At 40.4% G+C, this 202,500-nt stretch overlaps 14 protein-coding genes, 1 long non-coding RNA gene, 1 other non-coding gene and 9 pseudogenes across 27 annotated transcripts in view; 13 read left to right on the top strand and 12 right to left on the bottom strand.

The window, feature by feature from the left end:
* Positions 1 to 3,519: 3,519 nt before the first annotated feature.
* On the top strand, positions 3,520 to 4,908 carry LOC110057634 (5-hydroxytryptamine receptor 1B-like; annotated as a pseudogene).
* Positions 4,909 to 13,867: 8,959 nt separating this feature from the next.
* Positions 13,868 to 15,223, top strand: LOC149108907 (trace amine-associated receptor 9-like). Its single transcript, XM_089294147.1, has one exon. The coding sequence runs from the start codon at positions 14,048 to 14,050 to the stop codon at positions 15,146 to 15,148; it is 1,101 nt and encodes a 366-aa protein (XP_089150273.1). The 5' UTR covers positions 13,868 to 14,047; the 3' UTR covers positions 15,149 to 15,223.
* A 6,294-nt stretch (positions 15,224 to 21,517) lies between these two features.
* LOC149108906 (trace amine-associated receptor 1-like) lies at positions 21,518 to 23,053 on the top strand (annotated as a pseudogene).
* A 6,984-nt stretch (positions 23,054 to 30,037) lies between these two features.
* LOC149108905 (uncharacterized) lies at positions 30,038 to 31,689 on the bottom strand. The gene is made up of 2 exons (XR_016208232.1): positions 30,692 to 31,689; positions 30,038 to 30,274 (listed from the first exon to the last, which is right to left on the bottom strand). It is a non-coding gene; the product is annotated as an uncharacterized LOC149108905 (long non-coding RNA).
* A 4,095-nt stretch (positions 31,690 to 35,784) lies between these two features.
* LOC110045395 (5-hydroxytryptamine receptor 1D-like) lies at positions 35,785 to 37,961 on the top strand. Its single transcript, XM_089294086.1, has one exon. It carries the CDS (start codon positions 35,925 to 35,927, stop codon positions 37,173 to 37,175), a length of 1,251 nt encoding a protein of 416 aa, XP_089150212.1. The 5' UTR covers positions 35,785 to 35,924; the 3' UTR covers positions 37,176 to 37,961.
* Positions 37,962 to 44,720: 6,759 nt separating this feature from the next.
* On the top strand, positions 44,721 to 47,937 carry LOC149108904 (trace amine-associated receptor 1-like; annotated as a pseudogene). Its single transcript, XR_016208568.1, has 2 exons — positions 44,721 to 44,810; positions 45,795 to 47,937. The product of XR_016208568.1 is annotated as a trace amine-associated receptor 1-like (transcript).
* A 9,777-nt stretch (positions 47,938 to 57,714) lies between these two features.
* On the top strand, positions 57,715 to 59,642 carry LOC149108903 (uncharacterized). Its single transcript, XM_089293541.1, has 2 exons — positions 57,715 to 58,542; positions 59,152 to 59,642. Exons 1-2 carry the CDS (start codon positions 57,896 to 57,898, stop codon positions 59,552 to 59,554), a joined length of 1,050 nt encoding a protein of 349 aa, XP_089149667.1. The 5' UTR covers positions 57,715 to 57,895; the 3' UTR covers positions 59,555 to 59,642.
* A 625-nt stretch (positions 59,643 to 60,267) lies between these two features.
* On the bottom strand, positions 60,268 to 63,077 carry LOC149108902 (uncharacterized). Its single transcript, XM_089293540.1, has one exon. The coding sequence runs from the start codon at positions 62,527 to 62,529 to the stop codon at positions 62,032 to 62,034; it is 498 nt and encodes a 165-aa protein (XP_089149666.1). The 5' UTR covers positions 62,530 to 63,077; the 3' UTR covers positions 60,268 to 62,031.
* Positions 63,030 to 64,540, bottom strand: LOC149108901 (uncharacterized). Its single transcript, XM_089293537.1, has one exon. It carries the CDS (start codon positions 63,844 to 63,846, stop codon positions 63,076 to 63,078), a length of 771 nt encoding a protein of 256 aa, XP_089149663.1. The 5' UTR covers positions 63,847 to 64,540; the 3' UTR covers positions 63,030 to 63,075.
* Positions 64,541 to 65,051: 511 nt separating this feature from the next.
* LOC149108900 (uncharacterized protein F54H12.2-like) lies at positions 65,052 to 67,457 on the bottom strand. Its single transcript, XM_089293536.1, has one exon. The coding sequence runs from the start codon at positions 67,360 to 67,362 to the stop codon at positions 65,974 to 65,976; it is 1,389 nt and encodes a 462-aa protein (XP_089149662.1). The 5' UTR covers positions 67,363 to 67,457; the 3' UTR covers positions 65,052 to 65,973.
* Positions 67,458 to 68,674: 1,217 nt separating this feature from the next.
* On the bottom strand, positions 68,675 to 70,013 carry LOC149108899 (uncharacterized). Its single transcript, XM_089293538.1, has one exon. It carries the CDS (start codon positions 69,888 to 69,890, stop codon positions 68,850 to 68,852), a length of 1,041 nt encoding a protein of 346 aa, XP_089149664.1. The 5' UTR covers positions 69,891 to 70,013; the 3' UTR covers positions 68,675 to 68,849.
* A 2,035-nt stretch (positions 70,014 to 72,048) lies between these two features.
* Positions 72,049 to 73,369, bottom strand: LOC149108898 (uncharacterized). The gene has a single exon (XM_089293539.1). The coding sequence runs from the start codon at positions 73,331 to 73,333 to the stop codon at positions 72,512 to 72,514; it is 822 nt and encodes a 273-aa protein (XP_089149665.1). The 5' UTR covers positions 73,334 to 73,369; the 3' UTR covers positions 72,049 to 72,511.
* Positions 73,370 to 75,390: 2,021 nt separating this feature from the next.
* Trnah-gug (transfer RNA histidin (anticodon GUG)) lies at positions 75,391 to 75,462 on the top strand. Its single transcript has one exon. It is a non-coding gene; the product is annotated as a tRNA-His (tRNA).
* A 3,131-nt stretch (positions 75,463 to 78,593) lies between these two features.
* LOC110057633 (adenosine receptor A3-like) lies at positions 78,594 to 79,646 on the top strand. The gene has a single exon (XM_020764227.2). The coding sequence runs from the start codon at positions 78,594 to 78,596 to the stop codon at positions 79,644 to 79,646; it is 1,053 nt and encodes a 350-aa protein (XP_020619886.2).
* A 6,168-nt stretch (positions 79,647 to 85,814) lies between these two features.
* LOC149108896 (uncharacterized) lies at positions 85,815 to 89,320 on the top strand (annotated as a pseudogene).
* LOC149108895 (uncharacterized) lies at positions 89,121 to 90,973 on the top strand. The gene has a single exon (XM_089294140.1). The coding sequence runs from the start codon at positions 89,877 to 89,879 to the stop codon at positions 90,765 to 90,767; it is 891 nt and encodes a 296-aa protein (XP_089150266.1). The 5' UTR covers positions 89,121 to 89,876; the 3' UTR covers positions 90,768 to 90,973.
* Positions 90,974 to 115,307: 24,334 nt separating this feature from the next.
* LOC149108894 (serpin B6 pseudogene) lies at positions 115,308 to 116,624 on the bottom strand (annotated as a pseudogene).
* A 40-nt stretch (positions 116,625 to 116,664) lies between these two features.
* On the top strand, positions 116,665 to 120,843 carry LOC110049204 (leukocyte elastase inhibitor-like; annotated as a pseudogene).
* A 1,546-nt stretch (positions 120,844 to 122,389) lies between these two features.
* On the bottom strand, positions 122,390 to 125,278 carry LOC110049201 (serpin B6 pseudogene; annotated as a pseudogene).
* A 12,464-nt stretch (positions 125,279 to 137,742) lies between these two features.
* LOC149108893 (serpin B6 pseudogene) lies at positions 137,743 to 141,283 on the top strand (annotated as a pseudogene).
* Positions 141,284 to 141,769: 486 nt separating this feature from the next.
* Positions 141,770 to 143,644, bottom strand: LOC149108892 (leukocyte elastase inhibitor pseudogene; annotated as a pseudogene).
* A 67-nt stretch (positions 143,645 to 143,711) lies between these two features.
* On the top strand, positions 143,712 to 145,127 carry LOC110049217 (serpin B6-like). The gene has a single exon (XM_020755000.2). It carries the CDS (start codon positions 143,812 to 143,814, stop codon positions 144,973 to 144,975), a length of 1,164 nt encoding a protein of 387 aa, XP_020610659.2. The 5' UTR covers positions 143,712 to 143,811; the 3' UTR covers positions 144,976 to 145,127.
* Positions 145,128 to 149,559: 4,432 nt separating this feature from the next.
* LOC110049207 (rho guanine nucleotide exchange factor 7-like) lies at positions 149,560 to 183,162 on the bottom strand. Of its 11 annotated transcripts, none has more exons than XM_089293078.1 (30): positions 182,870 to 183,161; positions 182,675 to 182,767; positions 182,449 to 182,533; positions 179,355 to 179,458; positions 178,746 to 178,820; positions 176,366 to 176,404; positions 176,184 to 176,268; positions 175,975 to 176,060; positions 175,350 to 175,400; positions 175,042 to 175,085; positions 174,463 to 174,558; positions 173,373 to 173,427; positions 173,188 to 173,255; positions 171,520 to 171,598; positions 169,917 to 169,976; positions 169,380 to 169,439; positions 168,864 to 168,944; positions 168,026 to 168,088; positions 166,762 to 166,848; positions 166,101 to 166,179; positions 165,390 to 165,664; positions 165,111 to 165,284; positions 164,375 to 164,435; positions 162,902 to 162,928; positions 161,980 to 162,027; positions 161,496 to 161,585; positions 154,904 to 154,930; positions 153,024 to 153,126; positions 152,635 to 152,689; positions 149,560 to 151,709 (listed from the first exon to the last, which is right to left on the bottom strand). In XM_089293078.1, exons 1-30 carry the CDS (start codon positions 183,038 to 183,040, stop codon positions 151,581 to 151,583), a joined length of 2,550 nt encoding a protein of 849 aa, XP_089149204.1. In that variant the 5' UTR covers positions 183,041 to 183,161; the 3' UTR covers positions 149,560 to 151,580. The 11 variants fall into 11 exon arrangements, with proteins under 11 accessions (XP_089149204.1, XP_089149203.1, XP_089149206.1 ...); XM_089293077.1 differs by lacking the exon at positions 162,902 to 162,928 and adding an exon at positions 162,828 to 162,878; XM_089293080.1 differs by lacking the exons at positions 154,904 to 154,930; positions 162,902 to 162,928 and adding an exon at positions 162,828 to 162,878.
* Positions 183,163 to 184,779: 1,617 nt separating this feature from the next.
* On the bottom strand, positions 184,780 to 197,333 carry LOC110049213 (uncharacterized). The gene is made up of 7 exons (XM_020754996.2): positions 197,115 to 197,333; positions 196,902 to 196,995; positions 191,826 to 192,050; positions 190,647 to 190,848; positions 189,696 to 189,977; positions 187,446 to 188,533; positions 184,780 to 186,944 (listed from the first exon to the last, which is right to left on the bottom strand). Exons 1-7 carry the CDS (start codon positions 197,279 to 197,281, stop codon positions 186,885 to 186,887), a joined length of 2,118 nt encoding a protein of 705 aa, XP_020610655.2. The 5' UTR covers positions 197,282 to 197,333; the 3' UTR covers positions 184,780 to 186,884.
* Positions 197,334 to 201,065: 3,732 nt separating this feature from the next.
* The window catches only part of LOC110049209 (tyrosine-protein kinase HTK16-like), a 17,962-nt gene continuing 16,527 nt past the window's right edge, over positions 201,066 to 202,500 (bottom strand). The window contains exon 12 of the mRNA XM_020754993.2: positions 201,066 to 202,500. This exon is cut by the window's right edge and continues 940 nt beyond it. The gene's annotated coding sequence lies outside the window, so the exon portion shown is untranslated.

The following is a 202,500-nucleotide window of genomic DNA, read 5'->3' as shown; positions in this document are numbered from 1 at the left end:
AGCAATGTTCGTAGTAATATGTCACATACTGAAATTTCCTCCAGAAATTTTCAGATTTGAAACCAAGTTTATTTACTGTAGATTTCGTTTAGATGATTTTCTTCGAATCAGTCGTTTGTGGCTTTTGAGATTCGTGATTTCAACGCCATGTTTGATTTCTTCAATTTTAAATATTAAGAGTGACATTTATCAAATAACGCTATTTAAAAAAATACCAAAGTTTCTGCTGACCATGAAATATACATCATCTGTTAGCACCATTTCCTGTAACTAACAGCATTTCCAAGTTTTTCCACAATTTTTGTTTTCATTTTCAAGACTTCCCCCATATGTTTGTTGCTTTCAATAGCCAAACATTTCCAGACTTTATTAAAAGCGGCAACTGTTGTGCCGCACGATACTTCGTTTTCCCTTTAAGTAATCAACTTTCTTTACATTTCCGACACCTTTTCCTTAATTTCTATTTTAAACGACAACGCTTCGTGTCCTTTGAGCTAACGCTAAATCATTTCTGCCATCACGGTTTATATTTTTAATTTTTCTGGGTAGTATATGACTTTGAGCAACTAACAACGTATCATGCTATATGCGAATTGTAAGATCTTCCCGTAGTAAGACCTTCGTAAACTGTTCGGCTCAGTGTGGTATTTTGCTCAAACCCCATTTGAAAGAAAAAAACACTTGAATGTTAACTCATCGAACTAAGAGGGCCAGGAGAAGTCCCACAGATCCACTAGAAACCAGTTGCAGCCGCTACAGGCCATAGGAAAGCAGTTTCTTCCTACAGTTTTAACTTAACAATCGTTTGCAATTATATAACTTTGTATTTTAAACGCGGGAAAATTTACCACGAAAAAAACGAAAATTGATAGGCAAAGAGGCCGAATTCAAGGAAAACAAATTAATTTGTTGTCGCAGCTGTTTGGTTAAGGGAAACTTCAAATACTATTAGTGTAATTTACAAAATGAACGTAATTAATGAATTTACCACTGTAAAATAATTTTTGACGTGTAACATAAATAAAAATGTAATTTATTATTAATGGTAGAAACATGACATACACCTGACTTACATGACATTACAGTAGAACTTGGAAATTTCCGCACTCTGCAAATGTGTCGCCAAAACCTTTTACACAAACAAGCAACTTTCCAAATACGCTTATGTCAAGAGAATTTTCAAATACAAAGTGTCTGCTACTTCCATTTACACACTTAGTTGAAAGTGACAAGTATTGTTGCCGCTGTAGGATGTTTCCATTAGTTAAAGGATGCAGCGACCCTTTAACTGCAAACAATAGACTACTTGAAATTTCCAATCCATTTGCACTAATTTTCATATCAAACAAATCACTGGCAAATGTTATATTTTACTGAATACACGCAAGATTATCATTCATCTTGTTCTGAATGTAAGTCAGTTTCACGTTAATTTCTGCGGACTAAATCGAAAGCCTCTTTAAGAACACAGCCGATTACCTGAGCCCAGTCGCCGATAGTATTTTATTTTCGTGAATCTCAGGTAAGGGCAGTTTTAGATGTAATATATTCCTAAATGTTTTAAATTTTGTCCTGACAATTATGTTCCTGATAAATCGGTATAGTAGCATGGAACTGAATGTTGTTATTTATACATTGAACTAAATGAGTCGAGGAATTACAGAATTGAATCAGGACCTTTCCAGGTGAAAAGACAGGAATATGACAAAACTATTATCACTCTAAGTAATAAAGAGTCTGCACACTAATTTCACATTAGAATTTCACATCTTGTCATCCAGCTGTGTAATCTACCGCACAAAGATATGCTTCTAGATTTTGGGTTTTCTCTCGATCAAAAATTTATAGAGATAAAATAACATCACAGGAAGCACTGCTCAGGGGTGAAAAATTCAAAACCATGTTTATTACCTGCAAGTTTGGTTCCAATCATTGTCTTCTAATAAGTTGTTTAATGGTTTAATTTTACTCGCTGTTTGACTTCTTGACCTATAAATATTGGGAGAAAGACTAACCAAATTAACCAAAGTTTCCGCCTACCTTGAAATACTCATTATCTGTTAGCAGGCCAACACTCCTAGAAACAAACAGTTTATCCAATTTACCTCGATGATTTTCGTTCTATTTACCAAATGTTTGAAACTTTTAATTGTCAAATTGAAAGTACCTAACAGACTTAAATGAAAGCGACAGCTGCGGTACCAAACGATATTTCATTTTCATTTTTTTTTTCCATTGGAGTAATCAACTCTTTGCATTGCCGACACTTTTTCTATCGATCTCTATTTCAGATGACAATGCTAAATGCAATTCTTAAATGCTTTCACAAACCAAATTCGAAGTTAAAAAGAAATTAAAGCTGGGTAAAAGACTGATAAAGCATGGTGGCCATACAATCGACTCAGTTTGGATATATTGGATGTAATGCGCCCTAAAAAAAGCGGAATTGGGAAAAGTTAACAGACGATTCATTTAGGTCAATACATTCAAAGTTACGGCAAAACTGGAACATCAGCTACATTAGCTACAATTAAGGTCATTCCACTGAAATCGAACCCGCACTGAGATTTTTGTCAAACTTTGCCTGTTGATTGTTTCTCTTATGTGAACTTAAATCTTGAAATAATAATAAGGTGTCGCCATGTTCGTTTAGGAGCAACAGCACCTTGTTTGCGCCCAGTAAATCCTTATAATAAAATCATGAGTATAGTCACGATTGCTTGCTAAAGTCACGTTTCCGACGATTGTTTATTGTCCTACACTGAGAATTGGTCCATATTTATTTTACACAGAGAAATTTATCACTCAATTCAAAACAACAGAAAAAATGATAGGTCACCGCACTCGTTTACGAGGAAATGACGATTTACCTCTATGGCGAGGTCCAGCCGTAAAGAAAAAGCCGCCATTTTTTAATGCGCGCGCGCTAATCACGTGTGAAATTATGCGCAGTAGGGATGCACAGTGCAATACTGGGGAATGAACTTAAAGGACGATATTTTTTCTTACATGCTTGGTGTAAAATGGAAATACGAGCAAGACAACCCAGCTAAAGTGATACTTGCAATAGTTAAGACAATAACTGCAAGTTGTTGCAATTATTCTCCTATAAGGACTTTTTCATGTCCATTGTTGTAATAGACCAATTTCGATATGTTAAAATTCAGCCTAAAACAATAGACCGCAGTGCGAGGCTCCGAGGAATAAAAACAGAGTTTGTGGGGTTTATTCCCCGGAGCCTCGTGTTGAGGTCTATTGTTTTCGGCTGAATTTTGAGACATCGAAATTTGTCTATTCCGATGTTTTAGCCTCATCGACAACCCCGACTATCAATAAAATTGGTCTTATCTGTAGTAAGTCAAATTTTGCTAGAAAGAATTTTTTAAAGAATTCACAACCAATACACATGGGCTTGATATGGAAATGGTCGTGACAAATATATTTTAGGAAAGAGGTTCCGAGTGGTAAATATTACGTGTTTTATTCTTAAACGTTATAGGTTTAAAGGACCAGAAAGACTTCAAAACGGAAGACTCGTCGTTCTTGTAAGCGACAGATCAAAGGCGGCAGGTTGTTGTACAGTCATTGTAGGTCTCCAATAGAGGTTCTTTCTTCATACCACACCAAAATGCGTCCGAGCAACACTGCAACAACCATCAACTCTTCCAATTCCACATTTTATTGCCGGTATTCTCCAAACCTATCATGGAACTTAAGTGACTCCCATTTTCACTTAATCATAGCCGTCATGACATTAATTGCTTCACTCTCTACCATTCTTTTAAACGCTTTGGTAATCATAGCCATAAAGCAAAGCAAAGAGCTGCAAAACCTTCCACACATTTTGTTGTCCAGCTTGGCAGTTACAGATCTTCTAGTCGGCTTTACGGTTATGCCGCTATCTATCACTGATGATGTCTTCATATTCCTTCGGCTTTCGTTTGAGCATGTGTGCTCGTTACTGTTGGCGAGTCGTTGTTTTGGCCCCTTTCTCTTCTCAGCTACCTTACATCACTTGACTATTATTGCTTAGGAGAGGTACGTGGCAATCCAAAAATGGATGAACTACAAGATTATTGTCATAAAAAGGCGTCTCAAAAACCTTGCTACGGCTGCCTGGCTCTCAGCGCTTCTCCCGTCGGTTCCAGACTTTTTGATGTTAGTGCTCGGTGTGGATAGTAGATTTTTGGCCGCCTGGTTAACTGTGTGGTCTTTTGTATGGACAGCTAGTGTAATACTTATTGCGTATTTCTACCAAAAGGTTTACCTTGGAATACGCAATTTGAAAACAAACAAAATCAGTCAAGTCAACGCTCTCATGAAATTGAAGCGTGAATCTAAAGTTGCAGTGACGACTGGCGTATTAACCGCCGTTTTAATACTCCCTTTTCTCTCAATAACTGTGGTTGCCTTCTTAGGAAACGTTTTCTTGGTCTTTAATACAAATGTCGCTTTCCGATTTACATGGGCAGCAACGCAGCTGAACTCTTTATTGAATCCGCTGCTCTACTGGTATAGAGATCGCCGTTTCAGAATTGCCATTCTCAAGCTGGCGGGAATGAAATCTCCGCCCCAAAAATTTCAGCCGGCAGTTGATGCCGCTCGATTTATCACGCGAAAGGATCCTGCGGAGCTCAATAACATAGACAATTAACCTACTACGCTTGTCCCACAATCAGGATCGTTCAATCCACCAGTGGTTTTAGATTCTGTTCATGGAACACGGAATGAAGCTATTTTGAAAAAGTCATCTTCTGCCCCCGCTGCAACAGTTCCTTTGAAGGCCTAGACCTGCAGCAGCCTTCTTCCATCGTAATAACCACCGCTCCAAACCATGCCGAAAGCAGCGTGCAAAGTAAAGTGGAGAAAAACAATCCTCAAGGTATGGCGGATGCTACCATACCTTGAGCTAAGCCGGACGTTGCACCGCACCTATTTAGGAATAAGCCAAGATTGAAATCATGCCTGCCGTAAAAAGCTGGTGCTCAAAGTTGGGTGTTAATTATGGGCAAAGCCTAGATATGGGACCTTGATCAATTATAGGTATAATGGGCCATTTTACCACCATTTTTGCACTAAAACTGATGAAGTTGTTTTCCCATTTGCTACGTCAGAACGCCATCAATATCCAAAACCGCCTGTTGTGACATTTAAATTGATGACGTCACAGAGCACATAAGAAGATCGCTAATTGTACGAGACGTAAAGATATTTCCATTTTCAGGAAGGAACTTGAAATTGAAAGCAATACCCTTTCGGCTTTTTGAATAGCTCTTATAACTTTCACTTTTTTTCTTTTTCTTTTTTGATTTTTTTTTTTTGCTTGAATACGTATAATAATACCACGCCGAAAGCGGCCTGGTTTGTCTTTGCTTTGTTGTGTTTATCTTGATGTGTCTAAAATTGTGTTCCGCAGAAAGAGCTCTTCAAATGGTGCCGGTGTTATCGTCAGTTCATCGACAGAGCAATTAAGGACAGGGGTTGAATAACATGTTTCTCTAACAATCACCTAATCAATTTGTCAGTTTTAGTTGTTTGCAACCTACGTTACGCTGTTTTCCTTGTATTTTGCTTATGTATATTTGAATTCGAACAACATCAAGTTGTAAGAATGTATATGTTGCCAATTGTTCGCGAATCGAAGTTTCTTTTTTACAATCAGTATATAAATTAGATCCATAGCACCCAGAAATAAAATAACCAAACATTTTGCATTGTACATCAGGGTATTATAAGAAGCAATTAGATTATGAGCTCAAGATTTCTATTTAAACAATTGTGTTTCTGTCGAGGAACTATCGGCTGATAGTTGCCCCGCGAAGATTTGATGTTCTTGAAACAAATATTTGCCCAAGAAGCGAAGCTTCGAGGGTAAATATACTAGTTTTAAGAACATCAAATTTCGAAGGGGCAACTATCAGACCGATAGTTCCGAGACATAAACACTCTATTGTCTTTGCTGTTCACCTCTAAATTTTCTTCCGCGCGCCAGTTCAAAAATCAGATCGAATTATTTTCGACTTTTTTAGACGAAAGCCGTCAAAGCAAAATGTAAAATTTAGAAGGAAGATAAACAAAACCCACTTAATACAATTTCAATTGTTTAATTTTTTATCAGCTCGCTTGTTTACAGAAAATTTTTCACGGACGAGTACTATCCATCCGGGTGTTCTCCTCGGACGGGCACTATGGGCTGATGGTGTCTCTCCGCGGATGAACACTATCGTGTCACGTGATCAATTTAAACCAATAAGAATCGGAGAAAATTTAGTGGTGAATTACACCGCGTGATAGTTGACGAGGGCGCAGCCCTCGTCAACTATCACGAGAGCGAAAGCGAGAGTGAATAATCTAATTGTTTTCGTATAGATCTACCATTCGTTCAAAAATATATCTAAATCCTTTTCACAGACACTTCGAAAAAGCCAAGAAGAGGCCGTTATTTTGTTAACAAGGACTCACTGCGACGCTACTCACTATCTATCACAGAACAGATAGTGAGTAGCGTAGCCAATCGGAGAGCGGCATTCGTCATAGAACGCTGGTAGATTTATACTAACAAAAAATAGATTTACTAAAAAATCGATTTTTAAATCGATTACATTTAAAAACGTATAAATTTTCTATCCAACAATCGAGATGTGTAGCTACTTTTGAGAAGCTATTGCTGGCAGACGTCCGCCATACTTGCGAAGTTCACGTGTTTGAAAGCGTGCTCGTGAAAGCAAGCAACTATCTGCAAATGACTTAGCCGTTTTTGACTTAGATGCAGTGGTGATCATGTGTCGAAAGAGGGTCACAGATTCATGGTATTCGACCATTAAATAAGTTGACAGTTGGCGATGTACATCGGACGTTATGTAAACAAAAGCGAACTTCTGCTTTATGTGCGACGAATGGTGAGAGAAACACGTCAAATCGGCTTTGGACCTGTCATTTACAGCAAAAGAGGTTAGAACATTTCGAAATTATCAGCTCTGTGTCTATTTCAACCTAACATAGGTCAGGTCGTGTGGCGCATGCTAAAATATACGTCTAACCCGTAAATTGAAATTTGACGACGGATGGTCAAATATTTGTATTTTTAGCGTACTTTGAAAAGCTCTCGCGTCGCTCACAATCATTTGCCCAAAGAAATTTTTACAGGAATCTGTAGACCACTCTTCTGCGATTCAACCACCAGAAGCTTGGTCCATTTGAAGGTTTCGCACATGGTGAAAATTAATTATATTCACGAAGTATTTTTAAGTGAATGAAATACATGTCTTCGAAATTTAATTATTTTGCACCCAAAAAGACAACGCTACATCCCCTAAAATCAACCCAGTACACATTTAAACATTGCACAACAATATTTAAGTGTTTTAAAGACGGACGAATGATGTGGTTTTGCATGCGAGGCTCTCAAACTTGTTTAATAAAATGGTGGGTCAAATGACGATTTTAACGGAATTTGGTAATTTGCATATTTCTTTGAAATAAAAGCATATTGTGCCAAAAAAACTATCCAGGAGTTTTTGTCATGCCCTAGCCTATCTACCATGAAAATATGAGTGAAATCGAATTTTCGACCCTTGCCGAGTTATTTCCCATTTTTATGGACAAGGACTCTTAACAGTCGACATCTCTGCTAACATTTCATAAACGAAATTTTTGTCCAATCCAGTGGAAGTATCTAGGTGCCCCATTTGTCACCTAAATACGGTAATCAAATGATTCGTTTCGTGCAATTTGGAAAAAAAAATAGCCCTCGTAAATTTTTCAAAGAAAACAAATTGCCCGCATCTTACGGGCTCGTGCAATTTTTTGTAGTCTCGGAAATATTTACTTAGCTTGTGCTTATTTATTCCAAAATGCACCCGGAAACAGTTGACCACCTATACAAATCGACCCATTATCGCCAGCGCACTAAATCGCGTGTAATATTGGAATATCACATCTCGTCGCCCAACTGTATAATCTTTCTAAGAAAAATGTAATTCTTTCCATATTTTAGGTTCTCCTTCGGTCAAAAAGAAATCAGCATCACAGGAAGCAACGCTCAAGGTTTAATAGTCAAAAACTAAGATTTCGTACACATTGTTAAATACTCAAAACCAAATTTATTAACAGGAGGTTTAGTTTCGATCATTTTCTTCTACTTAGTTGTACATGTTTGCCGATTATATTTTAAATTTCATGATTTCCACTTGTTTTTTGATTTCTTAAAATATGCGTTTTAAGAACGAGATTAAATTACGTTAATTAGAAAATTATCCAAGTTTTTGTTCACCTTGAAATACTCATCACCTTTTAGCCGGCCAACCCACCTTCTTAATGCTTAAATTCCCTGTTTAAATATATTTAAGGCGACTATGAACACCCCTGACAAAATTTTTTTTTTTTTTTATCACAAGAAAAGCCGCGATATAGATATTAATAGTGCTATTTACAAAATGAAACGAAAAGATTTTACAGGTGTGATAAGATAATTTGAATCTGATCAATTAATCCAAAAAGTAAATTATTATGCAAACGCCCCGAAAAAATAAAATTATCGTAAAGCATCAACTGTTCAATTAGAATTTCGAAATCTGCGCCACCCCGTAAGGCTGCCCAAGAATTATCTCGCAAACAGACAGTTTTGCCAAATTAGAGTGGAGAAAATTTCCTCATGAAATTTTCCGCTACTCTCCATTGATACACTTCATTTAAACCGGTAACCATCTTTGTCGCTAAAGGTAGTTCTATTTACTCCAAAGGAATCGGCAACCCTTTAATTATTGCAGCATTAAAATTTAACTCAGTTGCCCTGATTACAGTACCAAGCAAGTCATTCTGCGTCAAATTGCATCGTAAGCCGACTTTATGAATGTCAGTCCCACGATCATTTCTGGCTAAATCGACAGAAACCAAACGATTTTTAGAGGCTCACCATCGCCAGTTTCGGTATCGTGAATCTTAGGTAAGGAGTCCTTTTGACCGATGAATATTACTTCAGCGTTCTAAGTTATTGATTTGTTTTCCTTGCAATTATTTCCTGATTATTGATTCCGAAATCTCCTTGCATTTATCGGTTTTAAACTTCGTCGCGAATCAGAAAATCGACAGGTAGCAAATTTAGTTTCGTCGAGGACATACCGAACTGTACTGATGCAAACTTTCCCAGTGAAACGATCAGAGAAGGTCAGCATCAGTATCACGTGGTAACGTGTAAGCTTACAAAATCGCTACAACGTAAGGCAGAATATTGAGACCGGTCAGGCTAAAAATGTTTCATTTTGTCACCTTGTTTTAAGCTTTCTCAAATTTATGAAGATCTCTCCTTATATTGTCCGTTCTCGCCCTAAAGTTCAATTGCAAAAAATAATTACCGCATGAACGTTCTGTCCATGGCTTAATCTAAATTATTACGTAATAGAGTTTTATCCAGAAAATTCATGTTAAGAAGAAGGCAGCAGGAAGAGTGAACCTCTTACGGCGCATCCGTTCCAGTATTGATACTTTTACTGCCCAACGAATTTACCAATCGATGATTATGCCAATATTTACGTATTGGGGCTATACTTGTATTGGATGGTCAGAGTCCCGCAAACGCATGATCTGCTCCATTGAGACCCGAAGCCTCGAAATCGTTTCCCCAAAATGCAGTTCACAGAACTGTGATCTTCGATTTTTAACTGTTGATAACTTTATACAAAAAAGAGCGTGCTTCTTTGTATTTGACTGCCTTAATGGAACTGCATGCTTTCCGTTTAAAGACTATTTTCACCGATAACATCATAACGCTTTAAACACTAGAAACAATGGGAAAACTGCAAAACTACCAAAAGTCAGACTGGATTTTGCGCGCCATAGCTTTTATTTTTTAGGTGCCTCGATTTTTAATTTATTACCTTTAAGTTTAAGAAACATTAATTCTAGAGTTTTATTTAGGAAAGCCTAAGACGATTATTACTTGTAATTTCTATTGTATTTTTAACGGTTTTTAATATGTATTTTATTTTATATATCTTAATAATTCTTGTTTCGTAGTTTTTAATTCTTAGCAGGACCCCGTTGATAACAGTACTTTGTACTGAAGGGTTATCCTGAGGAAATATTCGATTATTTAGGTTTGGTTCCGATTATTTTCTTCAGTTTTTTGCCCCTTGTATGAATTCGTGGGTTTTGATTGTATGAACAGTGAATAATCAGAGAACTTATCGGACGAAGTCGATTATAGAATTGGCAGATGCTCATGGCAATATAAATATAATTCTCAACGCAATACATACATCAGAACCGTAAACTGTTAAGAATGGCACAGTTAGTCTTAACTAAAAAAATGTGCGTAAAGCTGTTCTCCTGTTACCATACAATTCCAGACATCTCGCACGTTTTCGCAAACAGGCAGTTTTTCCAGTGAGTGAGGGGAATTTTGGCACGAAATGTTCCGCTACTCTCCATTAACACACTGAGTTGAAAGCGGTAACCACTGTTGGCGCTCAAGGCAGTTCCCTTCACTAAAAAAAAAATTCAACATTATTATCAGCTGATAACGTGCCAGCTCACTAAATCGCTACAACGTAAGGCAGAATATTGAGATGGGTTGGAAATGTTGCATTTTGCCACCTAGTCTTTAAGATTTTTCAAGTTTTTGAAGATTTCATTTTGGATTATCCATTCCCACCGTAAAATTTGATTGCAAAAAATAAGCACCACATGAAATTACTGTTTATGGCTCAATTACTTTTTTCTCTACCCCAAATTTGGTTCCGATCATTTTCTTCAGTTCTGTGGCCCTTATATCGATTCGTGAGTTTTGATTTTATGAACAGTAAATAATCACAGTAAAACTTATCAGATGAAATTGATTATAAAACTGGCAGATGTTTATGGCAAGTATAAATGTAATTCTTTACGCAATACATCCATCAAAACCGTAAACCATAAAGAAAGGCACAGTTAGTTACGTACGAAAAACTTCCGCCTGTTACCAGACAATTCCGGAAGTCTCCCTCACTGTAAAAATAATACTTGCAATGATGAATCTGTAAACGGCCTAAGAAACGAAAACGAACATTATTTTAATTTAATTTGTATATATATTCATTTATTTTTATTAAACACAAACTAAACATAGAAAGCGTATCAGGGAAATTTTGAGGGGGAAAAATCTACCTGGGAAATAACGAGCCGCTTCATAATCTCGATATTTATTTTTGCCGACGGCTTTGTGGCCAATTTATAAACCGTCGCTATGCTTTATCAGTCCTTAAAAAAATCCACTTTCTAAGGAATCCTGTTTACTTTTACTGTATTGCTCAACGCAGCTCAAATTATTCCTTGACAATTGCTATCTTTCAGTGACAATGTCACCTCCAAGTTCAATTTCTTTGGATTAGACTGACAAATCCTTTTCAAGAAAGCGGACGATTATTTGAGCCCCATCGTTGTATTTCATTCCACGTAAATCTGAGGCAACATTAATTTTGAACTATAACTATTACTTCGACATTCTAAAGCAGCTTTCCTTACCATTATGTTCTTGACTACTTCACACTGTCCTTGCATTCATACGCTCTGTAATAGGCCCTTTGCAGCTGAACAATTTGTTTCCTAGAAAATATTTCTGTTATGGGCTATAACTTAAAGAATGCCAGAAATTGAAAGAGCGCATCGAAAATACCAAAATGGCCAAGTTTGAGGCCCCTAGAATTAAAGAGTAAGTTTATACGACAGTTTGAATTTTCGGAAAATTTAGAGGATTTGTATGGAAAATGTTGCTGGAGAGCAAGGTCTTGCTCTCCAACCACTTTTTCCATACAAACCTTCTTACTGTTTTAAAAATTCAGACTGTCATAAATTCTCATTCTTTGATGATGGGGGCCTCAAACTTGGCCATTTTGATATTTTCGACATGATTTTTCCATTTCTGGCATTCGTTAAGATATAGCCCATAGTCACGTGATGGCTTAGCTCCAAAGGGCCTATTTGCCATGATTTACAGCACAGTGTGTGTATGACTGTCTAATGACATCTAGCCTGGAATAACAGAATTGAGTATAAGGAACGTTCCCCGTGAGATAACTAAAGCGGCCATTATTAATTTGATTGTAATAACGTGTCAGTGAACTAGATTATAACAAGCAGTACTTAGAAGAACTGTCAGAAGCGTAAAAGCGTGAGCCATGAAATTTTGCCAAGCAACAAAAAAAATTACAGACAAACAGGCAGTTTTTCCAATTGGTGAGGAGAATTTTGACACGAAATGTTCCGCCCTATCCATTAATACACTTAATTGAAAGCGGTAATAATTGTTAGCACTTAAGGCAGTTTCCTGCACTCCGAAGGATTCAACATCAGTATCACTTCTTTCATGGTTAGCTTCCCTTCACAAGTGGGTGCTTTATCCGGCGAGAGTTTGGGGATATCCAAATGTCGAAGGCATTAATTTGCAACGTTACTCTTGCTGCCGTACAAGCTTGGGTGAAAATCCTCGAGTTCATTCACAATTATCTTTGGATCCAAACTTAAGGTTCCTTTTTTAGTAAATACTTTACAGACACAACTCTTAACTTTTCTTATGAGATTCTAAATTTATCAAAACTTTTCTTTTTGAGAGAGTAGCTGGTCGTTCACTATTGTTCTCGTTGTCTCGAACAAATATTCTGGCAAGGTCTTCACAGACTATTTACTAGTAGTAATTATCGAGTATTTACCTTTGATCAGCAATTTTTCCTTGACAGACCCGTGACGTACACGTGACAGAAAAACATAGCATCCGTGGCGGTAGAGTTAAATCCGGGATGACTTAGAGACTACATTAACGGCCTTTCCTCAAATCCGTGACGGTAATAGTCAAATCCCCGACAATTTATATTAATAATGTCGGTTTATATAAAGACTTCAAGACTATTAAAGATCAATTTGAACTTTGAGTTGAACTTTGGGCTTTAGAGTCTGAATTTGATGCAAGAAAGGTTAAATCATTTCTCGTTATAGTAAAATGCCTCAACTTCAAGAAAAGTCTAATTAGTTTCCCTTTAAAAAAAAATGAGAACTTCAGGCCTCTCAAGTCATGATCGCACCACTGTAGTCCCAAACCAAAATACTGGTACACTGGTTCACTAGAAGCTCGATTTCCGCCGCTCTCTCGAGTCCGGTCCACGCTGGAGCGTGGGCTCCTTTCTCGAACAGCGGCTCGTAATTGAGCCTAGGTACAACAAAACCTTTCGGTTATCTGACGCAAAAGCTGCAACACAAAAAGAACATGGGCAGACTACCTCTTATTTGTAAGGTCAATGCTCGTCATAACTTTATTATGAAAAAAAAATAGATCAGAAACCTAGGACAAATAGTCAGTGCTACATGAAGAAGAGGGGAGGCGCGGTGGCCTCATGGTTAGTGCGCTCGTCTCCGGATCGAGCGGTCCGGTTTCGAGCCCTGGCCGGGGACATTGTGTTGTGTTCTTGAGCAAGACACTTTACTCTCACAGTGCCTCTCTCCACCCAGGTGTATAAATGGGTACCGGCGAACTTAATGCTGGGGGTAACCCTGCGATGGACTAGCATCCCATCCAGGGGGGAGTAGAAATACTCCTAGTCGCTTCATGCTACAGAAACCGGGATAAGCTCCGGCCTGATGGGCCACTTGGCTCGCATGCAGACTTTATCATATGAAGAAGAACATTATGCTACATACAAGTGTCATTAAATATTCTATATTTATTAGACATATTGCCTATTTGTCCATTAGGTCACCATGCTCAACGAAAAAAGAAAAGATCTGTGTCACAAAATACAACATCGGTACCTTTGTATACCTTTCTCTTGAGTTGTTTCATTGACATTAGTCCTGGGTCCCTTTAGAGTATGATTTACTTTTAAGCAAGAAAGACATATTATTTTCATGGAACGGGAGTCAAGAAACATGAGTTTATTTTAAAGATAATTATAGCTATTTTAATTTTACTCCTCATAGGATTAATTGAAGGAATCGCAGACAGACGACGTAAGAGCTGAAACTGAAGATTGCGAGGTTGTTGGTTATTTAACGGTACCTGCCTCCAAACGAGATTTACGGCATGGATCAGAATAGTAACAAAACAGCCATCAATTCATCCACCTCAACGTTTTATTGCAGGAACGCACCGAACGTATCATGGGAAGTCAGAGGCTCACCTATTTACTTGATTTTAGGCCTTGTGTCGGTCATAGCGTCATTTCCTACCATTATTTTGAACGGATCCGTCATCCTGGCTATAAAGCGAAAAAAAGAGCTTCAAAAGCCTTCAAATATCATTTTGTCAAGCCTGGCTGTTACGGATCTTCTAGCTGGCGTTACAGTTATGCCGACATCTGCCACTATTGATTTTTTTACCTTTCGCAAAGTTTCGTTTGAGTCTACCTGTATGTTATATGCGGTGAATCTTTTCTTCTTCCCTTTGCTCTTCGGAGCTACTATGCATCACTTGACTATCATTGCTTGGGAGAGGTACGTGGCGGCTCAAAAATGGATGGACTACAAGCAAATCATCACAAATGGCCGCCTCAAAAAGGTTGCGATAGGTGCCTGGCTCTCAGTGATCTTCCCAACGGTTGCATACTATACTACGACATTGGTCGTTGCGGATCGTAGAATTTTGAACCGCATTATGACCGGATGGATTGCTGTAGAAACTGTTTGTTTATTTCTTGTTGTATACCTTAATCGAAAGGTTTACCTTGGAATACGCAATCGGAAGCTGATCGAGATCTCTCAAATCGACGTCCTTATTAAACAAAAACTGGAGTCTAAAGTTGCCAAGACAGCTGGTTTGCTAACAGCTGCGTTTATATCCTCGTTTATACCCATTTTTATTTTTGTTATCTTAGGAAATGCTGTTCCAGTCATTCGTACAAATGCCACTTTCCAGTTTACACAGAAATTCGCGCAGATAAACTCTCTGTTTAATCCGCTGCTTTACTGTTACAGAGACCAACGTTTCAGGAACGCTATTCGGGAGCTGTTGGGGTTGAAAAAGCCTCAAGCAATACAGTCAGCAGTGGATGCCGCTCAATTTTCGAGGCGAAAGTATTCATTTAGGTCTTTAGAGCTTCGCAAATTAGAAAAACCAACGAAACGCTTGAAAAGATCAGTATCTTGCAATCTACCTGTACTTTATATTCTATTCATGGAACACTAAATGTGGTTACGTTGAAAAGGTGTTTTTCTTTCCCAACCCCTAATACATGCAGCAGCTACTTAGATGCTTTACATCTTCAGCGACCTTTATCCACCGTAGAAACAAGTGCAACGACCCATGTCGAAAGCGGCGTTTAATGTAAAGAGAAGGTAAGACAGTCTTCCAGATAACGGAGATGTAGTTAGCTAAACCTGAAATAACCCCTGTAACCAACGCACCAGCAAAAATTTTAGGACGTGAAGGAGTTGATTTCTGGACGACTCGAACCCTTAACTATACACGTCATTGCCAGCGGTTTCTAAAATAAAATGGTACAAGTATGTTACATTAAAAGCGGAACAACTAATTACAGCATTGGAAATAACATTGGAAATACGGAACAAACGATGAAAGTCGACATTTACTTGACGATTCGGGAATACGGCGAAAGACAGTATAAATGAACGTAACGTTGGGAACTAGACAGGGGATTGATTTCGTTAAATTAATATACTAAGATCCAAATCTTGTGATTCCAGCGACGCTCCGTGAGAGATACGCCAACCGAAGACTACCGCACATTACGGCCCCGTACAAAGCACGTCTGAACAACGACTCCATTTGAGACAGGATTTTGAAAATTGTAAGGAACAGGAAAGACGGTACTACAAACATTTCAGTCATTTAGGATACAGTACTTAAGTGAAACAAAACCATCTCATGTTTCTCTTTAACTGTTTAAGACTATTATATCCAGTGGCTCTCTCTCGCTATTTTGTATCCTTGTTTCGACTTCCATTTTGACACATTGTCCTATGGAACGCCAGAACTGTCTTATGATACTTTTTTTTATTATATTGGGTGGTTGTGTCATTATATTTAGTACTTATGTTATTATATTCGGTGATTAACTCATTATACTCGGTGCTTATTCCATTATACTCGGTGCTTATGTCTTTATATGCGGTGCTATCTTCATTATATTCGGTGCTTATTCCATTATATTCGGTGCTTCCCTCGTTATATTCGGTGCTTTCTTCGTTATATTCGGTGCTTTCTTCGTTATATTAGGTGCTTTTTTCATTATATTCGGTGCTGTTTTTATTATATTCGGTGCTTTCTTCGTTATATTCGGTTCTAACTTTGTTTGGTGTTTTCTTCATTATTACGGGTGCTAACACTTTTATATTGGGTGCTCTCTTCCTTATATTCGGTGCAAAGGCCATTATATTCGGTACTTCCTTGTTCGGTGCTTACTTCATTATATTCGGTGCTTACTTCATTATATTCGGTGCTTTCTTCGATATGATCGTCACCAGTCTTCGCAAGGGGCCGTACAATTTAGAGGTAGTCTAGGGAAAGCTGGGAAAAACGGGTGTCACGAAAACTCAGACCCCGAAACCTCAGACCCCGAAAACTCAAACCCCTCGAAATTAACAACTCAATTGTTATCACCTGAATTGCTCTATGGCCACAATGGGGCGAGATGTTTATCTTCTCCGGTTTATGTTGTCGCGTCGATCAAACGGTGAAAAACAAATATTTAACTTCTCAGGTTTATCGCTGTCGCGTCGGTCAAACAGTGAAGAACTAACATGGTTTAGAACAGCAGCCGACACTGTTTTTCAAAACAGACCTTTTTTATGCAATCGTATGCAGCAAAAAAATGCGTTGTTCTCTGAAACATACTCGTTTGATCGCAATCTGCTTTTTGACTTTATGTGCGTTGCGTGACTGTCGGCACGTAATCCGCAGAAATTATCAAAATTTAGAAAAAAAAAAAAAAGAAAAAAAGAGTACATAGAGATAGCCATGTTTGCGTTCCAACTTATAACGGGAATAGTGAATATTTCTTACAGGAAACAGTAAGTTTCAAACCAAACACTTCTGTTTCTTTTTTTTTTTTTTTTCCATACCGCCCGGATTAGTTAATTATTAAATCTGCCTCGTGGCGGGGCCTTCGCGCCAGTTTTCAATTTTCGTTCACTCACATTTCGAGACCAGACATGGCGGTTCAATCGGTTCGACCTTCACGTGCTTTTTAAGTGTTGACTTTTTACGTGCCGACAGTTAGAACCGAATATAACGAAGAAAGCACCGAATATAACGAGGGAAGCACCGAATATAATGGAATAAGCACCGAATATAATGGAATAAGCACCAAATATAATGAAGATAGCACCGCATATAAAGACATAAGCACCCGAGTATAATGGAATAAGCACCGAATATAATGAGTTAATCACCGAATATAATAACATAAGTACTAAATATAATGACACAACCACCCAATATAATGAAAAAAAAGTATCATAAGACAGTTCTGGCGTTCCATATTGTCCAATCAATTGTGTCTGTTTAGAGACAAAACGTCCAGAGGATCTAGCTGTTTGTTGAGATCTTCGCTAATGTTTACAATAAAGCCATTGAAACACTCAGCTTTATTCAAGTCGTGGATTATTATCTCTTCAGATGGACCAAAAATTGGAGTAATGTTTTTGCTAACCTCCAAATTTCATTTAGGCTGGATGCTTCCTCACATGATTTTTGACAGTAAGCCGCTCCAGCTCTCTTGAGTAGTCTCTTTAGACAGCTTCCATTTCTCAGGAACACCTGATGACTTTGCGCCCTTCAGGATTTTATATCTCTTACTCATTTTCTTTCTAACAGGAGGTGTTGATCTTAGGAAGAGTTTTGATCTTGGCGTCTTTTGAAAAAAGGTGGTGGTGTAAAATTTCATCATACACACATTGCCATAAAGCCACACTGTCGTCGATATCGTCGAATAATCCAGCTAAATGCCCGGGAGCTTGATCAAAGTCGCTCCTAAGTTGCGTAATATCCAACGACCTGTGGTTCTTTGTTGAGTTAACTTTAAGGTTTGCATTACTCTTGGCTACTTTAAAAGGCAGCGAACAGAGATGCGCAAGTCAAGTTATCAGTATTAGAAGGTTGACTTGTTATCATCATCATTACCAAATCTTAAAATTTATAGAGAAAAGGAAGAATGCCTATACACCAGTATACACTAATAATAATATCCCACAGGAGGAAAGAACCACCATTGTATGTCAAATATACGAAACAGTCCATCTAAACAAACCTCCCATACCCGCCCTCTACCTCAGAGATATGCTTAGGCTTTGATCTTAAAAAAACTCACTTTCAAATAAACGGTAGCCCAATGGGCATAAAAATGAGCGTCTCTTTTGCCAGCATTTTGACGGCTGCAGTACAAACAGAAATCATTAATCGTAGTGATATAAAGTCGCTCACTGTAATAGGAAAGATATATCGATGATTTCGTTTCTCAATGGGACATATTAATGGGACATCTTACATTAATGGGACATATTACATGGGCCGTATTACTCCTGTCACCCTCCAGACGCAGAAAAAGGCCTTATCAAAGGCTTTACGATTTGTGAGAACCAACTCTTCAAAAGCTACATTTGAAGACTGAACATAACACAATTCGAGCGTAGATTACGCGACAGAGGATTTTACAGATAACCTTTTGGACATGACTGTCTCAGAAGTTGAATTTAGCGAACGAATCTCGGCCCTTTCCTGAAAAAACAGAAAGCGGGCAAAAGAGTTTTCAATTGTCGTTTGAATAGAATATCGCGCATCTGTGTCTCATCTGAGCAAACGGTATTTAACACAAAATCAGCCTCTGCTATGAGAGATCTATAAAGACCCTTCCCTGCTTTCTTACAGAACGAGGAGGTCTTTGAAGATTTGACCTTCTTGTAATTAGCCGAGGCTGTGTTTAGCCTGTCAACCGTTTGTATCATCATGTCGGATGTCGGCTGTCGTTTGTTTCATGTTCTCCCTCGGATGTCGGACGTAGCATCTCGAATATCGGATATTCCATGTCGGATGTCGAATGGCACTTAGAAGCTTTCGTAATTTTCTCTTGATTTCGAGAACAAATTGGAATAAATAACTGAGAATTGACAGGTGCCTTAAATGACTTTAGATAGAATACGAAAACATGAATTACAATCAACAACACGGAAAAAAACTGTGTATTTATTTATAGATTAGCCTATTTCTGCCAGCCTTTAAATTTCTCAGTTTACACAACCAGAATGAAACCTCTATTTGTTAGCGGCCAAGGTCCGTTTCTACGGAAAAGAGCTATTTTTTCCCATTTGTCTCAATGACTTTCATACTCAAAGCCTTTGGCACTTCCCAATTGTGCACTTCAAAGTGGCACCTATTGACCTGTCTCATCATTTTTATTTAAGGATTCACTTAAGCTTCAAATCATGGACAGCTTGGAATATCCGATTCTATTTACTCTTACTAATTCCCATATCGAATCATATAGCGACAATTATTCTTGTTGTATATAAGAACAGAATATGAATTTCTGGCGAAATCATTAACCTCCTAACAAGATAGCGGAGAATAATTACATCTTGTTATCGAGAATCTGAGGTAAGAGCAAATTTTGAATGACAAATATTATTTCAATGCTTTAAAGCATTTCTTTTCTTGAAATTGAATTTCTGAATCCGTATCCTTGTACTGATTTTCACTATTCTATTTTTATGCACTTGGTTGCGTTTCTTCGGGTTCAGTCGTGATATTGATTATCCCGGCCCCACATAGTCGCCTTTTGGAGAAATTGAACACGTTAAATTCTACTCCTGTGCACATAAAGATACCGTCTGTTAGGTAAATTACCGAAATTTGCCTACAGCGTTATCACACCGCGCAACCACCGAAACATTTTTTTTTTTTTTTTTTTCATCAACAAGCACTTTTTCTATTTTAAGTTTTCTTGCGATTTTAACAGTCAAAGTTCTTGGTACTTTCAAGGTGTGCACTTCACTCGAAACGATACTATTGGGTTCTATAAAATTTTAATTGAAGGACACAGCTACCCTTCAATTAACGGACTTCTTGAAATCTCCGAGATGTCATGTTCAAATGATTCAGGGACACATCTTAAGAACGTTGAAAACTGAATGAGAACTGCTCTCTTCTCTCTTCTGCAGAATGTCAAGTTCTAGCTACTTTCACGAAAAAGTTCGATGTTTTAGGCTCTATCACTGAAATTAAACTTCCAGAATCGGAGGTAATACAATTTTGAATGATAATTGAAATGTTTTAACGTGTTGAATTCGATTTTCCTTTAATTAAACGTAGATAACAGAGGGTAATGTAGTTTGAGAAGCCGATCAACTTCATAGAAACAAGGTACATGTTTTCCATTTGTTAAAGATATCGACCGCTACCAGAATTTCGAAATTTCCGTTCCCGAAAGTTCTCACCATTTGTAAGCGGGTAAAGCTAATTCTTTTCAACAAACAAGCAGTAATCGACGACTTTAATTTTAGACTCAACTCTTTCAGTACTATCCAATAGCGCATTGACTTAATTCAGAGCAGTTCCATTGAGTTTTCGCAAAGTTTGAATTTTTCAAACGACTCATGGTCAGCTAGCTACCCTTCCAATAATGGACTATTTGAATTGGCCGAGTCTTCTACTCTGGTTTCCTTGTCAAATATAAGATTCATCGGCAAACGCCTCTAGCTGTGTAGCTATATAAGAACTAGTCTATTTTCTCATGCGCCGATTGCATACTGTCGTGGTTCAGTATTACTCTTCGTACAATTCAGTATCATTTTGATATATTTCAATACACCAAAACAAAGGAAAATACCAAATTTTATTATACATGTACAAACACCTATGTAATCCCAGGTAAGCTTTGGAGGGCAAACATGATATCTTCCCACGTGAAAATGACATGTTATCCTCACAAGTGATAAGATCGCTGTTGCCATAGTTGCATAACAAATCGCACCTTTCCTAGCGAAAGTGAAATGATCTGGTATTTCTTTGGTGTTTATGATAAAGAGAACATTGCATGGCCGCTTGGTTTAAAGAAATTTGAATTCAAGTAACAAAGACAGCTTAGACTCAACATGAGTCAGGAAGTATAAGCTTATTTTAGGGTGCGTTTCTTTAAGAAAATTCAAGATTGGATTCTTAAATCCGAAAACAGATTTGGCGTTCCTTAACTAAACAGATCAATCCAAGATCTCTCGGATCGTGGTGTATCAAAGGAACCGAAGAATCCTTGCCCAGAGTGGATTCTTCGGTTCCTTTGATGCACCACGATCCGAGAGATCTCGGATTAACCGTTTAGAAAAGAAACGCAAAAGGTTTCGGATTTAAGAATCCAATCTTAGATTTTCTTCAAGAAACGTACCCTTAGAGATAATTATACTGGTTTTCGTCACAGGGTTGATTGAAGACATGGCCAGACAGGCGCAAAAGCGCTGAACGCCTGAAGACCGCATGTGATCGACAAAGGTGTTTGATTGTTTCACGGTCCCTGAACCAACCGAGAAACATTCTTCATGCATTGGCAGCATGGACCTGAATAACAACGAAACAACCATCAATTCGTCCACCTCACCGTTTTATTGCAGGTACGCACCGAACGTATCATGGGAAGTAAGGGGCTCAGCTTTTTGCTTAATTTTAGGCCTTATAACGGTCCTGGCTTCACTCCCCACAATTGTTTTGAACGGATCCATAATCCTGGCTATAAAGCAAAGGAAAGAGCTGCAAAAACCCTCAAACATTATGTTATCAAGCGTGGTCGTTTCGGATCTTATAGTTGGTGTTATAGTTATGCCGACATCTGCCACTGCTGATTTTTTACATTTGGTCAAGTTTCGTTTGAGTCTACCTGTATGTTATATTCGGTGAATCCTTCCTTCTTCCCTTTACTCTATGGAGCTACATTGCATCACTTGACTATCATTGCTTGGGAGAGGTACGTGGCGATACAAAAATGGATGGACTACAAGCTTATTATCACAAATGGCCGCCTCAAAAAGATTTCGATAGGTATCTAGATCTCTACGCTCTTCCCAACGGTTGCATACTTTACTATGACAGTGGTCGTTATGGATCGTAGAATTTCAAGCAGCTTTTTAACCGAGTGGATTGCTGTAGAAACTGTTTGTTTATTTCTTGTTGCATTCTTTTACCGAAAGGTTTACCTTGGAATACGCAATCAGAAGCTGAACGAAATCTCTCAAATCGACGTCCTTATTAAAAGAAAACTAGAGTGTAAAGTTGCCAAGACAACTGGTTTGCTAACAGCTGCGTTTATATCCTCGTTTATCCCCATTTTTGCTTTTGTTATCTTAGGAAATGGTGTCCCAGTCTTTCGTACAAATGCCGCTTTCCAGTTTACATAGATGTTTGCCCAGATTAACTCTCTAGTTAATCCGCTGCTTTACTGTTACAGAGACCAACGTTTTAAGAACGCTATTCGGGAGCTGTTGGGGTTGACAAAGCCTCAAGCAATACAGTCAGCAGTTGGTGCCACTCAATTTTCCAGACGAAAGTATTCAGTTCGGTCTTTAGAGCTTCCCAAATTAGAAAAACGTATGGAACGCTTTAAAATATCAGCATCTCGCAGTCCAACTGATGCTTTATATTCTATTCATGGAACACCCAGTGTGGTTATGTCGAAAAAGTCCTTGTCTGCCCCAACCCTTAATACATCCAGCAGCTGCTTAGATGCCGACCTCAATCTACAGCGACCTTTGTCCCCCGTAGAAACAAGTGCAACGATCCATGTCGAAGGCAGCGTTTAATGTAAAGCGAGGTAACACCAGTCATCGAGATAACGGGGATGTAGTTAGCTAAACCTGAAATAACCCCTGTAACCAACGCGCCAGCAATAATTTTAGGACGTAAAGGAGTCGGGTTGATTTCTGGACGACTCAAACTCTTAACTATACATGTCATTGCTAGTGGTTTCTAAAAAAAAATTTACAAACAAGTTACATTAAGAGCGAAACAATTAATTACAACATTGGAAATAACATTGGAAATACGAGGCAAGCGATGATAGTGGACTTGAACTGACGATTTGGAAATACGGCGAAAGAGAGCATAAATGAACGTAACGTTGTTTGTTAACGCAAGCGAACTCTTTTACATTTGCAAAACCCGCATGAAAGTAAAACTATTTCAGCATAGCCCCGCTGGACAAGGAACTAGACGGGGGATTGGTTTCTACAAGACTGTTAAATTAATATACTAAGAGCGAAATCTTGTGATTCCTGCAAGTCTCCGTGAGAGATACGCTAACCGGTACCTGAGGGTCCCCAATAGGTTTGGCGGGATGCGGGATTTGGCTTTTTTTCGCCGTGATATTTGGGATTTGAGCTGAAAACAGGGGCGGGAAGCGGGAATTACAATTAGGAGCGGGAGCGGGATTTCATGTTTTTATATGGTTGGGATGCGGGATTCATAAGGGGAACCGAACAGGATACGAGATTTAAATTCTTACATGACCTCTCTGACCAGCGCAAAAACCGGCAGAAACATGCGTATAGCTGTGTCGGGTTACAAGTAATGAATAGCAACAGCTCTGTATCCTGTCAGGTTCTGTCAAACGTATCCATTATCGCTTGACTACGTTAGCATCATGAGACTGTACGAGGACCTATGAGGTCTTTAAGTTCTATTCCTGCTGGTTGCGACCATTTGTGTTGACCTCTGACATCAATGACATCTGTCCATTTCCGACATTTTCGACGCTTGTGTCCGCAATCTTGGTTCCCCGATCCTTTCTACTTTTTCTAGTCTTTCGACCTTTTCCAGAGCGCTTGGTTTGTTTGCACCAGGATGGCCACACCGGATGACAGTAATAGTGATTTACCGTACGAAGTATGCGACATTACGAATTGCGTCGCCATATATTACGAAAAGGATGCGCGAGCAGGAATGCCATCATTAGGAAAGAAAAGTTCTGAGCCCAGATTTCAAGGAAAGTGAAGACACTGTAAGCTTTAAAAGAAACTGTCAAGTGTATTTACGGGCCATCTCTTAAAATGGGAATAACCAATCTTTTTCTCTCACTGATACGTGGACAAAAGAAAACAAAGCAGTAAACCTTTTACGGAAAGAAACGTTATAATCATTTGTGCTTACTTATCCGCTACCCACTGAATTCTTTTGTGATCTTTTATACGATATCTATTTTTAAATAGTTTCTGTGTTAATAATTAAATTAATTATTAATTTAACAAATTAATAATTAATAAAGATTTCTTAAAGCATAAAAAAGGGAATATTAACGTTAAAAGCCGACGTTTCGGCGTCATCGTGACACCATTCTCAAGGCAAAGTGAACAAAAAATGCGATATCGATGATTTGATTTCTATAGTCTCTGCAAATGTTAATTTGTAGAGACTACAGAAATCAAATCATCGATATCGCATTTTTTGGTCACTTTGCCTTGAGAATGGTGTCACGATGACGCCGAAACGTCGGCTTTTAACGTTAAATTAATAATTAACCCAGAAACGTCTTTGAAAAGTGGGCGGGATTAGCATTTCCAGGCAAAAAAGGACGGGATAGCGGGATTAACAGGGAAAAATGGGCGGGAAAGCGGGATCTGAGAACCCTATTGTAGACCCTCGTACCTGTCATGGAACGGTTCAATGACCGGAAGAAGTGACACCGAATATCACGGTCCCGAACGAACCACCTCTGAACAGAGACTCGATTTGAGACAGGATTTTAAAAATTGCGAGTTGATCAGAGGAGACGGTACTGCAAACATTTCAGTCATTTGGGAGGCAGTACCTAAGGGAAGCAAAAGCATCTAATGTTCTCTTTAACTGTTTGGGATTATTTATCAAGTCGCTCTCCATTTCTATTTTGTATAGGTGTTTCGAAGTCCATTTTGATGCATTGTCCAATCAATTGAATATGTTTAGAGATGATACTTCCAGAAGATCTTGTTGATTGTTGAGGTCTTCGCTAATGTTTACTAAAAAGGCACTGAAACACTCAGCTTTATTTAATTCAGGGGTTATTATCTCCTCAGAGGGACCAGAAATTGCACCAATGGTTTTGGCCTTGTGTTTTTCAAGACTTGATTTGTCAATTTCCATATTCATTTCGCTTGCATGCTTCCTCTAATAATTTTTGCCACTAAGCAGCTTTTGTAGTCTTTTTAGCCAACCTTCATTTCTTAGGATCATCCCATGACTTTGCGTCTTTCAGGAGTTTATATCTCTTATTCTTTTACTTTCTAATAGAAGGTGTTGATCCAAGGAAGAGACGTAACTCTGATCACGACATCTCTTGAAAGAAGGTAGCTGAAGGTTGTGGTGTAAAGTTACATTATACACACATTGCCAAAAAGCCACACTATCGTCGATATCGTCAAATAACCCAGTTAAATGCTAGGGAGCTTGATCAAAGTCCCTCCTAAGTTGCTAAATATCCAACGACTTATGGTACTTTGAAGACAGCAAACAGAGATGTGCAAGTCAATAGAACCAGAGTTATGAGTATTAGAAGGCTGACTTGTTATCATCATCTTTGCCAAGTCCAACACGAATTCCAGTTTTCTATACCCTTACAAAGATTCACAAAGCAAACCCAGTCCGAACAGTAATCATTTTTGGCCCAACGGAACAAAACTCATCATTAGTTGATTACCTCCTTCGCGATCGGCCTATTGCTAAAGTCAGAAGTCATACCTTAAAGATACAACAGATTTTTTAAACTTTATTAGAAAATTAAACGAAGGTCGCAAAGAACACAATAATGCTAGTGCCGTTGCAAACCTATAAAGTAATATTTCACAGGTGGAAGGAATCACCATTGTAAGTCAAAATTACGAAGCAGTCCACCTAAACAAACCTCCTATACATGCACTCTAAAAAAAACTCTTTCCACTTGAAATGAAAACATTACTTTTAAATGCAAGGTACTCCCGGTGGGAACAAACATTTTTCAAAAATAGCGAGTGATCTTCGAAAGTGTTTGGAAATCTTCTAACTATTTGCGACTTTCTTCGGAACGATTCGTGTGAGCTTCGACTACCTTCGAAATACCTCGGATCACCATCGGTAGTATAAATAAAAACTTGACAAGTGCTATAAGGTGATTTTAAATTTAACAAAAGATAATGAAGTATTACCAAAAACAAGGAAAAAACTGTGTAGTCATACGTAGATGTAAACTGTTTATGCAAGACATTCAATTTCTTAGTTTACGCAGCCCGAAAGACCTCGCTACTTTTTAGTGGTCAAAGTCCGTTTCTTTAGAAACAAGCTATTTCTTTTTCATTTCTCCCGACGACTTGCACACTGTAAGCTTTTAGCACTTTTCAATTGTAGACTTGATTCAAAGTGGCACTTTTCTTGTATGACCATTAAATGGAAGAATTCATCTAAACTACATATAATGGCCAGCTTGGAATATCTGATTCTTTTTAATCTTACTAATTCAAATTTAAAAAGATAAAGCAACAAATATTCTTGATGTATGACTATATAAGAATAGAATCCGAATTTCTGGTGAAATCCTTAACTCCTAATAAGATAGCGATCTTTGTATATTGCTTTAGCGAATCTGAGGTGAGACCAAATTTTAAATGACAAACATGCTATTACTTCAATACTTTAAAGTGCCTATGATGTAAAAAATAATTGCTGCTTGTTTGAAAGGCTTTTCAAAGTAAAGAAGAATGGCGTTTTCCTTTTTGGAATATCTTTTTTTCGTTTTAGAGATATTCACGTTTTTGTATTATGCCAATATGGAAAGTGATGACATCATAAATAGTTCCACTTAAACAGTGAAATACTGAATCAAGAATATCTCCAGAAATATTCAAGCAGTGTTCTTCAAACTTGGCGCCAGAAATATACATCACAAAAGAAACAGAATGTTTCGAATTCCACTGATTTTTATATATTGTCCAATCAATTGTATTTGTTTAGCGATGAGCTGATTGTTGATATCTTCGCTAATATTTACAAAAACGCCATTGAAACACTTAGCTTTGTTTAAGACGTGTTTGTTTGTTTGTTTTGTTTGTTTTATTACGCGGGTTATTTTCTCCTCCTCATTGGGATCAGAGATTGGACCAATGCCTTTATTTGTTAATCTTCAAAACTCATTTGGGTTGGGTGCTCTTCCTCTATTTATTTTTGCCAGTAAACAGCTTCAGCTCTCTGTCAGTAGTTTCTTTAGACAGCTTTCAATTCTTAGGATCACCTAATGACTTTGCGTCCTTCAGAAATTTTGTATCTCTTATTCATTTTCTTTCTGATAGAGGACTTCATCCAAAACATAGATTTATCTCTGATATTGACATCTCTTGAAAGAAAGTGTTGGAGTAAAATTTCATTATACAAATATTGTCAAAAAAGCACACTGTCATCGATATCGTCGAATAATCCAGTTAAATACCAGGGAGCTTGATCAATTGAAAGCTGCACCTTACTTGCTTTTTGTCTGCAACTCGCGGTTCTTTGCTCTGTTATCATCGTCATTGCTAAATCCACCACTAATTCCACTTTTCTATACCCTTACCAAGATTCACAAACCAAACCCAGTCAGAAAACTTATCATATTCTGCTCAACAGAATGATTCTCATCATTTGTTGACTATCTCCGTCAGCCTGTTGCTAAAGTACAGAAATCATATCTTCAAGATACAACAGATTTCCTAAACTTGGTAGAGAAAACGAAGGTGGCAAAAAACACAATGCCAGAGCTGTTGCAAGCCTATACACTAATATCCCACAGGAGGAAAGAATCACCACTGAATGTCAAACAGACGAAACAGTGCACCTAAACAAACCTCCCAAACCTTTACGCCACCTTAAAGATATACCTAGGCTCTGATCTTAAAGGAAACTCTTTCCATTTTAACGCAATAAAATGCCTTCAAATACACGGTAACCTAATGATAGTTTCATCTCCCAAAATTCTTATGAGTGACTTCCTGTAAAGACTACGGATAGGTGTGCAAAATGCAAAAATCGAATTCCCTCAAACTTTTCACAAGAAAGCCCTCTGGAAACTATTTAAGAAAATACAACTTTTAGTTCGTTTGGATTTATATTTTTCAAGTAAAGCGATTTTTTAATTTTCATCCTTGGAGAAGTCCTCGAACCGCTGAAAAATGTGCTTCGTATTTGCGACTCGTGTAAGAAAACTAAAACAAATATCAAATCTATTTCGATATTAAACAATTCAATGACCCTTCCTTTACAAAGTAGCGTTATTAGAATTGGAAAAGATTCAAACCTGAATTTTTTAAAAAAATTCAAATTTACCCTCCTAAACAATATTATCAGAAAGCTCGATTTTGGCAAATTTTAACGGCAAAACTCCCTACCTGGTACATGGATTCCGCTGTAAAGATGGTATTCTAAAGAAAGAGTAAGGCTTCCTCTATCGTTCTGTGAAATAAAATTTTGGGGCAACTTAAACTGCGAATTTAGACGACGGAAAATATTCACGGTACTCGCTTGAAGTTTATGACCTTTGAACTTACAGTTGTCTTCATGAATACAAGAGATGACCTAAACAACAGTTGAAATTTTAGCCTGAATGCGACCCTTTCTCCCATTTAAATGATTTGTAGTTATTCTTTATCTTCTGTGGGCAATTTTATCGAAAGTAATATTTTTTACGCTGAAAAGGAGTTCTAACTTGTTTATGAGTACGTGCGTATTTGTTTACTGCAGCGGAAATTTGTGGATATTAAATTTATTCCATTTAAGTTCTATTTCGTGTGCTGCAAGGCGTTTCGTGTTCTCATTAAAAAAATGGTATTGCCAAGTGGAAGGTTTTCTTTCCAGATTTTAAAATAACATATGGTTTTTGCCTTACCGTCCACATGCATGGCTTGATTTACTCAGCAGCGTTACACCGGGTGTGATAGCGCTAAAATGGCGTGACGATAATGACAAATCGCTTTTTGCAAATCGAATTCATCAAAATATATTTATTATATCTTTTGACATCATAATGCTTCGAGACTACTTGATAAAGACTCTTGTGAAAAAATTCTACAAAATTTTGAAACTCTCATTACGGTGAAATGAAGAACCTGGATCTACTATTTTTATGCCGCGGTCGTGTGATCCTCGAGTGTGGCATCACATGACAATAACAACTAAAAAATGGCCACCTGCAGTTATTCTCAAATCGTCGGTGGCATCTGCGTCACGTGCGGTCCTAGGGTTTCGAATCCCGCACATGTTCAATTTGTTAAAATTGGATAATGTGGCAAAGATATTCGAGGTGTGTTCAGAAACGGCGGAGGTCTGGGTATCTGTACTTGTTTCTAACGTATATCCCCCCTCGTTTGTACAGAAGATCACAAAGGCACGAACAACCCCAAGAAGAGAGCCCGAAGCGGAATTTACATCCACCGCCGTTTTACCTTATGTCCAAGGAGTTTCGGAGTCTCTCCGCCGCTGCCTAGAACAACAAGGCAATCGCCCCGTGTTTAAGTCCGACACGACACTTCGGTCACACTTAGTGCGACCAAAGGACACCGTCAACCCGGCTAAACAAGATGGTGTTGTCTACAGGATTCCCTGTGAGTGCGGCAAAGTCTACATCGGGGAAACAGGGAGATCTATGCAGGAGAGGATCAAAGACACGACAGGGATATACGACTCGCCCGTACCCAGACCTCCGCCGTTTCTGAACACACCCACGAGATTGGCCACTATCCTATCTGGAATGAGGTCAAGTTTATTGATCGAGATCCTCACTGTTACACACGTAGGGTCAAGGAAGCTATTCACATAAGACTTGACCCTAATAACATCAACAGGGATAGTGGAATTGAAATTCCTGAAGCATGGATGCCCACGGTCAAAAAACACAACAACAGGAGAACAGTACAACAGCGGACCACTGAGGGAACAGCTACTCGTCGGAACAATGGAACGATAGGAGGATCGAAATGCACCAATCACAGCCGACCTTTGTGATATAAATGATACCGTGCAATCAGTCGACCTTATCGCCTGAAGAAGACTACCAGCAAGCAGTCGAAACGTCGCGATCTACATTTCAAGTGACCACGTCGTAAGACAAACGGTAATACACTTTATTATGAGAGCCTACAGGCAACAAAATTTGCGTCTGAGAGTGGAGTCTTCTCGACTGAACCAGATTTATCCCACTATCCCCTTTCTGGTTCTTCTCATGTTGTATCCATTGCTCTGAACAGGAACAGTTCTTTTTGTTGCTACGCCACCTTATCCCCCATAGGTCCCGATGACGAGGGCATACTGTTGTGTTCAAAATACCTTCATCCACGTCAAAACAACCTTGGAAACAAAATGTGTGATATGCGTTTACTGGAAGTTTAGTTTAACGGTAAGGGTTTCGAAAAACCATGCGACAGCAACCTAACCCCGGGGATGTAAGCCCTTGGATAACATTGAGAAAGGCATCACAGAAAATGTCACGCAGTATTATTGGACTCCGCTTTCTTACGCATTTTAAATGATACGTGAGAATGTTTCGGCGTCGGCCGGGCCGCAATATAACTCAAGAGACTATTACGCTTTTGCACGGTCAGCTACATCGAAAGAGTGCCATTAGATTTTGATTTCGCGTATCATGAAATCACGCCTTATTGGGCCTCATGGTGATTGTCTGTTACCGTAGCATTCAGTATTTTCTCGATAATCTTTCGCAATATTTTCGATCTAAAGAGAAAATTGAATTACGAATACACTGACCCGCTCTAGCCAACAGTAGCCTTGCTTCGTCCAGAGAAGAATCGCTCACATCAGTAGCCTTCAAATCACCTTGAATGTCTTTCTCACATTTTCGAATTAAAACACATTGAACATGCGCGGGATTCGTAACACTAGGACCGCACGTGCCCCCAACGATTTGAGAATAACTGCAGGTGGCCATTTCTTAGTTGTTATTGTCATGTGATACCACACTCGAGGATCACACGACCGTGGCAAAAAAAATAGTAGATCCAGTTTTTTTTTTTTATCACAGCAATGAGAGTTTCAAAATTTGCAGACTTATTTCACAAGAGTCTTTATCAAGTAGTCTCAAAGAAAGATGTTATATATACATACTTTTTGATGAATTCGATTCGCGAAAAGCGATTTGTCAATTATCGTCACGCCATCTCACCTCTATCTCACCCGGTGTAACGCTGCTGAGTAAATCAAGCCATGCATGTGGACGGTAAGTCAAAAGTTATATGTTGCTTTAAAATCTGAGAAGAAAACCTACTTGACAATACCATTTTGTTTTAATGAGAACACGAAACGCCTTGCAGCACACGAAATAGAACTTAGATGGAATAAATTTAATATCCACAAATTTCCGCTGCAGTAAACAAATACGCACGTACTCATAAACAAGTTAGAACTCCTTTTCAGCGTAAAAAAATATTACTTTCGATAAAATTGCCCACAGAAGATAAAAAATAACTACAAATCATTTAAATGGGAGAAAGGGTCGCATTCAGGCTAAAATTTCAACTGTTGTTTAGGTTATCTCTTGTATTCATGAAGACAACTGCAAGTTCAAAGGTCATAAACTTCAAGCGAGTACCGTGAATATTTTCCGTCGTCTAAATTCGTAGTTTGAGTTGCCCCGAAATTTTATTTCACAGAACGATAGATGAAGCCTTACTCTTTCTTTAGAATACCATCTTTACAGCGGAATCCATGTACCAGGTAGGGAGTTTTGCTGTTGAAATTTGCCAAAATCCAGCTTTCTGATAATGCTGTTTAGGAGGGTAAATTTGAAAAATTTTTAAAAATTCAGGTTTGAATCTTTTCCAATTCTAATAACGCTACTTTGTAAAGGAAGGATCATTAAATTGTGTAATATCGAAATAGTTTTGATAATTGTTTTAGTTTTCTTGCACGAGTCGCAAATACGAAGCACATTTTTCAGCGGTTCGAGGGCTTTTCCAAGGGTGAAAATTAAAAAAATCGCTTTACTTGAAAAATATAAATCCAAACGAACTAAAAGTTGTATTTTCCTAAATAGTTTCCAGAGGGCTTTCTTGTGAAAAAGTTTGAGGGAATTCGATTTTTGCATTTTGCACACCTATCCGTAGTATTTACAGGAAGTCACTCTTATGGCCGCGGTAGAAACAGAAATTATTAACCGTAGTGACGTTAAGTCACCCACTTTGAAAAGATGTATCGATGATGTCTTTTCTCTGTGGAACTTATGAAACGAATAGGAAATAAACACGTTCATAGAGCTAGCAAGTAAGAAGCATAGAGCCATAAAATTCGTAGCTGCAATTTCAGGAACAGACACAACTCTCCTGGATACAAAATTTGTATGCGTATGCAATGGCGATGGATTGAAAAAGGACGCCATTCTCGAAGTGGGCAAAAACTTCAAACTAAGTGAAACCCTCTTCACCTCTTGCCACCCTACAGACGCCAGAAAAGGCTTTATCAAAGGCAAAGGCTTTACGAGTTTGACAAGCAATTCTTCAAACGTTACATTTAAAGAAAATACAACACAATTTGAACGTAGATGACGCGACAGAGGTTATCCAGATAACCCGACAACATTTTGTCAAAAGTTAATTTTAGCGAAAGAATCTCGGCCCTACAATATATTCTTATAGGCAAATAGTGTTTAATAGAAAATCAGCCTCTCCTATCAAAGATGTATAGAGACCCTCCCCTGCTTTTACACAGAAAGGGGAGATCTTTAAAAAACGTAGCCGTTAGAGTAAGGTCAAAGTTTTGCCATCACCAATGGGTGTAGAGTTTGGCCTGTAAACAAAATGTACCATCACGTAGATGTGGGATGTCGCATGTGGGAGGTGGGATCTGGGATCTGGGATGGGAGATTTCGGACGCCTGAAACGGGACTGATGTTGGATGACGGATGTAGCATGTCAAATATCGGATATTCTATGTCGGTTGTCGAATGGCCGGCTTACAAACTTTCGTAATAATCACATGATTTCGAGAACAAATGGGAATAAATAACTCAGGAATAAATTTTTTGAACAATTTATTTATGCGAGTAAGTATTTTAGAAAAAATAGACCATTTACGGCTGCTGGTAGTGTCTTTGATTTTCCAATTAACTTGGTAAACTCCGTAAGTATTGCAAACCTAGCGATATTGTACAGCAAACTTCGAGGACACCTTGTAGTGATCTTCTTCACCCTTTGGATATCCTCCAAGATTTTCGAGTGATCTTCGACAGTGTTCGAAAATCTTCCAATTATTTTCGACTATCACCGGAATGATTGGGGTGACCTTCGACTACTTTCCAAATATATCGGATCACCATCGGTAATTTAATTAATTGGCAGGTGCCATAAGATGATTTTGAATATAATACGAGAACATGAACCATTACCAAAAACAAGGAAAAAACTTTGTATTTACTTGTAGATGTAGACTGTTTATGTCAGCCGTTAAATTTCTCACCTTACTTGAGGCAGCCCAAAAGATCTCTATAATTTGTTGGCGGCCAAAATCTGCTTTGAGAAAAAAGAGTTATTTTTCCAATTTGTCTCGCAGACTTTCACACTAAAAGCCTTTGGCACTTTGCAAATAGGCACTCAATTCAAAGCTGCACTTTTTGACCTGTTTGATCATTTAATAGAAGGACTCAGCTAACCTTCAAATAATGGCAGCTTTCATGTCAAATGACACTTAAGTGATACAGCGAAATATGTTCTTGCTGTATTACTATATAAGAGCGAATGTGGATTTCAGGCGAAATCTTTCAGCCCTAACAAGATAGCGGACAATCATTTGAGGGAAACCATTGTATTCTGCTTTCGCGAATCTGAGGTAAGACCAAATTTTGAATCACAAATATTACGTCAGTGCTCTAAAGAATTTCTTTTCTTATAATTGAATGTCTGATTCAGTATGCTTTTGTTGATTTTTACTTTTTTATTTTTATCCACTAGGCTGCTTTCCTCCGGCTTAAATCATAATATTGATATTCCAACCGCCCTATACTCGCCTTTTGGAGGATTTTAAGACGTTAAATTTCACTCCTGTGCACGTCAAGATATCGTTTGTAAGGTAGGACGCCGAAATTTATATAACCCGCAATTACAGCGTGCAAACACAGAAACTCTTTTCCTACATATTAGCAACCAGACTCCTTTGCCATCAACAAACAGTTTTTTCCAATTAGTCTCTGCGACTATTACAGTCAAAGCTCTTGGTATTTTCCAGGTGTACACTTAATTCAAAACGGTGCTATCACGTTCTATAATAAATTTTAATTAAAGGACACAGTTACCCTTCAAATAGTGGACTTTGCGAGTTGTCATCTTAAAAGGATTCAGCGACTCATGCAAACAACATTAAGAACTAAAGAAGAACTGTTCCCTTTTCTCTTGCGCAGGATGTGACTTTTTGGCTAAATCAACAGTTCCTTTCAAGAAAACGGCCGTTTCTCTAGGCTCAATCACTGAAGTTTAACCTCGAGAACCAGAGGTAAAGCAATTTTGAATGATGTGATAATAATTGAAATATTTTAATGTCCTGAAGCCGATATTCCTTTGATTGGCTCGACAGCAGCTAAAGCAGCTGTTGAAGCCCAACAAAGATCTTTTCTACACTATGTGGTTCGCTTTTTTGGCCTTGATTGTACGCACAACGCTAGGCTGTGTTACTGCTACCTCCCAGAATGCTGCATGCAAGTGTAGTTACACATCGATACTCACCAGACTTGTCACCTATTTGTCCATTTGGATCCCAAAACATCTTTTTTGCAAAACACATCATCTGTACCTCTGCATTTTTTTTTCTTGAATCGTTTTATTCCCTTTTGGATGTGGTTTAAATTCAAGTAAGAAAGACAGCTTAGTAAGATTGAACATGCCTCATGAAACATAACAGTGTTTAAAACTAAATTTTGGCATCACTTGCCATTCAGGCGAGTGACTCTCAACTTGCCGGTACATGGAAGACTAACGTTTGTTCCCTTCCGAAGAAAAAATAAATGCTGCAGCAGTTAATAACATCAATGGAGACAATGGAGATTTATTTCCTAGCAAGCAAAATCCTTGTTCCTCTAGTGTGCCATCTTCAGTTCTCACGCACTAATAAATGCCAGCTCAAATAGAGACCAAGAAATCGCTTCATAAACATTCGACCATTGGGTAATTTCACTGCGAGGGAGTTGCATTTCATTGTGTCTAATTTCGAAACCCTGAGTTTTGTTTTATAGGCTAATAATATACATGAAAATATTACTCGATTCTAATTGGCTGAGAGCAGTGCAGTTCGAGTGTAACACCAGTGAAAAAAGTGTAACGCTAGTGCAAATTATAGATCGTAATTTTGGATTATGATTGGCTGAAAGTCAATAGGAAATTTTCTAAGCCAATGATATCACGTAAAATGATGACAAAAATATTGTGCGGAAACTTCGAAAAAAGTTTTCTCGAATGAGAAAAAATGCCTTCAAGAAAGATCTTCCGGCACTTCCTCCACGCCAATTTTTTCATGTTAGTATTATTAAGAAGTAATCATACGGTTTTTCTCGTTCAATTCGGAATTAATTTCCACTTGCGAGTTTTTCAAAAACTCACTCGTGCAAATTAATTCCAAATTGAACGAGAAAAACCGTATGATTACCCATACAAATTAGTCGGGCATTACGAAAGATTAGCAAAATGGAAAATTAAAAGAATTTTTATTAATATTAAGCTTAAGTAATTTCCAAAACATGAAATCATACCAACCAAACGGCGAGTGATGAGTGATTTGCACTCGCTCGCCGCTTCTAAACTCGCATGGGCGAGCGGGCGAGCGCTCATTCCTAATACTTTCATAAGCTCATTTTAGAGATAATTATACCGGCTTTCGTCATAGGATTGACTGAAGGAATTGGTGGACAGGCGTAAAGAGGCTGAATAGCTGAACACCATATGTGATCGACAAACGTGGTTGGTTATTTAACGGTCCTGAATACAACTAAGAGATATTCTCCATGTACAGCATGGACCTGAATAGCAACGAATCAACCACAAATTGTTCCAGCCCAACGTTTTATTGCAGGTACGCACCAAACATATTACGGGAAATCAGAGGCCCAGTCAGTTTTTACATGATCATAGGCCTCACAACAGTCATGGTTTCACTCTCGACCATTATTTTGAACGCATTGATAATCTTAGCGATAAAGCAAAGAAAAGAGCTGCAAAAACCTTCAAACATTCTGTTGTCAAGCCTGGCCGTTACGGATCTTCTAGTTGGTGCCATAGTTATGCCGACATCTGCCACTGTTGATTTCTTTACATTAGGTCAAGTTTCCCCTGAGTTTACTTGTATGTTATATTCGGTGAATTTTTTTTTCCTTCCTTTACTCTTCGGAGCTACTATGCATCACTTGACTATCATTGCTTGGGAGAGGTACGTGGCGGTACAAAAATGGATGGACTACAAGCGTATCATCACAAATGGCCGCCTCAAAAAGATTGCGATAGCTACCTGGCTCTCAGCGATCTTCCTAGCGACTGCAAACTTTATAACGACAGCGATCGTTGTGGATCCTAAGATTTTGAACGGCTTTTTAACCGGGTGGACTGCTGTGGAAACTGTTTGTCTTTTTCTTGTTGTATTCTTTTATCGGAAAGTTTACCTTGGAATACGCAATCGGAAGCTAAACGATATCTCTCAAATCGACGTCCTAATTAAACAAAAACTGGAATCTAAAGTTGCCAAGACAACTGGTTTGCTAACCGCTGCGTTTATATCCTCGTTTATCCCCGTGTTTGTTTTTGCTATCTTAGGAAATGCTGTGCCAGTCTTTCGTACAAATGCCGCTTTCCAGTTTACACAGATGTTTGGGCAGATTAACTCTCTAGTTAATCCGCTGCTTTACTGTTATAGAGACCAACGTTTTAGAAACGCTATTCGAGAGCTGTTGGGGTTGACAAAGCCTAAAGCAATACAGTCAGCAGTTGGTGCTGCTCAATTTTTCAGGAGAAAGTATTCAATTAGGTCTTTAGAGCTTCCCAAATTAGAAAAACGTATGGAACGTCTGAAAAGATCAGTATCTTGCAATCTAACTGATGCTTTATATTCTGTTTATGGAACACCCAACGTGGTTATGTTGAAAAGGTCTTTGTCTGCCCCAACCCTTGATACAAACAGCAGCTACTTAGATGCCTTACATCTGCAGCGACCTTTGTCCACCGTGGAAACAAACACAACGGCCCATGTCGAAGGTGGCGTTTAATGTACAGCGAGGTAAGACAGTCTTCCAGATAACGGAGATGCAGTTAGCTAAACCTGAAATAACACCTGTAACCAACGCACCAGCAATAATTTTGGGACGTAAAGGAGTCGGGTTGATTTCTGGACGACTCGAACTCTTAACTAAACATGTCACTGCCAGCGGTTTCTAAAATAAAATGGCAGAAGAATATTACACTAAAAGCGGAACAACTAATTAAAACACTGGAAATAACATTGAAATACGGAACAGACGATGAAAGTCGACATTTACTTGATGATTCGGGAATACGGCGAAAGACAGCATAAATGAACGTAACTTTGGGAACTAGATAGGGAATTGGTTTCTACAACACCGTTAAATTAATCAACTACGATCCAAATCTTGTGATTCCAGCGACACTCCGTGAGAGATACGTCAACCGGTACCTGTCATGGAACGGTTCGAAGACCACCGAACATCTCGGGGCCCCGCACGAACCACCTCTGAACAGCGACTTAATTTGAGACAGGATTTTGAAAATTGCGAGGAACAGGGCAGACGGCACTACAAACATTTCAGTCATTTGGGAGGCAGTACCTAAGGGAAGCAAAAGCATCTAATGTTCTCTTTAACTGTTTGGGATTATTTATCAAGTCGCTCTCCATTTCTATTTTGTATAGGTGTTTCGAAGTCCATTTTGATGCATTGTCCAATCAATTGAATATGTTTAGAGATGATACTTCCAGAAGATCTTGTTGATTGTTGAGGTCTTCGCTAATGTTTACTAAAAAGGCACTGAAACACTCAGCTTTATTTAATTCAGGGGTTATTATCTCCTCACAGGGACCAGAAATTGCACTAGTGGTTTTGGCCTTGTGTTTTTCAAGACTTGATTTGTCAATCTCCATATTCATTTCGCTTGCATGCTTCCTCTAATAATTTTTGCCACTAAGCAGCTTTTGTAGTCTTTTTAGCCAACCTTCATTTCTTAGGATCATCCCATGACTTTGCGTCTTTCAGGAGTTTATATCTCTTATTCTTTTACTTTCTAATAGAAGGTGTTGATCCAAGGAAGAGATTTAACTCTGATCACGACATCTCTTGAAAGAAGGTAGCTGAAGGTTGTGGTGTAAAGTTACATTATACACACATTGCTTAAAAGCTACACTATCGTCGATATCGTCAAATAACCCAGTTAAATGCTAGGGAGCTTGATCAAAGTCCCTCCTAAGTTGCTAAATATCCAACGACTTATGGTACTTTGAAGACAGCAAACAGAGATGTGCAAGTCAATAGAACCAGAGTTATGAGTATTAGAAGGCTGACTTGTTATCATCATCCTTGTCAAATCCACCACGAATTCCAGTTTTCTATACCCTTACAAAGATTCACAAAGCAAACCCAGTCCGAACAGTACTCATATTTGGTTTTGATACCCCAACAGAATAAAACTCATCATTAGTTGATTACGTCCTTCGGCCTATTGCTTAAGTCAGAAATCATACCTTAAAGATACAACAGATTTTTTAAACTCTATAGCGAAAACGAAAGTGGCAAAGAACACAATAATGCTAGTGCCGTTGCAAGCCTATAAAGTAATATTTCACAGGTGGAAGGAATCACCATTGTAAGTCAAAATTACGAAGCAGTCCACCTAAACAAACCTCCTATACATGCACTCTAAAAAAAACTCTTTCCACTTGAAATGAAAACATTACTTTTAAATGCAAGGTACTCCCGGTGGGAACAAACATTTTTCAAAAATAGCGAGTGATCTTCGAAAGTGTTTGGAAATCTTCTAACTATTTGCGACTTTCTTCGGAACGATTCGTGTGAGCTTCGACTACCTTCGAAATACCTCGGATCACCATCGGTAGTATAAATAAAAACTTGACAAGTGCTATAAGGTGATTTTAAATATAACAAAAGATAATGAAGTATTACCAAAAACAAGGAAAAAACTGTCTAGTTATACGTAGATGTGAATTGTTTATGCAAGACATTCAATTTCTTAGTTTACGCAGCCCGAAAGATCTCGCTACTTGTTAGTGGTCAAAGTCCGTTTCTAAAGAAACACGCTATTTTTTAATTTCTCTCGACGACTTGCACACTCTAAGCCTTTGGCACTTTTCAATTGTAGACTTGATTCAAAGAGGCACTTTTCTTGTATGACCATTGAATGGAAGAATTCATCTGAACTTTATATAATGGACAGCTTGGAATATCTGGTTCTTTTTAATCTTACCTAATCCCATTTAAAAAGATAAAGCGACAAATATTCTTGTTGTATGACTATATAGGAACAGAATCTGAATTTCCGATGAAGTCCTTAACTCCTAATAAGATAGCGATCTTTGTATATGGCTTTAGCAAATCTGAGGTAACACCAAATTTTAAATGACAAATATAATATTATTTCAATACTTTAATGTGCTCATGAAGTAAAAAGTAATTGCTGCTTATTTGAAACGCTTTTCAAAGTAAAGAAAAATGACGTTTTCCTTTTTGGAATATCTTTTTTCGTTTTAGAGATGTTCATGCTTCTTTTGTGATGCAAATGAGGAAAGTGATGACATCATAAATAGTTCCACTTAAACAGTGAAATACTGAATCAAGAATATGTCTAGAAATATTGGAGCAGTGTTCTTCAAACTTGGCACCAGAAATGTACATCACAAAACAAACAGAATGTTTCGAATTCCATTTTTATATATTGTCTAATCAATTGTATCTGTTTAGCGATGATGATACGTCCAGAGGATCTAGCTTATTATTGATATCTTCGCTAATATTTACAAAAACGCCATTGAAACACTTAGCTTTGTTTAAGACGTGTTTGTTGGATTGTTTTGTTTGTTTTATTACGCGGGTTTTTATCTCTTCCTCATTGGGATCAGAGATTGGACCAATTCCTTCATTTGCTAATCTTCAAAACTCATTTGGGTTGGGTGCTCTTCCTCTATTTATTTTTGCCAGTAAACAGCTTCAGCTCTCTGTCAGTAGTTTCTTTAGACAGCTTTCAATTCTTAGGATCACCTAATGACTTTGCGTCCTTCAGAAATTTTGTATCTCTTATTCATTTTCTTTCTGATAGAGGACTTCATCCAAAACATAGATTTATCTCTGATATTGACATCTCTTGAAAGAAAGTGTTGGAGTAAAATTTCATTATACAAATATTGTCAAAAAAGCACACTGTCATCGATATCGTCGAATAATCCAGTTAAATACCAGGGAGCTTGATCAATTGAAAGCTGCACCTTACTTGCTTTTTGTCTGCAACTCGCGGTTCTTTGCTCTGTTATCATCGTCATTGCTAAATCCACCACTAATTCCACTTTTCTATACCCTTACCAAGATTCACAAACCAAACCCAGTCAGAAAACTTATCATATTCTGCTCAACAGAATGATTCTCATCATTTGTTGACTATCTCCGTCAGCCTGTTGCTAAAGTACAGAAATCATATCTTCAAGATACAACAGATTTCCTAAACTTGGTAGAGAAAACGAAGGTGGCAAAAAACACAATGCCAGAGCTGTTGCAAGCCTATACACTAATATCCCACAGGAGGAAAGAATCACCACTGAATGTCAAACAAACGAAACAGTGCACCTAAACAAACCTCCCAAACCTTTACGCCACCTTAGAGATATACCTAGGCTCTGATCTTAAAGGAAACTCTTTCCATTTTAACGCAATAAAATGCCTTCAAATACACGTTAACCTAATGATAGTTTCATCTCCCAAAATTCTTATGGCCGCGGTAGAAACAGAAATTATTAACCCCAGTGACGTAAAGTCACCCACTTTGAAAAGATGTATCGATGATGTCTTTTCTCTGTGGATCTTATTAAACGAAGAGGAAATAAACACGTTTATAGAGCTAGCAAGTAACAAGCATAGAGCCATAAAATTCGTAGCTGCAATTTCAGGAACAGAATCAACTTCCGTGGATACCAAATTTGTATGCGTATGCAATAGAGATAGATTGAAAAAGGACGCGATTCTCGAAGCGGGCAAAAACTTTATTCCAATACACCAACTTCACCTCTTGCCACCCTACAGGAGCCAGAAAAGGCTTTATCAAAGGCAAGAGCTTTGCGAGTTTCGACAAGGAACCCTTCAAACGTCACACTTTAAGAAAACAATACTCAATTCCAACGTGGATTACGCTACAGAGATTACCCAGATAACCTTTTAGACAACATTTTCTTAGAACTTAATTTTAGCGAAAGAATCTCGGCCCTACAAAATAAAAAATAACGGGCAAAAGAGTTTTGCCGATTGAATATCGTGTGTATGTGCCTCATCTTGAAAGAAATATATTTATTCTTATGATCAAAAAGTATTTAATAGAAAATCAGCCACTGCAAAGAGAGATGTATAAAGACCGTCCCCTACTTTTATACAGAAAGAGGAGCTCTTTAGAAGACGTTGCCGTTAAAGTGAGGTCAAATTGTTGCCATCTTGACCAATAGGTGTAGTGTTTGGCCTGTAAAGAAAATGTATCATCACGGTGGATGTGGGATGTGGGATGTGGGATGTGGGATGTGCCATGTGCCATGTGCCATGTGCCATGTGCCATGTGCCATGTGCCATGTGCCATGTGCCATGTGCCATGTGCCATGTGCCATGTGCCATGTGCCATGTGCCATGTGCCATGTGCCATGTGCCATGTGCCATGTGCCATGTGCCATGTGCCATGTGCCATGTGCCATGTGCCATGTGCCATGTGCCATGTGCCATGTGCCATGTGCCATGTGCCATGTGCCATGTGCCATGTGCCATGTGGGATGTAGGATGTGGGGTGTGGGAAGTCTGAAATAGGACTGATGTCGGACGACGGATGTAGCATGCCAAATATCGGATATTCTATGTCGGTTGTCGAATGGCACTTACAAAATTTCGTAGTAATCACATGATTTCGAGAAAAAATTGGAATAAATAATTTAGGAATACATTTTTTGAACGGTTTATTCATGCGACTAAATTTTTTAGAAAAACAGACCATTTACGGCTACTGTCCAACGGTAATTGACTATTTAGACAGCAGATAGTGTCCTTGATTTTCCAATTAACTTGCGAAACTCCGTAAGCATTTACAAACCTAGCAATATTGCTCAGCAATCTTCGAGGAAACCTTGTAGTGATCTTCTTCACCCTTCGGATATCTTTCAAGAATTTCGAGTGATCTTCGACAGTGTTCGAAAAACTTCTAATTATTTTCGACAATCTTCAGAACGATTGGGGTGGGCTTCGACTACTTTCCAAATATCTAGGATCACCGTCGGTAATTTAACTAAAGAATTGGCAGGTGCCATAAGATGATTTTGAATATAATACGAGAACATGAATCATTACCAAAAACAAGGGAAAAAACTTTGTATTTTTTTACTTATAGATGTAGACGTTCTATGCGAACCATTAAATTTCTCACCTTAGGCGACCCAAAAGATCTCTCTAATTTGTTGGCGGCCAAAATCCGCTTTGAGAGAAAAGAGTTATTTCTCCAATTTGTCTCGCAGACTTTCAAACTCAAAGCCTTTGGCACTTTCCAAATGTGCACTTAAGAGCAGCTTCGCCTAAATATCAACTAGACTTGGAAATAGCGAAAAAATCGAATTTCTTCAAACTCGCCCAGAATGAAGCCCTACGGGCACTAGTTACAAAAATATCGTTTTAAGTTCGATAAATCAAAAATTATTTTTTTCCGCAATTTTTTCGTTTCGATGCCCCAAATCGGCCAAAATCCATCGAAAATGAGCGGCATATTCAGAGGCTCGTAAACTCAAAAGCAAAAATCTTCATTACAAACTGATTGCACGTCGTATTTGTACTTCCTTTCTTGTCTATTTAGAGCTAAATAGATCGTGATTTGATTAGCACTTAAATATTTGACGAATTTTTTAAGTTAACGACCCAAGACAGCTTTACAAGAGGTCTACATTTAGCCTATTTTCAAATGCTAAAAAGGCTTTCTGGTACACGGTTTTTCCCAAAACGACTAGTTTGGTCTGAAAGAGCATTGTTTCTTCTTCAAATTAGTGAAATAAAATTTTTGGGTAAATAAAATTGCGAGCGCTGAGATAGCGAACTAAATGCAGCACTTCGTCCTGAAAACGTGACCTTTGACCCGAGGGTAACGAAACCGATTACTGCAAGAAAACCCGGAAGAAAAGCAAACGCTTCGTTATTTTGAAACAATTTCTAGTGATATCTCTCCGAAGTGCTGCATTTAGTTCGCTATCTCAGCGCTCGCGATTTTATTTACCCAAAAATTTTATTTCACTAATTTGAAGAAGAAACAATGCTCTTTCAGACCAAACTAGTCGTTTTGGGAAAAACCGTGTACCAGAAAGCCTTTTTAGCATTTGAAAATAGGCTAAATGTAGACCTCTTGTAAAGCTGTCTTGGGTCGTTAACTTAAAAAATTCGTCAAATATTTAAGTGCTAATCAAATCACGATCTATTTAGCTCTAAATAGACAAGAAAGGAAGTACAAATACGACGTGCAATCAGTTTGTAATGAAGATTTTTGCTTTTGAGTTTACAAGCCTCTGAATATGCCGCTCATTTTCGATGGATTTTGGCCGATTTGGGGCATCGAAACGAAAAAATTGCGGAAAAAAATAATTTTTGATTTATCGAACTTAAAACGATATTTTTGTAACTAGTGCCCGTAGGGCTTCATTCTGGGCGAGTTTGAAGAAATTCGATTTTTTCGCTATTTCCAAGTCTAGTTGATACTTAGGCGAAGCTGCTCTTAATTCAAAGCTGCACTTTTTGACCTGTCTGATTATTTTTAAATGGAAGGACTCAGCTAACCTTCAAATAATGGCAGCTTTCATGTCAAATGATACAGCGACAAATCTCTTGCCGTATTACTATTAAGAACGAACGTGGATCTGCGGCGAAATCTTCAAGCCTTAACAAAATAGCGGACAATTATTTGAGGGAAATCATTGTATCCTGCTTTCGCGAATTTGAGGTAAGACCGAATTTTGAATCACAAATATTATTTCAATACTCTAAAGAAGTTCTTTTCATAAAATTGAATGTCTGATTCAGTATGCTTTTAACGATTTTCACTTTTTTTCTTTTTGTCCACTCGGCTGCTTTCCTCCGGCTTAAATCATAATATTGATATTTCCGTCGCCCTATACTCGCCTTTTGGAGGATTTTAAGACGTTAAAATTCACTCCTGTGCTCGTTAAGTTATCGTTTGTAAGGCGGGACGGGGAAATTTGCATAACCCGCAATTACAGCGTGCAAACACAGAAACATTTCTCCTACATGCTGCCAGACTACTTTGCCATCAACAAACTGTTTTTCCAATTAGTTTCTGCGACTTTTAAAGTCCAAGCTCTTGGTATTTTCCAGGTGTGCACTTAATTCAAAACGGTGCTATCACGTTCTACAAAATTTAAATTGAAGGACACAGTTACCCTTCAAATAATGGACTTCTCGATTTGCGAGTTGTCATCTTAAAAGGTTTCAGCGACACACACAAACAACATTAATTAAGAACTAAAGAAGAACTGTTCCCTTTTCTCTTGCGCAGAATGTGACTTTTTGGCTAAATGAACAGTTCCTTTCAAGAAAACGGCCGTTTCTCTAGGCTCAATCACTGAAGTTTAACCTCGAGAACCAGAGGTAAAGCAATTTTGAATGATAAGTGATGATAATTGAAACATTTTAATGTCCTGAAGCCGATTTTCCTTTGATTGAGCATAGATAACAGCAGCTAGAGCAGCTGTTGGAGCCCAACAAAGATCTTTTCTACACTATGTGGTTCGCTTTTTTGGCTTTGACTAAGTGTACGCACAACGCTAGTCTGTGCTACTGCTACCCTCCCAGAATACTGCATCCAAGTATAGTTAAACATCGATACTCATCAGACTTACCACCTATTTGTCCACTTGGACCCCAAAAAAATCTGTGTGGCAAAATGCATCATCTGTACCTCTGCATATTTTTCTTGAATCGTTTTATTCCCTTTTGGATGTGGTTTAAATTCAAGTAAGAAAGAGAACTTAGTGAGACTGAACATGCATCATAAAACAAAACAGTGTTGAAAACTAAATTTTGACGTCACTCGCCATTCAGGCGAGTGACTGTAAACTTGCCGGTGCATGGAAGACTAACGTTTTTTTCCCTTCCGAAGAAACAAATAAATGCTGCAACAATAACATCAACGGAAACAATGCAGATTTATTTCCTAGCAAGCAAAATCCCTGTTCCTCTCGTGTGCCATCTGCAGTTCTCAGGCACTAATAAATGCCGACTCAAATAGAGACCAAGACATCGCTTCATAAACATTCAACCGTTGTGTAAATTCACTGCGAGGGATCCGCATTTTATTGTGTCTGATTTCGAAACTCTGAGTTTTGTTTCATTAGCTTGGCAAATTAGTCGGGCATCACGAAAGATATGCAAAATGGAAAATTAAAAGAATATTTATTAATATTAAGCTTAAATAATTTCCTAAAGATGAAAATCATACTAACCAAACGGCGAGTGATCAATGATTTGCACTCGCTCGCCGCTTTCAACCTCGCATGGGCGAGCGGGCGAGCGCTAATTCCTAACACTGTCACAAGCTTATTTTAGAGATAATTATACTGGCTTTCGTCATAGGATTGACTGAAGGAATCGGTAGACAGGCGTAAAAAAGCTGAATGGCTGAAGATATGTGATCAACAAACGTGGTTGGTTATTTAACGACCCTGAATACAATTGAGAGACATTCTTCATGTACAGCATGGACCTGAATAGCAACGAAACAACCACAAATTGTTCCAGCACAACGTTTTACTGCAGGTACGCACCGAACATATCATAGGAAATCAGAGGCCCAGCTAGTTTTTACATGATTATAGGCCTCACAAGAGTCATGGTTTCATTCCCTACCATTATTTTGAACGCATTGATAATCCTAGCGATAAAGCAAAGAAAAGAGCTGCAAAAACCCTCAAACATTTTGCTGTCAAGCATGGCTGTTACGGATCTTCTAGTTGGTGCTATAACTATGCCGACATCTGCCACGATTGATTTTTTTATGTTAGGTCAAGTTTCCCTTGAGCTTACCTGTATGTTATATTCGGTGAATCGTTTCTTTCTTCCTTCACTCTTCCTTGTTACTTTGCATCACTTGACTATCATTGCTTGGGAGAGGTACGTGGCGGTACAAAAATGGATGGACTACAAGCTTATTATCACAAATGGCCGCCTCAAAAAGATTGCGATAGGTACCTGGCTCTCGGCGATCTTCCCAGTGACTGCAAACTTTATAACGAAAGCGTTTGTTGTGGATCCTAGGATTTCGAACGGCTTTTTAACCGGGCGGACTGTTGTGGAAACTGTTTGTCTTTTTCTTGCTGTATTCTTTTATCGAAAGGTTTACCTTGGCATACGCAATCGGAAGCTAACGACATCTCTCAAATCGACGTCCTAATAAAACGAAAACTGGAATCTAAAGTTGCCAAGACGACTGGTTTATTAACCACTGTGTTTATATCCTCGTTTATCCCCGTGTTTGTTTTTGGTATCTTAGGAAATGCTCTGCCACTCTTTCGTTCGAATGCTGCTAGCCTCTTTACACAGATATTCATGCAGTTGAACTCTCTTTTTAATCCGCTGCTTTACTGTTATAGAGACCGCCGTTTTAGGAACGCTGTTCGAGAGCTGTTGGGGTTCAAAAAGCCTCAAGCAATACAGTCAGCAGTTGGTGCCGCTCAATCTTTCAGGCGAAAGGGTCCAGTTAGGTCATCAGAGCTCCACATAGTAGGAAAACGTACGCAACGCTTGACAAGATCAGTATCTTGCAGTCTAACTGATGCTTTATATTCTATTCATGGAACACCCAGTGCGGTTATGTTGAAAAAGTCTTTGTCTGCTCCCACGCTTGATACATGCAGCAGCTCCTTAGATGGCTAAGATCCGGAGCGGCCTTTATTCATCCTTCATCATTAATATTCTAAGATCGAAATTCTCTTATTCCAGTAAGACTCCATGAGATTCATTAACTGCTTGCTGTCATGGAGCGGCTGGAAGACCAGAAACAGTTACAGCAAACATCTCGGCCCCATATGTAGCACCTTTGAACAGCGACTCGGTTTGAGAATGGATTTTGTAATTGCAAGGAGCAATCTATATCTAGACGGCACTACAAACATTTCAGTCCCTCACGATGTAATAGTTAACCAAAACCATCTCATGTTTCTCTTTAACTCTTTGGTATTATTATGTCAAGAAGCTCTCCATTTGCATTTGTATCCATGTTTGCAATCAATTGTATAGATAGATAGGTATCCGTCCGTGTAGCCGCTAATCAACTCAGCGGTTATCTTATTTTATCTCGGTAGATACCGGTACGTCATGTATTTCGATACATGCACATTTCGATATTACTGTACACATTATATCATCAGAGATGGCGGAATGTTTTATTTTGGGTTTTGAAAGAAATGTGTATCTTACAGTAGCAGTGATGGCTCTCTCTGGATTTTCAACGATCTCTTGAATTGCGTTCTCGACAAACTGTTGATATCTCTGATGATGAAAGTGGAATGGCAATGCACAACACTAAGAAATATGCATTTTATGTAAGACGGAGCCATGGACATATATCAAATTGCCTACTGTAGTGAATTACTGCGCTTTAAGACTGATAAATTTAGAACATGATACACTGGATTTCATTTTCTTTCAGTTGACCTTTCTTGTTGCAGAAATACTAAACCAAAGACAGCTGAATAAAAATGCATAAATAGGTAGGTGTCACACGGCCATTTTTGAAGGGGATACTTCTAACTAAGAGGGATAAAATATTTTGAACTATCACTTGTAAAAACCCAAAATGTCTCAGGTTTGAGCGAAATCGGATTTGAGCTGTATAACCTCCTGCCTGGTTCTCTCATGGACAAGTTCTGAAGAACCGTTATTTCCTCGTTTATTTAATTGCATATTTTCTATCTTTACTCTACTCTGCAATATTCTCTCCTATTATATGGCAAGGTAGTCTTTAGTTAAATCCAAATGTTCTGATTGGTCCTTTCTTGGTTGGGGTTTTGCCACACGGACTGTCTCCATGGAAATGTTTCAACGGTCAAAAGCCAGGGGGGTGTTTTTCAGTTCGAAAGCCTAGCCTAGCTTGCTTGAGCCGTACTGGGGAATTTTGGCCATTGGCCGTTTTTGTACGGACCACGTTGCGCTCGGTCCGTAGTACCACGACCTCGGGTCAATATTCTCCAGTAACGCCTTCGTGCTCGGATAGTAAGACGCCATTTTTTTTTTTTTTTTTTTTTTTTTTCAAGGCAAGGGCATCAGCTCCCGCACGAGCAGTGCAAGTTGCGGACTTACGCCCTTACAGACAGTCTTGTGACAAATTAAAAAAATTAATTTGTAGGTATGGGATTCCGCGCTTGGGCCGATAGGTGTATAGGAACTTCGCTACGAATACAAGGACAAATTTTCGTCCCTCCCATAACAAGTGACAATCCTATTAAATTCTATTAACAAACATTATTACCATTATTACAACATGTTTAATTCTGGTTTGAAAAAAATGTTATCACCTCAATCCGCTCTCACATTCGAGATTCCTTGTCGCAGCTGTATGGTTATCTAATTGTGTGCGGTGTTGTGTGACATGAAATAGATCTAGAAAAACTTGTAGGTACGTGAAGATGCGACCCTAAAATTTCGATATTTGCGGACATAACAAAGGGAAGAAAAACTCGGCTACTCTCTTCAATATCAAATGAGGGTGATGTTTTAAAAACCTCATCACTTTGCAGTAAATCTTACTTTATTTATCAAATTTTTCTCGAGTCAATCCGCTTCAGGATGGTGATTCAGATTGGCAACTTCATTAATCTTACAAATTCTCCGAATGTAATATGTCTAGGTAATCAAATGATTTCGAGAACAAATTGGAATAAATAGCTCAGGAGAAAAATTTTCAACTGGTAATGCGAATACAAGTGATTACTAGTGATTAATCCAATAACTACAGTAATATAATAAGTAGAGAGATGTTGAGTAATGTAAGTAGAGTAATGCAATGTAAGTTTAGTCCTGTACGAATGTTTCTTTAAATAAAAAAGATAATAAAAAAATAATAATTAAGGAATTGACAGGTGTAATAAGAGAATTTTAAATGTGATACATAAATCAAACCAATGGCCAAAACTATGACCTATACATCTATTACAATAGAATTACGACTTTTGCGAACTCTCTAAATATAACGGCAAAGACCTTTCACACAAACAAGCAATTCTTCTAATATGTCGGAAGAATCTTCACGTACAAAAAGTTCGCTTCCTTCCATCAACAACCTTTATTCCACCAAGCCCTGAGCCAAGTTAGAGTTTTAATATTTTGCCTATTGCTGTCACATTTCTCCCAATTTTCATATCCAGTAAATCAGTTCAATTATCTTTTAGTCGCTATTAGAAAGATTACCATTTATTATGTAAACACCGATGAAATACCAGGAGAAACATGATATCTTCACACATGAAAAATAACATGTTATTTTCATATGTGACTCCTGTGTGAAACGATCACGTTGCTACGGTAACATAATAAATCGCGCCTTTCCCAGCGAAAGTTAAATGGTTCGTTATTTCATTGGTGTTGATATAATAAATAGAGTATTACATGGCCGCGCGGAAATACGAGATTTCTCTGCGACTGTTGAAAAATATTTCACTCGTTCGCTGCGCTCAGTCGTGAAATATTTTCCAACACTCACACAGAAATCTCGTATCTCCGCGCGGTCTCATTTATATGGTCTCGGGTACCCGAGACAACCCTTTCAACGAGGCAACTTTAGCGTGCGTTTATATGTGAAGACGTAGTCCGTGTAAGCCGAGTCAAAGTTGACCCTGCATGATTAATCATAACCGTCATTGAATAATCAAATGTGCAAATATCCCTCTTTCTTTGAGTTTCCCGCAGTCATTCGATCACAGAGGGTTTTGTCGAGTTAATTTTTCACTTCTTTGATATGAATTTCTGCTTTAAATCTAAATCTAGGCATTACGTGACACTCGCCACGCCGAGAGTTGTCCCGGTTGGGCGAGCCAAAGCGTTTATATGAAGAAAAGTTGTTCCGCTTGATAAGAATACCTACCCGCCGAAGCGAGACAACTCCCCCAGACGGGTTCGCGACCCTGATGTAAACGGTTGGTTGAAGTTTGCAAACAAATAACCTAAAAGTCACCTCGGCCAGGGCAACTAGCTCGGGGGAGGGTTGTCTCGGGTACCCGAGACCATATAAATGGGGCCTAATATCCTATATTTATTTTGAGCTGAATCTCATTTTTATGTTAATTTCTGCTGGCTAAATCAACAATCTCCTCTAAGGAAACCAGACGATTACTTGAGTCCAGTCATTGTATTTTGTTTCCGGGAAACTCAGACTAAAGCAATTTTGGAAAAAAAAAAAACTACTTCAATGTTCTAAACTTTGTTCTAACAGTTATATTCATGATAAATTAGTATATGTAACTTGGAACATGAAACTTGGAATTGAATTCCTTTTTTAAGTTGAATTTAACGAAGTTACGAATTACAGAACTGATTCAGGGTTAAAATGTTTTCTCTTACTCTAAAATTTTAAGATAAAAGAAGAGAATCACGAGAAGCAATGTTCAAAAGTAATATGTCACATACTGAAATTTCCTCCAGAAATTTTCAGATTTGAAACCAAGTTTATTTACTGTAGATTTCGTTTAAATGATTTTCTTCGAATCAGTCGTTTGTGGCTTTTGAGATTCGTGATTTCAACGCCATGTTTGATTTCTTCAATTTTAAATATTAAGAGTGACATTTATCAAATAACGCTATTTAAAAAAATACCAAAGTTTCTGCTGACCATGAAATATACATCATCTGTTAGCACCATTTCCTGTAACTAACAGCATTTCCACGTTTTTCCATAATTTTTGTTTTCATTTTCAAGACTTCCCCCATATGTTTGTTGCTTTCAATAGCCAAACATTTCCAGACTTTATTAAAAGCGGCAACTGTTGTGCCGCACGATACTTCGTTTTCCCTTTAAGTATTATATAATCAACTTTCTTTACATTTCCGACACCGTTTCCTTAATTTCTATTTTAAACGACAACGCTTCGTGTCCTTTGAGCTAACGCTAAATCATTTCTGCCATCACGGTTTATATTTTTAATATTTCTCGGTAGTATATGACTTTGAGCAACTAACAACGTATCATGCTATATGCGAATTGTAAGGTCTTCCCGTAGTAAGACCTTCGTAAACTGTTCGGCTCAGTGTGGTATTTTGCTCAAACCCCATTTGAAAAAAAAAACACTTGAATTTTAACTCATCGAAGTAAGAGGGCCAGGAGAAGTCCCACAGATCCACTAGAAACCAGTTGCAGCCGCTACAGGCCATAGGAAAGTAGTTTCTTCCTACAGTTTTAACTTAACAATCGTTTGCAATTATATAACTTATATAACTTTGTAACTTTGTACGCGGGAAAATTTACCACGAAAAAAATGAAAATTGATAGGCAAAGAGGCCGAATTCAAGGAAAACAAATTAATTTGTTGTCGCAGCTGTTTGGTTAAGGGAAACTTTAAATACTATTAGTGTAATTTACAAAATGAACGTAATTAATGAATTTACTACTGTAAAATAATTTTTGACGTGTAACATAAATAAAAATGTAATTTATTATTAATGGTAGAAACATGACATACACCTGACATACATGACATTACAGTAGAACTTGGAAATTTCCGCACTCTGCAAATGTGTCGCCAAAACCTTTTACACAAACAAGCAACTTTCCAAATACGCTTATGTCAAGAGAATTTTCAAATACAAAGTGTCTGCTACTTCCATTTACACACTTAGTTCAAAGTGACAAGTATTCTTGACGCTGTAGGAAGTTTCCATTAGTTGAAGGATGCAGCGACCCTTTAACTGCAAACAATAGACTACTTGAAATTTCCAATCCATTTGCAGTAATTTTCATATCAAACAAATCACTGGCAAATGTTATATTTTACTGAATACACAAAAGATTATCATTCATCTTGTTCTGAATGTAAGTCAGTTTCACGTTAATTTCTAGTAGTAAAGGGCGTCTATAGGGGCAGTAACCAATCAGGAGCCAGGGATGATACCACGTGACCAACTTTTTCCCATACATTCTCTTAAATTTGAAAATCCAAGATGGCGGATGTTTTTTAAAATGCGTCTGCAGTGACGTCACAGGTCAGCGGCCTTTTTCATCACAGGTCACGTGCGTGCCCAAATAAGGCGATAGCCAATCCATGAGATCGAGGTTGTGACGCGCATGTCCAAAATAAGGTGATAGACAGGAAGTGAGTTTTAACAATTGATTTTTTATTGATTTTTACAGGAAGTAAAAAATTACAAGGGTGTGTATCCGTATGGAAACGATTTGAAAGTGTTCGTGTCATCGACGCGTTTGTCGAAGACGAGTCCGTAGCGTTTGGTTCGTGTGATGACTTTGAGATGTTTGGTGGCTGGGTTTCTCCAGAAGAAGTTGGGGTTGACGACGGGGATGTTGCGTCGTTCACCGTCCTCGAGAGGTTGTTCGAGTTCGTCGAGGAGATTTTGTTCCATGACGTCGTAATTGAGTTGTTGAGATCCTCGTACATTGAGTGAGAAGCCTCGGACTTTGCAGCAGACTTTGCCTTGGTGGGTTTTGTATCCGTAATTTTTGGGTCCAGCGGAGGTGAAAGTGGTAATGAAGTCGTCGTCGTCGAGCTCGTTGGTCATCTCTCCGAGGTAATCGCCTAGCGGAACGTCGGCTTGACCCGGTTTGTAGGAGTAGATGACGGAATCGGTGTCAAAGTAGAGAACTTGTTGCTTTAACAGTTCCAGGTAGTTGTATAATTTGAGTCGAGCCCAGCAGGTGGTGAAAGCGGCGACGAAGATGTTGATTCGTCCGTTATCGGGTTGGTTGTCTTCGAGTTCGGTGTAGACGACCTCTAGGGCTTCGTCGTTGGCGATTCTGACTTGTTTTATGTCGTTGAAGTGATTGGAAACGAGATCAAAGAGTTGTGCTGCGGTGTAGACGACTTGGGTGGTGGGTTTGTGTAGGTTTTCGCCGAACTTGCCCCAGAAGGAGTTGAGCATGAGTTTGGCGGTGGCTTTGCGTCCGGGATTTTTCAGGATCATGGCCGGATCGAGAGCGATGCCTTCCTTCTGTTGGTATTGTTGCACGTACCGTGCCTTGTCTGTGGGGGTGTGACACCAGTTCGGGTAACCAGCGGATTCCTGCTTGATTTTTAGCCAGGTATTCACGTAATCGGCGAAGAGGCCTTTACGACGTTGTCTTTCCGGGAAATGGTAGACTTCGTGGATCTTGATGAGCGTGTATCCCATGGCAACGGCTTTCTGGATTTCGGGTGTGCACCAGGTCCCTCGTAGCGTGCGTTGCTCGGCCGTGTGAGGGCAGCAATGCGATTTCTCTAAGAGGGGTTTGCTCATTTCGTCTTCCACGCACGATCGGCAGAGTGGGAAGGTGAGTTTTTTCTCGTGCTTAAAAGGTAGAACGGGATGGTATAGTTCGTGAGGCGGCAGTATGTCCACTTTGGCCATGCCGAAGTAGTGATGGATGTCTTGGTCGTCGGGGTTGACGATGACTTGAGGGTGTCCTACGGGGTATACGCATTCCTTGTTGACCCAGGGGTAGAGCGACGTCACGTCGATGTACTTGATTTTCTCTCCTCGAGCCACGTCGGCCACGTGATGTAGTTTGATGGCGTTCGTGCGCCCTCCGAAGAAAGCTTCTCTGGGCTCGAGCGGTTCGACGATTTCGAACGTGTCTAGAAACTGGCGGAGATCTGGGTCGGTTTTGACTTCTAGGTTCCAGTCGCATTCCCACTTGACGCAGAGCTGATAACCTTGACGACTGAGAAGGTCGTGTTTGCGGAGTGTGGACTCGTAGACTTCGTCTAGGGTGCGATCGGCGTGACAGATGGGATGTCGGTCTCGATTGGTCGGGAAACAGCGAGGACATCCGTGCCATAGACATCCGTGGAATTCGTAGACGATTCGAGTGGTCGGATCGTATCCGTCCACGAGATGACCGTCCAGTCGGACTTCACCTCCGTTTCGCACCGTAAGGATACGATCGCCTTGGTCCGTGTGTTGCAACGAGTGTTCTTGCCAGGCTAGCCATTTCAGGGCTTTGACGGACTGATTGGATCGGGCACCGTGCCATCCTCGCGGGGGTCTGGAGGCGATGGTGTTGAGCGGGACGAGTTTCTTGCGCCAGAATCGGTTGCAGGCGGAGGCGATAGTGACGCATTTCTCCATGGGGTCAAAGTCGGCTTTTTGTTTGAATTCTTGCCGGAACTTTTGACAGCCTGCTTTGAGGAGTTTGACGTCCGACTCGCAGTAGGCTTCCATTTCTTGCCGTAAGACGAAATGGTAGTTGTCGTTGACTTTCTCTTGGTACCACTGTTCGAATTCGGCTTTCTTTTTGGCGGACATGCCGTCGGGATCGTACATGTCTCGCGGTGGCATGGGACCTTCGTACGCTTGGTTTTCTAGGGTGTTGAATTTGTGCGGGAAGAATCCTTTGCGCAGTTCGTGGATTCCGAAGGTGGCTGGAAAGTGGGCCAGCGGGAACGGGAGAAAGCAGAGGGAATCTTTGAAAGTCAGTCTGTCGGATTTTAGGGACAGTATCTTGGTGCCGACGGTGATTTGGTCTGTGACTTCTCGATGCGTGGCGTAACAGTGTTGCAGGATGAACATCCCGTCGTAGCCTTTGAGATTGTGAAAGAGTACGATGACGTCCCGATCGTCATTGTCCACGTCGACGGCGAGGGATTCGAGGTGGTCGAACATGTCGGCGGTGCAGTCGGGACCGTAGAAGGAGCAGAATTGCTCGTCATCGTCTTCCAAGCAGAGTAGAATGGGTGTCTGATTCCCTTCGGCGTCGGTGATGGCTTCGTAGTCGCAGTACACTTGAAGGGGCGGGTCTCTGTCTACCCAGACTCGCGTGTCTGGATCGTCGGGGTCGGGTTCTTCGAAGGGTCGCCCTCTGACTTGGTCGCGGGGGACGCGTTTCTTTTTGGGGTCGTCTTCGTCTTGGGGGAGGCGTTGGATGTAACATCGGTGCGTCTCCAGATGGACTTGTTTTTCGCAGATGCTGCATTCGCCCCATCTGCACAGGTGATCGGGGGAACGACGGTCACCTCCTCGTCCTGTCCTGCGTTTACATTCGTAGACGTGACAACATTTCACGCACTTTTTGTAAGTGTCGCAGATGGAGGGGATACTGAGACTCCGCCGTTGCAAGTGGTCGTTGTAGCATTGGTCTCCGAAGAATTTTCTGTGACACAATCGGCAGATCTCGGTGGGTTCGGGAAACGTGCCATGTGCTAGGGGTCGTTTTTTCTCGATGAAATCGGGGCAGTCCTTTCGTTTGCAGGCGGGACACCATTTACCGAGGCAGGGATGATGTTTGAAGTCCTCGTGATCGTAGCCTCGATTGCATTCGTCGCAGAAGTAGGATTTGCCGAGGAATGCCTTAAACGAGTTGCATCCGTCGTAGTGATCGCCTTCTTTGACGAGACGAATGATCTTGGTCGAGGGTTCGGGTCCAGCGTAGATGATCATGTGGGGTGGGTCGATGGACATGACTTTGAGCTGGTAGCCAGGTAACGCGGCCTGAAACCGTTGCAGTTCGGGAATGCCGCAAGGTCCTTCGGGAACGTTGGCTCGACGGTGGAGCTCTTTGGCCAATCGCTCTTGGACGGGGCACCCCTGTTTGAGATTGTGGTAATCTTGGTCACGCGAATTCTCGTTCGCGTCTACCAGGGCTTTCATGGTGACGATGGCGCGAGCGCAGCATAGATTATCTTCGTTTTGGATGGTCACGCGCGACCGTTTGACGATTCCCCGCACGGCGGCGCAACTAGGCTTGTATCGTTTTTTTCCACTGCCACGACCTGGGGTACGTATGAAAGTGGTTTCCATGGTAAACGTGTCGTCGGGGGTGAATTCTTCGTTGGAGTTGAGTTTGGCCGCGAGAGACTGGAGATAAGTGTTTAGTCTTTCACTCCCTTCTTCGAATTCGCGCACGGTGAAGGTGGTGGATTGAAAGGCGTGCGTGAAGGCACTGGACTGCATGGTGAAATGGACCGTGGAGTCGGGTGTCAGGGTAGGATCCTGAGCGATTTGTTGCTCGATGGATCGTTGAAGGGCCTGAGTCAATTCTTGACCTAGATTCTCCTCGCGAGTCACGTCTCTGTGTTGTCTGAGCGTGGCTTCGAATCGTTGTTTGTTGAGGACGTTTCGCCAGTGACGTCGAGCGCCTACGGGTCTTAATTCGAATTCTAGGAGGGGTCTTGTATTACCACCACCACCTCTGGTTTGGAGCATCACTCGATCGAGAGCCGGATCAAAGATCCAGTCATCGTCATCGTCGAAGGGGAAGGCTTCGTCGTGGGTCCGTCTGTTCTGTGAAGACAATGAACACAACGTTTTTTATTGGTCAGTTTTTTAATCCCAGGCTACCAAGCAAATTGTCTGACAATGACGCTTTTTTAAGAGACAGAGCACGTTTGTAAAACCATATCCTAAATAGAGTTTCCTTTTCTCGTTACGCGCGTTGACATAATAACCATAGAAAGCTTGGAAATGAGATTTGCCTCCGTAATTAAATCTACTTATATATTTCTGTCTTTTGATTTGTATGTGGCCGTAGCCCCATAGTCTTTTCAGTTCGGCATAATCCAAGATTCTTGTGAGAAGTCGACTCAATGGTTCATTGTTCCTCCGATCGCGTATGCACTGCCAGGTTGCTAGGTCAATCACGTAACCCTTTAGTTCTTCCGGTAACCAATCCCAGTAACTCTATGAAAAGAAGGTGAGGCTTTGTAACCGCAAAACACAACGAAACAAAATCCCAAGTCCAAACGGAGATAGAATTCTAGAATAAAGGAGGCGACGACGAGTCTCTCAGTTCCATGGTCATTTGTCCAGGGAGGCCAAGAGCATACTTAGAATACACGGTGTGTGACAGATTTGACAGTGCAACTTTTCATGGGTCACCCCCTTGTTCACCAGCTGCTCATCGAGTGTCCTGACGTAGCAATCGAAATGCACGTGGTAACGACAGCACTTGGTACGACAGCAGATTTCGGTTCTAGGGATGACTTTCTTACATAGGGTGCATGTTATACTCACTGCTTCTTGTTCATGTTGATCCATCTGTTGGTTCATCTCCTCGTCGGTCAGCTCTTGTGCCATGATTTTTTTCCAGCGCTCGATACAAGTCAAAAACTCAGAGTGACTTGAACGGTTCGAACCGATCTTTTTTATACCTACGGTGAAACGGGGTCCAGTCTCCGACTGAGAGAGGGATAGGGGGGTAACCCCCACTCGACCCGCCCCCAGTCTCCGACTGAGAGAGGTATAGGGGGTAACCCCCACTCGACCCGCCCCAAGTCTCCGACTGAGAGAGGTATAGGGGGTAACCCCCACTCGACCCGCCCCAAGTCTCCGACTGAGAGAGGGATAGGGGGTAACCCCCACTCGACCCGCCCCCAGTCTCCGACCGAGTGGGGGTATACCCCCCTATCCCCTGGGTCTGGTTAACACGTGACTTGGTCTCGATCTGTGATTGGTTGGACAGATCTTCATAAGGCGAATCCGCGTCGTCGGCTCGCCACTCTGAGTTATTTTCAACTTGTATTGAGCGTCCATTACAGAAGACCATGCCTGCCAGCTCCGCCGAAGCATTGAAACGAAAGAGAGTGAAAACAAGAGAGTACGTGAGAGAATGGAAAAAGAAAAATCCGGAGAAAGTTCGAGAGCAGAAAAGACGGTATCGTGACCGACGTAAGGGCAAGCCAAGTATGTATGACATTGCGCGCGATGCGCTAAATCGTTGGGAAAGGAATGACAACACACATGATTCGAATGAGATTCTTCAGAGTCTGTTTAGAGCCCGTATTGTGTTAACTGATTTCAGGCGCCCCGCAAAAATCCGAGAGTACAATGGAGAGTACAAGCGAGAGTACAAGCGAGAGTACAAGCGAGAGTACAAGCGAGAGTGGAGGAAGAAAAACCCAGACAAAGTTCGAGAACAAAAAAGAAGATATCGTGTCCGACGCAAGGACAAGAGGCGTGAGGTGAGGAATGGGGATATATATGATCCGGATGAAATTCTTGGAGGTTCGTTTACGGATTGCCCGAGAACACCACCACCACCACCACCACCATTTCCGCTAAGAGCACTTCGATCATCCATCACCATGGCCACCTCTAATAAAAGCACTACCACCAGTGCATCACTACCACAAAGAGCACTACCGCCATCCACCACCACGACCACCGCCGCTAAGAGCACAAACACCACTGCATCACTACCACAAAGAGCACTACCGCCATCCACCACCACGACCACCGCCGCTAAGAGCACTACCACTGCAACACGACAGTGGGAAGAGCATGATTACGATCCGGATGAAATTCTTCGGGGTTTGTTTGGAGGTCGGGTTGAGCTGAGGGATTTCAGGGGAACACTAACGCCATCCAACACCACGACCATCGCCGCTAAGAGCACGATCACCATTACCACTGCAACACTACCACCAACCAAAACCACTACAACCGCCATTACCACTGCAACACTACCGCCACTATCGACATTACCACAAAGGAACACCACTATCACCGCCGCTAAGAGCACTACCACCATTACCACTACAACACTACCACCAACCAACACTAGTACCACCATTACCACTGCAGCACCACAGGCATTACCCCCACCGCAACGCCGTGGGAGAATGGTGTCTTATTTCCCCACAGCCGCTAAGAGCACGACCACCGCCGCTAAGAGCACGACCACCACCATTACCACTGCAACACTACCGCCACTATCGACATTACCACAAAGAGCATTACCACTAAGAGCACTACCGAACACCACGATCACCGCCGCTAAGAGCACTACCACCAATACCACTGCAGCACCACAGGCATTACCCCCACCGCAACGCCGTGGGAGGCGGTTGTCTTATTCCTCCTCCTCTGACTCTGACTCTGAGCCTGATGAAGGGTTGGTAGCAGAGTTAGAACGCATGTTAGCGGAACCCGAGGATCCTGTAAAACGGAGACTTTCGGAAATCAGGAAAAACAGGAGAGTCGCAGAAGAAAACCGAGTGAAACGAGTACGAAAAGAACAAGAAATGGAAAAGATGATAACTGAAATAGCTAGTGAGCTTGACGAGATGTCATCCATGCTTCATGACATGGGACGCTGGTTCGCGCAGTTTGAACGCGAGGATACAGTAGAACAGAACCGTTGCCATTTCTCAGTCACCGTCGAACTTATGGATCAATTGGAACATTATTTATTTTCGTCTTAAAGAAAAAAAGAGACTCTTTTTTGAAAAACAACAAAGCGTGTGTAACTTTAATTACAACAACAACAATAAAAGGTTTTACAATTTCCAACGTTTCTTGGTCTGCATGATTTTCTTAACAATGCGTTCTGTCATGGTTTTACGTCCGGGTAATTTGTCGATGGCCTGGATCATCTTGGTGTCGGCATCCCATTTGTCCTGTAAGTTCTTGGCCCTGGAATAGTCAATGTCGTGTTGTTTGGCTAGTCGGTCCAGACGGTTGATCCCGGGGTCTCCACGCGCCAGACGTTTCTTCAGTTTGGTACCAGGTCCCATGTACTGATAACCGCGCCAATGAAACTCGATCCCAGTCTTGGCCAACCATTTTTGGATGTCGATCCCATACCCTCGTTGACGTCGACGTCGGGTACTTCTCCTCGGGGGTGGAGGTGCCTTTTTCCTCTTCTTAATCCGAGTCATAGTCCAGTCCCCTTCTCCAGGGGTCTTCGAAATCTTCCCACCCTGCTTGTAACTTTTCTGCGGCTGACGGTTTGGCCTTCTTGTACTTCTTTGCCTTGCCTTTGGGACTGTAACCACCGTCGTCGTAGTCGATACCGAGTGATTTCAGTACACGTCTGGCTCTATCGGATATGGGTGCTTTTTTCTTGGACGATAGGGGAGTTTTACCTAGCGTGACCTGTTCGAATGGACTGAAGGGTTTGGGGGTTTTCTTCTCCTTTTTAAAACCTGACGTGGAGGGTATGGGGGTTTTCAGCTCCTTTTTCAGTCCTGTCGTAGAAAGGGGTTGTGGCGGGATGATCACGGGGGCTGCGGCTGGTTGGTTGACTCCCTTAAGGATCTGTTTCAACAGAGTTTCGACGGGTGCGTCGACCATGCCTTCGGGTTCTGTCGTTCCCTGGTACGAGATGGGACCGCTTTTACCCGTCCGTATACGTTTCACCAGTTTCCCTTCCTCGGAGGCGATGGGTTTGGTCATCTTGACGGTCATGCTGTCGGGGATGCGTTTGTCGTTCAGGATGAGATGTTCTTCGGCGGCCAGACGTCCGGCTTTGTTCAACAAGGCATTCTGGCTGATCTTACCCTTGTAATAATCTTGCAGACGATTGAATTCTTGAACGGGCACCATCATGACTTCGTTCATACCTTCTGACTCAAGGTCGTGTCAGGAAACTCGGACAATTCTCTCAAGGCCGTCTCGTAACAGTCTTGCCAGTACCGTATGGATTCGTCTTTCTTTTCCAACTCGAGTTCGAGACTTCGAACGGTTCGCTTTCCTTTACCGCACTCCCTGCACAACTCGATGCACCCACCGGGCGGCGTGGTATCTCGTTTCGTTTGACAGGTTTGGCAGAAGTCACTGAACTTTAAAGCCATGTATTCTTGATACAGGTCGTGGTACCTCTTGTTCAAGTACTCGTACGAGTCTTTCCATCGGGCTTCGCGACGATTGGCGTCTTGCAACAACTGCACGAGTTTAGGAATGGTATTGTGGGACTCGTCTTCTCTCGGTGGGAAATTGGGTATGACGTCGATCCCCTCCAGCGGGTAACCGTCCTCACTGCGTCCTTTCACCGTACACAACATGCTTTGAAACAACCGTGCAAACCGCTCCAGAACCCCGCTCCGTTTTGGGTGAGGAGATGTTCTCTTCGACGCTTGAGAGAGTTTTTGCGTCTACCCACTTCGCGCAGAACCCTTTTATGTCTTTTCAGTTTCCCATAAGTCGTTGCGTTGATGGGGATCCTCTTTTTCAGCAAATTGAGAACCATCTCGCTGATGGCGTTGATCTGATCTTTGTCGGCGAATTGCAACATCCGTTGACGTTTGTTCCGATTGGCTTCTTTCAGGACGCGCGTCAGGAAAGGACGTTGTCGTCGTAACCGCTTCATCGTGGACTTATGCACACGAGTGGATTGACGTACTCCTTTTATCGCTTTCCTCGACGCCTGAAGGCCGTTTGAAAGGGTACCCTGCGTAAGACTCTTTCGATCTTTCCCCTGTTCTTATGGATATGTCTGTCCATTAAACCGAAGGGTCCAGCCAGAGCACCCATACCCGCTGCTCTCATCATACTCGCCAAATCACCTCCTTTCTGTCTCCTTCTTCGTCTCCTCCTCCTACGTGCTGTCATGGTGACGAGTGAGGTGTACGACGGCTAGTCTCGTCCTTTTATTTTCACATGATGGAGCATCGGAACTCTTCGCCCTTGTGTGGAATTTTTTCACCTCGTCTCATTCGTTCCTGCATCCTTTTGGTATGTGCCCGTTCTTGTTTGGCTCTCAGGCTTTCTATGCCTTTGGTGATACCCCAAGCCGCCTTGGGTAAACCCGCCACCACAGTGCCGATCCCTTCTCCCCTTTGGTACCGTCTTCTTTTAGTGGTTTTAGCGGTTTTACGCCTTCTCGAAGACGCTTTCTTTCTCCTTGACCTCTTGGGCATGTTGGTTCTGAATGAAGAGGATGACCGCGATGTCGTTTTTTTTATAGCGGCACGTGACGAAATCGTAGGGCGTAGTCTCGAACGTATCGGTCGTACGTGGGAGATGTGAAATCCGTCACCACGTCGTCCAACGTTTGCATCTTGGTCAAAAACCCATCCAATTCCTCCACGCCACCCAAAGCGTAGTTCCTGAGTTCAGTCAACGTCTTTTCGTACGTCGTGTAAGCGAATTGGGCCATGTCCATCTTGAACGAATACTTCTTGAAATCGTTCCATCCTTTCAGTAAGGTGGCGAAAGCCGTCATTCCTACCACCGTGTACCCATCTTTCCACACGGATCCCAAGACGATACTCACGGCCACCGTCAGTAAGGCCAGTCCGTTGAGAATGGCGTTACACAATTTGTAGTAACCGAACATCTGCCTTCGACACCACCAATACTTGTGGTAGAAAGCGTACAAGACGTCCAAACGTTTCAGGGAATCCAAATCCACCACGGTGTTGAAAGGTTCATCCAATAAACAGACCGAAGTACTCATGACTCTTCTCTAACCAGTGCCAAACGTAGTCTGACTTTCTGTCGGGACGTTCGATCCTTTTAGCTTGTTGCTTGTATTCCCAGATCTCGTCCTTGAAGGCGGTTTCTACGGATTGGTTCAGGATGTCCTGGACTTGTCGGTAACTATCGCACTCGTCCGCGATCCGTTTCATGTCTTCGTGATCCATGCTGGTCGCATCCCAGTAAGAGCGAGAGCATCGGCATAGATGCAAAAAGTAGGGGAACCACTCGACTTCACTCCTCAACATCTTGATTCGAATGGTTTTTCATCGGCGAGGGGGTCGTCTTTTCTTAAGTCTCACAAGTCTTCGGATCCCTCGACCCACGCCCACTCCCACACCACCAATGGCAGCGGTCGTTCCAGCTCGGATGCCTGTTTTCACGGCGCGACCACCCAACGCTTTGGCCAATCCCAAGGCAGCCCCTTTACCAATGGGTAACATCGCAGACAGGGCATTCGCAAGAGCACCGCCCCATTGCTTTCTCCTTTTCGGTCGACGACGGCGTCTTCTCATGGTTGTTGTTCTCAGTTACGCACACTGGTCGAATTGCGTGTGACGGTAGGACGTTGTCCGTTTTTATAGGTGGTCGTGATCGTGTTGGTGGTCGTGATGCCTGCGATTCGTCGACCCGCGGCCGTTTGTTGTTGTTGGCGTAAAATCTCTTCCAATTGTTGTTGCATCTGGGCTTGGTCGAGAACACGGTCTCCTCGCCTCCTTCTTCTTCTTCCTCCTCGACCCGATCGAATCGACGAAGGCGGTGTGGAGTCACTACCACTTCCGCCTCCTCCACCTCCTCCGCCTCCGCTTCCGCCTCCGCCTCCACCTCCACCTCCGCCTCTGCCTCTGCCTCTGCCTCTGCCTCTTCCACCGCCGCTACCACTAGCGCTACTTCGTCTGCGGCTTCCGGAATCACTGGAGGACGTCGGTGTATTTTGACGTGGGACGCGTCTTGGTCGTTTCCCTCCTCGAACGGCTCGTGCCAAAGGTGTGGACATTGATATCCTGGGTGCCCCGACACCTGCCGTGACATTGGCGCGCGACACCGATCCAGCACTGCCGACACCCACCGTGACGTTGGTCTGCGGTGCACCCGAGCCAGCGGTGCCCACTCCGACGGGCGAGACATTGGGCAGGGGCGGTGTCGCCAGTGACGATCGCGGTGAAGGAGGAGTGTTCAGACTCGTACCCACACCCGCGGCAGGCGGAATCGGAGTACTCGTCCGAGCCGGTGTCCCCCAAGGCGAGTAATCTTCCAGAGCCGAGAAGTTGAAATCGTCACTACCATAAGAGCTCATTTTTATCCATGTACCTTTCTCTTTCTATCTTCTTCTCGGCGAGTTCTCGTTGTTTATGAACCAAATAATCGAAACCTTCACCGTTATATGCGTTGATGATGGACCGTACATGACAGTAACTCTCGCATTCCGTGACCTGTCTCATCGGTTCGTAGTCCAGCTCGTGGGGATTCATGATGTATTTGAGCCTGTTTTTACACAGGTGAATGAATAGCGGAAACCACTCGACCTCGCTCCTCAACATGACGGGGTTGCAAACTGATGGCATCGGACGAATCCTTCGTCTTTTAATACATGGCTGAGGACACGTTGATCGTCCTGACTGGCTGGATGAAGATCCAATAGCATGTAACCGTAAGGTCGATCGGTGACCTTGCGAAACGTGTCCAACACCTCTTGCCATTGCGTGGGAAACGATTGCAGAAGTAAATTCCGTATCCCCAACTGATCCCGAGGGTTCTTGAAGGCCGCGATGTAATGCGCGTTTCTGGAAATGGTCTTGGCGAATTTTCCGTTGGGGAATAGATCCTGACACAAGTAAATCACCGTGATGTTCCGATGATGCGAATGTTTGGTGAAGAGATCCAACACGCGCTTGTCGTTACCCCCCTCGTCCATCAGATCGTCCAAGACCAACACGCCCCCTCCGGGAAACCATCGGGGTAACTGTTCGCTGTCGGGGATGCCTTCGTAAAACTTGACCCCTCCCTTCTTGAGCTTTTGGAACCCGTCTTGCCACGATCCGTAGCAGTAATGAATACTCTTCGGTGTCTGTTGGAACAAGTCGCCATTCTCCAAGAGCAGTTTGGTGGTGAACACCGTCTTGCCGCACCCCGACGGACCCGCTATCAACAAACTCGACGGCGTGTGAAATTGAAACGCTTTGCGTCGTTCCATGATCTTGAAATGGTCCAGGGTCTCGAGACGTTCCGTTTTTATCTGAACAACTTGGCCAATGGGGTCTTGACGGCCGGGATGCGTTTCAATAGACCCAATAGGGTGACCTTACGATTGAAACAGATGGGTTTTTTCTTGGCCCGACTCCTGATCTTGGCCATGGCCCTCTTGGCAGCGGCTCTCTTGGGACGTCCTTTTTTCTTGGCAGGCGCCGATCTCTTTTTTCGAGGTTTTTTCTTGACGAATTTTCTCAAATCTCCGAACTTGTCCTCGTACCAATGCCTCTTTTTCATTCTTCTTTTCCTATCTTCTTTCACGGAAAGCTTCGGCATGGCAGGGGCGGCTCTCTTGCGTTTCCTACGCGTGGTCACAGTCGCCGGTAATGCACCGGTGTCCAGGACGGACGGCGGTTGAAAAGACACTTGTCTTCTGGCGGGTTGAAGTATTTTCAGATTGAGTTGTCGTTTTGGCGGTTGGTTTTTCTTGAAATGAGCCTCACTGGGTTGAGGCGTCTTTCCACCCGCTTTTCCATAGCGTTTTTCTAACCTGGCTATCACGTCGTCCAAATGTCTATGCCTTTGAAACTGAAGAGCCATGACTACCACACAACCTCTTTTTCAAAAATGAACCTCTTTTATTTCGAACAGCTTACTTTATAACAAATGACGCACTCCTCGGGAGGAACCGCTCGTGTCCTGGTGACACGGGGTTTTACAAATCTTGCGCCAGGCCAACTCGTCCACGATCAGACGTTCTACCATGTGTCCTACTTTACGATCGTTCTCCACAAACTCGTTTTTCTTAAAACGATTCAAGAACTCGTTCATGTCCCGACCTTCGGCTCGGTCGATCAGGAACATCAGGGCGTAACCGCCGCAACTCTGGCTGAACAGGGACTGCAGACTCTTGCCGTTGTGAATCTGGTACTTGAAATGACGATCCAACCATTCTTGGATCGGTTCGGCGGTTCCGTACGCGTCCAACGGTAGACCGTAACTGTCCAGGATCTCGCACTTGTTCTTGTCGGCCCACAAAGCGATCCAATGCACGCCCGGTTTGTCGTGAGGGTCCGTGTTCACGATGTAAGCGGTCGCTCCTTCTTGAGGGACTGTCCTGGGAAGCCGATCGCAAGGGACCGTGCCGTAAAAGACACAGCGTAGGGACGGATTCGTTCGTGCCAAATGATCCAATTGTATATTATTCAAGGCTACTTTCTCCATTTTTTTCTTCTCATTGGTACACGTCGTAGATGACGACTCGGTTCTCGTTGATCTCCAGCAAATTCTCGAATTCGCCGTACAACAAGATAGTCAGGTTTTCTCCAGGATTGGCTCCGAAATCGATCACCAGACGCAGTTCACCTTCTTGCTTGGGGTTCAACACTGGACTGTCCAAACATCCATTGGCCGTGTTGTCAAATACAAACATGTTGCATCTCTTGCCGTCCCCCCAATCCACTTTTCGGACCATGTTTCCTTTTCCCCTGCACAACGCTCCTGAGGCTTGGAGGAATCTGTAGTAACCTCTCTGATCTTTACTGTCCCCATCGTGATCGAGCTCCAAGGTCTCGTAGGGGTACTCTTCACCTCTCACCAATTGTTTGATGGAAGCCAGATTGAATTTTCCGAAATTGAACGGACTCTCGGTGATGGTTCCGTTGAAGGCCGCTTGTTTCAACAACAACACCACTAGTCTATTAGGTAGTTTACTGTGGAAAGGATTGCTGCACTCGAAATGACGATTGTCGTTGGGATGCGAGTAAGTGCGAATTTCACCTCTCACCGTGGGGTAAGTGGCCACTCTTCCTCCTTTCAGGCTGGTCATGATCTCTCGGTACACCGAGGGAGTCACTCTCACTTGAGACAGGAACAATCTCACTTTCACGTCGGCTTCAGTCAGTCTGAGAGTACTAGCACCGTCCCATCGGATGGTCCACAGGGCTGGGGCATTGAAGTACATGTCGATCTGGATCTGCACGCCAGGTAACAGTAATTTGCTGAGATGAAACACTTCCAGGAAAGGTTTGAACCTCAAAGTCACGGCTTCTCCGTCCAGAAACTGGGATCGTCCCAGGACCACGTTCTTGAGATCTTGAGGTAAAGCAGTATAGTCAGCGTGAGGAGCGGCAAAATTCAACATATTGGCAGTCAATTCATCGGCATCTCCGTCGTCGGGTACACCGAGACAGTTGTACCAACCACTGGGTGTCAGGATCGATTCACCGTCGTCTCGGTCGTGGTTCAACAGTGTCTCGATGTAGGCTTTGAGGTGGTAAGTGTCCGTCTGGGGGCTGATGAGAGTCCCATTCAATCTCACATTGATCTGTTTGAAGAGGGTGTGAGCCAGATTATTGGCGAGTCCCATGACATCCGCCGTCACCAGATTCGTGTTGTTACTTTTCTTGACGGTCAATTCCACTTCGAAGAAACTCTCGTTCAAGTCGATAAAGTCTTCTTGAGGATCGACTTGGAAGGTCACGGGGTTGATCCCCGTATTGAACGGGTTGATTCTCACCAACCGTCGAGACGACATGCTGACATCCGTGGGAGGGGTACTGAACATGTTCAGACGAGGGTTACGAACCCCCGCCGAACGGGCATGAGCCACGAGGTCCGTCATCGTCTACGTCGTCGTCGTCTTCGTCTCCTTCTCAGGGCCGACTGCACCCAACGATAGTTCGGGCGTTTTGATCGGGACGGGAAGATCGATCCACCTTTATGCGTTCGTCGTATTGGGATAAGTCTCACGCGCCTCGAGTAAATGGGATTCATACTCCAAAGAGGTCTTTTCTCACTTTTTTCGCCAACGCCCGTTTGATCTCTTGCGTCGCTTTACGTTTCACGGCCCGTGTCGCTCCTCTCTTGACCCCGGCGAGTCCACCTCTCCAATTGGGCTTTCCTCCCTTGCTGCCCGAATTTAAACCTTTCAGACCTTCCGTGGCCGCCTCGGTGATAAAGTCTCGGAGAATGCCGGGACCTCGTTTCTTGACACCTCTCCAAGCCATGCCGAATCCGTCTCCGGATTGCCTCATTTTATCGGGATGAAATCGTACCAACGTTCCACCGATCATTCTTTCTTAAAGTGTAACGTCACGATCGTATTGCCAGGTCCAAAGGTCGTCAGTTCTCCAGTTGTCTCAGCCACTTGCACCTCTATTATGTCAATGACGTCTTTGCGCACGGGAATATATTGAATGTGGTAAGGCTCGAAATACTGAACACCCGCACCTCTTCGAATCAAGTTGACCTCTCTCAGTAAATCCGTGACTTGATTTCCCACCACGCCACTTCTAGCCACGTCCGAGTAGACGAACAAGGAACGCGAACTGCTTCCCACCAAGACCTCGAACGCTTTGTTCAGGTTCAGAAAACGCCAATTGCAATAGATGCTGAGTTTCAAATATTTTTGACCCTTAATAGGTAATGAGACAGACCAAAACACAGGAAAGCCATCATCGTCATGTAAGTCAGACACGACGCCAATATCAGGAATTTTATCTTCAAAAAATTCAATCTGTAAGTTAGGTCCCAGACTGTAATTATCTCCATCCTTCTTGATCCATCCCAATTTCTCAGCCAAAGCGACGTTGAACCACAAAGCCGGCTGGTCACTGTAGGGCCTTAAGATGTCCTTATTGTCTGTAACAAGGTCTTCGCCTTCCCACTTGAACTTGACGTAGGTTCTTTTACCATCACTGTTGAAGTATTGGGATCCCAATTTAGGACCATTATTCGCGTAGATGCGTTGTCGCTTGAAATAAGCGATCATGGATTTCATGAATCCAACACCACTCACGTTGTAAAATACCTCCTTGAGGTCTTCAGTGTCGAATGAGGCTCTTCCCACCGTATAGATGTTCGAAGTAGGTTGATCAACTCGTCGCCATAATGTGAAAGCCAATACAACCTTAGCTTCACCTTCTTCATTCGACAGGGATGAGATCGTCACTCTCGCGTCAGGTAGAGAGATGCTACTCATTCCCACTCTCCATCCTCCGTCTCCATTCAGGCGTAAGGGGTGTGGTAACCTGATCTTGAAATGGTTCGACTTGTTGTCCGGGAACTCGCTCTTACTGCTGTGACTGGGTAAGCTGACGTAAAAATCACTCATCCTTTCTTGAAATGCAACGTGATCGTGGTCACGCCCGACGCAAAGTCCACCAGTCGTCCGTCGTTCTCAGATACCTGCGTCTCTACAATGTCCAAAAAGGTCGTGCGCACCGGTAGATATAGGATGTGTCTCGGTTGAAGGTCGATCACGTCAGGATCGTAACGAACCTGTTTCAACAGGTCCGTGACTTGATTCCCCGTCACCATACTCTGTCCCACATTCGAATACACGAACAAGGAACGACGCTCGTGACCGAACGCTTCCTCGTAACTGCGATCCAAATCCGTGAACACCCAATTGATGAAACAACTCAAATGTAAGGTGTCGGGGTCGATCTTGTAAAATGTCTCGTCCCCGTCATTCTGAGCTATGATCAAGTCCGTGGCCGTGGGTACGACTTCCTTGGGAAATTCTTTCCTCAGGTGGGGTCCCAAGACGTAACCCGGTTGTCCGTTCTGTAATCTTCCCATCTTCACCCATTTCATCTTCTTGGCCAATTCGATGCCGATGTTCATCTGCGGGTAGACGCGTTTACCGTTGATCAGGAGGCTAAGGCACGTTCTCGAATTGTCCAGGACGCATTCTCCATGCTCGGCCCGATGCATGACCGTGTACAGCAATTCGGTGGGATCGTCGGGTTTGCTCTTTTTCTTGTACATCGTCACGTCGGCATCCGTTCGATCTCTCATCCTACGCATGTATCGATCTCGTATCGCGTTCATCAACTCGGTACCGGTCCTCGGCGTGAACTCCAAATCGCCCTCTCGCGTCGCTGAAGAGACCCGACTGTATAGGTTTATGGAGGCGTTCACCATGTCGATCCACCAGATTTCAAACAGAAGAGAATCTTTCAAGTCCATCTTTCGCGTCGCGGACGGAAACGAGAGGTCGCTGATACCCACTTTCCATCCCGGCTCTCTCAACTGCAACGGGTTCGGTAGACGGTTCTTGAAACCGTGGGCCTTGTTGTCCGGGAACTCGCTCGTGCTGGCATTGCTCATCAGTTGCACGTAAAAGTCGTCGACAGACTCATTCATCCTTAAAGTGTAATGTCACCGACGTCACGCCCGAGGTAAAGTCCACCAGTCTTCCGTCGTTCTCGGCCAATTGCACCTCCACTATATCCAAGACGTTGCTGCGCACGGGTTTATATTGAATCTGAGTCGGTTCGTACGTCGTCTTGAGCGAGTCGTGGGGGACTTCTCTCAAGAGATCCGTCACGCGATTCCCCGTGATGGTGCTACGACCCACATTCGAATACAGGTACATGGGACTCCGAGGCGGAGGGAGGTCCGGATGAACGACGACTCCACGATTGTAGGTCTTGGCGTATTCCTCGTCCAAGTAACTGAAGCGCCAGTTGCAATAGGGACTGAGCTGTAACGTCCCGTGGCTGTCCAAATTCCAAAATTCACGAGATCGATTGCTGTCATGGTTGGTCCAGTCTTTCTTGAAATCAGACGGGACTTTGTCGTCGGGAAAGATCTTGATCATATTCACGTTCAAGTGAACGGAGTAATACGATTCCTCGCGAATCAAACCCAACTTCTTGACCAGTTTAGTACCAAAATACACTCTGGGACGTTTTCTGTCTCCGGACTCGTCGAGGAACGTGTCGGTGTTATCGATAATCAAATCGTTCCCCTCCCATCGGAACACGGGGTAGTATTTTTTTCCGTTCGGTGCTCGTAGACTTTCGTTGGCGTGATCCATGTAATGATACAGGCGTTCGTGAAAACGATGGATGAGGTATTGCATGAGAGATCTGCCACTCGTCACTTTGTGTCGGTTACGGTTCAGTTCCTTTCCGCTGACGTAAAATGTCACGGGGTATCGATAAGGACTCCACGTAATCCCGTCGTCTAGCAACCTGAACGTTTCAATGGTCCAATCCAGGCCAAACACGTAGTCGTCGTCGTCAAAGTCGTGCGCTTGAGGGACTGGTACTTGATGCGGTCGTGACGGAGGAATCGGGTAAGACACGCTCGCCAATCCCACTTTCCATTCCTTGTCGGATTCAAACAGGAGCGGATACGGCAGACGGTTCTTGAAACTGTGGGCCTTGTTGTCCGTGAACTCGCTCGTGCTGGCATTGCTCATCAACTGCACGTAAAAGTCTTTCATTTTTTCGTCTTGGGCTTTTGGGTCACGTACAAGCCTTTTTTATCCACCCAACTGTCGTACTTGACTGGCCAACCTTTCCAACGCACCAAGACTTTATCCCCTTTTCGTTTGACGATCTTGTCGATGCGGAACAGATCGTCGTCTTTCACGTCCACCTTTTGCAAATCTTGCGCGTAAAACGTGCCCTCGACCGCCGTGCCGTCCCATTCTTCCACCTTGTACGTGGTGACCTTCCCAGGACGCACTCGGCGTATCACAAACACCTCTTCGGTCCAACCGGGTAAATACCCTTTCTTGAATTGACGGAACTTCTTGTTCAGTCTCACACGATCCCCGACTTTGAGTTGCGGTTTCTTCAATGTCCCTTTTTTCTTTTTTCCGTAAAGAGTCTCCCACACGTCCTCGCTATTGGCTAAAGTCACTTGATCGGGAGCCATCTTGATACTGCGATGATACGATCGATTGTACCCTCGGACCAGATCTTGTAACACGGGCACATACGTCATAGTATTCTTCACGGTGAAGTACCGGTACAAACGTTCTTTCAGGGTCCGATTAAACCGTTCCACTACACTGGATTTCGTATCCCCGCGCGTCGAAAAATGATGAATGCCTTTCTGCTTCATCAAATCCTGAAACGTCTTGTTGTAGAATTCCTTCCCGTCGTCCGTCTGGAGATTGATGGGTCTTCTACCTCCTTTCAAGATCTTAGCCATGGCTTCCGTCACCGCTTTACCCGTCTTGCTCTTCAAGGGCTGGACCCAGGCGTGCTTGGAAAACACGTCCACCACCGTCAAGAGGTAACGATACCCTCGATTGTACCTCGAAATATTGATCACCTCGATCAGGTCGGCCGTCCACTGCTCGTCGATGCCGAACACCACCACCGGGACCGTGGGAAAACGACGACGTCTGGGTTTGTGCAACGTGTACCCCAAATCCCGTTGCAGGACCTCGCGAGCACGTCGTACCGAGATCTTATTGGCCTGGGCGAATCGCGTCAGACCGCCTAGACTACCGGGTCTGGAAGGATCCCGATACCGTCCCAGTAACGTTCCGGTCGAAAGCGGCTTTTGCTTCTTCTTTTGACCTTTCTTCATAGTCGATAAAGTTTGTACACGCACTGTCTCCACAACTCGAAACGTTGCTCCCGTACCTCGAGATACTTCTTAAATGAATCGGGTTGCCGTTTCAACCACAAGATATAAACGACAAAACGCATCACGTTGGGTTCGACGTCGGTATAGTCAAACACCTCCAAGGGCGAATCGCTGAAATGGTCGGGGATGGGTTCACCCTTACCGTATCGCTCGTAGACACTAGTGCACTTGGAACACAAGGTCGTCCAACACCATCGATCGGCTATGGTCGTACACATTCTCGAGATCAACCAACTCAAAGCATGAGACATAATGATTTGAACCCAATTCTTTATTCACACTTTCTTATATGTACAAAAACGTCGTGCCTGATTGGTTCTTACGTAAAAATCGACTCTGATTGGATAACACGAAAAAGAAGGCGAAAAAAAGACTTAGTCCGAATCTGAAAAGTAATGAGCATAGTCCGTGTTCTTACAATCTTGACCGTACTCATTATCACAGTCTTCCTCATAGGTATCCATGGCATAATATTTACAATTTCTCCAATCACATTTACCGGGTCTCCACTTCAGGGCTTCCTCCTCGTCCCCCTTCACATAGAATGCTTGACGCATACTCTCTCTACACTCACCACACAGGTCATCCTCCTCCGCTTCAAGGGCACGGAAGAAAAACCGATCCTTCCACAGATCACGCTGACGCATGATATCGTAGATCAACTCTTCCAACTTCAGACACGTTTCCTTGTGAGCGCACCTGTTGAACGTCAGTATCTCCTCCACCTTTGGACTCTGGTCCGACTCCCTCACCCGTCGTGACAGGTCGCGAGCGAACCGCAAGGGTTCAAACAGATCACGGATGACATCGCTCATCATGTACGTGAGGTGATCTGTGGCGATCAAACAGGCACGCTCGGCGTCCAGGGTGGGATCCCGACAATGAACGAATTTGAATTGACCGCTACCACTTCTATACATCACGCGACACCACTCACCACAGAACAAAAACACGTGTTCGTTCTTTTTCATCATCTCCAAAATCGTACCACCCCAGTCAGGACGACGTCTCATCAAGAGCTCAAAAGACCACAGACTATCGGGTATTTGACCTAACGGTTCGAAGAGATTGTCAAAAATGTACATGTCCACTTTAGCCTCCGGAATAGCATCGAGATCTCTTAAAGTGTGTACCTTCTGATCCACGATCTGCTCCACGAGGTCCCGAATCTGGTTCGAGTTGCTATAGTAAGTCATCTTGACACCCTCAGACAAACTCGTTAAACTTCTTTCCTTCTCGATCTGCCAACTTGGTGACCTCCAAGCCCGACAAATGAGGATAGCAACTACGGTCGCACCAGTCAATCAAGTGCCTCTGGAGCCTATAGTACAAAGGAGAGACAAGACGTAACGCCAATTCAATTATCCTCCCGTGTAACGGTCTTTCGCCTTCTTTTTCGATTGTATCCAAAACGTCAGAAGCTCGATTCAACTGTTGTCTAAGATCTTCAAGGATCTCTTGCACGTCTCTCTCATCCAAAATCCTACAGGTCATCACCGCGTCAAGAGCAAGTCGAGAATGATTCGCTGCGTCCAACGGGCTCCTTTTATACCCGCGCCGTGGATCCACTTTCACTCCGTACTTTCACGGATCACGTGCCCACTTCAGATCCCGCCAATCGGAACGAAGACCGTCACATGATCCCATCACACCACACGTCACTGATTGGTCGTCAAAAACGTCCATAAAGTCGAACCACGCATTCCATCACGAGTCACTTTTCAGCAGAAGTCGTCATGGATTCACACGTCGAACCCGTCAGGAAAAAGAAAAAATCGTCCAAAAAGAAACTGGAACTGCTCTTACCCAAGAGAGTGGAAGGAGAAGTAGGAGGTAAACAACTACAATCCACTTAAGATAGATGGTTATTCAAAAAACCTCGTGCCAGACTCCGTTTCAACGAACGCGTCCTCTTCAAAGAAATCACCCCGGACTCGGTCAGTTGGACCACCGTCCCTCTCAAAGGCTTCTCGCGACCCTGGAGCGCCTTTTCGATCCAACGTCAAGAATGTAGAAGCCAAATGAAAAGTAACCATGACAGGCGAAGGCAAAGACCAACCCCCAAGAACGTGCGAAAAACCACCCACATCCTAGAAACCATGCGACGTGAAAACACCTTGTTGGGATACTAACTCAATCTCTATCTTCACAGACTCAAAGCTACCTGCCATTCAAGGCGGATGCATGACCGTGATCAGAGACTCACCTCCTCGAACCGTGCAAGTCCTGGAAGCCATGGGACTCGACAAATTCAAGAAAGACGACCTCGTAGAAGTATCACCTGAAGTGGATGACCGAGGAGAATTCACCGAAGTCCAAGTGTTGGAGGAATTCGACCCCGATCAGTTCCTGAACCAACTGAAACCACAAGATCCCACTTGTCCGCGTTGTATGGTACCCATGGAATATGGAAGAGTGAAAACCCCAGACGGTGGTACCTGGTGGGAGTATTACCGATGCCCCTCTTCCAGATTCTACACCAAGTGTTATGTGACCTGTGGCGTCAAAGAGGTGGGCACTTACCTGAGACGCGTCGAAGAACAGACCCACCCCTGCTACAGGAACATCGACCCGGCTCGTTTCCGATGTCTATGCAGCAAATCCCTGGTCTTAGCCACCTCCCACTCCCAGTCCAACCCAGACAGGCTCTATCTCAAGTGTCCCAAGCGTACCTGCAAGTTCTTTCAATGGATCGACGAATACCCACGAGGAGTCGCCGAAGCCATACTGATCAATGGACAGGCCCCAAACTAAGAAAAAGACAGACACAGTTTTTTTTGTAAAAACACACTCTGATTTTTATTTCACACTATTTACACGTTGGGTAATTTGTCCTCCGCGTCGATCATGGCTCGCATCGTTACTTGATCACAATGGTTGAAAGTACTATAATAATCGTTTATTGATTGATATCCCGAAGAAAAAGAGGGCGCCGGTCAATAGGACCGTGCACACGTCCCACCCTGTAATAAGTGGAATGACCAATAAAAAGTTGTTTTTGTTCTATTTTCAGACTCCATGTCTCGATTTCCTAACCCTCAATGTCTATGGTGCAAGGAAGGATACACTTTCAAACACAGTATCAGAGACTACTTCCTGACACCCTGTTGCGACCAATTCTTTCACGGAACCTGTAAAGCCCTCCACACTGAGCGGTTGAAACCCTCCGAAAGGCTCTGCCCTCATTGCAAAGCCGTGAATTTCGGACTGCCTCCCGATGACAATCCCAAAACCAAGTCCTAAAGAGGTAAGCGCTTCGATGGTCTAATGGTTAAGACGTTGAGTTGTGGCCTCAAAGACCCAGGTTCGATTCCTGGTCGGGGCATTAAATTTTTTCTTTTTTCTTTTTAGAGACCCCTGGCCTGTAAAATCCGTTTGGACGAACCCCACCCCGACGAAAAAATCACGCAACAAACCATGTACATTCTCTCGTTAAAGGATCTTTATTAGTGTTACAGGCATGAATAAAAATGTTTTTTCACTCCTCTGATTCTGGTGTTTTTACAATTTGTTTGATAAATGCTCGGTACGCCAACTCGTCTCGGTCCTCCCAACTGCTCTTCCACGCTTCCCATCCGTCCTCAAATCCATCCGACAACTTCTCCAAACACACAGGGTCTTTAAACGAGATGGACTGGTCATCAAACATCTTCTCAGACAGCATTCTTCTGAACCTCATCACCTCATCCACCAGCTTCACCACCTCTTTCCTCAGAACGACATCCATAGCGTGAGAAACGGCGCATTTCATTATCTTTCCAAGAATACCGTCATGAACAGCATCCATCACCCTCGCGGCAAGTTCTTCTATCTTCTCCTCTTCAGAAACACTATTCACCTTCGTCTCGCTCTCCTCTGAAGACATCTTCTAGTCGCCTAGCTCAAAACAACAATACTCACTCGACACTCACGCAAACCCTTTTATTCCCATCCGAACCTCGATTTCATGCACGTGATAGCCTCGATCTCATGGATTGGCTATCGCCTTATTTGGACATGCGCGTCACAACCTCGATCTCATGGATTGGCTATCGCCTTATTTGGGCATGCGCGTCACAACCTCGATCTCATGGATTGGCTATCGCCTTATTTGGGCACGCACGTGACCTGTGATGAAAAAGGCCGCTGACCTGTGACGTCACTGCAGACGCATTTTAAAAAACATCCGCCATCTTGGATTTTCAAATTTAAGAGAATGTATGGGAAAAAGTTGGTCACGTGGTATCATCCCTGGCTCCTGATTGGTTACTGCCCCTATAGACGCCCTTTACTACTATTTCTGCGGACTAAATCGAAAGCCTCTTTAAGAACACAGCCGATTACCTGAGCCCCGTCGCCGGTAGTATTTTATTTTCGTGAATCTCAGGTAAGGGCAGTTTTAGATGTAATATACTCCTAAATGTTTTAAATTTTGTCCTGACAATTATGTTCCTGATAAATCGGTATGGTAGCATGGAACTGAATGTTGTTATTTATACATTGAACTAAATGAGTCGAGGAATTACAGAATTGAATCAGGGCCTTTCCAGGTGAAAAGACAGGAATATGACAAAACTATTATCACTCTAAGTAATAAAGAGTCTGCACACTAATTTCACATTAGAATTTCACATCTTGTCACCCAGCTGTGTAACCTACCGCACAAAGATATGCTTCTAGATTTTGGGTTTTCTCTCGATCAAAAATTTATAGAGATAAAATAACATCACAGGAAGCACTGCTCAGGGGTGAAAAATTCAAAACCATGTTTATTACCTGCAAGTTTGGTTCCAATCATTGTCTTCTAATAAGTTGTTTAACGGTTTAATTTTACTCGCTATTTGACTTCTTGACCTATAAATATTGGGAGAAAGACTAACCAAATTAACCAAAGTTTCCGCCTACCTTGAAATACTCATTATCTGTTAGCAGGCCAACACTCCTTCTAGAAACAAACAGTTTATCCAATTTACCTCGATGATTTTCGTTCTATTTACCAAATGTTTGAAACTTTTAATTGTCAAATTGAAAGTACCTAACAGACTTAAATGAAAGCGACAGCTGCGGTACCAAACGATATTTCATTTTCATTTTTTTTTTTTTTTCCATTGGAGTAATCAACTCTTTGCATTGCCGACACTTTTTCTATCGATCTCTATTTCAGATGACAATGCTAAATGCAATTCTTAAATGCTTTCACAAACCAAATTCGAAGTTAAAAGAAATTAAAGCTGGGTAAAAGACTGATAAAGCATGGTGGCCATACAATCGACTCAGTTTGGGTATATTGGATGTAATGCGCCCTAAAAAAAGCGGAATTGGGAAAAGTTAACAGACGATTCATTTAGGTCAATACATTCAAAGTTACGGCAAAACTGGAACATCAGCTACATTAGCTACAATTAAGGTCATTCCACTGAAATCGAACCCGCACTGAGATTTTTGTCAAACTTTACCTGTTGATTGTTTCTCTTGTTGATGGTGTCGCCATGTTCGTTTAGGAGCAACAGCACCTTGTTTGCACCCAATAAATCCTTATAATATCATCATGAGTATAGTCACGATTGCTTGCTAAAGTCACGTTTCCGACGATTGTTTATCGTCCTACACTGAGAATTGGTCCATATTTATTTTACACAGAGAAATTTATTACTCAATTCAAAACAACAGAAAAAATGATAGGTCACCGCACTCGTTTACGAGGAAATGACGATTTACCTCTATGGCGAGGTCCAGCCGTAAAGAAAAAGCCGCCATTTTTTAATGCGCGCGCGCTAATCACGTGTGAAATTATGCGCAGTAGGGATGCACAGTGCAATACTGGGGAATGAACTTAAAGGACGATATTTTTTCTTACATGCTTGGTGTAAAATGGAAATACGAGCAAGACAACCCAGCTAAAGTGATACTTGCAGTAGTTAAGACAATAACTGCAAGTTGCTGCAATTATTCTCCTATAAGGACTTTTTCATGTCCATTGTTGTAATAGACCAATTTCGATATGTTAAAATTCCGCCTAAAACAATAGACCGCAGTGCGAGGCTCCGAGGAATAAAAACAGAGTTTGCGGGGTTTATTCCCCGGAGCCTCGTGTTGAGGTCTATTGTTTTCGGCTGAATTTTGATACATCGAAATTTGTCTATTCTGATGTTTTGGCCTCATCGACAACCCCGACTATCAATAAAATTGGTCTTATCTGTAGTAAGTCAAATTTTGCTAGAAAGAATTTTTTAAAGAATTCACAACCAATACAAATGGGCTTGATATGGAAATGGTCGTGACAAATATATTTTTAGGAAAGAGGTTCCGAGTGGTAAATATTACGTATTTTATTCTTAAACGTTATAGGTTTAAAGGACCAGAAAGACTTCAAAACGGAAGACTCGTCGTTCTTGTAAGCGACAGATCAAAGGCGGCAGGTTGTTGTACAGTCATTGTAGGTCTCCAATAGAGGTTCTTTCTTCATACCACACCAAAATGCGTCCGAGCAACACTGCAACAACCATCAACTCTTCCAATTCCACATTTTATTGCCGGTACTCTCCAAACCTATCATGGAACTTAAGTGACTCCCATTTTCACTTAATCATAGCCGTCATGACATTAATTGCTTCACTCTCTACCATTCTTTTAAACGCTTTGGTGATCATAGCCATAAAGCAAAGGAAAGAGCTGCAAAACCTTCCACACATTTTGTTGTCCAGCTTGGCAGTTACAGATCTTCTAGTCGGCCTTACGGTTATGCCGCTATCTATCACTGTTGATGTCTTTATATTCCTTCGGCTTTCGTTTGAGCATGTGTGCTCGTTACTGTTGGCGAGTCGTTGTTTTGGCCCCTTTCTCTTCTCAGCTACCTTACATCACTTGACTATTATTGCTTGGGAGAGGTACGTGGCAATCCAAAAATGGATGAACTACAAGATTATTGTCACAAAAAGGCGTCTCAAAAACCTTGCTACGGCTGCCTGGCTCTCAGCGCTTCTCCCGTCGGTTCCAGACTTTTTGACGTTAGTGCTCGGTGTGGATAGTAGATTTTTGGCCGCCTTGTTAACTGTGTGGTCTTTTGTATGGACAGCTTGTGTAATACTTATTGCATATTTCTACCGAAAGGTTTACCTTGGAATACGCAATTTGAAAACAAACGAAATCAGTCAAGTCAACGCTCTCATGAAATTGAAGCGTGAATCTAAAGTTGCAGTGACGACTGGCTTATTAACCGCCGTTTTAATACTCTCTTTTCTCCCAATAACTGTGGTTGCCTTCTTAGGAAACGTTTTCTTGGTCTTTAATACAAATGTCGCTTTCCGATTTACATGGGCAGCAACGCAACTGAACTCTTTATTGAATCCGCTGCTCTACTGGTATAGAGATCGCCGTTTCAGAATTGCCATTCTCAAGCTGGTGGGAATGAAATCTCCGCCTCAAAAATTTCAGCCGGCAGTTGATGCCGCTCGATTTATCACGCGAAAGGATCCTGCGGAGCTCAATAACATAGACAATAAACCTACTATGCTTGTCCCACAATCATGATCGTTCAATCCACCAGTGGTTTTACATTCTGTTCATGGAACACGGAATGAAGCTATTTTGAAAAAGTCATCTTCTGCCCCCGTGCTTGAGCAATGCAACAGTTCCTTTGAAGGCCTAGACCTGCAGCAGCCTTCTTCCATCGTAATAACCACCGCTCCAAACCATGCCGAAAGCAGCGTGCAAAGTAAAGTGAGGAAAAACAATCCTCAAGGTATGGCGGATGCTACCATACCTTGAGCTAAGCCGGACGTTGCACCGCACCTATTTGGGAATAAGCCAAGATTGAAATCATGCCTGCCGTAAAAAGCTGGTGCTCAAAGTTGGGTGTTAATTATGGGCAATGCCTAGATATGGGACCTTGATCAATTATAGGTATAATGGGCCATTTTACCACCATTTTTGCACTAAAACTGATGAAGTTGTTTTCCCATTTGCTACGTCAGAATGCCATCAATATCCAAAACCGCCTGTTGTGACATTTAAATTGATGACGTCACAGAGGACATAAGAAGATCGCTAATTGTACGAGACGTAAAGATATTTCCATTTTCAGGAAGGAACTTGAAATTGAAAGCAATACCCTTTCGGCTTTTTGAATAGCTCTTATAGCTTTCACTTTTTTTCTTTTTCTTTTTTGATTTTTTTTTTTGCTTGAATACGTATAATAATACCACGCCGAAAGCGGCCTGGTTTGTCTTTGCTTTGTTTTGTTTATCTTGATGTGTCTAAAATTGTGTTCCGCAGAAAGAGCTCTTCAAATGGTGCCGGTGTTATCGTCAGTTCATTGACAGAGCAATTAAGGACAGGGGTTGAATAACATGTTTCTCTAACAATCACCTAATCAATTTGTCAGTTTTAGTTGTTTGCAACCTACGTTACGCTGTTTTCCTTGTATTTTGCTTATGTATATTTTGAATTCGAACAACATCAAGTTGTAAGAACGTATATGTTGCCAATTGTTCGCGAATCGAAGTTTCTTTTTTACAATCAGTATATAAATTAGATCCATAGCACCCAGAAATAAAATAACCAAACATTTTGCATTGTACATCAGGGTATTATAAGAAGCAATTAGATTATGAGCTCAAGATTTCTATTTAAACAATTGTGTTTCTGTCGAGGAATTATCGGCTGATAGTTGCCCCGCGAAGATTTGATGTTCTTGAAACAAATATTTGCCAAAGAAGCGAAGCTTCGAGGGCAAATATACTAGTTTTAAGAACATCAGATTTCCAAGGGGCAATTATCAGACCGATAGTTCCGAGACATAAACACTCTATTGTCTTTGTTGTTCACCACTAAATTTTCTTCCGCGCGCCAGTTCAAAAATCAGATCGAATTATTTTCGACTTTTTTAGATGAAAGCCGTCAAAGCCAAATGTAAAATTTAGAAGGAAAATAAACAAAACCCACCTAAGACCATTTCAATTGTTTAATTTTTTATCAGCTCGCTTGTTTACAGAAAATTTTTCACGGACGAGTACTCTCCATCCGGGTATTTTCCTCGGACGGGCACTATGGGCTGATAGTGTCTCTCCGCGGATGAACACTATCGTGTCACGTGATCAATTTAAACCAATAAGAATCGGAGAAAATTTAGTGGTGAATTACAATGTGTGATAGTTGACGAGGGCGCAGCCCGAGTCAACTATCACGAGAGCGACAGCGAGAGCGACAGCGAGAGCGACAGCGAGAGCGACAGCGAGAGCGACAGCGAGAGCGACAGCGAGAGCGACAGCGAGAGCGACAGCGAGAGCGACAGCGAGAGCGACAGCGAGAGCGACAGCGAGAGCGACAGCGAGAGCGACAGCGAGAGCGACAGCGAGAGCGACAGCGAGAGCGACAGCGAGAGCGACAGCGAGAGCGACAGCGAGAGCGACAGCGAGAGCGACAGCGAGAGCGACAGCGAGAGCGACAGCGAGAGCGACAGCGAGAGCGACAGCGAGAGCGACAGCGAGAGCGACAGCGAGAGCGACAGCGAGAGCGACAGCGAGAGCGACAGCGAGAGCGACAGCGAGAGCGACAGCGAGAGCGACAGCGAGAGCGACAGCGAGAGCGACAGCGAGAGCGACAGCGAGAGCGACAGCGAGAGCGACAGCGAGAGCGACAGCGAGAGCGACAGCGAGAGCGACAGCGAGAGCGACAGCGAGAGCGACAGCGAGAGCGACAGCGACAGCGACAGCGAGAGCGACAGCGAGAGCGACAGCGAGAGCGACAGCGAGAGCGACAGCGAGAGCGACAGCGACAGCGACAGCGAGAGCGACAGCGACAGCGACAGCGACAGCGACAGCGAGAGCGACAGCGAGAGCGACAGCGAGAGCGACAGCGAGAGCGACAGCGAGAGCGACAGCGAGAGCGACAGCGAGAGCGACAGCGAGAGCGACAGCGAGAGCGACAGCGACAGCGACAGCGAGAGCGACAGCGACAGCGACAGCGACAGCGACAGCGACAGCGACAGCGACAGCGAGAGCGACAGCGAGAGCGACAGCGAGAGCGACAGCGAGAGCGACAGCGAGAGCGACAGCGAGAGCGACAGCGAGAGCGACAGCGAGAGCGACAGCGAGAGCGACAGCGAGAGCGACAGCGAGAGCGACAGCGAGAGCGACAGCGAGAGCGACAGCGAGAGCGACAGCGAGAGCGACAGCGAGTGCGACAGCGAGAGCGACAGCGAGAGCGACAGCGAGAGCGACAGCGAGAGCGACAGCGAGAGCGACAGCGAGAGCGACAGCGAGAGCGACAGCGAGAGCGACAGCGAGAGCGACAGCGAGAGCGACAGCGAGAGCGACAGCGACAGCGACAGCGAGAGCGACAGCGAGAGCGACAGCGAGAGCGACAGCGAGAGCGACAGCGAGAGCGACAGCGAGAGCGACAGCGAGAGCGACAGCGAGAGCGACAGCGAGAGCGACAGCGAGAGCGACAGCGAGAGCGACAGCGACAGCGACAGCGAGAGCGACAGCGACAGCGACAGCGACAGCGACAGCGACAGCGACAGCGAGAGCGACAGCGAGAGCGACAGCGAGAGCGACAGCGACAGCGACAGCGAGAGCGACAGCGAGAGCGACAGCGAGAGCGACAGCGAGAGCGACAGCGAGAGCGACAGCGAGAGCGACAGCGAGAGCGACAGCGAGAGCGACAGCGAGAGCGACAGCGAGAGCGACAGCGAGAGCGACAGCGAGAGCGACAGCGAGAGCGACAGCGAGAGCGACAGCGAGAGCGACAGCGAGAGCGACAGCGACAGCGACAGCGACAGCGACAGCGAGAGCGACAGCGAGAGCGACAGCGAGAGCGACAGCGAGAGCGACAGCGAGAGCGACAGCGAGAGCGACAGCGAGAGCGACAGCGAGAGCGACAGCGAGAGCGACAGCGAGAGCGACAGCGAGAGCGACAGCGAGAGCGACAGCGAGAGCGACAGCGAGAGCGACAGCGAGAGCGACAGCGAGAGCGACAGCGAGAGCGACAGCGAGAGCGACAGCGAGAGCGACAGCGAGAGCGACAGCGAGAGCGACAGCGAGAGCGACAGCGAGAGCGACAGCGAGAGCGACAGCGAGAGCGACAGCGAGAGCGACAGCGAGAGCGACAGCGAGAGCGACAGCGACAGCGACAGCGACAGCGACAGCGACAGCGACAGCGAGAGCGAATAATCTAACTGTTTTAGTGTAAATCTACTATTCGTTCGAAAATATATCTAAATCCTTTTCACAGACACTTCGAAAAAGCCAAGAAGAGGCCGCCATTTTGTTAACAAGGGCTCACCGCGACGCTAATCACTATCTATCACAGAACAGATAGTGAGTAGCGTAGCCAATCAGAGAACGGCATTCGTCATAGGGCGCTGGTAGATTTATACTAACAAAAAATAGATTTACTGAAAAATCGATTTTTAAATCGATTACATTTAAAAACGTATAAATTTTCTATCCAACAATCGAGATTTGTAGCTACTTTTGAGAACCTATTGCTGGCAGACGTCCGCCATACTTGCGAAGTTCACGTGTTTGAAAGCGTGCTCGTGTTAGACGGTTTTTACAATCGCCATTTTTCAACACCAAATGGCTGATTTGAAGAAGCAGACGTAGATAAATGTTTTATTATTATGTCGCATTGCTGAATTATTTAGGACGAAACTGTCGGTAAGACGGTTAGTGTTTGTTCCTGTAATTTTCGGCTTATATTCTTCTTCATGTTTTCATAGAGTTGTTTTTTGTTTATAATTGTGGAAAGCCTAACCTTCAAGTCCCTGTCCATAAATATGGAAAATAACTCGGCAGGGGTCGAAAATTCGATTTCGCTCATATTCCTATGGTAGATAGGCTAGGGCATGACAAAAACTACTGGATACTTTTTTTGGCAAAATATCCTTTTATATTAAAGAAATATGCAAATTACCAAATTCCGTTAAAATCGTCATTTGACGTACCATTTTATCAAACAAGTTTGAGAGCCTCGCATGCAAAACCACATCATTCCTCCGTCTTTAAAATACTCAAATATTTTTGTGCAATGTTTAATCGTGTACTGGGTTGATTTTAGGGAATGTTGCGGTTTTTGTTGGGTGCAAAATAATTAAATTTCAAAGACATGTATTTTATTCACTTAAAAGTACTTCGTAAAAATAATTGATTTTCACCATGCGCGAAACCTTCAAATTGATTAAGCTTCTGGTGGTTGAATGGCAGAAGGATGGTCTACGGATTCCTGTAAAAATTTCTTTGGGCAAATGATTGTGAGCGACGCGAGAGCTTTTCAAAGTACGTTAAAAATGCAGATATTTGACCATCCGTCGTCAAATTTTAATTTACGGGTTAGACATATATTTTAGCTCGCGCCACATGTCTTGAGCTATATTAAGTTGAAATAGACACAGAGCTGATAATTTCGAAATGTTCTAACCTTATTTTCTGCAAAGGCAGGTCCAAAAGCCGATTTGACGTGTTTCTGTCACCATTCGTCACACATAAAGCAGAAGTTTGCTTTTGTTTACACACCATCCGGTGTACATCGCCAACTGTCAACTTGTTTAATGGTCGAATACCATGAATCTGTGACCCTCTTTCGACAAATATGATCACCACTGCATCTAAGTCAAAAACGGCTCAGTGATTTGTAGATAGTTGCTTGCTTTGCACTACACCACAATATTACGTTTGATCATCGTTTGATCTGTTGCTGCTTGAATCCTTGCTTGCAGCGGTTCCTTGTTTGTTCGTCACGCAATGCTCTCATCCCATTTTAGTGGGTAGGGGTACGACAATTTCTATCCTAATAGGTAAGGCTTCGTATGGCTTGGAACCACAGGGAGCACACAATCTCGTTGAGTAGGAAGAGATTAAATTAAGCAATGAAAAGAATAAATAGTTAACCATTGCCCGTGTTGTCATCTTTTAATAGACCACTGCTACCTACATGCCCTGCGTAATACTGTAACGCTAAACTCGTACCTATTGTAGGTCTTTTCGCGCTGTGCAATTATTTTTGGTTTACATATGATACAATGGGCTACCCTTGGGGAAATGGTAGATGGCCGCTTAATACGGGTTGGCCGCTTAATAGAGGTTGGTGAGCCTTGAATATTTCACTAACGGATTATAAATTTATTAGTTAACATGTAGTCCATGGGCCAGACCCTCTCAGATGTACCACTCAGAGGGACCAGCTGAGAGTGTGACAAATTTGAAGCTAAGTTGGGGGTGATTACAAAATGTTATGATAGCAACCCCTAAAGAGTAGCTTTCTTGTATATTTTACTGGCTGAAATATCACCAAAATTCGCTTCTGCATGAAAACGAGGCATGTTTTCAAAAGTCATATTAAAAATATTAAGCTGGATCAAAAATAGTCTTCACACATGTAAATACAACAAGAAAGAACACAAATCATTTTTTAAGAACCAAATTTCAATTTACCTCTTTAAAAGCGATGATATAGTAAGTTATGGATTACTTCAAATGTTGCAATGCATTATGGGGAAATTCAAGATGGCGACCTTCATAGCAGGTAAGTACGTTTGATTTATTCACTGATTTCGATAATCTTTAAGTAGAGATCTGATTAGAAATCAACAATATATACAAAATACTAGCTGTATAACTAAACAATAAGCATTTTTATGACGATATAGTGATATTTTGAACCTCAAATTATATAAGAGACATGGACTCGACAGCCCAGCACTGTGTTGCCTTAATCATTAATTTTCATCGTTTGTAAGCCGGTATGTGTTTACAACTCAATAAAAGCTATAACAAGTAGCTACATAACTAAACAATCAGCGTTTTGATGGTTGTCTTGTGATAATTTGAACCACAAATTACGTAAAATATTACTGTCGCTCAGTCTTTGTATATATCACCACACTTTGATGCACCGTGTTAATGAATTCTGAATCCAACTGCCTTTCAAACATTTTAAAGCGTGTAACAATTTCTTCTAGAAAAAATAACAATATTAAATTGACTGTCCTTACTTTACCTCTTTTTGAACATTTAAGGAACAAAACGAAGAACTCTAGAAATTAGCAATGCAGAAGATAACAAGCGACAACGAAAACGAAACGAGTGCTTAATTCACTGTAGTGACGAAAATGGAGAGTTGTCTTCTTTAAAGACCTTGAGTCATGGAAATCACTACTGAATGCTGCGGTTATTCGTAACCATGAAGAGGTTCTCGATATCGCGAAAACGTTAAAGGAAGGAGAGGTGCCCCAGATCTCCTATCATCGAAAATGTCGCAGTATCTTTACGATGAAAAGGGATTTACAAAAGTTGTCTCACTCTGGTTTCAAAGTTGAAGAACAAGGTGGCACAAGTAGCCGCAGATCTTCAGTCCGGCAAACCGTGACCACGCAAAGTAGAGTCTATGAGCGAATTTGTGTATTTTGCGAGAAGACCAAATACCTCAGGGGAACCAAAACTAGAGAGGCACTGGTCCAATGTATCGACTTGCGTGCTGATAACACGATCAGGAGAGCAGCTGTGGGTAAAAACGATCCACGAATACTGGCTATTGTCACTAGAGAGCTTGCCGCGGCAGAAGCGTGCTATCACAAGTCTTGTTATCGTGACTACACCCGAAACATTCAAGAAGCTTTTAGCAGTGATACAGAAGAGGAAGATAAGTGTTTTCAATATACTAATGCAGAATCACAAGCCTATGAAATGCTGTTTACCTACATCAAAACAGATTTGCTGCAAAACCCGAGGGTTGTTAGAATGGCTGAGCTGTATACCTTATTTACATCCTTTTTAAATCTCAAGGAGACATGGAAATCAAAGAATCTACGAGAACCCATTTCAGAAGGAAACTTGAAGGGGAGTTTAGAGGCACACTGGATTTTGAAGATCTTTCTGGCAACAAGCGAGTTTTGGTTATTCCGCATAGTCTTTCCCGACTGGATTTGGCCAAACTTGTCATGGAGAAGTCTGAAACTACTATTCCTTTAAATAGTACCAAGAAAATATCGAAGACCGCCCTCCATCTCAGAAAAGCTATCCAGGAACAAGAAATAATGGCATCATGGCCACCCCAACCTTGCGAACTATCTGAAAATGCCGTGACCATTCCAGATGACCTCAAAGAGTTTTTGTTCACTATGCTAACTGGAAGCACTGGATTTCCGGGTTTGCAATCTTGTTCTCCAAAAGTTCAACGCCTCATAACCTCGTTTGGACAGGACTTGGTATTTGGTGTGAGTGGTGGACGACAGAAGCCCCCGAAGCACGTCCTGCTTCCTTACGCTGTAAAATCTCTTACTAACAACGTTGAACTAATTCAAATTTTAAATCGCTGTGGCCACGGGATTGCGTACTCCCAACTTGAAGAGATTAATACTGCACTTTGCCTTCAAAAGTTGGCAGCAACTTCATGCAACGAAGTTCTCCTCCCCCACAACATCCGTCCATTCATCAGTACCACTCTAGCCTGGGATAATATTGATCGTCTCGAGGAGACCTTGTCTGGTGAAGGCACGTCCCACCGAATCAATGGAATTGCAGTTCAAGCGAATCATTTTGGTCCCCAGCCTCCATCAGCTTCAGAACCAATCATTGTGAAATCGAAGAGGAGAAGTATCGAGTCTGTGGATGATGAAACTGTACCTATCTATAATGCCGGCGAGTGCTGTGGGCCCCATACTAGAGGATATGTGGAGGTCAAGTTAAATCAAATCATGGAATGTGCATGGAGAAAGAACTTGCTATGGGTTTTAGTACGCATTCATGCAAGTCAGAAGCAATCTGTTTCTGGTTGGACTGGTTTCAATATTTTGGTGCGTAATAACCACGAAGTTGCCAAGGATAACGTGGGCTATCTTCCAACAATCAATGCCCCAGCGACGAACATGTCAGCTGTGTACCAAGTCCTCACCAAGTCCCTACAGATTAAGGAAACTTTAAACCTCCAAAGCATAGTTGTTGTGTTTGATCAGGCACTGTACGCTAAAGCTACTGAGATAAAGTGGAAACACAGGGCACAGTTTAATGACCTTGTGTTGAGAATGGGCGTGTTCCATACCATTTGTACTTTCTTGTCAGTGATCGGAAAGCGTTTCCAAGATGCTGGTTTGAGACGTAATAGTCGAGTCTGGAGTAATTGCTGAAGGATCTGTGGCTGGTGTTCTAGAAGGCCGTACATATAATCGCGCCGTACGATTTCACAAGCTCATGTATGAAGCTCTTAACAGGCTAGCATGGACGGGATTTAACTCTTGGATTGAGGAACATCATAAAGAGAAGAAGCCTACTGTTGATGCGCTTTTAAAAGGACTGAAAACGCTCTGTGATAACACATGTGAACAAGAATTCAAAGACACAGTGGAGAGTCCCTCATTTGAAGAAGTATCGCAACTGTTCTGCTTGTATACGAGCGATCTCCGACATGATAATGGGAAGCTATCGAAGTTTTGGATGTCTTATGTTGACATGGTGGAAATATTACTTGGTCTGTTAAGAGGATCTCGGGAGGGAGATTGGGATCTTCACCTTTCATATATCAGTGAAATTGTCCCGTGGTGTTTCGCATATGATAACCTTAACTACGCCAGGTACCTTTCAGCATATCTGCATGAAATGTCACATCTACCAGCAGAGCATCCGGACACCCTGGAATACTTGCGATCCGGAGGATTTTCTGTTCAGATTGGCGAAGACAACCCTTTTGGGAGAATACCTGTTGATCAGACGTGCGAGGAGACTGTCAACAAAGACACTCAAACGTCAGGAGGAACTAAAGGTTTCAGTCTAATGCCTAATGCAGTGAGCAAATTCTACCTGGTCGCTAAATACCGGAGCACCTTCCTGAGGCAACTCAAAGATATATTGCACATCAGTAGTTCTTGTTCCCAACACAAAGATCTACAACCAACAAGAATACAAAGAGATGAAGCTGATGTTCAATCCATAGTGTCAATTCTTCAAAACACTTGGCTCAACCCATTCAGCCCTGACCTTCAAGACCTCGTCTGTCTTTCCAAAGGAAAAGTTGCCACTCCTGATGTAGAGCACGACTTGCTACAAGCTAAAGATAAAGGAGAGGAAGCCTACAAAGCATTCCGAGAGCAACGACTTCAGTCTAATCAACCCAAAGTCAAGTTCCATGATTCAATCACGAAAGCTAAGCTGAAGACTTTTACTCACTTGAACACAAGGTATCAGTTAAAGCTGGTAAGAACCAAGAAGTGATCATCAAGGCCGACAGAAGACTGTTTGCTCAAATGATTGTCATCGCAGAGAGCAGAGACTTACAGATGAGAGAAGTATTATCCCATCCTCTCGGACTACTCCCTTGGTTATTAGCTACCGCAGATGGCTTGATGCGTAAGACGAACAAAGCGTCCTTGGCTAAAGAACTGTATAAAAATGTCGAAGCAGCAGATGCCCTTCCCCAACCCTCAGCGTGTGTAATAGATGGGATGGCTCTTGTCTTCTTTGCAGAATTCTAAACGAAGGTGGAACAAGTGACAGGATTGATGTCGTCTTCGATGATTACAGAGAGGAATCCATAAAGAACGCCGAAAGAGAGAACAGGGGTGACGGTTTAGGAAGCGAATACCGCAATATTCAAGCCGAACACAAGGTTAAACAGTGGAGAAGATTCCTGTGTAGCTCAAAGAACAAACAAGCTTTCATAGCGTTTGTAACCAGCGAGTGGAAGAAAGAAAAGTACACAGAGAAGCTATCAGGAAAGACACTGGTTGTCCCGTGTGGCGAAACATGTTACCAGTTATTGTCTGGAATAATGCAACCTATCAGTGAGCTCGAATCAACCCAAGAGGAGGCTGACACCCGAGTCCTCTTACATGCAGCCCATGCAGCTAAATCGAGGTTTGCTTCGGTCGTCATAGTATCCGAAGACACTGATGTGTTGGTACTTCTTTTGGCCTTCAAGAGCTTTATTCCTTCTTCAGTATTCATTAAAAGTGGTTCAAAGACCAGAGTCAAGTACATCGATATCTCAAGAGTAGTTGAGAGGGTTGGAGCAAGTGTATGCAGATCACTGGCGGGCTGTCATGCATTCACAGGGTGCGACACTGTTAGTGCTTTTGTCGGACGGGGAAAGGTTGCAGGTTATCGAATTGTAAAGCAAAATGCTGAATTTCAAGAGATGTTCCAACATTTGGGTATGTTCTGGAATATGTCTGATCACCTGTACCATAGTCTTCAGAAATTTACATGTGCCATGTACTGCAGCAACCCTGGTACAAGCGACATCAATGAGCTGCGATATCGACTGTTCTGTTTGAAGAGAGGAGACGTTGATTCCAACCAGCTGCCACCCTGCAATGATACCCTGCACAGACACTCGCTACGAGCAAACTACCAGGCTGCTGTCTGGAGACGAAGTTTACAAAGATGCCCAGCCATCCCATCGCCAGTGGGATTTGGCTGGTGTAGAGAAGACGACAAGCTGGTCGTAGACTGGATGGGTGGTCAGCCAGCTCCGCAAGCTGTTCTAGAACTACTATCTTGCCAGTGCAGTAGGTCCTGCAAACTTCCATCGTGCTCCTGTATTGTCAATGGGCTGAAATGTACTGATATGTGCCGGCTTCAAGATTGCACAAACAGGCCAGATGATGACGACGATGCTTTATCCGTCGACGACAATGACGATGAAGAAAGCGGAAGGTAAGAATCTCATAACCATAGGAAAAATATGAAATAACTTTCCTTATACATACTCTTACATTCGTAAGGTTTAGTTTCGAGCGATGTACTCTTTTTAATGTATCGAGTAACTGTTTGTGGTTGTCATGGCAACTGCTAAATGCTTTAAAATAACTTAGCTGTTATTTTTGTCTGAAATTAAACATGAGTCTTTGTTTACATTTAAGTGAAAATGGTGCTTGACTGACGCGAAAAGGACTAGTCTCCAATGTGTTTGGTACTGGTATGGCTTCAGAATGGATGATATCAGGACAAAGAAGACTCGTTAAGGGAGCTGTTTAAGAGGCCCTGCGCCTAAGAAACGACCGATGATTTCCGGCTAAAAAATAAAATCGGCCGATTTTTATCTCTCAAGTAGAGGTTACCGAATACTATTTAAAAATGAATTTCTTTTGTTTCAGTTTCGCTTTAAACCAAAAATATCGAGCCGCAAAGTTTTTCCGTCTAAAAGCAGCAAAATCAGGCCGAAAATAAGCCCCCGCACAAAACTGTTCAGAAATTACTATCGCAACGCAAAATAATGAGAAAACTACACAGTGTTGAAGAAAAAGGCCTTTTAATGCAATATCATTCGATAAACATCAAAAAACTGCCGAGGCGATTAACAAATAAAGTTTCAAATATTGCATACTAAATTAGATGGAGCGTTGGAGCTGATTTTAAAATAATTATTTCTCAAAAGTTCAACGCTTTTGAAAGCAATCACAGTGATGAATGAGACATTGGAGGGATACAAATCACGTTTCTGGAAAAACATTTTTCGGCCAAAGTATATTGACCTTGTACAAAGCGTTCAAAGTTACCGTGTTTACCGTTATCCTGCTACTTCGGCGAAACGCTTCTCTTTTGCCAATACGGCCGTGGATAGCGTGTTAAACGCCACTTTAAACCTTGCTAGGCATTCAAAGACCGTCCTAAGTAGAAGGAAGTAGAATTAAAAGAGAAAGGAAGATGAAAAATACACAGAAAAAGAAAATAACTCGAAATTACCATCTGCTAACGAAAGTTGAATCTGGAAAATGTCGTCGCGTGACAGCGGCCATTGACGTCATTTGTATCAATAGCGGTGGAATCCAAACGAATGCACAAATAGGAAAACAATCTTTCCCGGCCAGAAAACGTTTAGTGCAACAATGTTATGTTATTTTTCACAAATGATGGTCACTGAAAAAGAAAAACTTCCCCAACCGCCACAACGTTTTGGCCGCAGCGTGATCTGAGTTATGGGTCACGACTGGATCTGTAGCCGCTGACCGCCCGAAGGACATTGCAGTCTCGTTTTCCCACGCTCTTGCGACCTTTACGTGACAAATGACGTCATTGGCCGCTGTCACGCGACGACATTTTCCAGATTCAACTTTCGTTAGCAGATGGTAATTTCGAGTTATTTTCTTTTTCTGTGTATTTTTCATCTTCCTTTCTCTTTTAATTCTACTTCCTTCTACTTAGGACGGTCTTTGAATACCTAGCAAGGTTTAAAGTGGCGTTTAACACGCTATCCACGGCCGTATTGGCAAAAGAGAAGCGTTTCGCCGAAGTAGCAGGATAACGGTAAACACGGTAACTTTGAACGCTTTGTACAAGGTCAATATACTTTGGCCGAAAAATGTTTTTCCAGAAACGTGATTTGTATCCCTCCAATGTCTCACTCATCACTGTGATTGCTTTCAAAAGCGTTGAACTTTTGAGAAATAATTATTTTAAAATCAGCTCCAACGCTCCATCTAATTTAGTATGCAATATTTGAAACTTTATTTGTTAATCGCCTCGGCAGTTTTTTGATGTTTATCGAATGATATTGCATTAAAAGGCCTTTTTCTTCAACACTGTGTAGTTTTCTCATTATTTTGCGTTGCGATAGTAATTTCTGAACAGTTTTGTGCGGGGGCTTATTTTCGGCCTGATTTTGCTGCTTTTAGACGGAAAAACTTTGCGGCTCGATATTTTTGGTTTAAAGCGAAACTGAAACAAAAGAAATTCATTTTTAAATAGTATTCGGTAACCTCTACTTGAGAGATAAAAATCGGCCGATTTTATTTTTTAGCCGGAAATCATCGGTCGTTTCTTAGGCGCAGGGCCTCTTAAAACTCATTAGCTGAATAGTTAATCCAAGCCAGTGCTATAGTAATCTACACATGATTGAACTTTTTGACAACGTATATTGCAGTTATTTTTTAAAATTAGGAAGTGAAAAGCCTTATTTTCAGTGACTTTTATTTCAGTTGTGGACTCACTGACCATTTCCGTCTCCATGGCAACGAGAAAACCTTAAAAAAATTTCCTTCTTTTGCAATTGAATCAATGTCCTATTCTGCTAGGCCTAAAATGTATAAAATGTTGTTTGAAGAGAATTGTACAATGGACATCGCTCACAATCTGAAGCTGTTAACCGGATCCGTGGTTATTAGGCAGTTTAGATGACGTCATTTTATCACATGTTTAGAGCAAGAAAGCTACTGATAGAAGCTTGCTATCATACCTTAAAATAGACTTCAGTTATTGCAGATTGAGAAAATACGTGATAGCACTGGTCCCTCCACATGGTACAATAAAAACATTTTGGGGGGTCTTGGCCCATGGACTAATGGAGTCAATTCAAGACAATCATTACAGACGTCATCCTCGGAGACCCAGGGGCAGTTAGTGAGAGCGGGGAAAAGTCCAAACGGCTGGACTTTTTCCCCGCCCCCACTAACTGCCCCTGGGTCTCCGAGAATGACGTCTATCATGATTGTCTTGAATTGACTCCATGTTCACTGAGAAATTTAGCTAAATTTAAAACCCGATAGTGATATATATATATATATATATATATTCTTTTTTTTTTTTTTTTTTTTTTTTTTTTTTTTGCCGTATTCAGCACAGGCGTCGCAACCTCACGTCTCGAGAAAATACAGAGAAGCAAAACATAAATTAATTCTCGGACACGGTGTATTTATTCCTGAAAGCGTCACACGCGTGTTGTGTGAGTCCAGGCTGAAGGGAATTACACGCGTGAAACACACGCGAGGGGAACGAGATTTGTACTTTTCAAGGATCTTCGCGATCTCGAGAACGAAAACGCGAGTGTAGCACATCGCTAAACGCGTGAGGATGCAAAGAAACAAGAAGAAATGATATGGGTGAGAATTTCCAGTCCTAATTGTCAAGTTGAGAGATTTTTACCCATGAAAGGAACGTGTGTAGATTTAAGGGAGGGCCAAATATGGAAATATAAAGGATCTCTACGATCACGAGTACGAAAACGCGGATGTGGCACATCGTTAAAAACGCGAGGAGGCAAAGAAACAAGAAAATCCACGCACTGTCAAACTTGAGAGATCTCCACGCGTGAAACACACGCCTAGCGGTTTAACGGAGGGCTAACATTTGCGCCTTTCATGAAAATAAAGGATCCCCAAACCGAAAACGCGACTGTGGCACATTGCTAAACGGGCGGGAATGGAAACAAACAAACAAACAAAAAATATATGGGTGAGAATTTCCAACCCACGCACTGAAGAGATTCAAAAGCGTAAAACACACGCGAGGAGAACGAGGGAGGGCCTAAATTTGCACCTCTGAAGGATCTTAGCGATCTCGAGAACACAAACGCGACTGTGGCACATCGTTCAACGCGCGATAATGGAAAGAAACAAGAAGCAATGATATGGGGGAGAATTTTCAATCCACGTACTGTTAAGCTGAAAAAATTGCACGCGTGAAACACACGTGAGGAGGACGAGGGAGGTCCAGAATTTGCGCCTTTTAAGGATCTTAGCGACCTCGAGAACGGAAACGCGAATGTGGCACATCGCTTAACGCGCGGGGGTGAACAGAAACAAGAAAAAATGATATGGGCGAAAATTTGCAATCCACTTACCTTCAAACTCGAAAGATTCGCACTCCTAAAGTCCTGTGATACCCACAATAAAGTGATCACTGCATTTTTGCTTTCAAATTTTAATATTCTTAACCCAATGACTCCTGGGTGTTCAAGTGACTTTGCATAAACTAAAATTTTTGAGAAACACACTAGAAGTAAACATAGATAGATCGTCTGCTCCGCGGCAAAACCAAGCTCTGAGGAAATTAGAGCAGTTTAATAAATTATTTCCAAAGAAAAAAATGCGATTGCCTGTTCCGAATTTTTTTATTGCCCTTTCTTTTCCTTTTTCTCGTCCCTTTTACACTCGCTACTTTTTGCATTTCAATTTCTTTTTGGCTGCCCTAAAAAGATTAGTGTCCATTTAGGGCAAAGCCTGGAAATGGGAAATTGATCAATTATAGGTATTATGGGCCATTTTACGACCATTTTTGCACCAAAACTGAAAACGTTTTTCAGTTTGCTACGTCAGAATGCCGTCGATATCCAAAAACAACTATCCTAGCTCTGCCATTTGCTTATCAAGAATATCTGGTGACCTTTAAATTGGTGACATCACAAGTGGTAAAAAAAGCACTACCATTAAGGCGCCTTGAGCGTCAAAGGGTTACAGCGGTTTAAAGGTGTCAGATTTTGCCCTACTTCAAATCTCCACTCTTTAAACACACGCGTACACGTTTCTCGAACTGGGCAGTACCTGGGTTGAGGCTTTTCGGTCATGTCATTTTTAATTTCTCTCGCACATCCTTGCGTGTTTACTGGTGTGCCACAGTGGCATTTACGGTCTCGAAATCCTAAACTATGTTTGACTCATTGAAAGATACCATTTTTGGCCCTCCCTCAAATTTCCGCACATGTTTTTCACCCATGAAATTCTATCAAATTGAACAGTACGTAATTTTGGAGATTTTCGCCCATGTCATTTTTTGTTCATCTCGCGTGTTCTCGCGGGTTTAGCAATGTGGCACACTCCCATTTTCGGTGTCGGGATCCTTAACTATCCTCGCCGGGTTTTTGAAATATGCTAGTTTTGACCCTCCCTCAAATCTAGACACGTGTATTTAACTCTTGGAAGTCTATCAAATTGGACAGTGCAAGGGTTGGGGATTCTCGCGTGTTCTCGCGCGTTTCGCAATGCACCAGACTCGCCTTTTTGGCTTCGGGATCTTAAACTATGCTTACTGGGCTGCTACTTTTGGCCCTGTCTCAAATCTACAAACGTGTAATTCAATCGTGGAAGTCCTCCGAATTAGACAGTGCGTAGGTTGGAGATTCTCGCGCATGTCACTTTTCTTTCATCACGCGTGTTCGCGCGCGTTTAGCAATGTTCCACACTCGCGTTTTCGGTGTCAGGATCTTAAACTATGCTGAACGGGTTTCTGAAATATGCTAGTTTTCGGTGTAGGGATTTCAAACTGTGCTTAATGGGTGTTTAAAAGATGCTAGTTTTGCCTCTCCCCCCCCCCCCCCCCCTCTTCACATCTACACACGATTATTTCACACGTGGAAATCATTGAATTAGACAGTGCGTGGAATAGAGATTCTCCCCTATGTAATTTTTCTTTTATCTCCATTGTTCTCGCGCGTTTAGCGATGCACAAAACTCGCGTTTTCACTGTCAGTATCCTAAACTATAATTAACAGTTTTTTTTAAAGTACTAGTTTTGGCCTTCCTTCAAATCTGAACACGTGTATTTCCATCGTAGAAGGCTATCGAATTGAGAAGTGCACTTGTTGGAGATTCTCGCCCATGTTACTTTTTTTTTTCTTGCATGTTCTTGAGCTTTTAGGGATGCGCCACAGTCGCATGTTCGCTGTTGGGATCCTAAACTATGTTTACTGGGGTTTTACTGGGGTTTTAAAGACGCTATATTTTGCCCCCTCCCCCTTCCTCCCCACCAAATCTACACATGTCTATTTCACTTTTGGAATTCTATCGATTTGGACAGTGCTTGGGATTCTCGCCCGTGTCAATTTTCTTTTCCTCTGCATGTTTTTGCGCGCTAAGCGATGCGTACACTCGCGTTTTTGAGGTGGGAATCCCAAACTATGCTTACTTGACTTTTTAAAGATGCTAGTTTTTGCCCCCTCTCAAATTTACACACGTGTATTTTACTTGTGGACTTCTATTGATTTAAAGAGTGCTTGGATGGAAGATTCTCGCTGATTTCATTTTTCTTTTTTCTTGCGTGTCGTCGCGCGTTTCGCGATGCGGCACACTCGCGTTTTCGGTGTCAAGATTTTAAACTATGCTTACTGCTCACTTTTCGCCCTCCCCCAAAAAGTACACACGTGTGTTGCACTTGTGGAATTCTATCGATTTGAACAATGCTCGGGTAAATGATTCTCACCCATGTCAATTTTCTTATCTCCCTCGTGTTTTTGCGCGTTATGCGATGCGGCACACTCCCGTTTTTGGTGTCGGGATCCCAAACAATGCTTATTGGGCTTTTTAAAGATGCTAGTTTTGGCCCTCCCTCAAATATGCACACCTGTATTTCACTTGTGGAATTCTATTGATTTGGACACTGCTTGAGTTGAAAATTCTCGTCCATGTCAATTTTCTTTTCTCCTGCGTATTGCTGCACATTTAGCGATGCCCCACACTCACGTCTTTGGTAACGGGATACCACACAATGTTTATTTGACTTTTTAAAGATGCTCGTTTTGGCCCTCCCCTAAATTTACACACGTCTATTTCACTTCTCGAATTCTATTGATTTGGACAGTGCTTCAGTTGAAGATTCTCGCCCATGTCAATTTTCTTAATTATCTCTGCGGTGTTCTTGCACGTTTAGCGATGCGCCATGCACACTCGCGTTTTTGGTGTCGAGATCCCAAACGATGCTTATTGGACTTCTTGAAGATGCTAGTTTTGGCCCTCCTCAAATCTACTCACGTGTATTTCACTTGTGGAATTCTATTGATTTGGACAGTGCTTGGGTTGAAGATTCTCGCCCATGTCAATTTTCTTTTCTCCTGAGTATTCTTGCACTTTTAGCGATACGGCACACTTGCGTTTTAGGTGTCGTCATTCCAAACGATATTTATTGGGCTTTTTAAAGATGCTAGTTTTGGCCCTTTCTAATATCTACACACGTGTATTTCACTTGAGGAATTCTATTGATTTGGACAGTGCTTCGTTTTAAGATTCTCGCCGATATCAATTTTCTTTTCTACTGCGTATTCTTGCACTTTTAGCGATACGGCACACTCGCCTCTTTGGCATCGGGAAACCAGGCGATGTTTATATGACTTTTTAAAAATGCTCGTTTTGGGCCTCCCTTAAATTTACACACGTGTATTTCACTTGTGGAATTCTATTGGTTTGAACGGTGCTTGGGTTAAAGATTCTCGCCCATGTCAATTTTTTTATCTTCCCGGTGTTCTTGCACGTTTAGCGATGCGCCACACTCACGTCCTTGCTAACAGGATACCACAGGAATTTCATTTGACTTTTCAAAGATCTCGTTTTGGCCCTCCTTTAAATTTACACACGTGTATCTCACCTGTGGAATTCTATTGACTTGGACAGTGCTTGGGTTGAAGATTCTCGCCCATGTCAATTTTCTTTTCTTCTCGGTGTTCTTGCACTTTTAGTGATGCGCCACACTCGCGTCTTTACTAACGGGATACCACACGATGTTTATTTGACTTTTTAAAGTTTCCCGATTTGGCCCACCTTTAGATTTACACACGTGTATTTCAGTTGTGAAATTCTATTGATTTGGACAGTGCTTGGGTTAAAGATTCTCGCTTATGTCAATTTTCTTATCTATGCGATGTTCCTGCACGTTTAGCGATGCGCCACACTCACGTTTTTGGTGTGAGGATTCTTATTGGGCTTTTTAAGATGCTAGTTTTGGCCCTTCCTCAAATCTACACACGTGTATTTTCCTTGTGGAATTCTATTGATTTGGACAGTTCTTGGGTTGAAGATTCTCTTCCATGTCAATTTTCTTTTCTACTGCGCATTCTTGCACTTTTAGCCATGCGGCAAACTCGCGTCTTTGGTATTGGGAAACCACTTCATGTTTACATGACTTTTTAAAGATGCCCGTTTTGGGCCTCCCTTTAATTTACACACGTGTATTTCACTTCTGGAATTCTATTGGTTTGGACAGTGCTTGGGTTAAAGATTCTCGCCCATGTCAATTTTCTTGTCTTCCCGGTGTTCTTGCACGTTTAGCGATGGGCCACATTCACATTTTTGGTGTCAGGATCCCAAAGGGTTCTTATTGCACTTTTTAAAGATGCTAGTTTTGGCCCTCCCTGAAATCTACAAACGTGTATTTCCCTTGAGGAATTCTATTGATTTGGACAGTTTTTGGTTTGAAGATTCTCTTCCATGTCAATTTTCTTATCTCCCCGGTGTTTTTACACGTTAAGCGATGCGCCACACTCGCGTTTTTGGTGTCGGGATCCCAAACGATGTTTATTACGCTTTTTAAAGACGCTAGTTTTGGCCCTCTCTCAAATCGACACACGTGTATTTCACTTGTGGAATTTTATGGATTTGGACAATGCTTGGTTTGAAGATTCTCGCCGATATCAATTTTCTTTTCTACTGCGTATTCTTGCACTTTTAGCGATGCGGCACACTCGCGTCTTTGGCATCGGGAAACCACGCGATGTTTACATGACTTTGTAAAGATGCCCGTTTTGGGCCTTCCTAAAATTTACACAGGTGTATTTCGCTTATGGAATTCTATTTGTTTGGACAGTGCTTGGGTTAAAGATTCTCGCCCATGTCAATTTTCTTATCTTCCCGGTGTTCTTGCACGTTTAGCGATGCGCCACATTCACGTTTTTGGTGTCGGGATCCCAAAGGATTCTTATTGGACTTTTTAAAGATGCTAGTTTTGGCCCTTCCTCAAATCTACACACGTGTATTTCACTTGTGGAATTCTACTGATTTGGAGCCATCTTGGGTTAAAGATTCTCGCCAATATGAGTTTTGTTTTATCCTGCCTATTTTGCACTTTTAGCGATGCGGCACACTCGCGTCTTTGCTGACAGGATACCACACAATGTTTATTTGACTTTTTAAAGATGCTCGTTTTGGGCGTTCTTTAAATTTACACACGTCTTTTTCACTTGTGGAATATTATTGATTTCGACAGTGTTTGGGTCAAAAATTCTCTTCTGTGTCAATTTTCTTACCTCCCCGGTGTTCTTGCTCGTTTAGCGATGCGCCATACTCGCCTCTTTGGTGTCGGGATCCCAAACTATTCTTTTTGGGCTTTTTAAATATGCTAGTTTTGGCCCTCCCTCATATCTACACACGTGATTTTACTTGTGGAATTCTATTAATTTTGGACAGTTCCTAGGTTAAAATTGTCTTCCATATCAATTTTCTTATCTCCTCGGTGTTCTTGTACGTTTAGCAATTCGCCACACTTACGTTTTTGGTGTCGGGATCCCAAACGATTCTTATTGGGCTTTTTCAAGATGCTAGTTTTGCCCCTGCCTTAAATCTACACTCGTGTATTTTACTTTTAGAATTCTATTGAGTTGGAAAGTGCTTGGGTTAAAGATTCTCGCCCATGTCAATTTTCTTATTCACCCGCTGTTCTTGCACGTTTAGCGATGCGTCACACTCACGTTTTTGGTGTCAGGATCCCAAAGGATTCTTATTGGGCTTTTTAAAGATGCTAGTTTTGGCCCTTCCTCAAATCAACACACGTGTATTTCACTTGTGCAATTCTATTGATTTGGACAGTGCTTGGGTTGAAGATTCTCGCCCATGTCAATTTTCTTATCTATCCAGTGTTATTGCACGTTTAGCGATGCCCCACACTCGCGTTTTTAGTGTCTTAATCCCAAACGATGCTATTGGGCTTTTTAAAGATGCTAGTTTTGGCCCTCCCTTAAATCTATTGATGTGAACAGTGCTTGAGTTGAAAATTTTTGCCCATGTCAATTTTATTATCTCTCCGGTGTTCTTGTACGTTTAGCAATGCGCCACACTCACGTTTTTGGTTTCAGGATACCAAACGCAGCTTACTGGGCTTTTTAAAGATCCCAGTTTTGGCCCGTCCTTAAAAATACACACGTGTATTTTACTTGTGGAATTCTATTGATTTGGACAGTGCTTGGGTTGAAGATTCTCTCCTATGTCAATTTTCTTACCTCTCTGGTCTTCTTGCACGTTTAGCGATGCGCCACACGCGGATCTTTTGTGTGGCGATCTCAAACCATGCTTACTGGGCTTTTTAAAGATGCTAGTTTTGGCCCTCCCTCAAATCTACACAGTTGTATTTCACGTGTGGAATGCTATTGATTTGGAGAGTTCTTTGGTTAAAGATTCTCTTCCGTGTCAATTTTCTTATCTCCCCGGTATTCTTGCACGTTTTGCTACGCGCCACACTCGCGTTTTTGGTGTCGGGATCCCAAACGATGCTTATTAAGCTTTTAGAGATAGTAGGTTGGCCCTCTTTCAAATCTACACACGTGTATTTTCCTTGTAGAATTCTATTGATTTAGACACTGCTAGGGTTGAAGATTCTCGCCCATGTCAATTTTCTGATCTCCTCGGTCAGTCTTGCACGTTTAGCGATGCGCCACACTCGCGTTTTTGGTGTCGGAATCCAAAACGATGCTTATTGGGCTTTTTAAAGATGACAGTTTTCGCCCTCCCTCAAACCTACAATCGTGTATTTCCCTTGTGGAATTCTATTGATTTGGACAGTTCTTGGATTGAAGATTCTCTTAATGTCAATTTTCTTACCTTCCCGCTGCTCTTGCACGTTTAGCGACGCGCCATACTTGCGTTTTTGGTGTCGGGATCTCAAACGATTCTTATTGGGCTTTTTAAAGATGCTAGTTTTGCCCCTCTCTCAAATCTACACACGTGTATTTTACTTGTGGAATTCTATTGATTTGGACAGTTTCTAGATTGAAGATTCTCTTCCATGTCAATTTTCTTATCTGGCCGGTGTTCTTCCACGTTTAGCAATTCGCCACACTCGCGTTTTTGGTGTCGGGATCCCAAACGATGCTTACTTGGGGAATTCTATTGATTTGCACAGTGCTTGGGTTAAAGATTCTTCCCTGTGTCAGTTTTCTTACCTCTCCGGCCTTCTTGCACGTTTAGCGATGCGCCACACTCGGTTTTTTGTGTCGCGATCTCAAACCATGCTTATTGGGCTTTTTAAAGATGCTAGTTTTGGCCCTTCCTCAAATCTACACAGTTGTATTTTACGTGTGGAATTCTATTGATTTGGAGAGTTCTTTGGTTAAAGATTCTCTTCCTTGTCAATTTTCTTATTTCGGGATCCCAAACGATGCTTATTGGGCTTTTTAAAGATGCTACTTTTGGCCCTTCCTCAAATATGCACACCTGTATTTTACTTGCGGAATTCTATTGATTTGGACAGTACTTGAGTTGAAGATTCTCGCCCATGTCAATTTTCTTATCTCCCCGGTGTTCTTCCACGTTTAGCGATGCGCCACGTTCGCGTTTTTGATGTCAGGATCCAAAACGATGCTTACTGGCCTTTTTAAAGATGTGTATTTTACTTTTGGAATTCTATTGATTTCGACAAATCTTGGGTTAAACATTCTTTTCCATGTCAATTTTTTTATCTGCCCGGTGTTCTTGCACGTTTAGCGATGCGTCACACTCGCGTTTTTGGTGTTGGGATCCCAAACGATGTTAATTGGGCTTTTTAAAAATGGTAGTTTTGGCCCTCCCTTAAATCTACACCCGTGTATTTCACTTGCGGAATTTTATTGATTTGGACAGTTCTTGGGTGGAAAGATCTCTTCCATGTCAATTTTTTTATCTGCCCGGTGTTCTTGCACGTTTAGCGATGCGTCACACTCGCGTTTTTGGTGTTGGGATCCCAAACGATGTTAATTGGGCTTTTTAAAAATGGTAGTTTTGGCCCTCCCTTAAATCTACACCCGTGTATTTCACTTGCGGAATTTTATTGATTTGGACAGTTCTTGGGTGGAAAGATCTCTTCCATGTCAATTTTTTTATATCTTCCCGGTGTTCTTGCACGGTTAGCGATGTGCCATACTCCCATTTTTGGTGTCGGGATCCCAAACAATGCGTATTGGGCTTTTTAAAGATGCTAGTTTTTGCCCTTCCTTGGATCTACACACGTGTATTTCACTTGTGAATTCTAGTGATTTGGACAGTGCTTGGTTTTAAAATTCTCCCCCATATCAATTTTCTTTTCTCCTGCGTTTTCTTGTACTTTTTGCGATGCGGCACACTTGCGTGTTTGGTAACGGGAAACCAAACGATGTTTATTTGACTTTTTAAAGATGCCCGTTTTGGGCCTCACTTAAATTTACACACGTGTATTTCACTTGTGGACTTCTATTGATTTGCACAGTGCTTGGGTTGAAGATTCTCGCCCATGTCAATTTTCTTATCTCTCCTGTGTTCTTGCACTTTTAGCGATGCGCCAGACTCACGTTTTACTCAAAAAGACAACACAGCTTCCCTAAAATCAACCCAGTACACAATTAAACATAGCACAAAAATATTAGTGTTTTAAAGACGGACGAATGATGTGGTTTTGCATGCGAGGGTCTCAAACTTGTTTAATAAAATGGTGCTTCAAATGACGATTTTAACGGAATTTGGTAATTTGCTAATTTTTATTGAAATAAAAGGATATTTTGCCAAAAAAACTATCCAGTAGTTTTTGTCATGCCCTAACCTATCTACCATAGGAATATGAGCGAAATCAAATTTTCGACCCCTGCCGCGAAATTAAGAATTTGTCTAATTTTTACAGGCAGGCACTCTTAAGAGTGAGTCCATGGGTGCACCAGGCAGGTCTGCTACATGCCATCTCAATGAAACTTATGACTTAAATGTCTTATTTAGAGAATCGTACACTCAAATGGGTGCCATCAACGGGTCGATCTCTAATAGCTGTTGTGACCTCCCTTGGTGACGTTTTAAGGGCCACTACTGTTTCTATTATACAACAACGATCTTCGAAACTGTCTATCAAATTGCGAGCAGAGGATTCCGCTGATGACACCTATCTTGCATGTGTGGGTGATAATGCAAACAATTTCAAGATCAAGAAATCAAGATTTGGAAAATGTGCACAATATAATGAGCTGAGACCAAACAGACTCACTCTAAATATCACTAAACCCGAATTCGTGGTTTTTGGATCTAAGCAATGGCTAAGTGTTTTCACAAAGTCCCTGACAACTGCAATTAAATATTTTTCAGTTAGTCAGGTCACTACTGCAAAATCACTTGGGGCGACCATCGATGACAAACTTGATTGCGGTAGCCACATCGTAAAACGAATATGGTACCTTGTCCCTCAAACGACCTCATATGAAACATATCAAACCCTGTTACAGCCACACCTTGAATATTGCAGCATTGTTGTGGAAACTGTGGGATAACGTTGCGGAATAAAATGCAAAAGCTACGAAATAGTGCAGCCCGTGTTTTGACCTACTAAAACTATGACGTAGATACTAGTCACCTGTTCGAACTTTTGGGGTGGAAAAATCTAGTTTGGTAACAACAAATTCAAAGAGCTACGAAGGTTCACAAGTCTCCGCGCGGGCTGGCTGAGGCCTATCTAAGTTCTAAATTTGAAAAGCGACAAACCGCTTATAACCTAAGGGGCCGTTCCATTAAAACGCACGAACTAGCAAAAAATAACAAGTTACAAAAATAGCTTTAGCAAGACTGTCGCCATTCTTTGGAACAATCTTCGTTGTGAGAATTGAGCAATTGAAAAGTCTACTCAAAGAAGTACTGTAGGGCACGGCATTTCTGGAAAGCAGGTTTTTATTTAAGATTTTATATTATATTAGGTTTAGATAAGGTATTGCTTGTTAGAGCTGACGAATTTTAACGTGATCAAATAAAGATCACCCATCTGTCTCAGGGGCACCAAACGACCGTTTTCTCTCGAATGCTGCTAGACGCTGTTTTAGGCTATCTGGGGTACTTTTAAAGCTCTGTAGGTTAATTTTAGGTTGCGCTAAAAAGAATTTATCTGTTCGGTTATTCTAGGGGAACTTGAGTATTCTCGAATTTATTAGGGCTTTTTTTGCCCATTTCCCGAAAACCTTAGGTCTTAATTATCGCCTTTCCGAAAATGATAGCTGACCTTTTTTCGGTATTCAAAACGATATCTTTTAACAATCCGAAAACAACAGACATTAAATTTCTCATATCACGAAAGTACGATGTGACAATTTTCTTAAGAAAATCTGAGGGGATTAAAAGCCTTCCGAACAGATAATTAGCTATAATTTACCGAAACGATCCGTTGGGTGCCCCTGCTGTCTATCTATCAGAAAAAAATAAATATGATATCGCGATAAGAAGTAACTTATTGTCCTTGCAAACAGTTCAATTTATGGAACGAACTCTACTTGGGATACGTAACGGCTTGATAGAATTTGTGTTATTTTCTTGTCAGTCAATCTGTAAAACCATTAGGGTGCTTTAGGGTACGTTTTAACGGCCGTCGATAAAACCCGGAACATGGAACATTCCGGGACATCCTGGAACATCGAATAATTATCATACTTATGCGAAAAATATGTAAAATTAAATTTTTAAAACTAAAATAAACAAAAATAAACAAAAATAAACTCTTATCAGCATGAAATATGAGAAGATATTATTGGGGATAGGGGAGTCGGTAGCAGAGGGGTAGGGAGCGTTGGGTATTCATTCAACTGACCACAATGGGTGCAGGCTCCTCTTCTTTCCCGCCAATTACGTCACGTCGCTTTTCAGCACTCTGTTTTTCAACAAAAACATGGACGATTCTGACGATGAATGCCAGGTAATTCACTGCGTCTCCTTTGGGTGTTTGTCTGTGCATCATACAGTTGCTTGTCAAGTCAATAGTCATAGTTTTGTCCCTATTGCATATTCATGTTGCTATTTATCATCCCCAGTTTTCGCGCCGCTCCGCTAGGAACGCCTGGCACTATGACCCACTAACTGCAGACTCGGCCTTTCCGGAAGCCCGAATAACAAGCAGGTTATTATTAATAAACTAGTGGTAATCAAAGATTTATAGAGCAGCGCGTTCACGCGCGGTTTTCGCATGTCTGGTTTACTTTGGTGGTGTTCGAATGGCTCGATAGAAAACTAAGTTTGATCGAATGTCAGATAACGATCCACACGTGAAGTTGAACTAGCGATGAATAGATTATAGCCTGCGATTAAAGTATTTTTAATTAATTAAGTATTAACTCGTACTGGACAAACATTTTCCAGGAGATGCATTTGAACTGTTTGCGGCACTTAGAATTCAATTTCAGATCGCTAACACTTGTAACAAATATTTCTAGAGACAATAAAGTTTTGACCAGCGACCCCGCAAGACAGCGCGCGCGTCGCCAAATGTTTTTAAATTTTGTGTTTGTATTTGTTTACACTGTCATCAGAGGTCGAGCAGTCCGAACTAGTTTAGACAAGAAACTTGATGCCGAAGAGTTTCTATTTCTATCTCATCAAGAGAAATCGTGTATACGCATATCTTTGTATTGACGTAATGAATTGAATAAAGAAATCACACTCGTGTACCCATACTTTTAGGTCTGATTAAGGAGTTCGAACGCCAGCACCTTTCTGTGAAAAACGAAATCTGGGAATAAAGGACAGTCACGTAATTAACCTGACGGTGAACGACTGGAAGGAATTGATTTCTCTTCTTAGTTACTAGCCATCACTCACTGCAGTCACTTTCATTTTTCTTTCTTTTTTCCTTTTTTTATGTTTTTGTCGAGCTGATACCAGTTTATTTTTGTTTGATTTGATTTTTTGAAATTTAATTCTACATATTTTTTGCATAATTATGATAATTATTCGATGTTCCGGGATGTTCCGGAATGTTCCATGTTCAGGGTTTTATCGACGGCCCGTTTTAACAAAGTGTCCGAAAGATATTTGTACGAAATTTGACTGAAATAAGATGAAATGTGTCCGAAAGTTATAATAATAATAATTAAAATATTTAACCGGGAGCTCACTTAACTATAAGGTGCTCTTCAATGGGGCCCTGCAAATTAAAAATTAAACGTCCGAAATAAAATGTCTGAAATTTTAACGTCCGAACGTTTTTGTAATAAATGTATTTTGAAACGTTTTCTGTGGGACTGCTGACCGCCACAATTATTGTCTCAGCAGAGAAGCCACCTAGAAACCTAAAAGTATTAGGGCGAAAGTTGGTCGCCCAGGACCCTCGCTCATTAATAAATTCTTGAACAAAAATTCCTTGAGTAGGTGTTATCTTATAAGTCTTTCATTCTCTACTTAGCACCCCCAACTGGGTCACATGAGTATTTCGAGTAGCACTGGGGACAAGAATGCTGTCGATCTGTGTGCCATTCTCGTCCCCATAGCCCTTTTCGCTCCCCTTAGCCGGCGAGGCCTTGGCACGAGAATCGAAGGGCTCTGGGGACATAGGATTTTCGCATTAATTCGAATTTTTTTGATTGGCTGTTTGAAAACAAAGAAATCTTGAACGGAAGTCAGAATGTTCCAGCTGATTGCTGGCGCGAAAATATGGAACAGCTGTGACTAGCGGTGTTGAGCGGTGTTTAAAATGAAGGACATAGAGGATTTGGGCCATACATTGTTTAACTCACGGCTCAATACTTGTCGCTGTGGCAACAAAACGGTGTTTTTAGAAACCCCAGTTGATATTTTCGGCGAGGAAAGCAGCAAAGAGCCGGAAATTTTAAAAGTGCTTGAATTTTTTTAAACTGGGTAAGATATTAAGTTTGGCAATGGTTTACCAACGAAACTTTGCGAACCATGTACAGAAAGGTGAAGAATATTAAAGAATTCCGTTCATTGTTGCTGGCATCACTTTCTTCGCAGGAATTGTCGATCGTAAGGTCTTGTGTGAAAAGAGTTTGTGGCTCGCAACAGGTTGGAGAATCACCTTCGTCGAGTGAGCACTCCACGAAGAGTGAGCCGCGGAAGTGTCGAAAGTGGTCGGATGTGTCTTTTCCTTGAGAAAGCTTGAGGGCGATCAACATCACAACAAAAATCCCCCTCACTTTAGACCTATTGCTTCCAAAAATAACACGACTGCACTACAGTGCCTTCCACAATTTTAACAATAAATGCGGGCTTAGGGCTGGTGTTTCAGAAAATATGTCTAAAATATACTACTGTATTGTACTTGAAGGAAAACGGTGTGTAAATGGTTTTGTTTCCTGGCAAATAATTGTTAGCATATTTTTTTTGCTTTGGCATCAATTGCAATGGAAGGAAACATGGGAAGGCCAATATGTGATTTCCACTTTTCTTTGCTGGCCCCAATCTCCAACCGGGAAGTGGAACTGATGATAATGATGATGAGTGGATAATGTTTCAGCTATGTACTGATGCAAAAAGTTAGGAAGTGTTCCTTTTGCAGTCAGGTATAATTAAATGATTTAGGTGAAATTAGGGTTTTAAAAACCAGGTCTCAGCAAGGCATCAATTTCAAAACAAATCTGTCACTGCATAAAACTATATACATTCAATTCTCAACTCTGACTTATGTGCAACTGAAAACAGACATTAAGATATTCTGTTTGTGTTTAACACCTGACAACTGATAACTGAGAGACTTGCAATCAACCCCTAAAAATGAAGAGACCTTTCTATCAACATTGAGGGTAGAAAAATATATCCGTTTCTTCTTCAATATTTGTCATTTCGGATCTTGTGTATTTAAGGCATCTGTCGGCAGACAACTCTAACCAGTGCTCGGATTCAACGTAAATGAGAGCAATTGCAATAGCGAAAATAATCTAATATTTGAACTCATGAATAGAACTCATGCAGTAACAAGAGCTGACCAAGTAACGTTAGCGTGTGGGCCGAGTGTCGGCAAAGTAGACATGCGTGTCGGTCGAAAGGCAACCGATCCCGGGGGGGGGGGGTACTGCCATATATGGGCTATATAGGTATGTGCCGCTGTGAAGGCTAAGGCTAGAGTAAGGGTTTTAGGGTCCCAGCGGCACATCCCCACCCAGAAATTCCCAAAGTACCCCCCCCCCCCGGGCAACCGATGTCGATCGAGTTTCGGTTGACATATCGACTGAGTATCTGCCGACATGTCGGCCGATAGTGTCGGCAAGGTCCGTCATTTCTTGTTACCTGTATTGTTCGAGCCATGTACAAAGCTATAAGTAAACCGATATCGAATCCTAATGCCTAGAGGGACAGAAAAAACACATTGGCATTTCAGAACGTTAACAATTACATAGTAAACATAAGCGATAAGAACGAACGACGTCATGACAGCACCTCTCAATGTCCAATCAGACTCAATCTGGGACAAGCTATTTGTGTGACATTGCTTGTAATTGAATATTTATTATGTTAATCTTCTTCTGACAGTTTATTTCCTATCTTTTGAACTTAAAAATGGTGTCATGACGACTTCGAAACGTCGTTTGTTCTTATCCCTAATTTTTACTTGCTTGGTCATTACAAACCGTTTGCTTATAAGGATCTTTAAAAAAGGCTTGTACGTTAAAAAATAAACTTTCCGTTACAAAATGGACATTGATAGTTTAACACAAGGTTTCCATATAACCTTGCGGCCCCGAAGTTCTACAGCATCTCCCATTAAGTTAGTTTTGCTTGCTTGTTTGGAGGGAGCTACTTTCGCGGTCTATTAATCTCAGCTAAAGATGAACTTGCGAAACAAAAGGAAACTTTTGGCCAATAAGAACACCGCTCACCTTCTTTCCGAAGCGCTTTTTGCCCAGTAAAATAAACCCGAGTACAGTGATGATACAAGACCCGATACTGGAGAGATAAAGCACTCTTTCTGCCACAACAAAGCCAACAGTGAAGAAGATATTCGATGCTGGAAGGAACGGAACAACAACTAAGGCGAGGCCCATGGTCAAGATCCCAAAACAAACAAACAAAAAATGTAAGCAAGTTATGGTGAAGGATTGTGCTTCAGGGAGACGGACTAACAACGTTTTTATTGAAACCCTAAAATGGCTGGGTAAGCTACAGTTACGCCAGTGTGATCCTGCGTTTCTGTTGCTGAGTAATTTGTATTGGTTTTTAAGCGAATATATGAAAGATCATATATTTGAGCTGCGGAGAAAGATAATGATTGATCATCGCAGTTATGCACACATCTTGTTGTGTGCATAGCTCCGATGATCAGTCATGATCAATCATGTCTTCATATCTTTCTCCGCAGTTCAAATATATGATCTTTCATATAGTCACTTGCATTCTTCATCATCTACGGGTATATTACGAACTCACAACGTGACTGACGTGACTGTAGTGACTGTAGTACATGGGAATAACCCAAGACAGATATTAAATACCTGCCATTCTACAACGAGATATGCTTCACCAGTTACGACAGCTCTCATATTGCGTCTCACATCTTCACAATCCAACAACTTCCTTAATTTTCCAACAAATGTCTCCGGGAGGTCATAAATTATTGGATACTTCGATTGCTTGATATCTTCAATTTCAACCTCGCTCAATGTCTCAGTATTCCGAACCATTAGACAGCTGACCTGCAAATCGTTTTGCTTCACGGTCTGATCTCGCATTTAAAGGTGAAACAACGAAAATAAACGATTCAGTTGATCCATGCCAGGAGTCAAAAACAAAGGGTAATAACTGAAAAATCAATGGCCTTCTAAAGCAGGTAAAAAATTAGTGTCTTTCTTCAAAACAACAATGTCCCTTATCGCCTCTTTCTGTTCAACACGGAGGGAAACATTCTCTAAATTGATACCACTCAAGGCTTGACACAAAGATTCCTGGAATCCTGGCTCGACGGCCGCCATTGACAATCCCATACTGAATGCAGAGACATTACGACTGCATACATGGCGACCGGAAGTCCTAGAATCTAGGACTGGAAAATGTCTCCAGAACCCTTCGATTCTCGTGCCAAGGCCCCGCCGGCTAAGAGGAGCGAAAAGGGCTATGGGGGACGAGAATGGTTTCACTGTTGCTATTGCCTGTTCCCAGACTTCCTTTTATGGCTGGGTGTCGGGGCTTAAGATCCCACATTGAAAGAGTGATGAATTAAAATAATTGAACTCTATAAGAGAGAGTTGTCAGAATTGCTAGTGTTCTCTCATTCCCTGGCACTGGAATGTCTATTATATAGAGAAAGCAGACTGAAAATAGGGCGAAATGTCTAAGTAACCTTTCAAAATAAGTTGCAAATACATATGATAGTTAGGGATTAAAAGATAGGGAACTTGGTCTGTAAACAAGGCAAATGGAAGGAATCGAAGAAATTAAAGGTGCATGCTTGACCTCATAGGATTGGGGAGGGGGGTGTATTGAAACTTTATAGTGTCGCTGACATTTAACACTGTTGAAATAGAAAAATAAATTACATTATAACTGAAAAAAAAAACACGAGATGTCCAGATTACTGAATTGCCCATAAAAATATCCTCTTGTTTATATTTAAGGGGTTCACGGCGTGCTTATGTACATGTTAAAGGAAGCGTTTACCATTATTAAGGGATTACGAGGGGAAAATTTAAGATAACAGTTTGAGTCACAAGCAAGAACAAGAATTTGAGTTAGTGTCGATCGGCAAGAAAGTTCCGCCCCGTTATGTGTGTGGGTCTTACAATGTGATACGATTAACAGCTCTCCATTACCCTCAAGTGTTTGTCAATGGTGAATTTGAAAAAATGGGCTTTTGTTAAATAGGTTCTCCCACGGGTAGAAAACTGACATTGCGCTTTTCTCTCTGTGTAATGCCTGCCAAAGAGAATAGGATATTTGAATTGAGTGCAACTTACCTAGAATTCATTATTTCCACGCAAACGATGACTCCTGTGGAATTCAGCGACGAAGAAACGACGACAATTCGTAAAAACACACGCCTTCAAAACAGCGTCTTTTTGAATAGATAATTGTTCCGTTCCTCAAACAAACGATATGGCGAGGAAGAAGACAAAATTTTGTTTATCAGGGCCAAATAAAACGTTAGAAATATCCGGCCGATCGCGAAATATTGCTGTTTTACTTACAGGGAGAACGATTATGTCGCAGTCAAATTTTATTTTGCCGCTCAGCCAGCTTGTTTACCGGATGTGACGTCACTTTTTGTTGGATGATCCAAACACAAAAAAAGTGCCAGGCGTCGCAGAGTGTTCTCCCCCTGCCCCTGAGAACTACGCATGCTACAAGAACAATCAACGTAGGGATTTGCCTTCTCTACAAGATACTTACGTAAATGTTGATCCAGACTGTTTGTTTTGCCGTGACAAGAAAATAAATGACGGAAAGTTATTTGATACAGTCGAACCGCCCGTAAGCGACCACCCAAATGCCAAGCCTGGTCGCTTACGAGAACTCAGGCCATATTGGGTCAAACTTTTGCCTCATTAAGACTGATAGGGTACAGTGTATGTGCATTTTTTACTTTAAATTTTTAACAGTTGTTACTTATGGAAAGTAAATTTTGAGAAAAAATTCCTGTTATTCCCATTAAGAATTTCCGTCTCTTGTACAACCCAGGAATGCGATAATATTACAATACCTTATCATCCAATTTCCGCTCTATTATCTGTCAAGTGGTCGCTTACGGGAGGTTAAAAACAAAATAAGATTTCAAACTTGTAGCTGTGAAAGTAGTCGCGGTCAATTTCGAGAGGTGATCGCTTACAAGAGGTTCCAAATATAGTGATTTGACAGGGAAACTTGGTATTTTGGAAAAGTGGTCGCTGAGGAGAGGTCGGTCACTTACAGGAAGTGGTCGCAACCGGAGCGTTTCGACTGTAGCTTAGAGCGGTTTTCAATATGGGAATCCTGGTTTACAATATTTGCTACATTACATGTAGCTCTGATGGAGTGCTGAATATTGATTATGAATTTTTCCTTGAATCGCATAGCCTTCTTTTTAAATAAAAGAGAACCCCATTTCATTTACGTCTTTGTGAATGTTGAAATATTAACGCCCGCTCGAGAAAAGCCATTCTAGTTGAATCAACTGTCAAGACTGTCAGCCAGCGAATAGAAATCCAGCTAGAATCAGAGAACTTTATTTCAACCTCGTGGTTGGCAAACTTTCATTTTCATATTGTTCACCCAAGATTTCAACTATTTTAACGACATAATAATGTTATTTTCTGAACGTGCTGGTCTTTCAAGAGCTTTACTGTAATTCTATTTTTGTTTGTGTGACAAATCAAATAAAACAAAGTAAAAGAAAGAAATCAAAAACAAACGATAAAATAGTCAGTATAATATATACTTTTATCGCACCGGCCGCGGCACTGAAAGTGAAAGAAATAGACAGCACGCATCGAAAGTGATATCTCAAGAAAACACTGACTGATATTCAACAACGTCGAGCAAAGGGTGGTATAAAGAAAGTTGTTTTGTTGTCCCTACAGTGCAATATCACGCAAAGCTACGCTTTCAAGAGTCACAATTCCGCGCTGAATACCTCGCCCAGGTAACCAATCAGGCGGGTGCGAGAATTCTCCGAGCTATGCGATTCTACATTGTAATTTCACCCTTTCGCGTCGTTTGTGTACGTTTTGAAATTAAAGAATATTTGACCGCAGACTCGGCTGCAATAACAGCTATTAGTGTTTAAAGTCCCGTCCACAGTACGCCGCAGGAAGTTGAAAACGGAGGTTTCACTCTGAAAATGCATGAAATGTTTTACCCACACACCACATCGGACGAATTCAGTTAAAAACGGAGGTTTCACCGGGGGCCTGTTCACAATCTATGTGGGAACGCATTAAATGTTTCCCGTCCACACCACGCCGAAGGAATTTGAGAACGCGACAAACACTGGTAAATCTTGGGCAAGGGAATATTATAATGATCGTAACGTCATCGTTTTCGAAAAGCTTCGTTTTCAAAACGTTTTCCGTCCACACTGTACTAAAACGCAAAGCCGGCGTTGCAAATTCCTCCTGTTTGAGGGGTGTTTACAAAAAGCTCCGTTTTCGTCAAGGATTAGTATAGAGGGAAGGCCTAACCGGAGAAATAACGCTCCGTTTTCGAATTCCTCCAGCGTAGTGTGGACGGAACCTAGCGAGTTTAATAAAGTAACCAACACCGAGTGGACTGATGTGATACCGAAATTAAATTAACTTGGTCACCCTGGCATAGCGAATAAATCGAAATAAATTTTTTATCCCTCAGATCAAGGGGAAAATCTGTTACCGGTTCACTCCTGTTTGACTCCAGATTATCGTCTAATCAAAAGCCTGTTGAGCCTGAGCTCAGAGTCATTCGCGAATGGGACGAGTAAAATGGGGGAGACAAGATATCACCCCAGTCCCCTCCATCTCGAGATCATCTCCGAAGTCTCTATACAACGTTTCGCTTCTGTCCACAAACTTGTGTCTACCAACTTGTGTTTATATACTGTATCCACTGCTCGTGTTTACTGATTTTAAGTTATTCCTTGAGATCTTGTTTGTACAACTTTTTTTATTTTTATTTTTTTTTTTGTTATGATGGCATAAATAGGTCCGCAATGCATGCAAAATAGACTACCTAATCCCGGGAGTCAAAGTAAATTTGTATATTCTGTTCAAAAGAAAAGACCATGAGTTCATGGCTAAAATTATGTACAACAATTAACACCATTGGAAACGTACTGGTGACAAGACTGCATTTGGCACAAACGTCAAAAGTCCTCCAAGTGCGTTTCGAAATCTTCTCACCATAACTCAGAAAGAGCTACGAGGTAAAGTTTGGTGTAGGCTACATAATTTTTGTGGTCGCTGTGAATAAGGAAATGTAGCCTGATGCTCCCCTCACAGAAGTGAAGAGGATGAGTGAGTGCAAATAAGGAAAAATATGAATGACTGACTGACCGATTAAATCCAACTGGAAGTCATTGAGCAGTACTTTTGCGTGAGCTGCCTCTCGCTAATTGTATTTTACAATTTTTCTTCATCTCTTTTTTTCATTAATAGACATGATTTGGGTTTGAAACGCCCCCCCCCCCCCCCTCCCCTCCACTTCCATCCTAAAACCTAGTGCCCAATTCTTGTGGAGATTCTATATTGGCTTCATACTTTTCTTTATTATCGTTATTTTTTTGTTGTTGTTTTTAGAACCACCCCTTCACAGAATTTCCAGTGACCTTCCTTAGGGTGAGTGGGTATGAATAATGGTTTTCTGGAAACACGCCATGATTAAGCAGGCTGAACTTGAGAAATTATAGCAATAAAGACTAGGGAGGAGGTACTCCCCTAAATGGGCTATATAAGTATGAGCAGCCCCAAAGGGCATAGTTTTTCAGCCATTGGTTTTGGTCAGAAATAGAGTATCAATTTCTGGTTATTTTGATCTCAAACAGGGTATGGTGTTTCCACTATAGCCTTGAATTGGAAGTGTTTTTTAGGTGATGCTACTTTTTCATCATTAATGATAAAACCATCACCAAAAGCCCTTCACAGTGCCTTATAACATCGGTCTGAACTAGAGAATTAATTAAGACAGGTCTGAAACAGGGTATTGATTTAAGGGTCAGGTCTTAATTTAAGGGTATTAAATGTTTTGTCAGGTCCATTTCATATTTTGGTTTTAAATAGGAAGTTGGCCACTCCCACCCACCCAACCCCTCAATGTTTTTTGGGAGTACCCCCAGGAACAAACTAAATGAAAAACACAGAATAATGATATCATAATCCAGTTGAAGCAATATTTATTAGGAATAAACTGCATACATTACTTTTTTTTTTTATTACTATCCGCTTTAAGAGTTCCAAGTTCCACCTAGGCAGCAACATTTTAACTATGTTTAATTGTCTAAATTAAAAGTGCATGTTGTTTTACTAGTTTTATTCTGGTTTCACAAAGCGACCCATGAACAAAATTGCACTGGACTTCCTATGACAAATCATGAACAGAAATGGATGATCAGCACAGAAGCTGGCATCGAACACTGGACTAACCGCTCGTGACATCATGACCACTGCTGTGGCCGCTGCTGCTTCTGTGCCCTTCTCGTTCACTTCGACAAATGCCTTGTGAACGACATGGGACACGTAGAGCCTCTCAGGACCTCGGATTATGCCTGAAAAATTAGCCTCAAACTCACTAAACATATCTGTTACTCCCATCTTAATTAGAATTTCCTTGAGTTGAAACTGCTGTGTCAGCTTAAATCTTGGCAGGGACACCTCTACCTTTTCTGGGTGTGACTGTGATACAGTCGCCAGAGCCTGTTGTAATCTTTCATGGGTGAGGCTTTCCTCCAACTTGGCCAATCCATAGGTGGCATGGGGCAGCAGGATGACCATGGAAAGGTCTTCTCCTTGGTAAGGCATCTCAAGAATCTGACAGGCAAGCTCCCCACCATCTTCAGCATGCTTGAACCTTTTCGTCAGGTGCATCATCTCTACTTCGGTCTTTTCACTTTCGGAGACGAAGAAATTCTGTTTGAAAGTCTCCTCTTTTTTGAACTGGTTTTGCCAAAATCCCTTGAAGTAGATTGCATTCACCAGGGACAGTCGAGTGCGGGTGTTGAATACTCCCGAGGGAACCATATCCTGAATTTTCTGTTTCGTTTTCTCTTCCACCCAAGCGTTCACATGTTTCCTAGCGTTTTCTGTATCGTCCTGGTAATCAACCATTCCTACTTCAGCACCATAGAAATTTTTCATCTCGTCCACGAAGTCTTCCAACAGGTTGTAGTCCATTTGAAGGAAAATTCGATTGGCAGTGAGGAGCTCGTTACTCGCGGTGTTTGCGGCTTGGAGAGCTTCAAGAAAATGTTTTTCTTCATCGTGGAGTGAGGGGATTTCTTTCCAATGTAGTGCCTTGGCCAGCTGCGTAGCTGTGTCTCCTCTGGCTCCCAAAGAGGTCATGGCTAGTGCTATGCTCAGACTGCCTGGCGAATAGAACAGGTTTTTGCCAGCGAAGTTTTGCTCATTTTTGAGAACCTTATGGAGATCCACCGTGAACTTGTTGCTTCCTTCGACCACAGCTTCCATTTTAGACATTCCCTCGTCTACAAAACCTTCAAAGTTCGTCAACACTGAAATGAAGCTTGCGAAAGAGGGAACGTGTTTATCACTTGTGCAAATTTCATGTAATTGTCTTCAGTTCAACCAATCAGAACTTCCCGTTTTGTGTCACGCGTCACACACTCAACCGATCGACATCCGGCCCTTGAAAATGAAAATGTTCGTAAGCTTGTGCTTCCTCGTTTTCCTTTCATTTTCTAACAGTTTAGCGTCGTCAGACCAAAGTGAAAGTCAACAGGTGGGAGAGATAATAGAAACTGTCAACGATTTTGGTTTCGATCTGTTGAAAAGTTTCAACCACGAGGAGAAACTGAAAGATGACAATCTATTCTATTCTCCAACCAGTATTGTAGTCTCTTTGGCGATGGTGTTCTTGGGAAGTAGAGGAAACACAGCGCATGAATTAACGAAAACTTTGAAGTGGTTCTCTCATGAATTCGAAGACGTCCATTTGGCGTTGAAGTCGTTGCAGGAGGCCATACAAGAATCCGAGCACGATAACCTGGAGCTGAAGATCGCCAATCGAATTTGGGGACACGAGGACTTAGATGAGACAGCCGAGTTTCAGGAAAGTTGCCTTACATTCTACGACACACGCATAGCTAAAGTTGACTTTAAGGAGAATTATGAGCGAGCGAGAGAGGAGATCAATGGGTGGGTAGAAGAAAATACCGCAAGGAAAATTAAGGGTTTTCTCCCATCCGGAGCTGTCAATCAAGATACGAGACTGGCATTAATTAAGGCAATTTATTTCAAGAGAACATGGCTTCATACCTTTAAGGGCCCATTAACCGATTTTTTCGAGCCGTTGCTAAGGAAAATTTATTCTCATATAACCTCATCATTTTTAGTTAGTTCAGTTATTTCATGTGTTTTAACTTCTTCATGATCAGTGACACTAGTGATGACGTCATCAGGCCACGCCCATGGTCATGTGACTAATACTGAAAAAACGCAAAGGCTCCCAAGCAAGTTACTTCATCGGGATTTTTTTCATTGATTTAATATTTTAATTTAAATCCTCATTACGCTATGCATAGATTTTGTTTCATTTTTAAAAGGTCAGATTTTGAGTGAATTTCAAAATATTAGAAAATTCGTAATTTTCTGAAGAAAGCATGATTTTGAAAAAGGAATGCATAGCTATCTTTCCAACGTTGGCTTTAATCGAAATCCGTCGAAAAAGGCTGGATTTAATGAAAAATCGCGTTTCCTTTAGCATTTAAAGAAACCGGAAGTGCGCCCGATATATATTGGATGTTACCCCATCAGCGCGTGCGCAATTTACACTACCAGCACACTTTGGTAAGATCAAACAAAGCCACACGGAGTTAGCTTTTCTCTTTCCATTGCTCTTGTTTCTATGTCTTTTTCTTATTTTGTCTTTCCTTGTACTTTTTTTTACTTTGCATTTTGTGAAACACAAAGAAAAACATCTAAAATGTGAGCGAATTTGCACGTTATCGAGTTGTTTTTATTTTCCGCGCTCAGGCTGACGTAAGTAACCGGAAGTGAAATTTCAACTCCTTAGCAACGCGCGCGAGCGCGCGTATAAATCGGTTAATGGGCCCTTGAAGTCATTCCTCACATTTGCATTGTGCATCCTTACTGCGCATAATTTATGGCGTCATTAGCGCACGCTTGTGCACGCGCATATTGAAAACATGACAGATTTGCCTTGATATTGTGCTCTGTCAGTTGAAAAATGGCTCTAGCTCACCAACGAGCATGGGCACCCCAATTTTTTTTCCAGTCGTTGTAGTCAACTAATCATAAGCTTTGCGTGAGAAAGGACTGATCTAATTTCTATTGCTGAAAATTGAATAAATAAGAAAAATAGCAAATACACTGTGGTCTTTTCTATTTTGCAGTCGGTAACCACGTCAAGAAATTTGGTTCAAATTTTTAATCACGGATTTAGCTTTCTGTCTGAATCAAACTTAAACGTTTATTTGTGGTCCGACACAATGTATCGACTGTAGTTTAATGCGTGTTCTTATGAGTCCGGGCTTACAAAGATGTTACAATTACTGGGAATGTGTTCTTATAATAAGCATTAAATAATGCCAAAATGGGGCATTTTCAATGCCTCATTGCTCCTTAATGAGCATGGGCACCCCCTTTTTTATTTCAAAATTGAAGTTTTCATATGAAAAATATTTAGTGGACAAAGTTTGAACAAAAATCTATTGTCACTTTTATTTCAGAGGAATTACCTTAAGCCAGAAAAACTCATCATGTTCGACTTTATACCGGGAGTGATCATGAGAATGTTGTGGAAGTTGAGATGATGTCACGCACCTCAAGGCACAGACACTTTGTCGACAAAGAAAATAATTGTAAAGTTATTGAGCTTCCATACAGTGGGGAAGGCGTTGCTATGTTGATTGTCCTTCCCAATGAAATCCATGGAGTTTCTCACCTCGAGCAGGTAATAAGCACTGAGATCATGTCCCAATGGATTATGTCGCTCAAGAACACCACTGTAAAAGTATCCATTCCTAAATTTATCCTGAGTCAGCATTTGAACTGAAGGAGGTACTCAGTAAACTAGGCATAATTGACTTGTTTGAGCCTGGCATAGCAGACCTGTCTGGGATTAGTTCAGTTGAAAGCCTCTTTGTCTCTCGTGTCATACATAAGGCACACGTCGATGTGAACGAGAGAGGAACAGAAGCCACCGCAGCATCTGGGGTGGTTATGCAGAAGAGATCTTTAGACATGCCTCCAGAGTTCTATGCCAATCACCCCTTTTTGTTCATAATCTATCACAAGACCTCAAGCGCCATTTTATTTATGGGTCGTGTCAAGAAAACTGAGATGACTGAACAAGAAAATGACACTGCCAAAGTTAATTCCAATTCTGCAAATCAAAGTGATGAACTGTAAGTTTGGTCAACTAGTCTAAGCAAGTCTACATGTAAGTAACTTTCAATAGAAAAAAAAGAGTTTTTTTAACTACTTAAAAGGAAAGAATGAAAGATGCGAATGCAGCCATAACACTACTGGAGAAATGACCTGAAAAAATTTCAGGCTCTGAACGGGATTCGAACCCACGACCTTCGCGTTACCGGTGTAATGCTCTACCAACTGAGCTATCAAAGCCACATGAGAGCGGTTGTGTGTGAGTTCGGCCCTATATGTTCAGTGGACGTAATACTCGGCTCTAGCATATGAATTCCATGGTAATAGATGTCCAACAGCAGCAATTAAATGAAAGAATGAAAGATGCGAATGCAGCCATAACACTACTGGAAAAATGACCTGAAAAAATTTCAGGCTCTGAACGGGATTCGAACCCACGACCTTTGTGTTACCGATGCAATGCTCTACCAACTGAGCTATCAAAGCCACATGAGAGCGGTTGTGTGTGAGTTCGGCCCTATATGTTCAGTGGACGTAATACTCAGCTCAAGCATATGAATTCCATGGTAATAGATGTCCAACAGTAGCAATTAAATGAAAGAATGAAAGATGCGAATGCAGCCATAACACTACTGGAAAAATGACCTGAAAAAATTTCAGGCTCTGAACGGGATTCGAACCCACGACCTTTGTGTTACCGATGCAATGCTCTACCAACTGAGCTATCAAAGCCACATGAGAGCGGTTGTGTGTGAGTTCGGCCCTATATGTTCAGTGGACGTAATACTCGGCTCAAGCATATGAATTCCATGGTAATAGATGTCCAACAGTAGCAATTAAATGTGTAAGGGCCAATTTCCAATTCCCTCGGTTTCAATAGGCAAGATTCACTCTAGTTCACTGACTTTAATTTGACTAACACTCCAATAAGACGCTCCTGTTTGCTTGAACATAATTCCATCAATCGTCCGCGTCTTTATCCGTCTTATCCGTCTTATCCGTCGTTACTTCGAGTGAATCGCATACACAACTACAACGTTTGCCGACGTTCGCCATTACATGCACACTCGAAAAGATCACGTGACTTAAACGCGGGAACAAAACGGCGGGAAAAATACATGAACAATACAGGGAACCCAGCAACAAAATGAAAGAATGAAAGATGCGAATGCAGCTATAACACCACAGGCAGCCCAAGCTCTCTCTATGAACCGCACAAGCAACACAATATGGCATCGAATTATAAGGGTTTATATGGGATTTTCTACAAGATATCCATGGAAGTAGTTAAAAGTGAAAATTCTCAATAAAAATGGCTTACCTTATTCCAGACGTGTTTTGTTTGCTCCTTGTGTGGTTATTTTACCGATTGAACTTGATTTAAGCGACTTTTTTGAATTCCGATTTTCCCTTTCAAAAAAGTCGCTTAAATCAAGCTTTCTGGGATAAGGTTGACGTTCAATAAGCCTGCTTGCTAGCACGACTTTTAGACTGGGGTTGATCCTTGTCAATGGGTAGATCCTTGTTTATCAGACTTTCTTAATACAACTGCTTAAATAATAAGCATCTCATCAGAGATGTCTTTGAGAAAGAATTGATACCATGCATTCATACACATTGGTCTTTAAAATATTATGAGAAATATAAATAAATAATGTAATTTTGTTAAAATAATATTGTCCCATTCAATAGTTATTGTGAGCAGCTCCTGTATATTATCAGCATGTATAGGTAAACGCAACTTTTTGCAATGATGCCTCCCAAATCTGAGATTAAAAATGAGTATTGTTCAAATGGCTTCTCTTTGATCAATGTATCAATGATATAGCTTGTTTAGAACGTTAAGAAGAAGCAACCCCCCCCCCCCCCCATACACACACACACACACACACTGAAGGAGTGGTTGGACTATCCTACATGCCATTATATTAAAGAAGATTTTTGACGATAAATACGTAACAACTGTGCAACAACATTGTCAGTTTAAGCTGAAATAAATTAATTAGCCGTAAAGTTGAGTTACTGTTTCTGCCTTGTTGATCCGAAAGAGGCTTTGTTTTGTAACAGGAATTACTTATGGGGATCAAATGCCAAACATAGAAGAGAAAATTAGAGATTAGAAACAAGTAAATTGACACTGTACGTGATTTGGTAAAAATATGACTAATTTTAAACCACTTTAATGGTCTGCAAATTATTGGGACACTTTGTCACCCCAAACAATGAAATGCGGAGTTGTGTCACTCTCCAGGGAAGGGTGGGAAGGCAGGGGTGAAGTGAAAGAAACTTTTATTATTTTCTTATCCTCACAGAAACGTTTTACTGTACTTGTGTTTTTTTAAAAAAAGATTGATATTTGTGTGTACATTAGAGTGTGTGGTATGCCAATTCTAACTAACCAGAAATTTATTTTAAGTTTACCATATCCCTATGGTTACATTCCAAGGAGACAGTATGCTAAATAAATAAATCATTTACATAGGACTTTTATGCATTAGCCAGTGCAATGCAACGTTTTAGTAAATGAACCAATAACGACAAAGAATACAAACATTGTTCTATAACAAGATTTGACTTCCACAAAGAGGATTGGAATGTTGTGGATCACTCAGGACCTCAGTATCTTTATTGGCAATATTTTAATATTGCAAAAAAGGATTTCTTTCATTATGTTTGTCCCAAACTCGTGGCCATGATTTTTCTTGTTTACAACCATCCTGGAGCATATTTATGAAGAAGACTGACATGAAATTATGAGGAGAAAGATCTCTACAAGGAATATGACTGAATTTGTCCTACATGTTTTCATCTCCACAGTTATAATTAACAAAATTTAAAGTAGATTTGGTGGATGGAGAATTATTGATACAATACAATACAATACAATAAGGTTTATTAGCTTCCACAAGAGGATCTTCACACCAGTAATCTAGAGAGTATGTTTATGCATAATTTAACAACAGCATCAAAAATATTTCCATTAAAAATTACAGTTGGTTTGAATGAAAATGACTAATATCACTACAATATTTATGAAAAAGGTATGGTATTTAAAGTAAATTAACTCCAAAAACATATAGACAATTTACCTGAAAATAATTTCTTTCCTCATAATAAACTGTACAACTGCATAATTTAGTTGCATCGTAAATGCATATATAAATGGCTGGTAAAACATACTTTAAATTCTGTTTCAAAAATTAAGTACCACTGACATGGATTCTGGAAAATTATCATCCAGTTCTTGAGGTCATATGAAGAGATGCACATACACTTTCTCATACCATTCATGCTTAAAAATCATACATCCTGTCCAGTGTCATGCATTGTGGGGGCGGGGGGGGGGGGGGTTGGGGAGTGAGGGGTTTATTCATCAGAAATGGGAGGTGGGGGTGCTTATCGGAAGTTTTCAAAAGAACCCCTAATGGGTACCAATATCCTGTTTTGTGGGTGTGGCTTGAATTTTTTTTCATCCCCAAGAGGTGCCAATTCTAAAACAGCACATTATCTCCTGTCATATTTTTGGGGGCTTTATACCCTAAAAGGTACCACAAAAGCTCACCTTGTGGACCTCTTGAAGCTGAACACCATAAGGGGTACTAAAACTACCTTTATAACCCGTAATTAGATAGAAGGCTATTCCACAAATATGCCCCACTGTGGCAGCATCTTTGTTTAAAAAAAATGGTACAGGGTTTGGGGAGAGCTAATTTGTTTTCAATATTTGTTAAAATAAGGGTTAAAATAGACCTTTTAGGTATTCTGGATTTTTCAATTTTTTCTTTTTCCTTCTCATAATAGAGATTACTCCATCCTAGTTTACTGCAGAGGGTGGTAGTGGTAATCAGACAGACCCTAAATAAAGTCCTGCAGCAATCTTGGTACCCAAAAAAGGTGCACCAAAATGTTTCTACCCTAAAACATCCTCATATCCTAAATTTTGTAGCTCAGCATCACCAATATACCTGACACATCCAATAGTTTGAAAGGCCTTTTAAATAACTAAATGACGAAATTTTTGTACCCTGATCTATACTTCGACTGTTTAAATCTACCCCTTTTTAGAATAAATCTACTGGCGTTCTATCACAAATGCTGTTCTCTGATTGGCTACACTACTCACTATCTATTCTGTGATACATAGTGAGTAGCATAGCAGTGTTCAGTTTTAAACAAAATGATGGCCGCTTCTTTGCATTTTCAAGGTGTCTGTGAAGGGGATTTAGATAAAGTCATGAACGACTAGTAGATTTATCCTAAAACAATTTGATTATTCACTCTCGATTTCTATGCATGATAGAAATCTGGGGCTCATATTCTAATTGCTTAATATATGTACCTCCCAGCCTGAAAAAGGATCACTTTGGGTGCATGGAGTCTCCCCCTATAGTGCATTATGGTGAGTATACACCCCTGCTTGACATGCACCTACAAAGCTTGTAAATGGGAAGTATCCTCAACCCCTACCTAGCACCCCCTACAATGATGTTGTCTCTAGCTGCTTATAACGATTCTATAGTTTCACTACCCAACCCATGAACAAAATAGCACTGGACTTCTTAAGACAAATCATGAACAGAAATGGATGATCAGCACAAAAAATTGGATTTCTCGCAACGCCTGTTGGAGCCATCATGACCACTGTCGTGGCTGCCGCAGATTCTGTGCCCTTCTCATTCACTTCTACAAATGCCTTGTGGATGACATGGGACACATGGAGCTTCTCAGGACCTGGTGTCATGCCAGAGAAATCAGCCTTCAACTCATCAAACATGTCTGTCACTCCCATGTTTGCAAGAACATCACTGAGTGCAAACTGCTGAGTCAGCTTGAATCTTGGAAGGGACACATCTACCTTTTGTGGGTGTGACTGTTATACAGATGCAAAAGCCTGTTGTAATCTTTCATGGGTGAGGCTTTCCTCCAACTTGGCCAGTCCATGGGTATCATGAGGCAGCAGGATGACCATGGAAAGATCTTCTCCTTGGTAAGGCATCTCGAGAATCTGACAAGCTAGGACCGTGCTATCGTCAACGTGCCTGAAATCTTTCATAAGGTGCATCATCTGTACATCAGTCTTCTCACTTTCTGAGACGACGAAATGCTGTTTGAAAGTCGCCTGTTGATCGAACTGGTTTTGCCAAAATCCCTTGAAGTAGATTGCATTCACCAAGGTTAGCCGAGTGTGTGCGTTGAATACTTTCTCAGCAATCATATTCTTAATTTTCTGCTTCGTTTTCTCCTCGACCCAGTCGTTCACTTCTTTCTTAGCACTATCTGGATCTGTCTGGTAATCAACCAAGGCTATTTCAGAGTGGAAAAATGTTTTCGTCCCCTCAACAAACTCTTGTACCAGGCTAAAATTCTTTTGCAAAAAAAGTCGATTTGCAGTTAGCAGTTCGCTGCTAGCAGTGTTGATTTCTAGGAGGGCATCGAGAAAGTCTTGTTCTTCGCTTCGAAGTTGATACTTAGACATTCCTTCCCAGTGTAGTGCCTTGGCCATCTGCACAGCTGTGTTTCCTCTTGCCCCCATGGAATTCATCGCAAGTGCAGTGCTCAAACTGCTCGGCGAATAAAACAGGTTTTGGTCTTTAAACTGTTCGTCGTTTCTGAGAATTTTGTGGAGATCCGCGATGAATCGATTGTTTGCTTCGATAACAGCCTTCATTTTGCATCTAAGACCTACCACGTCTTTTCACAATTTCATTGATACAAACACAGTGTAAAACGGGCCATTGCATGACAAACTATAACTGGCGATCACGCGAGGGAAAGGGACTTGTTGCGTCACGCCATTCTCGATCCCATAGCCCTTTTCGCTCCTCTTAGCCGGCAGGGCCTTGGCACGAGAATCGAAGGGCTCTGAGGACATAGGATTTTCGCATTTTTTTTGATTGGCTGTTTGAAAACAAAGAAATCTTGAACGGAAGTCAGAATGTTCCAGCCGATTGCTGGCGCGAAAATATGGAACAGCTGTGACTAGCGGGGTTGAGCGGTGTTTAAAATGAAGGACATAGAGGATTTGGCCCATATATTGTTTAACTCACGGCTCAACACTTGTCGCTGTGGCAACAAAACGGTGTTTTTAGAAACCCCAGTTGATATTTTCGGCGAGGCCGAGCAGCAAAGAGCCGGAAATTTTTAAAAGTGCTTGAATTTTTTTAAACTGGGTAAGATATTAAGTTTGGCAATGGTTTAACAACGAAACTTTGCGAACCATGTACAGAAAGGTGAAGAATATTAAAGAATTCCGTTCATTGTTGCTGGCATCACTTTCTTCGCAGGAATTGTCGATCGTAAGGTCTTGTGTGAAAAGAGTTTGTGGCTCGCAACAGGTTGGAGAATCACCTTCGTCGAGTGAGCACTCCACAAAGAGTGAACCGCGCAAGTGTCGAAAGTGGTCGGATGTGTCTTTTCCTTGAGGCAGCTTGAGGGCGATCAACATCACAACAAAAATCCCCCTCACTTTAGACCTATTGCTTCCAAAAATAACACGACTGCACTACAGCGCCTTCCACAATCTTATGAATAAATGCGGGCTTAGGGCTGGTGTTTCAGAAAATATGTCTAAAATATATTACTGTATTGTACTTGAAGGAAAACGGTGTGTAAATGGTTTTGTTTCCTGGCGAGTAATTGTTAGCATATTTTTTTTGCTTTGGCATCAATGGAAGGAACCATGGGAAGGCCAATAAGTGATTTCCACTTTTCTTTGCTGGCCCCAATCTCCAAACGGGGAAGTGGAACTGATGATGATGATGATGAGTGGATAATGTTTCAGCTATGTACTGATCCAAAAAGTTAGGAAGTGTTCCTTTTGCAGTCAGGTATAATTAAATGATTTAGGTGAAATTAGGGTTTTAAAACCCAGGTCTCAGCAAGGCATCAATTTCAAAACAAATCTGTCACTGCATAAAACTATACACATTCAATTCTCAACTCTGATATATGTGCAACTGAAAAAAGAAATTAAGATATTCTGTTTGTGTTTAACACCTGACAACTGATCACTGAGAGACTTGCAATCAACTCCTAAAAATGAAGACACCCTTCTACCAACATTGAGGGTAGAAAAATATATCCATTTCTTCAAGTCTCATATAAAAAATTTGGAGCAATTTGAGTTTTACTAAATAAATGACCTGATTGTTTCATTTCATGAGTACTTAAAAAATTAGTAACTGAGGAAATGTAAACACTAATAGTCTTATGGATAAAGTTTAAAAGTTCACAGTGGATTAGAAAATATACAATGTGTTCATCACTTACAAAATAGGGGCTAGGCAATGAAATTTTCACTTTTCAAGAACAAGTAGTCAACCTATAATTTCTCCTTACTGTAGTAGTAGTTTCGAGTAGACAGGCCAAGTTAAGAAAATCATTTTGAGGTCACATTTTCTAATTATGTTGTCACTATACAATGTCCACAATAAGAGTATGTAAATTGGAGTAAATCACTGTAGGGGGCGTCCTCTCTCTCATAACTTGTAGCTGTGCTATGTACAGAAGAAGCAGCACTTTGATTTTGTCATCACCAGTGTGTGGACTTTCACTTGACTGCTAACTGTTGGCTTTTTTATGGTTATGAATATCGGCAAATTCTCCCCTCACATTTTCACTGCAATGATTTCTGGATCCTGACCATTCCAAGGGAACTTTTTATAACATGTATAACATAATAACAGCAATAATATGTATGACATTTTGTTTGCTCAGTCACAGTTGCAGTTAGTGCAACTACAGGCACCATTGCAAATATGGCACCTAGCACACCTACTTGGCCATATACAGGCCAAAAACTCTTCCTGTAAATACAGTCAGAAGCATATCCCCTAGGTGACATGCTTCTGATACAATGTATGCAAATGTTTACTGATTTAACAATGATTATAATTAGTTTGTGATCAGTGATAGCATACAAGTAGCTCAGCCAATTGAATTTCCACATTTTCCATTAGTATATACTAGTATATCAAATTGTCACAGACTAATTTTACAGTTTGAAAGCCACTCATACAAGATTGGGATTGTCTGAGTGCATCAATAAAATAGAAATGATGATCACACAAACAATGCCACTATTCACTCTAACAATTTGCAACCTAATCAGAGAATTCCACCCTCAATTAGAGAAGGTGAGGCAAGACTAAATAAAGAAGCTCAATTACATTTCTTGTGCACAAAAAGCCATCTACAAGAAGACATGTTGACTATTTCAAAAAAGGTACAAAATTTTATTTGTCTTATTCTTTGGCCCCAAAGCAATTCGTTCGCTTACAAAGCTAAGCCTTATATCATACTGTAGTACATGGGAATAACCCAAGACAGATATTAAATACTTGCCATTCTACAACGAGATATGCTTCACCAGTTACGACAGCTCTCAAATTGCGTCTCACATCTTCACAATCCAATAACTTCCTTAATTTTCCAACAAATGCCTCCGGGAGGTCATAAATTATTGGATACTTCGATTGCTTGATATCTTCAATTTCAACCTCGCTCAATGTCTCAGTATTCCGAACCATTAGACAGCTGACCTGCAAATCGTTTTGCTTCACGGTTTGATGTCGCGTTTAAAGGTGAAACAACGAAAATAAACGATTCAGTTGATCCATGCCAGGAGTCAAAAACAAAGGGTAATAACTGAAAAATCAATGACTTGCCAAAGCAGGTAAAAAATTAGTGTCTTTCTTCAAAACAGCAATATCCCTTATCGCCTCTTTCTGTTCAACAAGGAGGGAAACATTCTCTTAATTGATACCACTTAAGGCTCGACGTCCGCCATTGACAATCCCGTACAGTTTTTTTTGTATTTAAGGCGATACGATGGACGCAGTGCAATGTCCACCAACCTTAGAGACATACATGAAAGGACAAAAAAAGGTACCGCCAAGGAGGGGGAGCACCATCGTACGAGGTCGGCTCGCCACCTTCGCCGGGGAGTCGAACCCCGCCCCACCATAAAAGATAGGAAAGACAATAGACACGATTTCAAACAGTGAGCCAGCACAACCAATAGAGGCGAGCAGGACTGGAGCGAGAGACGTAAATTCCATGCAATAAAAGCGAAAAAACGAAAGACCAGTTAAAACACTAGCTCAGTACATCCAATAAAGGCGACCAGGACTAAAGAAAGAGACCAAAGACTTCAATACATGCAATAAAAGCGAAAAAACCCGAAAAAGCAGTTAAAAACGCTAATCCAGTGCATCCAATTAAGGCGACCAGAACTAGGGAAAACGGACAAAAAAAATCCTAGATAAAAACAGGTACTCAAAAACTTAATTTAAAAGAACCGCCGGAGACACGGCCAACGACGCCATTAGCACCCCATCGACGATGGAAATAGCGACGACGACGCTGGAAAAGGAAACGCTTGAAAAACAGAGGCAAGTAAAAATTTGCCCTGGACTTGAGGCAAGCCAGGAGCCTAAGAGCACCGGGTGGTACCGAGCGAAAGCGATGGTCGTGCCGCTGGCACCAGACCAAAAACTTACCGAGATTCGGTAGGTAGGGGAAGACACGAGGAACGCAAAGAAGCTTGTCGCTGCTAAAACCAAAGAGCATGTGGCGCACAGTTATGGAGGGAGCCAAGGGGGAAGCCCGAAAAAGCATAGATTGAACAGTCAATGCCACTCTGGATGAGAGGACACGAAAAGAAGAGATGTTCAGCGGACTCCATGTGAAAACCACAAAAACAATTGGTGGGCAGGTTATAACCAAAGGAGGATAGCCGTTCAGCGGTGTACAAGACCCCATGAGCCACTTTCCAATTCAGATCAATGACTTGCCTGTCCAAGGGCAAGAAAAACAGAGACTTCCAGGTTGAAGGCCAGTCGAGGTCACCAAAGGATGGTCTGAATTTGGGAACACAATGAGGCCTACAAGGATGAATGAGGAGACTCAACTGGTAACACAATTTGCAAGAAAAGGAAGATGCCGGAAGATCTACATTTTCGACCAAAGAGCGTACAACCAAGCCATTTGGAGAGGCTGAGCCATTCAGGGCTTTCAACGCATTCAGCACGGCAGCATAAAAGGGAGGAAGCCCGGCGGGAGAGAAAGCCAAAGGCGCCGAAAAGACACCCATGGGATCTATACCAAAACGATCAAAAAACCAGAAGTTCATTAGAGAGACCCACCTGTTCGGGGAACACAAATAACGGCGGATCCATTGCACCAAAAGAGCATTAACTTTAAGAGCAATAGAGACCATATTAAAGCCACCCTTGGAACGGTCATGGATCACTACATTGCGAGCCACAAGGTCACGCTTCCCACTCCAAAAGAATTTGAAGATGATTGAGTTGAGCTCAGCAAGGACCCAGGGCGGCATGTGCACCAGTGAGGCGACATACCAGATCCTTGACAGAACGGGGGCATTAATAACAAGAGCCTTGCCGCTATATGACAGAGACCGTGAACGCCATGAGGAAAGGCAGTTCTCAACGGCCTCAATTCGAGGGCGCCAGTTAGCAGTGTCTACATCATTATTCCCAATGAAAACACTCAGGACTTTTAACTTGGAGGAAGACCATTCGATTGGCACCGGTGCATCCACACGATCACGCCAAGCACCAAGCCAAAGACCCTTGCACTTCTCCATATTTAATTTTGCTCCGGTGCCGGCCTCAAAGAGGGCATACGTGTCAAATACAGCCATCGTAGCAGCATCCGATGATGAAATGACAGATGTGTCATCAGCATATAAAGATAAAACCGGCAACGGCACAGAAGCACGAGGCAACACAAGGCCCCGGATGGCCGGGTGGGCCCAGATATTAACCGCAAGGACTTCCAATGTCAGAACATACAGAAGAGGTGAGAGGGGGCAACCCTGTCTCACCCCCCGAGAAGGTTTAAAGTAACGAGAAGTGTGACCGTTGATGAGGATGGAGCTCCGAATGTCATAGTAAAGCAGAACCACCCACTTCATAAAAGATGGGCCAAATCCCATCCGAGAGAGGGTAGACTGGAGGAGGGGCCAATCAACGCGGTCGAAAGCCTTCTCTTGGTCCAAATACAAGATGGCAAGCGGGAGATCCGCATCGCTGGCATAGTGAACCACATCCCGGAGGGGGGCCACATTCTCACCAATGAAGCGATGGGGCAGGTTTGATCACGGGCCACTACATGATGAATAACTTTTAGAAGTCTTCCAGCGAGAGCTCTGGCACAGATTTTATAGTGAACATTTAAAAGACTAATGGGGCGCCAATTCTTATGCAATAATCGATCAGCCTTCTTGAAAATGAGGGAGATAAGCGCACCCCGTTGAGAGAAGGGAAGAAGACCAGAGTCAAAAGAACCATTTAAAACCTCGACGAGGTCAGGACCCAAGATATCCCAGAAAGCCAGGTAAAATTCGGCCGGGAGACCATCCGAGCCTGGAGATTTTCCTTTGGCCATACCTGCCTTATGCACCTCCTCCACAGTAAGATGGCCCTCACAAAGGGGGACTTGCGAAGGGGGGACAAAAGAAGACAGATTATCTAGAAGCTGATTCTGGACATCGATGTTGGTAGGACAGGCACAGAATAAATCAAAATAAAAGGAGACCCATGAGTCGCAGATGCCAGGAACATCAGCCACAATAGAACCGTCAGGCTTCTGCATATTTATTTATTTATTTATTTATATGGCGGCGGAAAACCATTGCTCTACGCCATTTCTCTTTTCCAACCGAAAAAAGTAGCTGGTGGAGGCTTCGCCCTCCTCAGCCCAACAAGGAGACGCTATTTTTGACAGTGTGGACTCGTAAACATTAAGAAGGGACACGCGCCCATTGTCAATTTGAGCTTTTAAATGTTGGGCCAGAGATTGCAATAAAGTACGAGACGAGTTCCGCTCTTTCGATTTTGAGGCACCAGATTTGATAGCCAGGCTCTTTAGATGATTCTTACCCGTGTCCCACCAAGATTGTAAAGAATCAAAGGAGTGTTTCATAGTTTTCCACCCAGCCCAGAAATCCGAGACTGATGATCTGAAACCAACATCCTTAAGGATCGGGATGTTGAGCTTCCAGTAGCCAGGGCTGCGAGGAGTCGGTTCCGGAATGGGAACAGTGAGAAGAACAGCACAATGGTCGGAATAAGGGCAAGCCAGCATGTCACAAGATCGCACAAGATGTATCCATGAGTAGGGACACCCGACAAGGTCAATCCTGGATGACAGTGTGCCATCTGGCCTAAGCCAAGAGAAGGCAAAGGTAGCAGGATTGCGAGATCTCCAAATGTCTACCACACCACAATCACGAAAGTAATCCAAAACATTGGAACCCCTCCTATCCATGGACCGGTCAAAAACGGCATTGAAATCCCTGCAAACAAGGGTGGCAACCGACGGATCAACTTTGGAGGAGACAAAACTGAAAAAGGCGTCCCTATCCGGATTCCGGTTAGGGGCATAAACACAAACAACACGGAACATCACATCACGATCTTGAAATTCAGCCAAAACAAAACGACCATCCGAGTCAGTACACAGAATTAAGCAACGAATATCTAGGCCGTAAGAGAATAGCAGAACCACAGGAGTGTGCGGAGCCAGGGGAAACAACAGATAGGAAACAGTAAGAAGAAAACCAGGAATTGCTTTCGGCAATTGAAGTGACGTGCGTTTCCTGCAGGCAAGCGAAGTCTAAAGACAAATGACTGAGCCAATGAAGCAGAGCCATCCTCTTATTCGCGTCCCGCAACCCATTGGTATTAAGAGTTAAGAAAGACGCCATGACAAGTCAGTAAATGAAGAAAAACAACAACTACGAAAAATAAACAAAGTGTCAAGAAGGGAGATCAGCTCTAAGTGGGACGATCTCTCAACACCATCGGTAGACCACGATGCCGCCCACCACCTTGGGGGGAGGCAGAAACAGTCCTGTGTTTCTTTTTGGACGAGGGATCCCTGGACCTACTGCGTTTAAGCGATGCCAAAGATGGATCCATTGAGTCGACATCAGCCTTAGAGCGCAAATCCGAAGATTCTAGGACTTCACACTACCACTTTGAACATTTTGTTCAACATTTTGAGCACCACCAAGAATGCTTTGGCTCTGAGAGAACTCAGATAGCTTGAGAGGAAGAGAGGGAGGGCTCATCCTCAGTAAATTCTTCAATGTCAGAGCCGTCTGACGCATCCACAAAAACTTTCTCCGAGGAAGGAGCAGCCTCTTCCTGAGGAGCCAACAAATGGCTAGAGGAAGACTGAGTAATGGGGGCCGGCTGATGAGAGCCAGCCAAAGGGTTGCTAGACCCCTCGGTGGGGGCGACCCCAGGAGAAGCTGAATGACTGGAAGAGCCAGCAACCTCATGAGAACCCGGTTAGGCCCCACCGTTAGCGGGAGCACCAGAAGAAATTTGGACACCTGAAGAGCCCCCACCATTAGCAGGAGCACTAGGAGAATTTTGATCTCCCGAGGAGCCCCCGCCATTAGCGGGAGCACCAGAAGAATTTAGACCACCACCAGGGAGGACCACCTGAGCCCCACCATTAGCAGGGGCACCAAAAGAATTTAGACCACCCACAGGGGGGACCACCTGAGCCCCACCATTAGCGGGAGCGCCAGATGAATCACCCCCAGAAACGTCCTCAGCAGGATCCTCATAAGGATAGTCAAAAAGATGGACGATAGTGGTGGGAGGACCCCCGTCCATCCTACACCACAAGCCGAAAAGCCTCACACCCTTATCACGCAAAGCAGCGAGGGCCTGCTCTTCCTCTTTGAAAGTGACACGTAGGGCGTCAACTTCTGTTGGACTGCCACCACATTTTGATATTTTTGAAGATGGCAGTCAGAATTTCATCCCGGGATTTGCCCGAGAGCTTTTTGCCGCAATGGATGTTGACAGTTTTGCGGTGTTCTCGCATGATGAAGATATACAATAAATATTGACGAAAGGAAAACAAATTTAGACAACAGGATTATTGCCTGGCTACAATAAAATTAGGTGAACACGGGAAAGAAGATGAATTTGACAGAACCACGGGAATTTACCAGCTACAAAAGTATTACTAGATAATAAAACTACAAAGAGTTAAGAGCTTCTGCCTGAGAGACCGGGGCAGACTTGGAAATGGCGGTCGGCCGATTTCGCTTAAAATTGGTACACAAAGTCGTTATGTGGGCTTATGTACTATGCCAAAGTTTCAGGTTCAACGACCATTTTTTAGCCGAGTTCTGGATATCAGCACCCCAGGGGTCCCCAGAGGCTGATTTTTGGTGTAATTTTGGCCACTTTTCATTCTCTCTTTTAGCAACGTACAATTAATTTCAGACAAAACCAAAACCATATTTGTAACGTCCTATCCTTAGGCTTCTATGGGTAAAAATATTAGCTCACGGGAAGTTTTCGTTAGCCTGTGGCTGTGATCACAACTTAGTCCTATTTGAAGCATATGGGGAGCAACCGGAAATGGCCTGTTTTTCAGACCGCATATTTTCCATGCCCATATTTTATATCGTGAAGTCTTAGTATCCCTGCAAAGTTTAGCCCTTAGTTTAGTAATACCAAGAAAAAAATACTAAGGTTGAGTGTTTTTTACTAAGAAGAAACTTACGAGAAAATGACTAACCAGGCCACTTCCGGTTTAAGTTTCAACAAAGCGTGTCTCTAAAAATCAACCATTTGATTTCGATTAATGCCTTTTTTTCTTCTAAGTCAGAAATTAGAGACTCTGAAATTAATTCTAACCGAAAAGACTTACCCTTAATCAGAAATTTTCATGTGATTTTTTTAGGACCGATCATATTTTGGTCCGGCAACGGTTATAAATTTTTGTGGAAGAAGTCTTGAAAATTACGGATAGTGGAGTCGCTGGACTTTTTTCCTGAAGAAAAACAACTTATCAGTCACTCTAAATGCAATCACAACGTCTCTCATGACACCACTTGAAAATCGCTTTGAACCTTAAGGAAATTTCGAATATACTTATAGCTAATTGCAAAATTAAATGCGGTCTCACTATTCCAGTCTATACGCACGGTGTCTGGATAAATTCACTTACTATGAATGCTTACCTGGCTACAAGTTTAGAGGCTCGCCCCTTTCTTATAATCCATTAAAAGTGAAGCAACATTAAAAACCGTAGCCCCAGCGATAAATTGATCGTGAGTGCATCGTTGCGAGTAATGAAAATTCAGGTTGATTCATACCGTACGTGACGAGGTCACGACACGCCAACTTATCTGAAGTTTGCTGGCTATGATTGTCTTGGGATTCAGTTTTTTCTCGTCTAGATTTGTCTCCTTGACACTGCAGAGAATGATCAGGTATAGAACTTGCATGAGAACCTAAAGAACGAATGGATATGCTACAGAATATTTATTCATACCCAGTCCACCGGTGCAAACGGCCTAGGTATTATAAATTGAGGAAGTCCAAGACGGTCCGTTTTCCCCGCCAAGTCGCTAAATGTCTGACTAAATTACCAGAAAATTACTCATTGGCACACTTTCCCTTTCTCTATTGGGATTTTCCTTTTGTTGCTTTCTCAGTCCGCACAGATCCAGACTAAATAGGTGTACTGCATATATCCAAAGATAGGACAGGGGAGGGGTGGATTGTCCTTCAAAGACTACTGCTTACAGCACCCTAGCTGTAGAATTGCTGGCCCTAAACTCCGATTTCCATAAAAAAGAAGTGATAATCCCCAGGACGACCAGTATGCTTGGTGTAGGTGGTATGGTAAGTCGTCACAAAGTCCAGTGCCTCATGCATGCTGGAGCGTAAATTGGTTATTGCTCTTCTTCCCTGGACAGGATGATAATCACCGGCTCCTATTTATACATCTGGGTGGAGAGAGACACTGTGAAAGAAAATTGCCTTTCCCAAGACGACATGACAACGCCCTAGTAGCCAGGAGCGCTCGATCCGGAGTCCAGCCCGCAGCCATTAGGCCACGACCGAGCTATGCGCTAGGCAGTTGCCAGTTTTGTATAGAATTCGAACGCGTTACTACGTTACATGTTTACTTCAGTCTGTCGTAAATTGATAAAATGCAACCGTGAAATGAATATATGGCCAGCACATGGACATCTTGCCGGCTGGATTGTTTATTTACAGGAAAAGAAACTATCTGCGATCAATTAATTAAACTTATTAAATCTATTCATTCTTTAAGTGAATTTAAAAGGTGCAAAAAAACTATGTTTGCTCCAAGAAACCTTGAAAACGTCAATAAAAAACAGAGAATTAGATGAGAAAAGTCAAACTTAGGGTAATTATGCCTGATAAAGCAAGGTTACCATGGAAACAAGGCAGAGTCCCATAAATAAGGCTTTTTTTTTTTAGCTTTTCCCACCTAACTTATACACTCAGTAAACAACTTGTTTCATTGTATTTTGATTACTTTTCTTGTTATCAACGTATAAAGTTTCCCCTCACCTTCCAGTCCCCTGGGTACGAGGTACAAATGTTACATAAAATTTAGTTTCAAATCCGTCAGTAGGAAAACTTCTAGTTTATGGTTTAAAAATATATATTTCATTTAAATAATTTACTTTGGGATCATTGAGTGTTGGTTAATTGTGCAGCTGGTGTCTAAAAATATCTCCTAAAAAGTAATTAAGAGTTTGACATGAAGTGCGTAGTAGGTAACTTCTCTAAAAATGTTTCGTAGTAAAAAAGCATCAACCTCAGTATTTTTTTCTTGTTATTACTAAACTAAGGGCTAAACTTTGCAGGGATACTAAGACTTCACGATATAAAACATGGGCATGGAAAATATGCGGTCTGAAAAACAGGCCATTTCCGGTTGCTCCCCATATGCTTCAAATAGGACTAAGTTGTGATCACAACCACAGGCTAACGAAAACTTCTCGTGAGGTAATGTTTTTACCCATACAAGTCTTAGGATAGGGCGTTACAAATATGGTTTTGGTTTTGTCTGAAATTAATTGTACGTTGCTAAAAGAGAGAATGAAAAGTGGCCAAAATTACACTAAAAATCAGCCTCTGGGGACTCCTGGGGGGGACTGATATCCAGAACTCAGCTAAAAAATGGTCGTTGAACCTGAAACTTTGGCATATTACATAAGTCCATATAACGACTTTGTGTACCAATTTTAAGCGAAATCGGCCGACCGTCATTTCCAAGTCTGCCCCGGTCTCTCAGGCAGAAGCTCTTAAGATACAAATTTGGACAACAGGACTTTAGCCTGGCTATAATAAAATAAAGCGCAGCGAATAGCAATAAATAAGGGAGAATTAATTACTATTTAAATACGTTAGCGGGACTTTACCCGACTACAATAAATACTATTAAGGAGAAAAAGAATTTGCACAACAGGACTATTGCCTGACTACAATAAAATTACGTGCACACTGCAAAGAAGATGAATATGAATGAACCACGGGAATTTACCCGGCTACAAAAATATTACAAGATAATAAAACTACGAAAATAAAGATACAAATTTGGGTAACAGGAACTAGCCTGGCTACAACAGAATTAAGCGTATCAAACAGCAATGAATAAAGGAGAATTTGGAAGAGCGAAGGCTTAACAAACAAGCAACGCTCAAGCAAAATTAAAGCACGCTATCAAAAAATGCTAAACAGGATGGGACAATTGCCCAGCCACAATAGATATCAATTAAGTTAAATTTGTTAAAAGTTGAATTTGGACAACACAGGACAAACCTGGCTACAGTAAAATTAACGCAAGAGACACAAAGTACAGAAGAGTGCAAAGTACACAAAAGTGAATTCAAAAGGATCCACTCAGAAAGAGCCACACACAAATTTAGAAAAATGAGAAGTTAAGCTGGATGGGTGACCAAGCTTAACTAAAGGCAAAAACACGCAGCGGCCAGAAAACTGGCACGATTGAGTGCAAAAGAAAAGCTCTCGGCCGAAAACGGAGTCGAGCAAAGAAGAAAAGTACGGAGGAAAGATGCAAAGACGCCGCTTACCCTAGGTTAGGTCAGAAGACCAGCATGAAGTCCCTAGGAGGGTCACGGCAAAGATGCGAGGGTTAAAACTTACCAATCCTCTTGACTTGAAGGTCAATCAGTACCTGATTCTACTTGAGATGACAGCGGATCAAACAGTATGTAGGGACATTGCGACTGCATACATGACGACCGGAAGTCATAGAATCTAGGACTGGAAAATCCTATGTCCTCAGAGCCCTTCGATTCTCGTGCCAAGTCCCTGCCGGCTAAAAGGAGCGAAAAGGGCTATGGGGACGAGAATGGCGTGACACAACAAGTCCCTTCAGTTTCCCTCGCGTGATCGCCAGTTATAGTTTGTCATGCAATGGCACGTTTTACACTGTGTTTGTATCAATGAAATTGTGAAAAGACGTGGTAGGTCTTACATGCAAAATGAAGGCTGTTATCGAAGCAAACAATCGATTCACCGTGGATCTCCACAAAATTCTCAGAAATGACGAACAGTTTAAAGACCAAAACCTGTTTTATTCGCCGAGCAGTTTGAGCACTGCACTTGCGATGACTTCTATGGGGACAAGAGGAAACACAGCTGTGCAGATGGCCAAGGCACTACACTGGGAAGGAATGTCTAGGTATCAACTTCGAAGCGAAGAACAAGACTTTCTCGATGCCCTCCTAGAAATCAACACTGCTAGCAGCGAACTGCTAACTGCAAATCGACTTTTCTTGCAAAAGAATTTTAGCCTGGTACAAGAGTTTGTTGAGGGGACGAAAACATTTTTCCACGCTGAAATAGCCTTGGTTGATTACCAGACAGACCCAGATAGCGCTAAGAAAGAAGTGAACGACTGGGTCGAGGAGAAAACGAAGCAGAAAATTAAGAATCTGATTGCTGAGAAAGTATTTAACGCACACACTCGGCTAACCTTGGTGAATGCAATCTACTTCAAGGGATTTTGGCAAAACCAGTTCGATCAACAGGCGACTTTCAAACAGCATTTTGTCGTCTCAGAAAGTGAGAAGACTGATGTACAGATGATGCACCTTATGAAAGATTTCAGGCACGTTGACGATAGCAGGGTCCTAGCTTGTCAGATCCTTGAGATGCCTTACCAAGGAGAAGATCTTTCCATGGTCATCCTGCTGCCTCATGATACCCATGGACTGGCCAAGTTGGAGGAAAGCCTCACCCATGAAAGATTACAACAGGCTTTTGCATCTGTATCACAGTCACACCCACAAAAGGTAGAGGTGTCCCTTCCAAGATTCAAGCTGATTCAGCAGTTTGCAGTCAATGACGTTCTTGCAAACATGGGAGTAACAGACATGTTTGATGAGTTGAAGGCTGATTTCTCTGGCATGACACCAGGTCCTGAGAAGCTCCATGTGTCCCATGTCATCCACAAGGCATTTGTAGAAGTGAATGAGAAGGGCGCAGAAGCTGCAGCAGCCACAGCAGTGGTCATGATGGCTCCAACAGGCTTTGTGAGAAATCCAATTTTTTGTGCTGATCATCCATTTCTGTTCATGATTTGTCTTAAGAAGTCCAGTGCTATTTTGTTCATGGGTCGGGTAGTGAAACTATAGAATTGTCATAAGCAACTATAAGAGACAACATCATTGTAGGGGGTGCTAGGTAGGGGTTGAGGATACTTCCCATTTACAAGCTTTATAAGTGGAAAAGTGAAAAAAAAAAAAAAGTTTTGTAGGTGCATGTCAAGCAGGGGTGTATACTCACCATAATGCACTATAGGGGGAGGCTCCATGTACCCAAAGGGGTCCTTTTTCAGGCTGCGAGGTACATATATTAAGCAATTAGAATATGAGTTCCAGACTTTTATCACGCATAGAAATCGAGAGCAAATAATCTTATTGTTTTAGGATAAATCTACAAGTCGTTCAAGACTTTATCTAAATCCTCTTCACAGACCCCTCGAAAATGCAAAGAAACGGCCATCATTTTGTTAAAAACTGAACACTGCTATGCTGCTCACTATCTATCACAGAATAGATAGTGAGTAGCATAGCCAATCAGAGAACAGCATTTGTGATAGAACGCTAGTAGATTTATACAAAAAAGGGGTAGATTTAAACAGTTGAAGTACAGATCAGGGTACAAAAATTTCGTCATTTAGTTATTTAAAAGGCCTTTCAAACTAGTGGATGTGTCACTGGTATATTAGTAATGCTGAGCTACAAAATTTAGGATATGAGGATGTTTTAGGGGAGAAACATTTTGGTGCACCTTTTTTGGGTACCAAGATTGCTGCAGGACTTTATTTAGGGTCTGTCTGATTACCACCACCACCCTCTGCAGTAAACTAGGATGGAGTAATCTCTATTATGAGAAGGAAAAAGAAAAAATCGAAAAATCCAAAATACCTAATGGGCTTAGTTTAACTCTTCAGCACTCACAAATATTGAAAACAAATTAGCTATCCCCAAACCCTGTACCAATTTATTAAAACATAGATTCTGCTACAGTGGGGCACATAGCCTTCCATCTAATTAATCATCACATAAAGAGGATGGGTGCCCCCCTCGTACCTTTTACGGGTCACAAAGGCAGTTTTGGTACCTCGTAGTGTGTTCAGCCTCAAGAGGTCCACAAGGTGAGCTTTTGTGGTACCTTTTAGGGTATAAAGCCCCAAAAAATATGACAGGAGATAATGTGCTGTTTTAGAATTGGCACCTCTTGGGGATGAAAAAAAAATTCAAGCCACACCCACAAAACAGGATATTGGTACCCATTAGGGGTTTTTTTGAAAACTTCCAATGAGCACCCCCACCCCCCATTTCTGATGAATAAACCCCCCACCCCCAACTCCCCCACCCCCCCACAATGCATGACACTGGACAGGATGTATGATTTTTAAGCATGAATGGTATGAAAAAGTGTATGTGCATCTCTTCATACGACCTCAAGAACTGGATGGTAATTTTCCAGAATCCATGTTAGTGGTACTTAATTTTTGAAACAGAATTTAAAGTATATTTTACCAGTCATTTATATATGCATTTGCGATGCAACTAAAATATGCAATTGTACAGTTTATGATGAGGAAAGAAATTATTTTCAGGTAAATTGTCTATATGTTTTTGGAGTTAATTCACTTTAAATACCATACGTTTTTCATAAATATTGTAGTGATATTAGTAATTTTCATTCAAACCAACTAATTGTTAATGGAAATATTTTTGATGCTTTTGTTAAATTATGTATAAACATACTCTGTAAATTACTGGTATGAAGATCCTCTTGTGGAAGCTAATAAACCTTATTGTACTGTATTGTACTGTATCAATAATTCTCCATCCACCAAATCTACTTTCAATTTTGTTATAACTGTGAAGGTGAAAACATGTAGGACAAATTCAGTCATATTACTTGTAGAGATCTTTCTCCTAATAATTTCATGTCAGTCTTCTTAATAAATACACTCCAGGATGGTTGTAAACAAGAAAAATCATGGCCATGAGTTTGGGACAAAAGTTATGAAAAAAATCCTATTTTGTAATATTAAAATATTGTCCTGAAGGATCCACAACATTCCAATCCTCTTTGAGGAAGTCAAATCTTGTTATAGAACAACGTTTGTATTCTTTGTCATTATTGGTTCATTTACTGAAATATTGCATTGCACTGGCTAATGAATAAAAGTCCTATGTAAATGATTTATTCAGTTAGAATACTGTCTCCTTGGAATGTAACCATAGGGATATTGTAAACAAAATAAATTTCTGGTTAGTTAGAATTAGCATACCACACACTCTAATTATAATGTACACACAAATATCAATTTAAAAAAAAAACACAAGTACAGTAAAACGTTGTTGTGAAGATAAGAAAATAATAAAAGTTTCTTTCACTTCACCTGCACCTTCCCACCCTTCCCTGGAGTGTGACACAACTCTGAATTTCATTCTTTGGGGTGACAGAGTGTCCCAATAATTTGCAGACCATTAAAGTGGTTTAAAATTAGTCCTATTTTTATCAAATCCACATACAGTGTCAATTTACTTGTTTCTAATCTCTAATTTTCTCTTCTATGTTTGGCATTTGATCCCCATAAGTAATTCCTGTTATGAAACAAAGCCTCTTTCAGATCAACAAGGCAGAAACAGTAACTCAACTTCAGGGCTAATTAATTTATTTCAGCTTAAACTGACAATGTTGTTGCACAGTTGTTACGTATTTATTGTCAGACATCTTCTTATAATGGCATGTAAGATAGTCCAACCACTCCTTCAGTGAGGGGGGGGGGGGGGGGTGCTTCAGACTAAAAAGAAATTGTATTTCTTTTTAACGTTTTAAACAAGCTACATCAATATCATTGATACATTGATCAAAGAGAAGCCATTTGGACAATACTCATTTTTAATCTCAGATTTTGGAGGCATCATTGCAAGTTGCGTTTAACTATACATGCTGATAATATCATATAGAAGTTTGCCTTTCTCCAGGAGCTGCTCACAATAACTATTGAATGGGATAATATTATTTTAACAAAATTGCATTATTTATTTATTTCTCATAATATTTTAAAGACCAATGAGTACAAATGCATAGTGTGAATTCTTTCTCAAAGACGTCTCTGATGAGATTCTTATCATTTAAGCAGTTGCATTAAGAAAGCCTGATAAACAAGGATCTACCCATTAACAAGGATCAACCCCAGTCTAATACTCGTGCTAGCAAGCAGGCTTATTGAACGTCAACCTTATCCCAGAAAGCTTGGTCGACCATTTGCTGGAACAGTGAAGGCTAACATTAGTGACAAAAATGTGTTTAAATCAAATAATGATGTGGGCAGCAAAGAATTCTGTTAAAGCCTTTTAAGGTAGTTAAAAAAAACACTCTTTTTTTTTCTATTGAAAGCTACTTACATGTAGACTTGCTTAGACTAGTTGACCAAACTTACAGTTCATCACTTTGATGTGCAGAATTGGAATTAATTTTGGCAGTGTCATTTTCTTGTTCAGTCATCTCAGGTTTCTTGACGCGACCCATAAATAAAATAGCGCTTGAGGTCTTGTGAAAGATTATGAATAAAAAGGGGTGATTGGCATAGAACTCTGGAGGCATGTCTAAAGATCTCTTCTGCATAACCACCCCAGATGCTGCAGCGGCTTCTGCTCCCCTCTCGTTCACAACGACGTGTGCCTTATGTATCACATGAGAAACATAGAGGCTTTCAACTGAACTAATCCCAGACAGGTCTGCTATGCCAGGCTCAAACAAGTCAATTATGCCTAGTTTACTGAGTACCTCCTTCAGTTCAAAATGCTGACTCAGGATAAATTTAGGAATGGATACTTTTACAGTGGTGTTCGTGAACGACATAATCCATTGGGACATGATTTCAGTGTTTATCACCTGTTCGAGGTGAGAGACTCCATTGATTTCATTGGGAAGGACAATCAACATAGCAACGCCGTCCCCACTGTATGGAAGTTCAATAACTTTACAATTATTTTCTTTGTCGACAAAGTAACTGTGCCTTGAGGTGTGTGACATCATCTCAACTTCCACAACATTCTTATGATCATTCCCGGTATAAAATCGAGCATGATGAGTTTTCTCTGGCTTAAAGGCATGAAGCCATGTACCCTTGAAATAAATTGCATTAATTAATGCCAGTCTCGTATCTTGATTGACAGCTCCGGGTGGGAGGAAACCCTTAATTTTCCTTGCGGTATTTTCTTCTACCCACCCATTGATCTCCTCTCTCGCTCGCTCATAATTCTCCTTAAAGTCAACTTTAGCAATGCGTGTGTCGTAGAATGTAAGGCAACTTTCCTGAAACTCGGCTGTCTCATCTAAGTCCTCGTGTCCCCAAATTCGATTGGCGATCTTCAGCTCCAGGTTATCGTGCTCGGATTCTTGTATGGCCTCCTGCAACGACTTCAACGCCAAGTGGACGTCTTCGAATTCATGAGAGAACCACTTCAAAGTTTTCGCTAATTCATGCGCTGTGTTTCCTCTACTTCCCAAGAACACCATCGCCAAAGAGACTACAATACTGGTTGGAGAATAGAATAGATTGTCATCTTTCAGTTTCTCCTCGTGGTTGAAACTTTTCAACAGATCGAAACCAAAATCGTTGACAGTTTCTATTATCTCTCCCACCTGTTGACTTTCATTTTGGTCTGACGACGCTAAACTGTTAGGAAGTGAAAGGAAAACGAGGAAGCACAAGCTTACGAACATTTTCATTTTCAAGGGCCGATGTGAATCGGTTGAGTGTGTGACGCGTGACATAAAACGGGAAGTTCTGATTGGTTGAACTGAAGCCAATTACATGAAATTTGCACAACTGCTGCACAAGTGTTAAACACGTTCCCTCTTTCGCAAGCTTCATTTCAGTGTTGACGAACTTTGAAGGTTTTGTAGACGAAGGAATGTCTAAAATGGAAGCTGTGGTTGAAGCAAGCAACAAGTTCACGGTGGATCTCCAGAAGGTTCTCAAAAATGAGCAAAACTTCGCTGGCAAAAACCTGTTCTATTCGCCAGGCAGTCTGAGCATAGCACTAGCCATGACCTCTTTGGGAGCCAGAGGAGACACAGCTACGCAGCTGGCCAAGGCACTACACTGGAAAGAAATCCCCTCACTCCACGATGAAGAAAAACATTTTCTTGAAGCTCTCCAAGCCGCAAACACCGCGAGTAACGAGCTCCTCACTGCCAATCGAATTTTCCTTCAAATGGACTACAACCTGTTGGAAGACTTCGTGGACGAGATGAAAGATTTCTATGGTGCTGAAGTAGGAATGGTTGATTACCAGGACGATACAGAAAACGCTAGGAAACATGTGAACGCTTGGGTGGAAGAGAAAACGAAACAGAAAATTCAGGATATGGTTCCCTCGGGAGTATTCAACACCCGCACTCGACTGTCCCTGGTGAATGCAATCTACTTCAAGGGATTTTGGCAAAACCAGTTCAAAAAAGAGGAGACTTTCAAACAGAATTTCTTCGTCTCCGAAAGTGAAAAGACCGAAGTAGAGATGATGCACCTGACGAAAAGGTTCAAGCATGCTGAAGATGGTGGGGAGCTTGCCTGTCAGATTCTTGAGATGCCTTACCAAGGAGAAGACCTTTCCATGGTCATCCTGCTGCCCCATGCCACCTATGGATTGGCCAAGTTGGAGGAAAGCCTCACCCATGAAAGATTACAACAGGCTCTGGCGACTGTATCACAGTCACACCCAGAAAAGGTAGAGGTGTCCCTGCCAAGATTTAAGCTGACACAGCAGTTTCAACTCAAGGAAATTCTAATTAAGATGGGAGTAACAGATATGTTTAGTGAGTTTAAGGCTAATTTTTCAGGCATAATCCGAGGTCCTGAGAGGCTCTACGTGTCCCATGTCGTTCACAAGGCATTTGTCGAAGTGAACGAGAAGGGCACAGAAGCAGCAGCGGCCACAGCAGTGGTCATGATGTCACGAATGCTTAGTCCAATGTTCGATGCCAGCTTCTGTGCTGATCATCCATTTCTGTTCATGATTTGTCACAGGAAGTCCAGTGCAATTTTGTTCATGGGTCGCTTTGTGAAACCAGAATAAAACTAGTAAAACAACATGCACTTTTAATTTAGACAATTAAACATAGTTAAAATGTTGCTGCCTAGGTGGAACTTGGAACTCTTAAAGCGGATAGTAATAAAAAAAAAAGTAATGTATGCAGCTTATTCCTAATAAATATTGCTTCAACTGGATTATGATATCATTATACTGTGTTTTTCATTTAGTTTGTTCCTGGGGGTACTCCCAAAAAACATTGAGGGGTTGGGGTGGGGGGGGGGGGGGGTGTGTGGCCAACTTCCTATTTAAAACCAAAATATGAAATTGACCTTACAAAACATTTAATACTCTTAAATTAAGACCTGACCATTAAATCAGTACTCTGTTGAGACCTGTCTTATAAGTAATTCTCTAGTTCAGACCGATGTTATAAGGCACTGTGAAGGGCTTTTGTTGACGGTCTTATCATTAATGATGAAAAAGTAGCTTCTCCCAATAAACACCTCCAATTCAAGGCTATAGTGGAAACACCATACCCTGTTTGAGATTAAAATAGCCAAAAATTGATACTCTATTTCTGACCAAAAACAATGGCCAAAAAAACTGCACCCTTTGGGGCAGCACCTCCCCTCCCAGTTTTTGTTGCTATAATTTCTCCAAATCATGTCTATTAATGAAAAAGAGAGAGAGAGAGAAATTAAATGTTGCAAAATGTAATAATAATTAGTGAGAGGCAGTTGGCGTGAAAGTACCGCTAAATGACCTACAGATGGATGGTCTCACAACAGGGTTTTTTATCTGGTGGAGGCAATTTTCTTAACATAAACACCACTGCAATGATGCAAGGTTGAGCTGTGGGAGTGAAACTCAGCTTCACATAAACCTTTGCCACACTGTCAATCCATCTGCCAACCAATTAATCAATCAGTCAGTCAATTATATATTTCCTTATTTGCACTCACTCATCCTCTTCACTCCTGTGAGGAGAGCATCAGGCTACATTTCCTTATTCACAGCCGCCACAAAAATTATGAAAGTGAAGAATGATCATCACAGTAAATTTTCCAATTTAAGCACTTGGAAAGAAGAAGCCTGAAAAAATTTAGGGCTTCAACGGGATTTTTCATCTACAACCGCAGTTCAAATATGAATTGTTTCATATATACTTCACAAAAATTATGTAGCCTACACCAAACTATACCTCGTAGCTCTTTCCAAGTTATGGTGAGAAGATTTCAAAACACACTTGGAGGGCTTTTGACATTTGTGCCAGATGCAGTCTTGTCACCAGTACGTTTCCAATGGTGCTGTACATAATTTTAGCCATGAACTCATGGTCTTTTCTTTTGAACAAAATATACAAATTTACTTTGACTCCTGAAATTATGTAGTTAATTATGTATGCATTGCGGACCTATTTATGTCATTTTATATGTTTAAAAAAATATACTAACAAGATCTCAAAGAATAACTTTAAATCAGTTCAGTTCAGTTTTTATTATTGCACACTATTTGCAGAAAAACAACTTAATGTAAGATGGTTTACAATGATATAGGAAAAATAAATACAGATAGAAATTAACTACAAGAAACAATATTTAATTGTGTACAGTGACCAAAGTAGCCAATGAGCTTTCGAGTTGGTCACTGTCATGTAGATATAAGTTGGCGTTGGCCGCATGCTAAGTTAATTTAAACATTAAAGACGATATTATTATCATAAAAGAAGAAAGAGATACACAAATGCAAGCTAAAATAAGGGAAAAACAATGTCCTGAATTTAGAGACTTCGGAGATGACCTCGCGAGCGAGGGGACTGGGGTGATATTAACTCCCAGTCTCTCGTCTTCCCCATTTTACTCGTCCCATTCGCGAATGACTTAGTCTCCTCCGCAGCCGTTTTTTGGGATGTCAAGCAACGCTCCCCCCGCTTTGGGGGGAGCGTTGCGTGACATCCCAAAAAACGGCTGCGGAGGAGACTACGAATGACTCAGCTCAGGCTCAACAGGCTATTGATTAGACGATAGTCTAGAGTCAAACAGGAGTGAACTTGTAACAGATTTTCCCCTTGATCCGAGGGATAAACAATTTATTTCGATTTATTCGCTATGCCAGGGTGACCAAGTTAATTTAATTTCGGTATTAAATCAGTCCACTCGGTCTTGGTTACTTTATTAAACTCCATACCTCCGTCTACACTACGCCCGAGGAATTCGAAAACGGAGCGTTATTTCTCCGGTTAGGCCTTCCCCCCATACTAATCCGTCACGAAAACGGAGTTTTTTGTAAACGCCCCTCAAACAGGAGGAATTTGAAACGCCGGCTTTGCGTTTTAGTACAGTGTGGACGGAAAATGTTTTGAAAACGAAGCTTTTCGAAAACGATGACGTTACGATCATTATAATATTCCCTTGTCCAAGATTTACCAGTGATTGTCGCGTTCTCAAATTCCTCCGGCGTGGTGTGGACGGGAAACATTTAATGCGTTCCCACATAGATTGTGAACAGGCCCCCGGTGAAACCTCCGTTTTTAACTGAATTCCTCCGATGTGGTGTGTGGGTAAAACATTTCGTGTATTTTCAGAGCGAAACCTCCGTTTTCAACTTCCTGCGGTGTACTGTGGACGGGGCTTTAAACACTAATAGCTGTTATTGCAGCCGAGTGTGCGGTCAAATATTCTTTAATTTCAAAACGTATACAAACGACGCGAAAGGGTGAAATTACAATGTAGAATCGCATAGCTCGGAGAATTCTCGCACCCGCCTGATTGGTTACCTGGGCGAGGTATTCAGCGTGGAATTGTGACTCTTGAAAGCGTGGCTTTGCGTGATATTGCACTGGAGCGACAACGAAACAACTTTCTTTATACCACCCTTTGCTCGACGTAGTTGAACATCAGTCAGTGCTTTCTTGAGATGGCGGTCTGAGATATCACTTTCGATGCGTGCTGTCTATTTCTTTCACTTTCAGTGCCGCGTCCGATGCGATAAAAGTATATATTATATCGACTATTATATCGTTTGTTTTTTATTTCTTTCTTTTACTTTTTTGATTTGTCACACAAACAAAAATAGAATTACAGTAAAGCTCTTGAAAGACAATAACATTATTATGTCTTTAAAGTAGTTTAAATCTTGTGTGAACAATTTGAAAATGAAGGTTTGCCAACCACGAGGTTGAAATAAAGTTTTCTGTTTCTAGCTGGATTTCTATTCGCTAGCTGACAGTCTTGACAGTTGATTCAACTAGAATGGCTTTTCTCGAGCGGGCGTTAATATTTCAACATTCACAAAGACGTAAATGAAATGGGGTTCTCTTTTATTCAAAAAGAAGGCTATGCGATTCAAGGAAAAAATTCATAATCAATATTCAGCACTGATTTTTTTGTAGCTCCATCAGAGCTACATGTAATGTAGCAAATATTGTAAACCAGGATTCCCATATTGAAAACCACTCTAAGCTACAGTCGAAACGCTCCGGTTGCGTCCACTTCCCGTAAGTGACCGACCTCTCCTCAGCGACCACTTTTCCAAAATACCAAGTTTCCCCGTCAAATCACTATATTTGGAACCTCTTGTAAGCGATCACCTCTCGAAATTGACCGCGACTACTTTTACAGCTACAAGTTTGAAATCTTATTTTGTTTTTAACCTCCCGTAAGCGACCACTTGACAGGTAATAGAACGGAAATTGAATAAGGTATTATAATATTATCGCATTCCTGGGTTGTACAAGAGACGGAAATTCTTAATGGGAATAACAGGAATTTTTTCTCAAAATTTACTCTCCACAAGTAACAACAGTTAAAAATTCAAAGAAAAAAAATGCACATATACTGTACCCTGTCAGTCTTAATGAGGCAAAAGTTTGACCCAATATGGTCTAAGTTCTCGTAAGCGACCAGGCTCGGCATTTGGGTGGTCGCTTACGGGAGGTTCGACTGTATCAAATAACTTTCCGTCATTTATTTTCTTGTCACGGCAAAACAAACAGTCTGGATCAACATTTACGTAAGTATCTTGTAGAGAAGGCAAATCCCTACATTGATTGTTCCTGTAGCATGCGTAGTTCTGAATGACTTCATTTTCCATATTTAGTTTTCAAAAGTTTTCAAATTTATTCCAATAGGCCACGTTCGACGTATCAGTATGCTAGCATGGCTCCGAGGCTTTCAGGACTAAATTGCAATATTTTTAAAATTTCTTTTGTCCCTCAATTCCCAAGAAACTTGGATACAAAGAAAACACCACAAAATATAGAAGTTTATTCTGAAAGCCTCGGAACCATGATAGAATATTATTATATCGAACGTGGTCTATTACGAGATGAAACCAGAGGTTAAAGATGTATCATTGAGAAGTTGTCAGCTGTTAGTTTTCAAAGAATGCACCCACTCGCTGATTGTAAGATTGTGTCCCTAATTCAAACAGTTATTTTCCCACTTTTCGAAAGCTTACCCCATAGTACAGCTACCTTACACAATTTTAAAATTGGGTTCCAGTTTGCTTTTAATAATTTGGGCAAGATCTCTCAGTTACATTTTAGATTAAGTCTTCCCAGGGTATACGCCCTAAAGAGATCTACCGAGCCCCACTTTCCCATACCAAAGATAACGACAAAATATGTGGAGTTATAAAACCGTTTATAAAACCCTGCACACAAAGAATACATTCAAAGTCTATTAATTTACAAAGTTTACATCTATTCTCTGGAAGGAAACGTCCGTTCTATTGTCAATGGTTCACTCATAGTTACGTTTTCTTGCCTTTGAATTTGGCCAAAAGGGAGGACTTTGATGAATCTGTAAAAAGATTAAAACACACAAAGCAACAACAGGTTTAATAATTACAACTTAGAACGACACTTCATGTACGTTAGAAAATCAGGACATTTTGTACAAGAAATAACCTTCAACTTAGTCTCAAGCTAACAAAAGTTTCAAATATTAACAAATACATTAATATAAAATCTAGTCTGCCCAGTTGATTAAATACCAAATAGGAAATGTTACATTGCAGTTTAGGGATTCAGAACATTGTTTTGGGAAAAATGTAACTTCTGGTTCTTCAAAGCTATTATCTAACGCTGTGCGAGATGCACAACTCTTTAAAAGTCAGAACAATTTCTGACACTTGTTTTAATAAAATAACGTATTTCGAAACTATTGTTATATAGTTTTTAACAGTAAAATCCGTTATTCTGTGGTCTTCAGTGTCTTATGTGAAATCGAACAAAGGAACCGTGTATGTTTCCTTCATATCGTGTTTATCAACACTGGTCTTTTGCTTATATCGACTGACTATAAAATGTATCCTGTTAAATTAAAACATGTATAACAACTCTGTAGTGATTTAGGTCCACCTGATACTGTCAAATTATTATTATTTTTTTCAAAACAGTCTGGTTCAAAGAAAAGCAATATATTATCTCAAAGTACTGTCCAAAGAAAAGCATCTTAACCAAATTTCTTTTGACGTTACAAAAATGTACTAATTAAGTACTAAATGAAATCTCCACATTTCTATTAAATTAATGGAAGTGTAGTTAAAACGGAAATTTGCTCAAGCAGAAGAAAAAAAAACCAACGGAAATAGCTAGGGTTGGATTATCAGCTATGTTGGGTTTTTGCTCCTTGCAGGCGATCATTGCGGAAACTATGACGTCACATTAGAAGATTCGGTAAGCGACAAAGAAATTGTGACAAGAGGAAGGCAACTGGCATTCTAACATCTAAAATGGCCGCCACACGTAAAAAAAAATTAAAATCCTTAATGGCTAGCTAATGGACCCTACTCATAAATCGCTGCCAATTCTAAAATAATTCTTTTGTAAGTATCAAAATTAGTCTTACTAGCCTCGTTTTTGAGTTGAAAATTCCAAAGAATTTTTAATTGGCGACCATTCATGAATAGGTTTGTTCCGTAAATGCTTTCTTCCCATTTGTGCAACAGATTTCCAGTTAAAACTATACTGTGTAAGCTTCATCGTGGCAAAATTACACAAATCTGACTACACACATTAAATGAGCAAAAAGTCATTAATATTAAATTAATAAATCTTAAATCCTCTCCTTCCTAATATTTAGTAAAGTAGATGCGAACAAAGTTTGACTGCCATAATATATTATCTTGTCTGAAAAGATACACATAACTATATTAATTGCCACAAAAACAACGTAGCAATTTACTTGATAACAAAATTTCTTACATCAGTTAAAAATAAAACGATAAGATTTAAAGAGCACTTTCAATAAATATGTCCTGTTAATATTAATCAACATAAGCTTCTGTCAAGTGTAATTAAATTGGTAACAGTAAACTGTCTTATGCAAGTCTGTTATGCACTGATAAGTTAAGTAATTACGTAATCAAGTTAAAAATCTCCTACAATTGGAGAAGGAAAGGATTTCTTAAAAAAAGTTTTAAAAGTTACGAATATTTCACTCATTAAAAAGGTTTGATTCATGATGTTTATAAGGAATAACTTTAAAATTTCTACTTATCAACTGGAAGATATATTATGAAAAGAAAAATAACAATTATGCAATTTTAGTTTAACGTGTAATTTTGAGTACATTTTGATTGCAGATTATTAAAATTTCTTTCAACAGTTAACAAAGTTAAAAAATTCTCAGCTATCATCTTTGCTAGCTTTTCTCCACGTCCTCCCATTTAAGATCTGGGATCACTCCCTTCAGCGAACAGCGAATGAACTTTTCCATCTTTTTTCTTGCATTCTGCTCTTCTTGCAAACTCTGCCGTAGGGATTCAGTTTCCTACGTGAAGAACAAGGTAATAATAACAATATCATAGTAAGGAAAAAGCATGCATGAAATACCTTCACGTTGATCCGCATTTTTTAGGCGATTTTATCTACTGCAGGCTGCTGCAATGTGCTCTATGAATATTGGTGTTATAAAATCATTCTTGAAGAGGTTGAGCAAACCTGTTTATTGTGTTTTCGACGAAAGGACTCTCTAAGAAATTATAGTTCACCACTAAATTTTCTCCAATCTCATTGGCTTAAATTGATCACGTGACACGATAGTGTTCATCCGCGGAGACACTATAAGCTCTTAGCGCCTGTACTCATCCGTGAACAGGTCTAAACAAGCAGGCTTAAAGAAAACAACCAACTTAAATTGTACTAAGTGGGTTTTCGTCTGCTTTTTTTTTTTTCAAATTCTACATTTGTCTTTCACGGCTTTCAACTAAAAAAGTTGAAAATAATTCACTATGATGTTTGAACTGGAGCACAGAAGAAAAATTTAGTGGTGAACAATAAAGACAACAGGGTATTTTTGTCCCGAAACTATCGGTCTGATAGTTGCCGCATGGGAAATTGATGTTTTAAAACTAGCATATTTGCCCTTGAAGCTTCACTTCTCAGGCAAATACTGAATTGTTTTAAGAACATCAATTTTCCGCAGGGCAACTGTCAGCCGATAGTTCCTCGACAGGAACACTCTATTGTTTAAATAGTACCCCTCTTCCAAAGAGAGGAGTCCAAATTTTGGACGTGCACCCACATGGCTTTTTTAAATGCCTCTGAATGGTAAAATCCGAGCAATAATCAAGCCATCAGACCACTCTCTTGCTTTTCCACCATTATAGGTGGAATGAAGGAAACGAATTGCTGAAGATGTCTGCTTTCTCTGGCTACGAAGGTACCATAGACTCAACCAAGGAAATTTAACTTACAAGTTGTAGTTCTTCCACTCTTCTTCTAAGACAGTTAAATTCACCAACAACATCCCTGAAATCAAGAAAAACCAAGGTGGAGACAATTACTACTTAAGAAATGAAAAGGGCCTGGGAAAGAATCATGAGTTACTGTAAGTAGTGTCCAATTTATATAGTATTTTTGAAAACTCTGGGATGGTTGTAAGCCAACCAAACAGTCCAAGCATTTTCTATGCTCATCACATGATTACTACCTGATAAAACAATTATGTTTAATTCTGTTATCGTACTGACTTTAAAACATTATCTGTGGAAACGTTGTGAACTCTTCCATATCTGTTTGAGTTTACACATTTGGGAGTAGAACACAATAGGACATAGTTTGAAACTATCACAAAATTGCTCACCTAGTTAGCTTTTTCTTTGATTTCTTTGATTTCAGCAGGTCACCTTTTAAACTGGATGCTGAGGATGTTCGATGGGCGGGTAGTTCTGGAAGGATTGGACTACCTGTGAAATGAATGGTGGGACAAGCATTCTCATGCACTGGTCTTAAGCATGCAAACAGGCAAGACAGCGAAAATTTAAATTTCAAAAAATTTAGATTTTAGAAAATTTAAATTTTAGAATAGATTAAATAACTGCTATACAGCTACATGCGTTTATGGCGTCTTTTAGAAGCCTTTTGTTGTACGACAAGTGTATGTCAGTTTACTGCAAAGTTTGAACTTAAACTCACTTATTTAAGTAGACTGATTTTTAGAACTTGAACTTGAACTAAACCTGGCGACGAAACTAACAATTTACTTGATGGCCTCAAAATATAACTTTATGATGTCATGTACCAAAAAAAACCAACATATTTATCACTTAATATTTTAATTATGTCACCGACACTGTAACAGGTCCTTGCTTTTCAGGGAAATATAGGAGTAGTTACTGCTTTACTCAGACGTAGTAACTATTTATGCTCAGTTATTCTTTACATGTTTAGAAATATTCTTAATAGGCAATTTAAATTATGTTTTAAAAATTATTGTTATAAAGTTATTTTTCTCGAGGATTCACTAACAAATTATATTGCAAAGCTGAAACAATAGGCCACATTCGATATATCAATAGTCTAACATGGCTTCTTAGGCTTTCAGGACAACCTGCTATATTTTGTGGTGTTTTCTACGTATCCAAGTCTCCTCTAATCTGGGATTGTGAGACAATAGAATCTTAAACAATTAGCAATTTTGACCCGAGAGATCCATGTTAGAATACTGATGTATCGAACGTGGCCCATTACTCCAATGAGGTAAGTTTGCTATTATCTATATTATAATTGTTCAAAATAGTTATTACTCAATAATTTAGCATTACAACAAGTTTCTCAGTAAACGTAATGAAATACTTGAATTCAAAAAACATATTACAGCAGATTATATTTATTGTTTAGACTGAGTCCTATTGCGACAAACACAAGTTCCACTAATGCATGTGTGTCAGTGTCAGTGAATATTACGCGTAAAGAGATTAACAACATGTTAGAGGAAAATTGATTAATTTGAAAGAATGTTTGCTATAAATATTTTCTACAATGTTCCTTTCAACATACGAAATGAATATTAAATTAAAAGTTAATTAATAGATAGTACAAACAATATTTGTCACATATTGTAAACATTGGTGATCAAATACCTAGTAGCTACAGACACAACCTTATATTTACTACATGACATAAATTATCTTTCCCACAAAGGGGCTTTTCAAAGACAATATTATGACAATCAATGACACTTTTGCTAATTTCCCATGACCCAGAATGTTTTGTAGGGATCTTTAATATCAAGACAACACGTAAGAGTAAACAAAATACCTTGTCCCACACAAACATCCCCCGTCCAAAAAAAAAAAAAAGAACTTCATGTTTTTGTGATAGTGCATTTATGCAACACAAGGAGAAAGGCACTTTCAAGCAACAATGATCAAAACAGAGCTTGAAGTTTTGAATTGCTTCGATTTTAAGTTGTTGATGATTACTTGAAACAACTCGTTTCATATCTTCAAAATCATCTTCTGAAATTTGATACTTCTGTAAATGGGTAAAAATTAAGAATCAGTTTCATGGGAAGGCAGGGAGGGATGTGTCTGATACACAATTATCATAAACCCCCAAACTCCCGGCTGATAATCCATCCGAACACCCCTCCCATTACATTGTTCACATAGCTCTAGCCCCTGGCGATAAGTCCTCCACCTTAACATAGGGAGAAAAAGAAAAAGAAATATTTTGTAATACCTGAAATTGCCTCTGTCCTTTGTTTGTCTATATTGTAAGTAAGGCAAATTAGAAAGACACTGAGTGATTATGTCTGCATTTGAAAAGCGTTTGTGGTAAAAAGTATTCAAACAATGCAAAGGAATTGAAAGACATGAGGATAATAACAGTCAGTGTTCACAACTCAATTGAAATGAAACTAGCTCACAACGTTGGCAGAAATGCGAGGCCAGATTGGCAGCTGGCTACCGATCAACTATCCCAAACAGATGTCCATTTGCATAGAAATAAAGAAGGAGTGGTTGTTCAGTATAACTGGATCTCTTTGTTATCCATTTTCACTCCTCACTCCTACAGATGTCCACTTTGCCTTCAAAAACATTGACTAACAGTTGAAAAATGGTTTCAGGTTCAAAATTAAACCAAACAAAACTTTAACATTTAGCTCTTTTCCTGCAAGGTAAAGAGGATGGTTTACATTGGCCGTTACTCAGTGGGTGAACTTAAAAATGGCAAAGGGTGGTGATGTAAAATGCATGTGTCAGACACTTTGCTTCCAGTACAGAACGTTTGTACACCTAAGAATCTCATTGATAAACGACCACACATTCAGCGGGCATCTGGAGAATGCATGCTATATGCAACCCGTCAAATTACAACAAGAACACTCTTAAGTAACCAAAAGAAACATACAACATGCAAGCTAACAGTGAGCCATTTTTTTATGACAGGCTGCAAAGCCTTACAGCTTTCATAAATAACAATAGACAACATGACTTGCATAGGCAACACTCCCGTGTGTAATCGTCACATAACCACTTCCACACCAATTTCTCCTAATTGACAATCACAAGACAAAGAAACCTGCTCTAAGTCGAAAATCCAAATTTATTGGGAGAATCATATTCCCATCTTTCAATCACATACAGTGCGATCGTCATTTATAATTTATATATAAGGTGCACATTCTGCTACGGTTGATTCTGAGTTGCATTCTAAGAATCAAGCAATCAATATTCAAATAATATGAAATAGTCAAATATCAAGTCTAATAAATTAATATTCAATAAATAAGTTCACCTGAAATGACTGTAATAACTGTTAAAATGAAAATATTCACGATGAAGTTTGATATGGATCTCACTTAGCACAACTTGGACTGCAGTGGAACTCTGTGTTATGCCAGACTCTCGCCAATACTTCTCATTTTTTCCGACTTAAACATAAGTCCAGTCACGTAACAAACAAAAATGTCGTTGAAACTGTAATAGTGAGCACCATGGAGGCAGAAACCTTTTTTAAAACAGACAGTTAACATGGTCTCAGACACCTCTCTTAAGACGACACTTTCTCATGGTCCCTAGGCTGCCTGCTTCCTGGAAGTTTGATCATATTGCTGCTATGTAATATGATGATTTACATCTCTGTCATGGCCATCTTTGGCCCATACAAATGTTCAGTCAGGACTTTGCACAAAATATGTCCCTGTGTAAAGGAACTACTTTCTCGCATGGTTCATCATTTGTAATTTGACAATCTCATCCCCATAGCCTGTACCCGTGTTCAAACACCTGATGCTCTGGACAAAATCAAAAACTGAAACCAGAAAATTTTGGTTTGGGTTTGGTTGTGCACATAGGGCCAAACTAATAAACTTAAAAATGGTTTTTGAACATGTGTAGAGCAAGTAACCACTGTGACTAACTATATTGGCTCGCCCAGAAGTATTGATTCTTGTTGATAACCGAAAGGATCGCAGCCTCTGGGAATGAGATTGTAATTCGTCTTAATCTTAGGATCTAATTTTATCCTTGTCCTATATGATTTAATATTACTCTTTTGGCGTTTTCCCCCCTTTAACTTATATTTCAAGTCAGCTTTGTACATCATATCAAATTGTTTATATGTTTTGACAAAGCTCCTCCTGAAATAACAGAGTTCCACTGCATCATTAAATATTTTTCCTATTGATATCATTACCTGAATGAGCAAAGATTGAGTTCTATATTATGTATGATAGCAATGTCATTAATAGTGATTATGACTCCTATTCTAGTCGATGTTCTGTTTTTGCTCACTTTTTGATGTAATGGTGTATATTCATGACTGCACTACACACTCTGACATATCATAAACATGTAGGTCATTAAAAAGTGTTTTAGAGTAAAGAAATCGTTACCAATGGGATCACAAACTATGGCCTACTACGTGCCACCTATTTTGTGCATAGATAAGTGATTTACATTACTGTTAAAAGTCAATTACAAACTAAGGTAACATACAAATATTTGTGTCTAAACGTTTTGCAACCCTAGTGCCATTAATCTGCCAGTTACCAATAATATTATGGTCAAAATGGCCAAATCATTCTGTTTGAAAATTCGAAAGTCCAAAGCAGTATTGAGTCATCGATTTGAAATGGTTTGAGTCAAATTATTCTATTATCATTTCAATTTTCAAAAAGTGAAAAAAGGAATCGACAATGCTATGCACTGATAAAATTAGTATTATTACTTAAAGAAACTGCTCGGCTACTTTAAACGTTAAGCCCTTGTGCCAATTTGTATCAGTTACTCTAACCATGTTTGATATTGCTTAGTTCCTGCTAGTTTCTCACAAATTGCTTATCACGTATTCCTGCAATGTACACTTTAATACAAATATCCTGTCATAAATCAAACACGTATTTCTTTACATGTTACTCCCTAGCTGTCATACTTCCTGTTACTCTTCTTGAAGACCTGCTTCCAAGATCGACTTAAAACAACGTTGTTGCTTAAAAGTAATATATGATGTATTCACTAATATGTATACTACAACTATCTACACCTTTCATTCATGTTTAATAAAAATTGTAAGTCTTTCTTCACCTTATAATCATAAATAGCATAGGACTTCCCTGCCTTATCTGTACTTCCTCTTCTTTCTATATACACTTACGATTTCACCTTTTGAAAACGAGGCCTGGTCAGTATTGCAGTCACAAAATGTATCAAAGTTAAAATTAAAAAAAAAGTTCACAACGTGATTTCCAAAATACAAAAAACAACTTACATGTAAACTACTGGTTTCAAAAATCAATATCTTAAGAATAATTTAAAAATGGACGAGTAACCAGGACGAAATTAATGCCTTTTAAACTCGGTTCTTGGACGACTACCTATAGATTTGTATTACAATTGTCCCGTCTTGGAGATTCGTTAGTAACACTGTATTTTTGAGTTAAAATCAATATAAAAGTGGTATCGTAGATTGTGGGAATAAACAAAAATATCTAAAAGTAACACAATAAGTAGTACTAACCTAACAACTATAGTGACGCTTGGGGGCTCTTTTTGATACGACTTAAACCCAAATTACCATATCGCTTTTCCTACCTCCCAAACAATACAAGAATATTATTGCAATAACAGTGCAACAAAACGTTCTTAATAGTTGCTTAATTCATTGAACATGTACGCATCATGTACCTTGGAGAAGTCAGATCATTCCAAAACAATGTGACCACCAAAAATCGTTTTTGCAATAACCACAGATGAACCTTCATCGCAAAATACAGACGTACATGCGATTGTTAAAATTTTTCTATATTGACAGTGAGTCAACCAAATTTATACCACTGAACTGCATGAATAGTGGTTCTAAAATAATAATACTCCTCCTAGACAAAACTAACTATAACACAGAGCATATCTTTGTATATGCCTAAAAAATTAATGTATTCAAATTCATTTAGAGGACGGTAACTTTAAAATTAATATGTGTACATTTTGCTCTTGCTTGCGAGTCCCGGGCAGCATCCATGAGCCAAGATCTTGGCGCCTCTAGGTCGACTGGAATGGTTACTACCATCATGTTCATCACCAGGGATGTCATTTGGAATGCATTCAGCAGGCCCATTTGGTTTGGGTTTATTTGCATCTTCTGCTAAGGTACACATAATGAAGGTATAATAAAGACTTAGAATATGATGCCAGAGTTGAAACTAAAGATATTTACATACAGGTAGTGTCTCAATTTGCAAAATATTGTAAAATGAATAGCACCAAACAAATCCTCTGTTCAGAAGCTTTTATTTAAATGGTCACATGGAAGGGCTTAAGCTGCACACACAAGGGTTACAACCACATAAATTAAGGCTTTGACAAAGTTAAGAAGCGTTTTAACACAAATTAGATTAGTGGACAGTAATCACAATTAAATTTGTGAAATAATTAAAACTCCGAAAGGGTTAGCGATTCAAATTATTACACAATTGATAGTTAATTTGCATACCAAAAAAAACTAAGCAGTGCAATTTACGAAGCAAATTGGATCTTAGTTTCAAGTGCAATATTACTGTACACGATGGCATTAATGCTTAACATACTTTTATCCTGGCAGAAGATAATTGAAATAATGTCTCATAAATCATATTCCAAGATTTGATGTTTGTTATACCTTCATTACATGTCCTACAAGAAATTAAATGCCACGTGGGCTTATCTATTTAACTATGCAACGCAGTAAAACCATATTTAACTTTTGATATCAGTACGGATGATGAGAAAGACTTCGGAGTACCAACAGCAACTAAAGTGGATCTAAATCAATGTATGCCTACACTTGCATAAAAGGGTTTAACAATGGTAGAAGTTTGAACATGTAACGATGTGACAGATTGTGTAGAACGTGATAAGTGCGTGAATGCTTGGCTGATTGACACTAACAATACAATTATTTCTGGCTAATGTTATAAAGGGTGGCTGTGGTTTCAAACAGGATTAAAACGTGATCCCAATATATGATTGGAAATCAGCCAGTTACAAAAAAAATTAAGATTAAGAACACGTAAGCATGACACATGCAGTGAAGTGCAACAACAAGGACATAGGTTGATGCATAAATGTGTTTTAATCAAATAATGCATTTTAATACACAATGACAAAAACCAAAACAGCTTGTGACAACAAAAAATTTAAATCAATTAACAGTGAGCTAGGTTACACAAAAAGAAAGAAACAGTAACTTTTGATTTAAAATAAATGCACTGTAAACATCTGGTTTTTAACATTCATATGGTATGCTGACTTTCATACAACACAGGCCTTCATTGTTATCATTGTTACATCAGAATAGGGCAATGATCAAAGTAAAATTTACAACGCTCTGGGTATTGATCACTCACCAAGGACTGAGACAATAACATTTCTTATTTGAAAAAAAAAAGGTTAAAAGAGTGGAAATAACAAAACTGGGTGCAACTAACCAATAAACTAACATAATCATATTCATTTTGAGGAACTTGCACAAAAGCTGTTGCAGGTCTGAATTTTGTTACTCTCATACTCAACGAACAATACAATTTGAAAATCACCCTCGTACATTTTTGAAATTGAAATAACTGGAAATCACAAACAATACACTTCTCTTCAGGTTAAATCGATATCAAAGACTACATTGCAAGTAAAGTTAAATACCTTCTGGCACTAATAGCAGTAACTATTCGTATTGACCCTCAAATTAAAGGACGTGCAATACTCATCTTCAAACATATTTAAACTAATTTTTCTATATTAATATAGTGCTTCACAAAAATGGTGTTCAAATGGTGTATAGATTTTACTGACATCAGAGCTCTTCTACATGTACTGTTGCATTGATGATTCTTCTGATGACTCAGGCCTGTTTATAAGGAGAGAGGTTTTCCCTGCAAACAGGGTTACCCTTCCCCTAGAGCCATTTTCTACTAAGCAGCTTTATGAAAAATCTCTCCTTGCTGACCAAATAACAAATTGGCCCTTCCCGCTGTACACAAGCTCTCGCCCAGGGCTGCTCAATGTGGGGATCGCCCCTCCCATAAGGGAATATTATTTCTCTCCACGTAAACAGGCCTAAACTGTGGATAAGAGGCCACCCACCCCACTCTCCTACACAGAAGTCACCTTCATTAAGATGTAAAGATAGAAAACTAATTCAATATCTTCAATAACTCAGTAAGCAGAGTATTGGTGAAAAGTGTGAAAACAAATTCAGTGCATCACTCACTGACCACCCAACTCTGACAGTTACTGCAAATTGTACTCTACATCTTTATACCACTACAGTGTGAAAACAAAATGTAACTACATGAAAGATTCAGCAGTGGCCATGATGCTTTACTACAACTGTATCAATTCATTAAACGAGTACACAACAAAAGACTCTGAGTTCATTTCACCCTGGACACATTTAATTTGAGCTGTAGGTGGGAAAAGCTAAATTTTGCTAGATTCAACATTTCGAAATCCATCATTTTGGTTCTTGCCTACTTGAGCACTTGAATGAAGACAGTACACACTCTACATATGATACAACATAATCTCAAGGACTGTTAAGGTGCATGTACAGTCTGTCTATGACAATGAAGCACAATATATCTGAAAGTAGTTCTGTATTGCGGGATTCAAGTACATGCACATGTAATGTACAAAGCAATCTTCACTGTCGGTGAAATGACTGAACTCAAAATATTTCGTCTTGAACTTACATTTACACCGTTCACTAAGTAAACCTTGAGTTACTCAGGCTTACGTAGGAGAGATCGCTTCTGGAGAAACAAAATCTGATTACAAGGATAGTACTTGACACTTACTGTTTAGCGTATGTCTTGCTCTCGCACTTGTACAGTAAGCTTCAACGACCCGAAGAATAAGCATATCTTCCTCTAATACACGACTACTTCCTGAAATGTTTAAACAAAGTTTCCATATAACTATTGGTTTTTATACCTAATCATGCCAGTTTTGGTATGCTTCAAGCCATGGGCCGTAGAAATAAATAAATACCATGGCAAGACCAAACAACCCTGACATGTTGCTGAATCATACCATTAGATATTTACGGTACCCAAATTCGGCCAAGTGACCATGATATCGTAGCAATACAGGGTCAGTATTGATTTCGCAGGATATTGGACAGTAGACATGGCTTCTGATTGGCTAATAGCGAATTTGGGTACAGTGAACAATATTATTGTTAAATTGCTTATGTTAACAGAGTCACAAAATTTTAGGCTTGATAAAAATGGAATTCAAACACACAGTACATATGAGGCAGCTTATTGTTTTGTCTCATACCTGAGCTACCACTGTGCTTGTCATCTTCAAGTTCACTCTTTGATCGACCTTAAAAAATACAAGAGTGCGTTTTGTAAGAAATCTCATAACCTTTCTACAATCACTTTATCCTATCTAAACACTTTAAGGAAGATGGCAGCTATTTTAAATTGTCATGCCAGATTGAAATTTAAATAATTATTAACTAAAGGGAGAACCTTTTTTATTACTTCCATCACTATTTAGAGACTCACTTACAAATAATTTTACAATGCACAGGAAATCCAAGGTATAAACAGCTTGTGTGATTGTTACAGGTTAGAATTACAGACTTCTAAGTTAAACATAAAATTACGCTTATTGCCTGAGCTGTGTCATTCCACACTAATTCTCACTTACTGCCCATCATGGAGGTGTGGGACATAGGGCGATGGGAGAGCAAATAAATTATTAACCCCCAACCACATTACAATGCATACCGCACTTTGAATTGTCTGTTGAAATTCTTATAGTACAGTTTACATTTAACTTGAAACTGGAATAGTTGCATGGCTCAAAAAAATTGGATGCCCATGTTTATTTACTTTTACCCATTCTCAGACACATAAAATGCAAATAAGCATAAATCAAACATGGATTCAATTTTGTCTGAGTCACGCCTAAAATTCAATACACCACGTAAATGGGTGTTAAAGAAAACTCCACTGCAAGTTATCAGTAACAGTTAAATTTAGTTAAAATTTTATTTCTTCTGTAGTGAGAATTTAAAGCTTTTATTTGTAACAGAGCAGAGCATTAACAGCAAGTTAAAAGATCGTTTACGGGCACATTTTAAGCATTGAAGAACTTTATTTTGAAAGATTACTTACAGTCTGAGGTGCAAGATTTGAAAGATGTAAGCGGATTAAGAGTAAGACAACCTAGAAGAGAAGTTATCAGTCACCTCTGAAACTTGGCCTTGAGATGGAAACTGGTTGAAGGGGAGGAGATAGGTTTTTCATGTTAGTTCAGACGTTTAATTGACAAGATTAACCCATAAACTTTACTTGTTTCTTCAACAGGAATTGCCTGAGGTTATAAATTATTTTGGTGGCATTTCAAGCAGCTCTATTATGCTGCAATGCTTCAGGTCTTAAGTAACAATGCCATGTTTACAATCTGTTTTAGTCTGAATAGATACAAGAACCAAGAAATTATTAAGTAACCTGTCTTTCATCTGTTCTGATTTAATCAGAACAAAACTCTTACTCAATGCCTGAAAATAGGCTGCAAAAATGCTCACAAAATCACAGTGACAACTTTTTTTCAGGTAGCAATTCCTGCTGAAAAAACAATTTAAAATCTAAACAATTACATTAGAGGTCAATGTTCATGAAAGCAGTTAAAGATCAACCTACATTGTAGTAGACAGTTTTATAATCTTATTTTCCTTGTTTTCATCAAAAACCTCTTTAAAGAAGCAATCACCACAGTGCATTTTTTTTTTTGATAAAACTGTTCTTGAGTTTTAACAATAAATCATACATTTACTTTTGCCATGAAAAAATAATTTCATTTCAAAATTTATTTCTTTTATAAATGTTTTTTACTTCTTATTTGAATTTGTAAATGATATAATTGTACAGTACAGAAGTGTAAAAGTGATTGTGCAGAGGATTTTGTGTCTGTGATGTTATTATCCTATGTAATTCATACAGATTATAACGTTGAATTTAGTAGACAAGATCATTAGGGGAAATGGTTTTTAAGCTACAGTATAATCTATGATGCATCATTGCTTCATTCTAAATTAAACTGTGATACATATTAACTACCAGGATACATATATTTAAAACAATTAGGACTAGTTTTCTATTTGGAATATAGTAAGTTCTTCAGCCAACTAAATGTAGACCTTACTTCGTAGTAAAACTGGCAAAAATGAACTACACGACTGATAGGTCAATTTTGAGTTTAGAAAAGAATTGCTGCCTTGAAACACCTTTTTACGTACATTTTTGTGTCTTTTTTTAGTTGCAACATACAGAACATTTTTGCTAACTCCTAACTTTCAGTCCTTCACAGCTCAAGTGCAATTTTTTTTGTGTGTGTGTGGACTATGGAGATGGCCCTACAGTTCTCTTGCCTGACTCAAAATAAACGTGTGGTGTTAATACGCTATTTTCGAGGTACCTTGTGCCGCTGTTTCAAAATTAGTCCTCGTGCAAAACCTTTCATATGAAAATTAGCTTGACTTGCATGAAATTGAAAATGTAGGCCAAAAACATTTTCATATGAATGGTTTTGCACAAAGATTCATTCTGACACAAGGGCAAAAGGCAACTCGGAAATGGCCTATTAGAGGTGTGGTATGGAGTATTTCCCATAAAAGTACATGTACTGTATGATGTATCAATTTACAAGTCTTTACATGTACCTTGCTTTTTCCTTGACGGGTGAAGTAAGCCTCTCATGGAGCGATGCGCTGTGGATGTGTCCTTCACAGAAATAATCAAATTTTATAATTCAATAAACAATTTAAACTAGACTTTTGGCTGCCTTTATTGTATTAATGTGTTGACCTTACACGCTGATTTGTGCAGGGAATGTTTTAAACGACAGGACATACTGTGGGCTACTCTAAGGGAAGGCAAATGGATTCAGTAGCCCTTTTGAACCTTTCATTTAAACATTAACCTGTTTCCCGAGAGGTCCACTAAGACAATTGACAAAAGTGAAACACAAAACTGTTGAATGACCAGAGTTCACGTGTCATCAAAAGGTGCAGTTAGCACGTTTCTTTTTTTTTTTAATCAAAGGTAGCTTTCTTAACCACAAAAAAGGATTGCACAATATTATTATATGGCCTGCTCTTGTAGCCGATATAACATGCGCTCTGATTGGCTAAATGTAGGGCATTATTCTCCCATAATGCCCACGGGCCAATTACAGGCTTTCAAAAACAAAGCAAAATGCCATGTGCTAAACAACTTATTGACCTTATACGTTCGGTCATAACAGGAAAATCTGAAACCTCAAACCTCAACCTTGCTGTATTGACTGAGTGATACGGCAAGGTCTCGGTCTGAGAACTTCCTGTAAAGACCTCACTCTCAGTTAATAAGTAGTTATTATTACAAGAATATGCACAATAATGGCAAAGTATCATGTACCTCCTTAGCAATCAGTGCATATGCTGGCCTCAGAGGAGGGGTGGGTTTAAGCCTTGTGAAATCCCAGTGTCCTTTTCTGTTTGGACTGTGAGGGGCGGAGCTGAACGTCGTCAGGTCTGTGGCTACTGAATGTGATGTTGACCCAGAACGAAACTTTGATCCATCACTGGAAGACTGTTATATGATAAAGTAAAAATTAACCGATTACATTGACGTGTTTTTTAACAAAAAATGTTGACAAACACACTGTATAGACCTCCTGTTAAATATCACATTTACCTGTGAATGCACTCCAGAAGTACTAAGAGACCCCTTGGGTGTAGCTGAGTTCGGCGGTGAACCAATAGATTCACTTCGAGGAGGACTTGATTTTGAATATGTCCGTTCTGATAGTGACGCAGGATGTCTTTCCACCCAGGGTGATGGTGATGTCACACTACCCTTTTCCGAGGATTGGCGAACCTTGGGACTTTGACCAGGGAACTGAACAGTGTCAAGCCATGCTGTCTTCTCGTGGGCATGGTTCGTAGACAGTTTCATGACATCTCCATTAACTGCAAGATCAATATAGGACATGAATAATCTGTCTGATGCAACCCCAAAAAATCCCTAAAATAATGATGAGGTAAATAATATTGTAGGTCCAAGAAGTGTCTCAGAAGGATGTTGCCTGCTTTTGAATTTGCACATGCATGAAACAATAAACCAAGGAACTTCAAAGAATATTCATGTTCATTAGCACAAAAGTTCTGTTTGTCAATTTAAGTTCCAGATCAATTGGTATATGTAAACTGTACAGGTATATAAAAAAGGTGCTATTTATTGTTTTGGTTGTGAAGGGTAAGGACAGGGGTTGTGAAGGGAGCTGGGGGATAATTACAGAGGATTTAAAAAACCTAGACATGTACTATGTAATAAGAGAAAATGGCAGTTCCTTCAGCAACAAGATAATTAAAAGGAAAAAGAAAACATTTCAAGACTTTCACTTGCCTTTTATTTCAAATGCATTCAAAATGCCCTCTGAATCTTCCAGTGAACGTATTGTCAAGTCTGAAAGGTCATACTTTTTCTGTAATGAGATCAAATAACAGTAGGTATGAACAACAGATCTATTTAACACGACTAAAAGAGGTCTACAGTATGAGAAGCTGAATATAATTCATTTGATAACTACATAACAGTGAACCAAATGATTTTGTAATTCTTAAGGTTTATCAGATAAACATCAAATTTCATCCTCCAGTACCTATGCAATGTTAACTATACAGGTCACATGAAAAAAGTGATTTGATCATTTCCCTGATAAGGTAAATTGCAGAGATCAAAAACATTACACATGTGTATAATCTCATTATAAGCTGTTAACAAAGATGTCAATGGCATCAAGTACAAAAATTGAAAAAATATAAGAAAGAACATCTAAATAAGGACTATTGTTTGCTCTTCATGGTTACAATAAAGATCTGCATACAACGAAATTAATAATGCCAAAGTTAAATAGAACAAAAGATATCGTAACACCTCCACAACAAATTCAATTCAACTTGCAAACAAACACTGCTATGACTAAAATACCTGCCTGAATTATAATAGAACACACAATAAGCTACTGTACATAAAATGTGTAACTATACGAAATGTCCAAATTTACCTCAAATCTATATCCACAGGCATTTGCATTTACTGAAAGTATAATCAGACAGTTTGGAAACAGAAGAAATGATCTTTCTCGGACCTCCTGGGTGGAAAATACACAAAATGCGTCAGGTCTTGTTGATAATGTAAGTTAAGTGTTGTTGTTACAGATAAGAGAATTCATTAGTTCAACAACAAACTGTAAACCCATGGTTCAAACAAAACATTCAGGAATATAGCACTGACATTGATCAAATGACCTGCTTGTCTGACCTTTTGAAAATAACAGATCGTATTTATAAGTTCCTTAGCTGTCTGTCTTTTTTGTACCAATGCATCATGACAATTTATTAATTATTATTTATTAATTTTTTACTTAACAATGGGGTGCAAACTACTCTGGCAAACTACATGACTGTATACTACAAGTAAAGCAGCCAGTACAGTAAGCAGAATATATCAAAACATTTAAACTACCACAAGTTTTAACCACTGCTTAGGCAGCTTTATTTTACTGTGAATTCAACACAATTAGGATGCAAAATTATGGTCACTATTCCATTCATCTAGATTTTCCAATAAACAATGCAATACACTCAATACAAGTTTAGAAGTTACAGAAAAACAGGTCATCCAAAACCAATGATATTGAGTTGACAAGAAAAAATAAAGAACTGCATTAGACTAGCCATCACTATTGTATGCTAAAACAACATTCAGAAGATCTAAACAGTAAATGTCTTCAGCCCCACAAAGGATGTCTGATAGATGAGATGTTACTGAACAATAATTTGTTTAATTAGCAAACAACCCAAGCATCCTGTTCAAGATTATCATTAAATGATAATCATAAAATTTTTATGATTTTCAGACTACATAGAAATTGACTGTTAGGACTGTGACCTGGTTGAAACAAACTACAATTGGTGAACCACAATAAAATACAAGTTATACAAAGAAATATTAACTGTGACTGCTTCAAAAAAAAAAAACACTTGAAAGAACAAAAATGTGTACAATATCAGTGTAACTTTGACACTCGCAGGACCTTTCTATGTTGAAACTTATTTTTCAGAAGAAAAACATGACAACATGAAACTTGAACCAAGTCTGTTTTGGCAGACCTCAGATTTTTTTCTCATCCCATTACTTTGCAAACTGATCAGTCACTTAGTACAATTTGACATCAATTATATTGTGCCTGAAACTAAATGCTACCCAGTATGGATTTAATTAGACATTTAAAACATCATTAAAAGCAAAATAACCAAAGCCATTACCCCATTTTCTCCATGTATAAGGAACTGTGACATCAAAATAAGATCTCCTTCTTTACTAATGTCCTGGAAGAAATCAATAAGTACTAATAATATAGCAGGCATTTATAAATAAATCAACCATTATCAACAGAAGTTCAAGTTAGTCAAGTGAACGAGTCTGTATACTGCGCCTGACCTGTTAAGTATATTAGCTGTATTAGCTGTCTAGGCTTCAGTTCATCAGTGATAACATTAAAGTTCAAGGCAGTTTTGGTCTGAAGTTTCAAATAGTTGAAATTTTATAATAGATCTTCAGGATACCTTTTGTGATTGTTCAAGATGACAATTCCAGTTATTGACTCTTGAAGCATTTCACACAGATGCTCAATATTTATCAATTCTACATTCTACCATATAAAATATATTCAGATTTAACTGAGCCACTAAGGGCTCTAAAATTTCAAGACTGTAACTTCATACGTCATTACTGATGGATTGAGCACAAAAAATAAATTTAAGTCTTTCTATACAAACTTGTTTTCTAGTGTTTAAGCAATCACAACAAAATGTACTTGTACATTTAATAAAGGTACTGTCAGCACAAGTCAGGAAAAAAGCTGAGAAAACGCTTTTCATTTACATCCACTGAAACAGTAACCTGGTACAACATGTAATGTTAATGTAATGCAAAGCAAGAAAGATCCACCCCAGATATAACAATGTACAGGAACAAGCAGCTCCATATTGTAGAAGCTCTGTTCTATGTACGTGCAGTTATCCAAAATAGTGTCAAAACTTCACTCTTTGGTCAAGTAATTTGGCCAAGATCTCACAACAGTTCTTGTCAGTATCATGTTACCTCTTCTTCCCATCCTTCTATTGTCCCTGTCAACATTTCTAACTCTGTTTCTTTCCTTTTTCTCGTCTCATGACAACTTGTCTGAAATCGGAAGAAATTACACATCCTGAGGCTGCAGCTGTGAGGTACTAGACGCAGCAGTAACATTGCACTTAGCTTTGTCTTGAACCTTATCAATTGCCGTCAAAGAGGAACATTCATTAAAACAGCAGTTAATCAGTGCAGATGTTGTAGAGATCATGGTACAGCAGGGATTTGTGACCATGACAACTATGCTGATAACAAACAGGGCAATATAGGAATTTTTTTACAAAAACCTTTTATTAGTTAACAGTGATTACAAGATAATAACACATGAAGACAACAATGGGTCATGCAAACACAGCAGCAATACTCATTAATGTCCTCACGCAGTTAAAAAGATTTCATTCTACATAATGTCATGTGGCACAAACCTGAGTTGATGCAAGTTAATTACAATTTAATAAACAAAAGGTATGTCTATATTATACATACAGTCAAATTCTGAAACACAGCTATTGCCTTCTTAGTGTCTAATTCGTCTACATGCCCTTCCTGCAGTAAAAGAAACAATAGAAGTCAAAGTTTAAGCTGGCTTTTAAAAGATGATTAACTCTAAATCCCTGCAAAAAAATTCTGAAGAGATTCTAGGACATTCCTTACTATTCTTAGCTCTTTTTGTGAAACAAGAATAGACATAGTTCTTTTAAAATTCTTGATCACAGTTCACAATTTTTTCCTGAGCATTACAGCTTGAAGATTTTTTTTTGAGAAACTTGACTGATTAAGAAATTGTTAAAATGCACAAAAGCTGAACAGCTCAAGGGAAAATAAAATATCAAATATGGCAAACACATCTGAATAAGACAACACCTTTGGCACTGTCAAATGAATGTCAACCAGAATTCATCTGTTGTTGACCTTAGCTCTGGTATTTAGCAATGTGACCATTGACGGCTTTTCTTTTTCACTAATTTCACAGCAACACTGCCTGTGACACTGGTAATTACTCTATTACTGCGTAAACTGTACCTCAAGGTGCCGCTCCAGTTCTTTCATGTGATTTGGATACTTGCCTAGATGTCTGAAGGGCTGATGGAGAAACAAGTTGATTTGTGTTAATTTGATGCAGAAAGTGTGACAACAGTTAGTAATTAATATTAATGAACAATTAACAGACTGCAAATCGCATTATGTCAATTTTCTTTTGTTTTAAAGCATATTTGATTTTAAATGTTATTGGTAGTAGTTGTTTTTTCTCCCATATTTTACCCAGTAAATAACTATTTTTTTAAACTATAAATTGTGCATTGGAATGTTAATCCTTAAAGACATATTTTTGGTTTAAACTGTGTGGTAAAAATTCTCTTTATGACCTTTGAGGTTAAACTAACATCAATTTTGGGTTCACATGTAGGGACATTTGCGATATTTAACAGCCACCTTTTGCAAACTCGTGCAGAATAATAAACAAAAATATCTTCAAAACATTACGTAATAAAACCTGAAATTCATTATGCAAGAAACACTGATAGAATATAATTATGGTACACAACATTGACAAAATGTAGCAATGTCATACTGTTAATAAGAATGTGTTTTCTAGGACAAAATGAGAAAAACAATCTAACCACAAAAATTGCACATAAAAAAGTTCCGAGTGAGATATGTTTTTAGTGGTTTAGACTGTGGATAAATATTGATGGCTACAAGAGACAGCAGTACCATGTTTAGTCTCCTTTGGTCTTCAAAATGAACCATGTGAGTTCAAAGTTTTTGAATTTAGGAATTTTGCAGCTTAATTGTTTTCAGTCACATAGCCACCTTAAGGAAAATAATGCACAATTCAACACTTAATCAAAATGGAAAATTATTTCAAAAACATAACTTCTGTGAATGATGGCTCAGTAGCATTTTTGACAATCATAGAAATTGAAAGGAAGTTAGAATGATTTTACTTAACCTGTGATAAAATAGTTAGTACACAATTAGATACATGTACTATTAGACACTGATTCCATTGTTTTCTTTTGTTAGTTTGGTTATTTTTAGCCTGTGAACACTGACGTATTTCCGGCTGCCACTTGTCTCTAATTACCAACTTAGAGACCACATGTAAATATCAATATTACTAACAGTAAATTCAGTCTGTAATTCTCTAAAATAGAGTGATTTTATCTAACTGCCCTTTAAAACAACATCTCACAATTGCAGAGTAGTCCAAAATAGCCTTGAAACCAAATATTTACCTTAATCACCAAGGAATCTCTCTTGTTTTGATTTCTACACACAAGGTCACATAATTTTATTTTAGTTTTGAAGCTTACTCATAGTGTCAAATATTTTGCTCTAAAAGTCATGAAAAACAAATTTGCATGAGCTCTGTTCTGGACAGCCTTGGGTAACATTTCATTCTTGTGAAAATGTTAAAGATTATAGTGCATTTTCGACTGATGCAACGGCAGCCATATTGGAGTCCCAAACCAATCCTACGGGAGCTGAACTCTTTTCTTATGTGAACACTTTCTTTTGTTCCAATAAATTTGCATGGCTGCTGGCCACGTGAGTGAAAACGCTCTATAGACCATGGCTAAAATGTTCTGTCTTCATTTTACAGTCAATAAATTCAACCTACATTACTGAGACTTGTTGTCAACGTTAATATCCCAGGTGCTGGTGCTCCTTTACTTTCAATAAACGCTGACAATTCGTCACTATGAATAATTAAAAAACATCAATCAGTAAAGATATTAAAGACTCTACATAAACACAGCTGCATACAGTTCACATAATGTCTCAATATTTTAAGTTTTTTCTTTTCTGCAATGCCCATGTTGTGATTCAATTTTACCCTTAGTACAATTTGATATTTTCTTTTCTCATATCTATCAACATGCACCAGAACAAAGGAAACCACCACATTGTACTGAGGGAAAAACTGAACCACAACCTACAAATGTGCGTACATCTGTATCTGGGTGTTTAGCTGCCAAGTCAATTGGCCTGTCGCTTGCTAGCCCCCAACAAGTAGATGAGCTTGGACCTGACAAGTCGATTAACCCCCAATTAAATCTCGCCTTTAGTTGATTATTATTCTGTCTCTTGCTGAACCAGAAAGCTTTGACAGCTGAGTCAATTATACCTTTGCTTAAAAGCCTATTTGTAATTAGCATTACAACATGGTGAGGTTTATCACACAAGGAGTGTAGTACACAGAGGAATGAAGTTTACCTGGTTTCCATTCTTGTCACATTATAATCAAATGAAATCCCATTCTTCTATCACATGCACTTTTATAGTCACGTTTAGCTTCGCGGTACTAACCAACCCATTCCTCTATCAACACACACACTCGGCTTCAAATCAGCAGCCAGAAATGTGACGTGACTCCAGTTCCCTTTTGCAAACAACCAACCACATGGTGGTGGCCTCATAATAAGTGTGCTCAACTCGGTCCTGGTTCAAGCCCTAATCGGAGACATTGTGTTGTGTTCTTGGGCAACACACTTTACACTCACAGTGCCTCTCCCCATCGAGGTGTTTACATGGGTACTAGCGAATTTAATGCTGGGGGGTAACCCTGCAATAGACTAGCATCCCATCCAGGGGGTAGTAGAAATACTCCTAGTCACTTCATGCTACTGAAACCAGGATAACCTTCAGCCTGAGGAGCCACTTGGCTCGTATGCAGACTTTAACTACCAACTTATGTGGGGGCTTTATCAACTTCCTGTTAGGGGCTAGCAAGTCTCTAGGCCTAATCAACTTAGGGGCTAAATGACTTACATGTACATGTACATTTAAAATATGGGGCAGGGAGCATGGCTTGCAATTCTAGCTAATAAATGCTGTTTGGATAAAAAAATTTTCTAGGGAATATTTACACAAACAAAATTACCAGGAATATATATTGAGCACATTACACACAATTTTGCAAAAGCTCAGGTCCTGGTCGCTCAAACACACTAAATCCAATTTTGGCAAAGTCTGACTCAAGCCAAAGCTGGTCAGCAGCCTTTGAGGGAAGCCATGCTCTTTGGGGTCTCAAACAGCAGCTGTGTAAGAATGTGCAGAACTTTGCAACAAATGCCAATTGTGCTTGTGGCATGCTTTTGCTATTAATAATGCTATTCACCAGGAAAATCCATATCCTGTGAATAGAACAGTTTGTCTTACAGTCAAACACTTTTCCACTGGAAAGTGATAAAATTTACAGATCATACCATTTGGTCAGAGCAAATTTTACAAAGTTCTGTTTTATTGAGCTGAAGAGTGGGGAAGGATTTCAAGAAATTCCAGTTACCTGTACTTGGTCAACACCTCAACTGCTCTAGGGTGGTTTGCACAGTACATCATGTAAAACTCCTTCATCTATCATTATTAAATGAAATCAAAAAGACAATACCGTCAATCCTCATTACCAAACACAACTAAAAAAATCATCATTAATGGCACTGCCAATCAACTATTAACGAACAAAGATTGTACCTGAGGAGCAATCTGTAGATAGCTAGCTCCCATTCTTTGCTGAGGTAAAGGGAGGCTGTATTAAAGAAATTCAATTAAAATTCAATTTAACAATTCAATTAAAAATTACTAGTAAATAATTTACTAATTAAAAGAATCATAACATTATGGTGCATGGTTTAAACTGAGAAATTGTCTAGAACAATGATCTGCACCACTTAAAAAGCTCTTTTTTTTGAATTTTTTTTTTTGTCATACTAATCTGCACCTCTTTTGTTTTTAGGGCTTAGGACATTATTTGTGTTCTTTACCTATCGTTTCGTTTGGCCAATTATAAAGAACAGTGTGAATGGTGAAGGTCGCCCCTAACAGCACATGATTATGTAGCACACATAAATTAACATAGCATGCACACACAGTGCATAAATTGATATACAATGCAATTGACGCTTACTGGGAAATTGTTTCCATCAAACTTGAACTACCACAAAGATTGAGAAGTAACATCCGTTGTTACTTTTGAACTTATCAACCTTTTTTCTGTTGTGACTTTCAGAGATGGTTCTAAATAACTTTCAGTGCATAAGATAATGGCACCCACACGGCACACCTGAAGTACGCTTTTAAGTGCAAAAAATAAACCACAATTATACTAATTCATCCTTCAATTTATACCCTTTGATAACATCAAAAAAATTAAAACTGGATAGTTGTGAGAATAAAGCATGTGTTAGACCCAGGAATAAAATAGTTGGACAGATTAAAACAAACTTCTACATGTACTTCTCAAACTCTTTAATAATTCATCGATTTTAAACAAAGGAAATCATGACCATGATGGTGCTTGGATATCAAAATTATCTTACTTAGCATGGATTTTTACGATTTTATTTATCCGTTTTCTCCTTCATTTTAGTTTTGATCGAGAAGATATATCAAACACTCAAGACAGTGTTTGACAATAATTTCCAAACACCTCGAAGTTTGTCAAAAATACTCCACTACGTGTCGTATTTTCAATTCTCTTCTCAGTGTTTGGAAATGCAGTCAAACACTGTCTTTCGTGTTTGATATATTACATGTACTTGTAAGCCACTGTGATTTCACTTACTGTGAGCACTCGTCCATGACATTAAAAAACATCTGCTGAAACTGTACAATCTCTTCAAAGTTTCCAGCGAGAACTTTCATGTCTTTCGCTGGTAATCTGTGGAACATCACATACAAACATTAGCTAAGGATCAACAACACAACAATAAGATGCAATGAAAAAAGTATGTATGCTCACTATTAACTACGTGTTCATGGTAGATATATACCACTAGAGGAGAAAAGTGGACGAGGATATGAAAGTTGAGATGTACTCTAGAAGCAGGAGGAGCTCAACATGCAGAACAAGACTACATTGCAGGGGTTTCATAAAGATGGCTTTTCAATAATTAAAAATAGCAAGACTGACAGTGCAGTCTTGACTTGTCACCAAAAATATAAGATGTGTTCATATTACAGTGATTTTCAATCATTTTCAAGAAGATGAGTGCATCTAGACCTCTCATCTAAACACACTTCTAAGTTAATAGATCTAACAACTGCAATATTTTCCTAGACATATGTTATTTCCTGCTATGCTGACAACTTATAACTTGACCACACAAAATTTCACTTACAGGTTTAAGACATGAATACTTACACGTTTGATGCTTGCAGGGGTTTTAAATAATTTTGCAGTAGGGCCTGCGATATTACAAAAAAATAACTGTTAAATCTAAAGCTCAAAACATTCCTCCCTGGCCAGTGCACGTATATATCTGTTTCAGTGTTATTTAAACAAAAAATAGATGTATCTGTGCAAAAAAATATATATATTCCGGTATGTAAAATTATGTGAATTAAAAATGTTTGACTTGTATATTTCCATTTTACGAATTAAAACATGTTCAATAAACCCGTACACTGTGGATTAAAGGAAGAGTATCTAGACTATAAATGAGGACTTACTTGCAGTTCACTAACATGGGCTCTCTCTGTATCCAATATATTTTGAACCACCTGTAGTTACAGTAAAACATCAAAAACTACTTCAAAAACAAGCCAAGAAAACAGGCAATCAACAAACCAGGCACTGGGGGAACAAACAATAGCCTAAGAACAGATCATTGGCCAGCTGACCAGATGAATATATATACTACCCTACGCAACACAATGCAATGCAACGCTATGATACGAAACGATACGATAATAACTGAAAGTCTCAGTCCAGGGACTTTGGCTATGTACAGACACATTGTTGTTCTGGCAACAGTCCTGCATAGAGAGGAAGATATTCAGCTCAAATGATATTCTTCTTGCTTCAAACATTTCATAAGTTCAACCAGTGACAACCCGATGCTCATTACACCCCAAATACATGTACTTCCATGAAGTAATGGCAATTTTTATTTTGCTGACTGGAGTCCTTGAGGAATTTTAAATTTGGTTGGACATGTATACATGTTATGTTCAATTTTTCATTGATTCCCAACAAACATATATATTAATTATTTTCTGTTTTAATTGTTCTCCCTAATTCATAGCACCTCTGATTCATCAAAACAACTTCACAGTAACAAAATACCACTCTCACCAGGTTATGATAGACTCTTGCACTTTCTCGTTTGCTTGATGATAATGAGGATGGCACAGGTGTAACTGGTGTTGTAGGTTCAGGACCTGTTCACAAATGAACGGTATTTTTTAGTATGTACACATACAGGTACATCCTAAAGCTGTTTTTAGTACATCATGTTTATACATGTACTTAAGGCAGAACAATACAAAAGGAGAGGTACACACTTGCTGATATTTCTTTGACATAGTTGCTGGGAAACCATCCAACTTTGCCATTTAAGGTTCCTTCCCACCATCCTCCATCCACCGCCTAAAGAGAAATATTGAAAACGAATCAACCAAACACTTACTCAACTATGGCTAATTTACATGTGCAGATATATTGGCCCCATTGGTTAAACACCTACCTTAGTGACTTCTAGGATGTCTCCTCTCTCAAAGCAAAGCTATCAAAAAAGAAAAGTAGGACAATATCACTTATAGCTCCATCAAACTTCCAAGAACATTCATCATCATCATCATCATCATCATCATCACCACCAGTCTCAATGCCATGTGACACATGAATAAGGCTGTACAGCACCAATCAGAAGAAACCTAAAAGGGGAACGCGTTTGCAAACGGGAACGGAATGGATACAGAACGGGTACGAGAACGGGAACGGAACGGGTACAGAATGGATACAGAACGGATACAGAACGGATACCGAACGAATACCAAACGGAAATAGAACGGATAAGGAACGGTTACGAATCACAAAAATGGAAAAAAAGCGTTCTCCAGAGTGCAAACTATAAGAGAACGCGTTCTTTAGAACACATGGTAGTAAGTTACGCTATCAGAGTGCTTACCAAGGATTTGGAAACGATGTAACTTTAATTACACGTGCTTTCAATTTTTGTCCAGCGCGGCGATCTTGAGAAAATGACAGAACAAATCATCTTATGTCTTTTTTTATTTCTTTTTACATGCACTAAGCAAGCATCTTCCCTACATCTTCTTGTCCATTTCATGTTCATCGCGGCCATTTTGTTATCGTCAACAAGCTCAGCTTATGTCCAAATAAGGAAATGGATGGACAAGTCGAGAAAGGTTTCCTCGTGAAGAGAAACAAAACAAAACATTGATGTCTCGGTTGACCTTTATTACGGTGTTGTTCACCAACTTTGCGGAAGGATCGGCGAGGGTAATGTTCAGTCTTAACTGAAAATTCGCCTGTGAAAATAACATCATAAAATGCTCGCTTCGGCTGTTTGTCAGTACTTTGCACTGCTCGCGTCCACCAGCCAAGTTTCTGCCGCATTCGCCAAACAGCTTTTGGCGATACTTCAATGTTAAATCTCACTTAAAGTATTTGTGTAAATACAAGAGCCCAAAGTTCATCTTTTGCTTGTATCTTTTCATCCATGGCGTTGAAAGTGCTTGGCAAGCTGGTTTACTTCTTCTTTTCCTCAGGCAATCGCACATTACCGGTCACTTTGTATCTTTTCGGAGAAAGACTTACTATAAACTGGCCTTGAAGTTACATTATCATCTTCCCGTATATTTTGAGTAACTGGACTCATATTTTCACCACGAAAATTTAAGTTCACTGTCTGTATTCTCGCAAAAAGGCGACAGTTTTAACCCATTTTATGAAATGCAAATGAGTGTCGCTAATCTTGTAAACAAGTTTTCAGAAACCTTGTTCCTCTGAATGAGTTCCAAGAACGCTTACCAATGGAACACTAATAGAACAGGAACAGAACAGCACAGAATGGACACAGAATGGGAACGGAACGGATACAGAACGGATACGGAACGGATACAGAACGGGAACGGGAATGCATGTGGAACGGAAACAGAACGCGTTCAGTCAAGCGTTCGCTGTTAGGTTTCTTCTGATCGGTACTGTATGTCAGGACATTCAGGGATTTTGTTCTAACCAGGCTTTTAGCTAGATGGTTGTCCAGGCATCCTGTGGATGGCCACTTTCTAAAGAAATGTCTTTTTTTTTATTTTTAATATGTTGCCTTGTAAATTGCTCATTTGAGCAGGCACTATTATAGCACATTTTGGACAGCCACTTTCCAAATTCTGGCTAAAACCCTGATTCTAACTTGAAACCAATGTTCCCAGTTGGAGCTGGAGTTTTTGTAGGATACTTATGAAACCCTGCATCAGGGTTAAACACCAACCTATTAAAACATACTTTGGACGGGACAGATTCTTGCAATGTATGTTATCCTAAATCAGGAATGATTACCAAACATCACAGAAATCAAGGACACCCCCAATATTTGAGTGATCAGAAATGCTTTCTCTTTCCCTTAGTTTTCTGTGAGTAACCATGATGGTCAGTGGCATCAACATCTACATACTGTAGTTTGCAAACTCCATTGCTTGCACTGAGGGGAGCAGGATAGTGTACTGGCTAGTGTGCAGGACTTCAGGTCAAGTGACCTGACAAGGTACTAAAATTCTCAAGAGTGTCTGTCTCCACCCAGGTATACAAACGGGTATCAGCGACTCTAATTCTGAGGGTACATGTAATCCTGATACGGCCAAGTGACCCTCCAGGGGGTGGGATAGCAGTTGCTTTGATATAAAACCCAATCTCAGCACACATCTTACACTACATGTAGGCTTGCATGCATGCAGACTTTACCTCAGCTTTAACCCATGGAAATTTGAGTTTCCCCTTGATGATAACATTACCTTTCCTAACCATAAAATTTATCATATTTAACCAACAAGGAAAGGGCATACTGACTTAAAATGTTACAAGCCTGCGAGTGGCACTCATACCTCATCTTCATCTCGTCCATTAAATGGAAAAGCAGCTTTAACAAGGTGGATACCACCTCCATAATCTGTCATTTCCTGAATCAAAGAACAAAAACAATATTATTAGACATGGTTTTCTTTGCCCTCGAGAATACATTTTTACCACTTTCCTTTGAAGATGGGACTTCAAAGCTTATTGTCTTTTGACAGTCCTGAAATTCATATTAACAACTGGAGTACTTTAAGAGATTAATGTATTTGAGGACTTGTGAAAATTACTTTCGAGCTACATGTAGTGCATTGTATTTCGAGCTTGCTGGCAACGCAAGCCCAAAACTTGGTTCTCTTTGCAACCTGCATTTGTGAGCAAAATTATACCTAGACCAACACCAAGGAAGCTAATTGGAAACTCCAATGTAGAGAGAGGTTTCAAACACCAAAGGTTTTCAAGGAAGGTATAAAGCTAAACTGGAATTTCCAAAAAGGTGCAGGATTAAAACCAACAAACCTTCAACAAAAGGGGTATGGGCAATTTTTGAATAACACACTCATACATATAGGTTACATAAGTTTCTATTTTACAGGTTCTCAAAATTCATATAACACAACGATAAAATCTTCTCCACTTACAAGATGTCTTGTGTCGTCAGCAGCAATGTCTTGTTCTGACTCGTGTGTTGTTTCTCTTGTTGTTACTTCATGGTGTTGAGTAAATTGCTTTCCCAAACCATATCCTGGATAGAACAAGAGAGGTTAGTTTAATGAAACACAATTTAAAAAATGATTTTCTAGTTTACAGGGAGAAGGAGTTCTACCACTCTTCCTCAATGAGATGTTTAATCCCGGTCAAGCCAACCCTATGGAGCACTTGGTCAGGTTCCACATATGCTAACCTGGTGATGGATTAAAATACAGTTGTGGTATCCCATACACTGTTCATGAGGAGAAACCTGTAGTCATACGCCCAATTAAATTTCACACTAAAAAGATCAGTTTAACCACTGGTTGTACATGAAACCTCTATTAGGTAACCACACATATTATTTTCCAAGCTTCTTCCATTTCTTTTAACGCTAAGGCAACCACTTTGGTATTGATATTTTGTGCTTGATTTTTGAGAATGCTTTGTAAACAGCAATTAAATAGACTGAGATAAAATCCAAATTACCATAATCTTGAATTCAACTGAAAATTAAGTACCACTTTGTAGCTCACAAGTTCATATCACATTGCTGCATTTTACTAAATATTTGTGCATTTTTCCTCACAATTTTGCAATTCAAGAAAAATCGATACTTTTTCCCAGTAATTTTATTATGCTTGTCTATATCAGATCTCGTGAGAGGAGCAATAGCAAAATAATTAGTTCACTGGACCATGGGATTGAGCTGTCCGGGTTCGAACCTGGCTGGCTCATTGTGTTGTGTCATGTTCTTGGGTAAGACACAGTTTAGTTTACTCTCGAACCAGGAGAATAAATGGTACTCACCTGTTAAATTTAATTCTGAGGGGAGGGGTAACCCCTAGATGAGTATCCCATCCAGGACCCGGAATTTATGCTATGGAAACCGGAGATATGAATCTGTTTAATGAGCTACTAGGTTTGAACACAGAATTTTATTTGGGTGTACCTACAGTTCTTATATTAGACCTCCCATTATCCCGCTTTTGATCATTGTATGTTACAAAGCATGATACAAATTAATAACTTATTAAATTGTTATTAATTATTAGCCACCCATAATTTTGTCAAGCCAAGTCATAAAATAGTCAAAACATCCACTTACATATAATTACATGACATGTTGTAGGATTCTTGAGGTTCAGTTTTACCCATCTGGAATTCTCCTTTTTTCTTTTTTTTTTTTTTTGTAGGGTACAACATAGTATACACGTAGTATAATTGATACGAAACAAAGGGGAATACTAAACTGTAGCAAGGCTACATGTACATGTAAATATAGTGAACCACAACTTATACATCAAGGTCAAAACCAGGAAGCAGCTTTTATAGGCTTGACTCAGATGGTGCAACTTTTGTGCATATGCACGCATGACTTCTTTTGTGGTGCATGCACGAATTGCCTGCACCATCCCAAAAAAATCACATATCTACACACTTAGAATATTGTCAGTTGAAATATATATCATTGGCGGAGAAAATCATTGTCCTAGCTAGGGTTTAAAAAACATGTTTCAACATGTGAAATTATGTTTAGTGATGTACCATTATATTAGCAATAATTGTTGTACATAGCACTAAGTTTTTGCTGGCTTAAGTTGCAGGCTTGATTTACATGGGTATTATACCTGAAAATAAAATTTCCACATCACGTGTTTAAGGAGAGCGAACAAATCTCCAAATTCAGAACGGAAGAGATAATCTCCTTCGATATAATTAGTACACGTACCTACTTTAAATGATGAAGATTATGTAAGAGGAATTGGTACTGTACATGTATGTAAATTAAATCTAAAATAAACGATGTTAGTGGTAGCAGTGACTAAAGATATTTTGGTCCTCTGACAATTGTTCGCAGCAGAAGTCACATTTTAGCTAGAGTTGGCCAACTGGAGACCCTCCTGCACAATTTAAAGGTCAAGAACTGCAAGATGATCTTTGATGAACGAGAACTACGCCAGAACATATTATTGATAAAGTTTTCTGCTGAGCGTAGTTTATAAGCTTAAGATACAAAACTTACGTAGTTTGACAGACTTGATTCTCCGCAGCATAGAAGTCTTCTTCTTAGCGGACTTAGCCGCCACAGTTATCAATTTTGATTGACGAATAACATCAACAGAAAGCATTGAGGCTGCGATTGCTAAGAGCTTGAAGCTATCGAAAATGAAATACTGATGAAGAGTTTTCGGCGCGTTCAGCTTTAAGCTGAAGTTGAGTTTCGTTTCATAGCAGTGAAAAAATAAAATAATGTACGTGAAATTCAAACCTTTGTAGTGTTAAAAGACAAAGAGTCATTACCAAATACGGCGTGCACTTCAGGATTCACAACACTTCCTCTTTGAAAAGATTCGTCATGAGAATGTCATGGAATGATTTTTAGCGCTCACGAATAACAACGTGACTGCATTGTGATCACACAAAGCCCTTCTCATGACGGAATTTTAAAACAAATCAACTTACAGAATGATAAAATAAATTGACTATCAATCGCGATCAGTATTTTCTTTCCTCTTGTTGAATCGTGATATGTAAGCCAATCGTTCGCAAGGGAACAAAAAACTCGGTTGTAAATAAAGTTCGTTTGAGCTTTCGAAAGTAGAATACGCTAAAGTGGCCGTGCTGGCTGAAAGCTTAACGAAGGACACTTGTGATTACCACTTCTGGACAGTTGAAAACAAGCGTTAGCACAATGGTCAACAATATTTGCCTACCTTCAAATCCCTGTTGATGAAGAGCTAGGTAATTTCGAGCGCAGCCACAACAAATCAAAATCAATTCAAAACACATAAAGCGAACTTTATCGTTCTGGATACCAAAGCATTAAACCGGAACTTGCCTCAATAAACACAGTTTGACCACGTAATTGTACTGTAGCATTTAGTTTCGACTGAATTTTTTTACTTCCCTGTCACTCGACCTATCGCTTTGTTCGCTCCAAGTTACACATGACAATCAATCAATGAAGTTGACAGAATTTTTCCCGTTGAGCAAAAAGCCCATTCTAAAGCTCAATTTACAGAATATGGAAAATTCACTTACCAGTAGCAACATTTTCTAGACAGTCGAGAGTTCGCAACAGACGGGTAAAGCCTTCTTCGGTGTCAAAGTCGCTCGGAGAGAAAACCTACACACAGCAAAACATGGCGCACACTATTAGATCGTGTTGAGCGTGCTCAGATGGGGCATGAAATTTTAATGTCGCAACGCCGATGTTTATTTTATGATAATCATAATGTACGAAAATTATTCATGTTCGCCATCAAACCTCTTCGTCCCCTAGCTGCAGTTCTTGACAGGCGCTCGCAAAAGCCTTGAAGTTCTCCAAGCGATCCTTTACTGAAATCGGCCCTTGGTGAATCTGTGAAAGAACGACCAGCGGACAGATATACAAAATGCTAATTTACATGACAAAATGCCGAAACAGATCTCGTTGTGGCTGATAAACAAGTCACTCTCTTACCTTATTTATTGTACCTGGCTTCACTCGATTAACCAAACGGCAAAGAATCGAGCCGTCTTTTAAAATATTCTGGAGATAGCTGTCAAACTCGTCATCGGGCGTTATTTGCCGCTGCTCCAGTAGACCCAAAGCGACAAACCAGCTTTCTATCTGGCGCGGTTTGAGCCGCATTTTATACAAATTCAGCCGATCGGTGGTTCAAGACCCGCACTGTACAGCGCTAAACAAAATAAACTCTATCCCGCCGAGTGTTTGGGTATTTGAAATTCTTTGATCATTGGGTGGAACGACATACCTGGTTAATTCATCCCATTTAATATAGTACAGGAAACGGACAAAATAAATTACGCGCCAAGTCTGGACAGACAATTGATTGTTCGACTTTGAAAATTTTCCCGCGAAAATTTGATTCCACTGAAGCAAGCCAGCGTGTTAACATTTAAAAGAGAAGTAAATATAGCATACTTAAAGAAGACTTTAATTTTTCTATTTCCTCATTAAAGCAAATCAGGGATAATAGGGAATTTTCAAACCTAGCAGCTCTTACGCGCGGGAAGTACACTTCCTATAGTATTCTTCGGTAAACATGGAAATTGACCGAGGCACTCCCTTATTACGTGGGAGAGCTTTGTGCCGTTGATTTCAGATGTGCCGGTTCTCACAGCCACCAACCAAATAACGAAATCTGAGATCTCTTTAGTTTTCTAACAACTTATAATCAAAGCAGTGTAAAAACCTTGATCGAGGTTGTAATATTTTTGTCATCTCTATACGTTTCTAGCTTTGTGGGCACTGCGTAACAAATTCGCAGGAAATCGTGGCTTATCACACTCAGTTAACGATTGATCAAATCCATCATTATCATCGATAACAAATTGTAAAGCTTTTATTTGATCGTTACCAAGACCTGCAGATGTCAGCGTATCAGATCACACAGATACCGAAGAAATAATAAGCCAGTGATCATTTTCGGGGGTAGAGGAGGGGGAGGGGGGGCGGTGGTAGGGGGGGGTGCGGGTTGGGGTTCAAAGATGATTGTGCTAAATTCATAAAGAGATCTTGTTTCTGAAAGACTTCAGGTGCGTGTGCGAACGAAAAACAATACACAACAAGCTCTATTGGTTTGGACCTCATAATCAAAGAAAATTGGAAAACATTCTAAACGAAAGTCGACCTCGTAATAGTGGCTAATGGAGTGTTGTTTAAAAACGCAGAGTTCTGTTTCGCTGGTCGTCCCTCCTCTGTATTTGTGCAAGACAAAATAAGAGACTTTTCAGCCCAAGCTATTTTAATTCGTCACGTTATCTTCCTTTTCTCCGTGAACATTCGATCGAAAGATTGCGTGCTTGTGGTATCACCCTAGCGCGACGTCACACACTCTAGTCACGCGACAAATATTGCGAAAAAATGGCGTGACATTTCGAATGCTTTAGTTGCAAGTTATTTCCTTTTCAGCTCTATATACAAAAATAACAGGACATTTAGAGTCTTGGGATAAAGTAAATAGGAATAAAAAATTATGTCAATCTTTTACTATAGAAAGGGATTGTTATAATTTGAAGGATGTAGACATCCGAAAGTACACATAAACTATTTGCCCATAAAAATCTCACTCTGCTTTACCATAGGTTTTTAATCAAACATGTTGCAAGGCAGTGATGAAGTTTACAGTTTTGAAACCTACTTAGCAAATTTATGCACGTCTAATGTTTAGTTTGGACCGCAACTAAACAATTACTTTTCTCGCGCGAACATTGCAGTTTCCACCATGTTTGCCCACCACGCCATGATAAGATGCAAGGTAGGTTCATGAGTATTTCGGATTTCACTTAACAGCTTCCTTCAACAGGATTTCCAAAGGAAAAAGGCAACAAATTGTACAAAAATTCTCCCAAAAAGTTATTGACAAGTTTGCTTAAACCCTGCTATGGATGATTCCAATTTATTATTTCCAACATAATATTTTAATACGTAACACTCGAGCAAATAATGTCTTGCCAAATAATTTAGGCAGAAACCATAATTATCTGTCTCTTGCTGTTATTTCAGGTAAGTACACAAAATATTCTATAACTACATTTTAAAAGATTAATCCTTTGTCCTCTCTGTCCATACTCCCACTTGTATACGACCGAAACCGGGGGACTGAAACTACATAAAAGCATTGAACTAACAGGTGCATGGGGTGGGAGGAAGAGAAAGGCAATAACCTAAAGCACTGCACTGGAAAGCATTATTACACAGCAGAATTTGTTTATAATACAACAAAGTACACCAAATCACATAGTCAGCTTGATCACACCATTTTGTTTGTATTGTGCAGTTTTGGATAATATCCATAGCCATTTCAAGGAGGGTTATTGGATATTTTGAGGGGGAGGGGGGGGGGGGATTTCAAAAGCCAAAATTTTAAAAGGAAAGTATGAAGCTAAACTGGAATTTCAGAGGGGTGGGGGAGTTCAAACTAAAAAAACTTCTGTGGGAGGGGTATTGTCATTTTCTGAAAAACAACACATTACAAGACCATTTGAGGAAACTAAGATCAGCACATCAGTGCAAAGATCTAAGCAAATAACTTCCTTCACACAGCTGTTGTGCTGGTCGTCAAATGACAGTACTCCTCAGATTGAAGGAATAGGGTGATGTGGTCACAACTACAAAAATATTAATTCAGACCACACTATCCTGTGACACATACAATTTTTGTTACAATGAATGACAAATCACTACAAGTTGTTTGCCTAGATGAAATGTTACCCTTCTCTTGCTGTAATTTCCCAATGCATCAAAAATAATGATGACAGGAGACAGATCCAAAACATGTGTAAGATGTGGAATAATTACCTCATATTGTTTTTAAAAGTGTGAAAGCAAAGTCTAAAGAGTGGAACGGGTACTACAACCCTTCAAATCCTAAACAAAAGTTGATGAATATGACCTTAGTTGGTATTGGAGACTGCTAGATATAATGCAAAACTTGTCTTTCATTGAATTAATGGATTATCAACTGACTGCTCGTGAAATAAGGAATAATTTTAACTCTCAAATTTTCATCTGTCAATTCTTATAATGTTGTTTTCCATACTACATAATTTTTTTGCGAAATCAAATTTTCACTTTTTGCAATTTTCGTTTTAAAATTGTGAAAATTTGATGTCAAAAAAAGGAAAGCAACATATTTTGAAAACAAAAAGTGTCAAACACATTGGCCAAATTGGCAAAAACTAGGTGTCACCAAATAAAGTTGTTCAAAAATCATGAATCCAGATGCAAGTTGCCGTGAAAATTTTACAAGACATTTATATTTTGACAAAATGCTATTGAAATAACTTCCTTATCTCACTTGTCACCATTTGATAACCTGTACAAATTGCACTGTGTAATAACAAGGCCTTCCAAGGCCTTAATTTACTGCAAAACAGATAACGTCTATTACCATTACTCTTTTATTATTACTTTACCTACAAGTAAGTTTGGGTTCCTCCATTTTTATTCCCTGATTGGGACTGACATAGAAGGATCAGCTACATGTGATCAGCTAGATATGATGCAGACGGAGATGGGGCACGATGGCGGGCGGGCTTTGCAGTGGGGGTGAGGGTGAATAAGGGCCCACTATGGCACCTCCCCAATGGCAGTTTACATCATTTTCACATCATGGTTGCATTGTTTATATTATCCCCATCAACATTCAAATAAAATTGAAACTAGTTCACAGATTCATTCAATGAACATTAGTTATTGTGGGGATACCATAAAGTGGCCCTTGTTGATGATTATTTTCCTTTAAGGAGATTATAACATCCAAAGTATGTTCAATAATAAAAACGTTTCACAGCATGCAACATAAAACAATGCAACCTACGATACAAACTATTAATAACAACCTAAGGTTGCTATTCAATTATCTTTTCTCTCTCAGTGAGTCTCGTCGTCCATGTTCTCCATCTTCGTAGCTCTTAACCACTTTGGACTCATTTTTTTAACTGCATGATCTTAATCACTAAGCTGCAATCTACATAAATGGATTTGTAGACTGAGTGTGTCTCTGCATGGCTTGCTGTCCTCCAGCATTCTGAAATACAGTCAAAACAAATAACTTAATGATACTGACAACTTGAAAAACAAAAGAAAAAAAAAAAAAAAAGAAAACTGCTTTAAAACCTTTTTGAAAAGTCTGCAAGCTCATAGGCACATAAGTATGACTTTTTGTAGCAAAAGGAAGGTAGAGGTTTCCATATTTCAAAAGGGAACTGACAAACTGTATTTCAGATCTCCCACCCAAGTATTTTTCTTCAACTCAGTTGTACTCCTGGGTGGAAAGAGGCCCTGTGAAAGTAAGGCATTTTTGCCACAGAACAACTGACTATTCAATCCCTGGTACCAGTCCCCTAACTAGAGGTTATCATGTACAAACTAATGCATTGTGCATAACCGAGATTAATTAAGTGTCCTTTCATGGAATATGTCCCCAATAGAAAATGTTCATGACAGAGGTGTCCCCCTTTTATACATGTACTCTTATCTCACAATGGAGCTTCAACAGCATAATGTAATTTATTATACATGTACCTACCATAAATGGATTGGCTTGTTGGCCCTGTTGCCAGCCACCAAACTGTTGCATTTGCTGCTGTCCAAATTGACCACCTCCCATTCCTTGCATACTGCCACCAAATGCCGCCACTCCTTGACCGCCAAAACCACCACTTGGCTGTCCCCCAAAGCCACCAGGATTCCCAAACCCAGAAGCTTGCTGTTGACTTCCAAAGGTGCCACCACCAGACATGGGATTAGCTCCAAATCCACCTGACGAAGCTCCAAACCCACCTGTGGAAGCTCCAAATCCAGATGCCAGCTGAGCAGGCTGAGCAGCACCAAATCCCTGATTACTGCCAAAGCCAGGCTGATTACCACCAAAGTTCATTTGACCCCTCACTGGGGGCTGCTGTTGTGGCTGGCCACCTCCCATTTTTCCAAACTGTGTCCAAGCCATCGCTGTCATTCCAGCACCACCAAGGCTAAGATTCTGTTGTGTAGAGGCTGGTGCCATACCCATATTTTGCCCACCCATTGGTTGCATCCCTCCCATGCCTCCCCAACCAGGCTGCTGACTTCCACCGAATGATGACTGCGGCTGTGCTGATGAAAAGTTACCAAACCCCCCAGTAGAGGGTTGGCTGCTACCAAATGCTGCACTGGAAGGCTGACTGCCAAACCCTGAACTAACTGGTTGGCTTCCGAATACTGAACCTGAACCAGAAGTTGCTGTCATACTACTAGCAGGACTCATGCTCCTTGTAGGACCATTGAGCTGTCCAAAGCCAGCTGCACCTCCACCCAGGCCTTGAAATGGATTGGACATTTGCTGCTGTTGCGGCTGCTTTGGTTGCTGAAACCCTGCAGACATTGTGCCTGATGACGTACTTGAGAAGGGGTTTGGTCCACTAGACATTCCAAATGAAGAAGAGCCACTAGAACCAAAGCCTGACCCTGAACTAATACTATTGCTGCTGCTGCTGGTTGCAGGACCAAACAAATTATCCAACTGACTGAGTGCTGCATACCTGTCTCCTGACGTACTTTGGGGTGCTGAGGCCCCAGACGCTGATACTAGTGGTCCAAACCCAGCATTTGATGTTGGCTGCGGAGTTGGCGCTGGAGCTGTTATCAAAAAGAAAGTTACTACTTTCATAACCTGTTCACTCCCAAGAGCTTAAGATAGATCCCAGATTTTTTTCTTTTTGGAAAACACTTAAAAACACTTAATGCATTTTGAGCTTGAAATTTCAAATGCATGATAGTTAACAAGGCCACAGCCCAAGTAAACTACCACACATAGAAATCAAGAGTGAATAATCTACTGGTAATTGTTTTTTATAAATCTACTAGTCATTCAAAACTTCCCAAATTTTACAGCTGACATTGCCAGTTACTCTAACTCTATCAGGCTAGCTGTGCCATCCAGTTTATACTTAACCATTAGATAACGAGTTTGAGATTTCTACTGCGTGATAGCTGAGGAGAGCACAGCCCGAGTCAGCTATAGAAAGAAATAAATGCATGTTGCACTTGTAAACAGGTAATTTTGTGCAAGTAGGTGTTAAAGGCCTTCCTTGTGCATGTCGGGTGGAGGCACAGTGGCTTCATGGTTAGTGCGCTCATCCCCGGATCAGGCGGTCCAGGTTCAAGCCCTGGCCAGGAACTCTGAGTTGTGTTCTTGGGCAAGACACTTAACTCTCACAGTGCCTCTCGCCACGCAGGAGTATAAATGGGTACCAGCGAATTGTTGGGGAAGCCTAACAAATTGCTGGGGAATGACCTGTGATGGACTAGCATCCCATCCAGGGGGAGTAGAAATACTCCTAGCAGCTTCATGCTACAGAAACCAGGATAAGCTCCAGCAGCTATGAGCTAGTCGGCTCCAAGGCTTCACTTTTGTGCATGTCGGGCTTTGCAGGAGAATGACTGGGACCAGAAACTGTGAAAGAGAAGCCCTGACACCTACATGTAGGTTAATAGATGGATTTGTCCTTGTTGCCACCCATTTCAGATCATGAGATGATTCATTTGGGAGGTTACATGTACAATTGATCTGTTCACACAAACCCTCATGCACTCAGTACCTGGTGACAAATTGCACAATCGTAACCTCCCAAATGAATCACATGTTCTGAATTGGGTCAACAAGGATGTTAACATGTTAGCCGAATTCACCTGTCTATCAAACCTATCAAATTTCCACTTGTGTAGGGAGTGAGGAAATTTACAGACTGAGATGTTTAACACAAAGAAATATGAGTTTTAGATTGAAAAGTAAACTAACCTGATGATGGTGGAGTGCCAAAGGCATTAAATCCTCCAGAGGATGCTGGCGGTGATCCAAAAGCATCAAAGAAATTGGCCTGTGCTTGTGGCTGGGCAGCAGGTTGCGGCTGCTGCTGGGGTGGTGCGCCAAATGCCGCAAACCCTGGCTGGGCTTGTTGAGCCGGCTGTGGCACTGTTGACCCAAATGGGTCGAATGAATTCTGAGCAGGAGCTGCTGGTTGACCGCCAAATGCATTGAATTCCGCAAAGCCACCTGGCTGTGGAGGTGATCCAAACTGACCTGGGAAAACACATTTATCAAAAATTAAGCATGCATGTATCACAGAGACATGGCTTGATTCCTGTAATATCATCAAGCACAAACTGTTAATAATAAACTGGACTCACTATCTTGGCCAGATGTAAAAAGAAAGAGAAAACATATTTTGTGAAGACAAGAATAAAGATAATGATGCAATTCAATTTTGCCAATATTGAATGCATGGTTTTGACAGTTAAATGTGAACTTCAGATGTTAAAAAACATGTGTTAGCATGGACTTTTTCAATGAATTGGATAAATCAGTGCAGCCAATCAAATTAATTTTAGAGATTGATTCACATTAAACTAACACAGGGCTAGTTTCTACATGTACAGATAGAAACTGCATCCATTCAATAAATACATGTGTTTAGCTCTTCCTGGTCTATGTGAATGGCGTCTTCAAGGCCATTTGTGTTACCGCTGCTGTTGTAGAATAGCTCAGATTAGAAACAAAACTTAATTTTTAAGAAATTTTTGGGAATAATTTGTTCAGAAAAATTGGTGTTACATCAAGCAATGTTCTTTAATGGTCATTTTCTTTTTTCTTGTCACCTGACTGCTTAATAATGCATTGACAGTGTAAAGAGACCTTAGTTTTTCGTCACAATTTACAAAAGAAAGGGATAAAGCAAAAAATTACTCTTACCTTGCGGTTGTGGTTGTGCAAAAGGATCTCCCCCTAAGTCGCCAAGTAAATCCACTGATGGAGGTTTAGGCTGCGGAGCTGGTTGTGGAGCTGGCTGAGGGGCTATATGTTGCACCATTCCTGGGGGTGGTGCAACAGACACAGGTACAGATGATCCACTATTTTGACTGCTAGTGCGAGGTCTTTCTCTTGTAGCTTGTGCCTGATTTGTGAGCATTAATTTTTTAGTAGACTAGCATGACCACCTACATGTATTAATAAACATGGCAAATGATTCACTGCATCAGTAAAATGCTTCTCCTGTACACACATGTCCTTCACGCAAGAGATTTTAAACACCTCCTGTAGTGTTTAACCGTCATTGCTGGGCACATTGGGCTTAATCTTACATGGGGTAAGGTGCAGCATGCTGTGTAAGGAAGGACTAGATGGAGAGAGGCACTTAAAACAATACATCCCACAGTCTGTTTTCACGTAGCCTGGCTAAAATAGGTACAAAACATTGCATGTAAAAGGGAAAATGGACAAATTTTATAATAAACTTTTGGCATACACTGTACATGTAACTTATTGACATATATGTTTTGATGAGTTTACTGATCAAATTTGTGAAGAGTTGGTTAGATTTACTGACACCAATTCCATCCCAAGTCAACTTCACCAGGGAAAAACAAAAAGACAATTAAAATAAAACCCACGGAAAATTCTCAAGAACTTGTTCAGAACTTAAGAAAAATTAATGAAATGTGATTACTTGAATTGCAAATATGTCAAGAAAGGTAAAGTCTGCATACGAAACAGGTGACCCATCAAGCCTGAGTTTATCCCGGTTTCTCTAGCATGAAGCAACTAGGAATATTTCAACTCCCCCCTGGATGGGATACTAGTCCCCAGCATTAAACTTGCCGGTACCCATTTCTACACCTGGGTGGAGAGAGGCACTGTGAGAGTAATGTGTCTTGCCCATGAACACAACAGAATGGCCCAGCCAGGGCTCAAACCTGGACCACTCAATCCGCAGTTGAGCACACTAACCATGAGGCCACAGCACCTCCACAAAGATGGCAATGTAATCAATATTATAAAAATGTTCTTCAGATTTTACCAAATGTGATAATTTTAACAGCAATGTAAATCATAAAGCTACTAATTCATTAAGAAACTTTCGTTTGTACTTACTTGCACTGATACAGCTGGTGTATTTTCTCCTAAAAGTTGTTTCAGTGGTTTAGGTTCAGGTGCTGCCTGACTCGAATTGGTATTGCTGACTTGTTGTGGAGGGATGTACCACCTTTTCCGCTCATATTTCTGAACCATAAAATCTTTAATCTTTTGCTCATCTCTAGATTCTGGTTCTGCAGGTTGTGCAGAGTTCCACAGCCCAAGCCAAACCTTTTTACAATACTGTGAGGTAAACACATGAAAAGGTGACTCACTCAAAAGATTGACATATATACTTTGAAATTAATTGTATAGGAAAGGAGAAATTAAAACATTAGACCACAGAACTCTCTCAAAAGGGCCTGGTGGTTTTTTAAAATATATGTAATTAGCCGAGATATGTCAAGTACTTAACAATGAATATTACTTCTCAAATATATCCCACCAGCTAGTGAAAGAAGATTTGAAAATGGCTTGTGACTATCGGAAAAAGAAGGAATCATGAAAAGATTTTGGTGCAATAAACACAGGAAGTTTAAGAAAATAACTAAGGCTAAATGTTTCCATAGGTGCCATCTCAAAAAAGACTGATTCAGTATATAATTTTAGAAAACAACCCTAAGTAAATATCCATGCTGATTGGTTAAAAATCGTGTTTCCATAACTCGATAGAAACATAGAACTAACACAAGCTGTTGACATAATGATGGTGCAGGCAAAGAGAATTTAGATTTTGATAATCAAAGTTAACAAGTTGTTTCCGTGTTTCTATCGAGTTATAGAAGCAGTTGTGAAAGTTTGGGAGAACTCGAAAAAGCTGTGGAAACACTCGCCTGTGACTTGTGTTCCCACAGCATTTCTTGTTCTCCCAAACTTTCACTTGTGTTTCTATCACTCCATAGAAACACGATACATGTTCTCTATTTCTTAAATACAGGTGTACCCATTATAAAGGGGCAGGGCTGGAAATAACAGCCACACAACATCTATAGGACAACAACATAGGACAACGTCCGGCTTGATAAGGGATTTGACCAGACCGATCAAAATTTTGCCTTGCTGTTCACATTCAATCATATCAAGAAAAAAATTAAACTTTTCATGCAGATGCTCTTGTTTATTATTAAAAACTGGATCATTGGATAATGCAATTCAAGAGTTTTCATTAGCTTAGCCATCATGGGTAATGAGCCATTACACCATGCTCTACAAATGGTAAGCGTATGTGTGATGTTTTCATGGGGCGTTTTTTATTTTCCTTTGGGGGCGTTTCTAATGAAGCCATCATTTCACTCATGGTTATTGAATATGAAATGATTAAAGCCAACTTGACACTACACGTCTCGTTGGCTATCTACCATCTCATATCCAACATGCACTCGTGGAATAATAATTATTTACTATCAGCATCATCATGCTGTATATTCTGTATATTCTGTACAATCTGTATATTCAGAAAAAAATTTGTTCCAGCGTTGTTTTTGAGGAAACTACCACAAACTATATATCAATAAAAAGGTTATAAACTGTACAATTTGGAAAAAAGTGTGTACTGTTTTGGCTGTGCTTTTGCCTTTGGACTTTTCTCTTCCTTTTTTTACCACGTTTCATGACCTTAAAGACAATGAGGAGTGATAGGTAACAGAGAAGGACAAATTAATTCGAGAACACAATTGCAAAATAGCTTGTAAACAAAAAATGCTAATGAGGGGCCCCCTGTAATAAGGAAGCTGTTTTGCGCAAAAAGTCGACACACTATGAGTATTAGGACACCTAAGTTCTGTTAAATTATTAACTTTTATTAAAAAAAAATAACTTGCACAGGTTTCAAGATTTACCTTCATTTTCTGGGAAATGTTAGATTTTGTAGCAACCTTTTCGTTTTGCTTAGAAAGAAAATTTTGACAAAAGTAGCACTCTCAAGGTATTGTGCAACCTTAAAACTGTACTGACAATTGACATATTGAAATGCAAACTTCCACTCTCAAATTCAAAATATTTTTCCTTGAGTACTTTTCAAGTTGTCCATTTCCCTCTTGGATGCAAATTGGTTCCAACCCCAAAGTATAAAAGTCAAATTTCAAGAAACTATTAATTAAATAAATAATGAATTAAAAATGACCTTTCACTTCTTTACAAGTTTATTGTCTTTCCAAGTTGCAATCTGACTGCCATGTAAAGTGTAGCAAAGAAATTAGCTTTTACTTTGGGTGGGAGAAGGGGTTAATATTGTGTATTACGAAAAATTACTCATTCTATTTGACCAGTCAGAAACAAGATATCGACAAGCTAAAATTAATTTGGCAGGTTGTTTGGACAGGCAACTGGGCAACCGTTACTTGCAGCCCTGAAAGTATAGAGAAATAGCATCTGCCCAAGGGATAATTTCATAACAAACACACTTTAAAAGTACAGATGTTCTGTTATGTTTAACCATTAAAATGCAAATGGGAAAAATGCGTATATACATGTATATACAAGCACAATGCTTCACAAAAATTATCCATTACTCATTCAAAGAAACAACATGCTGCCTTTACAAGTAATTACAACTGCAAATGGTTAGACATTCAAGTCTTCTTGGATAAGGACAATAAACCGTAGGCCCCGTCTCACAGCACTTCACTGATCTGGTTCTTGTGGGACGTTAAAGAACGCATGACACTGTTCGAAAAGAGTAGGGGACGTAGAACCCAGTGTCATGGTCTATCTGACTTGTGCCGGTCATTGGTCTGGGGTGGGTAAGGTGAGATCATACATGGACTGAAGTGGCTGCAAAGTGCGCCGTCATATGCTGACGTCCGATCTCACCTCTCTGGTTCCTCCGCAATTCAGCCTCTGGCTGCAAGGGAGGAAATTGGCACCAACTATCTATCTATCTATCTACCTCTATCAACATCTACCAGAAGATGTTTGCAAATTAAAGCAATCTGAATTCAACATAATATATAATGGACATTGACTAACACAAATTATTAAAAACTGGATAGCTGGAATGGGATAATGCAATTCAAGAGTTTTCAGTGGCTTAGCCATCATGGGTTATGAGCCATTATACCATGCTCTACAAAAATGGTAAGTGTACGTGTGAGTTTCGGGGGCATTTTTTACTTTTATCTTAGTTTAGTTTTCTATATTTTGGAGCAATTTTAATGAAACAGTTATTCTGTAGGTCCAGAAAATATCCATACCTCCCCGACGGAAGGAAATTTTTCTAAGTCCCCCCCCCCCCCACCCCTCTGGAAATTCCGATTGAGCTTCATACATTTCTTTAAATGTTTTGGTCTTACAGAACCCCCTCACCCCCCCAGGAAATTCCAATCCCTTCTGTGGGGGGAGTATGGATATTTTCTGGAACTGAATGTTCCACTCACGCTTGTTGGATAGGAGATGACTATTAATAGCCAACTCGGCCCTATGCGCCTTGTTGGCTAGATCCACCATCTCATATCCAACGTGCGCTCGTGGAATAATTGTTGATTATATGGGCTCGAGACATGAGACTATTCTGGAAAAAAATGAGTAGAACAACTGTAGGACAAAGTAGCATGTGTCTGCGTTGTTACTGATTAGAGTTACCTTCAATAAAAAGTTCTGCCAAATAATGAAAATAATGGTTTTGAGCCATTAAAAAAACATGACCAGGCCGAGCCATAAATTTAAGAGTAGTAGTAAATATCCTCAAGCAAAAGCCCTGTGCAATTGTGACTCTTTGCATACAAGGAGAAATGCTTCCGATATCTTAAAACATATTACAAACACGGCTCTGCTTTAGAAAGAGTTTAGGTTTCCATGTACAACATTAGGTAGAGTCCATAAAGAATAGACAAATTTTATATGCACAATTTATTAATCGAGCATAACAATATTATTCATAATTATTTTATTCTCCTTTTTTCACAACTTTATTCATTCTTATCAAAAAGGAATTATATATTTAGCAGGAATTATTAATACCAACCATTTATACACATAAAATGAAAGATATTCTAGATTAAATGAAATAAGAGGAGGGGTGAGCATTTGGAAGGTCTAATTATACACCTGAATTATACAAAACCAAAGAACCCAAATACTACACGGGGATTTATAATGATACAAAAGGAAAATTTCTTCAGGGATTTAAAATAAAAAATTTAGATTTCTACACTTGTTAGCTCAGGGAGTGGCGTTCACCCTGCCACTGTGATATATTTATAGCATCAATGCAAGTTTATGTGTGTTCATTAATTGATTTTCATGTTAGCAGCCGTTTTGAACAACTCACTCAGCCAATGTCAAAATATTTGAAGACATTTCATTTTTAGGTACAAGCAATCACAACTAAAGAAATAAATCAAAGAAACTTGAGGGATCAGCTTAATGAACCAAGAAAACACTATTAAAATAACTCGACAAATCAACTATGCTTTGCAACACTGGGCAATGTACCTGCATTGTCATCGATTAGCGGTAAACAATGCGACCACAAGGGGCTTGCAACAAAGTCGCGCCATTTTTGTATACACAAATACAGCTAAGCTTAATTTTGCTCTTCAACTGTGAATGCACTTAACACACTCTATTTCAAAAATAGGAAGAGATGAACATTTACAAAAGAGTTTAGCTGAGGCGGAATGAGTGGAACAAGTGCAACGTGAAATTGACCAATGCGTGCGATATCGTAAAGATACGATTTCCCATTAGTCACGATCGGTCACGATAACCAGTTTTCCATTTTTCGGCAACACCAGTTACTCCGTCAATCAATCGACTATTCAAACCAGTGTTCGTGGACTCCAACGGGTTAGTTTGCACCGAAACCACAAATCAAGCTGCCTAATATTGGCCAAATAGCTCAAACGAAACGTGAAAACGATCAACGTGAACGATAAAACTGGGGGTGTCATGTCCCTTCAACAAGACTCTGATCTACTTGCAAAGATCTAAGTGCTGGTTGAAAAGGGAACCGGCACATGGCGCCTCTAATTTACCGTTTCATGAGGTAAATCAGAACTCACAACAAGGAACTTTTAACCGACTAATTATGCCAGAGTAGAATGACAGAAAATGCTGTCAGCCCTTACTACAAAACCACTTGAAGTATAAGCTCACCTCATTTCCCGTGCCTTGAAGACTTTCTATTTCTTGTGGTGTAAAACTAGTCATCGAGATTGACTTGACCCGATGAGGAGGGTTAAGTCCTCTTCTGTATAAACGCAAAGAGTGGGAAATTAGCGTTCAAAAGAGTTGCAAAGCCAAATCATTCAACTAATAGCTAGCTAGCGTTTACGAAAAGCCTCGCGAATTTCCGCCAATTCAACTCACAAAATGCCGCTACACGAGGTACAGACGAAAGATCCTATGGTCGTATTCACATATGTTGGCCCCCTCTGTCCACAGTCGAAGCATTTTTTGTTGTGGGGTAAAGCAGCGAGGTCACGAAGAAGTTTTAAGTTCTTTTCGTCCTGCTTTTTCTTGGCAGAAGCCATCATGGATGTCTGCTCGGCTAGCGTACCACGCACTGCGCAAGTCTGCTCGAGTGCATTGCAGGGGAGGGGTAGCGTTTAATACCTTGGTCACGCAACTTAGTCACGTAACATCCAGTCAACTTAGAAATATATTTTATGTTAATAGCGCCTTCATACTCTTTGATATTTCGAAGAGGCATATTCAAACATGTAGGAAAAAAAATTTTTCCAGAAAGTTATAGCAACTTAGATTTGCGAGAGGGGTTTGCTGCGTTCGCAAGCGCCTTTGAACCCGTCACGCGTAGGTGAAGGGAAGTTATGAATAAAAGAGGTCTTTTCACCTTTCGTTCACCCATTGTATATATGAGTTAAATCATGCACACCAAAGGAACTTCCAGAACTCACGGTATCGATTCGATAAGGCACCGTCCTGGCAAATCCTAAAAACATGTCCATTCAACGGATAGGGGGGAAAATGGAAAACAATAGGGGAAAAACGTGATTTTACGCTTTTCGGTAGGTATCTCAATTGTTATTTAAACGGTAAGTTATTTTGCCAGATCGATATTCCAGGGGTTTGTGGCAACAAGGGAACATGGGCATTTACTAGTAAGGGGAAGTCATTTTTGGATTAATTAAAGGGAGTAAGGGATATTTTTACTATTAGCGCAAAGCGCAAAGTTTTGGCAAAAAATCCAGGAAATAATGGAATTTATTACACGACTAAGTTAGTTAGAGGGCCAATAACAACCAATCAGATTGCTCCATTGCCGGTTCAATATTCTCTCCGGCAGTATTAATGCATTGGACCGGGCATTGTCCCGAATGATCCCGCACGATCACTCGTGAAGATTAGTTTTGGCTGCTTTATGGCTTACGTCTCTCAAAGAACTTCCTTTAAACATAAAAGATTCCTTTTCTTTTTCTACCAACCCTCTTTCCCTTCTGGTTTGTGCAACATCACACGTGAGCACTTATTCTCCTTTATTTTCATATGTCTTTAAATTCGCGATTTTCGCTATTTTGAAAAAGTCGCGAACTTAAAGACCCGCGAAAATTGCTGTCGATCGAGAAATGTAATGTCTTCCCCCTAAGGATCCATTTGAAGATCTGAAGGTTCTATTGAGATTCCCTAGAGCGGACTTGTAACGATACTCCCGATACTCGATAATGACTCGGAAGAACAAAAAGACTTTTTTATTTATTACCGCAAGACTGACTTTTAGAGGAATACAGCTGCCGAGTCAGCGACAGCACATTGGTTTTGTTGCAATTGTTGATCGACGTAAGTTTTTGTAAAAAAGAAAAAATAAAGACATTGAATCGTCAATTTCGCGAAATTTAGTTCACTGCAAACACAATATTTTCTCCCCGATCGCGAACTAAAAGACTCGCGAAATGTGCCGAGAAAATTTTCGTGAAATGTGAAGTCCTGCGAAAATAAAGGAGAATAAGGCGGCTTCCAATGGGAATTCACGCTTTTTCCATGCAGTCCTTGATCGTGGCCTTTTTTCCTGATTATTTCAGTCGCGTAATAAATATCTTATCTACCAAGCTTGCTCGGGACCGTACTGGAAGAATATCGGCCCTCAGTCTTTCTCTCAGCATTCTTTTTAACAAGACCGTTTTGAAATGCAAGGCCTCTTCTATTAACTTTCGTAAATTTGCGAATCACGTCCGTACGTCTTTTGAGCCTCATGCTCCGTCCTTTGTCATCCTCTTCTATTGTCGTACCACTACAGCAACAACAACAACCGCCACCTTTATTTGTACACGTACTTACAAAAACGTACCTTTGATATCCTACTGAGCCATGTATTTCTAACTCTTTCATGAGCCTTTTTCTTAATCATCAAAGGAGCTCAGTCACGGTATTTTAGTTTATTTAGGCCGTGTGTAGAATTACCTTTAAATTGAAGGAAACCTGAAAACAGTAGTTCGCTTAGATGGGAAAACACTCAAGACGTTAAAATGAACCATAAATAAACAAGGTTGGTTAAGGATGAAGAAGATTATCACGGATTACAAACAACGAACTTAAAAAATTTAGGCTAAGCTTTTCAAGATGCACAAATTAAACCAGGACGTAGCTCCTTTAACCTTGGAGCCGCGAGCCATAGTACATACTTTTTTTATTTGACTAGGGACATCCGAAATCATGGTAGTCGAAATATTGTTAAGTTTGGTTGAACGCTGGTGCGGAAAGACTTGTCTGTTTAATTTGTGAGGGATTTACTTAGGATCTTCTCACTCACGTATACAGTACAACGGTCACTGATCAAAGCGTCGGGAACAGATCGTGATCGTGCTTGCTCCTTTTTTATGAGGACTGGACACATACGTCATCGAATCTGCAGAAACGCTTGGCTCGATTTCCACCGTTCTCTCGAGTCCGGTCCACATTCCTCCCTGAGTTTGGCGGGAGGCGCGTGGGCTCTTTTGTCGAACAGCTGCGGCTGATAATCGAGCCTGTAGAAACGGGTAGTCACAGACCGAAGTCCTGAATACGAAATGCCAGTCAAAACCAAGAACGAAAAGTTTAGGCCAAAACGTTGCACCATGTATTACAAAGTAGCTAAGGGGTGAAATGCAAGAGTAAAAATACGTACACATTTACATTTATACATGGCAAAGGTTGTCCATCCCGCCACGGAGTGCTGGTACAGGTGCATGTGATCAAGTTAACAAAATGCAAAGTAATACTATGATGTGCATGGTGCTCTTACAAAAAAACGAAAAATAAATAAATAAATAAAATTGTCAAATGTTAAAATGTTCCCGTAGGGCCAGTCTGAAAGGGGTTTGAACTGGCGTATGTTGGATATGATTTTTTCTAACAAGGCTTGCGTAATATGAATTTCGGCACCAAAATACAAACAGTAGAGACGCCGTCTTTTTCCTTCAACGCCAAGTTAATTTACCTTTTTACTTTTGTGAATGTCGGTTATAGAAGCAAAGTGTTGTTCAGGCAACTCCACGTTTTAATAAATGCTCATTCACCTATACGTGTTTTTAATCGAAGACGGTTTTATTAAGAACTTCAGTATGAAGTTCGAACATGAAGGAAAATAAATTATAACAAGTGAAAAACAATACTGAAACTTAATAGGCCATTATTAAACAGGGTCAAACAGGAACAGTTTGTAATGGAGGCTCATGCAGCCGTGCGGAGGAATATCATTAAAAAGAGGTATATGTAATTTGCATTTGAAAAGACTCCACGCATTAGGTTCAGTTGGAAGCTCGTTCCAGGCCTATACCGAGAATACGAAAATGGCCTATTACTTTGAAGACGTTTTCCCCTGGTAATACGTTTGACTGCTTACTAGAGTAACCTTAACAAGCGTGACTAAAAACCACGAAATGTTATAGAGGAAATAATTCCAGGAAGGACCGAGAAGCCAATAGTTGACTTTCTTAAAAACTAAAAGTGTACAAAAGTACACTAAACTGATCGTGCTATGGCAACGAAACCCAAAGGCGGTAAACGCGCGCGCGAAAGGTAAACAATTACTTACGTTTCTCGGGTCGCTTTTGTGAACATTTAACTGTAATCGTCCTCCCAAGATGAAGGTAAAAAAAAAATTCTACTTGACAAAAAACTGTTTATTCTGTGCAATGAATTGAAAAAGCAATTCGCCGAAATTAATTCGTGAGCGGGCCATCTCCGCGGTCTGTATTGCAAAATATGAACCGCTAAGGCAACCCATCAGAATTCTTTTTTTCATGCCGGACCTGTTCAAGCATACAATAAATCTAATAACTTTTCACACGTAAATGGAATCCACTGAGCACCTGAAACGCTTGATCAACTCTCCAGCCATTTTATTTTAAAACTCTCGATTTCTTAACATTTTACTATTTCTAGCTACTTACAGGTGAAACTTTATTTAACGACATCTGGCTCGGTCTCATTCCCACACTGTCTCTTCAGTCTCAGGAGGCGTAATTAAGAAACAGCCTGGGAGCGAGGGTAGCCCCGTGTACTCTTCAACTACAATGTGTGAATTTGCACTCTCGTGTTCCTAATATTTCATTATTGGCCAAGAAGAGAGGATGATCCGTTGTGAGACAAATCACCAAAAGCCTTACACCTCTCAATTTGAATTTCTAGTCATGCAACTGCTCAATCAATTAGAATTGTACAGAACATTTCTACCCTTCCGACGGGTAAGTCCCATTTCAGTCACTCCTTGGAGGCCATGCATTTGGGTGGTCATTGTAACGCAACGATTATCGTTGAGTCACGAGATTGCGTGACGACAACTACAAAGGAAAATGGTTTCAAAAATATCAATAAGATCCTATTACCTAAGAAATCTTTAAAATTTCAAGCAATAACCAGAAGGTATTTCCACCTTATTGTACAAAAACGCACTTCAAATTTCAAACAATAAAAATAAGCTTTTTGTGCCACTACACCCCTGGTTGAATAAAGCTAACTTCATTTTAGGACTATATCGACTTTTGATATATAATAATTATTAATAATAATTCACCATTTCCTACAGGATCTGAAGAAACTGGCTAAGGGATGGATCAGTGATGGGAGGGGGTGGGGGGTGGGCAATTACCTCCAAAAAATTCCTGAACAAGATAAAGTGACAAAAAAATAAACTGGTGCACAGCGAGCCACGCATGACACATATGAAGCTAATGGAGAAAAAATTCTTAAATGATCGGACCCTAAAAAAAAAAGCATCTTGGTCAGAACAATTGCCCTTGCCCACTTCTCCCCCCAACACTTACACAATGACCCATCCCTATACAAATACTTAGAAAAAAGTTTCACTCCAAAAATAAACTGACCAAAATAACTTCTCTGTTGTTTCAAACTTATTTCTAACTTCAAAGCTATTCATTAGATAAATGAAGCGACATGAAGTTTCGAAGTTTTTCCCTCAGTATTATGAACTATATTGAGGAAAAGCAAACAAAATCAACACTAAGCTGGCGTTTACTGCTTGCTTTCTCTAATTTTTCAGCAGAAAAGCACCCAAGGAAACGAGCTTACATTTGAAAACAAAAGGCAAAAAAGACCAGATACATAGCACCAGATAAGAGAGGCTGTGTAAAGAGAAAACTATATGCTATTCCATATTAGTAGAATTCTACTAGTATACTAATGCAAATGCTGTAATCTGATTGGCTGAGCCCTTGAACACTACCAGCCATTAGTGTGCAGTGGCTGGAGGTCGTCTAGGAAATGACGACGTTTTTTTCGTTTTTCCGAAGTTTTGAAG

Source organism: Orbicella faveolata, unplaced genomic scaffold (assembly GCF_042242905.1).
Source record: "Orbicella faveolata isolate gen_17 unplaced genomic scaffold, um_ofav_v1 contig_25, whole genome shotgun sequence".
In the NCBI taxonomy this organism is placed as follows: Eukaryota; Metazoa; Cnidaria; class Anthozoa; order Scleractinia; family Merulinidae; genus Orbicella; species Orbicella faveolata.
Note: the sequence above shows the minus strand (reverse complement) of the source record. Positions and strands in the feature narration are given on the sequence as shown.

Coding starts and splice junctions, on each gene's coding strand:
- LOC149108901 (XM_089293537.1), bottom strand. CDS start 63,846: ATGAGCTCTTATGGTAGTGACGATTTCAACTTCTCGGCTCTGGAAGAT.
- LOC149108895 (XM_089294140.1), top strand. CDS start 89,877: ATGCAACCTATCAGTGAGCTCGAATCAACCCAAGAGGAGGCTGACACC.
- LOC149108907 (XM_089294147.1), top strand. CDS start 14,048: ATGGATCAGAATAGTAACAAAACAGCCATCAATTCATCCACCTCAACG.
- LOC149108903 (XM_089293541.1), top strand. CDS start 57,896: ATGCCTGCCAGCTCCGCCGAAGCATTGAAACGAAAGAGAGTGAAAACA. Junction 58,543..59,151: donor AAGAGCACAAACACCACTGC/ATCACTACCACA, acceptor CACCAATACCAC/TGCAGCACCACAGGCATTAC.
- LOC110045395 (XM_089294086.1), top strand. CDS start 35,925: ATGTACAGCATGGACCTGAATAGCAACGAATCAACCACAAATTGTTCC.
- LOC149108899 (XM_089293538.1), bottom strand. CDS start 69,890: ATGAATGAGTCTGTCGACGACTTTTACGTGCAACTGATGAGCAATGCC.
- LOC149108900 (XM_089293536.1), bottom strand. CDS start 67,362: ATGACGGACCTCGTGGCTCATGCCCGTTCGGCGGGGGTTCGTAACCCT.
- LOC149108902 (XM_089293540.1), bottom strand. CDS start 62,529: ATGAGTACTTCGGTCTGTTTATTGGATGAACCTTTCAACACCGTGGTG.
- LOC110049207 (XM_089293077.1), bottom strand. CDS start 183,040: ATGCGGCTCAAACCGCGCCAGATAGAAAGCTGGTTTGTCGCTTTGGGT. Junction 179,459..182,448: donor TCTAGAAAATGTTGCTACTG/GTAAGTGAATTT, acceptor TGTTCTATCCAG/GATATGGTTTGGGAAAGCAA. Junction 164,436..165,110: donor ATGCACTGATTGCTAAGGAG/GTACATGATACT, acceptor ATTTCTGTGAAG/GACACATCCACAGCGCATCG.
- LOC110057633 (XM_020764227.2), top strand. CDS start 78,594: ATGCGTCCGAGCAACACTGCAACAACCATCAACTCTTCCAATTCCACA.
- LOC149108898 (XM_089293539.1), bottom strand. CDS start 73,333: ATGACTTACTATAGCAACTCGAACCAGATTCGGGACCTCGTGGAGCAG.
- LOC110049217 (XM_020755000.2), top strand. CDS start 143,812: ATGTCTAAAATGGAAGCTGTGGTTGAAGCAAGCAACAAGTTCACGGTG.
- LOC110049213 (XM_020754996.2), bottom strand. CDS start 197,281: ATGATGGCTTCTGCCAAGAAAAAGCAGGACGAAAAGAACTTAAAACTT. Junction 189,978..190,646: donor TGCACAACCACAACCGCAAG/GTAAGAGTAATT, acceptor GTGTTTTCCCAG/GTCAGTTTGGATCACCTCCA. Junction 186,945..187,445: donor AACAAGCCAATCCATTTATG/GTAGGTACATGT, acceptor ACTGTATTTCAG/AATGCTGGAGGACAGCAAGC.